The 257,528-nt window shown below is 43.4% G+C and overlaps 4 protein-coding genes and 2 long non-coding RNA genes across 20 annotated transcripts; 4 read left to right on the plus strand and 2 right to left on the minus strand.

Moving 5' to 3' along the window:
• The first annotated feature begins 51,638 nt into the window (after window positions 1-51,638).
• Window positions 51,639-68,542, plus strand: APELA (apelin receptor early endogenous ligand). Of its 2 annotated transcripts, none has more exons than XM_053258274.1 (4): window positions 51,639-51,755; window positions 55,039-55,423; window positions 58,334-58,423; window positions 67,510-68,542. In XM_053258274.1, exons 2-3 carry the CDS (start codon window positions 55,348-55,350, stop codon window positions 58,420-58,422), a joined length of 165 nt encoding a protein of 54 aa, XP_053114249.1. In that variant the 5' UTR covers window positions 51,639-51,755; window positions 55,039-55,347; the 3' UTR covers window position 58,423; window positions 67,510-68,542. The 2 variants fall into 2 exon arrangements, with proteins under 2 accessions (XP_053114249.1, XP_053114250.1); XM_053258275.1 differs by having other exon boundaries at window positions 67,593-68,542.
• On the minus strand, window positions 56,522-67,372 carry LOC128328364 (uncharacterized). The gene is made up of 2 exons (XR_008309164.1): window positions 67,262-67,372; window positions 56,522-57,019 (listed from the first exon to the last, which is right to left on the minus strand). It is a non-coding gene; the product is annotated as an uncharacterized LOC128328364 (long non-coding RNA).
• A 5,352-nt stretch (window positions 68,543-73,894) lies between the features above and the next one.
• On the minus strand, window positions 73,895-119,759 carry TMEM192 (transmembrane protein 192). 4 transcript variants are annotated; one of them, XM_053252488.1, is made up of 6 exons: window positions 119,620-119,759; window positions 97,256-97,402; window positions 94,681-94,939; window positions 86,676-86,810; window positions 82,079-82,181; window positions 73,895-75,972 (listed from the first exon to the last, which is right to left on the minus strand). In XM_053252488.1, the coding sequence occupies exons 2-6, from the start codon at window positions 97,376-97,378 to the stop codon at window positions 75,849-75,851; spliced, it is 744 nt and encodes a 247-aa protein (XP_053108463.1). In that variant the 5' UTR covers window positions 97,379-97,402; window positions 119,620-119,759; the 3' UTR covers window positions 73,895-75,848. The 4 variants fall into 4 exon arrangements, with proteins under 4 accessions (XP_053108463.1, XP_053108462.1, XP_053108461.1 ...); XM_053252487.1 differs by lacking the exon at window positions 119,620-119,759 and adding an exon at window positions 108,740-108,877; XM_053252486.1 differs by lacking the exon at window positions 119,620-119,759 and adding an exon at window positions 102,082-102,259.
• LOC128326169 (uncharacterized) lies at window positions 83,889-87,367 on the plus strand. Its single transcript, XR_008307873.1, has 2 exons — window positions 83,889-83,999; window positions 87,070-87,367. It is a non-coding gene; the product is annotated as an uncharacterized LOC128326169 (long non-coding RNA).
• KLHL2 (kelch like family member 2) lies at window positions 108,974-205,269 on the plus strand. 8 transcript variants are annotated; one of them, XM_053252473.1, is made up of 15 exons: window positions 108,974-109,112; window positions 118,107-118,232; window positions 121,993-122,099; window positions 127,412-127,533; window positions 146,218-146,380; window positions 161,019-161,128; window positions 165,463-165,579; window positions 166,580-166,729; window positions 168,222-168,339; window positions 168,527-168,724; window positions 170,176-170,277; window positions 175,620-175,748; window positions 197,659-197,799; window positions 198,869-199,012; window positions 204,225-205,269. In XM_053252473.1, the coding sequence occupies exons 1-15, from the start codon at window positions 109,084-109,086 to the stop codon at window positions 204,251-204,253; spliced, it is 1,785 nt and encodes a 594-aa protein (XP_053108448.1). In that variant the 5' UTR covers window positions 108,974-109,083; the 3' UTR covers window positions 204,254-205,269. The 8 variants fall into 8 exon arrangements, with proteins under 8 accessions (XP_053108448.1, XP_053108449.1, XP_053108454.1 ...); XM_053252474.1 differs by lacking the exon at window positions 204,225-205,269 and adding an exon at window positions 202,819-203,199; XM_053252475.1 differs by lacking the exon at window positions 108,974-109,112 and adding an exon at window positions 119,650-119,800 and having other exon boundaries at window positions 118,119-118,232.
• LOC128326167 (methylsterol monooxygenase 1-like) lies at window positions 175,620-220,497 on the plus strand. 4 transcript variants are annotated; one of them, XM_053252483.1, is made up of 6 exons: window positions 175,620-175,748; window positions 212,140-212,446; window positions 214,653-214,801; window positions 215,742-215,868; window positions 217,824-217,978; window positions 219,612-220,497. In XM_053252483.1, the coding sequence occupies exons 2-6, from the start codon at window positions 212,189-212,191 to the stop codon at window positions 219,817-219,819; spliced, it is 897 nt and encodes a 298-aa protein (XP_053108458.1). In that variant the 5' UTR covers window positions 175,620-175,748; window positions 212,140-212,188; the 3' UTR covers window positions 219,820-220,497. The 4 variants fall into 4 exon arrangements, with proteins under 4 accessions (XP_053108458.1, XP_053108460.1, XP_053108456.1 ...); XM_053252481.1 differs by lacking the exon at window positions 175,620-175,748 and adding an exon at window positions 207,010-207,161; XM_053252484.1 differs by lacking the exon at window positions 175,620-175,748 and adding an exon at window positions 207,174-207,283.
• The last annotated feature ends 37,031 nt before the right edge of the window (window positions 220,498-257,528 follow it).

Consider the following 257,528-nt stretch of genomic DNA (forward strand, 5'->3'; position numbering starts at 1 on the left):
TGCCTGAGGTCCTTTGATGTGAAGCACTGGTATACCAATAAGTTATTCATTCTCCCTCAACAGTGATTCTTCTATATAATGCACAACAAGAATATGCAAAGGCGTATTCTCAAGAAAGATGTTTGATGGAGGCAATTTTTGGCTAATGCCTAAGTACATCAATGATTTTTTATGCCTATTTTAACTTATGCCTAATCAGTAGAATTTGTAATTCACCTTAAACATGAAGGAAACCATTATAAAACATTGTTTTGCTGGTAACTGATCCTGGCTTGTCTTCATAAGGCTTCTAAGAATGGAACAGGCAGATGATGGAGACATTTTCAACCAAATGATTTAAATAATGAGGCTATTATGCATGGTGAAAACCAGGCTAAGGGAGCACAGCCCACTTTCCACCTCACATGTGAACTGCCGGGAGTCATGTGGCTCCTGGTGGCAAGCCTGCTTAATTGCCCCCCCCAAAAAAAAACAAGGTTAGTGGAGTGGGCACTCCGCTAACCTCTTTTATTCAATTGTGTGTCACTGCAGTGCAGCTCTGCACCACAGTGACTCATGAGTAGCCCCCTGACTGGGGGATACAACAAGGCTCCTGGCATTGCGGAGCTCCACAGAATGCCCCATGCACTTGCACGGGGCATGCTGGGACTTCTGGGGGCCCCCCGATCCCCACCAGCCCAACCAGCTCCATGACGGAGCCAGTAATCGTGTGGGTGGCCAATCCAGCCACCCAGGGTGAGCTGCCTACCCATCTGCAGGGAGAGCAGTTCAAGCCCACTCTCCCCACAGAACCCTCTTAGGCTCTCCACACTGCTCTTGTGGAGAGCCTTACTGTGTCATAAAATAGATTTTGGGGGGAAGAAGGTTTGGTATACCATAAATACAATAAGTACAATTATACAGCGTTGCTGAAGCCTATAATTTTCTACTCAGATATTTGGATGAAGTAGTAAAAAATGAGTTGTTCAGGAATTTATTGACCTAAGCCAAAATTTGGTTGCAAGTAAGTGCTGAGATCTTAAGTTCCCTGACATAAGAACAGCCCTGCTGGATCAGACCCAAGGCCTATCTAGTATGTTTCCCACAGTGGTCCACCAAATGCCTCTGGGAAGCCCACAAGCATGAGATGAAGGCATGCCCTCTCTTTTGCTGTTGCTCCCCTGCAACTGCTACTCAGAGGCATCTTGCCTCTGAACCTGGAGGAAGCCTATAGCCATTGAGACTAGTAGCCATTGATAGACCTGACAGTACCATACTGGATTGCAAAAATGGGGAGCTTTGCCAAAATGGCAGCATTGACTGAGTATGTTCACTTGAGAGATAGTGGGAGGGGGGAACAGTGGGCAGGGGAGATCAGAAATATTTCAAAAAGTATGGCTTCCCTTTTTAACGTCATGAATACAAATAGAAATGAATACAAATACAAATACGATGGATATTTATATACCACTTTTCAACAGAAGTTCCCAAAGCAGTTTACATAGATATGAACAAACATAGAAATAAATAAAATGGCTCCCTGTCCCCAAAGGGCTCACAATCTAAAAAAGAAATGTAAGTTAGACACCAGTCACAGCCACTGGAAGGATGCTGTGCTGGGGATGAACACTGATGTAATTTGAACATAAACAGATACAGGTCATTTACTATAATATACATGTATCAATTTGTTTATACTGGTTATGGTATAACCCCTCCCTGGGGAAAAAAATTAAAACCCCATCTACAATATATGTACAGAAGTATGCAATTATAAAAGAAAACTTGGCAAATAACTAACATATTTATTTTTCTTATAGAAGTCTGTTTTAGAAAAGTGGTCATACAATGTTCTTCTATAAGCAATTTTCGAATACTGAACAAGAGTGCTAATTTCAGCTATAATTTTAGTTTCTTCATTTTGTGCTTTTGCAGCACAGATCATCCACTGGTCTATGCTATCCATGGATTCTTATAGCATTTATAAATAAATTAGTTTTAAAGTTTGCTTTAAAATTTTTATTTACCTAAAAGAAAGAAATTAGAATAAAACTGCATTCCTGAAAACATTTACCAGAAAGTAAATCCCATTGAACTCAGAGGGATTTTTGGATCATGTTGCATACTGCTTGAGACCATCAAGAAAAGAACAGGATATACTTTTTATTTTAAAAATAAATTTACCTCTGAGTAAACATGTACTTCAAATCTGCATCAGAGCCTAGCTACATTTGTAAAAAAGTGTGTAACCAAGCTTCAGTGGACTTGTTTCCCCCCATGGAGAAAGTGGCTTACTTTGAGATGGAGCAATAGGGAACAGAGGAAGTAAAGGATACTTTACTTTTACCCTGGCCCACTGTTTCTCCATTCCAAACCCATCTCCAACTATTGCCCATCAAAGGTTGCAAACATGCATTTGGAACCTTGCAGGAGAGCAGAGACTGAGGCTGTTTGGAACAAAAAATTATTGGGTACCTCCTCTCTCTGCCAGATCTGTGCTTCAAACTGCCCTCACTCAAAGTGACTCTCCCTGAATCCAGGGCTGTCCTTAGAGAGCCCTGGTGGGGAGTGGGACCCATGGCAAATCAGCCAGTGTGGGGGGCCCCTTCCAATTAAAAGAGCGGGGCTGGGGCAGTCACCCTGCTTGCCATGCCCTAAGGACAGCCCTGCCTGAAATAACAAAGGTTACATGCATTTGTCCATGTCACACACAAGGTGGCTTCACACAACCGCTGGCAAATCTGGATCCCAGGAAGCTCTGGTTCCTGTAAAGCATGCACTTCTGGCTGGTGTCATCCTATTCCGAACCTGCTGAAGTCTAGTTTCCAAACGGGACTCCCAACATTTGTAACTTCAAATGGGTGGAGAATATCAGGTGAATGTTGGGAGTCCACCTAAGGAATAATATTTTGGTGAATTCGGACACACCCACCAGGAGTGCTTCCTGGGAACTGGGCTTGCTGGCAGTTGTGTGAAACCGTTTAGAGTGAGGCAACCCTCAGTCATAATAGAACATGAGATTTGATTTTAGCTCCCGTTCTTTGTTCCACAATTGTTTTATATTTGCATGGGGTTAAAAAAAAATCTATGTCATCTTGTCCAAAGGAGTTCACTTAATAAATAAAAAATATATAATCTGAATCAAATGTAGAGGTCTTAGGCACTGACACTACACAGCCTCTATTTCAGTGGAATGACACAAAGTTGTAACATATGAAGCTGTCTCATACTGAGTCTGGCCATTGGTCGATCTAGCTCAGCTTTACCTACACTGATCGACAGTGGCTCTTTGGGGTTTCTGGAAGGAATCTTTCTCCCTGAAGATTCCAGGGATTGGAGATGAGACCTTCTGCATACAGAGCATGTGTATTAGTAATTTATTATTATACCACTGCATTACAGCCCCTTTCCAAAGAACTGCAGAAAGTTGGATAGCAGCAGTTCTGGGTGAGCGGTTTTCCATAAGTCTACACAATGATTAATGTACCCAACTGTGGTGGTAAAAATAGTGATTTTGTCAGCCCAGTATGAAACACATGGAGCCCAAGCCTCATACGTGGCAAAAAACTATTCCTATACTGCTGTGCATAAGGATATTTGTATGAACACCTGACAAGCAGATGGTAGAGCCCTCTGCATACTGGCTGGGGGACAATGGGAGAGAGGAGGAGTTTGAATTCAGCACTGGCCACTGAGGAAGCTGCCTTATACTGAGGTCCATCTAGCTTGTTATCATCTACTAAACAGACTGGTAGTGGCTTCTCCAAGGTTTCAGGTAGGAGTCTCTCCCAGTCCTACAGGGAGATTCCATGAATCTGGGGCCTTCTGCAGATGATCTTCCACTGAGTTATGGCCCATCCCCAATAACAAACACAAATCCAATCCTGCAGAGCTGCCCCACACACAAAGAAATGCACACACATATAAAGGACGATAAGCAGTACTTTTAGCAATGTATTTTAACAAAAATTAGACATGACATTTTACTTTCCCCCCCTCTTAGTGCAAGAAGAGATGAACAAGAAGTTAAGTGTAAATGTGAACCCACCCTAAAATTTATATGAGAACATAATTACGACTCAAAAAAGATATTTGGGTACACATTCGATTTTGTGGAAATATTCAGTCGTATCATGCAAGTCAGGATTGTCTCAGGTTGGTCTTGGGGGAAGGCAAAAAACTTCAGCTAATCCACAACCCTGAGAGGATAGCCCAATGAATCCCAGCACAATCAAGAAATCTAGTGATATGGAAAAGATGAACCCCTTCATATGGCATATTCAAAGATATATGAATGGAGGGGACTGGGATCATGGCCGCTGGCCCACCCCACCTCTATGCCTTCGACTGAAGCTGTTAACAGAACCTTCATATGATCAGGATCCCTGAAAACTGCAAGGAGCTTAATCGCATGGAGAGAACTTACATACATGCCAGTTGAATGTATATACCCTATTCGCAGCGTCGAATGAAACTCTGAGGGAGTGGGAGTAGGCATGATCCTGTTCCTTGCCTTTGTATACACATTCATATGCCCCAAAAAGTCACACAAAAAGACCAGAATATGCAGTAGATTCAGAGAGCATGTAACATAGGAGAAAAGGCATCCTCACTTGTACCCTGCTATGCCAGAATGCCGTATCCTGGAACAGTTGCTCTCTGTTTAATGGAACTTAAATCTATTAAGTTAACCCAACAGCAGCTGAGTCCTCAGATCACTTATTAGTACATAGACTAAATAGTCTATGCTCTGGTAAGTGATCTGAAGATTCAGCTGTAGGTTACCAGTTCGCCACCTTCGCAACCCCAGTTACTTCAATGAGACTTTGGAAGGAGTAACATTTGGTTCGATATTAGTGTCTGGGTAGGTTTTTCTTAATATAAATTAAGAGTTTTAATTCAACCTTAGATTTTACCTTCCAATACAGTAATTAACAGATGAAGCCATTGACCTGTGTTAAATAAGAGTCAAAGTAAATCATTGTAATTATCCTGTCTAACCTTCAAATTTATGAATGCTTACATACATCAGTGCTTTGAGAGGCTTAATTAATTACAGAATGTGCAGCTATATAAGAGCCAAATATTATTTATGAATAGCAATTATAAGTCTTATTCAGGTTCTTACTAATGGGAGTTTAATAGATTTGCTTTCCACACACAAAAACCCAGACAGTGCCAGGACCTTTCCTGGCCTAGATCTTGATAGATGTAGACATCTTTCAACAAGCAATTTCTGGTGTTTCCCAAAAGATGATCTGCACGCCAAGTGCTTTGAGAATTTTATTTGCTCTGGAACACACAAGCATACTTCAGTCATCAGGATTTATTTTAACAAAAAGGATGGAGTTGGCACTTGTGGTAGAAGACTACCCAGTTATGTTGGTTAGATTTTTCTTCTTCCCCACTAGGATTAGCTTTTAGGTTTTCTAAAAATTCTCATTCATGCCAAAGTCAAGTACAACACTTGCATGTGTATTTTTCACCACTTGTCCCTTTGGAATATATAAAAGGATCAGGTGAGCATGAGTTTTAAAGTCATGACAGGTAGGAAATCACAACAAGAGGTTCTAAAAAGCATGAATGGAGCCTACTTTCTGGTCTTTTCAAAACAGTGAATCTTAAAACATTCCCCAACACAATCTTCTAAGCCCCCTTCCATGTATATTTGGTTTGTCTCTGACTGTGTGAACACGTGCATTTTCAATGGGTGATGCTAAACATTTTAATCTCTGCTGTAGCAATATTAGACTAGTAATAGAGGCAAACTAGTTAAAGTGTAGGGTATGGGAAGAACTAGGAAGAAATTAAGGGCAACACCCACTTCCTGCCTAGCTGTAGAGGAGAGGGAACATAAATTGAGCTCTGCTAACCTGTTTGCATTAAATAGAAAGATAAAGTTTGTGTCACACCGGAGCTACACTGAACCCCTTGTGGTGGAGCAGATGCAGCACCAAGCCAAGCCTCAGAGTAAAGGGGAGGGGGTTGATGTCACTCATGTCCTTCTTCTTTTGGCACTTTGAGTCAGGGGCTGGCTCCTCTCTAGGCAACTACAGACTGCTCCTTGTTGCCTTCTCCTCGTCACGGGCCGGCTCTGTTTAAGGCTGCCTCGCAAGCCGAATGCTCCAGTCCCTTCCTCCCTGTTCCCACCAGGCCTCCCACTGCTGGCTGGCCACCTGCTCTACATCCAGCCAGCCCGGGGAATATTGCCCGCCCCTCCTGGCCTCCAATCCAGCCTTCTGCCTGACTTCCTGGTGCTCTCACTTTCTCTCCTTCTCCTGAGGTAAGCCGGGGTTGCGGGCTGAGCAGCCAACCAGACAGTTTGAAAGACAGCCAGTCTGTCTGCCATTTAAAACAAGCCAAACAATTTGAAACATGGTGGCAGCGGTGACTGAATCATAAGAAGCAACAGGAAAACAACAAGCTGTGAGTTATCAAAAAACTGAAAGTGAAAGCACTAGAGTAAAACAAGGAGGAGGAAAAACACATAGCGGGCCTGAAGCCACCAAGGATATTAAACCTGCAAGCCCAGAACATAGCACAGCCTTGGAAGGCCTGGAAGGAGGAGTTCAATTTGTATGTGAATATTGATAAAGAGGAAGCTGTGAAAATGAAATTGTTCCTATAGTTGATTGGAGAGCGGGGGAGGGCGATAAGTGAGACACTGAGTGCGAATATTCCCCAAGCACAACAGACCCTAGTTACCATAATGGCTGTTTTGATGCCCACCGAAATACCAGAAAGAATGAAACAGTAGAAAGGTACAGCTTTTTCATCAGAGATCAAGCAATAGGGTAAGCATGGAGGAGTAGGGATGTGCGAACAGGTTCGACCCCCATCATCAGGATCCCCTGGCACAGTAATCTTCACTATTTTTCAAGTAAGAGTCATTGTTTTAGCAAAAAGACTTCAGTGTGTGAGCAGTTTCTCACTGTGCTGACCTCCATACAGTACTACACTTTTCTCCGTGCTAGAGGTCTCTTTAAGAAAGACAGAGCCTTCTCTTAAGAGCTCTAGGAGGAAAGCACTGCGAAGAGCTACATTTCCCAACACCCGATGCACACCTTCCAAGATAGTGCAATGGCTCAAAAGTGGTCTATTTCCATTAAAGGATGCCCCCCCACCTGCCCCACAATGCTGGGCAAGTGCAGTACTGCATAGTGAGACTGGTTGTCTCCACATAGTGCTAGGGGGACTCTGCAGAGTGTCCAGCTTTGGCTGAAGCCTTACACAAGCCCGATAAAGAAGTAGGGAGTTGTACTGGGGGTTGATGGGGGCTGCTACTGCCCCCCGGGGTTATAATGAAGAACACTACCCTAGGACCTCCTCCAATGTACTGTAAGTTTGGTTTGTATCAGACCATGAACACAAAAGTTATTCGTGTGGTGGGCACATGGCAACGCAGACAGACACACACAGAGAGAGATTAGTCTTGAAAGGAGACTGAAGAAGCTCTGTCAGAATCTAGTTAAAAATAACTAGAAAGAAGTTATACAAGGTAAAAAATCTGTTTGATATTTTGGGGAAAGGTCCCTTAATCAAGCCAGCTACCACAAAGCCCAGAATTACACACACCTTTGCAAATAAGAAATAAGTTCACAAAAGTTATATGAGCATATGAAAGGGCTATTATTTATTATTATTTATTTAACATATTTTTATATCACCCAAAACTTACATCTCTGGGCAGTTTACGACAAAATAAAAACAGGAAGTGATGGAGCCCAGGACTTATGCTGACTGGCAGCAGCTCTTCGGGGGTCTGAGGCAGAGGTGTTTCTTGGCCCTAATTACTGCAGTTCTAGATGTGCAGGGTTTAGATATGCTAGGAGTTTCACTTGGGACTTTCTGCATGCAAGTCATGATGCTCTACCACAGAACTACAGCCTCTCCTTTTCGTCCATGCGAGCTTTAGTAGCCCATCTGACTACACACACTGGCATTATTTAGCAACTTATTGTTGGTATTGAGGGAGGGGGAAGAATGCCCACTCTTTCTCTATATAAATGCATATATTCGCCCTGAGTCATTTTTGAAAGGGCAGTATATCTATCAATCAATCAATCAATCAATCAATAATACGGCTAGCTTCCTGGAAATAAGGAAATAAGGATAATTGCCTATGTAAATTGCCACAGGCAAATCCTGAATGGCATTAATTGTGTGAAAACAGACATGGAGGCCATTACACAACCTCAGCACATGACCCAGGAGGGCTGGGGTGGGGGAGGCAGGAGCATGTCTGCCTTCCCCTGCAGATGAGCAGTGGCCATCTCAGGCGCTGCCATGCCATGCACCCACATGAGTGGTGCCACAGCAGAATCCAGAGCTGGGGTCTGGAGGAAGAAGTCCTCCCCCATTCCATTGTGCCCTGTGCCAGTAGCGGAGCAGACACTTCTGCCCCCCCAACCCCGGCTCACTGCTCTAATTGATGGTGGGCTGGGGGAAGCCCAGTTAGCTGGTGGCAATCGTACCGAAGCAGAGTGAACCTATGGTTTATTCTACCTTGGCAAAATGCCAGCTAAAGAAGTTGAGCTCCACAAATCTGGAGCACCTGGGATCAGTGACCCTCAGGAAACAAGTATGTGGAGCACAGGACGTTGTAGGGAAATCACCTCATATCAGACAGAGGAATCTTGCACAAGAGGAACTCATGCTATATGCCTTTATCTGGTTTGGAGAGATTCTACCCACTATGGTATTTCTGGGGGCCGGGACGACACACCCCAGCCCGCAATCCTCTCCGCTGCCTGGGCATACAGGGAATCACCTGGGTGCGCAGTCAGCGTGCCCAGCACAGGAGAAGTGGTTGTCTGCAGGGAAGGTAATGGTAACCCGCCTTCCCCACAGCCCACTCTGGAGCCCTTCTCAACAGTTGTGAGAAAGGGCTCCGTATCTGTGAAATTTCATGTCAACTATGGAGAACACAAAGTCATCAGAGAAGGCCATTTTTTTAAAGTGTGGTTATTTTTCAACAGTGATGTTGAGAAATCCCTGCAGAAAAATACAGTGCCACAACTTATTGGGAATCATAGAGCTGGGTGGGTGGGTGTGTCTTGTAGGCCATCTCATTCAATCCTCTGTTTGGTTGTAGGAGCTAGTCCATCCTCAACAGCGGGCTGTCCAGCTTCTGCCTGAAGACCTCCAGAAAGGGAAAGTCCACCACTCCTCTGGGTAATTGGTTCCATTGCTGAACTTCTCTAACCACTTCTCGATATCAGTTTGTACATTTATATTGTTTGTAAGGAAAAATAATACTAGTAAAAATAATAGGCTATGTAGAGTTCTGATATGCTCATGGATCACAATACAAACAAGGATATCCCTATTCACTTCAGTGTTGGGGAATGTTCCAGTGCGTGCAGTTGGGGATCATTTCTGACACGGAAATAAATGTGGAAGTATGTGGGATCTCTGTGCACAACGGAGCTGCTAGGCTGAGGGTGGTTTGCCTTTTTAAAAAATCCTTCTGGTTCCATCACATTTTAAAAGGCTAGCACAATTTCCTTCTCTGACTGCCACCGGCAGTGGAATACGCTTTTCACTTTCCTGCCTGATGCCAGTGATTTATAAAATCTGATTCCAGGTCACAACACATTTCTCTGGAGAACTCATGCAATGAAACAAGTTCCTTGATGAGAATAGATATTCTGTAGAAACCTGGGAATGGGTAATATAAACACTCAGATGCTCAGTCTGCTGAAATGGCTTGCAGGTATTACAAGACCGATATTAGGATGTTTTGGCACAGCTGCTTCTAGATTAATTTTTAATTGATAGCTATATCTTGGTGCGTCTCAATACTTTAGGTCTCAATACTGAAGTACTTTATATGGAAGGAAATTCCAGCAGGGTAACTTCACTGTTTCCACACACCCCAAAGTCTCTCCTGAGGGACCCACTGGAGTGGAATGGGGCACGGGGATACTCTAGGCCCGCATGGTTTCTCAGCGACTGGTCCAGGGACTGCTGCTGGTCCATGACTGGGAGACAACACCCCCCCCCCAAAAAAAAACTGCGATCAACTGCATTGTTATAAATAAGCTTTCATCTGCTCCTAATTCCCTTCTTGGTTCTTGCCATAAGTTATCTATTATTTATTAGTAGTAGTATTTATTAGATTCCTATACTGCCCTTCCAAAAATGGCTCAGGGCAGTTTACACAGAGAAATAATAAATAAATAAGATGGATCCCTGGCCCCAAAGGGCTCACAGAAGGGCTAAAAAGAGACACAACACAGACACCAGCAACAGTCACTGGAGGTACTGTGCTGGGGGTGGATAGGGCCAGTTACTCTCCCCCTGCTAAATAACGATATTCTAAACAAAGAAGCTCCTGGAGGCAGATGGTGGTGGCACTGATTCCGTGCCAGCGCCTGCACATTGCAGGGCAGTGTCTCTCCCACATCCACCCAAAGAGAGAGGGCGAGGCGTTGAGCCGCTGCATGCATGCCGAGCCTGGCGAGGAGGATACCCGTCCTGGGCCAGGGTGCGCAGCTCAGAAGAGCCCCCTGCAGGGGGAAGGGGCATGAGCAGCAGCAGCACCACCACCTTCTCGGCCACAGGAGGAGAGGCAGCTGCTGCTTCTTGGAGAGGCATGACCGCACAGCTCCTCTTCTTCTGCCACCACCCACGCACCTGCCTGCCTGCGTGCCAGAGGCAAAGGGGTATCCATCCTTCCCCGCCAAATTGAGCTTCCCAGTCAAGTGCAGCCCCCACCCTGCCTTCTCCCTCGTCCTGCGGTGAAGGAGGAAGAGGGCTGGACTGGGCGGCGCACTGCCCTCTAGGGCCAGCCCTGCCTGTGTGTTGTGTGCAGGCTCCTGCTCGTTTGGGGGGGGTTCCCCCCCCTTGGCACGCGGTGCTTGTGGCGTGCCCCCGTCCTCCTCCACAACCCCTCCTACAACCGAGGAGCAGCAGGCAAGAAGCCCCAAGTGGTTGGCTGCCACCGCTGACAGCAGCAACCACTCTCTGTTGCACGGAGAAGCTCCTCCGGGGAGTTGCCGCTTGGGCTATATGAATTGGCGATGATGGGCCCTGTGGCTGATGCTGAAGCACTCACAATTTGTTTGGAGGGTGGGGAGGAGGATGAAGCTGCCACCTGTTCCCTCCCAACTTCACACACCCCCACCACCCCCAGTGCCAAAACAAAAGACAGTAATCATCATCTTTGTGAAAGAATGAACAGCCCTTTCCAAATCTCGAAGGTTAAGCTAGGGAGGAAAGAGCCAGTATTTCCACCCTGCCACTTTCCAGCCTAACTTTATCCCTTCTTCCCAAATCCATATGCCCTATCCTTTTGGCCTGCGACTTGACTAGAGTTACCTGCCTACCCTTGCAAGATGAGTCTCCCAAAATATGCTCATATTCCTTTATCATTTCAGGGAGCCAAAAATAACCCCCAACTAATTAATCCTTGGCAAAAGTAGTCCATCGTCAAAGCTGTTCATTTTAACATTTAAGCACATTGGGGAGGGTGGGGGGAGAAGCAAGCAAAACTGCCTCTCTTGGAGCTGTAAGATGGGATGTATCTCACCTAGCATGCTAAAACTCAGAAGTCACACTGCTGCATGCACTTGGCATAGTTACTGGATTAGCAGTTGGATGCTTTTCAAAGAAATGGGCTCTGACATAAGTAACTTAATAGCTGCACTGGGGTGGGACTCTCGAGTGGGGAGGGGAAGCCTGCGCAGTGAGGGCTGAAACAAGACATATGAAGACATACTGAAGACAAATGTGTTCACCCAGGCTATTAGATTCAGGGGTTCTCAAACTTGGGTCCCCAGATGTTGGTGGACTTCAACTCCCATAATCCCCAGCCATAATGGCCAAATGCCATTGTGATTGGGGGTTATAGGAGTTGAAGTCCACCAACATCTGGGAACCCAAGGTTGAGAACCCCTGTAGTCTTAATATTCCATGTTTGCTTTTAAATGATTCTAATTTTAATGATCTTTATGCTTATAATATTTTAATTGTAAATTGCCCAGAGATGCAAGTTTTGGGCACTCTGGAAGTCTGTTAAATAAATAAATAGATAAACTTAAATTTGAAATCCCTTTACTAACTGCTGGTCCGGGAAGCTGCACACGAAGAATGTAGCGGTCTTTGAAACTCTGCATGAAGAATTTACCAGTCCTTGACTCCAAAAAGGTTGAGAAAGATCCTAATGCACCTCGCGAGTGCACTGTGCATCATGGGGATCCCATCTCTGTGGGCTCTCTGCAGTCTGGCAGCCACTGACAAACAAGCAGGAAAAAGCGCTCATTCTCCTACCTTCAGTTTGAAGAAAGGCTTCTTAGGCAGGTGTACTGCCGTGGCGCCACTACCTTAGCCCAGTTTTGTACGCTTCTGTGAATAGCCTCATGATGTTCCAACTTTTGGCTAACCATGGCGTCTGAAAGGATAGCAATGCTGATTTCATCTTATTTGCCAAAATAACTCTGGCAGCAGTAAATGGATAATAGCAATAGTTCGTCATTGTAAGGCTGGGGCCAGAGGTGGACCCTATCAAATTTAAGTGAACCTCCCTGACTAACTGTCCATTGGGCCTGTGTGAGGCTTTGACCAAAGCTGAACACAGGAGAGCCTCTCTATCCGCAAATTCACTATCCTCAGTTTAGCATATCTGCAGTCGGGTAATAGACACTGGAACCTGGCATACGTGGGGGGAGGGGGAGGGTTAAACTCACGTATCCATGGGACAGAGGTGGCCAGAAATGACCTCCGAGGTCATTTCTGTCTGCCATTTTGTGTCTCATTTGTTTTTTTAAAAACAACATTTTTTAAACAGATGCTTTTTAAAAAAAGAGATTTTTCATGTAATCTTGCAAACTTGGGGCGGGGGGGGCATTGCTTCACTGAGGAAGGCCTGTGGAGCATGGTAGGGCACTTTATGTGGCCCATTTTTGTAGGTGTTTGCTGCTTTTCAGTACTATTTTGAAGTCAGGGAACCTAACCCCTGCCACCCCATTGACTTCAGTGCTTCCTTATCTGCAGTTTCATTAGCCATGGTAATCTGCGGGAACGGAACCCCAGTGGATAATGAGGTCTAGCTATACTCTGCACACTATTGGCAGCATGCAGAGACAACCATTCTCAACATGCAGTCCTGCTCTTTGCAGTGATGAATGTAAGCAGAGGCAGAGTAAGCACTTGCCTACAGTGGCAAAATTTGAGGAGCGGCAAATTTTGCCACTCCTCAAATTTTGCCGCCGCCCCCTCTAGGGGTGAGGGAAAATCCCTCCCTTTTTTCTTAAAAATTGCCACTATGTGTGGCAGGATAAGGTCAGCGAAGGCCACACAGTGGCGGCTGCGGGGAGGGGACCCCCTTTACATTTAAATGGGACAGCAATGGGAAGGGTGGTAGTGGGCCAAGGGGAAAGTCCCCCCCTTTAGCAATTCCACTGCACGGGCAGTGAGGACAGCGAGGGAGAGCTCCTTCCATCTCTCCTCCTTCCTCCCTAAAGATTGCACGCCACTGTGCAGCCTTCACTGACCTTATCCCACCGTGTACAGCTGCAGCCTTTAAGGAGAAAAAGGGGGGGCTTTCTCCCCCCAACCCTACCCTCACTGCGGTGGCGGGGGTGGCTAATCCTATACAACCTTGGAAGCTGTGCATGGGGTGCTGGGAAGTGTAGCCCTTCCCAGAGCTTTCCTCCTAAAGCTCTTAAGAAAGGGCTCTGTCTCTCTTAAAAGGTTAGGGTTTTTCAGCACTGAGAAAAACGCAGGACTGTGCAGAGGACAGCACCATAGGAAATGGCTCTCACATTGAAGGGGTGTTTGTTTTTTGTTTGTTTTTTCCAAAGTGGCTCCCACTTGAAAAATAGTGAGGAGCACTGCAGTAGCCCGGAACAGGCTAGTCAAGTACAAGCAAGATTAGTGTTAAGGCCCAGGTAGGACATTTGTATGTGAAGTCACAGGGCAGCTTGAGTGTAAGGTAAACACTTGCCCAAATGGAATTATTATTACTCACTCTTGGCAAGCATCTAATTCGAAAGGTACTTTATTTTGGGGCTTACGATAAGTTTAAGGGCTGGGGAGACTCAGATGGTGCCCCCACCACCTAAAATTACAGTATGTTGTCAAATTGTTTTTGATCCAATCCACACATTTATTTGTTTCATTAATTTTTTTGTTTGTTTCTGTCCTTTTGTCAAGAAGACCCCAAGATGGCTAACATCATAAAATAAAATTTAAAAACTAACAAGAATAATTAAATCAGATCTATTCACAGTAAAGCAGTAACAAAAAAACACACAATAAAATCGTCAGACAAAAGTAATCAAACAGCATATGTGATATATGCTTCTTGAGTCACAGGTAAAATACTAATGACATATTTCAGTGATTTAGTGCCTGGTCACAAACCTTGCAGATTTGGCAGGAAATATTTTGACATTATTAAGCCCTTGATCAACTGGCTGGTTTAAGAGAGACAGATACAAGGAATTGTGGGAATGTTTGATGTTAATTATTTGGCTCCTCCAACCGATTGAAATGGAGGAGTTTCCTGCACTCTAGAAGAACTTATTTTGAAGTCTTAGGCTATACTATACTTCTTTGTCTTTAATTATGGGGGGAATCAAAAGAAGAATGCTAGTGCCAAAGATTGCAAGGAAAGCTGGTGCAGAGATGAGAACTCAGTATTCCTGAAGCATTACACCGTAGCTCTAGGAATGCAAGGAGCTCCAGACAGAATGTAAGCTAGGTGTGGCCATGTAGATAATTGTGTGTAAGGAACTAACCTAACCTAAGGTAGCTCTACCTAAAGGTACTGGAGTCACCCTGAAGACCTTTTCATAGAAGTCATACAAGCTAGCTGTTCAACTTAATATGAGCAGCATCCTTGAAAAAAGGTTCAAAATTCTAGCTCAGCTTTGATTGATTGATTGACTGCCATCGGTGTCGACTCTTAGCGATCACATAGATAGATTCTCTCCAGGATGATCTGTCTTCAATTTGGCAGGTCTCTCAGTGGTGCATTCATTGCTGTTGCAATTGAGTCCATCCACCTTGCTGCTGATCATCCTCTTCTTCTCTTTCCTTCAACTTTCCCCAGCATTATGGACTTCTCAAGGGAGCTGGGTTTTTGCATAATGTGCCCGAAGTATGATAGTTTGGTTTGGTTTGGTTGTTTTGTTTTGTATGATAGCTTACAGAATCAATAATATTTTAACATACAAATATTACTGTATGCAGGCCCTTCAACAGCCCCTTCATCTCCTCTAATGCTTTCCAAAAGTGGGAGATATCAGGAAAAAATTGGTAATTGCAGTGGGAAGCTCTGAGTGTATCCGAAGTTCTGGTCTCCCTCCCCAAGGGTAAAGCCTCCCCAGCTTCTCCTCTAACCTGTGCCCCAGGGGGGCTGGAAATTAGTTGGAGGGGACTGAAGAGTTGAGCAGATCTTTTTCTATCTCCCATCTCAGTATGGGGAAAGAACATATAAAGAAATATCTCCTCATCTCCCCTTTACAAAAGGAATGCAGCTATTCCCCTTAGGGGATGGGGCCGTAGCTCACTGGTAGGGCATCTGCTTGCATGCCAGGTTCAGTCCCAGGTTCAGTCCCTGGCATCTCCAGGAAGGGCTGGGAAAGACCTCTGTCTGAAACCTTGGAGAATTACTGCCCGCCAGCGTAGACAAGTAAGTTAGATTGACCAATGGTATGACTTGGTATAAAGCAGTTTCCTGTGTTTCTGTGGGGAAGGAGGATATGTGCTCTGTGTACTACAGCCAGAGCAAAGGGTGGGGGGAGGATTTCTTCATCATCTTCAGTGGTATAGTCAACTCAATTTGCCCAATATTTTCAGTACAGATAAACCGATGATAACGATAGCCAGTGACCAAGATCCAAACAGTTCTGTGTGCCCATGGGGCTTTCGGCAATTATTTCCCAAGGAGGATTCCCTACATTGCATACCACCCCACTTTTGAAACTGGGAGCACATTCCATAGCAGTTTCTAATAAAGTTTGAAACAACGGCTGGGATTCAAGGGTGGGGGGAGAGGTCAAAGTCTCACTGGGCATGCCCAAGCCCTTGGGCATGCCTAATGAAGGTTTATGGAAAGTTAGTCTTGTGGTAGCAAGCATGAATTGTCCCCTCTGTTAAGCAGGGTCATCCCTGTTTGCATTTGAATGGGAGAGTATGTGTGAGCACTGTAAGATACTCCCCTTAGGGGATGGAGCCACTCTGGGAAGGGCAGAAGGTTCCAAGTTCCCTCCATGGCATCTCCAAGATATGGTTGAGAGAGATTCCTGCCTGCAACCTTGGAGAAGCCACTGCCAATCTGGATAGACAATACTGAGCTAGATGGACCAGTGGCCTGACTCTGTAGAAGGCAGCTTCCTACGCTCCTATGTCCCTATGATCCTGGCCGGGGTATTTATATATTTATAGATGGTGATTTGTTGTGCCTGAACTAAACACCATACATAAAAGATGATTATATCAATGTTATTCAGTCATCTTTATAGAGCCATGGTTTCCTTACATTTTTTGGTGGAACCTAGATCCTATTGTTTTTCAATCTTATATGTATTGACAACACAAACAAGAGTCCTGTGTTGCAACTCTGAAGCCAATGCAAATGATTTGGCTCACAAGATACAATACCCTTTCAATTGCGTCACTGGGGATTCCATTGTCATTTGTTGCAGCCAGTATTCCATTTCCTTATTTGAATATTACATCAAGCAAAATGCATTACAGTATGAATAGCCTTCTTTTGACAGTCTTCTGGGGTTTTTTAGGCCTATAGGGAAAATATTCTGTACTCACAGATACAGAAATCTAATCTTAAACACCACTTCACTAACCCAGAATTGAGGACTGAGAAAGTAGAATTCAAAATATCCAAAATTGGAAATATAGATTACTTAAAATATCATTAAGACAAAACTAGGCATGATGGTGGTAGAACAGAGTGTTTAAATCTGCATTTTCAACAATTACACATAGAAAGCCTGGGAGCGGGGTCCAATTTCAGGAAGATTTTCTGGATGAGGGACAATTAACCCTCCTCAGTCACACAGCTTACATCTTTGCTAGTGAAAGTGGTAGTGAAACCTGAAGGTTGTTCTCATAACTGGCTCTGCCCAGGCTAGGGCAGCCCTACCTGGGAAGAGTTGGTCATGAGAAGCGCCAGGGTCAATCCCAATCCCGGCGCTCCATGACCAAGTAGCCTGGGTTTTGTACCTGGGCTTATAGTGAGGTAGAAGGGCACGGGCATGCCCTTCTACCCCACTCCCCAGTCATGTGAACACTTGGACAGCCTGCATGGTACATTGTGGGATGCTGGAGGACTTCCTCCTCCGGCTTACAGCATTGCTGCTCACCATGGTGTAACTCATGCTTCATGAGTGGCAGAGGCGTCAAGCTGATTGTGATCATGTGGGGAGGCAGGTAGGAGCCTGCCTAGCCACCAGCCCTCCCCAGCTCAGTCTTGAGAACAACCTTCTAGTCTCTTTCAGCTAGGTTTTCTTCTGGTATTGGGAAGGAAGGGTTACATTTGTTTGTTTGTTTATCATATTTTTATACCGCCTGCATGGAGGTAAGCTGTAGGCAAGCAGAGAGTACAGCACTTCTCACTATAGTCTTCTTTTGCTCCTTAAAAAATGTCCCCCTTACTTCCCATTTACTCTGAGACTGGAGGAGATCCATTTTGAAGAGCAAAGATCTAACATCATCTAGCTTACCCCAAGTTGTACAGTGAAGTCTATACTAGTTTAGCATACATTACAGGGCACCCTCAATTACTGGGTTCAAATCCCTGCTCAGCCATGAAGCTAAGCAATGTGGTTAGCCTCCAAAAAGTCATTCTTTCACACACTAGTTTATCCCATAGGTTATTGTCATGATAAATGGGAAAGCCACATGTATGCTGTCCTGAGCTCCTTAGAAGAAGGGCAAGATACAAATCTAATAAGGGTGTAAAATCACAGGAATACAAGATTATCTACCTCAACCTCATGTGAGGCATCATCCACAACATGATAAGATTAGGGATGTGCACAAACTGCAGTTTGAGCACAGTTCAGGAGCAGGACTCGAGAACTTTAAGAAAGAGGAGGACAGGTCCTTACCTGCTCTGTGTGCCACCCCATGCAGCTTCCTGCTGGGGTGGCGTGCATCCCTATTATTATTGTTGTTGTTGTTGTTTACACAGGATAGGTGTTATTGACTGGTTTGTTTTATCCAGACATCGAGTCCTTCCCAAGGACCTGGGATGGCTGAATTTTATTGTCAATGTTGTTGTTATAGATATCGTCACAGAATATAGGCTGTTCCCAGTAAAGCTGCTTTTTGTAATTGGCTGATGGTGATTTCTGTGGCCCCTATGGTGTTGAAGTGCTCTTCAAGGTCTTTTGGAACTGCACCCAGGGCGCCAATTACCACTGGGATTATTTTGGTCTTTTTCTGCACCAGCCTTTCAATTTCAATTTGTAGATCTTTGTATTTGGTGATTTTTTCTATTTCTTTTTCTTCTATTCTGCTATCCCCTGGTATTGCTATGTCGATTATTTTGACTTGTTTTTCTTTCTTCTCGACTACAGTTATATCTGGTGTATTTATTGTGTGGCAGATGTTTGCATGTTTGTAGTCAGAAGTCCCATAATATTTTTGCATCTTCATTTTCTACAACTTTTTCAATTTTATGGTCCCACCAATTTTTGGCTACAGGAAGCTTGTAATTTTTTTTGCAGATGTTCCAGTGTATCATCCGTGCTACCTTGTCATGCCTTTGTTTGTAGTCAATCTGTGCTATCTTTTTACAATAGCTGATTAGGTAGTCCACAGTTTCATCTGCTCCTTTACAAAGGCAGCACTTGCTGTTTGTTGTTGACTTTTCTACTTTTGCTCTTATTGCATTTGTTCTTAGTGGCTATTCTTGTGCAGCCAATATTAGACCCTCTGTTTCTTTCTTCAAGTTGCCATTCTTAAGCCATTGCCAGGTCTTGGTGATGTCTGATTTTCCACTTATATTGTGCAAACATTGACCATGCAGTGGCTTATTTTTCCTTTTTTCTGCTCAGTTCTTGACTTGTTCTTTCTTGTAGGCCTGCTTTGTTTCATTGGTGTTGAATAGTTTCGCGTTCTTGACCATTTTAAGCACATCTTCTTCACTATCCTTGATATATTCTTTAAGGCCTCTTTTCTCCTTCTCTACTGTTTGATGGACTTGCAGCATTCCTCTTCCACCTGAGCTGTGAGGGACGTATAGCCTATCGACATCACTGCGGGGGTGCAGAGCATGACTGATGGTCATGATTTTCCTGGTCTTACGATCTAGCGTCTCTAGCTCTTCCTGGGTCCAGTCTATTATTCCTGCAGTGTATCTGATAACAGGTATCACCCAGGTGTTTATGGCTTGTATGGTGTTCCTGCCATTGAGCTTGGACTTGAGGATTTTTCTAACTCTCCAGATGTATTCACTTCCAATTTTTCTTTTAACTTCAGTGTGTGCAATTATTATTATTATTATTTCTTGTTTACACAGTCAGACAGATGTTATTGACTGGTTTGTTTTATCCAGACATCGAGTCCTTCCCAAGGACCTGGGATGGCTGAATTTTATTGTCAATTGTTGTTGTTGTTGTTGTTGTTGTTGTTGTTGTTGTTGTTAAATTTATGTACCGCCTGACTCCAAAGGCTTTAGGCGGTTCACAAAAATATACACCAGAAAAACAAAATAAAACAAATTATTAAAAACAGAAATGTAAAAATTAAAAACATTCAGCGACTACTAAAAGTCTGGCTGGTGGGGGGGAAAGTGTCTTAAGGGTTCTTTTGAAGGCTGGGCTGGCAAAGATGTTTAACCATGAATATCTATAGGGAGCGCATTCCATAGCCCAGGAGCGACTACGGAGAAGACCCACCCCTGAGTCTCTGCCAGATGAGCTGGTGTCGCCGCAGCATACGGAGCTGGACCTCTCTCAATGATCTCAATGTGCAGTGGGGATCTTGCAGAAGAAGGTGCTCTCTTACGTAACCTGGTCCCAAGCCATTTAGGGCTTTAAAGGTAACCACCAGCACTTTGTATTTTCCCCAGAAACCTATTGGTAGCCAGTGCAATTGCTGTAAAACAGCCATAATATGGTCTCTCCAAGACACCCCAGAGACTGCTGCATTTTGAACCAACTGAAATTTATGAACCACATACAAAGGCAGCCCATTGCAGAGTACATTGCAGCAGTCAAGCCTAGAGGTTACCAGAGAGTGTACCACAGTTCTGAGATCACTATTATCACTAACATGATAATGAGATATTAGTATTACAATCTATTCACAAACATTTAACGTGCAATTAGGTATACTAAGGATTTGAATAGCGTGTTTTGTGTGTGCAAGGCAGTTCACGTGTATTACAGGTTTTTGTAAAGATTACAAGATAAGTACTTATTATTATTATCCCCATTTTGCAGCTGGGGAACCAAGGCTTGCAAAAGGCCACCTAGTACCGTAATTACCTGAATAGAAGATGACTCTGAATTTAAGATGACTCCCTCAAAAAATACAGGCCAAATACAGGTTATAACTGTATTTGCTTGAAAGGAAAAGGACTCTGAATTTAAGAAGTTCTCCAAGAACTTGGAGAAAAGCTTGTCTTGGATTCAAGTAAATACAGTATGTGAGATTTGCCACTTAGAGGTGAGATTTGAACCAGAAATGTCCCGATTCACAGCTCAGTCTCTTAGCCACTACCTGTACCAACTCACAGTGCTGCTATGTGATTTGATATACAGTAAGACACATGGGGGTAGGTGAAGTTTACTTAGAGTAGCAAAAGTCATGAGATGGCCTGGATGCAGTTTACTTTAAAAATCCAAAAGAAGCAGCAATACACAATTACATAGAAACAGTAATACATTCAGTTCCTGTTCGGGTATCTTTAAAAATATATATATTTTAAGAGAATACATATCAAAACAATTATATTAATGTAAACAAGGCATATGAATAGACATTATCCTCCAATTTGTGTTCTAATGGTTTAGAAATAAAATGTAATTTCTTAATTTATCAGTCTCACATTCCTTTGTTCACCTGTAAGAAGTTGACTAACCTGCATCCCGGACATGCTTGTATCAAACAGTGTTAAACTGTTTGAGTATCATTTATAAATTACTCAGGCTCTGATCTTCAGTTACTTTATTCTAAGCTATCATCATAATAACAAATTTTTATGAAGTACCTTAACAGTGAGCCAGCAACATTCATTTAAGCACACCAGGCCAATTCCACAGAAGAATCACACATTAGAAAAGTATTAATATAAAACTGACATTTTGAATTCCAATATGAAAATATTCAATATGTGCTTGTTACTCTGTAGAATACAAAGCTTCAACCAAGTGTGGTAACACAATTTCCCATGGGTATTCTTCTACAAAGGAAAAGTGTCACACTGGAATCAGTCAAGCTTTAAAAATGGGACTGCCCAGAAATTGCTTTTTTATTAAGGGTCTCGTTCTGTTATATGTTTAATGCTAACTGTTCAAGGATTACTGCACTTGGGCAAGGCTTTAATTTACATGATACTTGTTTAATTCTCTGTACAGAAGCAATAGGTCAGAGGTTGATTCTAATTTTAACAGACCAGAAAATAAATACTTCTAGAAAAGTCTATTTTCCTCTACACTTTGCCCACTAACATTCAGGCACTACAAGGGCCAGCATAACAAAAGCCATTCACTGTGAAACTGTGAACTCTACAATAATTATTGTAGTTATTGGAACTTCGGGTAACAAAGTTGTGATCATTCTGGCTTTGCATCCTCTGGGCTAATTAGGTAAGGTTTCCTTCCTGCTTTCCCCCGCTGCTGGCTTACAGTAGTCTCACACACACTTTAGGTCATGGGCCAGCTACTATTTTAAAAGCAGTATATGTTGTTGTCCTATGCTGAAGGGGAAGGTTAGTGGGGGGGAAGTAATTCAAAATAATTGGGGACAACAAACTTTTTTTTAAAAAAACATACTGTATCTATAGGTGATTCTGTGGTTTTACAACCTCCTGCTCTCTTTTCAGTGTGACTGGTATAATGAATATGCACATCTTATTACTCTTTTACACTGAAACAAAGAAAAGCAGCTGTGAATACACAGGCCAGAGACAAAAGAAGCTGTTTGTATATATCATGTTGTGTATATTGAACCTACTGTTATTTGTTAATGCTTGTACAGACCTTTGCTGATTTCAAGTTAGGTGTTTTGCCTATGGACTTCTCCCAGACAGCAGGTTTTACCACAAGTTTATTGTGAGGCTTTACTCCAAGTTTAAAATTGCCCAAAAAAAACTGATGCAAAAAATGATTTTCTTTTTAACCTGGATATAAACTGGCCTATACTGTAATGCACAATGAAAAATCCAAATTGGGTTGGCTTCCCGATAGCTCGCAGAGACTTTGGGGTAAATTTGGCCGACGTGTGATAAACAGAGCCAGCGTGGTGTAGTGGTTAGAGTGCTGGACTAGGACCGGGGAGACCCGAGTTCAAATCCCCATTCAGCCATGAGACTAGCTGGGTGACTCTGGGCCAGTCACTTCTATCTCAGCCTAACCTACTTCACAGGGTTGTTGTGAGGAGAAACTCAAGTATGTAGTACATGCTCTGGGCTCCTTGGAGGAAGAGTGGGATACAAACATCATCATCATCATCATCATCATAATGTGAATTCACACCTCCATTCCAGAGGAGAGATGAACTTAAAGCTAGGTGTGGAAAAATTCCAGAAGAAGCCCAAGTCTTTTCTTGTAAAAATCACTGTTTAACACAAACTTCAAAGCCATTCTTTACAAGTAGATGCCAAACTCCAGCTTTGGTACTAGTTCTGTTTGATATTGTAGGGATCCTTGTTCAAAGACATGCTGATGGCCTTTGTGGTGTCACTTATGCTTTCAGGAATTTGTATCCTGGCTGACCTTTTACAGGCATTGGTTTTGCAACAATACCTTCAAAGGGCTTCCAAAATGTGGCCACCATCTGCAGCCAGAAGGATGTTTTCTATCTTTTTCATGCTCAAAGAAATGATGACAACTTTCCAGTGGCGGCTGTGCCCTTGCTTACAGTAGAATTTTGGTCTTCATCCTGTATCTCCATCACTTCAGCCATGCACACCTGCAACTGGAATCCACTCAGAAGCACAAGGACATGTGTAGCACCCGAAGGCTTACATACTTTGTCATAGAACAAAAATTTCTAGAACAAAGGGAAAGAAAATAATTTAACAAAAAATTACACAGTTAGGATTTATTATATGTTATTCAGGATTTTCACTGGAAGTTTGAGAAACACATACTTGGAAATATTCCAGAGCTTTTCATCACAGTCTGTTTCTAGTTCCTTTAGTGCCTTGGTGAAATCTGCTATGTTGGCAGTTGTAGGCAGAAACTTGAAATTGTAGCTTCATGTTGTGGTGTTTCCAGGTGAGTCTGATTCTTTAAGATGCTCGGTGTCTTTTCCTTTTCATCAAAATGGCATTCAAAACAGCTTTCTGGGATATCTCCTGATGGTTGTTGGAAGTTCAGATGGTTTGTGAGTTTTCCTGCAATCAGTTCCTGTATATGAGCAAAGTAAACAATGTGAATGTGGTGCAGTTCTTTCAACACATCCTGGAAGCATCTACTCATGTATACAGCATTGTCCATGACAAAGAAATTTACAATGATATTGTAAATGGCTTAATTGATGAGCGAGAATCATAATGACAGCCATTTATAATTGTTGTGGCTAAGCAACTCTGAACCCCCAACAGATACACAAATCCTTCCATTGCCATTCTTGTCAGTTTGTAAAGTTAAAACAGATTTCTATTGAAATAAAATGTCCTCTCTACAAATCACAGCAACCTTCTTTACTTCAAGTTTCCCTATGACACAGTTATTTTGTGGGTCCAAATACAGCTGGAGCATGGATCACCTGAAGCTGGCTTGCAAATTGCTCCCATTGGCTATTATCCTGTAGGGGTGTTCACGGAACCGGCTGGCCCAGCTTGGTTCGAGTCCGGACTGGACTGAAGTTCAGTCTGGCCCCCATTGACACACACACACACACACACACACACACACACACACACACCCAGTCTGGTCTGGTCCAGGAGGGGTTCCTGAATTATTATTTTTTTAAATAAAATAAAATAAAATAAAAATACCTGTAGCTCCTTTGGGGGGGCTTCCTGTAGGCCACCGGGGGGGGTGCGGCGGTCCATGAATGTTTCCCCTCCCCCCACCGGCCTCTGAAATCACCACCGCAGCCAGGTAAAGCAACTCTTTTCGGCCCATTCAGACCTCCATAACTGCGCACAGCAGCCGTTTTGGCCGCCACCATGCATGCGTAAATGGCCTCTGCGAGGCCTGGCATGGCCCACAGCCTCGCAGAGGTCATTTGCACTTGCGTGGTGGCCATTTTGGAAAAAAACAAAATGGCCACCATGCCTGCGCAAATAACCTCTGCAAGGCCATGGGCTATGCATGCGCGGCTGTGGACAAAATGGCCACCGCGTGCAGTTATGGAGGCCCAAACCCGTGGCAGTGATTTCAGAGGCCGGCGGGGGGAGGGGAACCTTCACGGGGGGACACACAAACCCCATGGCCTACAGGAAGGCCCCTGAAAGGGCTACAGGTATTTTTTATTTTTATTTAAAAAAATTAAAAATCGATCGTTCCGCAGACTTGTCCGGAGGTTCGGTTCTGGTCCAGATGGAACCGGGGTGGGGTTCAGTTCGATCCCAAACCCCCAAACCTCTGGACCAAGCCCCCAAACCCCCAAACTTTGGGACCAGTCTGCACATCCCTAATATCCTGATGAATGAAGTGCTTGTGTCATGAACAAAGTTGCGCTAACAAAAGTAGTTGTGCTTTTTAAAAACCAAGGATTTGAACCACTTCTCAAAAGTTCAATTTAAAACTGTCCGGTGGGGGGCCTCCGCCAGCCTTACTGGCTCCAATGTTCCCTCAGCGGCCGAGGCCAAAAAGGCCCCAGGCAGGGCGGGTGGCTGAGCAGAGCAGCCCAAAGGGCAGCCAGCCGAGACACTGTGGGACCAGGAGGAAGGGTGGGGGCAAGAGAGGGAGGAGGTGGCAGCAGACAGAGGCACAGTTGAGGGGGATAAGGGTGAAAACAGCCTGATACAGCAGGGCGGAGGTCCAATTAGCGGGGGGGGTGGGATGCATCGGTTGTCAGAAGGGATTTAAGGCAGGCTTGGCCAGTGATGAGGGGCAGTTGGAGGGCAAATGTTGGAGGCCTCTGGAGAGAGACTGCCACAGTGACCCCAAGGAGCCTGGAGGAGGAGGACTCAGGTGAACCAAACCCCCTCCCCTCAAAAACTCTGAGGCCGTGCCTGGGGGAGGTGAGAGGGAGAAGAAAAACAAGACAATGGCCATGGAGAGACCAGTGTCATGACAAAAACAAATCAGTCGTGCTGCAGTTGTGCACTGTTGTACATGCTTGCAGTAGCACAACACTAGTCAACAGCTTTGTTTCTACAGGATGTTACAGGATGTCAGCCATTGTGCATAAATGTATGCAGTTGTTAGTGCAGTAACAATGGTCTAAATTTGGAAAGTGGTCTAGTTTGGAAAGTGACAGATTAGTGAGGATAGGTTCCCCTGACCTAAAATGACTGCTTCAGCACCAGAGACGTAACTATAGGGGGGGCACATGCCCCGGGTGCCATCTTTTCTGGTCACGTGGGGGGGGGGGGCGCCACCATGACCAAATTTTTAATTTTTAATTTTTATTTTTTGTTAATACAAATGTTTCCTGCTCAGTGCAGCAGCGCTGCAGCAGTCAAGGGAGCGCGTCGGTGCCCCCTTCCCCACGAGCGGTCCCTTCCTCGCCACCTGCACCCCCACCATTGCTTTGCTGGCGCCTGGCGGCCAGTCAGTGGCCTGGCTTGGCAGCGGCGGGGGGAGCTTGTGAGGAAAAACCTAAGTATAATGTAGTATGTTGGGGGGGCGGGGGGGCACGGGGGGGGGGCGCCATTTCAGTGCTTGCCCCGGGCGCCGTTTTCCCTAGTTACGCCTCTGTTCAGCACACCTCATGAAAGGGTCTTCTGGGCATATATAAAGTGTTCCCTACACCACTTCCATGCTTGGGCTGAGGCTGCTGTCACCCTTATATGTTCTTACTAAACAGGTTGGTACCAAACAGTACCAGCTCATTTGTGTACCCCTGCTAACTGAGCAAAGAGGCACCTTTTACCATGGTGATTCTCTTTATTTAGCAGGGGGAGAGTAACTGGCCCTATCCACCCCCAGCACAGTACTTCCAGTGACTGTTGCTGGTGTCTATCTTATGTTTCTTTTTAGAATGTGAGCCTTTGGGGACAGGGTTCCATCTTATTTGTTTGTTATTTCTCTGTGTAAACCACCCTGAGCCATTTTTGGAAGGGCGGTATAGAAATTGAATTATTATTAGTATTATTATTAGTATTATTATTATTATTACAGTGTAAGCAAGTCAGCAGTCTCTAGCCTAGGAGCATGTATATGAGCCAGCACACATGAGAAGAACATTTAAATGAGAAGGGAGGTGTGTTCCATCAATATACATGAATGAATACATACATACATACATACATACATACATACTACAAGTAAGTGATTCATGTGGCCAGCATCACATCTAACTTCTCTAAAGGCAAACTAGTCTTAACTGTTCTGCCACCTTTAGAGGCACTAAGGACTACAAAAAGGTTTGCCTTGACTTGAAAAGGGAAACGTTATGATGCAGGGCAATGATGCTTAGTTGATGACTCCAACAAAAACAAGTTGTTCTAGTAAGAACGAATCAGCCTACTTTCCTTCATTATCTCCACAACTGGACAAATTTGGTTCAAATCGAGGTCCACAAGTTAGATCTCTTGTGCCTCAAATGTTTACGCATCACCATCTTAAATCCACATGGATGACATCATCACAAGCTATGCCACTGAGGTGTCCCTGTGTGTCATTCACTGCAACTGTACCCAATTTGGATAAAAGTGGTTAGACAGTCCACAAATTAGCCCACTTGCACCTCAGATGTTCATGTGGCCACCATTTTGAATTGGAGTGGATGACATCATCACACACCATGCCATTAGAGCATACCTATGTGCCCCTACAGCTGTAGCAAATTTGGTTCAAAATGGTTAAGCAGTCCACAAGTTAGCCCACTTGCACCTCAAAAGTTTAGGTGTCCACCATCTTGAATCAGGGTGGATGACATAATCACAGGCTATGCCATTTAGGGGTCCCTGTGTGTCACTCATTGCAACTGTACATAATTTGGTTTTAATTTAATTTAAATTAAATTAAAATTTGGTTTAAACAGTCCACAAATTAGCCCGCTTGTACTTCAGGTGTTCACATGGCTGCCATATTGAATTGGAGTGGATGACATTACACACCACACCATTTGGGCATCCCTAAGTGTTCCTACAGCTGTAGCAAATTTGGTTCAAATCGGTTAAGTAGTTCAAAAGTTAGCCCACTTGCGCCTCAAATGTATACGTGTCTGCCGTCTTGGATTGGGGTGGATGACATCATCAGAAACTAAGCCGTTGAGGTGTCCCTATGTGTCCCTACAACTGTACCCGATTTGGTTCATATTGGTCCAGGCATTTCGAAGTTGATGGGGGTGGGACACAGACACACATATAGAAAGCTGGGTAATCTCATACGCCTACTGGAAAGTAGGCTTTTAAAAGCATCTGTTTCTAGCCATGTGAGAACATAAACACTTTTCTTGTCAATATGTAAACTAACTTATAGTTGCTATCAATGCCACAAAGACCTGAGTTGGCCTGAAGTATTTTGTCTCAGGTTGTATATGGAAGTTACCCACGATAGTCACTCTAGGCACCTTAACATTTCCAAGATCAACTGAGAAGAAGAAAGAAGAAAGTTTGGGTGGCAAACAAATTTGATGAAAGAAAGAAACAGGAAAAAGAAAGAAAGAAAGCATTGTCAGTCTTGGAATCTGTTCCATTACCGGGGCGTATCTAGGGTAGGGTAAGCAGGGCACGTGCCCCAGGCACCACTTGAAGGGGGCGCCATTTTTTAGAATGAAAAAAATTAAATGGACACCAAAAACAAAATGGCCACCACGCATACTCAAATGCCCTCTGCAAGACCCTAGTATCTGGGAAAAGTCAAATTCTCCATTTATTTTTAAAACTTATGTAATAGTGATGCTACAATGCATAGTAGAGAATTAGACAGGCACTTCTGTTTAGTTTTCCAAGTACACCTCCACATAGTATTTGGGTATTTCATGAGCCCCAGCATACTGAAATTTGTAGTTTTCCAGCATTTTTTGGTCTGGCTACGTCCACTGCTAAATAGTTTTTGAAATATTAGAAGATTTACGAGCTTGACTTGTATTTTTGAGCTGATATTATGGTAAAGTTATCTGAAAGATGGGTGTCAGATGTTTGGACAGGGGGCACAATTTCAGTGCTTGTCCTAGGTGCTATTTCCCCTAGATACGCCTCTGTCCATTACCTAGGGCAAAATCTAACTTAGAAAGAAGTCTATGAGATCATTCACACAATCAAAAACTGTATTCTACCCAGGTTTGGGAGTTGTGTGTGCACCCAATTTTCAGCTGTGTGGAAGAAGGTAGGAGGAAAACCTGGGTAGAAGTGATTATGTGGAAGCAAGGAGGGAAACCTGGGGAGGCTTTTGAACACAGTTTTTGATTGTGTAGGTGGCCTCTATGAGAGCATGACAGAAACAAGCAGCAGCAGCAGTTTTAGTGGTGGAAATCTCAAGCCCTGCCCCGTCACCCAGTCTCCTCCTTACGACTGGATTCTGGAATTTGCAAATTAAGTTCTTACTAAGCCCACCTTCTCATCTATATCACAGGTTGGTCCATTATCAAATAAGCAAAAGGTACTCCAGGATGTGGTGATGGGCTTATGAGGTGTGAGGCTTGTGGGGCAGCCTGAACACGAACACACACACACACACACACTGTACATACACAAATGTACTTAATGGTTCAGATTACAAAACTGGAGGAAATGTTTTTCCGCCACTTCATAAAGAATCAAAGATACAGCACAAAATTTCTAACCCCAAAGTTTGTATTAATTTATTGCAAGAAAGACTTTATATTTCACACTACAAAAGAAAGCTACAAAGAGCGTTGAGTGAATGAATATTGCATAGGCAAGGAGTTTTCATTTCCACCTTGGAAAGTTGATTTCCAGCTCTCTGGGAAACCAGGATAATTGAATGGTTTTCTGTGCATGCTGCAACAAAACTACTCATAAAATAAATGACTTTTGTCCAGGTGAATTTTATCCAGGTGAATTTAATATACAAAATTCAACTAAAAACAATCAAGGTAAATAAAAGGAAATGGACATTATAAAGGTAAAGTTAAGGAAGACCATGTATTTTTGCCAGAATATGCTGGAAATATAAGAGCAAGGTTGTTCCAGATAGAAGGCGATTCAGGAGAGAACGTTTACCTTCTATTATTTATTAACTCTGTAAATAATGTTGAAATACAGGAGACACCAAGCATGGATACAAAATGAAGAGAGAAAAGCAGGGAGGAAAGAATCTGCATAAGCAACAGAGAAAAGGTCGAAAAGGCAGACTGGGTTCAGCCCTAACAGGGATTTTATCCAAGGGCACATTTGAATAAACACACCTCAAATAAACTGAAAGCCAGATAAATTTGGATTAGAGCAGAGGGTCATCCTGCTTTGCAAATGTGTAGCAGAAAATATGAAAACTGCATTTTCACTCACTGTCAATGTTCACTGTTAATGTTCAGTGTGGCTACAGGATGTGATCCAAGCTACCCATCACCTTGTTCAACACAGTCAGCAAACTCTATGCAAAGCATATACACTGGAAGCTCAGGGACTGGCTGGACCAAGAAAATCTCCTTGCAGAGGATCAGGAGGCCAATTCTTGAGTGACAAGTGTTTAGTTCTTTAACACCTTATTGAGAAATATTCCATCATCAATCACCACAATATCTGTCTATGCAACCTTCATAGACCTCAAGGCAGTGTTTGATTCCTCCCGAATCAAACTGTGGGGAAAGCTGGAAATCTCCTCAAGTGACCGGCACCTGCTACTCATACATATCCTATATGCTGACACATCCCTCAGTGCAACCCAGAAGGCCACCTTTCAAGTGTGTTCCCAACCCAGAAGGGCATAAAACAAGGCTGCATTCTCACCCCACTCCTGTTCAACTTCTATATCAATGCCATGGTAGGTCACCTTAACAAACCAGATATCTTCCCCACCAAGCTTGCAGAGACACACACTCTACCCTGCTCTACACAGACGATGCAGGAATTCTCTCAAGGAGCCCCATAGGTCTCAAAAGAGCTCTGAGGACCTTCTCCCAGTACAGCAAGGAAGATCAGCTGGAAATCAACTATCATAAAACCAAAATCATAGCCTTTGCCAAGAATTTGTACTCCCGGCACATAAATAGGCACAAAATTGAACAGGTCTCATGCTTTAAATATCTAGAGGTAGTTCTCCACACCTCTGGCACCAGAAAAGCGCATGGCTCTCATGTTGCTCAAAATGCACTGAGGAATTCCTCTGCCATCCTTAAATTATTCTGGACAAAAGGAGGCCACTACATACCTGCTGCCCTCAAATTGTTTGAAACCAAGCCTCTGGCCCAACTGGTCTTGTGGTGGAGCTGGTCTTGTGGTGGCAAGCATGACTTGTCCCCCTAGCTAAGCAGGGTCTGCCCTGGTTGCATATGGATAGGAGACTTGATGTGTGAGCACTGAAAGATCTTCCCCTCAGGGGATGCAGCCGCTCTGGGAAGAGCAGAAAGGTCCAAGTTCCCTCCCTGGCTTCTCCAAGATAAGGCTGAGAGAGATTCCTGTCTGCAACCTTGGGGAAGCCAGTGGCAGTCTGTGTAGACAATACTGAGCTAGATAGACCAATGGTCTGACTCAGTATATGACAACTTACTATTTATTTATTATTTATTACATTTATATCCCGCTCCTAGCTCCTTTGGCACCCAAATGGGCCCCTTCTCCAACTTTGCACCACTGGAGCTTGTCCAGTCCAAATTCCTAAGAGCAATTCTCCAAGTCCCTCAGTGTGTCTCCGACACCACCCTATGTCTGGAGACAGGTCTGCTGAAAGTGTGAATGGCCTTAACTACTGACTACTAGAGTGTGAATGGCCATAACTACTGGCTAAGGCTATACCTCAGCCCACTGGGTCTAGCCCCACTAACACTACAGGATAACTCCCAGTCCAATTGGAAACTGACACTTTTGACAAAAATGTCATCCACACCTGCCATGGGCTACAAATAGGCAAAAACACTCATCAAACAGTGCATATCGGATATGGGACCCCAAACCAATCTGGGCAGGGTCCTGCACTTCCTTATCAATGAAAAACTAAGATACACAGCATCCTGCGCCACATATCTAATGCAGCTGCAAGCTCCAAATCACAGAAGGACCTTTATCCTGGCCCAATATGGTGCCCTTCCCTTAGCTGTGCTAGAAGGCAGATACAGGAAGACCCCTCCCTTGGAACGCCTATGCCCCTGCAACTCTGGGAAAGTTGAAATAACAGTACATGTTCTCCTCTACTACCCATTCTAGAGACATTCACACCACCCTCATCCTCCCATTATTACTCAAGTCCTCAGCTCATAGAAGCCAATTGTATACCTCTCTGCTGCTTTCTGACTCCAAGCCTGCTACCACGCATAATGCTGACAAGTTCTGCAGTGTGCAAAATCCATCAGTTCCTGACAGACAGCAAGACTTAAGCAGGCCGGACACGGCGCTTAGCTCTATAACCCGGTTTTTTTAATTTATTCAATTTCTATACCACCCTTCCAAAAATGGCTCAGGGCAGTTTACACAGCGAAACAACAAACAAATAAGATGGAACCCTGTCCCCAAAGGGCTCACAATCTAAAAAGAAACATAAGATAGACACCAGCAACAATCACTGGAAGTACTGTGCTGGGGGTGGATAGGGCCAGTTACTCTCCTGCTAAATAAAGAGAATCACCACGTTAAGAGGTGCCTCTTTGCCAAGTTAGCAGGGTATAGTTTTATCTCACTCATTAGCATTTTATAGTAGCATTTTATAACCAGTATTCCATAGTTTTATAGTTTCATAGTTTTGCAGCTTTTTAGAATTTAAGACCTTGGGCCCTTGGGATTAAAGGATCTAGGATCACAACCCTCTTTTATGTTCTTTTTATGTCTCTTTCATGCCTTCTGTGTCATGTTTATGCCTTTTACGCCATTGTAACCTACTTTATGCTGCTCAAAGACTGTAATAAAGATGATTTGATTTGATATAACCCATATGGAAAATGAACCATCCCCTATAAACTTCAATATGATCCCATACTAAATTGTATCTGACTAAAGAGATACAAAATTCTTCTACTTTTCCATCCATTCTCAGAGGGCACAACTGTAATTGTCAGCATAACATTCTTCATTTCTTTATAAGTGTATAGCATGATAGCATCTTTGCCAGGCACTATTACAGATCATTTACAATAGAATTTAGCTTTCAGACTGCAAGGGAGCTCACTCACTGAAGATTGCACAGCATCATCAAGATTCCTCAGATACCATCTGCATTTGCAAAAGCCTGCAGCTGTTCTAATTCTGTCATACCTGCTTTGGTTCGTCTCAGACCAGCCCAAGCATGGATAGGCAACAAGGTTGCCAAAGCTCTTGCACTGGTAAGATGTCTACCAGAATCAGCATCAAACCCCTAGTGAATGTTGAAACCAATCTAGAAGATGTCAATAGAACCAATGGGAAAAGAGCTGCCATTGGCTTGGATAGAAAGGAATCTACTAGGAGAGAAATGGCAGAGCTGAGAAGATGGATAAGTCTCCCTTATCCATGGTTTATTACTGCTCAAATTGTTAGGGGCTGCAAGCAAAAGGATGACAGAATGGCTTTTATGGAGGACACAGATGAATAAGAAAAGTACATTTCCTTTCTTCACATATATGTGCCTTGCTGGGTCCCTTACCAACTTGTGACTGTAAAGACACCTCAGGATGTTCCATTCAATTGCCTTCTCTTATGCTGGTCTCTGACCGTAATAAAGGCTTATGATTGCCTTCTACACCATGGACAAAAGCTGACAAGGCAAGGCCACAGCACTATAGACAGCTCCATGGGACAAATTGATCTAACAGCAGTCAGAGCTAGACTGACCTCTTAAATACCACTGAGTTCAGGCAGACCCTTCTGGGCTCCATATCCAGTGGCTGTTGCTGGTGTCTATTTTATGTTTCTTTTTTAGATTGTGAGCCCTTTGGGAACAGGGGGCATTCTATTCTATTCTATTCTATTCTATTCTATTCTATTCTATCTATCTATCTATCTCTGTGCAAACTGCTTTGGAAACTTCTTCTGAAAAGTGGTATATAAATATTTGTGGTATTCCTTCTATATCCTTGCCTGGAGAATGAAAGCCTTAAAAGGACAGCATTCTAGCCTGGCCGTAACTCCTTCCCTCTTCTCCATCTGATGTTGTTTCTGGCTTGCAGATATCAGGGGGAGCAATGATGTGGGAGAGATTGGCTCTTCAGGTGGTTCAGGCTCTGAAGGTGTTGTTTCAGGGGGTTCTAGTTCTGGAGTTCTTTGCTTTAACAAAATTGTTTTAGCACAAGCTTCCTTTCACTGACTAGAGTCTACTTAATAGATGGAGGCTGAAACATCATGTAGATGTAAAACAACATTACCTGTTGCTTTGTTCCTAGAGACCTGAGAACCAGCTATCCCCATTCTGTTGTTTTATGCTGGTATGATTTCATATATTTATTTATTTATTTTATTTATTAAAAATTTCTTATATACCGCCTCCTCCCAAAGACTCTAGGTGGTGAACAACAATAACACCAATAACAATTAATTAAAAATAACAAAAACAATAACAATATTGTTGTTGTTGTTGTTGTTGTTAAAGGGCAAATGCCTGGCAAAACAGTTGGGTCTTAAGAATGGCCTTAAAAGCAGCCAGGGAGGGGGCTGAATGAATCGGGGGGGGGAAGTGTTCCAAAGAAGAGGGGCGGCCACAGAGAAGGCCCTTCTAGGGGTCCAGGCACTACACCAGGACACTAAGGAGGGCCAGCTGAGAAGACCTCACAAGTTGGGATACAACTGACCGAGAGAGGCGATCCTGGAAATATACAGGTGTTAAGCCCTGTATATGTGCCACCTAATGGCGCAGCGAGGAAATTACATGACTAGCAAGCCAGAGGTTGCTAGTTCAAATCCCTGCTGATGTGTTTCCCAGACTATGGGAAACACCTATATCAGGCAGCAGCAATATAGGAAGATGCTGAAAGGCATAATCTCATACTGCGCAGGAGATGCAATGGTAAACCCCTTCGGTATTCTACCAAAGTCAACCACAGGGCTTTGTGATCGCCAGGAGTCAACACTGACGCGACAGCACTCTATACTTTTACTTTATGATCTCACATACTTTATATCATTTGTGGTGATGACCACAAGTTTATATAGCTTCGAAGGGGGATTAGATAATTTTTTGGAGGTAAGTCTACCAATGGCTATTTGCTTCCTTCTGATTCAAGGGCAGTAAATACCATTTATTGGGGAAGAATTGAGGGCTCTTGCCCTTCTGACTTACTCGTAGGCCTCTAAGAGGCATCTGGGTGGCTACTGTGGGAAACAGGATACTGGACTTGTTGGATCTTTGGTCTCTGATGGGCCTGTGGTCTGATCAAGACCTCTTCTTGTGTTTTAATCTCCTTGTAACCTTCCTTTAAACACATTTCACACACACACACACAACTGGAAAATTTCCTACTGAACAGTGTATATATGTGTGTGAGGGGGGAGGGTTACATCTGTCCTTCAGTCTAAATACCACACTTTTCATATCAATGTCAGGCAGCCTTGGCTCCACATATCAAGAGATTCAGAGGAGACAGATCAGTTCGGATTAGGAACTGGCTTTTTCAGCAGGAACTCAGAGGAAAGGTTTGCCTTTTCATTCACCCTTCGTCCTGAAATAAAACACTTCAGGAACTGTCAAGATTTGAAGGGCAAGTGATAAATACACTGCTTCACTAGAAATAGGATCAAGATCAGCATCTACTTGCTGGAGGAGTGGGCAACTCAAAGATGAAAGTGGAGCTGTTCCAAGATGAAAGTACATACTTGTCTTTAAGGATTAATCTTTTATAGATACCTTCTTGTGCTGTAAAAGGGATCGGCCTCAGACCCTCCAGTCGCCATCCAGCCCTTTTCCACATGAGTGGGGGAAAAACCTGACTCCTTTCTTTTCACAAAGCAAATTCTTCACAGACCATTGTCGGCAGGAACTGTCCTCACCAAAAGTAATGAGCCAAAGAAGAGCATAGAGGGAGAAATAAAAATACCTCAATAACATAGAAAGAAGCAGGATTTCTCACCTCTTAAACTAAAGGATTTACTTTCCCCAGTTTTTATAATAGGATGTCCTTGCAATCCCCTAGATAAAACTGATATCTTTACCAAATGTGGATTGGATGTTCTGTTCTGTTCTGTGATGGGGTGTGTGTGTGTATTTGCTCATGCAGGTATTGACAATGTTACTATCTACTACTCAAGCATTTTCATACTGAAAATTGTTAAAACATTCTCAGCTTGTGCAAAGACAAAAGAGAAACATTTCTGAAAAGGAAAATTATTCTACAAAACAGGTTAATTTTTAAAAAACCTTCCTCAATTAAAATAGTTGTACTCTAAAGATGGCTCTCCAACATGAAGTACAACCTATGGTAGAAAATTAAGAATTTACTTCATCTGTGTCTAAGATAAATAGCAGCAAGTCAGATATTATGTTTCTAGAGAAAAGTATTTATTTACAATTGTACTGTAAGTCATTTTAAGGACATTTACACTGAAAGGCAAATTTCATAGGTAAGTAAATTGGAGAAACCATCATCAAAGGGAACTCCCCGGTCCACTATCATGGTGGCCCTCAGATGGTTAATAGAGGATCCATCCCCTGACCCAACACACATACCTTTGAAATATGCATATCTTCCCTTGTTTCCAGTGATACCACAGATGTTAAAATTTAACTTAAAGAAGTATAGAGAGAATGGTACACAAGCAAAATATGCTCATACTGCGACATCTAGTAAAACTACAATAGCACTCAATACTTTGTAGTCTTCTTTAAAGTTTAGCAAGAACCTGTCAAAGAACATTAATTCACTTTACAATAAGAACACATTTCAATTGTGCTGGAGAGACTACAAAAATGGTTCCTCTTGCCATAAAAAATAACCAAGAAGCAAGATAAATGTAAAGGCCTAAAAAGGTTCCAGGGGATTGTTATGATGTATGTATGGTTACCTATTGAATAAAGAAAGGAAAGGTAGATAGTGGCATGCTAGATATTTGGTTTTTAGAGACATGTGTGTGCATTTGCAGGACTATTATCCAAATATTTTAGGGGCTAACAGGCAGGGATGAGGTCTGCACACTGTGCCATAATTTTCCATTGCCATCCAGCTTTTTTTTCTTCACTTGTATAGTGCCTGGGTGGCCCGATTCCGAGAATGAGTGTCAAGTTTTGACGTCCACTACTTTCAGTAACCCACTTGCCCTCTGAAAACATTCCTGTGGGATAGGCTGAAGACAGCTTTCCTGCTTCCCAGCCCACAAAATTAGACACTCCATAGAGGCAATTTCAGCTAGAAATTTTAATACCACAATTATTCCTTTTCCTTCTTCATGCACACTACAATTTAACATACACACTCTTCTTAATAGTTACTAGAACCCATCAGTCTAAATTACTTGAAAACATCAACAAAAAAACCATGATGGTCATGCTATAAGGCTGAAAGTACCAGTTTTTACCAAGCTAGTATAGTGAAGATGACACTCTGTGTTACAAGTTGCAGCAGCATCATGCTTCATACCCGGTCTGTATATAATTTTTAGACAATGGTACAACAAGGATAAAGCCACCTACTAGCTCAGCGGGAAATGACTTGCCTAGCAAGGATGAGGTTCCTGGTTCAAATCCTCCTGGTACTATATTTGGCAGCAGCAATAAGGGAAAATGCTGAAAGGCATCACTTCATACTGCGTAGGAGGAGGCAATGGTAAACCCCTCCTGTATTCTACCAAAGACAACTACAGGGCTTATTGGTCACCAGGGCTCTGTGGTCGACTCGACAGCACACTTTACCTTTTACAACAAGGATAACAGTAAACATGACTTGCTGATGATTTCCACAAGCAGATAAAGATCTAGAGTTCACAAACTTGAAAAATAAAAACATACTAGCTGGCCCAGGCAAAGAGCATCTATGCCTCTAGTTCTCCCTCATTCTTGGACCCCCTTGCTCATTCTTGTCCCCTTGTTCTCAACCTTCCCCTCCTCTTCTCTCTTCCCTCAATATATTTTATCTCTCTCGCTGGCCACCTGGCCAGCCACTTTTTCCAGCCGCCTGCCGTTTTTCCCCCAGCCACAACTTTCTCTGCCCCCCACTGCTGCTTTCTCTGCCCCCCGCTACTGCTTTCTCTGGGCCCCCACCACCACTTTCTCTGCCCCCACTGCCACTTTCTCTGCCCCCCGCTGCTGCTTTCTCTGGGGCCCCCCACCACTTTATCTGCCCCCTGCCACTGCTTTCTCCCCCCCAGCACCACTTTCTCTGCCCCCCAGTGCCACTTTCTTTCCTCCCACCCCTGCTGCTTTCTCTCCCCCTCACCACCACCGCTGCCACTACCGCTTTCTCTCCCCACCCACCCGTTCGCTGGCCTGTCCGTTGGCCTTACTTTCCCCTCCACCATTTCTTTCCTCTCCCCCTCCCCTCGCTCACAAACTCTCATGAGAACTGCTATGCATGGGATTAGCCACAGATACATCTTAGAGAATTAGATAGATAGATAGATAGATAGATAGATAGATAGATAGATAGATAGATAGATAGATCAATGAGCCATAACACACCTGTTTATAATCAATGTTGCCTTTTATCAACTAGCCTTTACCAGAATTAATCAGAATTGCCTGATCTTATCCAAAACTCCTGGGTAATCAGAGGATCTGATAAACAAAATAAAACTATTAAGAATGCTGTGTATGTTTGTGAGACTATACCACAAAAGTAAAAAACTTGATATTGGTGCAGAACTCAGCATCCAGTGCCTCTCAAGGTTTCATTTATAGAAAAAGAAATCAGATTTCTCATTCTGTGAATGTAAGCTTGAAACATTAGTGGAAATTGTCTAAGTTAAACGTGAGCTACACCGGATGAAATCTCAACTTGGGAAGGGAGTGGAGAGGGAGCAGAACATTCAGTCAATACCAATTATTTTATTTCTTAACCTATTTATATTCCGCCTCAAAATAGGCTCCTAAGGTGACTAACTATAATCAAAGTAAAAACAACCAAGAATTAAATTAATATAATAAATAAACCAAAAGCTGCACAACATCAAATTAATTAACAAGAAACAAAGAAATCACCAGAAATTTGCACAGGAGAGCTAATAAGCATGGCAAAATGAAGTTCTCCTCACCAGACAGGGGCAAGATGAGCCTCCCATGACATGGTTACCATAGTCCAGGACTGCAACCCAAAAGGCCGTCCCACATTTCCACCACCGACACTGCCAGTGATGGCGGGACACAGGGCAAGGCCTCTGTAAATGACTTATGTGGGTGGGCAGCAATGTTTCTTCTAAGACATGCATATGCGTGCGCAATCACAAGTTTTTATATGTTCGCTCAGTTAATTATAGATCACACTCAGGTTGAATCAGGAAGGTCCCACTCTGAATGCACATGTGCACGCACACACTGCCTTGATACTTCCACCCAGAACAAAACTCTTTCCACACACAGATGAAAAAGATTAGAGGGAACACTGGTGGGCAGGATCATGCAGCAGAAGGTGGTCCTTTAAATCCAGACCCTAAGCCATTTAAGGCTTTAAAGGTGATCGCAAGTACTTGGAATTGTGCTCAGAAACAGACCAGAAGCACTTGCCTCCCTGTATTCTTCCTTGTGCCCACGTTTGAGGTGACTGTCTCACCTTTCCTCATGGAAGGGCTGCCCCTGCCTACATTACAACATCTGTAGATGTTACAAAGTCTTTAGCCGGTTCCACTGGCATTCCTTTTGTAGAAGCAGTCCTGAAAACCACGAGCAGGTGCTTCAGATATCACATGGATGCAGAGGGGACTATTCCTCTCATCTGGCACTTCTACGTCCCCAAAGCACAGGAATTGCAGATGTTCTGTTCTGGATGAGGTGAACATACAAAGGTGGAGGTATGGAGAAACACAAGACACTTGTGCTTCCTGTCCTCTTCACATCTGAAGCTCCCCTTACAGAAGTCAATCACTTTATGCAAGCTAGTCAGTGCTTAAAGTATAGTTTCCTTTTAGCAAGCCCTTTAGCAGTGGATGCACCAGTGCTGCAGTCGAACAGAACTGCCCAACTAAATGAACCATCCAGTAGGGAAGTGACAAATTTTGATGCCCTCCCCTTCCCCAGGCAGCATCTGTGCCACTTGAACACATAAGCCCCTAAGCATTGTGCCACCTTCAATGAGATGTTTTCAGATGGCACAGAGGGCTTCCTGGGAAAGGGAAGAGTGTCAAAAATCACTCTTTCACTGCACTGTTGCAGTCACTATGTCAGTGAATGACCTCAAAGAGTGTTTACTGCCTCCAGCACAGAATGCAAAATTCTGCAAGACTGTATGCTGTAATGTGCTGACATTATAATGCAGGTCTCTTGTTATATGCTTAACACAGCTGTAATCACTCTACTGGTTAATGTATAACAAATACTTTGTCAGCTTGAATAACTTCAGCCAAAACCTGGAAGTTAAGTTTTACTATGTTTAGATTATTAGATTTCTAATAATTAGAAACATCAGAAATAATGTTTTAATTAACAAGAATTCCTTAGAATTAACAATTCTAGAATTCTAAGAATTAACAAGAATCCCTTAGTATTACTGATTTTAAAATGCAAGATGAGTTAATAATACTGCAGATGCATTCAAGGACTCATTTTGTATCAGTGGGTCAAAGGATTTCCAGTAGCTTATTCAGAGTTCCCTTTAAAAACTATAAAGAATAATTACATATATTTGCATGCTGTTATTTTGCTATCAAGCCAATGACTGAGTCACTAGAGGTCATGCTGTTATTTCAAGGATGAAAGTTTTTTAATTGGAATAAATTAAATACTCCTATCTTGGGTAGCTAGTTTATTACAGAACACAGCGCTGCGTGAGGGTCTGGGCAACAGAATGATGACATCATACCTCAACTGTCCCATCCGCTTTCTTGATCTAGCTCTAAGTACAACAAATGAGAAGCACAATGGAAATCCATGCAGACTAAATCCAGACCACACACACAGTGGAGGGTTTTTCTTGGTCTGCTTAATCTAATTATATTTTGAAGCCTATAAATATTATGCAAGTGTACAAATTACAACTGCATGACATGACAAATGTAAACACTTTTCTGGTAGTGTTGATCAACCAGTAGTTTTGGCTTGCAGGCTCCTTGGAGTATCTCCTTGTAGTAACTTTCTACAGATAGATTTTTAACCAGAGACTGTAATAGAGGTTACAGAATCTGACCGTTACCTGTATATATGATTGTCCTATATGCAACACCCTGCAGAGATGTCTTATGCAAAATATTATTAATGCACAGCTGTAATAGAACTTGATGGCACGCCTGATAGTTTTACTGCTTTAATTTTTCTATATACTTTAAACAGGTCATGTCCAAGGCCAAAACAAGATAAAACAATTGGAAAACAAATAATATAGCATATTTATGTGCTAGAGGAGTGGTAAGGCAGAGAAGCTCTGAGGATATGGACAGATTATGATGTACACAATGTCCTTGAAACAATTCCTTGTCTTGCTTTAAACGTGAGTTGCTATATAGCAGTGGTTCCAAAGCAAATATGTTGTGTTGCTGTTTCAGTAATGTGATGGTGGAAGTGTTTGCAGCCAAGCAACAAAACCCTAATGTAATGGAATAGCTGGGCAGTAAAGATTTAAGAGATAACTGAGGCTGAATAAGGAAGATCAAGCAGTCATTTACCAGGTGTGTGCACAAGGGAGCTAGTATTCATTGCTGTGGAGAGGAGAGTTCTACCATTCTCCTGTTTCCCTGGTTCTGATCAGGGCAGGATAGGTGTAAAAACTCTCCCTCATCACATAGGTGGATGCAGCAACCAGTCACCTCCCCACTATATTGTACTTCAACCATTATGAGATACTACTTGCTAAATTGTTATGTCTGTATACCTTGTATTATTATATTAGTATTCTTAATGTCCACAATTCAGGAAACTCACTCCATCCGTCTATCTATCTATCTATCTATCTATTATATACAGTATTTATTAATTATTCAGAAAGATATCCGTAATGTCCTGCCTCAGGACATACTCCCTAAAAAGGTTGCAGTATAGGCAACCCCAGAAACCACTTCTGAGCTGTGGAAATGATGCCACAATAACTTTCTACAAAGTTGTGTTAGTCCCCTACTCAGCTACATATAGCTCCATCAGCCATGAGCACAGTACTGGAATGCAGTCAGGGTTCTTTTTAAATGCCTTCACTCTGTTCTTCCCTAAAAACATTTGTCCATACAGATTCCAGAGGGCTCCGGGCAGGACCTGGCTGGCCTCTTAGAATCACTCTTTCCAGGGCTGTCCTTAGGGCAGGGCAAGCAGGGCAATTGGCCCAGGCTGTCCGCTCTTTTAACACCCATCAAAATTAACTGGAAGGGTGCCCCGCGTTGGTTGATTTGCCCTAGGTCCTTCACCCCACCAGTGCTCTCTAAGGACAGCCCTCGCTGTTTCAAATTGGTAGATAACATCTTCTAGACTTACGCTGCATTGATGCTATGGAAGATGGGTGATGTGAGAGTCACATGGCCCTCAGGGACATATTTTCAGGAGTCACAGTGGGCTTCAGAAAGAAGGGAAGGGTTTGGTGAAAATAGTGCTTTCCCAATAGCACCAGGGCAGCATTAGTCTGAACGTTATCTGGTGACTTCAACTCCTCCTGCTACTCAGCTCAAGTCAAATGAGTTATGGAGAACATAAGAACAGTTTTGCTGGATCAGGCCTATCTAGTCCAGCATCCTGTTTTACACAGTGGCCCACCAGATACCTCTGGGAAGCCCACAGGCAAAAAAGAGGAGGAGGCTGAAGGCCGGTCTCAGGAGAGACACTGAGGAAGCCGCTGACTAGAGCCCTATTCCCACATTATGTTGTATATGTATAAGGATATCTGTATACTTCTATATGTGTTGTGTGAATGACTGTGCATACATTCACTTGAAAAGTGAATTTGGGTACAGTCCCCCTCAAATGAAAGGCATAGATAGGAAGCAGAGGAGCTCTTACCCCTGGACTTCGAAGTCCAGGGCCTCCACAGCCCCTGCCACCCCGCAAATCCTCTTTAGTCTGTCCCGGGTGGTGTGGTCTCCTTGCTGAGCATGAGGATGCTTAATTTGTAAGGGAGGTAGGGGCCTCCAGGGCCTCCCAAGGCCTTTGGGCCCAGGCTCCAAAATTACTTAGGTGCACCTCTGCACACAATCCCTTCTACTCAAGTTTTCCTCCTATCCCACACAAACAGAAATTGTTTCCATACAGGCAAAAAACGTTTCCACACAAGCAAAAATTGGGAGCACACACAGCTGCCAAACCTGGATAGAACACAGTTTTTGATTGTGTGAATGACCTCTACATGTGTGAGCACTGTAAGATATTCCCCGCAGGGGAGGGGAGCTCTCTGGGAAGAGTCACTGCATGCTTGCATGCAGAAGGTTCCAAGTTCCCTCCCTGGCATCTCCAAGATAGGGCTGAGAGAGACTCCTGCCTGCAACCCTGGAGAAGCCTCTGCCAGTCTGTGTATACTGAGCAAGATGGATCAATGGTCTGACACAATATATGGCAGCTTCCTGTGTTCCTATTGTGGTGGTTTTGGTTAATCCATTGTCCAGCTTTTGAATGGTGCTTAAGTTATATTTAGTCCAGTTCTAGAATGGAGGCAAGGCTAACAAACAACCAATAGCAAGAGCATTGAAAACAGTCTGCACTTGCTTCTCTGTATATAAGATCTGTTTCATTAAACCATTAATATTCTACTCCACCACTTTGTCCTTGCGTGCTACAACTCTTTCCCTAGATTCTACCTATGTAATAATGTATCATTTCAAGGACGAGAAAGAGAATTGGTGGCTTCCTTAGGTCTCTGTATTATAGTTATTCTGGTCTGTTTAACAACTCACACTGAAAAGGTTTATAAGATAGCTCAGCCTGTCAATATAGATGCAATTCAGATTTAAACTGCACCTGGATGGGAGTGAGGGAAGAGTGAAGTGGAACCCACAGGGGACTTCTGGAATTAAAAACAAATTGCAAAGAAGCCTTTGTGTTATGGCCTATTATGGAAATATGTATTTTGGCTCTGGTTTTTAGCTGAAGTAGCTCTTATGCCCTTGAGTCTTTCCAGCTGGCACATATGCCTAGTACAAACTAAGACAATTATCTTAGTGAAACTTAAGCTGAGAAAATATTGTAAATGCTTATGTCCCACTTGCCGGGTCAGACAATTTTTTAAATGGTTCTTTTCCCACAACATGACCAGAGGTAGGAGTATGTGGTTTTTAAGTGGGAGGACAGCACGTTGGTGCTAGGGGAGGCACTACCTTCTCCTTGATTCCCCTCATTCTGTGTTGTGTTGCCCAGTTAATGTACACAAGCAACCACATGGAAGGCAACCACACGGAGGCTGTTTCCCATGGCAAACCATTTGTGTGAGCTGCTTCCCACGCAATTCCCCAGAGGAAACAGCTTTTTATTTTGCAATTGCAAACAAGGGGGGGAAAGGTCGACTCTAGTTTGGATCACTGAAGCTACCTGAGGAGTTTCTTCAAATTAACACCCTGCCATGGGGAAGAGCCACTGTGCAGTTGCGCTTCAAATAGTAGGCATTCACATGTACATATGCTTGTTTTGACTGGGTCAAAATATATGGGTCAAAATATAAAATATATACCCAAAGCATGGGTATGCCCCTTCCCTCATAATCAATAACTCATGCAATTTTGGGCTATACTCCTTGGGATACACTCTTCCTTCCCATCCAGTGTTATTGTTCCTGCCTGTAAGATCCTGCCTGACCACTCCAGAGAGACCCTGTTTTATGTACTACTGCTTTTGGGAGTGTGCTTGATGGGAACATGGGAGAGGGCCTTTCCCACAGGCTATGGAGTTCCCTGCTTTGGGAGATTGGTTTGGCCCCCTTCCTTATGACACACATGCATTCGGTTAAAAATCTATAGTTGTGGCAGGCCTGGGCCCTGATCAGTTCTTGAGCCATTATCCTGACTTCATAAAAAAATAGTTTTCTCTGCTGCTCTTTTATCATTCATACACACACACACACACACACACACACACACACACACACATATATACACACACACATTATATACACACATAATATATAATATTATTTGGCTGTTTATACATTTTAGTGCCTTGGTGTCTCAGCGAGGAGACAGAAAGGCAGGATATAAATGCATAAATAAAATATAAATGCTGGAAGCCAACTGTTTGCCTTATTTTTTGCTCCTTGAACAGTGCTTACACCCTGCTGCTGCTGCTGCTTCTGCTGCTGTGTGTCCTAATTTCTGTCTGTAATTATCTGGAGCACCACGAACAGTTTATCTGATTTTGACAAGCTCATTAGGACAAATTTGGGGGAAACTACTGGTTGCACATTACACTCACACACGTACAATCTGCGTACAGTGCATGCACATACATTTACACATTATGTTCAACACACATACAGCAGTACACTGTGTGGAAACAAAGTCGGAGGAAAACCTGGGTAGCTTTTCCTCCAACCTTGCTTCCAACAATCACTTCTTACAAGGTTTTCCTCCTACCTTGCTTCCACACAACAAAAACCTGGGAGCACACACAGCTCCCAAACCCAGGTAGAACACTGTTTTTGATTGTGTGAATGACCTCACTGTCTCTCATTAAAATGCAAACCAGGGCAGACCTTTAGCCAAGAGGACAATTCATGCTTGTACCTCTTTGCTTTATGAGTTTGAGATATCAGGAATATATTTTGCATGCACAGAATCATTTCTCCTTTAAAACATAATGGGAATGTGCACCGAGCAAATGCTAAATCTGGTCCAAGAATAGTGAAATCAGATTGCAAAAGCCATGGCACACTGGCAGACTGAAATGTAAGGCTTGCACATGTTGCCACAAATGACAAGAGGGACACATCATTTTAGCATTTCATTTATTTGCAGTCATATTTATTTCTAATTTCGAACCCTGAACCCAGTTCCAAATGAAAGGGCAGAAAATACAAACTACAATGCAACATGCTTTCTCCCATGAACACTGAGACATCAGAGTGAACACTATTATACACATTCAGGGTACAGGGAAAGGGCGGGATGTGTTAGAAGAGGAGGAGTTGGGTTGTTCACCACTGCTGCTGCAACAACCAGGTAAGGGGAGTTTACTTTGCCCCCAAGGGTTTGCAAGGGTCAGACCTGCTGGTGACCATCCCCTTCACACTGTGCCCTTGCAGGATCTTGCAAGAATATTCCAATACTAGCTGGCCCGGGTGCAGAGCATCTGCACCTCTAGTTCTCCCTCATTCTCAGCCCCTCGTTGTCAGCCAGCCCTCCCCACTCCTCTTCCCTCTTGCCCCTTCCAATGTTTTTTCTCTCTGGCCAGCTGCCTGGCCAGCTACTTGGCCTGGCCGCCCGCTGCTTTCTCCCCCCACCAGCTGCTACCACTTTCCTTCCCCCCCCGCCACCACCGCTTTTGTTTTCTCTTCCCTCCTGCCACCACCACCACTTTCTCTTCCCACCTACCTACCTGCCTGCCCATTCGCTGGCCTGTCCGATGGCATTATGTTCCCTGCCGCTGTCACTTTCCTCTCCCTTTCCCCTCACTCGCAAACTTTCATGAGAGCTGCCACGCATGGGATTAGCCATGGGTATGTCTTAGAGAATTTTATATATAGCAATAGCACTTACATTTATATACCGCTCTATAGCCGGAGCTCTCTAAGCGGTTTACAATGATTTAGCATATTGCCCCCAACATTCTGGGTACTCATTTTACCGACCTCGGAAGGATGGAAGGCTGAGTCAACCTTGAGCCCCTGGTCAGGATTGAACTTGTAACCTTCTGGTTACAGGGCGGCAGTTTTACCATATATGACCCTTGCAAAGGATTTTCAAATGTATTGTGCAAAGAGGGGTACTGCTGGCAACACCCCTTCCTGTGCATTGACCTTGCAGAGCCATCCAAAGGCGAGATTGGGAGCTTCCCATCTGATCCTTGCAAAGCCTTTGTAAAGACATAATACAGAATCTTGTAGAACCTAGCCCTAACCCTTGCAGAACCTTTCAGGGCTTCATGAGAAGACGGAAGGTTGCCAGCAAGCCCCACCACCACCTCATATGTTGTCCAAACTGCTCCTGCTGCATTACACTAGCACCATCCATCTGACTCTCCTTCCACCACCCCTGGCACATGTGGCTCCCAGCCCTAGTTCTGGCAGTAGGTTCCAGGCACTACTTGCTGCAGTGAGCATCCTGCAAGTGCAAGATAAGGAAGGAGATGAGAGTGGGGTGGATGACACAGGTTAAGGAGAAGAGGCTGCTGGCTGGCAGCTTCTTCTCATTCCAGGCTGCCTTGAAAGGTGGCCAGCATGACAAAATACAGCTGTCAGGAAGCAGCCTCATCTCGTCAACCTGTGCCCTATTTAAATTCTTCAGGGTGCTTTCCAGGCTAGTTGATCAACAGCAGCAAAATGCCTCCATTCAGGCAAGTCGCATTGAAAACATAAACAGCAGGGGGAGCAGTCTCGCAGAAACTAACAACCTGAAAAAACAGGAACTTCCTTACACCAGATATACAACATCCTAGCGATTAAATTCGAGACAAGGCATTGGCAATGTGAACGGCACCCTGCTGTCCACGTAGGGACTGCAGTATCACAACGCAGGAAGTATGGAAGCACCCTTCCTAGATCCAACATGACCCCATTGAGGGATCTAATCTGTAAAGCGCCCAGGTGGTGGCTGGGGAGAGCAAGTTGAGGCAGCATTTTACACCTTGCCTCAGACACTCAAAATACCTTTGGTGATTCCTGGAGATTGCTCGATGGAACAAGTAGAGAGAGCAGAAGCCTAATAGAGGCAGGTACTGGGGAAATATCTGCAGCATGATAGTGTAATGTATGTAATAGCTAAGGGGCTGAACTATGAAATAGGGAGTTCCTTGTCTGAACGTTGCTTCTGCCATTAACTCATCACTTGAAGGCCTGAGGCAAGCCACTCTTTCTCTCGGGCCCCTTCTAGAATATGAGGATAGTAATACTGAGTCAGTATTACTGACCTACCTTACACTGTTGTTGTAAAGATTGCAAGAAAATAATGTATGTGAAACACTCTGGATAGATATTCTAAATAACTTTGTCAGGGTTACATGGTGGTCTTCTGGAGGCTAAGAAGGAAGACTCAGGGATTGTCATGGTCATGTCAAGTCAATCATGACAACCTCCCACCCTCAACAGTTTTCGCAAGCAAAGCTTAGCAGAAGGCAGAACTGTAGAGGTCTCATCTGCCTTTGTTTGTTTCACCTGTTGCAGCAGTCTTAGAAGGCCCTCCTTCCTCAAGGCAGACAAAGAAATAAATCTGGCAGAGAGACTCAGCAGTAGGTCTGAGACGACAGGAGCCAGAGGTCCATTGGAATGGCTTTTCTCTTTTTATAGAAGGCAAAGCTCAACAGAGGAAACTAACGGGGTACTTCCAGTAAAAACCTGAAGTGAAGATTCATATGTAAACTGTATTTGACACCTTGGGGCAGGGGTGGTAATTGTTTGTCAGGATTCAGAAAAAGATTCTTCTGTAAAATTGACAAAAGTAGACTTTACAAATGTAGATATTTGGTGGGCAGCAAGAGGCAGTCACCTGGGCCATTCACATGGGGGGGGCAGAGGGGAGGGCAGGTCCAACTCACCTTCCCCCCAGATGACAGCAGAAATGTTGCTGGGAGCGTGGAGTGTGCTCCCAGGCAATCCACACTGTGCCACACAGCACAGAACTTCAGAGGCTGGAATGATGTGTCCCGGTTTCCAGATATTCCACAACGCACTGTTCCCTGCGTGTGATGCATTCACAGGGTTTCCCCAGAAGATGGGCTGGGCACATTAGGTGCCCATCTCTGTGTCCACGCAGGCTGAATGCAGCCCGGGTGAACACTTGATCCCAGAGCTGGGCTTATTGTGCCCTTATCATGCCCTTAACTCTGGCTAAAAGCCGTTGTTAAAAGCTAGGCTAGGCAGCGCCTCCCCCTCTGGGATTGGGCCCAATCCCAGTGGTTCTCTCACACAGCCTAACCCAGAATGGGCTTCCCTAGCCTGGGTTAGGCTGCGCATGAGAACAGCCTCACCATATCTGACTCAATCTGCAAACTCTACTTCTGGAAAATAATGTTGCTTTGTAATAATTTGCAGCAATACACAAATATTTCTATGATGTTTGTGAACACCATCTTTAGATGGTAAACTAAGAGTTGAAGTCACCAAGATAGTTCTCATATAAAGTGTGCCGTCGAGTCAGTGTCGACGCCTAGTGACCACAGAGCCCCCTGGTTGTCTTTGGTAGAACACAGCAGGGGTTTTCCATTGCCATCTCTCGTGCAGTATGAGATGATGCCTTTCTGCATTTTCCTGTTTTGCTGCTGCCCGATATAGGTGTTTCCCATAGTCTAGGAAACACACCAGCGGGGATTTGAACTGGCAACCTGTGGCTTGCTAGTCAAGTCATTTCCTCCATAACACACCCCATAACAAGCTGGGGATGTTTTATATTTCAGAAGAGGAGATAGCAACTCACTGTGTTCCTGAAACCCATTGTAAATCTCATCTTCAGTTAAAAGGCCTGATCCACATTCTACCAAAGTTAACAGCCAAAATTTGACAAGTCTGCCAAGAGTTTTATGCTCCTGGACAGCCGCTAGACAAGGAAGTTGTAAAGCCAGACAAAAAGTGTGTGTGCCAATGTGCTTGCTATTATTGCTGATGACACAATAATAGTGCTTGCTGTAATTGAAGAATAATATTGCACAATATTATTGCCTGTTGCCCAGGCAAATGTACCAGTGAGATTAAGAATGGACAACTCCATGTTTTCTGGAGCTATGCTGTCACATAGCAGAAACACACAAGATGGTTGGTGCTATTTTCTATGCTTGCATGTTCTAAAACTGGTTTAGAAGTGGTTTAGAATCAGAGTGGTTTAGAATCAGAGGCCCACTCAAACATTCTGTTCAATACTCTACAATGGGTGTACAGTGTACACAGGTTCAGATCTGTACACAGGTACAGTCATCGATTCACATGTTATGTTGTACGCAGGTACTCAAGTACACTTCCTGTCTGTACTATGCATATGAAGAGCCTGTATCCAGGTTCACTTTTAAAATGAACACAGGTACAGTCATTTACACAAACGTGCACAAATGTACAGACATCTGTGCACTTGTACAGAATAATGTCTGAATCGAGCTCAGGATATCAAACAGACCATTTCCATCCATCCAGTCCTGCTCACCCCTATGAATGGCAGATGGAACTTTTCTGAGGGACCCTATACCAGCTGTGGGGACAAAGGACTGAGCCTTCCTGGCAATGGGGCTCCCAGTATAGAACCCCTTCTCCATTGCATTCTTGCATCATCTGTTTTCGTGTCTCTGAAGACTGTTTTGTTTAGACAGGCATTTCAGCTGCCTGCCTCTCTTATCCTTGCAAGTGAGATTTTGCTTGACTATGTAGTTTATTCAGGAACATTTGGTGTGGAACAGTATAACATAAAATGAACGCTTCCTATAACACTGGGTGGGACATTGACTTTTTTAAAAGGTAGCTGGATTTTACTCTGAAACATTCAAGATATATGAGATTTTTTAAAAAAAAATTAAAGATAGCAACACTTTTGTCAATATAAATTGACTTCAGAACATTTTTGTTGAAACACGGTGTATAAAAATTCTGAATAATACTAATAAAATTATATAGAGGTCTTCTGCTCTGCATAATTAACATATGGAAAATGCAGTGATCACCACTAGCTTGAAGGGCTTTTTTTAATTTTTTATTTTAAAGGATTAGAGCTTTCCTCTCTGAAGATACCTATCAATGGCCATTAGCAAAATGTCCTCCTCCATGTTCAGAGCTAATATATCACTCAGTGGACACCCAAGGGAGACTACCAATTTCATACCCTGCTAGTGCCACTTCAAAGTTGCCGGCAGAAGTCTCTCTCAGCCCTGTCTTGGAGACGCCAGTGAGGGCAGGGGCGTAGCATCCTAAATTATTTTTTTTAAGGTTTTGTAAATTGTGGACGATGCAAGTCATTTAATGATGCAAGTCATTTAATGCAAGTCATTTACTAGAGAAAGACATGCTGTTCTAGTAGCTCCAGGTCTTAACACTCACATCAATTTTGGAGGATGAATACAACTGAAGGAAGCCCGGGCGGGTGCGTGGCTGGGGGAGTCAGTCATGTGACTTGCCTCTGGAGGGCCCCCAAGGCAGTGGGCCCCCAGACAACTGTCTCCCCTTACCCTATTATAGTTACACCCCGAGTGAGGGAACTTGGATCCTTCTGCATGTAAGCATGCAGATGCTCTTCCCAGAGCAGCCCCATCCCCTGAAGGGAATATCTTTCAGTGCTCACATGTAGTCTCCCATTCAAATGCAAACCAGGGTAGACCCTGCTTAGCAATGGAGACCATTCATGCTTGCTACTGTAAGACCAGCTCTCCTCCCTCACCACTGTGTGGAAGAAAATCCTCCAAACTGGGAATTTGAAAGCACTACTGCAGAAGACTGTTATAGTCATTGGTGAAGACTTTGAGAGGAGTAGCAATAGAGTCTGTGAGAAATATAATGGGCGGGGGGGGGGGGGAGAAATGGGTACACTTGATCAGGCTCTGAGTTCTAGAGGAGTCTTGGCTATTCCCTTGATTTTTCACATGATTATTAGTCATATTTTACATCATCTAACATAGGGGTTCCAGCTTGTGGTACTCCAGATGTTGTTGAACTACAACTCCCATCATCTCCAGCCACAGTAAATTGTAGCTGGGGATGATGGGGGTTGTAGTTCAACAACATCTAGTGTACCACAGGCTGGGAACCCCTGATACAACTTTTGCACAACTTGAATTTTTGAACAGCACAAATATTCTTTTAGGACTGCACTTTACTGCATGCTTCATGTCTGGTTGCACATGTAAAAGAGTCCTGGCATAATCTGGTCTACTGCTGTACTGGTCTACCTCAGGCGCGTAACAACGATCGGGCAAGGGGAGACAGTTGTCTGGGGGCCCCACTGCCTGGAGGGGCCCTCCAGAGGCACCTCACGTGACTCCCCATTGCCCCCTGCCCAGCCCCAAGGCCCCTCAGCCACTTGCCCTTTTCTCCCTCTCTCCTGCTTGTTATCCTGGCCCGCAATAGAAGCAGCAGGCAAGCTGCCAAGAGCTCCTTTTCTCCTGCTTCTCAGCTGATCGGCGGGTGGGCGGGGCTTCCACGGAGGCCTCCGTGTAGGCCGCAGTGAAGCCTGAACTCGAGTAGGCCCAAGCAAGCCAGGAAGGAGGAGACAGCCAGAGTGGCCACCAGTGTTCTCTGCAGCAGACCCCTTGCTGCCCAGCATTTGCCAGGTAGAGTGTGAACTCCTTTTTGTGGTTACCTTTCCCGCCCCCCGCCCCCCGATACATAGGGATCTGCTTGCCATAGGGCTTTGATATCGGGGGGAGGGACTGAGAAGTCTCTGGATATTTATTTTAAAACAGATTTTTTTTTTTAAGCCAGTAAATTTTCCAAGCTATCTAAGTCCTATAAGTGGCTTGTTTCATGGCAGAAAATTACAAAAACTATTGGAACAAACAGTATTATATTTATTTTATTCATTCATTCATTCATTTATAAATACACTTATGTTCAAGTTGTTTTGCAACCCAGAAGGCCTGAGTGAGAAGCATGTGTTGTGCTTTTATTTTATTTTATTTTTCTTGTGTGTGAACTGCTCCCCAATAACTCGCAGGGACTTCAGGGTAAATCTGGCCAACATGTGAATGCAGCACCTCCATTCCAGAGGAGATGTGTGTGAAAGAGCTTTAAAAGCCTCCTGTGAAAAACCTCCTGGAATCGACTGAATTTGTTCAGAATTCTGAGAAAACAAACATAGGTTCACCCTGCATGGTTGAAAGTCTCCTTTGCTAATCTGCAGCGAGGGGCCCATTTTAATAATTCATCTTTCTAGTGTGTTCTAGGCATTAAAAGTAATACAAATGTATAGTACTCAATGTATATCACTATATATGTGACGTGTGCATGTGTGTATTCAGTGAAATGTATTTCCAGGCAGCATACTTATTTTGAAATATCAGACTTAAATCCTTGGGGGCCTGGGGTGTGCAGAGGCCCTGGACTTTGAGTGGTGGGGGCCCATTTTAAAATCTCGTCTCTGGGCCCACTCCAACCTTGCTACACCCCTGGTCTACCTCAACAAACAGGGTCAGTTTTCCTTAGGAATCTGCATGGGAGCACACCATTTGCTTCCCCACAGGACTACTTTGTGGCCATTGTTTATAGATGAAATAAAGCCATGGTCCTCAAAATTATGTTTCCAGTTGGCAAATAATTGCAGCAGAGAAATCACTTAATATTCTTTATTAAGGAGAAAGAACTGGGTCAAAAAAGGGGTGAAAAGAAGAAGGAGTTACACTCTTTATGTAGTTACACTATTTGTTTGGTTGCATAAATGTGCCATTAAAAAAACACACAAGAGTTGCTGTGCTCTGGAGTTCATTCATTATGTTCACGTCTGATGTACCTATTGCTTTCCAAGGCTAAGCTCAGGGGGAAACAGATCTACAAGCTGGAAGCAGAAGCTAGCTGTCCTCGGCACTGATTGGCAGGAAATGTTGATGTCACAATTCCACTACCTGGAACTCTGCTGCAATGTTTTTAAAAAGGTTGAAGACCTTTCTTAAGTGTCATGAACTTTAATCATATATATGTATTCAAACACCACATGAACAATTTTGATTTTTAAGTGAACAACCTGCCTGAAGCATAGCAGGGGAGGGGAAAAACTGATGGACCAGTTTTTGGACCAGTGTCCAAAAGTGGGGGCAAGTGCATAGCAGCATGAAGGCAAGGAGAAGCTGGTCTTGCCTTGCTTCAGATAAAATGAATGTGTGCACTCTTGATTTTAGGTACCTCTCAAGGGCGTAGCTATAATGGAAGAAGTGGGGAACAAACTGTCTCTGTGCCCCGAGGGAAGCCAAGCCCCCCCCTGCAGATGACATCTTGCTCTTTGCTCTCCCCTCCTGCCTCTCCAAATAAGAAGGGGGGCAGGGGCCCATTTTAACTTTGTCACAGGGACCACACCAGCTTGCTATGCCCCTTGTTTCTCTGTATACAGCCTTTGTTTCTCTGCCACAGACACTTAATGAATTTTTACTCCATGCCCAGAGGGTCACTGCTTTGCTTTCCCTTGATTCTGCAGGTCTCCTGCCCCATTGCACATTTTTGTTGTCCTAGCAATAGTAAAAGGTAAAGTGTGCCATTGAGTCAATTTCGACTCCTGGCGCTCACAGAGTCCTGTGGTTTTCTTTGGTAGCTACCAAAGACGACCACAGAGCTCTGTGGTCACCAGGAGTCAACACCAGTCAACGGCACACTTTACCTTATTCCATCATTCCCATCCTTGCTGTCTGCATATCCCCTATTTCCCCTGGGTCCTGGCTTTCACTCATTCCCATCATCTCTAAACACACACACACACACACACACACACACACACACACACACACACACACCACACATATCTCTACATGGCCACACAGAAAGGAGGCAGCCTATAGATATCAAGACTAGTAGCCATTGATAGACCTGTCCTCCATGAATTTGTCCAAGCCCCTTTTAAAGCCATACAAGCTAGTGCCCATCACCACATCCTGTGGCAGAGAATTCCATAGATTAATTATGACCACACAGAAAGGAAAGTTGTATCCAGAAGCCCACATAGAATGCTAATATACCTTGATTCTGTAGGTTGAAGGACACTAGTTAAAGATGCAACATTTGTACATTTCCTTATAGATGCAGCAGGGTGTTTTGTACATTTCCTTATAGATGCAGCAGTTCATCTAGCAATAAGGTTAACTGAAAAACACTGAAAATATGCCAGTACATTATTTATTTATTTATTTTGCTTTCACTGAACATAAAAGCATTAAAGTATCCAGATGTGTAGCAGGGGGTCACTTAGGGGGTCAACTCCCCCCCAGGATTGGCCTGGATTATCAATATGAATTCCAAAATAACTATTGAAACTAGCAACCCTGGATATTTTAATGTTATTGTGAAAAATATTTGGGGGAAATAGGTGGGGGGATGGGATACCTCCGGGAATAGCATGAGTCAGAGCTGGCAACCTTATTTAGATGACGCACTTTGAAGGGTGGGAATCCATGCTAGACTGAAATGTTATGCCTTGGGTTGTGTGGGTGTGTAATTTTGTTTTATTTGTTACATGTGACAAATTTTAGTCAATACCTCACTCAATACCTATTTTATCAATCTTAATAGTCTTGCAGACAAGCCAAGACATTTTGTTCCTACAAAAGGCACCCATTAGGTTTAACAGCTTATATTTTCACTTTGAATGGATGCTACTTTGCAGGTAGTTGATGGGGGATAATGGTTTGGGGGGTAGCAGCAAAAGGGGCCCACAATGCTTAAGCAGGTCCTTTCAGAGTGGGACAAAAGGAAAGACTTCCTGTCCCTTCCATGGCTTTTTGCATGTGGGACCAAGATGGGCAAATGCAGCAAAGCATAAACAGTTGCAAATGGGAGGAGGGAGTCTTTAGCTTGTTTTGCATATTTATCCTTGCCTGGAAGTTGGACCATTGTTTGAAAGGCTCCTTGTTTCAGATACGGTGACAGAAGCTGCTGTTTACATGGGCTTTTCTTCCTGTTGTTTGCTTATGGAAAATAAGTGGGAGTGACAAAAAAGAAGGAGAAGAAGAAGGCAAGAGAGGGAGGCACTGACCACAGAGCAGAGCCAGTAACCTTGTCTTATGTGATCATTAACCTTGCTGAAAAGGCAGCTGGCAGCTCCTTTTTAAAGCTTGTCATTAGAATGTGAGCGGAGTCAGAGATACTGCAGACACATTTCAGGAAGAGTGTCCAATTTGCGGCAAGTGTTATAAATATTGGATCCATTTGGTGCGTGCCTGCAAAATGAGATTCCAACAGCTCATTTTGACTTGGTTTTTGCTCCTGACTGGAGTGCTCCTCATCAGCGGACAGAGGCCAGGTAGGAATTATGCTTTGAAGATGTTAAATATCTGTGCTTCTAAATACAGCATGTTGGATTTTTGTGGTCACTACCTTTGAAGTCAGTCCCTTTGGTCGGGGCTATATTTCCATAGTAATTTTTAACAGCTTGAACTGCCTAATAGATGTTGTTTCTGCATGCCACTTTTCAGATGCAATGCAAAGACATTCCTTTTTCTGCTCATAAAAAGACAGAGCATTACAAATTAATGGCCATATCGGTTATATCAAGCATAGATTTATGTGTAGCATAAACATTATTTTCTCTTCTATAGTTTGCTACGCTAGTCTTTGTTGAGGTATATCGTAATAAAGTCACAAGACAATGCAAAGGGCAAACTGTAGATTTAAATCGGTCACTTCAGCTAAGCCCTGAAGCCATATGAGTGAGCTGAAAGGAACCTCTAATTCAGAAAGCCTATCTTAAGCTGGTTGTGTATATGCAAATATGTTTATAAATGATGACCATCCTAGCTGTGTGTAATACAAATTTATTGTACTATTTTCTATTGGAAATGCTCTGCAATCTTTGGCTACTATCTGCTTATACTACTGCTTTCTTGCTTCCTTTTAAACTGTGACTTTTGATTGCCTTTAGCTAAGACTCAAAGTACTTTTTAGCATCCTCTACTGATCCAGAAATGAATTCTCCCAATTTCCTACAACTTTTAAGCAATTTTTGCCAAAATTTGAAAAGAAAGGTGAATTCAGTTCTAATATCTTGATACTCCAAAGAGGTAGGGTATTTGCATAATTCCCTCCCCGCTCCCCAGCAGACACTTCAGTGGGGAGGAACACTTTTCTGATTAAAGCTGGCATCCCCAGACTACTTGGCAGTAGTAGTTTTATTAACTTCTGTGATATAACACTAGAGCAAATAGCCTGAAGTGGATTGTAGCCTTAAGGCAAAAAGAGAGTTGTCTGGGCACCAGCTGGCTCAAACAGACATTTCCAGTCCTCTTTGGTTGAGAGAAAGTTAAAGAAAAACAAGGAATGGACAGTCAGGGTAAGGGATTTTAAATCCTATACCCAGTCTGCCTTTTTTGTACACCAATAAGTAAAGTCACACCACGGCAGCTGAAAAGAGAGATTGTGTCTATGGTAAAAAGCAGAAGACATAATACTGCAATGACTCGGTTATCCCAGGACAAGATCCCTTGTGCTAGTTGTCAAGGCATCTCTGGAGTTCCAATGCTGTAAGACTATGGAGCAGAGGAAAAAAGGACCTGTTTGGGATGCTTTTGGGATTGTCTTTAAAATACCCAGCATCTGTCGGGATACTGGGATCAAAGAAGACATGGTTTATCTTAATATAGGTCTGCTTAAGCAGTTGCTGGCTTCTGTAGAATGGTCAGTGAATTGTCTGTCCAGCCCACTATCCTCTGACACAGAACCGGAGGCTTCGGGAAGAACAGTAATATTTGTGTTTGCATTGTATTTGTATCCTGGCCTCCCTCTAAGAAGCACAGAGCAGCATCTTCGTTTTCACAACGGTTTTGTAAAGTAGACTAGACTGAGTGACTGTGGCTTGCTGGACGGCTTTCCACCATGAGCACCATCATAGATTAGAAGAGACCTGCTGGATCAGACGAGAAAGGTTCATCAGATCCTGTTTTCTACAAAAGGCAAACAGATGCCTCTAGGAAACAGGGTGTGCAACTGATATTTAGCAGCATACTGCCCCTGAACCTGGAGGCTCCATATAGTATTGACTGACCTATCCTCCATGAAGTTGGAGCAACAACGCAAGACAGGGTTTCCCATGTCCAAACCCATATTTAGCCGCTCAACCACACTTGCAAATGCTGTACTCTGCACTGCATCTTCAAGCAGCTAAAGATTTAGAGATGTGTCTGTAGTGCTTAAAATGTGTTCATCCCCCTTTCCTAAGCATTCAGACCACTTTGCATTCTTTAAATAATCATAGGCCAGTATCATTATCCCAGGTAGGCTAAGGCAGAAAGATAATGTCTTGCCTGTTCAAGGCAAGCTCATCTATGAACTATTCATTTATTCTAATACTAAATTCTTTCAAATATTTTAACTATTAGCATTTTCAGAAAGAGTTGCAATCTCTTATATATCCATTTTCTTCCATACCCTAAAGCTGGGGAGCATAGACTACAGGCTTGCAGGATCTATTTTGGTTCTTACAAGAACTCCCGTGGCCCACCAACTGGAGTCAGGTACAAAATAGTGGCTCAGAATAAATCTTTGGGGGATGGGGCTGTAGTTTGGTGGCAAAGCAGCTGAACCTGGAGATGCCAGGTTCAATCCCTGGCATCTCCAGGTAATGTTGGGAAAGACTCCTTCCTGAAACCTTGGAGAGCTGCTTCCAGTCAGTGTAGAGACAACACTGAATGAGATGGACTAGTGGTCTGACCAAGTATAAGGCAGCTTCCTGTGTTCTTAGAATGAAGGACCAGGGTACCTCTAAGCATATGCTCAAACCCAGCATTTGTTTGTCGTACAGAGTTGAACTCATAGTCCTTGCATACAAAAATCCTTTCCTCATTTCCCCTCAAGTTTTCTTCATTTCAGCAGCCTAATTAAAAAATAAATCTATGTGATGTTGCTCTTGTTAAACAACTGTTTCTGATTTACAGCAAATTGCCCAGACATCTACATTATGCCCCTACCTAAAGCCTAAGGGCATAATCCCACTACAAGTAGTGCCCATAGATAGCTGAAGGTTGTGCAGTTTGCATTAGTCTGGCAATGGCTGTTATGTGAGGCAATTTCTAAAATAAAATCTACTGCTTCTGAAATGAGGTTGCTTTGCTACTAGAAACCCAAACATGATTTTTTTTACTTCATAATGAGCATGAAAATGAAGCTGGCATTAATTTTGATTCCTTTCTGTTTCAATATTTTCTCTCCTGTCTTCCAGCTAACCTGGCCTCCAGGAGAAAACTGCACAGACACCACTGTTCCCACAGGAGGTGCATGCCCCTGCATTCCAGAGTGCCCTTCCCCTGAGGTATCAGAAATTCTACAACGCTTGGGCTAAATTTAGGCAAGGGTCATTCATAAGTGTGTGGTAATAAAATCAGGCGCCAGCAGGATGAAATTGTCAAAAGCTGTGCCTTTAGGATTGCTGAGGGACACTGTGTGGGTAATTGAGAAGGTTCTGCAGAAGCTGCCCATCTGCAAATTAGACCTTCATTTCCAAACAGTTTAGGGGGCATTTTACTAACCCAAAACCACAAACAATTTCCTTTGGGCTCCGCTCTTTGTCATTTTATTTGCTCTGAAAATAGAGCAAGGGGGGAGGGAGCGGTAGTGGCAGGAGGGGTGGGAGAGAACGGAGGGGGGAAGCAGCACAATAAAAGTACTTGTTTTGTGTGAACTCCAGGGCACGGTTCCAAATGAGTGAGCAGTACTGGGCTCTCTGTCAATTATTTCACTCTCTGAGGCTGCCCAGAGAATAGGACCCATTTGACACCCTGCTGTCCAACTCTATTTTCCTACTGCCTTGCACATGAGACTGAAAATATTTCACACTATAAAATCTGAAACCCACTTCCCTCAGGTAGAATCTCTGCCATAAATCTATCTCTGCTAAGAATGCAGCAGAAACCTATAATATAAATGGGCCCCATTAGCTTGCTAAATAGAGAACTCCTTTACAATACAGTCTGATGGCACTCTATGCCATTATGAAGCAGCACTTTTATTCGGTCCACCTATGGCAGGATTCACATGGAACTATGTCATTTGAAGAGTTGATTGATCCTCATCACTGTTTTTTATTGGCCTGCTACTGTGATTTTTAAGAACAGCATTACACACAAAAATCCAACAAGTCATACTTTCCTGGGATGAATATCATGGGATGGGAAAAGCTTTACATGATGATGGTCGCATGTTGGCTGCTGCTGTATAGGAACAGGATGTATAAAAACAAGGACCATAATTACCATGCAACTCCATAAAAGACACACATTGCTGAATCTGTGCCCTTTAAATGTGTCTGTTCCACATGGATCTTGTGACTGGTGTGACTATAGGCAAGGGCTTGGGTGGCTCCTCTAGACAAAGTGTGTGGTGGCACAGGATCTTTGATTTTAGACTGCATTTCAGTATACAAATTGAAGTAATTCTAATGCAAAGTGATGATAATCTATGCATTGCCATCAATTTGTATATTGTATATGGTAGTGGACTTCACCTTAAGTGGTGCAGCAGGGAAATGCTTGACTAACAAGCAGAAGGTGGCTGGTTCAAATCCCCGCTGGTATGGGAAACACCTATATCGGGCAGCAGTGATATAGGAAGATGCTGAAAGGCATCATTTCATACTGCACATGAGGAGGCAATGGTTAACCCCTCCTATATTCTACCAAAAGAAAACCACAGGGCGTCCGGAGTTGAAATTGACTTGATGGCACACTTCTACTTTACCTCTTATACGGTAGTGGAAAGAATCAGTACTTTAGTCTCTAGTAGCATATAAATGCAAATACTTAGCCACTTCAGAAACATGCAGGTAGAACATGTATAGTAGAGCAAGGATCAAAAGGAAGCCAAAGCTCCCTTTCAAGGAAGCAGCACCATTTACAGATGAATAAAACATGCTGTTGATAGCTTTACATTTCCCAGCCTATGCGCTCTCTCTCTCTCTCTCTCTCTCTCTCTCTCTCTGTATATGTGAATACTTGAGCCCTTAGGTGGTTCCATGTAATAAATAAAAAATGACAGACTATAATCTCAAATCAATTACCTTAAAAGTGGGCGCCTTGGAACCAGTAAGACTCATTAGGAGTGAGTAATTTTAGGGGACGGCAACCATCTTTCAAGGACAGGTTTCCTTTGCTATGCTTTTAAGCCATTTTCAGGCATTCAAAATCTGTGGATGATGAACCCACATGGGGGTGACAGGCTCTCTCCCCAGCCAAGCACATATATTAGAACATCTGCAAAGAGCTGTGTACGGCTATTAAGGGAGTCTCTCCACAGACATTCTAATCCAGGGGTTCCTTCCCAACTTTTTTTTCAAGAAGTGTACTCCTTCTGTCTCAAACCTTCAGCTCATGTACGTGTGTGTGTGTGTGTGTGTGTGTGTGTGTGTGTGTGTGTGTGTGTGTGTGTGTACAAACACACAAGCGTCAGTTATAAGATGAACTATGCCAGTCACTGGTTTATGTCCAGCCTAAGTTACTCATGAGTACTCCCCTTGAAATTAATGGAATGAGTTTACTCTCCCTATTAATCTCAACTAGAATACATAGTGATAATTTTCTGAAGCCTGTCGTTCAGGCTGAAGGGAGGGGTACACTGAGCTTCAGCATGTAGCCAGCCAATCAGGAGTAGGGGAAGAGGGTCTTTAATCTCCTCTCTCCAGCAGTGGACACATCACTTCAGATGCTTCAGCTTCCAGCTGGCAATGCTCAGATGGGGAACATGCAGCATATGGAAACAGGAGGGCTCTGAGTACCCCCTGGGAGCTCTTCAAGTACCCCTGGGGTACCAGTATCCCCTGTTGGGAACCCCTGTTCCAGTGAATGCATGGAGGCTGGGTGAGGGGCTCCTTGTCCGGCATAGATTCATTAACCACAGATTTGGAGTGCCTGAAAAGGGCTTTTATTTAAAAATGGGCATGGAGTTCCAGCCAGAGCCTTACTATCTATGAATCCTGCCTCTATGCAGAAACTGAGAGAAAATGCCACCTTGCAGCAAACAGACATTAGCCCTTCAGGCACATGTCTCCAACACCAATGAGTTCTCTGGCCATGCCCTCAAGTGCCCATACATTCAGTGCTTGTCTGCAGAGAGAAGCGATGGGGCAAGGAAAGTTCCTCCCCTTGATTGGAAACCACAGTTTCTGCAGATAAGCACTGAATGTGGGGACATTCAACTTAGCTAATGTGTACCCACTTCCCCTCTCTGTGCCTTCCCAGGCTGAATGTGGGGGTAATGTCTGAAAAGGGCTATGCCTCACCATAGTATTTCTGACACTAAGTGGCAGCCATTCTTTATTTACTTTTTCCTTCCAATACTGGATTGCTCCGCTACAGGTCAGCAGGATATATAATTTGGGACTAAATGGCACTGAGAGCTACATCTTTTAAAAAACAGGTAGAACTACAGCCAACTGGTATTGATAAGTGATTCAGAAATGAGGGACATTTGTTGAGTCCCAAGTAGCCTGCAGGTGTTCTAAAATGAGCCACTTCCTAGAAAATAGTTTGTATAATCAGTTACAACTTGGAAAACAACATTTTAATGTTTCTTTGTACAATTCATCTTTACTTATGTGCCTCCTAACAATTGTACTGATATGCCTCCCCTGTGACATTTCTAAGTTTCCAACCAGTTAGGTCACTATTAGGCTTTTAAGAAGTGCCTTACACAAACGTAAGAGCTCGGTGTCAAGGCCCACCTGTGTGTTGATTTCAACAGGTGACAGATTGAGAGTTCAGTGGTTCAGCATAAGGCTATCAAGCCAAAGCAATCACACCAGCTCACTCAGCATGTAGGAATTTAAGAGCACAGTGGAATGCAGAGCTTGGAGGAGAAGGAATAGTTGTTGAGCTACTGCTGTAAAAGTGATTCAGAGAGTGGATTCAATAATCTCATCTCCACTCCCTTTCCAGTGTTCCTGTTTCACAGATGTGTAGACAGTCCCTAATGTGCTTTGACATAGAATGCATTTAAGTTAATATTGCAGAGCCTGGGTGATAAATAAATGTGCACTTAGGTGGGTTCCCCCGCCTCCTTATCCATTTGCAAACCTAAAAGCTATTTTGCAGCTAGTTCGATCTGAGGAGAAGCTTCCTTGTAACAACAATAAAAACCCTGCCAGTGAGCAGAAGCACATGCCCTTCACCATAACATATAACTTATTCTATGTGTGTTCGTTTCAACAGTGCTGAAATCATTTGTGGGCCAAGGAAGTGAAGAGGTTGGGAGTCAAAATTGCAATTTTTACCAATAAAAGTTTCATAGTGTAATCTGTACCATGATATGAATCTTGCAGTGCATGGGTTGCTAAGGAAACAACTTCGTAAAAGCACATTTTCAAGCCTCTCACATTTAGGTGTTTTATGCTGATTGGTTGTTGTTGTTGTTATTTGAAATCTAGGCTATGCCCATTGTTCAGGCTAGCCTACCATGAAACCACCGGTCCCTGGGCTTCCTGGAGGCATCTGGTTGGCTACTGTAGGAAGCAAGATGATGCATTCAGTGGAATTTTGATCTTATTTAAGGGGAGCGTTTCTTATGTTTATGGTTCTGAATTGACTAAGAGGATGGTGATGCTGATGGTCCCTATGGATTAGCCTAGAGATTGCCAACCTGACATTACTGGTGTGCATGGAACTGGTTTTTGTGGTTTGGTTTGAATTCAAACTGAACCACCGGTCCACAGAATGGTTTGGTTAAACCGACTAGCAGTTCGGTCCATTTCATCAAACCAGGTTGAACTGGTTCAACAGGCTATGCTTATAAATGCTCCCATGGTTGGGCAAGGTGATCAAAAGGGGTGGCAGCAGAGTCTCAGCTCCAGGCTGTCTTGGAGGAAGCAGATTATCTGTGCCCATTTCAAACTGGCTTTCAGGCAGACTATGGGGTTGAGACGGCCTTGGTCAGCCTGTTGTATGATCTCCAGTTAGGAATTGACAGGGGGAGTGTGACTCTGTTGATCCTTTTGGATCTCTCAGTGTCTTTCAGTACCATCGACCATGGTATCCTTCTGGGGCGCCTGAAGGGGTTGGGAGTGGCTTTGCACTGAAGGGGTTGGGAGTGGCATGGCTTTGCAGTGGTTCTGCTCCTATCTCTCAGGTAGGTACCAGATGGTCACTTGGAGACTGTGTCACTTCGAGACTGTGTCACTTGGAGACTGTTGCTCTTCAAAACAAGAGCTCTGGAATGGAGTCCCACAAGACTTCATACTGTCTCCAATGTTTTTTTAAAATCTACATGAAACCTCTGGGAGAGATCATCAGTGGATTTGGTGCAGGATGTTATCAGTATTCTGATGCCACCCAAATCTGTTTCTCCATGTCAACTTCATCAGGAAATGGTCAAACTTCCCTAAATGCCTGCCTGGAGGTGGTAATGGGCTGGATGATGGATAACAAACTGAAGCTGAATCCAAGCAAGATGGAGGTGCTCATTGTGGGAGGTCGAGACTTACAAAGTAGTTTAGATCTGCCTGTTCTGGATGGGGTTGTATGTAGTCTGGGAGTGCTTCTGGATCCAAACCTCTCTCTGATTTGTCAGGTTGAGGCAGTGGCTGGGAGTGCTTTCTATCATCTTCGGCTAATTTGCCAGCTATGTCCATTCCTGGAGATAAACGACCTTAAAACAGTAGTGCATATGCTGATAACATCCAGACTTAACTACTGCAATGTGCTCTACCTTGGGCTGCCTTTGTATGCAGTTCGGAAACTGCAGTTAGTCTCTGGGGTTTCCCGAAGAGATCATATTACACCCATTTTAAAAGAACTACACTGGCTGCCAATACATTTGCGGGAGAAATACAAAGTGCTGGTCATCATTACCTATAAAGTCCTAAACAGCTTGGGTCTGAGGTATTTAAGAGAGCACCTTCATCATCAACAACAACACCTGTTAAGTTCATTTGGGGAGCTCCTATTGTGGTTGCTACCGGTTTGGTTGGTGGCGACCTGAAACAGCGCCTTTTCTAGAGTTGCTCCGGGACTCTGGAATATGCTTCGTAATGAAATTAGAGTTTCCCCTTCTCTGGATGTTTTTAAGGAGGACCTAAAAACATACCTGTTACGTCAGGCTTTTAGTTTGGTTTTAGAGTTTCTATTGTATTTTAAATCATTTTAATTATGTTAATGTTTTAATGGTTTTATATTGTGAACTGCCCAGGGACCTTTTTGTATGGAGCGGTATATAAATGTACTAACTCACTCAGAGGGGAGAACCACTTTTTTGATTAAAGCTGACATCCCCAGACTACTTACTTACTTGGCAGTAGTAGTTTTATTAACTTCTGTGATACAACTCTAGAGCAAATAGCTTGAAGTGGATTGTGGCCTTAAGGCAAAATGAGAGTTGTCTGGGCACCAGCTGGCTCAAACAGACATTTCCAGTCCTCTTTGGTTGAGAGAAAGTTAAAATAAAGCAAGGAATAGACAGGCGGGGTAAGGGATTTTAAATCCTAAACCCAGTCTGCCTTTTTTGTGCACCAATAAATAAAGTCACACCACTGCAGCTGGAGAGACAGATTTTGTCTATGGTAAAGAGCAGAAGACATAACACTGAAATGACTCAGTTATCCCAGGACAAGATCCCTTATGCTAGTTGTCAAGGCATCTGGGGTTCCAATCCTGTAAGGTTTGGAAGGCTTTATGGGTTACAACCAGCACCTGGTATTTTGCCCGGAAACTTATCGGTAGCTAGTAAAGCTCTCTCAATACTGGAGTGATATGGTCTTTCCGAGATGATCCAGAGACCAACCTGGCTGCTGCATTCTGGACCAACTACAGTTTCCAGGCTATGTACAAAGGCAGCTCCACATAGAGCACATTGCAGTAGTCAAATCTGGAGATTACCAGCAGATGTACCACCGTTCTGAGGTCATTTGTCTCAAGAAATGGACGCAGCTGGAATATTAGCCGAAGCTGATAGAAAGCACCTCTGGCCACCTCCTCTACCTGGGAAACCAGGAAGAGGTGTGGGTTCAAAAGCATTCCCAGACTGCATACCTGTTGAAGTATGACCCCATCCAGAACAGACAGATCAAAATAGTCTCCTGAGTTCTGACCCCACATGATAAGTACCTACGTCTTATCTGAATTAAGTCTCAGTTTGTAATCCTTCATCTAGCCCATCACCGCTTCCAGGCAGGCATTTAGGGAGGTTATCCTTTTCTTGATTATGTTGAAATGGAGAAATAGATTTGGGTGTCATCAGCATACCAATAACACCCCGCACCAAATTTCCTGCTGATCTCTCCCAGTGGCTTCATGTAGAAACATTGGAGACAATATGGAGCCCTGAGGGACACCATACAAGAGTTCAGATTTTGAAGAACAACAGTCTCCAAGAGAGACCATCTGGGATCTGCCCGAGAGGTAGGAGCAGAACCACTGCAAAGTAGTGCCTCCCACTCGCAACCCCCTCAGACGCTCCAGAAGGGCATTATGGTTGATAGCATTGAAAGCTGCAGAGAGATCCAAAAGTACCAACAAAGTCACACTTCCTCTATCCATTCCTAATTGGATATAACAGTCATATAAATAAATATTCATTTTTTAAAAATCCAATCCCAGTAATGTGGACACCCTGTAGAAGGTGCCTATATTATTTGACTTTAATCAAAATGCAGAATCCTGCCTTGGAGGATAACTATTTAAACTTTTAATAGAAAATCCACTGAGCTTTCTAATATATTCAGTCATTGGCATTGGCCTAATTTGGAGATTAGATTATGCAAGGAATAAATGATTTTCCCACTAGACTTTTCTCAGCAGCTTCAGACTCATAAAATGTGTTTTTAAATGTTGAGCTGTTCTTGGAGGGAGACAATGGATTGTCTACAGACAAGTTAGGGGCAGAAAAGGTCCAGGCCATGTCGTAACATTCTTTAGCAAGTAGGAAGTAGGCCCTGTTAACTTTAAGAGGGAACAGAAACTTTATTAATATAGTTTAGGAACATAGGAAGCTGCCATATACTGAGTCAGCCCATTTGTCTATTTAGCCAGTATTGTCTTCACAGACTGGCAGCGGCTTCTCCAAGGTTGTAGACAGAACTCTATCTCAGCCTTGTCTTGGAGAAGCCAGGGAGGGAAATTAAAACCTTCTGCTCTTCCCGAGTGGCTCCATCCCCTGAGGGGAATATCTTACGGTGCTTACACTTCTAGTCTCCCATTCATATGCAACCAGGGTGAACCCTGCTTAGCTAAGGGGACAAATCATGCTTGCTACCACAAGACCAGCTCTCCTCTCTAATTTGTACCATGCCACCAGTATATACAGTGCCTTACAGAGTTATATGCAAAATAGTCAAATCCCTGCTCACAAGGAGCTTACAAAAAGATCTTCACTCTTTCCCCATTATCTGGCTGGGCAGATACTTCACCAAAAGTCCAGCATCCTGCCTTGCCTATACCTTGCCATATTTTAAAATAAGGTATCCATCACATAATTGACCCAATACTGGTTTCTCTGGAGTGGTTATTGGAAGTAAAAGCATTTGACTCAATAATTTAGGATATAGAAATTAAGATCTACTAAGATCTTTAACTATAGGAGACTATTTAGGCAATGTCTTTTTAAAAAGAATACTCCGTACAAAGAGTTTACTGCCTACAGATAAAATATTCCTTTTTAAGGACAGCAAACTGAGGTCCAATTGGGCAAGTTCTTAGGGTTCCACAGAAAGCTTGACAAAGGTCTATAAATACATCCCAGTCCCCACACCTGATTTCTAACTATCTAACAAGCAAACCTCTTGGATATCCAACAACTTGCATGTTTGCCCAAGTATTAGCCTTCCAAAGGTTTAATCCTTGCACAGTCAGACTTACAGGCTCCTCTAAGCATCTACAAGCAGCAACTGCTGTTTGAATAACGTACTTATTCAACTGATTCTAAACAAGATGAGGAGGAGTGGAGAAATACATCCTGTTTGTCTGATCCAAATCCACTGGATGACTATTCACCTTACATTTTCTAGATTTCCACTGTCTTGTAAGAACATAATGGAATGGCTAAAATTTTCTTGAATGAATTGTTCTGTTAAAAGCAACGTGTGTTGCAGAGCACAAGGCTATAATAAAGCTTCAAAGATAAATGCAGTTCACCTAATTTTCTTGGTTGGTGAATATTTGTGTTTTCCTACCTTACAATTCATTGAATTCAAACAGATCCAGTTATCCTAATGATGCAATAATGATTAAGGAAGGCAGTTTGGTTTTTTCCTTGGTCCCCAGGAAGTCAGTTGCTGCTAATAATGTTGTTCCCAAAACACCAGTAATTCCGCCACCTGTCTTAAAAACAAGCAGCTCTATGCATCTATTTTTAAAAATGTTGACTAACTCAATACAATGATTAGAAATCCAGGCTGATTTATTCTTCCTCAATATATAGTTTCCATAGCTGCTGGGAAGAGGAATGAAGTGGAGAAGTCCAAATGACAACATTTGATAGTGGCACTATTGTAATCTATGCAGGTGTCCTATAAGCCATCATCTGGAAGCATTCAAACACCTTATCAGAAGCCTGTTGGGATAAGCTTCACAGGAGTTTTGGGTTTCTCCAAGCAGGGAGAACACAATGAAGAAGAAAGCAATCCTATCTGGGAGCTTTGGAAAATCATCTGTGCAATATGATAGTTTTTCTTTCCATCAACACAGCACTCTAGTAGCCAGAAAGCAAACTTTACAGTATTAGGACAGTTATATCATTTTAAAAGAACTATTGGCATATTAACAGTATTATCACTTAACTATTTGTATGTTTGTATATCTTTTACACCTAGCTAAGAATATGCAAGAATGAAGCAACTGTTTCATAAATAATAGGATTGGATTGGTTATTATTTATAATTGCATATTTGATGTTTAAAGCCACCATTATTCAATCAACCTTGCCATTATTTCAATACTAGGATATTGACTTGCATTGTCAGGTGCCTACTTGTCTTTTAGTGGAGAATTCTTAAATAATTAACTTCCACTGTAGAGTCCTACAGGCATGTCTGAACCTCTTTTGGAGTTCTGCTAATCCCAATGGAAATGTACCAAGTGAGGCAACACTGATAAGATTTTGCAAAGTCAGGGTCTCATCAAATAGGTCAACGTATTCTTCCTTAGAAAGTATTCATGAGTGTATTTGTATTAACTTTAAAAAGTCTTTAGACATTCAAGTAGAGCATTGGTTGATTTATTTCTTTAAAGCATGTTTGTAACTGTACATGTTGTAAAAATTGTACTTTGAATACCATTGTCATTTAAAAAAATATTTGTATGATTTTTTAAAAAATTTGTATTCTGTACATGAAAATTACCCACATCCAAAGACGTGAATTATTTGCCTAATGTGTTTGTAAATTTCATATGGTATCAATGGAAACTTTGATAACCTATATAGAGCTAAATAAAACATAGCTTAAATAATGCTATTTCTTTTTCTGATCAAAAGGAGAATATTGGCTTTTCTACCTACCAGCTTTCACTGTAGCTCAGTTCTGTTCTGCCAAAAAGCTGTTCCTTAATATCAGCTGTTCCTGATAGAATGGCATAGGAGATGGCTAATGCCACTTTCCTTTTAAAGATATTATGGTTGTCTTGATCCAAGATCAAGAATGATTCAAATGTATTTTATTTTTCTCCTTGGAGGTACATCTCGGTATTGGAAATCAATATTGATCTTGCATGCCAACACAATGTTTTCCATATATGTCACTCAGATAAAAATATTACATTGAATTCATTCTAAAAAAGAATTAAGGATTATGTTGCATTTTTGTACTGTTTTTAGTATGTTGCCAATGGTATTATTGTAAAATTACATGTATGAGATTGCAAGTAGCGCCAGAATGCTGGAGACGTGTTCACTGCCAGTTGTGCCAAGCAGCCTATAGAATATTAACTTTAAAGAAAAACCTCAACAGGCTAAAGAAACTTGTTTTAAAATAACCAGTTCATGCAAATCATTCAGTGACAGTCCATCAGCTGAGATGGAACTAGAAAGGAACCTGCGCAAGAATCTTATCCAGCAAGAAGAATATATTGCCCCATCTAGGGTCTTATTTCATAGGGTTTCAGAAGCTCTTATGTAAGGTCTACCCCTTTAACTTTGATAGCATTGGACAGTTACATGCTATTTCATGCAGATGTTGGACTGGACACCAACTCGCATAATCCTAATTGTGGGCCACAGTGGCTGGGGATGATGGGAGCTGTAGTCCAAAAACAGCTGGAGGGCCAAAGTTGTGCAGCCCTGGATTAGAGCTACAAGTGGCAACCACAACAAATATTTATATACCACTTTTCAACATAAGTTTCCAAAGCAGTTTACACAGCAAAATAAATAAATAAGATGGCTCCCTGTTCCCAAAGGGCTCACAATAAAAATTAAAAAAAACATAAGACAGACCCCAGCAACTGACACTGGAGGTACTGTGCTGGGGTGGATAGGGCCAGTTACTTTCTCCCTGCTAAGTAAAGAGAACCACCACGTTAAAAGGTGCCTTTTTGCCAGGTTAGCAGGGGAATAGCCATGTAATTTGTAGAATATTAAAACTCAACAGAGTTCATGGGACTTCTCTAGAGTAAGTGATCCAACACAGGTGTTTGTGTGGACTATAAAATATGAGAAAAATATAAAGCTTGGCAAAGCATCTCTGTATCAGGAGCAATTATTTCAAGATTTGAACAATAGCATAATACTATTTACATAGGCGTAGTCATGTTAGTTTGTTGTAGCAGAATTCATCAAGTATTCTGGCGTCCTTTGTGGAATATAGTGTTTGGGTTAGGCGGTGTGGTGTAGCACAGGGGTTCTCAAACTTCAGTCCCCAGCTGTTGGACTATAACTCCCATAATTCCCAGCCACATTGTGGATGGGGATGATTGAAGTTATAGTCCAAGAACATCTGGGGGGACCTCTGGTGTTAAAGAGTCTGATTAGTACCAGAAAGACCTGTTTTCATATCTCCACTCCATCATGAAGCTGAGTTTTGTTTGGTCAGTCACCCTTTCAGCGTAGCTTGTAAGGTCGCTTTGAGGGTCAAGGGACAGGGATAACCTTATACGCTATCCATATACTATGTGGAGGAAGGGCAAGATACAAATTAATTTGATTTAAGGCCCATTTTAGGGAAGTAATGGATTAACACATTGTTGGATGCCAGATCGCTGCATGAATGTGTCAAAGTGGGCCCTGTTAGTTCACAAAAGCGTATGTCATAATTATTAATGTGGTTGCCTGTATGATGCCACAATACTCTTTGGGTTGGATACAAAGAACTTTGGCCAGAAGAAAAATAGTTGTTGGCACTGTCCAAGGACTTGAGCAAAAGTTTGCACATGACTATAATAGACCTCAGGTTTCTGTACATGAGTGTTTTTACAGTGAGCAGGAAATGCCTTTCGCATACAGAGGTGCCACTTTGGATCCAACCTCTTGCTTTTAAGAATAAAAATGGTTTCATACACAATAGCTAGTTCCTGCTGTTTTCTATGTATCCAGCTGTGTAACCAAGGAAGGACCTATCTGAATGGGACTAATGTATAGGTCTGAAGAATAGGAGTCAAAGGAATAATTTCTATTAAGATGTAATCCTTATCCCAGTTCAAACAGATGTGGGGGGGGGGAACCCCACAAAGGTTATTCTCTAGCAAATGGAATACCAACTAATATCTGATTCTACATCTGCATACCAGTCAGGTGTTTCCTCTTCTCTTAATATTTACATACAGGGAAAGCAGTCTATTCATAGGCCAGCTCAGTCTCCAAACACTTTGTAATGCATCTGAGGCACTTAACTAATTCCCAAAGCGACAGTGCTTTTATGCCCCTTGGGTTATCTTGGGATTAGGCAATTGATAGCCTTATCTGACCAGATTGTTTTTCCCTTTAGTTACCCCTTCACTGGAACTCACACTCACTTTGGAGCCTGGCTCACAGGCCAACTTTGAGCAGATTGCTTTCAGGTTCAAGGTTTTCAAGAAAATTTTGATCCACAATCAAAACCACATCAATTCCAAGGATAAAAAACAGGAATAAGTATATACAAGGTGCCACTGATTTTCTGAAGCTTCTCCAGTGAATTTTGGGCTTCCTGCTCAACTTGTCTTATGGAAGGAGTGGTAAACACACAAAATCCCAAACATTTTGCTAAAGAGCAAAGCTCAAAATGTATTGAATAAACTTAAAACATGTTTTATCTACAACACCTTTTGGTGTTTTCTTCTTTTTCTTATAGACAATTAAATCAAATTGAGCATTTTAATCCTACGAACTCTCTCCAATTAACTTACTATCCCCATTGCTGAAATGGTTTTATCCCTATACAATATTGAGTCATTTTATAGGGCAAACAGATAATTTAACTCAGGGTGGCCAACCTGAGGTTTTCCAGCTGTTGCAGGACTACAACTTCCATTATCCCTAGCTGCAGTGTATTGCAGCTGAGAGTGATGGGAATTGTAATCCAACAGCTGGAGAGTCTCAGGCCAGGCACCTGACTAAACTGCTTATAGCAATAGCACTTACATTTATATACCGCTCTATAGCCGGAGCTCTCTAAGCGGTTTACAATGATTTAGCATATTGCCCCCAACATTCTGGGTACTCATTTTACCGACCTCGGAAGGATGGAAGGCTGAGTCAACCTTGAGCCCCTGGTCAGGATCGAACTTGCAACCTTCTGGTTACAGGGCAGCAGTTTTTTTTACCACTGCGCCACCAGGGGCTATGTCACAAATAACTGGGCTGTGCCACTTCAGTACAGATGGGCAACTACAACCATCCTCCCATCTTCTAATATTTATGTACAAGATAGTAGTGGAATGTGGAAAATTCTCACTTTAGATTTGTTTCTAGCACCATGGTTATATTAGAAAATAAGGATTCAAATTTCAGCCTAACTTAGGCTTTTGAATGCTTGTAACTCGAGTCAGTATAAAGACTGTTTTTTTGCCCAAAAGCTAAACGCAAAGGTCACATTTCCAGGCATTAATTTCAAAATGTAAATATAGTCAACCATGCTGACCCACTTATGCTCGTGGGGTAGGCAAAAGTTTACTACATGCAGTTTTCAAAAATAGCTGTAATCCTTCCAGCTGATGATGCATTCTCAACACTGCCCATGCTTGCGCTGAAGAGCTACTGAAAACTGTGTAAGAGTTCCCCTCTGCTTCAATATGATCATACGTCCTTGAATGCTGAATTTGTACTCACACAAAGGATCGGGTCTCACGATCAGTGAGACCTGGTTCCTAGCGGTGAGAAGGAAGGGAGCCCTGGGCGGCTGGATTGGCCGCCCACACGATGGCCGGCCCCAGGGCGGAGCCGACGGGGGCTGGGGAGCTTGGGGGCCGCACGGCATATAGCCTGGTTTTGCGGTGCGCTCGCTCCGCAAACCTGGGCTAAGGGGTGGGCTACAGGAGGAGTTTAGCCACTCCAGAACCACCAGGCTCAGCTGCAAGCCCGGTGGTTCTGACGATCACAAAAATCGGGCTAGGATTTTCCTAGCCCGATTTTTGTGATCGTAATAGCCCCAAAACATGAGAAATCTTTTTTTGGAAAAGGACACTCTTGAAGGTGAAATGTTGCTTTTGGCTGCTTGAAAAAGGAGGCCCAGAGGCTACATAACTTGCACATACAGAGCCAGCCAACTGGGAAGTTAACTTTGAAGACAACCCTTTCTGGTATTAATTATAGGGGGCAAATAGAGGAGGAAAGGAGTAAGCAACTGTCAAGACTCAGCAGTACCTCAAAATTGCTACTTCCTGGACATTTATCCATCTGGAAAGAAGGGTTTTATGAGACTAAAGGGACAAGAGTTGTGAGGCAGTTCTCAGGCAACCACTCTTCTCTGAAGGCAGCCTGCTGTCCTGGGAATCTGAGACTAGTTTTTAGTTCACTGATCACACAAAGGTAAAGTGTGCTGTCAGGTCAGTGTCAACTCCTGGCAACCACAGAGGCCTGTGGTTGTCTTTGGTAGACTACGGGAGGGGTTTACTATTGCCGCCTCCTGCGCAGTATGAGATGATGCCTTTCAGTATCTTCCTACATCGCTGCTGCCCGATATAGGGGTTTCCCATAGTCTGGGAAACATACCAGCAGGGATTTGAACCAGCAACCTCTGGCTTTGTAAGAGGCCTGAAATAGAACCAAAGAGTGTTTTCTCCATCTGCAACTCACTACGGTGGTAGCAAAGTTGGGTATGGGTGAGGGAGGCATTTCAGCCACAAATGCCATATGCACTGTGTTGGCTTTGTTTAAGTGCACATGAAAATGCATGCTGGTATCTTCATGCAGAGGTGTGTACAATAATGCAAACAAGCAAGCGGAAAAGGCTGCTCATTCTTCTAATCCAGTTATTGGTATCGCCCTATGCAGAAATGTCTTTCATGAATGCAGGGGGGTATGCATGGAGGTGAATGGGAACATGCCAGCCAACCACCCCACTCTGCTTTTTGGCCACACCCTCCATGCAAGTTGTAGTCCAACAACAGCCGGAGGGCCAAAATTGTGCAGCTCTGGTCTACATGGAAGACTCCATTTAGCAGAGCAATGCAATGTTGCAAATTTACACAGCTGCCCATTGTTTCCTATTCCATGATGGAAACAAGCTTTCAAGTTAATGCTGGCTTTATAATGGTGCCGAGCACTTAACTGCAACTGACCCTGCTTGGCAGCAAAATCAATACACAAATAGGCATTTACTGCAGCTGAAGGCATCCATTCTATTGTGTTCCACACTGATGCAAGAGCACAAGAATCTTCACGCCTTAACTAAGGATGAATATGATGAATGTGTTTTTTTTAATTTTGTTGCATTTATTGTTTCACCATTTAGTACAACACAGACATTACATGAATTACATCAAAATCAGAGTGTGTGAAAAGGAAGTTACCCAAATTCCCTCCCTCAACTTTCATATAAAATCACAGCTGTGTTTAGGACACAACTAAAGAGGAAAGAACCTGTTAGTATTAGAAACAACCAGCTTGCTTGCGTGTACTGTCTTATAAACATCACTGTATATTTTTTCCTTGAGCAGTGGATTAGCAGCTCATTCACAGGGTGGCATGCTTCTGATCTTTCGAAAGATAATCACAACACATATTCAGAGAATTGTCTTGGTTATTTAAATATGCATTTTCCCACAGATACACTGACCAGGCTATACACACAGATGCCTTAGTTGGCTCCAAAATGCATGGTAGACGATTCACAGTTGCTTATGGCTCGGATAGAAAACTTTACAGCAGCACGACTCAAGGACTAGGTTTAACAAAGTTGGCTCCGATCTTAAAATCAGATGTTGACAACTTGAGGCTATGAACTCCTTGGCAAAGGTTAGAAGCCACCTGGCCGGGGGGGGGGGGGGCGGGGGGAGCACAGCAGCAGACATTTTTAGAAGACTATCTCTGTAAGTTGTTATACAAAGTAAAAGATTTGTAACAGATTTTCATATGAGGAACAGAGGATTCCACATTGTAGCAGTTCAATAAAAATGCTTTCCTGTCCACCTTTTATTTCCAAAGTTCAGCATGATCAAGGAAGTGGGAATCATTGCAGTGTTCTCTTTGTCTGTGCATATCCCATATGCAGGATAAGCACATCAAACATCCCACATTCAGGAGAAGAATTGGGGGCTATTTAAATCATGACACTTCAATGACTTGTTCATGTTATAAGCAATACCGCCCTGAAAACTTCCATACCAAAAGCACAAACAAGGTGCAAGTGTCTGGCACTTGACTCAATTGTGTGCATGAATTCTGCTCCTCTCTCCCCTAACAAGGTATGTGTAGATTTGTAAGCAGAAGACTTAAATGGCTTTCAAAAAAAGTTGGAAGCAGTCAGCAACAAGCATTGCAGTCAGCAACAAGCATTGCAGTCAGCAACAAGCATTGTTCATGTCATCCAGCGACTTCTTTACCATGGAATAGTGGCACCTACAGGTGAGCAAGCCAGGAAAATTGGGTTTTCAAATTGTCAGTCTCATCTTTATCTCTCTGTATTATACATTTTACTGATACTGGATGTCTCATACACATAACCATGGTTTGGATTAAACACAGAATATTTCACTCTGCTTTCTCCCTCTTTCCCACTTGTAAAGGTGGTGGTTTCCATTTGACTTTCAACCAACTGCTGAATTTACAAGACTTTTGCCAATATATTCATACTAGAATCACAATAAGTCAGCAATGTTTCAATGGTATCAATATTCTTGGAATATTGGGCCTTGACATTGTCATGGTAGCTTCAGTTATCTAGGCTGCAATAAAAAAAAATCAGTTCTTAAAAATGCATATGACAACCCTACCAAGTACTACAAAAATGCACAGATGAATAATATTCTGATCTCCAGAAGTAGAGATGATCACTCTATATTCCATTTTGGTTTTGAGAAGGCCTGAATGCCAAACTACCACAAAGATCTTTGGCAAGTGGCATCACTTTCAATTGGAGAAGGGCAGAACACACCAACAGAGGGTTTCAAAAAGCAGAAGAATAGTTTTCCCTGGTTGTCAGGTTTTTGTACATCTGACATTTTAAGATAAAACAAGTGTCTGAAAAAGCTCTAGCACCAAACCAGAAGTGGGCCGGCAGATGTTAAGAATCTGGATTGGAGGCCTGAAGTTCAGTCTGGGTATGATGCAGTTGCTGCTTTCAGAGAAGGATTCAGTATGTAACTTGGTCCTGCATTTTACACTGTTCAGCCACCTTGTTCTGGCCATCACTAGCCTCTGTCCTGTTGGGCTGTTAGTGCCAAGAGTCTCTTGCTGAGCAGGGCATTGTGCCGTTGAAGGTATTCAATTACATCTCCTTGTTTTTCAACAATTTCTTCCAAACTGGAGATTTCCCTGCAAGGCAGAAAATTCGTATCAAGTACTCATTACAACATATACTGGTGTCTTATTCATCTGAATGTAGGCAACAGCAGATCTCCCTGGGTTTCTTCCCACTTCTACTCCCCAACCCTACACTCTCCAGACTCCATGACTGCTTATGCTAATCAAACATGAACCTATTGGGACTTTTAAAAATACAGGAATCTCTGTGTTTGGGGGCACATACAAAAATGGAGGCACATACAAAAATTTTACATATAAACTGTCTTAATTAACAGGCTCATGTGAACAATTGTGGTGCAGGGCATTTTAATAAGTGTGTTCTACTGTTTGCAAAACTTATTCTTTATAATGGTAAGACTTCACATATCCTAAAACCCATCCTGGAAGATAGACCATTATTCTCATTTTACAGATGAAGTAGAAGAGACGCGACACTGAATTGTCATTCATCTCCAAGCAGAGGATTTAACTGATCTTCCATCCAATCCCATCTAACATCACTCAATAATTCATGGAAGTAAACAGGGTTAAGACTAAGTGAATTAGTACATGCAACAGCAACATCTAGTAAATTCATTCTCTCTTAATCAGGTCAGTTAATAATCAATAGGTTATTGATTATAACCTATAATCAATAGGCTCTCAGCCATAAAGCCACAGAGATGCAGAACTGATGACTTGTAACAAACTGCTCTCATCCACTCATGCAACAACCCTGGGACATGTTACTGTAATTCAGCAACATGCAAAACACCAAATAAAGAGAAGCCAATATTACACACTCAAACGCAGGACAAGCTATTTCCCAGTCTCAAGAGAAGCAATGCAATGCAAAGCGTAACTCATGAGTAATTATACTTTACTCTGGAACAATGTGTCTGAACAAGCCGACACTTCAAGTAGGACACCGGTCTGATTCAACCCAGAGAGAGAAAGTCATTCTGCCTCAGCCAAGCAGCATCATTTATGTTTTACAGCAGATATTACTGGGAACTGCAGTTAGCCAAGAACTCACTCCTGTGGAAAGCAGAGTCACTGCAACTTTTAGAATGTGCAGTCTTAATAAAACAACTTTGATCAGCTTGAAGGGCAAGGTGGGAGTTTGCTCCAAAATGCAACAAGCAGGCATTCACAAATTCACTTGTCAGGGACACATGCCCCCAGCTCTCTGGCAAGCAGGACATCCAAAAGCTCATAGATCCTCTCTCCAGGGGTCATTTTTTAGAAGTACCATAGAAGGAATTGCTCCTGAGCAGATGGAGAGACTCCTGCTCTGGTGCTATGTTTCCATATGCAAGCATACTTGAAAGGAGTCCCCACCTCTTTCCTAACCCTTCTGCACATGCTTGAGGAATCTGGGAAAGAAAGAGTGGTTGTGTTCCAGATGCTCACTGTATACAATTCTTCCCTCCCCCTTTTTAATCCTCGGGATGATTTCTCTGAAGAACTGCCTTCCTGCATGGCTCAGCTTCTGATATATTTGTTCAGCACTATCAACCTCGGAAACAAACTGCAGACTGCGGCTCATCTGAATATCTCATAAATATGCAAATGATACCTGAATTATGCTTTAGGATCCATGGGCTGGAACATAGCTGGAAGACTTGCTACACATTTAGCAATCTATATTGTAATATGCTTGTGAATGACAGAACATGTGTGACCAGGGCCAGCTGCCACCCACCACTTTTCTCCAACTGGAGATGAAAAGGGAAAACACTGCAACGGAAGTGTGATCCTTGATCTTCATTCAGAGTACCTGAGAAGAGGGAAGGCTACGATTTCCCCTCCAATCTAGGGACCCCCTGCACAAGGGTAAAGCCTCACGATGGTCACTATCACCTCCTCTACAGGTCATGGAGGAGGGCGATGATTCTTTCTATACACAGGGCTCCTGGGAGCAAGGAAGCAGCGTGGCTCTCTTTTCAGGCATGATGACTGCCATGCACCCTGATCTTCTGCAACATGCAGTGGGTGGGGAAGGGCAGCAATCTTGGACCATCATCTTCCTCTTGTTCCTAGCCAGAGAAGGCATGGAGAATGTGGAGGCAAGCAGTGCCCAGGCAGTACTCAACAGGCAAAATGGTGTCTGGGTCTCAGGAAGGTGGAAGCAGCACTTATGGACTTTCTGCAACCACTACAAATATTTATATACTGCTCTTTAACTAGAGTTCACAAAGCGGTTTACAAAGATACATAAATAAAATGGCCCCCTGTCCCCAAAGGGCTCACACCGGCCTGCACAACATAAGGCCCGGGGGCCAGATCCGGCCCGCGGGAACTTTTTTGCTGGCCCCAGGGGTGACCCAAAGTATTGCGATGCCTGAGGTGAGGTGCAAAATGCCACCTTGCCCCATGGACTTGGTGGGGGTCAGCCCCCTTTCAAAATTGACCTTTGTGAGCATTGAAAGTGCATGGGGGACAGGGAAGAGGGAAGATTGCTAGGAGCCTCCTCTTACCTTCTCATGCTGGGGGTAAAGAATAATTACTTTAATTAATATTTGTAATAATTACTAATTTAATAATTTAAATGTAATCATTCATGTGCTGGAAATTTACCTCAGCCCCTACATACCAAGACATGGTTGGTTCTGGCCCACCAGAGTAGTTGACTTGTGCACCCCTGGCTCACAGTCTAAAAGAAACATAAGGCAGATACCAGCAACCACCACTGGAGGGATGCTGTGCTGCGGCTGGATATGGCCAGTTACTTTTCCCCTGCTAAATATAAGAGAATCACCACTTTTAAAAGGTGTCACTTTGATAACCCCTCAGTTCACAGGGGTTCCTTCACCCAACCACCAGCCTTAGTCTCCTGGGCGCTCCTTTCAGATGCTAAGAGCTGCTGGCTGCAGTGGACACTGAGGCAAGGGGGCAACCATGAAGAAGTTGGTATCAGAAGCAGCATCTCCCTCCTGTGCACAGAGAAGTAGCCAAATGTTCTTCTTCCCACATACGCTCCTACTTGCAACCAGGTACTTTTCGCAGGAAGTGAGACCCACTGTGATTACTGCTGCTTACTCCCAAGTAGGCACACACAGAATAGCCTCATTCAGACATTCTGAATGAGTGTTCACTGTCCAAAGTGGAAACCGGAGTCCCATTTCACCTCCCCTATAGATCAATCCCCCTCACTCCCCTTCCTGCAGTGCTCATGCTTACAGCCTTTGAGGCAGTAAAGGCTGTAAGGGTGATGGTGAGCGTTTCCAGGATCGGGAGATGCAGGACTGCCATTCCCACTTTGGATGGTATACTCAAGTACACTGTTGAGCAGAACGTCTCAGTGAGGCTATTCTGTGCAAGCATACTTGGGAGGAAGCACAGTATACTGTCGGCATAGGACTGCAGCCTCTTACTTGAGTGGAAGTCCATTCTCCCACCGTGAGACTTCCACACAGGGGAGATAAAAACCATTTTAAGAAAGACTCCTAAAGAAAGATTTTAGCTAGAAGTCTCAAATCACCTGGTTTAAAATGAAATCTAAATTTAATGAAACAATCCCTTAAAACTGGATTTATGAATCCCTTATGAAAGCTGCCTTTGTGAAAACAATATCTTTGTCACCATGAATCACTTGTACAGCATAATAGTTGATATGTTGTGGTTGGATACTAGTGGCCAGTGACTGGTAAGACCACAACTGTCATCCCTCAATACTTCTGGGTGACGTTTTGATCCTATTTTATGTCTAGCAACCACCTGATCTTTGCAACTGGCTCAGTTATCTTAAATACTTTGTGTGCCTTCCACAGACATTTACTCTCTATCTCGGGTAACACTGACCTGCCCAGTAACTCCTACAAGATCTTGCTTCTGGTTGACTTTTACTTTTTTATGAGGCAGGGCAGATATAGAACAAGCTTAAGTATATCCTCATAGGTTGTATTAAAAGTTTGATGAAGTTTTAGATCAATATAAGTTATTGTTATAGCAACCAATTTACTTTTTGAAAGAAAGCACCTAAACAATAAATTGAACATTTTTATTTAAATCTGTGATTTCAGTTGATCTTTTCCTTGGATGATTTAAGCCATCCTATTTACAAGTCAATCCACCTTGTTTCTGGATAAATATGCATAGGATAGGCTGTTGGCTGCTTTGGGGGGACTAAAGAAACAATCACAACTCCAGCCCTTCACTTCCTCTAGGCTCTTGCACCACCAAGGGCTTTCCTTTTTGGCGCCATATGCAATACGTAGAGAATTCAATACACAAAACATATTTTTTGAAGCTGGAGAAATTTGGGGCAGCCCAGGAAGCTCAAAGAGGTGAATTGCAGCTGGAGTGGAATAGGTTTCTTGCAGGGTGGGATTTCACAGCCAAGCCTCTAGTATTTTCTAGGAACTATTCATGGCAGACATAAGAAAACTCAAACCTGGTGGGGGTGGAAATCATGGGATATTCAAAACATATTTCCTATCCTACTTCGTGCTTCCAGCCTTTAGTCACTGTCACTACATCAACATTTTTCACTTATTTCTGCAGGAATATGTAGAGATGTTACATACTGTATCAATGAATGGAAGATTTTTCTTCTTTGTTGTTGATCAGTTTTTAACGCCTGTAACAAATTTCTGATGCTAAGAGGGCTGGTCTTGGAACTGACATATTAGCATACCCTCTTAGCATCAGAAATTTGTTACAGGCGTTAAAAACTGATCAATAACAAAGAAAAATCTGGTGGCAGCTACTAGAAGTAGTTAATCTCAGCTCCTCCTCATCTCTTAAGAAAATGCTCTTTACATCTGATTCGGGGGCTATGAATTTCTCTATTCTAGGACTGGTGTTCAGAAGTCTTACATCCAGTCCCTTCTACAAGGAGGATTAGATATTAGTTAGAGGTAATTATGACATTATGCGCATGGTTGGCTGAACTTAGTGTGTGCTTACAATAAAGTTTTTGATAGCACTTTGTTTACATCAGGGGTTCCCAACCTTGGGTCCACAGGTGTTGTTCAGACTACAATGCCCATCACCCAAAACACTGTTAAGTCATTGTTAAATATTTTATTTGTTTGTTTATTTATTTGACATGTTTTTATACCACCCAAAACTCATGTCTCTGGGCGGTATGATATGCACCACAAGCCAATTCTCTCTCCATCAAAGCAGCCAAGATAAATTCATATAGCTACTTCCTTGTCTAAGAGAAAACCGGAATGTATTTTGTGTGGTTCACAGACAGGTTCTTGTGTTTGGGAACCAAACCTCTCTATACAGCCAGTGATAAACAGCATACGCTGCATTCTTGTTTGGCACCAAGTATTTTCTAAGCATATGAAAAAGGCACAGGACGAAAGATAAGCACTGCTCCTCAGGTTTACCCCAAGCAGTGTGGGGTAAAAAACCAGTTTCAAATTCCAAGGATGCAGCTGACCCGATAGAGTTTATGTCGATAAAAAGCACAGACAATTGTCAACCATAATCTAAACATGCCTAGTGAACATTAACCTAGTGACAGTAGCAAAGTACAGAGTTAACAGTGAGATCTATTGTTGTACCTTAATAAGAGAGAAGCTACACCACCGTTTGCATTCACTGAAAAGTTAAAGGTTTGTCGTTACATAGGAAGCTGCCATACACTGAATCAGACCATTGGTCCGTCTAGCTCAGTATTGTCTACACAGACTGGCAGCAGCTTCTCCAAGGTTGCAGGCAGGAGTCTCCCTCAGCCCTATCTTGGAGATGCCAGGGAGGGAACTTGGAACCTTCTGTATGCAGATGCTCTTCCCAGAGCAGCCCCATCCCCTGAAGGGAATATCTTACAGTGCTTACATGTGTTGTCTCCCTGCTTAGAAGAGGGGACAATTCATGCTTGCTACCACCTAATGGCGCAGCAGAGAAATGACTTGACCAGCAAGCCAGAGGTTGCCAGTTTGAATCCCTGCAGTTATCGCGCAGCAACAATATAGGAAGATGCTGAAAGGCATCATCTCACACTGGGCAGGATATGGCAATGGTAAACCTCTCCTGTATTCTACCAAAGACAACCACAGGGCTCTGTGGTCGCCAGGAGTCGACACACGTAAATGGCACACTTTCCCTTTACGAGCCAAATCTTTTCCAATGAATGCTTTGTTGACTAGGGTATACTGGGTGAAATAGTAGAAGTTACCTGAATCCAACTTCTGAGGTAATGTGACTAGGATAGGAATACATCTTCTCTTCTTCTATTATATCAGGTCTTGATTTTGCCCGATTAAAGTTACTTACTTTCACTGTAATTAGAGAAATTCAAAACATGACTCTTACAGACAGAAATTCAGCTGTGTCTTTAAGCAATAAGCTGGCAAGTGAAGATTTTAGTGGAACTTTAATAAAAGTTCCACTGCCCACACAAGACATTATCTGCTAAGTAAGCATCTTCTTGTGAAGAGAAGTTTCTTCCTATCTCCCCAGAATTGCCTTACTAGACCACCTGCTGTGTACAAGGAGGTTGCATGACTGATCAGAGGGATAACTAAGGCACATGTGTCAGCAAGCTGTAAAGCAATCAGATCAGATGGCCTCTCAGAGGTCATCAACCACCTCAACACTAAGCTATCAAAGACTGGATCAAATTACCACAGCACAAACATCCAATGACATTTCAGAGTATTGCAAGCCAACAGGTGTCCTGAGGAACTCAGATGCACAATATATTTTGGAAGATGGGTAGGGCACAGGCAGTGAAAAAGCTAATAATTCTCTTGTACAGATATAAAGGAATTTACTATGCAGCTCAACTCCTGTAGGACCAAGCCAAGAACCAACAGCAAAACCTGAGAAGTGTGATTAATTATGATCCAAGCTGGGGATCTTTGCAGGCTACCACCACCATCTGCATGAGATTTAATAGGAGAAGTTACAAGAATGAGACCAACCAAGTCGTGCGGCACCTTGAAAAGTACCCAGTTTACTATGGGTAGTCTAGTGCCCAAACAAAAATGGACAGGAGATGTATATCCACACAGAAAGGTGGCAGCAGGAAACCATTTGTAAAGTGAGATTAAAAGATGAACAAGATCCCATGGTTAGGAATCAGCAAGATGACAGGTGTAGATAGGTACAATCCCATGCACTATAAGTACATTCTAGAATGGCTCCCCACCCTCTCCAATTGAAAAGGGTCTCCAGTGCCATTTTTGTCATGTGTAGAAGCAAAACACACATGATAAATGGTGATGGGATAGTTGTGTCTTCAGAAAAACCTCCACTGAATATACTGGGGAATATCCCAGCTGACAGGGGTCTAAAATCAAGTTCTAAACAATGGTTATGGAGAGGCTTACTGGTAGTCAAGAGATTAATACTGCAGCAATGGAAATCTCCCACTCCCCCAGGATAGAGGAATAAGTGCATGACCTGCTTGAGTTAGTGGCACATGAAAAGTGGGCCCTCATAAAAGTAAGTAAACTGGATAGTCAGAAATTTGGGACAACTTCCTTGAATTATTCTTAGAATAAAAACCCTTTTGATTTATAAAATAAAACACCAAGGCATTTAAGGTCTTCTAACAGGACCTGTACTGAATTTTAGCACATGTTGAGACTAGATGATCCTCCATTGAGAGTAGGCTCTTTTTGGCAGTAGCCCTGAGTTCTGGAACTCTTTTCCAAACGAGATCCATATAGTCTCCTCCCGTTATCTTTTTGAAAATGTTTAAAATCCTCAGAAAGCCTTGAAAATTGTTGGTTGAGATATTGACAGGCTGCTATGCCTTGATGTGCTGCACTGTTTCATTGTTTGGTTTTAATTTTATTGCTTTTTATTACTGGGTATTTTTATTGTAAGTTTTGATTTGTGAACTACTGCTGTAGAATTTTTGGATGAGCAGTGGTATGTAAATAGACTTAAATAAATCACATCAAAATAAATAAATTATACTAAACCTCAGCTATTAACAGTGAATATTTTCCATTCTTCTAGAACAGTTAACCAGTGGTAGTGCCCACACTGGAGCGAACCATCTATATATACCCATCCAATTCATTCAAGCTGCTACCTGCACTTCTAAATGGTGCCCCACAAGGATCTACAACTTCTGCCCAGACTTGGTAAGGTAAAGTGTGCTGTCGAGTTGGTGTCAACTCCTGGCGACCACACAGCCTTGTGTTTGTCTTTGGTAGAATTCAGGAGGGGTTTACCATTGCCATCTCCCACGCAGTATGAGGTGATGCCTTTCAGCATCTTCCTATATCGCTGCTGCCCGATATAGGTGTTCCTCACTGGTATGTTTCCCAGACTATGCAGATTTAAACTGGCAACCTCTGGCTTGCTAGTCAAGTCATTTCCCCACTGCGCCATTAGGTGGCTTTTTGCCCAGACTTGGTAGCCATCCCAAATTGGTGATCATGTCTTAGCTATGGCATCTTTGGATGTGTTTAAAGTCCAAGGCCTAGAACAACTGCAGTGGGGCAGATGATTATGATGCAGGGGTTCACCTGTCACATCAGTCTCAGAAAGCAGCAGGAACAGTATGTACCATCAACCTGCATTTCTTAAACATTAGAGGAAGCTCCTTTAACACAGGGCTTTGCAGATTAATTAATACCACGTACTATTTTGCTTTAGCAATACCACTGAGAGCCCATGCAGCATCTCTGGCACCACTTTAGATCAGAAGCACTGCAACATGCACTGCTTGTTGCTCCCCTACAATATCTTGTGCTGCATCAAGATTCTTACTTATCTTGCCTTGCTGCCAGTGCTATGTCAATTTTGGTTCTCTACAGTCTGCACTTGAGACTGATCAGGTTCCATGAACTGTGCAGGCACTTCTGGCCAGAGGCATCTGTCCTCCATACACTGCTACCATGAGTACAAAGTGAAGAGCCTTGTACTTTATGGGCAGAGATGCAGCTGCATTTCACCACCAGGCAAGAAGCCCTGCTATACAGCTGCTCCTCCACAGAGATGGGTCTCTGTACCAAGCAAGGATGTTCTAGATCAACAGCTGCATTTTGTCTGTCTTCTTTCTAAGCTATTAACTACCCTGAGTCTTTGAGACAAGGAAGCACCAGAGTTGAAAAGTGTTAATTGTCAAACAAGTTATGTCTGAAGCTCCTTATCCAAGCCTCACTCAGGATTACTGTAATGTACAAAAGTAGAAACCACCCTTAGGCAAATTTTAACAACTTTGGTTCCTTCAGACACTGATTAGCTCGCAGGTGCTTTAAACATACGGGTAGCTTTCAGACCTTTAGCAGAGCTGTGATCTAGCCATCAGGTGAATTTTATTTATTTATGATTAAATTTTTATACTGCCTTTCATTAAAAACAATCTCAAGGCTGTTTACAAAACATTTAGCACCATATAAGACAATAAAACAGTTACACAATAAAATGTTAAATCAGAATATATCTAATTAGAAGTTTAACACACACACCATAAAAAATGTAAAAGCCAGGGTAAAAAGCCAAGATTTCATTTGCTTTCTGTAAACTGTAATGGAGACCGAGGAGCAGATGCCCACTGGGAGAACATTCCAGTCTGGGGGCAATAACTGAGAAGGCCCCGTCCTGCGTGCATGTCAGGCAAGGCTCTCTCATTGTCAGCTTGCGGATCAGAGCCCCCTCCAATGACCTCGTTAAGCAGGCAGAAAGCTTTGGGAGCCAGCAGTCCCTCAGGTATCCCCAGGCCCAAACCGTTAAGGACTTTAAATGTCAAAACCAGCACCTTGAATTGGACCCAGAAACAAACGGGCAGCCAACATAGCTCTTTCAAAATGGGTGTAACATGATCCCAGAGGGCGGCTCTGGATAAAATCCTTCCTAGCTGCCGCATTTTGCACTAGCTGCAGTTTCAGAATATTCTGCAAGGGCAGCCTATGTAGAGCGTGTTACAGTAATTCAGATGTGATGTGCCTAAGGCATGGGTCACAGTGGCCAGATCTGCCTTCTTGAGAAAGGGACGAAGCTGTGTAAAGGCACTCCTAGCCACTGCCTCCACCCGAGTTTCCAAAAGCAGAGCCAGGTCCAGCAATACCACCAAGCTGCACACCTGCTCTTTCAAAGGGGAGTGCATCCTTACTGGCTCCCCTACTGACCAATAGCACCTTTGTCTTGGCCGGATTCAATCTCAGTTTATTAGCCCACATCTAACCCATCACTGCCTCAGGACATCCACTGCCTCCCTAGGATCAGGTTTCAAGGAGGGATAGAGCAGAGTGTCACCTGCATATTGCTGACAACTCAATCCAAGTCCCTGGATGACCTCTCCCAGAAGTTTTATGTAGATGTTAAACAACATGGGGGACAAAACCAAACTCTGCAGGACCCCACAGGCCAATGGCCAAGGAGCTGATCAGTAGTCCCCCAGCACCACCTTTTAGACCCTCCCCTGGAGAAAGTACTGAAGCCACTCCAAAGCAGGACCTCCTATCTCTATACCTGAGAGGTGGTCCAGAAGGATACCATGGTTGATGGTATCAAATGCCGCTAGGAGGCCCAGCTCCTGGTGTAAGTCATCCACTAAAGCTGTGAATGAAAGGAACTTCCAGTGACAGAACAGCTCTGCTAAAGATATGGAAGCTATCCACTATTAACCTAGTACAGAATAAAGTAAAATACACAGAACACCACAATGTTATGCAGTATAAATGTTACACCAGACACTAACTGTCAGTGCCACACCTGAGGCAAGTTAATCTTGGCAAAAAAGCAAGAGGGAATTGTGTAGTCTACTAATTGTGAAACGACTATGCAGAACAAGGCAATGTTGCAGTTCTCACCTGAATAGACAACCAAGCATATCAATGAACACATTAATTCCATGCTCAAGATTCCAAAGATGCAGCAAAGATACAGTTTAGCATGACCAGGGAAGGTATACTGTACTGCCACGATCAGCAGCAAAGCTGCATTACCTATAAGAAGACAGATGTGACATGTTAAGAGACCATCTTGATAGTTTCCAAAAGTAGTACAAGAGTTATGCTACACCAGCAGTAACTTTGAACACCCATACCAAGCACCACTCAAGTTGTTCTACCACTAAAAGAGAGAGAGAGAGAGAGAGAGAGAGAGAGAGAGAGAGAGAGAGAGATTTGTAGCACAACTCAGACTGCGAGTTGTGCCAAACATCATTTGCAGGACAGTATATTGAACCTTCTTCCATCTCAACAGGTGATCATCAGCATGGGTAGTTTCAGTGTGACGTGGCTGGCTGGCGTGGATCTCTCATGTTTACTACTGCAGGATTACCACCCAAACTTGTTCCCCTGCTGCTGAAATTAAATGTAGTGGCAATTATTGAAAGCTGCCTTGGCGTGTGTATTCACATGTATGAAGAATCCTTGCATTTAAACTTTTACTTTAACAGCACACATGGCAAAAGCATTACCTAAAGTTACTAACCTAAACACCAATTAAACACTATCTGGAATATTGTATCTGGAATTCAATAAATGCTATCAGATCATTAGCTGTGTTTTCTTCTATTCTGTTTTCTAACTTTTTTCAAGTCACTAAGACTTACTGGTCCAACCTTTCTCTTTTACCCATATTTGTCTTATCTCCACATTTTAAATAAAAAATTATCTATGAAAGACTCTGTTCTTTGGTTACAAATGTCCACATACAGGTGGCTTACTATTCTAGAGAATGTGTTATCAGAAGACTACGGTACATTGGTAAAATGCTGAAGTTCTAGATACATTTTGCTTGAAGTTCTCTGTTCCTTTTAGGCATGATAGGTCGTACCTTAAGGAAGTCTAAATGCTAATGTTACTTAAAATCCAAAATGCAGGGCTACTTCTTCAGAATTATGGGCAAGTCCATCAACTATATACACTTGAAGTACCAAGTATTACTTCCCCAAATATTCAGGAAATTCCATTATCTTCTATACTTACAAGCTGAGGGCTCTACTTGGACACCAAGATCTTTTATCCTAGTTTCCAGAGCTCTACCTAGTGGCTACATCTTAGCAGTGCATCTATAGTGTGGCAACCTTGAAACAGCAGCCCTGTTAGCACCTGACATTTACATTCAGTCAAGATCCAGCATCTCATCAAGTTCCAGCACATTCATCTAATACTTGAAAGCACAGCTCCAATAAACTGGTAAGAGAACAAGTTGATAAGTCATTTTACAAAATCTGGAACGACAGATTTCCCCAGTCTGTCAAGCCCAAACTCGCAATTCTAGTACAAGTTAAACATCTAACTAAAAATAATAATTTGTGCTACCTGAAATGATCTACTTTGCCAGACAAAGTCATTATTTTCAGTTAATTGACAGCAGCAGTGATCTTACAGCACAGTATATAGACTGACACTACAAGGTTCAGCACCGAGCATACCAGTTTATTCCCATTAACCCCCTTCATAGAATTTGGAATCCACTTTACTTTGACTGGCCAATGATAACTTCAATAGCAACTGCAGTATAAACAGTTCTGTAATATCAAGTTTGATAATGGTCAAACTGAGTTAGACCTGTGGCCAAACTGAGTTTTAAAAACTAGAGTATGATGTACAGGTGAAACTTGAAAAATTAGAATATCGTGCAAAAGTTCATTAATTTCAGTAATGCAAATTAAAAGGTGAAACTGATATATGAGATAGACGCATTACATGCAAAGCGAGATAAGTCAAGCCTTAATTTGTTATAATTGTGATGATCATGGCGTACAGCTCATGAGAACCCCAAATCCACAATCCCAGAAAATTAGAATATTACATGGAACCAATAAAACAAGGATTGTAAATAGAACAATATCAGACCTCTGAAAAGTATAAGCATGTATATGTATTCAGTACTTGGTTTGGGCCTCTTTTGCAGCAATTACTGCCTCAATGAGGCGTGGCATGGATGCTATCAACCTGTGGCACTGCTGAGGTGTTATGGAAGACCAGGATGCTTCAATAGCGGCCTTCAGCTCTTCTGCATTGTTTGGTCTCATGTCTCTCATCCTTCTCTTGGCAATGCCCCACAGATTCTCTATAGGGTTCAGGTCAGGCGAGTTTGCTGGCCAATCAAGCACAGTAATCCCATGGTCATTGAACCAGGTTTTGGTACTTTTGGCAGTGTGGGCAGGTGCCAAGTCCTGCTGGAAAATGAAGTCAGCAGCCCCATACAGCTTGTCTGCGGAAGGAAGCATGAAGTGCTCCAAAATCTCCTGATAGATGGCTGCGTTGACCCTGGACTTAATGAAGCACAGTGGACCAACACCAGCAGATGACATGGCTCCCCAAATCAACACAGACTGTGGAAACTTCACACTGGACTTCAAGCATCTTGCATTGTGTGCCTCTCCATTCTTCCTCCAGACTCTGGGTCCTTGGTTTCCAAATGAGATGCAAAAGTTGCTCTCATCAGAAAAGAGGACTTTGGACCACTGAGCAACAGACCAGTTCTTTTTTTCTTGAGCCCAGGTAAGACGCTTCTGATGTTGTTTGTTGTTCAGGAGCAGCTTGACAAGAGGAATACGACATTTGAAGCCCATGTCCAGGATCCGTCTGTGTGTGGTGGCTCTTGATGCACTAACTCCAGCCTCAGTCCACTCCTTGTGAAAGTCCCCAACACTTTTGAATGGCCTTTTCCTGACAATCCTCTCCAGGCTGTGGTCATCCCTGCTGCTTGTGCACCTTTTTCTTCCACACTTTTCCCTTCCACATAACTTTCTATTAATGTGCTTTGATACAGCACTTTGGGAACATCCAACTTCTTTTGCAATTACCTTTTGAGGCTTTCCTTCCTTATGGAGGGTGTCAATGATGGTTTTCTGCACAACTGTCAAGTCAGCAGTCTTTCCCATGATTGTAATTCCAAATGAACCAGACTGAGAGACCATTTAAAGGCTCAGGAACCCTTTGCAGGTGTTATGGATTGATTAGCTGATTGGAGTGGGACACCTGGAGCTTAGACTGTTGAACCTTTTCACAATATTCTAATTTTCTGGGATTGTGGATTTGGGGTTCTCATGAGCTGTACGCCATGATCATCACAATTATAACAAATTAAGGCTTGACTTATCTAGCTTTGCATGTAATGCGTCTATCTCATATATCAGTTTCACCTTTTAATTTGCATTACTGAAATTAATGAACTTTTGCACGATATTCTAATTTTTCGAGTTTCACCTGTATTCCTCTAGAGCAGTGCTTCTTAATGTGAGGTCTACCAGATGTTGCTGAACTACAACTGCCAGCACCCCCACCCAATTTAGAACCACTGCTCTAACGTTACTTTGCTATGGCTAGTGCTATGACAGCATCCTTGTATGCTACATGTATGCATTAACATGGATTTGAAAGATGCAGATCAGTTCTCATTAAGAAAGGCTTTCTACTCTTCTTAGATTCCAGATGATGCCTTACGCTATGTTAGATGCTGCAGAAAGTCTTATTTCTCTATTTATGGCACTGTTCACTGAAGATTTGCCTCACTATGTGTTGTTATTATTTCTTGTTTACACAGACAGGTGTTATTGACTGGTTTGTTTTATCCAGACATTGAGTCCTTCCCAAGGACCTGGGATGGCTGAATTTTATTGTCAGTTGTTATAGATATCGTTGCAGAATATAGGCTGTTCCCAGTAAAGCTGCTTTTTGTAATTGGCTGATGGTGATTTCTGTGGCCCCTATGGTGTTGAGGTGCTCCTCAAGGTCTTTTGGAACTGCACCCAGGGCGCCAATGACCACTGGGATTATTTTGGTCTTCTTCTGCCACAGCCTTTCAATTTCAATTTGTAGATCTTTGTATTTGGTGATTTTTTTCTATTTCTTTTTCTTCTATTCTGCTATCCCCTGGTATTGCTATGTCGATGCTGCTGATGATGATGATTATTATGATTATTATTAATTCAATTTCTATACCGCCCTTCCAAAAATGGCTCAGGGCGGTTTACAAAGAGAAATAAAACAAATAAGATGGCTCCCTGTCCCCAAAGTGCTCACATTCTAAAAAGAAACATAGGACACACACCATCAACAGTCACTGGAAGTACTGTGCTGGGGGTGGATAGGGCCAGTTACTCTCCCCCTGCTAAATAAAGAGAATCACCATGGTAAATGGTGCATCTTTGCCCAGTTAGCAGGGGTTCAGATGCCCTCTTAATTGGAAGTGCCTGGTATAAGTCATTTGCTTGCAAATGATAGCAAGTGGATGGCTACAAGTGGCTACTTGGCATTAGCAATAGTCAAAATGTAAATAGGGTTTGTTAGCTCCCCTGTACCTGACTCATCTGGATCAATACAAGACCAAACCTCTGATATAGCCATTTGTGGTGTTTTGTTACTAGATGTTTTTATTCTATCAAAATATGGAGAAGTACTCATTTTTAGAGAGACCATCTGGACTGTTCATATTTTGTTTGTGCTCTTCATGTTCAAACAAACATATTTAGGTCTTATGCAAATTGCTGCATGAAGACAATGGAATATTATTTATACCATGTTCTTGCCCCTGCAAACAACAACTAGTCAAAATGCACTGGGAATAATGCTCACCAATCAGTTTTTATTTTCTGAGTGTCAGTTTGACACTTAGCCTCTCCTCCCCACTATACCATCCACAATTGTCAGGGTGCCCTCCAGTGGTTCCTCTAATATTTTTCATCTCTGTGCGTAACGAGTTTTGTTCTGGGTGGCAGTATGAAGACAGTGTGTGCACACCTACATTCAGAATGAGGCCTTCCTGATTCAACGTGAGTGGGATCTAAATTGAACTGAGCGGACATCCAAAAACTTGTAAGCGCACACATGTCTTAGAGGGAACTGTGGTTCCCTCCAGCATGCCTTTGTTTCACTTATGCAAGCTAAGCACAGCTGGAAGAAGCCATTCTAAAAAGTGTTCACACAGCCCCTTTCCATCCCAACTCAAAAGCCAACTGTAGCAACCATCACCCAGGACATTATGGGGCTAGTGAAATGCTGGCAATCGTGACGGCAAAGCCACTGCCTGACAGCTCAGACAAGCCAGCTCACAACTACAACTCTGCCTACAGCTGGGGTAAGAAAATAGACATCTATATTATTAATCCCCGTAGACGTGCCTCTGTGGGGATGAGTCCCAGCAACCCAGTGGATTGGCTGGGAAGCCGAGGCGCCAGATTGGCTGGGCGGTGAAGCTCACGCGCGGCAGGATTCATGAGACTGTTGAGCTGCTGCCCAGGGAAATGGCGGACGGCGGCGGGACCAGCCGTGGCGGGCACTGCGCGCTGGCAGTGTGAGGAAGCGGCAGCAGGAGCAAACGGGCCAGCAAGCCGGTCAGAAACCACAAGCGGGGAGAGGGGGGGAGAAAAGTGAGAGGGTGGGCGGTGGTTAGAGACACCTGGGGGAAGAGTTAGGGAGAAGGGGCTGAAGGGGGGGTAGCCAGGGAAAACTAGGGGCGCCGATGCTATGCGCCCGGTCAACTAGTATAGATAAAAAGGCTTAGGTGGCAAGCCCCGCCCACACAGTGCTTTACCAATAGAAGGTAACAGAGCAGGAGAACCGTGGTGATTGGGCAGTTGGAATTCTATATGCAGATAGGGAAGAGGAGCCTGTGATGGTTAAGATCAATTGGAATGCAGCTTACACTTGTGGGAAGATTGCAGAGGAGAGAAGAATCTATTTAAAAAAACAAGAAGGATAGTGGACAGGGGTCTGCAAAGAGAGGGGTTGTGAAGGAGGAAAGAGCCCCTTCAGGAGAAGGAGCCTGCCACTGTGCAAATTAGATGAGGAAACAAGATGAACAAGATCTGTTAGAAAGGGAGAGAGAGTGAGGGGAAGAGCAAGTGGAGAAGTGAGAAAAAGAAGGGAGAGGAAGAAAGAAAGGAGGATGGGTGAGAGATGGGTCTGGGCCTGCCAGCAGCCTGAGGGGAATGAGTGGCCATGGCGGCAGCAAAGAAGGGCCCATTCAACTGTCGCCACTGCTCAGAGCTATTGGCAGAGGGAGCCAGGCAGGTGAGGGATGGGCCCAAGCCTGTCAGCATCTTGAGGGGAATGAGCAGTCATTGTGAAGGTGGCAGTGAGGAAGGGCCTGGCCAACTGCTACTCCTGAGGGGAGGAACAGGAACAGGGCTCAGGTGAGGAGGTCTCGGGTTAGGGGGCTGTGGCTTGGCCAACTGGTGATGGCAACGCTGCAGCCACGACCAAGAAGAGTGAGGAAGATGGAAGCAATGGGATGGAGGAGCAGGAGCTTAGCTCACCTGAGGGTGTAGAAAACTCTTGAGGTGAGGGGGCTACGGCCAGGGGTGAAGGGAGCAATCAAGTACTAGTGTGCAGATGATCTGTGCAGGTTAAGCTTGATCTACATTAAAAGCTTACCAATAACAGCCCCATCCGTACATGCCTTTTTGGTGTTAATTAGACAGACAGATTTATAATATCCACATTAAACTGCTCAGCAAGGTGTCATCATCCAGATCTATTTCTCCTTTTCAATGTAGTTAGGTAAGGCAACAGAAATGCAGCAGCCACCTCCTCTCTTCCCAATAGTGCTGGCAAAGAACTGGTGCACATGAAGCCAGTGGAGCTGCCCACCCTCCTCTGCCCCTCCCACCCTTGTAATGAAGTCACTGTCTAGTGAAACGCACCAGACTACGATATTAGCCTGCCCGCTGGCTCTTCGCCAGCTGTGTACGAGGGTGGAGGGAGAAAGGTGGGTGGGCAGTTTCCCGCCCACCTATGGACACTAGTTCTCACTAGGTGGGAGCTGCCAAAAAATCTAGCTATAAGCAGCCATGTGTTTCACTACGCTACTGGCAGATTTGTGGTTCATCTGCCTGGAGAAGTGGTGTTCAGCCTGTTCTGGATGGGATTGCTTCAAGGATCAGGCTCACGGCTTGTGAGTGTTCCGGTGGGATCAGTGGCACAGAGTGCCTTTTACTAGCCGATGCTAATCTATCAACTGCAGCCTGACTTGTAGGGAGCCTAGCCACACTTAGCCCTGCTCTGGTAACCTCTAGGCTAGATTACAACACACTATACATGAGGCTAGCTTGAAGACTGTTCAAAAGCTGCAATAGGTGCAAGGTACAGCTGCAAGACCAGGAGTGGGTGATGGGGTAACTTGTGAATGCTTAAAGAATGCTCTACTAACTCAGTCCATTTCTGAGCACAAATCAAAGTGCTGGTGCCTACCTTTGAAGGCCAACACAACTTAGGACCTGGGTACTTGAAGGAACACCTTTGTCTCCAGTAACCTGCCCATTTATTACATTTGTTAGAGTCACTTCTCCAGGTGCACCCATCATCTAACGTGAGCAGTAACATAATATTATTGCCCCCATCATATGAAGTGAGCAATAACAAGAGCATCTTACATAAACAGCAATAGGACCTGTTCAATCACAGTGATTTGTTTGTAGAACTCTCTCCCAAGGCTCACCTGATGCCTTCATGTGTCCTTTTGGCCTTTTATGAATGCCATTAGGTGCCAGGTCACAGGTGAAGACCTTTTTATTCTCCCTTGCTTTTAAATGTCTGGTGTGTTTAAATATTTGCTTGTTTTATTCCTTTCTAAGTGTGCCTACTGAACATTTTCCAGGTTTTGTTATGTCTTTCATTTGTTCTAAATTACCCTGACAATTGTTTCTGAAAAGCAATATATAATCAAAGTAAGTAGTGACCAGTAGCCTGGACTTATTTTATGGACTTCCAACTTTCCCAAGCCTAACAACCATAGAACCTAGACAACCACAGACAAGAAGCTGGAGCTATACTATTATCATAACCGTGTTACATACTTAATGCATACAGACGAATTTATATTGAACTGTGATAAGGAAATAAGCAAATTCAAGCTCACCTGTAGAATGAATTAGTAGAGGAAGTCTTTTAAGATGTCGTGTGGTTCGGTAGATTAGGAGGTAACCTTTGCTTCTGACCTTCCTGTGGTGGTACTGAATACACCGTTCAAAGCAAACATGCAAGATCCAGAGAGCTACCTTGGCAATGAGTATTGCCGTTTGCACTTTAAATGGATAAGTGTATTTTTCAAAACATATATCATCATTATCAGGAACACAGAACACCCCTGCCAAAATAGCCAGAATCACAAAAGTCACCTAAGAAACAGAGAATAGAGGGAAGAAGCCAAGAATTAGAGTTTTAGCACTTGAGAATTAAAACCAAATACTGGCAAGATTAAGGCTCAAGTTTTATCTAAGTTTTCATATGGATTCATAATCCTTCTTACCAATTTATTTCAAGTATGAGGCTTTTTAAAAAGTATTTGCTATTGCGACCTAGATCAGTGTTTCTCAACCTTTTTGGAGTCAAGGACCGCTAAATTCTTCGTGCAGAGTTTCAGGGACTGCTACATTCTTCATGCGCAGTTTCCCGGACCGGCAGTTAGTAAAGGGGTTTCAAATCTATCTATCTATCTATCAGACTTCTATACTGCCCAAAACTTGCATCTCTGGGCAGTTTACAATTAAAATAATATAAGCATTAACATAATTAAATTTGGAATCTTTTGCAAACATGGAATATTAGGGGTTCTCAACCTTGGGTCCCTCAGTTAAACTCCCATAACCCCCAACCACAATGGCATTTGGCCATTATGGCTGGGGATTATGGGAGTAGAAGTCCACCAACGTCTGGATACCCAAGGTTGAGAACCCCTGAATCTAAAAGCCTGGGTGAACAAATTTGTCACCAGTATGTCTTCAGTATGTGTGGGGTGGGGGTGGAGGTGCTTGTGATTACTCAATGGAGAGGGGATGTTGGGCCATTAGAAAAATTCAAAAGCTACATGGGGGCAATGAAAACAACACACAAGCAAGCTTTTGAATCCCCCAAAATGCTTCATCAGGCTGGATGTCAAGCAAAGCAAAAAGGAGGTGAGGAGAGCAGGGCAAGCTCAGTAGAGCCGGAAATCTACAGTTTAACCCTCTCATGATGGAGGTGGAGTTTTAGCAGGAGTTGTGTAGTCGCAGGGCAGGATCCAGACAACGTTAGTCACGACCACCCACTGAAATTAATTTAGTCATCTCTCATTTGTGTCAATGCTGCTTGGTCATGATCACCTGACTTGATCTGGATCCTGCTCTTAGATGTGCACTTTGTGAGGTGGACCTAATGAAACCCGTGCAGCTCCTCCAAAACTCGTTAAATTCGTTACATGGCAGGTGCTGGGAATTGGGTTTTTTTTAATGGTGAAAGAAAATGTGAAGAAGAGCGGTGGAGACCTGGCATTAAAAGAAAGGGGGTGATTCTGAGATGGCGGAGGGTGTGGGGCGTTGTAGTGGTAGATGCCTCATTTTCCTCGCTGGGGAGACGAGGCACTGTTCAGGGTGGGTGAGGCAATGGTGCACCGGACTGCACTCGGAAGGTCGCCTGGGTCCAAGAGCTGCCGCCACTGTGCTTGCGCACCAGAGTGTAGCAAGTGTTCCCCATCCTCTCTCACAATGTGCACTTCTGTGCCCCCCTCCCAACTCCCCTGCGGGAGCCAATCACACCAGCCTGCCTTTGGGGCCACGCAGCTCACGTGGTCCCACATGCTGCCCGCGCATACCTGTGAGGTGAGCCAGGGCGGCCCTCCTCCCTCCCTCCTCTGCTTAGCCCTCACCGCGGCATGATCCCGGCCAGAGATTGTCCCCCGCACCCGGCGAGGTCATAAAGGGGACCGCCGTCCTCCACCGGCAGTGCAGACCAGGGGGTTACAGGGGGCAGAGGGACCACAACACCCCACCGATGCAAGAGGGAAACAGCGTTCCCTCTCAAGGCGCCTCGACCACAATAGGCAGCTGGGTTTCAATCAATCAACCTTTGGCTGCAAACAATGAGCATGCAAGAACCAGCAGCCCTTCAAGTGGCAGCCCTTCAGGTGGCATACCTTTTCATGCCCCCACACCGCATACAGTTTGAAGCTGTAAAGATAGGGAATAAAATAGCTGTAGGAAGATCACAGCAGCACGTGGAGGCAAGGGACAAGAAGGTGATACTCTTCCTCTTCCGTACCATGTGCAAAATTGAGGAAGTGAGTGCCTTGATTGCAGTTGTTGGGGGGGGGGGTTGACTCCCAGTCAGGGACCGGCGCTCAACCCTTCGGGGACCGGCAGCGGTCCCCGGACCGGTGGTTGAGAAACTCTGACCTAGATAATGTCACTGTATCAACAAGAAATTCTTAAGTTTGAGCAAGGGAAAGCAGCACACCTGACCACGACAGATCAATACTCAATAAGCTAATATGAGTGCAAAGAAGCATAGCGATGATAGTACCCTATCATACATTTCAGCTGGGGGAATGAGCAGCTTGGGTGGCATTGTATGTTGTAGTGGAGCAAGACTGGTACTGTTCTGCCTCCAGGACAGAGGGAGAAAAGCAACCTACATCTTTGTAGTCTGCAAATTTGTCCAAGTGATATACTCTAACTTACATGTATGAGCAGCAGAATATTGGCCATGCAGACTGTAGGTATGCTGTAGAACCTCGGATGCAACCTGGAATGCAGTGAATGAGGTGGGAGGAGTGGAGCATCAAGTAAAGGGTCATCGTCCATACTTTGTGTTGTCTCCAGAGATCCCTGGAATAAGTTTGGCAACATGGCATTTAAGTCAGAAAGCCAAGATATTTTTTTCACATTTAACACATACAGATCAAATTGGCTTCATTTTCATGGGAAAATGTTATTGGCGAAACAGCATTTGTTAGTAAGAAAGCTTTTAAGAGATAGTGGATGAAATTCCAGTGAGGTTTGTGTGAGCTGGATGGCATTTCTGCTTGCATAGAAGGGCCACAGATTTGGGCAGAACACCGCCCCCCGCAAATGTATCATGCTTTTCAGGTGAATGCTGGGGCCTGCAGGACAAAGGAAGGGAAAGGAAATCACTGCTTATGGTTCTCTGGATCCAACCCATTGTCTTGTACATTGACTCCTAAATATACTAGAGTGGACAGATGGTGGAATAGGCCAAATATGTTAAAAGGGTATAATGTTACCACAACAGTGAAGGATCTGTCAGCAGATAATGCCCAGAGCAGTTTAGCTGTCTGCATACCAATGCTGTTCCACATTATTAATGTGCTTAAACTAGTTTGTGCACATCTACATTAAAGAGTTTTACATTATCATCACACTTTCATGTGGCAGATGATTGCAACCTATTCTGCTTAAGCTCTTTACAGCAATGTGCACTTATCTAGCAAAACCAGGACAACTTTTCTGCTTCACTGTGAAATATCCAGCCCCATTTTTCTCATCTATATAAGCTGTGGCTCAGCAATGTCCTATCAACACTGCTGCAGAATTCAACTTTAACATGAACAAATGGGAAAGGCTTGCAATCTGACCTAGTCGTAGAAACATCCTAACAATTTATCTAAAAGGCATTATCTAGGTTATTTATTGCTTCTAAAGAGACACTACAATCTTAGCTGTCTTAGTAGATTAAGCTGACTTTTTAACCTTATCTAATGGTGAGGGGCGGGACACCATATGCCTCAGCCTCTCTTTAAAAAGAAGTCAAAATTGGTCTACTTTGTAATGATAGAAAATATTTTCTAACAATTCAGTTTAAATACACTTTACCAAACTTCAGAATAAGCAAAAAATGCAGAGCATTCCAGGCTTTCCCCCAATAGTTTAAGTTTTAGTGTATCACGTATCACTATCACTAAACTAATCATAAATACCTACTTCTAGAAGCAGTGGCATGACACATTGGTCACCATGCTCCAAAAACAGGGAGAAGAAATATGAATTATACTGAATTCACATCAGCTTGTACATGCAGTTTTTAGCATTATTTTATTTTGCAACATCTAAACCTAAATAAGTGGTCTGTATCCAGCACAGAATTGCTGCCAGCATTTTGAACATTAGTTGAATAAATAATCAATTAACTCACTCTGTGGAACCCATGTTTTCAATATCAAAATAAAATGATAATTATTTCTGTATTGCATTTGATTCTGTATTGCATTGGCCTAGAAAATTACCATTTACTCATAATCTTCTCACCTGAAATTGCAGGTTTTATAAAGTTAGTTTATCCAGTTTAACTAATCTAAGTTTGCTTTTACTCCTCAAACAAAAGGACTGGAGAAGCTAAGTCTACATAAAAATTATAAATCTGAGTTACAACAGAATTGATTTATTATTACAGTTTGATTACAGAACAATGGAACACATTTATGACAACAAGTTTTGTATAAAGTAAGGACAGGGAGTCAACCTATTCTTAATATGAGTTTTTTGCTAGCTCATGATAAACGGTAGGAGAAAGAGTAAATCCAAATATAGATTGAAGTTGCCTTCAGGTTCCTCATTTGATTCTCTCTTTTACAGTTTGTGAATTTAATGCTCTTTGAACTATGCTTCGTCAAATCTTCATGTAAATTCTTTCATAAGCAATGCTATTTCGATATCTTATCCTTTGCCTGCTATATGGACACTAGTACTATAGTATAAGTTATACAAGTCAGTATTTTATACATCTTAAATTATTGTCTGTATAATGATTTGAATGAATGAACCCACATAGTGGTATATGCTTTGGAATGGAGCCTTACAACACTACAGTTTTCTGATATAGCTTACAACTAATCTAAATACCAGGGCATGGAAGATCATCTAAACAACGGCAATCCACAATGCCCAGATCACTAACATTCTTAGGATATGCTCTTTAACTTCCATGTTCAACTTTACCAATTTAAACAGTTATTTGACTGGAACTTCAGTCCTTTCTGATGTAAAATAAAACCCAGTGGATCTGTGCACAATGGAGATGCATCAAGAGTCTTCAGGTACCCAGAAGTGGGGAGATGTTTTGACTAAAAAACGTGTAATCTTCACATATAAATATACTATTAAGTCTTTGTGCAGAAGACATGATTGTTATTTCAGAATAAAAGACCACATTTGTGAGCACTTCCCCCTTTCCACCACGACATTTTCATTTCTCATAATGTTGACACCAGTTACTACAGTGCTTCAGATCAATAGATTATGACAAACATAATAGTTGCTATTTCACACCTTAGACCCAGATTCTAAATACAAGGCCCATTTACAAGTTATGTTCAACACTTGTGCAATGAGTGTAGTGTACACAAGTACAGTCATTCACAAGTTATGTTGAACACAGGGTACAGCAGTACACTTCCTATTTGTACCATGCATTTGAGGGGCCTGTATCCAGGTTCACTTGTAACATGAATGCAGGAAGTCATTCACACAAGCACATGTATGAGTGTACAGACATCTGTACACATGCACAACATAATGTCTGAATTGGGCTATGGACATATGGGGGCAGGGATGAGAACTACATCCACTAGGATCAACATGCAAGTGACATTATTTTACTAGGTTTCCCAGTATCAACCACACCTACCTCTTCTGCAATCCTTATCTGACCAGATATCTGAAGAATTGACAAGCTTAAACAAAGCCACAAGGACTTTATACAGTATTTCCATTTAAGCTGTGAAATCAAAAGTTTCTAAAGGAACAGCAATGGCAGCATAGATTCCAATATTGGGAGCTATCCTTTAGCATAATCATGTCTGGTAGCCCCTTAGACATCTTATGGACTCCAAAAGCCGGCACCAACACTGCTCTTCCACCTGGCAGGACAGACTAAGCAGCCAACAGTTTTGGAACCCAACAAATCTTGTTTTAAGAAGAATTTCAGCCACTTGTCCCAAAAGGGGAGACTCCAAGCAAGGCAACATATTTGTAGGACTAGCCTAAAATGTTGAAATCAAGTTTGAGTCACACAGGACTCTTTTTGAATGCACACATAAACCCTAGTACAAGACTTTGATAGCTAAAGCCTACCAGAAGGCAAAATGATAAGGCAGACTAGCAACACAGAGAACACCACTACAAAACTAGTCCACACCCTCCCTCACAAGACTGCAGAGATGTTGACCCTAGAAGCTACTTTCAGTAGCTGAGACCTGCCAAAAAGCAGGGTAGATAAAAATAAATGATTTTAAATTTTTTTATGAAAAAAATTTGGATTTTTAAAATTTAAATCAGATTTTTTAAATAAAATGTTTTTTGAGGGGAAAATCTATCTAAAGATATTTTTCTATTTAAGATACATTATAGTCCAAAGGTTATTCATCATGAAATAAGGATTAGTTTTTAATTATGTAGCATGAGACTATATATATGCAATGTTTAAATTTTTTGGTAAATGAATTCCATTAATCCATTCACAATGTCATGCTCTTCCAGAGGTTTCTGTAAGATTATTTTGGGCAATTTTTCTATCTGGAAGAGGACCAAAAAAGAAACCTTCATCTGATTGTAAATATTAAGATTATATACCAGCAAGAATGAGTCTTTGTGTAAAAAAACAGGATTCAAATCTAGCTTTACTGACTAGTAATTTAAATAGTGGTTTAAATAGATTTGATTTAAATCAAATCCACCCTGCCAAGAAGTATGCAAAAGTTATTTCTTGCTGTCCTACAAGTTTCAAGTCATAAAGAGAACTGAGCAACCACAGCAGGTTCCCACACAACCAGAAACAAAGAGAGCGGTTGTCAAGCCAAAGAAAATCCAATGCAAAAAAGGATGAGCTCCAATATGTTTGGTTTTGGAATGGAAACAAAATCCCATCACATCCATGTCCAGCATCACGGGAAACACAGAAAGCTACCATTTACAGAGTAAAACTGTCTATACCGACTGGCAATTACATCTCTAGGCTTTCAACAGGGTTTTCCCCCAGCCCTACCTAAACCTGAAAACGCTAAGCCCTTCTGCCTATAAAGCACATGCGCTACCACCACGGAAGTTGGCCTCAAGTCAAACAAGTCAAACCCAGAAGACTAGTTTCCTTTACACCAAGGCAAACACTGGGGCTCATATCTGCTCGGAAACACCACTCTATTATGCAAGAATCACGAGTTTCTCTCGGGCTTTCCAGACATGCTGGAGCCTGCTGCGCTTCTCAGAGACGAGAGAAATGCACTACACAAAACAGGATCAAAATGATCTCCCCCTCTCATTAAACGATCTCCACCGCTTATCGTTAAAAATCAGCTGCTGCAAAACGGCGTTCTTGGGAACCATGCAACGAATTAAGCAACATCATTCCTAGTCTAGAGGTTAACCAGATGCAAGTTACCGCAAGGCAATCTTGCCATGTTAAATTGGTTCCTATGCAGCGGGATATAAGCCCGTAAACTGCGTGACTTAATTTCACGCTGCAAACGCGAACTTTGATGCCATGCATGACTCACGTTATCCAGCTGCTGCTCTCCTGCAGCCCGGGCTCCAGCCATGGTACTTCACCGCTGCAGCAGCTTCCGGTCCATCCGCCGACCCCGGTGGTGTTTATAGCAAATGCCCCGCCTCCTACCAATGGCCCTAACCGCCCTTCTCCCCACCAAGAGTAGCAGAATTTTTCCTGATCCGTGATTTTTTTTATTTGTGCAACTGAGCATGCTCAAATGCCACGGCGCATGCTCAGCATGATAAAAGGAAGCTGCTTTCGGTTTTTTGCCCGCAACTCCTTTTCTTCCTCAAAGAAGAACCTGCCCACAACTTTTTCTAAACAGGAAGAGAGAACCAATTTACATTTTGCAGAAAAGCATCAGAATTTGTTGCTTGTGTTGTTTTGCACCCAAATAACTCTGAAATAAAAAGACTGCAATGTTGTTTATTAAGGCAAATTTGAAGTGCTGTGAAATGCCTGGATTGCTGCCAAGAATACAGAGCATGCTCAGTCACTCAATATGTAGCCAGTGCCCGTACCCTAAAGATACATCTGTAAAAAAAATCTTAGCTTCTGTCTTGCATGGCACGGTTCTCAAATTCAGACTGCTCCTACCTATAGCTTTTTTGCAATTCTGTTGGATTCCAAGCTGCATAAGCATAAAGAGACATTTCCCCTTCTCTTCCAATTTCAATACTGTAACCCTATTTTAGAGGGGGTTTTTGGTTGTTGTTTTTTAAAATCTTTTTTAAAAATTGTATTATTGAGTCTCTGTTGTCACCAGCAGAACAGCATCCTTTTTGTATGTGGCTAGAATAGGTTGGAAGCATTACTTTGTCCTGACAGCAAAGCCTGGGTGTGCTTAAGGCAGGCACAGTTAGTGAAGAGACTTGTGCAGTCCACAAGTTTGCCAGTGATCCTGAGCTTAGAAAACTATTGGGAAACCGCTTTATGAATTAGAGGTTTCACTATTTTTTATTTTTTTTAAAAAACCAATAGTTTGTCATAATGCTCCCCTTTGTTTGCATTGGACGGAGATCAAGGAATGTCTGGTTCCCCTCTGTGACTCTCCGTACTGTAGTTAGTAATTTTGCTCATTCAAATCTGTATCCAGGCAGGACATAGCTAGGCGAGAGGGAGCCCATGTTCAGCCCTCCCCCTTGGCGGCCCCTTGGAGTGAGGGAGATAATGAAGAAAAGAGGGAGGGGTGGAGCTGAGGCACCCTGGGTCAGGGCTCTTTGAATCCATCCACTCAATTATAGCTATGCCCCTGGCTGTATCTACAAATACTGTTATGTGCAAGTGAGAACTGCTGTAGTGGAGGATAACAGCAAAGTATTATCTTGCCATGGTGCTGAGAAAATCTTACCAAGACACTGAAATCTTACAGGGTAGTGTAAAAGAAAATAATGGGTGCTGTTTTCTCATGGAAAAGAACACAATGTTCAGCAACCCTGTAAGATTTCAATACTGGGGTAAGATTTTCTCTTGGGTGCTGTGGCTTGCCATGCTGCCTCTGGTATCTAAGGGGGCGGGGGCAGCTTGTGCCAGCCCTGCCACATCCCTTATGTGTTGGGAGAAATGCTTACTTTTCAGTTCTGAACCTGGTGCCAATCAATTGCACTGGATGACTCCAAGTTATTGTGTCATAATGATGTGAACATGGTTCGTCCCTGGGTCCGCCTCTTAGTCAATCAAACAGACTCAGTGAGAATCATTTAGAGGCTTTATTGCTACTGCAGTTTAGCAATAGGTAATCAATAGGCTTACGCTCTCAAACCGATTAGCGTTTGGTTATAGGTGCATCTTACATTTATACAAACAATCTGAATGATGCTGACACCCTAGACACAGTATATGTGACAATAAAATGGCATGCTAATGATTCATTGTTCATCTGGTGATTACTCCTTATTTGGTTAAATCCTGTTTTCTTACAATTTAGTGGAGAGAGATAATGACGTTGATCATGAGAGGCAGTGATGTCCCTGAGCTGGGCTGGGGTTACTTTAAGTTAAAATGAGGTATTCTGGGCAAACATGGAGTTTCTTTGGTTTTCTAAACACATCAATAAGGGGTACTTTCTCTCTCTTCATGCTTGTCACAACATGCTTCAGTTTATAAACCTCTATAATATCCCTACTCAATTGTCTTAAAAAACAAACCAACCCACCAAGGTTCCATATTTTATGAGGAATATAATCCAACAGGTGTTTGCTGGCAAATGCAGGTGTCAAATGAACACAGGATCTGCATTTACTGCATTTCAGTTTGTTTGTTGCATTGGTATACTGCTTTTCTGCCTTGACAAAGGCACCCAAAGCAGTTTACAATATTAAATACCAAAGAAATTACATAGGACTAAAAGCATTATTGTCTCAGGCTGTTGGTCTTTTCAGGAGCTGAGGACAAGAGCTCACTAACCTGGGTGCCTCCTTTCTTGCCTTCCTCTCAGTTTAAGCCTTTAAAGTTTAAGCTTTTATCTACCAATAACGTTCTGTGAAATGTAAGGAAGGATATACTGGTAACATTCATAGCTGGAATAATAAAAGGTGCTTTCTGTTCATATATTTTCTTCATCTTCACATCTGTATTTATTTTATTTTATTTTAATATACTGCCCAAAACCTTTGACTCTGGGTTTATTGTTTTTATTTTTTTACATTTTATATCCCGCTCCTTCTCCCAGGAGCCCAGAGTGGTGTACTACATATTTAAGTTTCTCCTCACAACAACCTTGTGAAGTAGATTAGGCTGAGAGAGAAGTGATTGGCCCAGTGTCACCCAGCAAGTCTCATGGCTGAATGGGGATTTGAACTTGGGTCTCCCCAGTCCTCCAGCACTCTAACGACTACACCATGCTGGCTCTGGTTTCAAAGCATGAAACTCACCACTGTCATATCTCTCTGGGGGAGAAGCAGAAATATAAATAGTAATGATCTTTTAAAAAGAGAGGTAATGGCCGGCATCCTGACTAGCATATATGAAAGCAGTACAGGGACATGTCAGGAGACCACGTGCAGTTCCCCCAGTCCTCCCATGCATGTGCTGCTGTGCCAGAGGACGAATACTTCTGAGTGTAATACTTGCACTCTGGAAATGCTCTTCAAAGATTGGAAACACACCAGTGACCCTCAGTGACATGTTTCCAATCTTGTAGAGTGCTTCCAGATCCAGAGCATGAGCAATGCTTGGAAGTCTTAGCCCTGTGGCACAACATTGCATGCCCAGGAGAACAAAGGCAGCTGTGTGTGGGATCCCAATACATCCTTAAATGTGCACTTTATAAGTCAAGGATGCCAGCCAATAATTAGAAACTTGCCAGTTTACTACAGGCTATATTTCACAAGTCAGCATTCTTTCATTGAAGCTGTCTGTCCCTTTAGACTGAACTGATTTGAAAAATATACTGATGACAGTCTCTTTTATTTACTTTTGTTTTTTAAAATAAAACACTAAAAAGAGGGAGTCATGCATATTTTGATTATTTGTTACTTAACTGGAGTAAGGCAAATCAGTGGAAGAATGGTGGTTTAAGCAGTTTGTGAAAAGCAGCCTGCAGGAGTGTCATGATTTACTGACCATTAGATGGCGCTATATTGCATACAATTAATTTCATCTATTCATTGTAAATATTTACAGGTTTCAGCCATAAATATAAACCTCTCTATATTCTCATATTCATATAGCAATTAGCATACAATAATAGTACCACCAATTTAAATGAATACAGGTTCCCCTAAATATACATGTCACACAAGGACTAATTGTTCAAAAATACTTATAAGGCATTAACATAGTCTGATGCACACATGGGCATAGCGGTTTCCTTCCTTCTGTGGGATTGCAGTCCAAGGGTAGGGAACTTTTATTGGCAAATATCTGGCATGGTGTGTTATGCTTTCTGGCTTTTCTGCCTAATGATCAAAGAACAGTGTTTATCTCATCTCCACTGTCACAGTTGCAACACCAACACCACCATTGTACAAGGACCACTAGAGCAGCAGTCCTATACACCCTAACCTAGAAGTAAGTTCTACTGAACTCAGGCATGTCCTCAACAGGACACTGAATAGAGACAGGAGGAGGAGGAGGAAGCAGAGCTGGTCTTGTGACAGCAAGGAAATTCCCCCATGCAAGAGGCTATCCAAAAGCATGGCCTGCCCAGCTTCAATTAATATCAGCTAATCTTGTGCAGGAGGGTTTTTAGGTGGGTTAAAAATAGTTGTCCCTCATTTTTAAAGCTGTTCTGGGGACCCTTTGTCTTTTCTTGCCCTTAAGGTCCCTGGCTGACACCCTGACTAAATTTACTTGAGGAAGTCCCATTTAAATTAAAAAGGACATGTTAACTTCTTTGAGTAAAGTTAGTCAGGATGTGAGCCTGTTTCTCATTATGGGTCAGTTCATGTTCTCTATTGGTTTAAAACTGTATCACTGGTTGCCATTCTGGTTCAAAACTGAGAAGTTGTTATTGGTGAGCAGGTTTTCGCATTCAAATTCTTCTTGCAAAAGCAGGGGTGACCCTTCTATGACATGAGGTGAGGTGAGGCAAAGCAGTTGCCTAAGGCAGCAGATTATTGAGGTGCCAGAAAAGCAGGATGATTTCCCCTGCTCCTCTCTTTTAAAAAAGGGGAAGGGATGCATGCAAGGGAGAGTGCACGGTAGGGTAGGGATGTGCACGGAACTGGGTGGGGCTGGCTCGAAGGCAGGGTGGGACTTTAAGGGTGGGGAAGGGTGCACTTACCCCTCCCCCCACTTCCCCCCCCCCGCTTGCGCTGGAGTTTAGTAAAGTGCCTCAGGACAGCAGTGTACCTCCCTGCCACCCCTTCTCCTTTTTCAGCCAGAAGTACCATGTGCGCACACTGTGATGATGCGTGCACACCCTGTGATCGTGCGTGTGCATGTCTGACGTGTGCAAGCGCGCTGTGTGTGCACGCGCCCAGTACTTCCAGCCACTTCCGGAAGTGCACCCTCCCCCGCCCTTAAAGTCCTAACCCCACCGAACATTCAAACCGACCAGTGTTCAAACTTGTTTGGAGGCCCGTAAAAGGGCCTCTGAACAGGTTCGTGCACATCCCTAGCATTTGGTGCTCTACTTCAGGTGCACAGAGGTCTTGAGCAGTGTTCTCTCTATTCCCCCCCCCCATTTTTGTGTTGAATGAGTTTTTTTCTGGGCGGCAGTATCAAGGCAGTGTGTGCACACGTGCATTCGGAGTGGGACCTTTCTGATTAAACCTGAGCAGGATCTAAAACTAACTGAGCGGACATCAAAAAACGCATGAGTGCGCTCACACATGCACGCCTTAGAGGGAACACTGGTCTTGAGCTGCCACTGTTCAAAATACTACTCAATATTTGACAAAATCCACAGTGAGGCTGTGGACAGAGAACTGGACTTGGAATAGGAAACATGCTCAGTGATTGAATTATGGGAGAATAGGGACAGGGGCCCTTAATGGAATCTGCAAGTGCCATTTTCCGACTCCCCCAAGTATTATTATATTATCATTTATTGAATTTTTATACCGCCCCTCCCAATTTGGCCCAGGGTGGTTTACAAACAAAAGAAAAACAGTTAAAATCATTCAACAAAAAACCAAAAAATCTTAAAATACCATAAAACAATCAGTTAAAAAACAATTTTAAAATCCTTAAAAAACCCAGTACATTAACACGCCCCCCCCCAACAATTTAAAAGCGCTGGAAGGTCAGGCCAAAGTATGGCTAAATCATGGACTTCCATGTAGTTCTCTAAACTACAAATATTTATAGTCTGCATTTCAACAAAGTACTCAAAAGCAGTTCACATACACAGGTAGATAAAGATGGCTCTGTCCCCAAAGGGCTCACGATCTAAAAAGAAACACAACCAGCAACAACCGTTGGAGGGATGCTGTGCTGAGCCAAATGACTGGGCAGGGTTATTTGCTGTCCCCCTGCTAAGTATAAAGGAATTACCACTTTCAAAGGTGTTTCTTTGCTCATTTCTAAAACAATAGCCAAGGGCGCCAAGCCCACGCTCCTCCGCCCTGTATCGAATATGCTCCGACGTAAGAGAGTGTTACCTCATATGTAAGACCCACTGGTTTCAAGGGGAATTCCTTCCCGTCTGTGTTTGGAATGGCGACCCTAAATTCAAATCATGCCCACTTACAGCCATGAAAATAAATGGGTGACCTTGAGTCTAACCTACTTCACAAAGTTGCTGTAAGGATAAAACGCGCACCAGATACAAGTGGGCACACTAGAATACAAGCCGCACGGCAAGAACATGTCATCTTCAGAGACAAGCTGTGACTGACCAGCAGACGCCCTAGTGGTGAACTTTCCTACGCCAGCTGTTTAGCCACGATTGAGGCATTGCTGAAGTACATGGCCCACTGACCTAATTCAAAACGGCAAAGCCATTCATGCCCATATTATACGGCTGCTCTTGAAGCACAGAGGGGAGCAAGAGATCTGATCTCAATCTATGCTTCTCAAAGCGGGAGGCGTTAGAGCAAATTTAGCTTCCGTACGCCTCTCCCGCTTTGTCCCGATTCCACCCCCAGCACCAGCTGCTGTTGTCGCCTTTGCAAACTGCGCCCGCGCGCGGCTGGTGCACTACGCAGGGGAGGGGGCGCACGCAGGAGTACTCCTCTTCCTCCCCCTCTTCTCCCCCAGAAGTTGCGTGCTGACGTCACCTTGCTCTTGTCAGAAGAATAGAGCTAGCCCTGTCCGGACCCCGGAAGTGGCGGGCTGGCGATAGCGCGTGCAGAACAGCTGCAGTTCATCTCTGGCTGGGCGGGGGCAGCCATCACAGAAAGAGGAGGTGGCGTCGGTGGCAGGGTCCGTAGTGTGGCGCGTGCCCGCTCCCTGGTTCGCTGTGCGCTCGCGGGAGAGGCCAGGCTAGTCTCGTCCAGGCAAGCCTTGCCCCTCTCTGGGCGTTCTGCCGGGGGTGTCCCAGCGTTCGCGGTTGGAATGGTGCTGGCGCTGGCGTTCGGTGCCTGCGTTCTAAGGAGGGAGCAGCCCGAGCGGAGGAGCAGCGATGGAGATGCTGCTGCTGCAGCCGTTGGGGTGAGTGTCAGGCGCACACGTCGCTGGGTGAGGAGCGGGGTATAGGCGGGCGAGGAGTCGGCTACGCTGCTGCTCTCCATTTCTAACAATGCCGCTAGGATCCTAAAGTGGGTGTGAGGATGGCATTCTCGTGCGGGGCAAAGGTTGAACCAGGCCTCAGCCCCGCCCCCTCTCCAACTGGTTCTGGGTGTCAGAGGCTCAGTCAGGGTACACTTGGAACAAAGACTTCCATGAATCTGAGCATACGGAGAGTTCATTTCCTGGTCCATCTCATGTAGTCTGCACGCACGTGTCAGTTTTTTTTAAGAGGGTAGAGTAGTAGTTAAAGGACAGCGGGGGTGGATGCTGTAGCTAAGGTCTGCTTGGATGCTGTGCTCTGTGGCCTATAAGGTCCCAGGATGACCCTGATTAGTTTCTGAAGACTAAAAGGCATTCTGTATTGGGTACTGCTCTTCAGAGATTCAAAGGAAGAATCCTTGATGTTCAAAAAGACTTTCTGGGGCTGACCCTTGATCCTCCAATATTAGCCCTGGATTGCTTAAATATGGTTTGTAGTCTAACCTAGGTGACAAAAAGCAACATTCAAGCCTGTGTGTGTCCTTCATATTTTCTGTGTTGTCTTATGTTGATCCTAAGCTATCTGTGGGTGGATCTATGTTGTGGGGCTGGCCGGAAAGGGTAAAACTTCCAAAAGAATGTAAGTTTAGCCTAATTCCTCCACTCCTTTTGACAAGTTAATTACTTGCCCCTTCTGGACATGATTTGAATAACTAATTATTTATTCATTCCTAAGCATTTCCCTGCCACCTGTCAGTGTTTCCAGGAAAGTTTACAAGATTGAGCATAATACCATAAAACACAGTAATCGGGCAGCAATAAAACAATACTTAATGCTAGCAATGTGCTGTGTAATGTTCAGGAATGATGCTCTCTGCTGTGGTTGCAGTCCATTTATTCATGGACAACCATACTCTTTAAACTGCAATAGCTGCCACCTTCTGTCACTGTAAAGGATCCGTTGAAGGGGTGGGAAAAATCTATCCCTTAAAGTTCATCCGCTACCCTAGTGCAAGAACTCCAGATATCTAATGCACATTAAAGGGTACCCGATGTGATCTGAGTTTGGATATCAGTTTTTCAAACTGGGGTGGTAGAAGAAGTAGAGAACAGCTGCCCATAACTAAAGGTCTGCTTGCGCCCCCATAAACTTGTCTGCCAGCTAAGATAATCAAGAGGGCCATCGCTAGTTGCTTCCACTGTTAGAGGTTAGGTGCGTGGTAACTGTAGTCTGAAGGCATGCCATACAACTGCCTTACTGCAGCTAAGCTGAACTAGATCTGGCCAGTGCCTGGAGGGGAGAATGCCTGAGAACTCTATACAAGCCACCTTGAGTTCCATCATGGTAGAACATAAATGCAGTCAGTAAATCACTCCATATGGGTGCAGCTGGGGAGCAACAGAGTAGTAGGCATTCTGTCTATCTCATGTTGATTTCGAAGGACCTGTGCTGCTGTAAAAAGCATATGCATTGAGAGTTGTGATTTGTTAGTTTTCCCTGCTGCCGGGGTGGTGGCCGGTGAGAGGTGCTGCCGGGGTGGCGTAATTGGTGCTTACCTCCGCTCTCGCTGCACCCGAAAGCTGTTCGGAGTAGCAGCATGCCACCCAGTACCCCCTGCAGTGGGGGATCACCTCCACTACTCACCAGGATACTGGTGGGAGACTGGCTCTGCAGAGGGCACGTGAATGGCGGAGGCAATCCCTCACTGCAGGGGGTGCTGGGTGGCACGCTGCTGCTCTGAGCAGCGTTCAGGTGTGGCAGGAGTGGAAGTTAGCACCGATAACTTTATCTGTAAAGGTGCCTCTCGCTGCCCGCCCCCTGGCGGCGCCCACACTGGCTGCTACTGCCTGCAGCATGGTTACATCTTCAAGTAACCAGGTTTGCCTTTTGTGGTGGCCCTGTTCATAGGTTTCCTCACACACTATTCAGACATGGTATTTAAGTTCAGATATTTGTACATGTGTACATGTGTTTGTGTGAATGACTGTACCTGTGTTCATTTTACAAAAATTCGGTACAGGTCCCTGAAATGCATGGTAGAAATAGAAAGTGTACTGCTGTAACTGTGTTCAACATAACATGAAAAACTGTTCCTGTGTACACTTGAGGAGGAGAGCTGGTCTTGTGGGTAGTAAGCATGAATTGCTCCCTTTGCTAAGCAGGATCTGCTCTGGTTTGCATTTGAATAGGAGATTACATATGTGAGCACTATAAGATATTCTTCTTAGGGGATAGGGCTGCTTTGGGAAGAGCACCTGCATGCTTGCATGCAGAAAGTTCCAAGTTCTCTCTCTGACATTTCCAAGATAGGGCTGAGAGGGACTCCAGCCTGCAGCCTTAGGGAAGCCGCTGCCAGTCTGTGTAGACAATACTGAGCTAGATGGAGCAACAGTCTGACTCAGTATAAGGCAGCTTCCTATGTTCCACTGTATGTATGAGTGGTGAATATAAGGTATATAAAGTTATATCTTCACTCAGTGTGCAGAGGAATAAGCAGGATTATGTTGTCCTCCCCAATCTTCAAACCTTCCACTAAATGTGTGAATGGGGGCAGCCTATATCAGTCAATCAAATGTGGTCTGTAGACCAGAAGGAAGGGTGGCCTATGTGCATTCAGCTGCACATGGATAAACTCTTATTGTGATCAGGGCCCCCATTTGCACAGGGTTCCAAATTGTGTGGAGCATTTACAGCTGCATACATCTGTGGATCTCCTCCCTTGGGTGCTTCACTGTTCCCTGCGAGGATCCCACACAGTGGGTTGTTCCTATAGAGGCAGGCTTCAGAATGCTCGGAGAGAGAGAGAGAGAGAGAGGTAAAAAGAGGAAGTCCCCTGCCCGAGCCCTGTTAACTCGACAGGCCTATTAGGGTTGCTTCCACTCTATCCTCTCCTCATGGATCCCAGGGCAATTGCAAGCTCGAACCCTCCCCATGTACTGGCCCTTCATCATTGGCCAGCACCTCCTTAAATAAGCCCTGCCATCCCAGACAAGTCTTGCGAGAGCTCAGCTGACCTCTGGAATTTGTTCCAAGATTTCGCAAGAGCTCCCCGACCCTAGACGAGATCTCAGCCTCCCACCCCATAGGCCAGCCTAGGGAATCTGATGGGCCAGACACGCCGATTCCTTCCTCCTGAGCATCTCCCCGCCCTGGCGCTGCTTTAAAGGTTCTTTATGCTCCAGATGCTCCTTGGGCACTCTTGTGGTTGCCGCCCCTTTTGCTCCATCTCCTGTGGTCCCCTCACAATATGTTAGGCCCACATCTATACCTTCCACCAAGTATCTGGAGGTGTGGGGCTGGGGGGCACTAGGGAATCAGGTGTGGGGCTAGCATGAGTGGTCCTGTTCAGTGAAAACATGAGAAGAACCTCTTGATAGGTTCTGATGTGTTGCATGGTCCTAATTGTGCTTTAGGGTTGTTGCCTACTGCCTCAGAGATTGTGTAGAAGTTAAGTTTGGAGGATTGTGGCAATAGTATCAATTGCGTGGGAAGCAGCAGGCTTCTTTTGGTGGTGTTGGAGCTGGTACTGAGTCAGGCAAGGCAGTGCACATGTTGCTCTATGATTTGGAAGGAATGACTGACAGACTAGAACAGATTATACGCTTCTAAAAGTGAATTGTTCAAGAACTCCCTATCCAAGTTTGCTGTGTAAGCCTCTTTGAGAATTATGTTGTTGACAAGTTCTAGTAAGAACTAATCTGCCCACATTATCCTTACAACTGAACTAAATTTGGTTCAAATCAGTTAGGTGGTCCACAAGTTAGGCCTCTTGCGCCTCAAACATTTGCGTGTATGCCATCTAGGATCCGGATGGATGACATCATTACAAACTACACCATTGAGGTTTCCCTGTGTGTCACTCACTACAACTGTGCCAAATTTGGTTCAAATCTGTTAGACAATCCCAAGGTAGCCCACGTGCCTCAAATGTTTGTTTCCACCATCTTGGATTGGGGTGGATGACATCCCAAACTACACCATTGAGGTGTCCCTACAACTGTATCCGATTTGGTTCATAGTGGGCCAAGTGGTGCAAAGTGTGTGTGTGGGGGGGGGCACATACACGGAATGCAAGTGATCTCATAAGCCTACTGGAAAGTAAGCTAAAAAAGAGTATATTAATAATAATGCAAACTAAGGCTTCAGGTAACAGTTCTAACTGGGGAAATGAGAACAAAATTCCATCAGGTAAAGTACTGTATGATCCTCAAGGGTCATGTTCAATGTTTTCTCCAAGTCCCAATTCCATTAACTAGGAAGGTGAAGCATATTAGAACAAGCTTAAGATCTAATGCAGACATTTAACCCAGAGGGAGCTGTCATCTTTTTGCTTGGTGTTTAGGTTGAAAACTATCTTCTGAGAGGGACACATTTGCATTGTGAACTGCAATGATGATAAATTTGATTTCTGCCACTATACCCTTACTGAGTTAGGTTTCTAGAATGAGATTTAAAGGTTGCAGAGCTCAAAGCAGCTATAGAAAGGTGTATATAGCTGTAGATGTTTGTCTGCTTTCAGACTGGTTAAACATAGAGATGGTTTGTGGTCATGGATGTGGCTTCTAATGCTGCCGAACTTGCATGCTCCTTACCTGCTTAATGTGGGTGTTGTGGTTGGTTTAATTACAGCTTGTGCAGATCTGAGGCCGTTTACAAACCACAGTTAAGCCATGATGTGAGAGTGATATTCTGCTCCAGTCAGATACTAATGTTCTGGTTTGTAGGCAGCTTCAGGTCAAGATGAGCTGTGAAGCTCTAGTTTGACTAACCCTAATCATCTGAGGGGTTGGGATAAGGAAAGAGTGATAACACCCAGAAAGCTGTAGGTATAACAATGCTGTCACTTGTCTTCCATTCCTAGGAGATTAGACATTGCCAAAAATCACTATGAGCATTTGTTCCTTGAGACAGCCCTAATGACCAAAATTGGTGGGCCTGGCTCGTGGGCTACAGTTTCATATCCTCAAGTGAAGTTTCTACGAGTTATTTAATTTAATGATTTAAAAATTGGCAAGTGGTGGACAGAAGGTGACTGTTGCAAACTGAGCATCATAGTGAGGAGGGGTGGAGTATAGTGCTGTCTTTCTGTTGCCTAATAATAATCAACCTTCCAAAGAACACTGATAAATGTTAACTTGTTTATCAGGCTGGATTCCTGGCAAAGTGGGTGTGAGGAAATATAAATGAGTGCCAATTTTTTGTTACCTCCTTTTTATAATGGATGTCTGGGTCATTTGAGAATGGATTAGAGCAACATTATCCCACTGTCTTAAATTAATTTTTACTAGAACAAGATACAAAGCAATTACTTGTTTTGCCAACATTTTTTTGTATGTGACTATCTCCTGCAAAGGGACACCTTCTGGAGAAAGCAGCAGAAAGAAAGCTCAAAGATTCCTTTGTGCTATCATTTACTTCTAGACGATATAGAAGGATAAGGGAGAGGGAAGGGTCTGTAACAATACAGGAGGAAGAGGTGCGTGGGGGATGTTTCTGTTGAATGTAAGCAAACAGACTACTAATTGGAAGAAAATCAAATGGTGAAGAGAATTAGCTTGGGTTACAGTTTTATACATAGGAAGCTGCCATATACCGAGTCAGACCATAAGTCCATCTAGCTCAGTATTATCTATTCAGACTGGCAGCAGCTTCTCCAAGGTTGCAGGCAGGAATCTCTTTTAGCCCTATCTTGGAGATGCCAGGGAGGGAACTTGGAACCTATCTTCCCAGAGCAGCTCCATCCCCTAAGGGGAATATCTTACACTGCTCGCATGTAGTCTCCCATTCATATGCAACCAGGGTGAACCCTGCTTAGCTAAGGGGAGAAGTCATGCTTGCTACCACAAGACCAGCTCTTCTCCCATGCTCTTTCTTATGAGGCAAAGCCATAACCTAGACAAGGGAGAAGTTATACTTTCTTGTTCCTGAAAATGTTTCTCTCCACAGGGAAACTCTTTTGAAAAAACAAAGCATGCTTTAATTCTAGCAGGTTGATCCTTCCGCCATCATTCCATATGAATATTACCTTGTGTCTTGAAGTTTTTCCACTTCTCTATACATTTTCTCAATGACAGGAACATTAAAGATCTAAAAAGAGATTTCTGTAGTGCTGGTGGTGGTATAGTCTTGAAGAAATTTGCAATTGCCAAATGCAGTACTTGGTACTGTGCATTTGGCCATTGCTGTCTCAGGTTTTGAAGGTGTGATGCTAGAAGTAGCAGCTGTGTAATGTCTCCTCTTCTTTGATATTAAGCAAACTTATAGCATGTGTATCTAAAGACTACATTAAGTTAAACATGTAGCTTGGCCTTGAGTGCTTGGGTTGGGTTGTGATAAGAGTCTTTATGGGGGGTGGGGGAGGTGCTGCGACTACAGGGTGGGTGAAGGAGGCTTTAATCCATCTGCCACAGTCCTAATAGTACCTGCCTATGTCTGCTATTTCAGTTAGAGGAAAAACAAGCATGCAGTGCTGAACTCAATTTCTAACACAGCATATTGTTTAGCCCTAAAGTACACTCTCTTCTAAGTTCCCCTTGCCGCAGGCAGGCTTGCATAGAGGAGACATGCAGACTGGGATCCCTCTTCCATGTCTGCTGTAGCGCCACTAAATAAAATTATTCAACAGAATCCCAAGGGCAGCATGTGCTAGGGATTCTGTGGTCTTGTTCCCTAGATTTGGTTGAAAGGTTTGCTCCTAAAAGTCATGGAGGACCTTCAGTTGGAACTGAAAATGGGTAATGTTGTAGGTATCTACACGAAGACATGCACACTATGCTGTTTCAGTCCATTATTATTAAAACGAATGGGGTCTGTCTCAGAATCTTACAGTCTTAGTTTGTGAAGCTTATTCTTAGAACAGGCCTTGACAATTTTTCTTTGGATCTGGCAGCCAGACAATGGACAAAATTATCAGACTTAGTGATGGACATAGTGGGAGGTGCGGGGGCGAAATTAGCTTCTCTTTCTCTGCCTAAGACAAATAAGATTTATTAAATAACTCTGCCTCTAAATATACTAGTCTAGGTGCTACAGTTAAATTTTTAGGTGCCTTCCTGGGGCCTGTGACTTTTAAAGTCCTGTTGAGAGAGGACATCAAGAAAATATAGAACATCCAGGTACACTTGCTTATAGTAACACAGTTACTATAACTGGTAGTATACAGAAGCAGTCTCCTTGAGAGACACAACATGAGAGACTTGTCTTAATTAGAAGTTTGGTGATAAATAGGAAATACTAAATGAAGTGAGCAAGAATGAGGGCTTGAAGAGATTTATTTTTCTTGGAGAGCCAGGTGTTTCCTTCCTACCTACCCCTCCACCCCAATCTGGATCATATTCTGTTTGGACATAACCTTTTTTTCTTTCAGTGTCTATGTTCCTTGATTTTATTTTCATTTTGTGTAAGGTGCTGTCTTGTGCAAAGGGTTAACAGAGTGTGGACCTTATTGCTGGGATAGATGACATCAGGGTCAGACTGCAAACCAAACCCTCTAATTTGGCTACAGACTGGAACCAGTTAAATTAAAAGTTGGCTTTTCCGTCTCTTTTTGGGAGGAGGGGTTTCGTTTCTTTTGTGAATCTCTTCTGAAGGATTAGAGAGAGAGTTGATGGGGAAGGAGAGGAGAGAAGGTGGTGAAGTCAAGTGCCTCTCTTTCTCTCTCCCTGGGGCCTTACTCAGCTTGAGCTGAGAAGGTGACTTAGAGGCCTGTGGAGTATAACAGCCCCAAGGACCAGGGTAAAAGGTATAGTAGGGACAGTAATTGCAGTCAGTTTGTGTAAGCTTATTCTCCCCCCCCCCCGCACCACCCCTCTGTATTGCCTGAGTATTTTAAGGCCAAGGCCTATTTCTTCTATTCCCTCCCCCCATTTGCTCTAGCTCATGGCCCATTGTTACAATAAAGCTTTTTGCGTTGTTTATATTCTTTCATGAGTGCTCAGTGGGGAAAGATGGGTCCCTAGTCGCATGCCTCCCAAGCCCTAGGCAAAAGGAGCCACAATTTTCTAATATTTTCCCCCAAGTGATCACTTTTGTTTCAGGTCTTTTGTGAAACTGTGAGGGAGACTGGGTATCCTGTTCAACCAAGTCTGGTATACCCCCCCAGGGGAAGGGGTCAGGAAAAACCTTCCCAGGTTGTGAACAGGTGGTGGCAGCAGTATACCAATCAGGGCCTGCCCAGAAGATTCTGGGGGGTCTGAACACCACTCCCACTACAGGTTTTCAAGGTTTTGCAGTCAGCTTAACCACTAATTGTTCAAAGGGCAGTGGTAACAGAAGCATCAAATAGCAGTTGGTAACCTGAATTTGTAGAATAACATTTATTCCGCACCTCAATAACATTTTGCTTTTGGTGAGTTTCTAAAGTTCACCAACTTTAGGCTTGGATCAAATGGAACTGCTATGTAACTAACCAGAATACTTTCAGTGATTGTTAACTTCCCACTGCCTCCTAACTTGATCAGAGGGGGAATGTTTGTGCTTGAATGAAAGAAATGCTGGGAAACAACCACTCCTATGACATTACGCTATGATGACTGGTGTATTTTAAACTGTAGTGGATTGTTTGCAGTTAAGTCTTGGAATCAGTCTGTCTTGTTAACTGGGATAAAGAGCTCATCAATTTTAGATGGGTTTTCACTTCATGTTGTAAGTATATCTTGAGTGAGTATTCTGTGTGCACTTCTTAATTGACACTATTTTGATCTGCTACTAGTACTTCAATAGGATTAAAGATATTAATCTTAGCCTTTCAACACATTGCTCAAAATTGCTTGGTTTTTTTGGTCTTGAAGCATCAGTTGAAAGTACATTTTACCTGGCTTGCACCCTTCTGCTGGAGATACAGAAGTTAGAGAAAGATAAAGAGTAAGCCTTCAATCTACAGTGATGATGCAAATTCTTAAGTTTTCTAATATTGAACCAGCCTTCCTTATTTACAGATGTACCAAACTGTGCCATCAGAAACCTCTGGATCTGAAAGATGATAATACTGAAAAGCACTGTCCTGTTACAGTGAATCCTTGGCATATGAAGAAAGCTTTCAAAGTCATGAATGAATTAAGAAGGTATTGCTACTTGGTATACAAATACTCTGCTTGCTTGCTTGCTTGCTTGGTTACTGGCTTTCTGAAGTTTGAGTGGATGGAATGTTGATAGAACATAAATTCAAATTTAGACTGTGATCCTCAACCATTTGCCTAGGAGCAAATTCCTTCAAAGTAAAATAAATAAAAGAAGAAAAAACTTAGAGGAGCTGTTATCTGGAGATACTCTTCTGTGTGCAGAGCAGCTGTGCTCTCCTCAAAAGCAGCTCTCTAAAGAATATTGTGTGGAGAAACTTGAATTTGATCAAGATAAATGCTTCCAGTAGACATGATGGTAGCAGACATTTATCTTCAGATGTGAATTGCTGCCCTACACCTATGAAGTTGGGTTGAGGGTGACTTCAAACAGTGGACAGGAATGGAGTACTTAACCCTTCTCCTGTACCCCTTCCCCTCCAGATCACTTTTCTTTTTTGCTGGTCTCCTCTCCCCATCCATGATATTGCCTGGTTGACCTCTGCTCAGCTATGAGCACACTGTCTAACCTGCCTGACAAGATTGCTGTGATAAAATGCAATAAATGCCAGATTCACTACCCTGAGCTCCTTGGAAGATGGGTGGATAGAAGCATGAGATGAATTCTGGGGAAGGGTGCTGTGAGCATCAAGTTATATGAAGCAGGAGGGTTCAGCATTGCCTGTCATTCTTCCACTTGAAATTGCCCCATGTACCCCTTCAAAGGAATATGTGATAACCCATAAAAATTGGCTGCTGTTCTGTGTAATCGCTACCCACCCTTTTGTTCATGGAGTTGTGCAACCATGACCAGAACTGGGTGGTGTGTGAGTGTCTTCATCTACTCCTGTGTGTTGGATTCCCTTTTTATGTCTTGGTATGTCCCTAGTGGTCTTGAATAAGGTTGTGTGGTTGATTATTTTGGGTTTTTAGTTAAAGCAAATGTCGGCCATTCTGTGCACAGTTAGCTTGTAACATATTGAGATCATTCATGGGTTTGGGAGCTGTGTGTGCTCCCAATTTTTGTTTATGTAGAAGCAAGGTAGGAAGGAAACCTGGTTAGCATTTCCTCTGACTTTGCTTCCACAAAAGCAAAAAACGGGAACACAAACAGCTCCCAAACCTGGGTAGAACACATTTTTTGATTTTGTGAATGACCTCACTATTTTCTACTCTGTTTCTCAGCAGAGTTTGTGTCAGTATTGTATGTTAGATGCTTTGACTCCCAACAGCTAGAATTCCAGTAAAGCAGTGTCTTAAAAGAGATGCCCTCTAGCTGATTTGACTCTTTAAAACTCAGCCTAGTGAAATACATTTAATATTTGCAACTTCCATTTTCGGCATCTTGACAATTAGTATATAGTTCTCTATATATTTTGCCTCTTATCTTTACCTGTGGTTATGCTGTCTTCCATTTCCTTAGACTTGTGCTGCTTTGGACATGACTATAGAACAAATTTCCCTACCTCCAGGGACTTACAATTTCATTCAGATGAGAGGTAGAGGGAGAAGGTCCAGGCAATGAACAGGAGGCAGACTGTTAGTCATCTGTAAGCACAGTTGAAATGAATGAGGCAAGTTCATCATGGCTAGCTTATGCCCTATGAATTTCAGTGGGATTTAGTAATAACGACTTATTCTGGGTCCTTCCCACTGATAGCATGTATAGCTCTGATTCAGTGGTTAGGGCATTGGCCTCTTATCTAGTAGAACACTAGTAGAGTAGTGTTCAAAGTGCACTTCTGCCTTTTTCTTAATGGACAATGTGCTTTCTGTCTTAGTTCTCCGTATGTGAGGAATAATGGTAGCTTGCTAAAGGGATGCTTGCACATTTGAACCTATGTGTGCGTTCTGAGGTTGTATAGTTGTAAGAGACTTCTGAGTTTAAAATGTGTATTGCTTCTGAATCCATCATGCTAGGATTTTTAATACCAATTGTAGTGGCCTCTTAAACTAAATTGGCATGAACAGAACTTCTTCATGCATAGGATTCCTTTCTATGTAGGAAAGCTGTGTGAGTGCGATGGTATTTCCTGATGTATACACAAAGCACTCCTCTTGGGGGGCAGGGGAAGGAATTGGGGAAACATGTTTATATATGGAAACCTGATGTACATCTTTAATAATGACCCAATTTATTCATCTGTATATGACAAGATACAGCAGATATGTCTTAAGTAAGCATATAAAGTTCTGTTCTGGCTTTTCTTAAATGTTTTTCCATATTTAAAGCCTAAAATCTCCATATACTTTATAATTCTGGAGTAGAATTACTTGGATTCAGCATAGCCAAATACTTGCTTCAGGATTTGAGTGCTGGGAGTGAATGTGTTCCCTGTTTGCTGCTAGATCTAGTTAAAGGATCCATTTTTGGATCACTGTCAAGTGTAACCAGGTTTTACAATGACAATTCCAATAACTTGCCGACCCCGCACAGAGCATCTGTGCGCTCTTTGGGGCCGGCAGTTACCTCTTCCCTGCCCCCCCGCCCCAACTTCTGCCGCAGTCTCCACTTCCAGGCCCTGCTGCCTCTCCTCCCCACGGCCACTTCTTCCCCACCCACTCCCCGCCCCCGGGCCTTGCCTCCACAGCTGGGCTGGGCCCGCTGCTGCCCCTGGCCTCTGCGGCCAGGCCTGCTGCTGCCACGGCGACCAATCCTCCTGGGTGCGCCTCAGCCAATCAGGCCCATCTGCCGCCCAGCCATTCAGCTGGGCACTGGGACGCACATTCCAAGGCACACCCAGGAGAATTAATATAACAGATTCTGTGATCTGGAATTAATATCAGGAACACCTTTCCTCATGCTGCTTAACAGAAATGCTGGAAAATCTTTTTTAATAATGAAATTCCTAAAATTCTGATGTGTGAATCTTCAAGCTGAATATGGAAAATGAGGTCTTGAAAGTTATTCAAATGCTTCTGGAACAAGCCTGAATTATTGTGAGGGAAGCAATCTGGGAGTTTAAAATATATTATTAAACTTGCATTCTGGATGAAGCAGGTGCTTTGACAGCTAAGTCACACTTACTTTGTTTTCATCAAAAATATAACAGGGCAGTATACAGAATGAAGATATAATCACAATAAAAGAGAAAATAGCTGTAGTTGTGGAGGTATTGTGTATATCTTGCTACTTTGGGCTGAAGCAGGAGTGGAGGCATGGGGGAAGCAAGCTGGAGAATTCAGCTTGCTTGAATTGCAGAATTTTGTTCGTTTGGTCTGCCTGTGCTTCTGTAGTGCAAATAAGCTTATTCATACAGTTAAACTCACTCTCAAACCGATTATACTTGAGACTTCTTGCTCATCTCCAGACAATTTTTTTGATTCCTCTGTGAAACAGGATTTTCACTGAGAAATCAAGCAAGGATTGAACATTAATTTCAACAAGTCTAGCTTATTAAGAAGCAAACAGTACTTGGTAAAACTGAGGAAAAATTAGTTGTAGGCTTCAGCTGTGATACAATAAAAATGGGTCAAGGTGAGCATAGTAGTAGTGTCAAGGGGACCAGGAGCATCTGCTCTGGCTTGTCAATGTACTAGCAGACTTGGGCTGTCCGCTGCTTATTTTTTCCAAGGTTTCAGATAAACTGCATTTTCCTGTTCACTGTTCGCTAGCGTTCAAGCTGGGCAATGGTTATACTTTTAAGCTAAAGCTAGCATTAGAATGCCTGTTTGAGTAGTATCTTGAGGTAAATAATTAGTATGTTCGCTGTTCTGAAGACTTTGTATCTTACCATCCTTTCTTCTGCTCTGTCTCTCCATGTAGTCAAAACTTGCTGTGTGATGTGACAATAGTAGCTGAAGACATGGAAATTGCTGCTCATAGAGTTGTATTAGCAGCTTGCAGTCCGTACTTCCATGCCATGTTTACAGGTACCCATTTTTCTTATTGCTTGTTTCAGTTTAAGCACAAAGAGTTGCTTTTGAAAAACACAAACCTGTTTGGGAGGATTTCCTTAATGTTCATCTTGAGACTAGTTCACACATGCAAAGAACGTAACTTCTTGGTGAATATGTGAAATATCTACAATGTTAGAATTGACACTAGGTAATATGAAAGTTTCCTTGGCGTATTCACTCATGCAAGTCATCACAAGATGCTACATTTGTGAGTTAAGCATCCTTGTGCGAATCACTAGTGAACAAGGTCAAAAGGCTGCAGTGGAGGATTGAGACATCAGTTAGCAATGTTTGGAGGCTGAACATTTTAAGAGATTGGCACTCATGAAGGGTTTAATGACATATTGCTGGGGAGCATGTTTTAGTGTTCTTTGAGTGACAGCTGGACTGTGTGTCATGCCAGCTGGCTCCCCTTTCTATTCTTGCTCTGTCCTGCCTGTGCTGTGCTTAAGGCAGCAATGTTGGTAGATTTGCAGAGCCTGAGAAAGATTTGTGTTGTCTTCTATGTCAGTTACTTCAGTGTGTGTTGGTATAAGTGTTCTGTAATTTCTTAGAGCAGTAATAAAGCTGAAATTCTGAATTTCTAGTGAAGTCCTAAAAGTGTGTGTTCAGAAGTAAGGCCCAATTTCAGTGGTGCTTATTCCCATGGCAGTTTGTGTGGGATAACAGTGGTAGTTCTGTTATCAGATCAAGTCATCCAAAATGTGTGTGTTTCTCTCAGGTTCTCTTTTAAGATGGAGAAAAATATGGAATTAGCATACAAGGTAGGGCTTATTGCATTTGACAAGCACTAGTACAGGGCCCATTGTTATGAAGGGCTTCCCTGATGGTTCTATGCTTCCCTCACTCTCTTTTCTTTTGTCTGCTCAATCTCTCTGACACTGAGTGATCTGCTCTAATGCCTCAACAGGCTTTGCAAGCAGAGGCATTTCAACTTGTGATGGATGTAAGTTCTTGGATAGATATGAACAAAAAAGCCCTGCTGGATCAAGACCAAGGCTTATTTAATCCAGGATCAGTTCAATTCCCCCCCCCCGCCCCCGCCAGTTCAGTGCTGTTGTGATGTTTGCTCAAATATAGAATCCAGATCAAATAAAATAAACCTTAAAGGTAAATATCAGTACCAATGTATATATGTATACACACATGTGGAATCAAAAATTGAGATAAACTAGTATAGTATCTATATATATAATTCTCCTGGGTGTGCCAGGGAAAAATGCGTCCCGGCAGCCCAGCTGATTGGCTGGGCTGCGGGGGCGCCTGATTGGCTGGCGCACCCAGGAGAATTAACGCCTGGCCCAGCCGCGGATGTTAAAGTGGCACTCGGCCCACTTGCGGCCGCGGCGGGGGGACTCAGCTTGCTGGCGGCCGCTGCCGCCGCACTCAGCCCCGCCAGAGACGGGGGTGGAGAGAAAGAGGTAGCCGGCCCCAAAGAGCGCACAGATGCTCTGTGCGGGGTCGGCTTGTAGTCTCCTAATAAGTGATGGACCTATTAGGATAGTCTGCCCAAAAAGGCTGTTGGACCCAGTAGGTTTCCAAAAGGCCTTAGAGGGTTTTGATGTTGGTGCGGCCAGTGATTCTGTCAATGCCCTGGTGGGAACCTGGAATAAAGAACTCACCAGGGCAGTGGACATGATTGCTCTTAAGCGTCCCTCCAGACCTGCTTCAAAAATGCCCCCCTGGTATACCGAGGAGCTGAGAGGACTGAAGCGGCTGGGTAGGCGACTGGAACACAAGTGGAGGAGAACTCGGCTTAAATCTGACAGGATGAAGCATAGGACCCATTTGAAGGCTTATGCGATGGTGGTGCATGTGACAAAAAAGGAATTTTGGTCAGCACGCATTGCGTCTGCAGGTTCACGTTCTGCAGAGCTATCCCGGGTGGTGAGGAGCATAATTTCTGCTCCTTCTATTGTAAATCAGTTCCCGGAGGCGTTCTTCTATTGTAAATCAATAGAAGAATAGAAGTCCCGGAGGCTCCTTCTATTGTAAATCAGTTCCTGTGATGCTTTTAGTGGGTTCTTTGCAGACAAAATCTCCTGTATTCGGGCCGACTTGGACTCCACTATTTCTGCTGGGTCTATAAAGGAGGTGTCCAGCAATCCCTCTTGCACTGTTAGGTTGGATCAATTTCAATCTGTGACTTCTGATGATGTGGACAAGCTGCTTGGGGCCATGCGGCCTACCACTTGTTCTCTGGACCCTTGCCCAACCTGGCTGCTTCAATCTAGTAGGGAGATTGTTGGAGGTGGCCTGGTCAGCATCATAAATGCATCGCTGAGGGAGGGTAGTGTGCCTCCATGTTTGAAGGAAGCAATAGTTAGACCTCTTCTTAAGAAGCGTTCCCTGGATCCCTCAGCGATGGATAGTTATAGGCCAATCTCCCTTGGTTGGGCAAGGTGATCAAGAGGGTGGTGGCCAACCAGCTCCAGGTGGTTTTGGAAGAAACCGATTATCTAGACCCATTTCAAACTGGCTTTAGAACGGGCTGTGGGATTGAGACAGCCTTGGTCGGCGTGATGAATGACCTTTTCCAGAGAATCAACAGAGGGAGTGTGACTCTGTTGGTTTTCTTGGATCTCTTGGCAGCGTTTGATACCATCGACCATAGTATCCTTCTGGGTCGCCTGGGGGAGTTGGGGATAGGAGGCACTTCTTTGCAGTGGTTCTGCTCCTATCTTTTGGGCAGAACCCAGATGGTGGAGCTTGGTGACAGTTGCTCTTCTAAATGAGAGCTGTTATATGGAGTCCTTCACGGCTCCATTCTGTCACCAATGCTTTTTTAATATCTACATGAAACTGCTGGGTGAGGTCATCAGGAGATTTGGTTCAGGGTGTTATCAGTATGCTGATGACACCCAAATCTATTTCTCCTTATCATCATCTTCATCATTAGGAAATGGCATTCACTCCCTAAATGCCTGCCTACAGGCAGTAATGGGCTGGATGAGGGATAACAAATTGAAGCTGAATCCAAGCAAGACAGAGGTGCTAATTGTGGGGGATCAGAATTTAAGGGATGAGTTAGATCTTCCTGTGCTGGATGGGGTTACACTCCCCCAGAAGGAACAGGTACGCAGCTTGGGAGTGCTCTTGGATCCAGACCTCATCATGGTATCTCAGGTGGAGGCTATGGCCAGGAGTGCTTTCTATCAGCTTTGGCTGATTCAACAGCTGTGTCCATTCCTTGAAAAGAATGATCTCAAAACAGTGGTGGATCAGCTGGTAACCTTCCGGCTTGACTACTGCAATGTGCTCTACATGGGGCTGCCTTTGTGCATAGTTCAGAAACTTCAGTTAGTTCAAAATGCGGTAGCCAGGTTGGTCTCTGGGGTAACCTGGAGAGACCATATTATGCCTGTCTTAAAACAGCTGCACTGGCTGCCAATATGTTTCTGGGCGAAATACAAAGTGCTGGTTATTACCTTTAAAGCTCTGAACGGCTTGGGTCTGGGTTACCATAGAGAGCGCCTTCTTCGGTATGATACCCATCGCTCGTTGAGGTTATCTGGAGAGGTCCATCTCCAGTTACCACCGGTACGTCTGGTGGCGACTCGGAACCAGGCCTTTTCTGTAGCTGCTCCTGGTCTATGGAATGCACTCCCGGCAGATATCCTCAGTTTAGGCTCGCTATCGGCCTTTAAGAGAGCCCTAAAAACCTATTTATTTGGCCTTGCCTTCCAAGGCTTGTAATATGTTGTTGTTTTTAAATGTATTTTAATTGGTTTTAAATAGTTTTAATCATTTTTGAATTGTTTTAGATTGCTTTTAACATTGTTTTAATTGTGGGTTTTATGTCTTTTTAAAAAGTTGTTGTACACCGCCCAGAGCCTGGGGAAGGGTGCGAGTACAATTAAAATTGAACGTTTCTGATATATCATGTGTGGATCTTAATCACAGCCGTACAAAATTTGGCTTCCATGTGCAAGGCATCGGTGTATTTATCAGGAAGAAATAAGTTTATATAAAATTCATCCAAATTATCAGGGTATCTAAGAATGAGCGGAACCATATATTTGAAATGCAGCTTATGATAGAAGGAACAAATTCAGAAGCACATGGCCAACTGTCTCAGTATCTCCATTTCCACCAGTACACAGTCTCTCCAAACAGGGAATCCAGGATCCTATTTTCCACAAGCATGCCTGCTCCCCTTTAGCTGGTTTAGTGGCAGGATGCCTCCAAATGCCTTGAGGTAGCCTATACTCCTGTGGAGTATAGGAGTTATGCTCCAGCTCAGACGTTGACCCAAAAGGAGCAAACCACTGGAGCAAGATATCAGACAATATCCAGACTAAACTCGTCTGGCTAAATCCCATTGATATGAATGGGATTTAAGTTAGTCCTGATTAATGTGTATTGTTGATTTCAGTGATGCTTAGTCATGGCTGACTAGTCTGGATGTTACCCACCGATCTTCTATTGCTCTGCTGCTAGCACCAGGCTAGTACTCTAGTTGAGACATGAGGTAGGAAGGGATTATTCTTGGTTCCCTGGTTAGTAATTGCTCTATAACAAATGGGGCCCTGCTAAGAATTGGAAGGAACAGGGTAGGCTTCTCTCACTCCCTCTGAGAAACAACTATTGCTAAATGAAGCACATCAGATGCAACTTCTGCACTGGGTTTTCTGGCCTTGGAGACTTGTTCTAAATTCTTTTTGGTAAACATGTTATACTGGCACTGCAGATGGTCTTCATGATCAGCGTTCCAGCCTCCACAAGCTGGTGCCATGCTTCCTCTCTTCTAGATAGAGGTGAAACTGTTTTGCGGGATGATGAGTCAAATGTTGCTAATATTAATCCTCTTGTGTGGTGCTGGAATTTTCTAGGACAATTTCTATTGGCATCACTTACATATTAAAGTGAAGGTGCTGTTGTGTGTTATGAATAGCTCTGCTTTGTATTTCCCCTCCGTATATGGTTATAATGTGCTGAGTTATATATTCACTTGTAATTCAGGGGCTGAAAACTTCATGGTTTCAGTGAAGTTTTATTGGCACACAGGTTCTGAAAGACTATGCAGATTTAACAAAATGTAGCTGAAGCTAATGCTTGTTCCTTAAATTCAAATATTGTTTCTAGCCCTGCATGATTCCCAACAGCACCTAACTTTCTAAAAGATGCACAAATCCACACAGTATTATGCTGGAGGATAAGCATTTCCTTTCTTTTGGAGGGAATGGAGGAGTTGTTTGGTGTTCTGTGATAAATTGGAGCACGTTGATACCAACTGTCTCTGTGTCTGATTTAAATTAACAGAACTATACAACCGTGTATTGTAGGTGAAATGAGTGAAAGTCAAGCAAAGAGAGTACGAATAAAGGAAGTTGACGGTTGGACCCTTAAGATGCTCATTGAATATGTTTACACTGCTGAAATTCAGGTTACAGAGGAAAATGTACAGGTGAGTGGGAGGATTCTGTCAACTCATCCTATAATGGTATGCATGATGATACAAGGCAAGATTTTTTTTCCTGTGAAGCTAATGGCATTTATTTTTGGCATCTTAGTCATAAGAGGGATATGTGCATTTTAATAGCATTTATGTGATCTTAGCACTTTTCTCTAGTTCAGAATAATGGAAACAGATTTTGCTCAAGTGCACCTGCTGTTTTGTAGCCCTTGGCATGCTACTGGTTTTTTAAATTATTTTTAGCCTGCCCTTCTTCCAAGGAGTTGAAGGTGATGTACATGATGCCTCCCCCACATTTTATCCTTGTAACAACCCTGTGAGGTAGATCAGGCTGAGTATATGTCTGGATCAAGGTCACTCAGTAAGCATAATAGCTAAGTGGGGATTTGAACCTCGGTCTCTCCAGTCCTACCTGGTTCTCTCACCACTCACAACACTTGTTATCTATGCTGGAAAAATAATGGCTAGCTTTAGAAAAGTTAATACAAAGCAATATTTTAAAAGGGTCATTATAATATGTTAACACCCTTCTGGTATAAATAATCATTATACTTGTAGGAAGGTATTGATGTAGTGTAACAAAACTGGAAAGTTTTGTAGTCAAATGAATACAAGAAATGTAAGTTGGACTGAGAGAACATGATACAGACATCTTGTTGAAGCTAAGCAGATTTAGATCTCTTCCGTGCCTGGGTTAGTGACATGAGGATGAGAAGCCCATGCATTGAGTTCCACGATGGAAGAAAGATAGAATACAAATGTTAATAAATTCACCTACACTTTTCATGACTCCTTCGGAGCTAGAGCAGGGCTGGCACTCAGTAGTATGTGGTCTTCAGACAAAGCCCTGTGATCCCACAATGGCTCAAAGGGCACCCTACTTCTCCATGGGCTGCACTAACACCTCCTTTGATAGTGCCTAGTGATTTCCAGGCAGTGAGCACTACTAGTGGATAGGGGAAAGTGTTGTCAGAGGAGCTGGAGTAGAACATCAAAATGGCGCCACACATGGAAGGATGGAAATGTTCCTGTTGCTCAGTTAGCTTCCTGGGGGCAGGATCTAGTGGTGATCAGCAGCAGATGTACTCTTCCTTCTTCAGATATCTGTTGGGTGGCCCCTTAGATGTGTGTGAGCCTTTGGGCCTGTGCCCAACCTGTCCTTGTTAATGCCATGCTTGGTAATGCTTCTTGGACAGTTTTGTGTGAAACATGTTCAGATTTCACCATCATTGCTCACTGGAAAGAGTTGTGCATCATCTTCACAGTAATCATAGACTAAGTCATATTTCCATGTGTTAAAGACTATGAAAATTGGACTCTGTGCTGCAAATTGAGCAAAGTTACCTCCAGATTGAATTGCCTGGATTTTCAAGCAGGTTGTTCTGTGTGTTTCCTGGAAAGTGGGTAAAGACTGGGAAGGAAGGCTTCCTACATATTGGAGGAATCCGAAGATATGCAGGGAAATGGTTGTATGTGGTTTTTGAAGTATGTAGGGGAAATGTGTGTGATTCTGACATTTAAAAGTTCCATTCCCGAGGCATGTGGGTAGGTGAGGGCAGGAACTATTATTTATTTATTTATTTATTTAACTAACATATTTTTATACCACCCAAAACTTACGTCTCTGGGCGGTTTACAAGAAGATAAAAACAACATTAAAACAGTTAAAAACAAAAACAAGAATTTTAAAACACAACAATTTAAAATTTTTTAAACATTAAAAACAATCAAAACAGTATCAGTGAAAAGCCTGGGTGAACAGATGCGTTTTTAAACTATGGGCCGTGGATGTGCTCTGCCACAGCTGTTTGGAGCAGAACATGTCTCACAGATGCAAGCCTACATTGGCAGGCAGAAGGAAAGCCAGTACCCTGTTGCTTGCTTCCATTTAATCTACCATGGGTCCAAAGGGAACAGCAGGAATTGGTAGAGTATGTACCATGAGATACAGGTCCTTTGGAGTCCAATCCCCCCACCCCATTGGCTTATTTAAAGTTTTTTGGGGGGTCATGCACTGGGCAACAGCAGAGTCCACAAGCAGCAGCCTGTACTTTAAGCTGCAAGTGGGTAGTGAGAACAGGGATGGTTAAACTGATCTTAGGGGCTTCAGTACCTGTTCTCAGTCCAAGTCTTTCTCTTCTTTTCCCCACTCCATTGTAGTAGGCCAAAGGTTAATCGGGATGCACTTCTGAGTGTGCATCTTATTGGAAGCAATGAAGCGCAGAAAGTGTCTGCGCCGGGATGCATGTTTGATTATACAAATGATGAAACATGCCATGGTCAACACTTGCTGTGTCCTCATAGCAAAAATCTTTTAGCAATAGGTTAATATGTTGTCATATTGAACCCAAGATACTAGTCTTGATATTTAGCATGAAGACACATTTTAAACACACTTTCTGCATGGTGGGCCTGAACTAGAATCCATCGGATTCTGTTGGGGAGTGCAGCAAACAGAGTTGCTCCCATCCTCACTTGTAGGTCTTTCTGTTTTTGACCCTTAAATGTGAAGCTGAATTTGAGCTTGCTTTTTATTGCTAGCAGAACCTCAATCTTCTAAAGTCTATCTTTCCTTGTCTGCTCAATGAAGATGTGGCTCACTGGATGTTTCTGAAGGGCCTTGGATAGCCTTATGTTCCAACTTTGAATCAGTAGACGTGGCACTTTCTGTGTGCAGTGATGCCAGACCATCTTCATGCACCAGCACAAATGTGTGCAGACACTGTGTGACCTGCATGCAAATGTTATACTGCTTTACAATCACTGCATGCTTATGGACCAGTATATAAGGAAAGAATCTGCACTGGCTCCTAGTCCGTTTCCGGGCCCAATTCAAAGTGCTAGTCTTAACCTTTAAAGCCCTAAATGGTTCTGAACTGGGTTACCTGAGAGAGCACCTTGCCTCATATGTCCCTAGCTGCACTTTAAGATCTTCTTTGGAGGCGCTCTTCCAGGTGCCCCTGCCAAACAAGGAGAGGTGGGTGGCTTCCAGGGAGAGGGCCTTTTTGGTGGTTGCACCCTATTTATGGAATAGCCTCCCTAGTGAGGTCCACCTGGCTTCATCACTTTGCTCTTTTATATACCAGGTAAAGACCTTTTTGTTCACCCAGGCTTTTAAAATTCAGATTTATTTATTTTTTAAAAAAATATTATTTTCAATTTAGGGTTTTTCAGATTTGATTCTAATTTTCAACTAATTATAAAGTGAGTTTTTAAGCTGCTTTGTATTGTATTTTGTATATTCTTTTCACCTTTTTGGTCTGTTATGATTTAGTGTGGTGTTAAGTGCTAACTGATCAAAGAGGCACCTTTTTAAAGTGGTGGTTCTCTTTATTTAGCAGGGGGAGAGCAACTGGCCCCCTCCAACCCCAGCACAGCATCTCTGCAGTGGCTGTTACTGGTGTCTCTCTTATGTTTCTCTTTTAGATTGTGACCCTAAAGGGACAGGGAGCCATTTTATTTATTTATATCTATGTAAACCACTTTGGGAACTTTGGTTGAAAAGTAGTATATAAATATTTGTTGTATTCATATGTGTTTTTATTGTATGTCTTAATCCTCTGTTGTAAGCCGCCCAGAGAACAATTTGTTCTAGGGTGGCTAACAAAGTTTATTACTATCTTTATAAACACTGTGGCAGCCATATGGAGCAGTGTCATGAGTGAGGACTTCTTGGTTCTGCTGCATGTGGGAGATATCATATCTAAATTGGTTCCCAAGCAGCATAAAGACTCTGTCCTACCCACTGAGCTGCAGTCAGCTGACTTTAGGTAAGACACACATGCCAAAGTTCAGATGTGGGGGGAATAAAACTCTCTGAATGAAAATCCACCCAGAGTTAAATAGTAATTTAAGCTGCTCAGTTGTATTTTCTTAGCATTGTGGAATTTTGTACCTTTTCTGCCCTCCACTCTTGGCTACTTGATTCCAATGCTTTTCTGGAAGGTTGTGCTACTCTAAAGGTAGCATAATACACCCTGTTAACATGTGTCAGTGCACATACAGAGATGCATGTACAGTTATTCACGCATTAGACTATGTTCAGTGCATGTACAGTAGTACACTTTCTATCTTTACCCTGCGTTTGAGGGTTTCTGTATCTAGGTTTACTTTTAAGGTGAACCTAAGTACTATCATGCATGCAAAAACATGTATGTGCAGACACCTGTATGCACATACAACACAATGTTTGAATAGGGCTGTATAGTCATAGAATTGGATGGGATATTGGAGGTTTTCTAGTCCAACCCTCTACTCAGCAGGAAACTGCTAAAACATCCCTGACAGTGTTCAACCTATGGTTGAAAACTTTTTGGCGAAGGAGAGCCCACTACTGCACAAGGTAGATTGTATCACTGTCAAACAGCTCCTACGTTAGGAAAGTCTTCTTAACGTCTAGCCTGAATTGGTAAAGTTTGACAAAGTGGAAGAAGGGAGTTAAAACAGTCTGCTCCTCTTGTTGCCTTTTGTCCACCTTATTAATTAGGAAACTATCTATCCATCTAGCTCAGTATTGTCTGTGGCTCTCAAGTTAGTTTATCATATTTTTATACCGCCTGATATGTAAATCTCTAAGTGGTGTAAAAATTTTAATGTTAAAAATCACAAGATGAAACACAATAAAAACAATATAAAAATATTAAAATTCTGATTAAAAGCTTGCAAGAACAGGAAAGTCTTGAGGGTCTTCCTGAAAACAGACAGAGAAGGAGATGCTCTTATTTCAGCAGGGAGCCTATTCCAAAGCCCTGGGGCAGCCACAGAGAAAGCCTGGTCCTGAGGCACCACCAGACGAGCTGGTGGCAACCGTAACCGGATCTCTCCAGAAGATTGTAAAAGGCGGAAGGGTTCATGACAAAGGAGGCGCTCTCTTAAATACCCTGTTTCCCCGAAAGTAAGACCTACCCCAAAAGTAAGACCTAGCAGTAAGGTAGCCTGGACCCAAGCTGTTAAGGGCTTTACAGGTAATTACCAGCACTTTGTATTTCACCTGGAAACATATCGGTAACTAGTGCAGTTCTTTAAAAACTGGTGTTAGATGGTCCCTTCATGTTATCCCAGAGACTAATCTGGCTGCCGCATTCTGTACCAGTTGTAGTTTCCGGACTAAGTACAAAGTCAGCCCCATATAGAGCGCATTACAGTAGTCAAGTCTGGAGGTTATCAGCATACAGTATGTACCACTTTTTTAAGGTCATTCACCACTAGAAATGGACGTAGCTGACGTATCAGCCAAAGTTGATAAAAAGTGCTCCTGGCCACCATCTCAACCAGGAAGCGCTTTGGGTCCAGGAGTATTCCCAAGCTACCTACCTGATCTTTCAGGGTTGTGTTCAAAGACGGCAGGCAGAGGTCTTTCTCTGTGCCTGGTACTGGAGATGACACTTGGAGATGCCGGGGACTGCATCCGGGGCCTTCTGCTTGCAACACATGTTCTTTACCACTCAGCCTTGTCCTCTTGCTTTCATTCAGCACAAGGAATGGAAACTGCACCCTTGTAGCAACAATGTATGGCAGTGTTGAAGCTGCTTAACAGAATAGTGTTGTGGTCCCACTGAGCCGATTCTAACATTTCTTTACTAGTTCAGAAATAGGTATAAAATGTGACTATCGTTATAAATTTGCACTGTTCCTAAAAAGACACGTGAGGGTTGGATTACTAGAAATTGGATGCTGATCGCTGCTAGTCTAGCAGACTTCGGTTTCAATCTCTAAATGTTGGTTTCTCACCTTACTAACCTTTCTCTCTACATTTGCAGTGCTTAAGCACAGCTGAAGGGTTGAATGACAGTACATGGCACTTCTGGTTGCCCTAGTAGTCTCATCATAGTGGGGATCTTCGCTACACTGATGTTGCCCACATCCTTTTAAAAAAGTAATCGTTTTGCTCTTGTGCAGCAGGAATTTTTTCAGCTTTGAATATTATAACAACTGTTTTTCCTGGGCATCCATCTGAATGTCAGTATAATCTTAATAACATTTTGTTCAAACTGTCAATTGGAGTGGTCTGCCTTTAGCTAATACCTTGCAAGACAAATAAGCTTGATTATCTGAAGATTCTTCTGCCTAGCAGGCAGCCCTGCAAGTTTTTATTGAGAGTTGTGACATGATGCCTTGGGGTCAATCCAGATGTGGTGGTAGTAGTTCTGAGTGTCTGGACAGTTTGTGCTCAATTACATTTGGGGAAGTAAGTAAGGGACTGATATTTTTTAATAGTAAAAGGGGTACTTACCTTGCCTCAGTTTTTCTGCCAGACTGCATATTTCCCTCAGCCAAGCTCCGATACTTGGCTGAGGAAAGTGTGTGTTTCTAGATGGAGTGGGGACTCGGTGTTTCTCAGTTGGATACCCTTCTGGATTCTTCAGGTTCAAATTCAGCTACTGGAATTTCAATCCAAGTATTTGTGAAAGTTTTTCTACCATCTTTTTCATTTACATCAACCTCAGAGCTAAAACATTGTGTATGTGGTAATCACGTTATTGAGGATGCCTCGCACTACTTGTTGTTATCTGTCTTATTGATGAAAATGGTTGGAATAGAACACTTAGCCAATATGATAAAGTGGGCTGCTGGCCTTTGCAGTAGAAAATATGTTTTTGTTGCTGGTGTTAATGTTCGGTAATACATATTTGGGGCTGAGCCAATAAAGTGAGGTGTGTTCCATGGAAAACTTCAGCTATTGTTCAGAGGTGGAATAGAGGCTTGGAATAGCTCACCTCTTCTGGGAGAAGAAAGGATTGCACTCATTTTGATAGTGGTGTCTGACATCCTATTCCGAGGGAGGGCACTTCTGCTTGCTCTCACTTTTTGATTTGGCTACTTGTTTCAGTGCTTCCACTATGTGAACCTTGGGTGTTTATAATTGCCTTTGAAATAATCCAATTGGTTCCAGTATGAAGCTTTAGAAGGAGACACTACCGCCTCTTGCAGGGCAGCAGAGCCTGGCATAAAGCCCTAAAGGCAGTTGGATATGTGTCACCATGGAACTTGTTGTACTTTTAATGTGAGGAATCCAAACATGCACTGCATGTGCTCAGCAGTATGGCTATTAAAATGTGTGCTGGGCTGGATTTTGGTGATAGACAGGAGGCGCTGTGGTCTAAAGAAGACAGATTACTGCAACTACAAAATGGGCTAGCTGGAGCAGGGGGGAGATGCTCTAGATTTTTAAGTCTGTACCATAGGTTGGGCAGTGTATCCTGTTGGCAGAATTTTGCAACTTATTAAAATATTGGCAAACATATCCTGGGTGTTCAGTCTGAACAAGGAAACTGATGTTTGTTAAAGGCAACTGTCTGCTGCTCTTGATAGGGTATATATTCACTGTCTGATATGAGCTTGTTATATACTCTGTTTTTCCTGATTTGTGTGTGTAGGCCTCTCTGAAAATATCTGATATTGAAGTAAGGGATAGAAATGCATTAAATAGTATATACAGTTCTCTAAAAATAGCTACTACTTTGCATTACTAGAGTATATAAATGGCATGTGTAATAGCTGTGCTCTAATGATCTCTTGCATTGCAGACAGTCTTACTTCCTTTCATTAGGTTTGACTTGCCAATTTCTTTCAGCTCATTATCTAGTACAGCATGTAGCATTTCTAACAAACTGTTTGGCCAAATGTTCACAAAACATTAGAAAATGTCTCAAGCTGTTGCATAGTCACACGTATCAGCATCAATAAAGATTTCTGACGCCTATTATCTTGTTGGTTATTTAAGTCTTGAATTATTGGGTTGGATTTGACCAATTCGGCACAGATGGAATGGGAAGTAGCACCACACCTTTAACTAAAACCACTTTCTTTAACCCCACAAAAGTGACTTTTCACATCCATTCAGAGCTGCCTTGCTAGGGCCTGATCTTATTTCAGTCTTGTCACTGGTTGTTTTTTGAGACTGCCTTGAGCTGCCATGTTGTGGGTTGCAATTCAGCACCAGAGTCTTAACAAGGTTGGGGGATGAGGGGGAATAAGATACAGCACTAGTATTTTGAGGGTACGTTTGAATTATAATATACCAGGTAATGCTTTTGAGCTATTCATCCTTTGGTTCCACTAATTTTTACCCCTATTACCCAGTTCAAACGGAATACTAAACCATGGTTCAGCATTATATGAATGTGCCCATGGGGCATGTGAGAGGGGAGGGAAAGCTGCAGATCTTTGTTGCATACAAACTAGAGGAACTGTGGTTTCTTAACTAATTAGAGCTCAAACAAGCCAAGATATCAAAGCACGTTTGTATATCATGTCTTGTTACAACACTATTTACTTAACAAACTGAAGTTCGTGGGTATCATAAAACTTTAAGTGAAAGCAAACACTCTAGCTCTCCCTGCATGCAGATTGCTAGCCCACAACTCCCTTATGCTTGTTCAGTTAGCGCTAAGCCAGTCTAGCATTGCATCTGAACCAGCCTATTGTCAGAGTAAATGAGATGAGAGGTGGAAGCAGGAATGCACCATATAACTTACTGGAAAACCTTTTGCTCTTGCTGGATGTTATTTACAAGGTGTATAAATTGGTTGGCAAAGCCAGCACCTTGCCTTCAGCTATGTAGTTTCCAACTTCTAAACTCTGCAATATTGCAAATACCAAGAGTAAGATCCTGGGAGGTAAGCAGTGGCTCCTGGAAGGACACCATATGAAATATATAAATGTGTGTGTTCTGAGGTTTCCTCTGAGAATGCAAAATCAAGCCATCTTAAAAGTATAACTGCAATGGAAGTGCATGTCAAAAAACAACTTGTGATACAAAAGTTGAGGAATGTGTCGGAGGTACTTTTAATTTTATTTGACTTCTTAAACCAGAGTAATGCAGCTGTTCAGGTGAAAAAAATCCAAAGTTGGGTAGGACAAACAGAAGTATCCTAAAGTGGGTAGCAATCAAAGTTGGCAGCTCTCTGGCTGGAGAACTCAAGCTTGCTGCCAGAAGTGTATTTTAAAAGTGGTGGTCCTTTTTTAAGTTGTCAAAGAGGTGCATTTTAAAGTGGTGATTCTCATACTTAGTAGCAAGAGAACAGCTGTCCCTATTCAGCCCTGGCAGAGTGTCTTCTCAGTGGCTGTTGCTGGTACCTCCAGTGTGTGGTTATTTGTGTGTTAGGTTGTGAGCCTCTTTGGGACAAGCAGCTGCTAGCTCATACTTATTGCTATGTAAACTGTTTTGACAACTTCTTGTTGAAAAGTGGTGTATAAATTTTTATATATTGCCCTGCTTTTAGACAACTTTCTTTCGTATGGGCCACCATGACTGCACTACAGCACAATGGTATCAAGATCATGGCTGAGACAAGTGACTTTTGTTCTCCAAAGTGCTTTGCTGATAAGTCTCAGCATGCCACTCAGGGCTCCTACACCTCTCCTTGCAGGGCTTGGTTCTAGAAGGGCTCCTGATCACTTTGAACTAATCTATTGGACAACATTGCATTTTAGGACTTTATTGCATCCTCAGAACTTCTTTAGTGACATTACCACCATAGAGTAGGCTGTTAATAACATTATATTATTATTAAAATGTTTACTGCTTTTCAACAAAAAAGTTGTATAAGTGATTTATGTGATGACAACAAAAAAGACCAAAGAGGGACACCACCAAACAGCCACTGGAAAGAATGCTATGCTCGGATGAATTGCTAACCCTCTACTAAATACATGAGCAACCACTTCACCCAGCTAACATGAGTTTCATTTGTGTTAGACTAACAGTAGGTTTTGCTCCATCTGAATTCTATATATGCCTCATTCAGCCTGAGGGACTGTAGATAAAATTTCTCACAGACTCATCAGCAAGACCTTAAATCATACAACTTGTTTGTGTATGTCTTTCTTTTGAATTGATGCCAGTTTTATTTTTAAGGAAGAGAACATTTTAGAAAAGGTTGCCTTATTGGTATAAAAACAATAGTCTTTAAGCAGTTGAAAACTGATCATGAAAAGGTGCTGTTTTTAGGAGATGTTACACATGATACTTGTAAATGAGTTTAGGAGCAACTTGGTACAGCTGAAATGAATGAGCGCTAATAGCGTTCTTGGGTGAAATGTAAAGTGTTAGCTTTTAGCTTTGTGCTACAGATGTCAATGTATTTTTAGCCTACTCAGATGCCACCCACCCACCACTACAGATGTTTATCTTGACTCATACTTCTTGAAAGACAAGCGGAACAATCACGTATTTCAGTAGGTCTGTGTTGGTTCTCTGAGAACATGGGAACCTGAAAACATTCAAATCACTGTAAGGAGTAAATTCTTATATTGGACTAGATAACTTGTTGTACCCGCTTGATGCTAAGTTTCCTGGGCAGAAAACTTTAGTTTTCTCAAAGTTCATTCAAGAAATGCCAACACATTTTCCATTTCTGTGAAACATATAGAAAAAGTAGTTGGCATACACACAAGCACTCAATCTTAAGAAAAGCTGTGTGAAGCAGCTTCACATTAACTTTGGAAAAACTGCTAGTTCCTGTGAAACTTGACAAGTACGGATGTGCACAAAACCGGCTTGGCCTGTTTGGTTTGAATTCAATCCAGCTTCAAACCAGAGTGGGTAGGTTCGGTTTTGGTTTTCCTCGACCCCCCCACCCCCGGTTTGGTTCGAATTTGAGACCAATTTGAACCGGTTCTGAAAGGTTCTACATAGGGTATACCGGGGATGCAAACTGGCCCATTATTCCCTTTGTAGAGCACCTGTGGCACAAACTGGGGTGGTTGGTAGGCATCCGGGGTGCCAACCAACCACCAAACCCCAAAGCAATCACTTCTGTGATTATTGATGAATTTCTGAAGATTTTTCCAATTTTTATATTCCTCCCATAGGGAATAATGGGGATTTGAGGTAGCCCCATTCCCCTGCTTTTGCTGCCTCGGCCTTCCAACCAGAGCACGCCTCTCTGGCGTGGTCAGCGAAGTCCAGAGTTCACCCATCAGCTTCTCCAGGAGGAGAGCTGTGGGCAGGGCCTGGCCCAGTGGAGTGGTGTCGCCACACACACTCTTTGTGGCAAACAAGAAGGGCTCAAGTGCCGACACCATCTCGGACATGAGCTCCCACTCCACGTTGGATAGGTCTCACACACCCAAAGACTCGTTATTACCAGGTCGTCAAGGGCTACTTCCTTCTCCAGCAGGCGCTGAAACAATAGGAAGGTGGAGTTCCACCAGGGATCTACATCTTTGGGGTGAGATGTTGTGGAAGCCCATAGACACACTGCCGCTCTCAAAGCAGGCACCTGGACTTCTCACTCCGGTGGAAGTGGGCTGCAGTCTTGTGGAACTTCTCCACAAGCGCAGCCGTGGTAGCAACAGCACCTACCATGGTAGCAACAGCACCTAGACGCCTTTGCATTGCATCCTTGAGGCCAAGGGCGTCCCTGACAGGTGGAGCATGTGTGCTATGCAGCGGATGTTCACACACTACATCACTGACCCTACTGCCACAGTGATGTTGGACCCATTGTCTGTGACAGTGAAGCCCTGCGAGAGGTGTGGCAACCCGCTGATCCACTCCTCTATCTGGCGGCCAAATACTGGTGCCACTTCCTCCTTAGTGTGCTTGACATCCATGGTTTCCATGTGAAAGATGGCCCACCTGTGCCGAAATGCAGTGTGGGATGCGCTGGAGCCAGGTGCAGCACCACTGGAGGTCCCCTCTCTTTCCAGACCCCACCAGTGGGCAGTCAGGGCCAGGAAAGCAGCGTGCATCCCACTCTCACTATTCCACAGATCAGTGATGAAATGCACGCTGGTGCCAGCCGGTGCTGCACGCAGCATGGCTGACACGAGCTCCCTGCACCACCTGTACAGGGAGGGGACCACGTTCTGGCTGAACATGGTCCTTGAGTTGTTGGTGTAGTTGGGCGCTAGCAACTGGAGTATCTGGCAGATGCTGGAGTTCTCTACCACCTGAGAAGGTTGGTCATCAGTAGCCATCACCTCCCCTATAAGACAGGTGAGGAGATGTGGGTCCACATGACCAGGGTACTTCTTGCCTGATGACTGTGTCCACCACTTGACTAGCAGTGTGCCCTGCTTCATGGAAGCTGGTGCACTGCCCTTGTCAGCGCTGGTTGCAGGCACATGAGATTCACTAGCGCTGCTAGCGGAGTCAAGGATACAGGTGACACCGTCGCATGTGTTGCCACATGGAGGTCATACTCAGATGCTTCTCATCCTTGCCCTGACTGACCTGTGCCCTGCAGTGGACACAGCGAGCAGTGGTTGGGGCATCTTGAGGGACCTCAGAATGCAGCCAAACACCACTGTCATCCACCCCCATTCCGCCCTCCATGGAAGAAGAAGGGCCTGGCTTCACTGCAGAGGGGCCGCCCGCTCCACTTCAGCATCAGACCCTTCCTCCTCTGAGCCAGACTTGGAGGACCCAGCACTGGACTCCGCCACAACCTTGGCATCATCAGGGTAGCCCCCACTGAGTGGTGAGAGAAGCGTTGGAGGGACTGCAGGAGAGAGGGAAAATTTGGCTGCACTGCCAGCTGTCAATTTGCTGCCCTCTGCTTCCACCATGGAAGGAGCTTCTCTGGCAGGAGAGCCCCCCCGCACCACCAGGCTCCACACAGAGCGGCAACACTGGTGGCACACCACCTGATGGACCCGCCACTGGTTCGGCAGCAGCAGGCTCCTCTGGATAGGAGAGGAACCTGCTGGTCCAAAGAATATGCCAATGGGAACCTGTGGCACCCCAGGATGGCATCTTCTGTGCCTACTGTGGCCCCCTGCACCAGCTTGGAGACCCCTACCCCCTCTGCCTGCCACCCTGCACGGCACTCAGACTTTCCCATGAAAAAACTGTTAAAAAAAAAATTAAAATGAAGAAAAAAATTTTTTAAAGGAGTGGGATTTTTTTTAAAAACCTATTGGAGAGAAAGGAACCTTAAAAAACCATATTGGGGGGAGCCTTAAAAAAAACCCTATTTAAGTAAACTCCTTTTAAAAGAAGCCTACCCACCCACAACAATACAATACAATGAAAAACAATGCAATCAATACACTACAAAGTATTGTATTGGTGGGAGGGAACCTGTAAAAAGAAACAACCTGCAAAGAAAAAACACAGAAAATATACCTCCCCATACCCAAATACGAAAAAAGGAGGCCCTATTTAAAAAAAACTAAAGGGGGGAAAGGGGACAACACAACCTAACCACTTACTCTTTCAGTCTTCCTGGAGATCTTCTGCCCCACACACTGGTCAGGAAAAAAAGGAGGAAGATCCAGACCAGTGGCAGGCTGGCACAGCTGGGGTGGGGGTGGGGCGGAATAAAAAAAACTTTCCAGCATTTTCACCGACCCAAAAAACAAATTCAAACACTAATAAAATAAGTAAAAACACTAATAGAATAAATAAAAACGCTGGTGGGGGGAAATGCTGTGGGAATGGGGGATGGGGAGAGTTGGGTCTGGAGCAGGTGGTGTGCTAAGCACAGCAAGAAAGAGATTAACAAAGAAAAGCACCTTCTCCAGAGAAAACAAGTGGGGGGGGACCCCAAAGAGCCCAGGGGGGGAACAACTGGCAGTGGCTGCTGAGCTGAGGCAGCAAGCACCAAAGCAAAAGGTGGGGGAAAGTCTGGGTTAGAAAAATGGATGGGCCAGAGAGAGGCCTCGGGCCAAAGGGCCTGGGCCCCCTAGCCCAGAAGAGAGAGAAGAGAGACACACACAGACACTCACTCAGGGGGGGGAAATAAAAGCAGCAGGACAAACACACAGCAGAACAGACACACATACAGTTGGGGAAGAAAAAGTTTAAAGCAGGGCCAGAGAGAAATAGGCAGAAGGGAACAGGGGTTGGGGACAAAAACACAGCACCAGTCTGCCAAGCAGACCCTCACCACATGAGCAGAACCAGCAGCATCAGGGGCGAGAGGAAGCCAAGCAGCAACTACAGCCAGAATGATTTGGCTAGGCCAGAGTCTTAGCTTTAAATAGGATTTGAAACTTCCTCCTTTGGGAGCCCCCACATTTGCCTCCCCCCCCAGCCAGTAGGGTGCCAATTCTCAAGGACTGGCACAGTGCACAGCCTACCAGAGAGCCAGACTCATCTGGCCAATCAGGGAAGCAAAAGCCCAGCCAGTGAAATCAAGTAAAACAAGTCACAAAAAATGGAGGACAAGATCTAAAATGGCCACTAGAACCTTCGAACCAGCTTGAACAGGCTCAAACCAAACCGGGTTCAAACTCGGACCAGCATTGCCAATGCAATGCCCTGTTTGGTCTGAATCTGAGCCTTCGAACCCAACTGGTCCAAGTTTGAGCCGGTTTGCACATCCCTATTGACAAGTGCATGATCTAACTTATTTTCCAAGATTGCTTGATTTTAGATGTGGTAATGAGATGCTGTCAAATAGTTATTTTAAACATCTGTAATGCCACTTATTGAAGGCATAATTTTAAAAGGAAGAATGTAGGTCAGGTGTGTACACTCTTAAATTGTGCAGACATCTGTTAAAGGCCCTCAGAAATAATTTTTTGTTTATTATTTAAATTATTCTGTGCCACCCAAAATTTGTTTCTCTAGGTGGTTTACAACCAAAATCCTTTAAAACAGTTAAAACCCAGTATAAGAAGATTAAAACTACAAATCTAATTAAAAGCCTGGGTGAATAAATGTGTCTTCAGTGCCTTTTTAAAAGTTGCCAGAGATGGGGAGGCTCTTATTTCAACAGGGAGCACATTCCAAAGTCCAGTGGCAGCAATAGAGAAGGCCTGTTCCCGAGTAGCCGCCAGACAAGTTGGCACCAACTGCAGATGAACCTCTTCAGATGATCTTAAAAGGCAGTGGAGCTCATGGCGAAGAAGACGTTCTCTTGAATATCCAGGGCCTAAGCTGTTTAGGGCTTTATAGGTAATTACCAGCACCTTTTATTTTGCCCGGAAACATATCAGCACCCAGTGTAGTTCTTTCATCACAGGAGTAATATGGTCTCTCCTAGATGACCCAGAGACCAACCTGACAACAGTCTTCTGGACCAACTGCAGTTTCCAGACTACCTACAAAGGCAGCCCCATATTTAAATAAATAAATATTTTTTTTATTTTTTTATTTTATATACTGCCTTTCATCAAAACAATCCCAAGGTGGTTCACAGCAAAATTTAAAAACAAGATTGTAAAAAAGACACAATTAAAACATTAAGCTTAAAATTATAAAATAAATCTGATTAAAAATTTAAAACACAAGCATAAAAACAGTACAAAATACAAATAGTAGCTGCAGAGACATAGAACGCATTGCAGTAATCCAACCTAGAGGTTTCCAGCATATGTACCACTGTTTTGGGGTCATTCATCTCAAGAAACGGATGTAGCTGGCTTATCAGCTGAAACCAATAAAAAGCACCTCTGGCTACCACATCAACTTGGGACACCAGGGAGAAGTTCAGATCCAGAAGCACCCCTAGACTGTGTACCTGTTCCTTCTAGGGGAACGTAGCCCCATCCAGAACTGGCAGATCAACATCGCTTCCCAAGTTTCAACCCCGCACAATAAATACCTCCGTCTTATCTGGATTCAGCCTCAGTCTGTTATCCCTCATCCAACCTGTTACTGACTCCAGGCAGGCATTTAGGGAGGTTATGAATTCTCCCGATTATGTTGACATGGAGCAATAGATTTGGGTGTCATCAGCATACTGATAGCACCCTGCACCAAATCTCCTAATGATCTCTCCCAGTGGTTTCATGTAGATGTTAAACATCGGAAACAAACAACATACAAAAGTTCAGATTTTGAAGAACAATAGTCTCCAAGAGTCACTATCTGGAATCTTCCTGTGAGGTAGGAGCGGAACTACTGCAAAGCAGTGCCTCACACCCTTAACCCCTCAGACGTTCCAGAAGGATACTATGGCCAATAGTATTGAGAGTTGCTGAGAGATCCAAAAGGACCAACAGAGTCACACTCCCTCTGTCAATTCCCAATTGGAGATCATCCATCAGGCCGACCAAGGCAGTCTCCACTCTATAGCCCACCCGAAAGCCAGTTTGAAATGGGTCTAGATAATCAGTTTCCTCCAAGACTACCTGGAACTGGGAGGCCACCACCTTCTCAATCACCTTGTATAGCCATGGAAGGTTGGAGACTGGCCTGTAATTGCTTAACTTTGAGGGATCCAAGGCAGGCTTCTTCAGAAACGGTCTAAGGATTGCCTCCTTAAGACAAAGAGGCATCCTGCCTTCTCTCAGAGAAGCATTTATAATCTCTACAAGGCCCTCTGCAACAGCCTACCTGATAGATAGTATAAGCCATGTCACACAAGGATCAAGAGGGCAAGTAGTAGGGCACACTATTCCAAACAACTTGTCCACATCCTCAGGGGTCACAAACTGAAACTGATCCAGGGTCATCACATAAGAGTTGCTGCTGGACACCTTGGCATCAGACTCTGTAACAATTGTGGAGTTTGAATCAAAGTCAGCCCGAATACAAGAGATTTTGTCCACCCAAAAAAACTAATTTAAAAGGTCACAGCAAGTATTAGTTGGTTCCGGATACTGATTCAATGGGGAAGAGGCACACATTAGCCCCTTCACGACCCTGAACAACTCTGCTGGATGTGAACTTGCGGACACAATACAGGAGAGGGGCCAGTTTTGAAGTGGGTTGGAGAGGACGCTTAGGAGCGATTGTGTCCACTGCGTAGGTGAGTTGATTATTCCAGTTCTTCACAAGAGTGTTGACAGGGTCACCAGCAGACCAAATGCTAAATCCCTCCAAGGCTTCTTGGAATCCTATTGGATCCAGTAACCTTTTCAGACGGACCATCTTAATGGGCTCTCTGCCACTGAGGAGATGAGATGTAGCCATGAGTCCAACCTTAACCAGATGGTGGTCCATCCATAACAATGGGGAAATCACAGGATACACCACCCTGTTCAGAGTGAAAGACCAGGTCAAGCGTGTGATCAGCAATATGTGTCAGTCCCCAAGACCACTTGGGATAGGCCCATAGTTGTCATGGCCACTATGGACTCCTGAGCCACCCCGGACAAATTGGTCCCAAAGTGAACATTGAAGTCCCCCACCACCAGAAGCCTGGGAGACTCCCAACGCCAATCCCGAGACCAAGTCCGTCAGCTCAGTTAGGGACTCTGTTGGGCAGCAGGGCAATCAGTACATCAACAGAAGTCCCAGTCTATCACTGGTCCCCAAACATAGGTACACGCATTCAATATGGACAGACACTTCAACAGGGATCCTGGCGAGGAGAATTTTGTTCTTATAGACCACAGCCACTCCTGCCCACATCCCCTCTCCTGATTCTTGACAGAGTGCCCTGGATGGAGAATCTGGGACCAGACCAGGCCACCAGCTTCCCACAACCAAGTCTCTGTAATGCATACCAGATTGGCACCTTCATCCAGAATCAAATCATGGATGATTTCAGGTTTATTCTGGACTGACCTGGCATTACAAAGAAGCAAGACGAGGCTTTGTGCGTGGTTGGCATTGCTTCCCAACGTCAAAGAGCTTGCAGAACAGCCAGAAGGGGAAATAGCAATTATTGATCAAAATCATGTAAACAAGGGCAGGAGAAGGTGGCATTCACCTCTTTCCTATGATTCTTTACGTAAATTGCTGTTGCAAGTATGGCATGGGAAATCAATTAATAGTGTCTTGATAAAACAATGCTTAAGATGTTCCCATAAATCTGTATCAAAGAGGGGATTAGAATATTCTGGAAGAAAGGGAAATTAATTTTATTCCTGTAAAATGGTAATTGAAGATTAGCAAAACGAGTTTTGGTCTTCTAGCTTACCAGACTATCATTTTCCTCGTGATTTTTAAGCAAAGCAAAACTTCTACAAATACTGTGTTCCATTCTACTTTATCTATAGATTTATCTAAAATTCAGCAATGATGGTATGTTGACAAACGTACTATGTCACTTTAGCCCAGTTGCAACATGAGAGCTCCAATGAAGCTTATGTATGTGTGCACCCTTCTCTGCATATACACAGCATGTATGTGCTTTCACAACATGGAGCAGAGCATAAAACACATGAAACTCACCCACCCCCCAATTTAAGTGAGTAGGAAAGCTTACTGATACAGATGTTTCATATATGTTTGGGAGTGCAATAGAACTTTGGATTCAGATTTTTTTAAAAAAAACATTTTAAAAATGTTTGGTGTGGGAGGTGAGTTCTTATTGAGTTTAACATGCTGCTCTTTGTTCTCCTGCATAAAAACTAGTGTAGCTAACTGTCTCTTCTGGCGAGGCTGGAGTCTACTTGGGTTTTATGAAATGCTGAGCGTGAAAGAACTTGGGCAGAAATGTAATTAACCTTAAACCCTTCTAACATATATAAATTTCCTAACCCTGCAGGTGTAATGTGACCAAATCGTATTGTTAGCAATTAAATGAAGACTGAAGGAAGAATCACTTGAAGATTAGAAGAACTTGAAGTTGTATTATATAGTGGCTAAGAGGGGGATGTGCTTTTTGCAGTGACTCAATATTTGGTAGATAAACTGCATCTAAAGGCCAGTGAGACAGAGTAATAAGGAAATGTAGGATGAATAGAAGTATTCACAAAACGCTTGTAAATGCAAGAAGATGAATGTAGACCTTTATCGATTCTAATACTACTCAAAATATGTTTGCATTAAGTTGTGTGTGTCTGTAATGTTGACTACATGTACTCATATAGTTTTGGTTGTTATAGGTACTTCTCCCAGCTGCTAGTTTGTTGCAATTACAAGATGTAAAGAAGAGTTGCTGTGATTTTTTGGAAACCCAGCTTCATCCTGTCAACTGTTTGGGCATCCGTGCTTTTGCTGATATGCATGCATGCACAGACCTTCTGAACAAAGCCAACACATATGCAGGCAAGTTTAGCACTTCTCTGAAAATAACTTGGTCAGTCCGTGGTCCTGCTCCTAATGCTGTCTGATATGATAACCTTATAATGCTGCTTGTGCACAAGGGAATTTAAGTCAGAATATTGGAATATCTCAAAGTTCTAGAACTGACTACCCTCAGAGTGTGTTTGAGGTACAAGAAAAATGCATGACACACTGGAAAACTACATATATTTCCAAACCAAGATCGTAAAACTCATTAAATTAGGCACTAACATCAGATCTTTGAGTTTAGGCAACCAAACTTCTAGGACAAGTGAGCCCTATCAAATTCATGCAGTAATTATGGGTAAAATTGGCTACTGCACACTAGTTATGATAACAGCTATCTAAAAGCAAGAATAATTGAATTTTGTCTAGTCAGTATCTGTTTGGAGAACACATCCACTTATTCTGAATTTTCACTGTACTGCTACTTCTGAAAACAGAAGACATCTATGAACTGAAACAAGTTTCTCAGTTGCATGTTAGTCTATTTCCTTATGTAAACCAATTGCTAATATTCTCTATTTAAAAGGCCAGTATTTAAATAGTTATTCTGTCAAACATAAGCCATGCAACTGTTTTCATGTTTGCTACTTCTAAATCTGATGTACTTGACAATATAGATACATGTATGCTTCTACTGTTAACATGGCCAGAAGGTTCAATTCCCACTTCCCATTAAAGACAATATTGGCAGTAGTAGTAATGAATATTTATCAGCACTCTCCTTCATCTATAAGAGCATACACTGTAATGGTTTCTACCTTTCTACTCTCAGCCATGGGGTTAAAAATGAAACCCAACTGGTATCTCTTAACTTGGGCTTTCACATTGCTAATCTGTACACAAAGAAAGGAAGCACTAAGTGGCCCAGTTGACCATGGCTTAGCAGCTAGCAACATGTTGCAGGCTCATGCACTCCCTCTCTATGTATGTGCCAGTTCAGTCCCCCATCTTCTAGTTAATGATCATAATTTACCTCCAAACCAGGGTCTGAAATCTGCAAGTTACTATTAATGACAATTGTCATTTGTTTGACCTGGACATCAAGGTAAACTCGGGTTACTATGAACCAAGAAGTTGGTTGTGCTGTCGAGTTGGTGTTGACTCCTGGCGACCACAGAGCCCTGTGGTTTTCTGGTAGAATACAGGAGGGCTTTACCATTGCCTTCTTCTGCACAATATGAGATGATGGCTTTCAGTACCTTCCTATATCGCTGCTGCCCAATATAGGAGTTTCCCATATTCTGGGAAACACACCAGCAGGGATTCAAATCAACAGCCTCCTGCTCTCTAGGCAAGTTGCTTCCCAACTGCGCAATTAGGTTGCTATGAACCAGGAAATAGAGAAGGAAATATGCTTACAAGAGGGCAGGAAGGGTGTATGTGAGCCCAACAGGATGTTCATAGACCGCATTGAGTTACCAAGGCTGTAAATGACTTGCCAGATAGTTCATTACTGGGATGTTCAGAAGCCCCATGAAGACTGAGTTTTATCTTTAATTTGGATGCACCTTTTGTATGTGTGTGCTTTTTTTTTTTTTTAAAGAACCCAAAGTCGATAGAAGCAGGTAATTCCAAACTTTCAAGTAGAGAAAAAAACATGTGTGTATGGAAGGAATTGCAGGGGAGGCTGAAGGAAAAACTCTACTGCATTGCAGGGGAAATTTTATTTGCATATCTACAGTGAGACTGCAGTTTGGGATAATTTGTAAATAACTGTCCTTTTAAACATTCCCATGGTTGATACAGCAGACCATGCTGAAGTTAGTGTACTCAGGAGAAGTGTTCAGCTTCAAACACAGTTTCTGGTGTTAAATGCCACTTCTTTCTACTCTTTTTGGCAAGAGGTGCATCTTGCAAGTGTAATAGGAAAGAAGAGCAAGTATTATAAATAAAACTAATATAATGCCCATATACAAACCTATGGTGTGGCCACATTTGGAATACTGTGTGCATTTTGTTGCTTTATGTAGTACATTTGTATACTGTACCACCCTAGACAAAAAAGTCCCTGGGCAGTTCTGGTCACCATACCACAAAATGGACGTTATAGAACTGGAGAAGGTGCAGAAGAGGGCAACCAAGATGATCTGGGGCCCAGAGCACCTTTCTTATGAGGCAAGGCTACAACACTTGGGACTCTTTGGTTTACAAAAAAAGACTAAGGGGAGAGGCGATGGGGTCTAAAATTATGCATGGTATGGAGAGATTTTTTTTCTCCTTCTCCCACAACACTAGAACCAAGGGTCATCCCATTAAACTGATGCCCAAGAAACTTCGGACCGACACAAGGAAGTACTTTTCACACACCACATAATCAACCTATGGAATTCTCTGCAACAAGATGTGGCAGCCTGGATGGCTTCAAGAAGAGCTTAGATAAACTCATGGAGGACAGGTCTATCAATGGCTACTGTAGGCCACCTCCAGCCTCAGAGGCAAGATGCCCCTAAATACCAATTGCAGGGGAGCAACAGCAGGAGAGAGGGCATGCCCTCATCCACCTTTTGCCTGTGGGCTCCCCAAAGGCATCTGGTGGGCTATTGTGTGAAACAGGATGCTGGACTAGCTAGGCCTTGGGCCTGATTTAGCAGGGCTGTTCCCCTGTTCTTAGCGTGAGCCCTCTCTCTGACAGGTGTGTTGATGAGGATTGCTAAAGAAGGGTATGTGCAGTGTGTAACACTGCCTTCCCTTGGAATCTTGCCAATATCCCTCAGCTTCTGTATAGGAAAGCCTTAACACCATGTACTCCCTCCACCTTCCAATTGCATCATCACAGCTTTGATATATTGGAAGATGGTAGCTGTTGCTAGTTGGCAACTTCAAGCACCTGGCTGCTGTTCAGGTACAGTGACTTGAATTTGCTCATGTCACCAGTGCAGTGCTGTGACATCGTTCTGGCATAGCAATTGTTGCTCCACGTCAGTGTTCCCTCTAAGGCGTGCGCATGTGCGCACGTTCACAGGTTTTTTGATGTCCGCTCAGTTAATTTTGGATCCTGCTCAGGTTGAATCAAGAAGGCCCCATTCTGAATGCACATGTGCAGACACTGCCTTGATACTGCTGCCCAGAACAACTCATTTTGCAGTCAGATGAAAAAAATTAGAGAGAACACTGCTCCACATCTTAAATTGGGAATGATCATCTGGTGGTTCGTGGGTACTAGTGGGCCTTCTCTGAGAAGATGGCAGTTTTGGTGGTTCTGCCAAATATCCAGACTAATGTACATATAACCTCTCTGAAATCAAAGTGATAAGGTTGCAAGTTGCATGAAGACTTCTAGCTAAAATGAGAATCTTGCAGAGTTTACACTTGCACAAGGAATGGCTTATTGTGTAGCAAACAATTTCTATCGCAACTTGATGCCTTATATTGACAGTGACTGTCATTGTCATTTTTCAAAATATGCTTTAATCCCACAAATAGACCTTCAGACCTAAGCACTTCAACAAACTACCTAATTCTGCTTTTGAGCAGCAGCTTCTGTTGCTATGCTGTTATCCTTGTTGCTATGGTTTTTGTTCTCAGAAGTCTTACTTAAATATAAAATCGAGTAGAGGAAATTTCTGAGTCTCTTTCCCTCATGTGCGTTTGACTTTCTGGTTGTCTACTACAGGGGTCATGAGACTTAAGTTAGGATAGCACATTGTTAGCAGTTTTGTGCTCGATCTGTGATAGGAAGGTCCTAGGACTGCCTTGTCAAACAGCATTTTAAAAATGCTCAAACTTTAGGATGATGAGGAATACCTTATCTTCTACCCTCTCAAATGGTTTTACAGGTTTAAACAACTTTATTGTGATGCTTGGGAATGCTCCTTCCTGTTTACTTCACTACAGTCTCTACCCAGAGGCTTTTCCTGAGTACAAACATCACCTGGAAATGCCAGTCATGTGGGCTGTTATCCCTGAAAAGTGGAGTAGGAGGATCGGATCTCTTTTACTCAGCTTTAGACTTGAAACTTGCCCTAATCAAGCTGTTTTTATTAGCCCACTTTCCAGTAGGCTTATGAGATCACTTGGCTGTGTGTGTGTGTGTGTGTGTGTGTGTGTGTGTGTGTGTGTGTGTGTGTGTCTCTCCCACCATCAACTTTGCATTGCCTGGACCAATATGAACCAAATCAGGTACAGTTGTAGGGACACCTCACTGGCGTAGTTTTTGATGATGTCATCCACCCCGATCCAAGATGGCGGACATGTAAACATTTGAGGCACAAGTGGGCTAACTTTCGAACCGCTTAACTAATTTGAACCAAATTTGTTACAGCTGTAGAGACACATAGGGACACCCAAATGGCATGGTGTGTGATGATATCATCCACTCCAATTCAAGATGGCTGCTGTGTGAACATCTGAGGTGCAAACAGGCTAATTTGTGGACTGTCTAATAAATTTAAACCAAATTGGTTTAAACAGTTGCAATGAATGGCACACAGGGACACCTCGATGGCATAGCCATCTTATTTATTATTTCTCTGTGTAAACCGTCTTGAGCCATTTTTGGAAGGATGATGTAGAAATCGAATTAATAATAGTAATAGCCTGTGGTGATGTAATCCACCCTGTTTAATGATGGCGGATGCATAAACTTTGGAGTTGCAAGTGGACTAACCTATGCACCGCTTAACGGATTTGAACCAAATTTGCTGCAGCTGTAGGGACACCTCAATGGCGTAACTTGTGATTATGTCTCTACCCCAATCTAAGATGGCGGATGCATGAACATTTGAAGTGCAAGAGATCTGACTTGTGGACCTCGATTTGAACCCAATTTAGTCGTGTTGTGGAGACTGTGAAAGGAAAGTAGGCTGATTCGTTCTTACTAGAACAACTTGTTAAATCTTTACAAATGCCCTGGATTTTTTTAGTGCATCTCTGCTGCTGTTGTCTACATCAGAGTGGGCATTAGGTAACTCTTCTGGGCTTCTTTGTTCTCCAGGTATTTGGCCTTGTTTCTCTTTCCTTTCCCTCACAGTCAATATTGCAGATCTGATTGGCTGGCTGAGTGAGGACATGATTCTGCCATTTTTAGTCACTCTTTCTCTGAGTGCTCAGAGTTGCTTTTACTTTCTCTTCCATTAATTTCTATCTAGTTCCTTCTCGTACAAAGCCCTTTCTCTTGCTCACCTCTTATCATGCACCTGGGGGTTTGATGTTAAAATTCCTTATTCTGTCAATGTTAAATTACAATTTGCCTTTTTGTGATTGGCTCCACCTCCCCAACCCAGCATTTTGTGGCTGACTCTGCCTCCCCAAGGTGTTTCATGCTGGTAGCTCCCAAGGCTGTGGTTGGTGTGTGCACACACGCAAGCTCCTGGAAGTCTGCCTACTCCTGATCTACATGAACCTCTTACCTGTGCTAGACCTTTAGCAAAAAAGGAACAGTGAACAGGTACCCATTGCATATCACTTCAGGATCAAATATCCGAGCCAGGAGTGTCTACAGGTGAAACTCGGAAAATTAGAATATCGTGCAAAAGTCCATTAATTTCAGTAATGCAAATTAAAAGGTGAAACTGATATATGAGACAGACGCATTACATGCAAAGCGAGATAAGTCAAGCCTTAATTTGTTATAATTGTGATGATCATGGCGTACAGCTCATGAAAACCCCAATTCCACAATCTCAGAAAATTAGAATATTACATGGAACCAAGAAGACAAGGATTGAAGAATAGAACAATATCGGACCTCTGAAAAGTATAAGCATGCATATGTATTCAGTACTTGGTTTGGGCCCCTTTTGCAGCAATTACTGCCTCAATGCGGCGTGGCATGGATGCTGTCAGCCTGTGGCACTGATGAGGTATTATGGAAGACCAGGATGCTTCATTAGCGGCCTTCAGCAATTCTGCATTGTTTGGTCTCATGTCTCTCATCCTTCTCTTGGCAATGCCCCATAGATTCTCTATGGGGTCAGGTCAGGCGAGTTTGCTGGCCAATCAAGCACAGTACACTGTATACTTTTCAGAGGTCCGATATTGTTCTATTCTTCAATCCTTGTCTTCTTGGTTCCATGTAATATTCTAATTTTCTGGGATTGTGGATTTGGGGTTTTCATGAGCTGTACGCCATGATCATCACAATTATAACAAATTAAGGCTTGACTTATCTCGCTTTGCATGTAATGCGTCTGTCTCATATATCAGTTTCACCTTTTAATTTGCATTACTGAAATTAATGAACTTTTGCACGATATTCTAATTTTCCGAGTTTCACCTGTAAGTGTGGTTCTTCCAGCTGTTGTTGGTCTCCAGCTTGCATCATCCCCAGTCACAGTAGCCAGGGATGAAGGGAGTTGTAGGCCAATAACAGCTGGAGGGCTGAAGTTTGTTGCCTGGTCTGAGCTAATTTCCTGGGCCCTCCTTTCTTGGTAAAGGCCTTTCCTCTCTTCATATGATTTTGACCTCTGGCCCACCTTTCTAGATGGTCATAGCAACAATTTATATGTTTGGTAGGAATGTTCATGGGCTCTTGATAAATGCAACTGGTTCTGCGTGAATTTTCTCTTTTCTCAGAGGTATTGCTGACATCAAGTCAAAGATAACCTGGTCCCTCTTTAGTGACTGACCAGTCAGAAAGCATTAAATAGCTACAGTGTTGACAGGCTTGCTGCACCTTCTCTCCCCCACCCCTGCCAGTCTTTCTCTTTCTCCCTCTCCACCTTTTCCTGCCAGCAGTTTGACTGAAAGGCTGGGGGTAGGCCTGGTACCAAAGTTTTCCTGGCTCTGGCTAGAGTTCTAAGGCCATTGGAGGATCCATAGCAGAGGCCATGCCCAGCACCTGACTTAGTGCAATTTGGCAGCCACTGAGACTCAGTTGTTAATGGTACTGCTCTTGGAGAATTGGCAAACACCCCTGACTACTTTTTGGACTTGTGTGGGGACCTAGCAAGCATGAATGGAGCAGCCTGCCTCTGAATAAATTTGTGCAAAGCTTTGGTCTTGGAAAGAAATGACAGAGTTTGGTTCAAAAATAGAACAAGGCTTATTTTAGCCTTTAGGGATGCAGGAAATGAAATATTGGTTAAGAGACAACACAATATTAACTAGCAAGACGAACAAATCAATAGGACTAAGGCTCACAAAGAGGCAATTTGGCTTGAGTTCCAAATTAAGTTTGCTCAAGGCTGATCAGAGCAATGGTTTAAGAGAACAGCTTTGGATTTTTAGACTGAGCAAGAAAGGAGGTGAGCAAGAGGTTTGAGGGCAGAGGTTAGATATGCAACCTAAATCTGTCCGGGGTGGATGGGTGAATGGACCCTTGTAGCTCAGTTGATGCTGGAAGGACCTCTCCTCCGGGACAGGTAAGAAGGCAAAAGGCAGGAATAGGGACCCAAGGGCCAAGTGAGGCTCTTGGAAGCCAGAGGGAATCCAAAGCCAAAATCCAAAGGGGATCTGATCTTGAGAGACCAGTATCTCTCAGCCAGGCATGCTACACAGACCAGGCTTGGGAAAAGGGCTGATCTGGAGGCGTGGAATAGGAGCAAGAGTCCAGGCAAGGCAAGATGGAGTTGCCAGTGCCCAAACGTATGGATACGCAACTGGTGAATCTGAGGAAGAGACACACCAATTGTGTCATGCCTAGAAATAGACAGCGTCTTGCCCTGAAGTAGAATGCTGACCACACCTTTCTGTTGACAAAAATGGCAATAGGGATAGACAAAGAAACACATCATTGTCCGTACCAACTTTGCTGGTACACAGAACATCAGAACAGCCCTACTACATCAGGCCCAAGGCCTATCTAGTCTAGCATCCTGTTTCACACAGTGGACCACCAGATGCCTCTGGTGAGCCCACAGGCAAGAGGTGAGGGCATACTCCCTCTTGCTATTGCTTCCCTGTAACTGGTATTGAGAGGCATCGTGCATCTGAGGCTGGACTAGTAATAGCCACCAGACTAGTAGCCATTGATAGACCATGAATTTGTATAAGCCCCTTATAAGATGTTTATCTCGTGCCTTTAGAAAATTTTAACAAGCTAGCTTCCCATGCCTTGAGCCAGCTATTCACACTTGGTTAGTAGGGATGTGCACAGACCGCGGAGGCATGGTCCAACGCCGGGGGTTGGTCTCGCTTTAAGGGCAGGGGGGGTTGTACTTACCCCTCCCGCCGCTTTTCCCTGTCCGGCGCTCTGTTTTTGTGTGAAATTTTTGGGGTGGCAGCATTCCTCCCTGCCGCCCCTGACCCCTTGTTGATTGGTAAAAGCGGAAGTAACTTCCACACATGTGCCCGCCGCTGACGTGCATGCCGCACAGCATGCACACGCAACATGTGACATGCGTGGCGGGCACATGTGCAGAAGTTACTTCCGCTTTTACCGGTCAACAGGGGGGCAGGGGCGGCAGGGAGGAATGCTGCTGCCCGAAAATTTCACACAAAAACAGAGCGGTGGAAGGGGTAAGTACAACCCTCCGCCCTTAAAGTGAGACACACACCCCCGGTGTTGGACCGCTGGACCGGGCCACTTGCGAACTGGTTTGCAGGCCTCTAACATGGCCTGCGGACCGGTTCGTGCATATCACTATCAGTTAGTGAAGGAGATGAATTTGTTACTCTTATCGATCCCTTCCTGCAAAGCTGATAAGACTGAACTGATCCAACGTGCCAAGATAGAGGGAGAGTATTTGGCTAGTTCTTGAGAAGAATAGCACTTAATTAACTTGTGTGTACTCCAGTTTCCCCACCTGTAAACTAATCAGGGAGGCGGGCACAGATTTTGTTCTCCTGCAGTCCCACGTTTGTTCTAGATCCACTTTTCCCCTAGGCTACATGCCAGTTGACATACCTCATGAGTTAGCTCATGCAGATCAAATAGTGAGATCCGAAAGGCAAAAATGGGAACAAGCCTGTAGCTCCAAACCAGGTACTGTATAGGGGTGCTCCTGGGAGTCCCCAAACAAGCTATCTCTGTAACACAGTCCAAGTCAATGCTGCTACTGCTGCCACCAAGGTACGTCTTGGTGGCAGCAGGTTTTAGGTGGTCTAGAAATATTTTAAATAAATAAAAGTCTCTCCCAAACTACTGGTGGCAGGTCGACTTCGCTTGGTGGTGGGGTGGCAGAAGGCAGCTGCACTGCGCTGATAGCAACCATGTTTTTTACCAATACAGTGCCCCAGCCCCCTTGCCATATGATTGTAATGCAACAAAGTGGGTAGGGGCAATGTATTGTAGGATTTTTTAAAAATGGTGATCTGACAAGAGGCACCTTTCAAAGCGGTGGTTCTTTTTATTTGGCAGGGGGAGAGCAACTACCTATCCAAACCCAGCACAGCATCTCTCCAGTGGCTGCTGCTGGCTTCTGCAGTGTATGTGTTAAACTGTGAGCCCTTTGGGGATGGGAACACATTCTCCTTACTCATTTGCTATGTAAACCACTTTGAGAACATTTTCACTGAAAAGCAGTATACTCAAAATAGCTGCTGAGGAGCACTGGACTGCTGCTGTCCCTGCGTCCACATCTAGGGCAGGCCCACTATGGCACTTGTCCAAGGACTGTTTAGACCTGGAGCTGGCCCTGGCTTGTGGTGGGAATGGGTCTGTTCTACTATATCCTTTCCCCTTTCGCCATTAGCAATAGGGATTGTAGTTTGAAGAACTGAGGCCTAGGGAGATAAAAAAGAAGCCCCTTCCCTTATCTCCTTGTTGCTTGTCTCTAATCAAGTTGGTGTTGCAGCAGTTCAGGTGAGTGGTAGTACTATGGATAGCAGGCCACAGTACCATGATGTTCACATCATGGGCACAGGGCAATGGCTTGGCAAAGTGCTGAGAGATGAGATGATTTCCCCCCCGATTGGTGCCCAGTTGCCTAAGGCAACCTCTCCTCTTCCCCTTGAGATTGCTTCCTGGGGGAGAGAACCCCAAGGGAAGAAGGCACACACCTGGTTAAGATTATCTTGATAAACAGTGGCTCTGCATGAATTATACTTCCACTGGGTCATAAATCAACAGAAAAATCCACATGTACTCTTGTCCTTGTTTTCCTTTCCTCCTTGCCTCTAAAGGCAAAGCTTTCTAGATTAACCAGTTTCCCTGGTCAGTTGTCACAGAAAACTGTGGTTTTGTGATCCCAGCAAACCAGGATATCCAATTGGGATTGATTCTAATTTACTGAAGATATACAATCATGACTGACTTAGATATTTTGGAACTGTATAGGTAGTGGGGTGCACTGCTTTTCTCCATACCCACAGCATTATTTTTTTGAGAATAAAATTTATCGCATTTGAACCGAATTGGAATCCATGATTATGGCAGAGTCGATTGTAGAGGCGTCCAGTAACTCCTCTGGTTCAATTAGAATGGATCACTTTTAATTTGTGACTTGCGAGGATGTGGACAGGCTCCTTGGAGCTATTTGGCCTACCACTTGTCCTTTGGATCCATTCTTATAACATCTAGCAGGGAGAGATGGTCTAGATTCTCAAAGTTTTGCACACAGTTTCCAGGACCAGCAGTTTGTAAAGTGGTCACGCCCCCCCTCCCGAGACATCACACAAAACAATGGGGGGGGGGGCGGCACTGCCGCTGGGAGCTCTTCAGAGCTCATTTCTAGGCAGGCAGCCCTCACTGCTGGGATAAGGTTCATTTAGCTTCCTCAAAATGAATGTTATCCCAGCAGTGAGGGCTGTCTGCCTAGAAATTAGCTCTGGAGAGCTCCCAGCAGCAGTGGCCCCCCACCGGCTCGAAATTGTTTGGTGGGAGGATTAATTCCTCATGGACCAGCACGGACCGGCACTCTACTCCTCACGGACTGGCACCAGTCCACGGACCGATGGTTGAGAAACACTGGTCTAGATGACATCATAAATGCCTCAGTGAGAGAGGGCAGAATGCCTCCATGTTTGAAGGAGCCAATTTTGAGACCTCTAAGACCCGGCCAGGTGACATACCATGGTGATGGATAATTATAGCCCAACCTCCCTTCGGTGGGGAAGGTAATTGAGACAGTGGTGGCTGATCACCTACAGGCAGTTTTTGAAGATACTGATTATCCAGATCCATTTCAAGCTGAATTTAGAGCAGGCTATGGGGTGGACACACTCTTGGTCAGGCTGGTGGATGATCTCTACCAATGAATTGACAGAGGGAGTGTGGCTCTTGTTTGTTCTTTTGGATCTCTCTGTGACTTTCGATACCATCGACCATGGTATCCTTCTGGATCGCTTGGGGGATTTGGGAATAGAAGGCACTGCTCTGCAGTGGTTCCATTCCTATCTCTCAGGTAGATTCCAGATAGGGTCACTAAGAGATAGTTGCTCTCTGAAATGAGAGCTATTGTTTGATGTCCCTCAGGGCTCCATTCCAGGGTGGATTTGATTTAAATCAAACTGATTTAAATCATGATTTAAATCACAATTTAAATCACTAGCAGGGTGGATAAAAATAAAAAAAATCTGATTTAAATAAAAAAGATCGGATTTTTTTGATTTAAATCGGATTTTTTTTATTTGAATTGGATTTTTTTATTTTTATCCACCCTGCTAGTGATTTAAATCGTGATTTAAATCAGTTTGATTTAAATCAAATCCACCCTGCTCCATTCTATCTCCGATGCTTTTTAACATCTATATGAAACTGCTGGGTGAGATCATCAGGGGATTTGGAGCAGAGTGTATGCTGATGACACCCAAATCTATTTCTCCAAGACATCATCATCAGGAAATGGCATAACAGGATGAAGGATAATAAATTGAAACTAAATCCAAACAAGGAGGTACTTACAGTAAGGGGTCATACTTTGAGGGACATGATAGATCTTTCTGTTACCCTGAAGAAACAGGTACGTAGCTTGGGGGTGCTTCTGGAACCAGGCCTCACTCTAGTTTCTCATATTGTGGCAATGGCCAGGAGTGCTTTCTATCAACTTCAGTGGATACGACAGCTGTATCCGTTCCTTGAAGACAGTGATGTCAGAACTGTGGTGCAATCTCTGGTAACCTCTAGGCTTGACTTCTGCAATGCGCTCTATGTGGGGCTACCTCTGTATGTGGTTTGGAAACTTCAGGTGGTCCAAAATGCAGCGGCTAGATTAGTCTCGGGGGTTTCTCGGAGAGACGATATTATTCCTGTTTTAAAGCAGTTGCACTGGCTACCAGTAGGTTTCTAGACAAAATGCAAAGTGCTGGTAATTACCTTTTAAACCCCTAAACACCTTAGGACCGAGTTATCTGGGAGAACGCCGCCTTCTGCATGATTCCCACTGCACATTAAGGTCATTGAGAGAGGTTCATCTCCAGATGCCACCAGCTCGTCTGGCGGTGACTCCAGAGCAAGCCTTCTTTGTAGTTGCTCCTGGGCTCTGGAATGTGCTGCCTAAATAGCTATTCATGATTCAACATCTCTAAAGTGTGCCGTCAAGTTGATTTCGACTCCTGGCACCCACAGAACCCTGTGGTTTTCTTTGGTAGAATACAGAAGGGATTTGCCATTGCCTCCTCCCATGCAGTAAGAGATTATGCCTTTCAGCATCTTCCTATATCACTGCTGCCTGATATAGTGCCAGTGGGGATTCGAAAGGGCAACCTTCTGCTTGTTAGTCAAGTATTTCCCTGCTGTGCCAAAGAGCCCTTAAGACACATCTTTTTAGCCTGGCTTTTAGTAATCCGTTTTAAATTGTTCTAATGGCTTTTGTATTTTGCCTTTACTCTGTTGACTTTTGTGAACCACCTAGAGCCTTTGGAGTCAGGCGGTATATAAATTAAATATAAATTAAATTATTATGATGATGATTCCTATGTGATGGCTTCCACCACCCGGCATCCGCTGTTTCTCTGGCATATCCCATCTCTTAAGATCAGACAAAGAGATTCTCTTATGTATTCCATTATAGTCTGAAATGTGGTTGGTGGTGATGTGTTGACAGGCCTTCTCAGTGGTGTCCCCAGCTCTTTGGAACTTCCTGATTGCTGGCTGACTTCAGAGGAAAGCTGGTCTTCAGCTCTAAATAGTAGTAGAAGCTGAAAACCTCTTTATTTCACTTGACCTTCTATTAATTTGTTCTTGTTCTGCTGTTCTTGTTTTTAACTTACTGCTGCTGTGTGTTGCATAATATTTTGATTGATTAATTAATTGTAAGCCACTTTGAGTCCATTCATAGATGGTAGAATGTTTTGAAATAAATATCACTGTCATTTTGGAACATAGCCTCTCTTCACACTGGGGTCTGGGAGGGTGGTCTAGGTCCAGTGTGACCACTTCTGCATAGCATCTTCTTTATATATATATTTCTCCATGGTGTACCTGTTGCCAATCCCATGTGTGGCAGCTCTTGTGAGAGTTCGCAAGCAGCTGCCTGGATAGCAACAGGGACGGGGGAGAAAATGGCGGGCGGGGAAGGAAAGTGCTGGCCAGGCTGGCCGGCGGGGAAAGAAAGTGCCGGCAGGAAAGCACTGGTGGGGGAGGGTGAAGATAGGGAGGGGAGACAGGGAGAACTAGGGGCGCAGATGCTCTGAGCCGGATCAGCTAATTCAGAATCATTCACTTAGCTGTGTCTTTCATGACAAAAGGATACATATCAAACAGCTAACAAATCTCCTAGGCAACCACTACATTTTAAACAGGCTGCTGATCACAGCATAGGATCTTCAGATGCCTTATATTTATTTCTGTTGTGCTGTTTGAATTTAAAAGAATAAACCAGCTCCCTGTGTGTGTTAGGGTGTCAAGTGGGGGATGAATGTTATGAAAAGGGGCAACTGACAGATGACCTACACTTGAATGCAATGGAAGTTAATGCAAATGCTGCTGTGAAGCAGTTTTCCCTCGAAGGCGCACTCACACATTTTTTGATGTCCGCTCAGTTAATTTTAGGAACATAGGAAGCTGCCATATGCTGAGTCAGATCATAGGTCCATCTAGCTCAGTATTGTCTACACAGACTGGCAGCAGCTTCTCCAAGGTTGCAGACAGAAATCTCTCTCAAACCTATCTTGGAGATGCCAGGGAGGGAACCTGGAACCTTCTGCTCTTCCCAGAGCGGCTCCATCCCCTCAGGGGAATACCTTACAGTGCTCGCATCTAGTTTCCCATTCATATGCAACCATGGCAGACCCTGCTTAGCTAAGGAGACAAGTCATGCTGTCTACCACAAGACCAGCTCTCCTCGCAGAAGGCCCACTCTGAATTCTTTTGTGCACACACTTGCTTGATACCGCTGCCCAGAACAAAACTGCATACAGACACACACACAAAAACATTGCTAGCATTCCCTTTAATGTATTAAATTGTGTACTGTACCAATTCGCTTTCCTTTTGTCTTATTTTCTGCCTAGCAGCCTTGGTTTTTTACTACCATGAAGACTTCAGCAGCCTTTGAAGTCTCCTAAAATGTTACTTTTCCCTTCTAATTTCCCTTCACTGATCCCGCTGTCAGTTATGCATTCTGAACTTGGGAATGATTTTAAAATGAAAAATTAAACTTGAATTCCCATGCTAATCAGAATTGGTTTTTATAAATAATGTTTGCATATTGTAAAATATATAGGCTCCAAGTGGTTATTGCCAGTGGTGAGAGGGCACAGTACTGGTGTATTTACTGAATATATAAAATTTGAAATACCTATTGTATTGCTGCTTACATTATGGTGGTGTCTGTTTACTCTCTCTTTCAAACAGAACAGCACTTTACTGAGGTTGTACTTAGTGAGGAATTTCTGAATCTTGGTGTAGAACAAGTATGCAGCTTAATATCCAGTGACAAACTAACAATCTCATCTGAGGAAAAGGTAAGCTGATCCCACCCCCGCTCAACTGTAAGCAGTTTTAAAGCCAAAGCAGATACATATGTTGGCTTTATCAGGGTTTCTTTCTGTTCACAAAGTAGGAACTGAGAAGTTCTTAACCATTAGAGGAATTTGGAAAAATGGACACTGAATGCCCCACCACCACCACCAAAAAAAGTTTGTAACCCTCGCCCCAACTTCCCTCTACTGGTACTCGCATTTAACATGTGTCCATCACTACCATGTCTGGTCTAATCTTGTTCAATATAGCTTTCTAATGCAGTTAAAATATTGCTGGATCTTATTTATCAAAAAGATGTCTCGTCCATCCTTGAAACAAATGTCTCAACAGTGGTTAATGAGATGCTAGAAACAATACAAGCCTAACAGATCAAGCATTGTTACTCCAGGTAACATCTGGTGTACTGCTGGCACAGTGTATGCCAAGCACTGCTGCTGCCACCTCCTCCCTACTGAAGTTTCCAAAGCCACCCAAAAAGCCATGACTGAGGGTCAGGGGACTTTCAGCGATGGCATGGGGTGCAGCACAAGGGAGCTGCAAGAAGAATAGTGAGTGGAACCATGTATCCTCTCACAGTTCTCCTTGGGCTTTCCAGGTATCCCACCCCTACTCCAGTTCCCATACCTTTGAAGGTTCCTCAGCCATGGCTTTTCAGGAGGCTTGGAAAGCTTCAGTAAAGGAGGAAGGGGTGGGGAAGGTGCCTTGCACTGGTGCGTGTTGTGCCGAAGCAACACTTGGGATGCTACCCCTAGAAATACAGTAATAATGCCACCTTTATTATGAGACCCACCGCCTATTTGATCATTCAGGAAGGTTCATTTGCAGTTGCCACTGGCTTGTCAGTTGGCTACTCGGGATGGATGTTCTCTGTTGCTACCCCAAGGCTTTGGAATGCGCTCCCTGCTGAAATAAGAGCTTCCCTATCTGTGACAGCTTTCTAAAAGACCCTTAAGACACATCTCTCCAAGCTTTTAACTAGATTAGTAGAACTGTGGATTTATGTTAAATTGTGTTACTGTTTTAATTTTCTTATGTTTGTTGTAAACTGCCCAGAGATGCGAGTTTGAGAAAGTATACTAAATCACAGCTGTGGAAATGATAGTATGCTAATTAGGGCAACTCAGAAAGTCCCCTTAAATGTTTTGGAGAGGATAACTTTATTTGTTGATGGCATAACTACTTGAATATAATTGTAGCTTCATAAGGGGAAGATCACATGATGCCAAATGTGGGCTGAAATGTAGGTTAAGCAAACATGTGCTGGGTTTGAACATATGGAGAGGTTGTTGTGACTGTTTTGTTTTGCCACATGCCCAAGTTCTGTGTGGGCTTCCCCCACCCCCCCATCCCATAGGGCTGACACTTTATTTTGTAGCATCACAGTCCAGCTCACAGAAGTATTGGCAGTTTTGCTGTACTGACAGCCCACATCTCGACCTGCTTTTTAGAGATGTGTAACTCTTATCCTTTAATTAAATCCTCAGATCTGTCAGTCCCCTGAATGCAGACCAAGCTTAACTTCCAGTAATTATCTGCGTAGATTGCAGGGATGTGCCCGAATTGTTTCGGCACCAACATGATTTGGGTAGCCGCAGCCGAAATGTTTTTGGGGAGGGCGGTCCTTACCTGCTCTGCTGCCGCTGTCCCGATCACAGAGCTGTCCTTCCCAAAAGGTCAGTGCCCCCACCACCACCACCAAAAAAGCTGCCCGAAACTATTTGGGCACATCCCTTATAGAATGCAGATATATTTGGTATAGGAATCCATACACAATAAAAACTGAGCCAACTTAGCAGGTTCTATTGCATATATGGGAACACTAGTGATCAGGGAGATAATGAAGGCTTTGGGGAAAATAAGTATGTACTTGGCACTCTGTAGAGTTGCAATCATACTTGGAGGGTGGTATTCAGTAACTTCAGCTGGACCTACAGACGACTTGGCTGTGTGTGTTTGAACTACTCTTTGGAAAGCAAAACATAATGAACTTTCAAGGTGTAAAAAAACCCTCAAAAATCTCAATTGGCTTATGAAGAAAGCTTATATTCTGAGTGGTATGAAATCTTGACACTATAAAATTATTGCTTTCGTTTGAGATTTTAAATTGGTTCCATGCTCTGATTTTTAGTAGGGCTGTTAGATATGTTCTAGTTCATTAAATATTTGACTACTAGGTGATTGAGCAGTGAATTTCAAATGCTTTTGCATGTTACCAAAACAATCGGTATAGGTGTCTTTGGAGGTACTGAAGTGCAAGGAATCATAATTTACTATCCTTGGAAGACAGGCCCTTAGCAATACCTTCCTTTCTGTTTCTTATTACAATAACAAACCAGACCCAAAACACATAGCCTTAACTCACAGCCCCAATGATTAAATTTGCCCCTTTTTAGTCAGCTAAGCTTTTGTTTTTAGGGAGGGAGCTGTGACTGATTGGTCAAGCATCCAGTATGCAGTAGGTCCCAGGTTCAATCCCTGGCATCTTCAGGTAGGGATGGGAAAAGACCTTTCTTTGATACTCTGGAGAGCTACTGCCAGTCAGTGTGGACAATACTAAGCTAGGTAAACCAATGGTCTACCTGTGTGTAAGCAGCCTTTTATGTGTGTTTTTAGCTGACTAATCCACAAGTTGACCTGAGTAAAACTAGCAGCCTTAGTTTTTATTTATAATGTTGGTTTAACATACATTTACCATACCATCTTTCAAGACCAAAACTCTTTGCAAGACAGTGAACAGACTAAAACCATTGTGTTGTATGAAGTTGGCCCACTGAAGCTAGAGCTTGTTACCCATGTAAATAAGTGTCTAGACAGCATGAAGTTGTGTGCCTGGATTATTAACTCCACCACTTCTCAAAAGGAAAGTTCTCAAAGCAGTTTATAGGGGTGGGGTAGAGGAGAATAATAGGAAGAAGATGGTTCCCTGTCCAAAAAGGGGTTCACAGTCTAAAATGAAACAAGGTAGACAGTAGCAACAGCCACTGGAGAAATGCTGTTCTGAGGCTAACTAGGGACAATCTCTGCCTTTCTGCTGAATATGAGAGATCTGCCACTTTAAATGATGCCTCTTTGCCCAGTTAGCAGTATGTAAATAATAAAATCACTGGGCAGTCTTCAGTGAGCACAACTCCAGGGGGACAGTGAAGGCAGGGGAATACAACTTTAAATGGCAGCAAACTTACCCGTTGCCAGTACCCGGTATGCTTTATGTGACATTGCCACATAAAGCATACCAGGTACTGGATTCAGATACGTTTGCCATCGTTTACAGTTGTATTCCCCATACCTACCTGGAGCAGAGCTTACTGGCTGCTACTGCTTACAAGTACAGACCTTTTGATTTCCACCGTTGAACTGCTAAAGGGATAACCTAAAGTTCAAAAAGCTACAGTGGACAGAATGATTGACATAGGTTTCTACCTATTTTGAATGTGTGGACCACTTCACATCTTGCCCTCTAATGAATGGACCCACAAATTAACTTCTGTCTACACTTTATTGGCTTGCATAAAATGGGAGCAGACTTGCTTGACCCAGTAACTACAGCCGTCATCTGAATTATCTGAAGCCCTGTGGGTCCCTTACTTTGCCCCCACACTCCCTGCAAGGAGATCTCTGCAGTTGTTGCTGATCCTGTTGAATTAAATGGACTGGCTCTTCACTTCCTAGTGGTTCATGAAATCATGATGGGGGATGGGGCCATAGCTCAGTGGTAGAGCATCTGCGTTGCATGCAGAAGGTCCCAGGTTCAGTCGTTGGCATCTCTAGGAAGGGCTTTGAAAGATTCCTATCTGAAACTTTGGAGAGCCAGTCTATCACTAATAATGAGGTAGTTGGACCAGTGGTCTGACTCGGTATAATGCAGCTTCCTATGGAACTATTTGCACAGAGACCAGCCAATGTCAGAATAAGCAAGAGACTCATGGAGAAGGCAAGTGTGGGATCCTATGTAACTCATAAGAACAGCCCTGCTGGATCAGGCCCATGGCCCATCTAGTCCAGCATCCTGTTTCACACAGTGGTCCACCAGATGCCACTGGTTTGGAAGCTCATTTCCAAAGTGAAGAGACTACCATTACCTTTGACAAGCTAGCTTCTTCAGTAGCAGTGGCTCCCCACTCCCCTTTCCAGGAGCTGAATGGCCAAATTCTGAACCTCATTAGTCTCTACTGGCCCTGGATGGCAATGTTTCTGAATTAAAAACTGACAGAGTAGGACTCAAATATGCATACAACTTTTCTCATTAAGAGGATAATATGTAAAATTTATGGACAGAAAAGGTCCAGAACTCATAATGGCTCTTGTGTTTCGGAAGGTATTTGAAGCAGTGATAGCTTGGGTTAATCATGACAAAGATGTGAGGCAAGAGCTCATGGCACGTCTGATGGAACATGTTCGCCTGCCGTTGCTCTCCCGAGAGTATTTGGTTCAGGTAAGTAAAAAGTAAGCATTTCTGTAGCACGCTATTTACTGTGATTTTGTGAAATAAACAGCTGAATTGTAAATGGGTAGATTGTTAAATATGGGAATATGCTAGTAGCCTTTTTTTTTTTTTTTTGAAAACTGTACCAATGGCTGATAATAAATATTACAACATTACAGTCTGGTTTTTTCTTGTTTCTGCTGCACTTCTATAGTGAAGAGTGAAACTCTTCAAAATATTTGGTCAGATTGATTTACTTGATGGGATAACTTCATCAACTTAATGAGCAGAAAAATATCCCTAGTTGGAGATATTTTGCTGCCTAGTTGGAGCAAAAGTCATTTGAATCAGGCCAAGAATCTAAATCTGCAGCCATACTAGAACAAAATAGATTAGTTTACAGTTTAATGATGTGTGTATTTATCAGTTGGAGAGATGAGCATTTGCTTTTGGGGTTTTCAAAGCTGCCAAAATTACTATATGCTATTACTACATATAGTTTAGAATTCTCTGGTGGAAATGCATCTTACTAACAATCAATCAATCTTTTCACCCTCTCTTGGTTTCCTTATACTCAGAAGGCTGAAAGTAAGTTACCTTGATGCTTTCCTGAAAATGAATTTGTGGGATAAAATTGGTACCCTAAGGTGACAAAATTTCAAAGCAAATAGGTGAAGTTGATCATTCTCTCTCACGTGCACGTGTGTGTGTGTGTGTGTGTACATGCACAAGCGTGCACACACACACACCCAGGGTATGGTATGTTTTTGATTTATAGTTCATATGCTTCTACCATGTTTGAACTGACTTAATTTCAGTGGTTTCAAATGGGGAAAACTGTTTCCTTATTTCTCACTGAGCAAATGGAAAAAGTTTTATATTTTCCCAAGCACCTACCATAAGATGCTACTATTGAAATGGGGATTGTAGATCTGCAAGAACTGTATTAGTCAGCTAACAATTACTGTTGTATAATGCAACTTGCTAAAACTGTCTGTTTTTTATACAGAGAGTTGAAGAGGAGGTGCTAGTTAAAAACAGCAGTGCATGTAAGGATTACCTCATTGAAGCAATGAAGTACCATTTGTTGCCACTTGAGCAAAGAGCACTGATGCAAAGTACACGAACCAGACTCCGAACACCTGCCTGTCTTCCAAAAGTAAGGCCCATCGCTATGAGCGTGCCTGCTTCCCTTCTCATATGCATTGTATTCTGTGAGGGGAAAACTAAATCATTCAGCAGAAATACAAGAAATGAATTAAATCCTAGTCGTCACCCCCACCCCTTTGGCGGCGGGGTGGGGGGGGGAGACTATCACTTAAGATGGCAGAATGGTGCCTTGCAATGTTTAAATTGTGGAGAAAGAAGTATACTGCTATCTGGTTGCATGCCAGTCGGTTCTGTTTTTGTTGAATATGACAACAAAACTGAGATACCTTTGTGATGCTTTCTGACTTTCTAGCATTTAGAATTATCAATAGGAAAATCTGGAGGCCATTATATAGCTGGCAAGATTAGAGCAATAGTATTTTGCCTGTTAAAGGCATCTACCTTTTTATCTACTTGGTGTGGAGGTGCTTGCTCTACACCATATGACAACAGAAGTCATATCCTACACTCGGTCACATTCATTGTGGCCACATAAAACGTTTCCATTGCCAGTAATGAGCACCCCAGAGAAGCCCCTCCCATAGCTGGTAGCAGTAAACTGAAGTAAGCTGGTCTTGTGGTAGCAAGCATGACTTCTCCCCTTAGCTAAGCAGGGTCCGCCCTGGTTGCATATGAATTGGAGACTTGATGTGTGAACAATGTAAGATATTCGCCTTTAAGGGATGGAGACTCTCTGGGAAGAGCAGAAGGTTCCAAGTTCCCTCTCCAAGATAGGGCTGAGAGAGATTCCTGCCCGCAGTCTTGGAGAAGCTGCTGCCAGTCTGTGTAGGCAATACTGAGGTAGATGGATCAATGGTCTGACTCAGTATATGGCAGCTTCCTATGTTCCTAATTAATGAGTAGAAGAGAAGAGACACTCCAACAATTAAGAACATAACCTGCTGGATCAGGCCCAAGGACTATCTAGTCCAGCATCCTGTTTCACACAGTGGCCCACCAAATGCCTCTGGGAAGCCCATAGGCAGGAGCTGAAGGCATGCCCTCTCTCCCGCTATTACTCCCCTGCAACTAGTACTCAGAGGCATCTTGCTTCTTAGGCTGGAGGTGGTCTATAGCCCTCAGACTAGCAGCTATTGATAGACCTGTCCTCCATGAATTTATTTAAACCCCTCTCAAAGCCATCCAGGTTGTTGGCTGTCAACACATTCTTGTGGCAGAGAATTCCATCGGTTAATTATGCATTGTGTGGAGTTCTTCCTTCATCACTGAGAGCTTTGGTGATGAAAACCATTCTCCGGAGAATCTCCTTAGGAAAAGCAAAGGAGGACTTATGAGGTGACTCTCAATGTTTCTTCCTTCCACCATTGCCCTTGAATGAGGTAGCAGGTCCATGCGTATGACTGCAACATACTCATGAATGCAGCAGATTGTATTCATACCTGCAATTTGGCTGTCCATGACTGACTTAACACTCAGAAATTATAAAATTTGCTTCCATTCATGTGAATAATCGGATTTACTGTGTGTTGCTTTCTTTGAAGCTGCTGATGGTGGTTGGAGGACAAGCACCAAAGGCCATCCGCAGTGTGGAGTGTTATGATTTTAAAGAGGAGCGTTGGCACCAAGTTGCTGAGCTGCCTTCCAGAAGATGCAGAGCAGGTAATTACATCTACTCTTAAACACCAGTGTTGCTTACATAAATATCATTCTGCGCCGACAAGTTCCTGTTATGGCTGAACTTGTATTGTGTGAATGGAAGTGCATCTAGCATTGATGTTTAAAATCTTAGTCCCAAGCAAATCTTATTTTCAATATATGTAATTAATCCTTTTTCTTTTTCTTTCAGGCGTGGTTTACATGGGAGGACTGGTTTTTGCTGTTGGTGGTTTCAATGGCTCCTTGAGAGTTCGGACAGTGGATTCGTATGATCCTGTGAAGGACCAGTGGACAACTGTCGCTAATATGCAAGACAGAAGAAGCACTTTGGGAGCGGCTGTATTAAATGGGTTTTTGTATGCTGTCGGAGGGTTTGACGGGAGTACAGGTGTAGAATCTTTACCAGCTCTTGAATTTGAAGAGTTTATTTGTGAACCTCTTTTGCAGCAGTAAATCTAGGGCATACACACACACACCACCCACCCCCGCCTGCTTATGTTTAGAGCACACTAAGCAGTCCAGCTTTAAAAAAAAAACCAACTTGGGATACCCATTGGAATGCGATAACTTGTTTCCATTAGGATAATAAAACATCCTGTGACACAGGGCTAGCCCTCTAATGAAGCCTACTGAAGCTGTCTCTTCAGACAGCATGTTGGAAGAGTTGTGGGGGCGGGGGCTTGGTCAAATGGTGCTCCCCCATTTGACCAGGCCTCCATTGATGCTACTCAGGCTCATTTTCTCCCATGCTAGCAGCTTCCATTTCCCCTGCTCTCCCTGTTTGCAAGGTGTGTAGAACAAAGCAGCAGGAAGTGTAAGCTTGGACTTCCTGTCACTCTGCTCCCTTCCTTCTCCAAAGGCAGGAAGAATGGGGCAACTAGTGGTGGTGAGGAAGGGGAGAGAAATGGAAGGAGACAGAGGCAGAGAGAGTGCTTCCTGGCATGCTTTGATGTGCCAGGGAAAGGGGACAGGTTAGGTTTTAGATGTGGAGGGTAGAGGAAGTGCTCCCTGACATGTGGCTTGGGCCTGGAGGAGCAGAGTTGCTGCTGGCCTTTGTGCACATGAAAATGGAACAAAGGAAGCTGCCTTATATCGAGTCAGACCCAGGGGCGTAGCTAGGGGAGAGGGGGCCCGTGTTCATCCCTCACTCTGGTGGCCCCCCAGAATGAGGGAGATAATGAAGAAAATAGGGAGGGGTGGATCTGGAGGGCCCTCAGGAGCTGGGGACCCGTGTTCTTTGAACCCTTTCGCTCAATTATAGCTATGCCCCTGGTCAGACCATTGGTCCATCTAACTCAGTATTGTCTACACTGGCTGGCTGGAACTCTTCAAGGATTCAGGCAGGAGTCTTTCCCAGCCCTACCTAGAGAGGCCAGGGATTGATTCTGGGACCTTCTGCATGCAAAGCAGATTCTTTACCACTGAGCTGTGGCCCTATCCCCAAATGGGGGCAGCAGCTTGCCTGCAGCCTCAGACACCAATTCAGCTTGGGTTGTACCTGCTGTGGCCTGTGAATATTCTGAACATGCTTTTCTCCTATCAGTTTTCCTTCATTCTGCCCCCCCCCGAAAATTTCAACTGAGTCATTCCAGAACCATTATACCTGTGTACAACTCATTTTGGGTGTATTATTCTGTGCACACAGTATTTCAGCTGAATAAAACCTGCAATCAAAATTTGCTATTATCTGTTAGCTGATTATATATATTATAATAATATTTTATTCCAGAGGTAGGAAAAGAGTTTGTAAGAATAATTCATAATTTTGATTGGACTTCATCTGAGAGAAACTGAGCAATAAATTCATACTACCTACTTTTCTGTATGGATTTATTACAGGTTTATCTTCAGTAGAAGCCTATAATATGAAGACTAATGAATGGTTTCATGTGGCTCCAATGAATACAAGGAGAAGTAGTGTTGGTGTAGGTGTAGTTGGAGGTAAGTTATCTTTTTTTACTAAGTTCAGTCTGCTGTATGATTTGGATAAATATACCATATGTGCATAGGAGGCACTCTTTCCAAAACAGACTCCGAACTGCATGTAGACGGAATACAATTCTATCCTCAGATGCAGTATTAGGCTCAGGATTGCCCTCTACTGTGTTCTGTGTGAATTGCCTTGCTTGCCACTTTTTTCCTTCATGTTTTTCTTGTGTTAAAAACATTGGAAGGGTACCCTCTGCTATAGAAGCAAACAGCTAGAGTAGTCAAGTATATTGGCATCAGCTGCCGAATTAAACAGTACCTTTATTAAATAGCCTTTTGAACCTTAATCAGTATTCTTGAAATAAATAAAAATAACTTAGAAAAGAGAAAATAAAGACATATTTCAGAGACTGAATAGAAACATCTATATATTTAAAAGCCTTAGGACATATGTAGCAAATCCTGTGGTACATGGCACATCGCGAGAGTTGAGAGAGAGAATTGTCCAGAAGGGAGAGAAGCCATGAAGTAGGGTTGAGCGGCGGTTGGAGGGGCAGCTGCCGCCGAGGAGGGAGGGTCAGGGAGGAGGAGGCGGCAAAGAAAGAAAAAGAGACATGGAGCAGGTATTGGTCGCCCTGCTAAGTCTCTTCGCAAAAAAGACAGCCGAGCTGGGGAGGAAGAGCACACTGAGGGCCATCTGTGCAGGCCGGAAGGGAAGCCCTGGTTCGGCCGTTCTCCTCATGAAGAGACTCGGCAGGGTGATGGAGGCCGGCTTGAGCTGTGCTCTCCATCCCCAATTGACTGTCATCTTTGCAAGGAGACTCAGCAGGGTGACGCAGCAAAGGTCAATGGTAGGAGCCGATCTAGGCCGCCACAATGCCACTCGGTCTGGGGGGGGGGAGGGGGTGCTGGCGGGGGGACTGGCTGAGGGGAGACTGGCTGACGGGGTGAGTGAGCAATAAAGTCCTAGAGCGCAGATGCTCTGTGTGGTATTAATGTATTAATTAATACATTAATACCACACAGCTAGTAAGCTAGTATTAATGATTATTTCTAAACCCTACATCTAAATTGAGCAGCCTGTCTAGTTAAGGCACCTTTGCTATCCTGTGGCATCCTTTAAGGTTTAATCCATCAAAACTTGGATTAGAGAGGACAGCTGGTCTTGTGGTAGCAAGCATGACTTGTCACCAGGGTCTGCCCTGGTTGCATATGAATGGGAGGCTTGATGTGTGAACACTATACTATATTCCCCTCAGGGGATAGAGAGAAGGTTCCAAGTTCCCTCCCTGGCATCTCCAAAATAGGGCTGAGAGAGATTCATGCTTGCAACCTTGGAGAAGCCACTGCCAATCTGTGTAGTGTTTCTCAACCTTTTTGGAGTCAAGAACCGCTAAATTCTTTGTGTGGAGTTTCAAGGACCGCTACATTCTTTGTGTGCAGTTTCTGGACCAACAGTTAGTAAAGTAATACTTAATATCAATCAATTAAATCAATAAAATTAAAGTGAAATTAATTAAAATGAATTTAATCAAAATTTAACTTTTGAAGTTCTGGCAGGCCAAGATTAATTTAAATTACAATAAAATAAATTCAATTAAAATGCTAATAAAATAAACACAATACAATCTGTACAAAATACATAATAAAATGCATTGTTCTTCCTTTCCACCTCTGCCAAATCATCACACTTAACACAGAGCATATGTAAGGGAAAAATTAGAGAAGTTTTTCTCTTAATTTTTGATAAGAAGATTATACTTTGATCCTTCACCACACAGGCTTTTATAAGAAGGAAAGAGAGAAGTGAGACTGGGAAAGAAAGAGGGAAAGAATAGGGCAGGCTTGGCTTGAGGAAGAAAATGGGGCAGGCTTAGCGAGAGAGAGAGAGAGACAGAGGGATAGAAAAAGGGGATGGGGCACACTTGAAGGGGGAGAGAAAGAGAAAAAAGCTAGAAAAGAAAGAGCTTGAAAGAGGATAGGTAGGTTTGACTTGAGGGAGAGAGAGAAAGTTTGAAACAAAACTGATAGAAGAACCACCCCACCGCGCCGCACCTCGCTCTGCTTGCCACTTGCCTTCCCCTGCTGTGAACCTCCATGTATTTTTTTAAATTCCAATGCCAGCCGGTGTGCGACTGAGGGGATGGCTGCCGGGTGGGGGCGGCCAGGGGGAAATAAAAATTTGATCACACAACCCTTTATGTGAACTTTGGTTGAAGAGCAGTATACAAATATTCATGGTACTTATGATGGCGGGCACTTCTATGATTGCAAGGTTGGGTTGATCCAACCTTGCAATCCTGAAAGCACTCACCATCATGCTTAGGGCTCTTCCCATTTCAGACAAGCAATCACAGGAGCACTAGCCATCACGAATAGGGCTCATCAGACAAGCTCTGCTGTACGGACGGACGAGAGGTGGGGTGCATAGGTGATTGACACAGTAGGGGTAGGACTTCCTCCCCCTTTAGGCTGCTATACACAGCTACAGTGGTGCAATTATAGTATCTGTATCGGGTGAATGACAGAGTCAAATGTGTAATACACACTAGCAACTAGCAACTCTTGAACCAGAGTTACTTAATCCAATTTAATAATGTGAATATTGGTTTAGGGAGCAAAATATTGCTGGCAGAAAGGAAGCAATTCTAAAAATGCTTAGGGCCATAAGGGTTGTATCCATCTCATTAGCACAAGTCTACAACTGATTCAATCATATCATATTATCACTTCAGCTGTGCAAAAAACAAACAATAAATTCTTTTTAAATAGTGGGAAAATATGAAAAGCAAAATTCTGCAACATATAGTAATTTTGTACAACAAGATTTGGTTTTGCAGAATTTCTTCTTCTTCTTCTTCCAGCAATGGGGTGGAGAAAAGAGCTAAATAGTACACAGCTGCAGTACATATCTGACCAGTGGAAATTTAAAGCAGCAATTTCTAAGATTTCACCAGATTTTGCCTACCCAACTTAGCAGCCGCTGTCCCCGTGATTCTTCTCAAGGGAAATCTTGCCAATCAAACCCAGTTTTAGGCCACTTCCTAAACGGCTGCGCCCGCCCCTTTATCTTAATGGACGCAACAGAGAAAAGAAGATCTATAGGCAGACCCTCTCGTTGTGACTTAGCTAAAAGATCTCCAGGGAAAGGAGGAAAGCAAGGAGAGCTCCCTGCCTTCTCATCGCTAGCCTCCCCACCTTCCCTGCTTGCTTTCTGAGCAAATAAAGGCTCAGGAGGGGGATGCACAAGGAGAGGGAGAAAAGGAGCCCCTGTTCGAGCGGCAGCGTCTGGGAGTCTGTCTTTCTGCCCATCCTAGGAGCTGACTGGAGAGAAAGCCGAACCCTAAAAAGGGGTGGGAAAGGGAACAAAATCCTCCCCTTACCTTGCCTACCCCAATGCTTACCGGTTCTTTTGCCAGCTGCACGCTAGTGGAGCTGGACCCCCAGGTCCCCCCGCAACACCATCTCATCGTGCCAGCCTCATCACTACTGCTGCTGCATTCAAACTTCCCGCTCCGCCTTCCCTTTCTCAGCTCCCGCCCAACTGCTGACCTGAGCCAAGTAAGCCTCACAGAATAGACTGGCGCTTTGCAATTGGGAAAGTGACGCCGGGCTGCAGGGCAGGCTACGGTGTCGCTCTCACTGCGAGGCACGCCTGCACAGTTAAGTGTATTAACTGCAAGCCTCGCAATTGGGAAGCGACGCCGGGTTGGAGGGAAGGCCACGGTGTCGCTCTGGTATCCACCACCGCCAGGTAGAAGGACCACTGGACAGCTCACACACCCCCACAGCCATCCGCTCGGCCGCGCAGTGGCTGGAATGGGAATAATAATTTTTAAAAAAACATGGAGGTTTGCAGTGGAGGGTGGGGGGAATTCCTCAAGTCGCGGACCGGCACTCAACTCGTCGCGGACCGGCACCGGTCCGCGGACCAGCCGTTGAGAAACTGTGGTAGATGGACCAGTGGTCTGATTTGGTATAAGGTAACTTTCTATGTTCCTAACAATAGCTTGTATAGATTACAGAAAACATCTAACCTTATATGTTCATGATGTATTTCACAACCATCAGTACAAGCTTTGCATTTTTCAAAAATAAGTAAATGCTAGGATCAGAATGCTCACACCAGTTCAAAAGGTTTCAGGTCAAATCTCACACTTGTGTCTGCATATTGCAATGCACCAAAGAGATATCTTATTTGGTGCTAAGTCATGAGACACTGCACAGTAGCCATACAGCACAGTAAAAAATATTAGTTCCTATGCAAACTGCAATCAAATCAATTTTTTTCTGTTACAGTGAGCTTTTCATTTTATCTGTTTATCTTGTATGTAAACCACTTTGGGAACTCTTGTTGAAAAGCAGTATATAAATATTCATCGTATATGTATTCATTGCTAAGTAGATGTGATTAAGCAGATGTCCTCATTGCATCAGGAAGCATTTTAGTGCTTATTATACCTGCAAAAAGCTTTTGCAAGGTAAAGAAAAATAAGACTTGCCAATGTAAAAATGTGCTGTAAGCATAATCAGATATAAGCAAGTCGTGCTGTTACTTGGTTTATCAGTAACTATTTTATTCTTGGTTTTTATACTGTCTTTCATAAGACATCCCAAGGTGGTTTTCAAAAGTTATAATATAAAACTCCATTAAAAATCACACTTAAAATCTTAAAACCAGTTAAACAGTACAAACCATAAAACACCAAGAAGCTACCATAAAGAAGCAGGAAAGCTGAGAGACCCAGCAGCCCCTAAGGGGTTAAACCAAGAACAAATATAAAGGTCTTCAGTTGTTTTTTTAAAAGGAGCCACATTTCATGTATCTGGCATGTATTTTATTTGGCATGTATTTTATTTGTGAAAATAAAATACATGAAAATAAAATACAAGGATCTTATCCTTGGCAAAATAGTTATTTTCCATCTTTTTAAAAACTGCTTTGGAAGTCTACTTAATTCCACTTGTGTTCCTTCCTCTAAAAAGGGAGGGTACATCAACTTAATTTGGTAAATGAAGGCACTTGCTTAACACAGACTGAAAACAAAAGTAGCTTCTAGTACCATGAATGTTGATAAGCAGTTGCCAGCAGTAAATCCAAGTTTTACAATGTTTCAGTTCTGCTGAACATAAAGCCAGCTAAATTTCCATCTTAACTAATTGCACAGGAGCATATGTGTTCCAATTAAAACCAGCCACTTAAATAATGATCTTCACATAAAGGCTGTTTAAATTTTAATCCTTCCTGTTTTTGGAAAACAGATGTAAGTGATGCCTAGGGCTTTAGGACAGTATAGTGTGACAACCTGCCTGTTTGTGTGCATTTGTATATATTTTGCTAATCTTAATTCCAGGTATGCTGTATGCAGTTGGTGGTTATGATGGTGCATCACGTCAGTGCCTTAGCACAGTGGAATGCTATAACTATAGTTCAAACGAATGGACCTACATTGCAGAAATGGGCACTAGACGTAGTGGAGCAGGTGAGCAAACAAAATAAGAGCTATTTTTGAGAGCGTCTGTCAATAGAAAAATGCAGGCAGTCTAATGCACAACACCTTGACAGCCTTGGATACTCAAGTGTCCTGTCTCTATTGTACCAGTAATTGCAGATGTTCTTGTTCTTAATGTTACTACAGCTTGGGCCCAGTTTGGTTTTATTACATAGGCACTGGATTACACTTTTTTACCTGGATAGTTAAGGTAAAAAGTAAAACATTCTACCATTAGAAACCTGAAGCATTCTATTGGGCATAAAATACAAGCTACCTATTCATTCTCATACTGCACAGGAGATGCAGTGGTAAACTCCTCCTGTATTCTGCCAAAGTAAATAATATGGCTCTGTGTTCGCCAGGAGTCGACACCGACTCGATGGTACAACAACTGTCCAACCATGGCTTCCTAATCAACCACTCAAAGAGTCAACTTTCTCCCCCTCAGAAGTTATACCAGATAGGAATTGTCATAGATACCACCCTGGCCAAGCTAAATCTTCCTCAAAAACATTCAGAAGATCCTGTCCATAATCTCCTTGATATGACCATGCAGGAAGATACCACTTCTCAATCTCCCCCCCCCCACACACACACACACTAGGCCTAATAGTGGTGACCCTGGATGCGATAGCCTGGGCCAGGTTTCATCTGGGCTCACTCCAGTGGTTCTTACTCCTCTATCAGAGTGCCATACCACAAACGTCCCACATAAAGATCTTAGTGGCCCCCAATCTCAGTCAGCCTCTGGTCTCATGGACAACTCTGAACCATCTATCACAAGGGAAACTATTTCTAGACCCACCCAGAGTTGTCATCACGACTGCTCCGGATGCTGCGGTTGGGGAGCCTACTGTCTCCAGCACTCAGCCCAAGGGAAGTGATCCATGCAGGTGGTCCTAACCATCAGTTGTTTAGTGCTGAGGATCATCCACCAGGCATTGATTGCCTTCCTACCTGTTGAGAGGCCAAAACGTCTTGGTGTGCACCAACACAGTGGCGTAACTATAGGGGGGGCAGGGGGGGCACGTGCCCGGGCGCCACCCCGCCAGGTCACGTGGGGGGCGCCAAAGGGTGGCCTCCCCCCCCCCACCGCCCTCCCCTGGATCGCCCGGAGTGGCGGCGGGGCCGGGCGTGCCGAGCCTGCCATTTTTAAAAGCGTGGACTGATTTTCAACTGGCTTTTTTGACCCGTCGCCGCCGCCTACAGGCTCACCCCACACGCCGCTCTGACGCTTGCCCGCCTTTGACCCCATCTCCTTCCCTCGCCTCCCTGCGCCCAACAGCTCCCACTAGAGAGAAAAAAGGGCAAGGAAGCTCCACCCCGCCCGCAAGCTCTCCACTTTCCTGGGCGTCGTCGTCGTCCCCACATTGCTCTCTATGTTCAGCGTGGTGCTTTTCCTGCTTTTCCTGCGCCTCGGTGAGTGGTGCTTCCCCTGTGCTAGGTCCATAGCGCCCCCCGCTCCTGCTTAGGGGCCCTGGGGAGCGAGCTGAAGAGAGCTAATGCAGGCAGGGAGAGGCTTAGGGGCCTCTTGCTCCCTCCCCCTCCCCGGGTTCTCCTCTGATCGCCCCTGCGGGAAACGCCTTTTTTATTTTTTACATTTTACATTTACTTTACTTTTACTTTTCGCAAGTAAAGGGCCCTTCGGGCTAAGGTTACACGCCTTGGCTGACAATGTGTAGCTAGCTTGGGGCCCCAGGCAAGGGAAGGAGGGCGGTGGGGAGTAGGGACCTCCCGTGGGGTTTGGCGTGTGACATCATCTGCTGTGCGCCGCTCTGACGCGGTGCGGTGGGGAAAGGTGTGGAAGTGTGGACTGGAGTGCGAGGGCGAGCCTTTCCTGCGGGCTGCCAGATCAAGATCTGTTCTGGGGATGGGGAAGTGGACTCGCTCTCTTTGATGCGCTTGGAAAGAGACCCGGGAAAGCACAGCCGCCCTTGGAGTGCGAGGAGGCGGCTGATCGATTTGGGCAGTTCAGGGGCCATTTCCTCCCAGTCACCAGCATCTCCCTTCACTCTGCTCGGAGTATTCCAGCCATGGTCGCCAGACAGGTGCTAACAGACAAGAGAAATAGTTTGAAACAGCAGCCCTCTAGATCTCTTCTTCGGGCGTTCCTCCTTGCTGTTCTTGGGTTTTCTTTTGTTTAGTGCTTAGGAACTTAGGAGGCTGAAGGACATTAGGTAATGCTGGGGAGAAAGTTGCCTTCGCCTCACTTATGGGACGGGGTCCATGGCTCTGAATTTCCTGCCTCAACCGATACGGGAGACAGTAGCGGCCACAGTTCAAGAACAGATAATCAGAGGGTGATCTATCAGGGTATATTTTCTTTTCCCCTTGCAGGTTTTTACATGTGCAAATAAGTCACCCCAAAATATAGGAGACCGGGGGTGCTCGCCTGCCTTTGATCCCGGCTCCTTCCCCCGCCTCCCTGCACCCAACAGCTCCCACTACAGAGAAAAAAGGGCAAGGAAGTTGTTACAAGAAGTTTAGGCTGTGCGCGACGATTCTATGCAAAAGCTCCACCACACACTCTGTATGTGTGGCGATGATCTTCACAGCATGCAGTAATTAATTGGGGCAGGCTCGCTGGTTTTGCCTTCTGTGAATATGCAGACCAGCGCAAGGAAGGTGCTTAGAAGGGGAGAGCTCTGAGCGCGTAGGGGCGAGGGAGGGACAGGGAATGTCCGAAAGGAATGAGGACTGGAAGCAGGGCAAGAGAGTTTGTTGGGGTCGCTGCTGGAGGCAATGAGCAGTTCAAGCATCTATGCGTTTTAGACAGGCGGGCCCCCTTCTTTACGGGCTTAGCCTTAAGGTAGCCTGCCCCCCAGCTGCTCTTTTGCAGCAGGAAGCAAAGAAAACCGACGAGAAACTTCTTCCTTCCTGGAGCGCTGCTTGGGCTACAGCAGCAGCCCGTATGTCTCCCTCCTCCCATCGTCCTCTTCAGGAAGCTGCGCTGCTGCTCAAGTGGGAGAGGTAGGTGTCCGTTCTCCTGTCGGTGGGGTGGGTTTTGCCTCTTGATGGATGTGCCCTCCCACACACACACCCCTGCTTTCGCTTCTAAAGCCGCCCCTTTCTGCTGTCCGCTTGATGGGATCGTTTCCTCTCCCCACACCCCTCTTGCGTCTATGTTTTCCTCCGTGCTTCGCCTCAGCCTAGACTCTGCTTCTCGTTTCTTAGAATTGGATTTGGGTTTTGTGTGTAGGACGAAAGGGTTTTCGTCTCCTGCCCTCCTCCTCGCTCCCCTCAATAACTTGCAAAAGCTGCCTAGTACTGCCATGATTGTCAACAATATCTGGGAAATTGTGCGTGTGTGTGAGTGAAGGAGGCATGAGGTTCCTAATTGCAAAACTTCTAATGAGTTTCTCCTGCTCCTTGAAAGGGACATAATTCTAGCCAGAGAGAGAGAGAACTTAGTATGTGGCTGCACAGGCCAAAAGGTTGGTGAGCCCCCAGATTGTCAGATCAACTAAAATGTTGGCTACTGAATCATGTCCTTGTACATAGCTGGTGAACCAGCTGCACCAGAGAAGTGGTGGTTTTTGCTGTGCCTAAATGTTGAGTTGCAAGGCTGACAACAAAAAGGAAAGGTGGACAACCTCCAAACTAAAAAGCTAAAAGGTCTACTCTAAAATGTATCAAAAGCATACCAGTTGCCGTGAACACTATATTTGAGAATATTTTGTAGAATAGTCTATATTTGCCATAAAACTATTCTGTGGAAGGTTTTGTGTGTGTGAATTTTAAGTGCCACTTAGAATTCATACAGAGAGGCTTGGTTGGTAATATTAAATGGTATACAAATGTTGGATGCCTGTAACTAGCTGCAAACAATGGGCAGCATCCAAGCAAAGATTTGTCCAAGTGGAATGCTTCTGCTTGTGCATGGAGGCGGGAAGGTGATTTTTACCAATTCTCCCTTTTCCTCTGCAGCTTTTTGTGCCTGCCAGAAATATGTCTGTGAGAGTTGAGGGACCCTCTGGGATATTTTTTAGTTGTAGTCTGAGTGTCCAGTACTTTCTGTATACTGTACAATTAGATGTGCATAAATGTCTATGATGTTTAATTAGAGAACACTAGAAAGAACAGAGCTCAAACGGAGTGGTGTTATTTTTGGTAATTTTTGTAATTTTTTAATTTTTAAAATAAAAGTTTTCTGAAACATGTGTGTCAGTCAGATGTATGTTGTGGGGGCGGGGGTGCAATTTCAGTGCTTGCCCTAGGCGCCGTTTTCCCTAGTTACGCCTCGAAGCTGCCATATACCATATACCCTTGGTCTATCTAGCTCAGTATTGTCTACCCAGTCTGGTAGCGGCTTCTCCAAGGTTTCAGGCAGGAGTCTCTTGCAGCCCTATCTTGGAGATGCTGCCATGGAGGGAACTTGGGACCTAGATGCTCTTCCCAGAGTGGCTCCATCTCCTGAGGGGAATATCTTCCAGTGCTCACACTTCTAGTCTCCCATTCAAATGCAAACCAGGGTGGACCCTGCTTAGCTAAGGGGGCGGCGGTGTGGCGGGCGCGGCGGGGGGGCGCAATTTCAGTGCTTGCCCCGGGCGCCGTTTTCCCTAGTTACGCCTCTGCACCAACATAATGGCGAAAGCACGAATTAATCATCAAGGAGGAACCAGTTCTCACTCTCTTCACCAGGAAGCAACACTCCTCCTTCAGTGGGCAGAAACATATCTGGCATAAAAAGGAAGTTGAAAGGGAAAGTCAGGAGGGTCAAATCACTTCAGAAAGCAAGGAACTTATTTAAAACTACAATACTAGAAGCTCAGTTAGAATGTATATCAAGAATGAAAAAAGGTACCATCAAGTTCAGGATGGTGCCAGCATGGCTAACAAGTAGAGTCAGGGAAACTATAAATGCTGCTATAAATCTCCAACTACCCACATAGTCTAGCCTTGCTCCTCTGTAATGCCAGTTCAGTTTGGAATAAGACTGAAATAGTCCATGATTTGATCATGGATGAGGGAGCTGACCTGGCATGTATAACTGAGACCTGGTTGGGGAAGGCTAGTGGTCCAGTGTGGGCTCAGCTTCTCCCACCAGGTTACTCTGTTGTGGAGCAGGCTAGGGGAAGTGGGCGGTGTGGTGGAGGAATGTCTGTGGTCCATAAGAATACCATCTCCCTTGCCAGGGCCCCTGTGAGACAGTTGACTTGGGTGTGTATTTTTTAGGCTGGATACTAGGGATTGGGGATTCTGTTGGTGTACCGTCCACCCCACTGCCCATCTGATTCCCTGACATTCACGGAGCTGTTCACGGAGTTGGTGTTGGAGTCTCCTAGACTTCTGGTGCTGGATGACTTCTATATCCACTTTAGAGCTGGCTGATCTGGTGCGGCTCAGGAGTTCATAGCGGCCATGACAGCTATGGGCCTATCCCAATTAGTTTCAGGATCAACGCGTGTTGCAAGCCACACACTCAATTTGGTCTTTTGTTCAGGCGGGTGTTCCATGGGTGGGAGATATGGTGGTTTCCCCATTGTCATGGACGGATCACTATCTGGTTAAGGTTGGTTTCACAGCCACAATCCACCCCTGCAGGGGTGGTGGACCTATTAAGATGGTCTATCCAAAAAGGCTGCTGGACCCAGAAGGATTCCAAAAAGTCTTGGAGGATTTTGAAGTTGGTGTGGCTGGTGATTCTGTTGATGCCCTGGTGCAGTGTGCTATCTAATTCTTTTCTTCTGTGTGTGGAATGAATTTTGTTCTGGGTGGCAGTATCAAGGCAGTGTGCGCACACATACATTCCGAATGGGGCATTCCTGATTCAACTTGAGCAGGATCTAAAATTAACTAAGCAGACAGACTTGTGAGCACGCACACGTGTGCACACTTTAGAGGGAACACTGCCCTGGTGGGAACCTGGATTAGAGAACTCACCAGATCTCTCCAAACTAGGGAGTGGGTGACAAATGGCAAATGTGGTTCAATGTAAGCAAGTGTAAAGTGATGTGGGCTCCCCAGCGGCATCTGGTGGGCCACTGTGTTAAACAGGATACTGGACTAGATAAGCCTTGGGCCTATCTAGTCCAGCCTACAGGGACATTCTTATCATTGTGTGCACACCATGTGAGCAGAATTCTATTTCTCCATGTCAACATCATCAGGAAAAGGAATATTCTCCCTGAATGCCTGCTTGGAAGCAGTAATGGGCTGGGTGAGGGATAACAAACTGAGACTGAATCCAGACAAGAGGTACTTATTGTGCGGGGTCGTCACTCGGGAAACGATATTGATCTACCTGTTCTAGATGGGATCACACTTCCCCAGAAGAAACAGATACGCAGTCCGGGAGTGCTTCTGGATCCACACCTTTTCCTGGTTCCTCAGACTGAGGCAGTGGCCAAAAGCGCTCTCTATCAGCTTCGGTTGATACGTCAGCTGCATCAGTTTCTTGAGGTTCATACTCGCAAAACAGTAGTACACTTGCTGGTAACCTCCAGACTTTATTATTGCAATGTGCTCTATGTGGGGCTGCCTTTGTACATAGTCTGGAAACTACGATTAGTACAAAATGTGGCAGCCAGGTTGGTCTCCACGTCATCTCGAAGAGACCATATTACTCCTATATTACAGGAGTTGCACTGGCTGCCAATAAGTTTCCGGGCAAAATACAAAGTGCTGGTTATCCTCTATAATAAAAGCCTTGGTGTCCGTCCGTGGAAGGACACCAAGGCGTGTGTTCGTGCCTCCCTGGCCTGTACTGGGCATGCGCTTCGCGCATGCCCAGAACAGTGCAAGGGAGACACGACCGGCGGCCATCTTGGGTGGCCAAAAGCGGCCGCCCCGAAAAGGCTGGTTGTGTGGCGGCAGGGGAAACTGGCCGAGGCGGTGGCAGAGCCGCCGCCTCGGCCGAAAAAGACGGAGCCCAGGCCCAGAAGATGGGGGACGGAGCGGAGGCCGGCGGCAGCACGGAGGCCGGCGGCGGTCGGCGGCACAGAGCCGACCACGAATGGCCCGGCCCAGCTGCAGAGGCCGACAGCGGCGCCCCCAGAGTCCACCCAGCCGCTGATTGGGGGGGAAGAGGCGGCGGGGGAAGCCGGTCAAGGTGGCGGCACCACTGTGTCAGAGCCAGGCGGGAGAATTTGGGGCCTGAAGCCGGGCGGGGGGGGAAGCCGGCCGAGGCCTGCCGGCAACGCCGCTGGAGCAGGGCGGAAGGGCGAATTTGGGCCCCTTCCCTTCCTAGCGCCCGTTATTCAACGTGCTAAAATTTACTTGTAACCAATAAAGCCCTAAACAGCTTAGGCCCATGGTACTTAAGAGAGCGTCTTCTTCTGCATGATCCCCATCGTCTACTGCGTACATCAGGGGAGGCTCGTCTGTGGCTACCTTCATGTCATCTGGTGGCCACCCAGGGACGAGCCTTCTCTGTTGTCTCCCCGAGACTCTGTAACGTGCTTCCCATGGGAATTAGAGTCTCCCCATCTCTAGCGGCTTTTCAAAGGTGTTTTTTTAAATAATTAAAAATACTCATCTTTTTACCCAGGCCTTTTTAGCTTTTTAACTTTTTAAACTTTGGATTGTTTATTATTTGTGTTAAACTGTTTTTAGCATTTAATTGATTTTATTGTTTTGTTTTTGTTGAAAACCACCCTGAGACCTTGGGTTGTTGTGGTATAAAAATGCACTAAATAAACAAACACCAAAGTGGATTGGCTCAGCCACACTGAGATTCACCCAGCAAAATGGAGCCTCAACCATCGAGTTTTTAGTCTACTCACGGCACACTTCGAGTGTCATCATCATCAGTTTTATTACGGCCATTGGCCAGCAAAAATGGTAGTAACAAATATACACAGTACGTCAATAAAACAATGCTAAAACACAATATGAGAGATTACAATCAATAATAATAAATTATTTAAAAACAACAGACAGCTCTCGCAGTTAGGCACTTAATAGGGACCTCAACCTAATGGCAATATAGAAAAATTTAGCCACAACTGCTGTAGTCCCAGGGCTCGAATCCGCGAGGCAGTAATAAGTATAAAAGAGATCACACCTTCTGGGAAATTTAAGTAACAAAGGGGAAATGAGCTCTTCTCTAGCATCCCGATACAACGAGCAGTACAACAACACATGGGTGACAGTTTCCAGAAGGCCAACGCTACAAGGACAGAAAACTGCAACAGGATTATCTTTTGCAAACCTCTGATCCAAAAGAGAAGAGGGCAGCACATTGAACCGGGCTCGGGCAAATGCAGCCCGAAATTTGGAAAAATGTAGCGTTGTCAAATAACTAGCACCTCTATCTCCCCAGGGTGGCAAAATCCCAAAATGTAAAGGGGAGCAAGTCCTATTGGCCGAGGACCTAAGTTCCTGCCGTTCAATATCATGCAACCGGAGAAATAATATTTCCTTCACCTTATTATATTCCCAAGTGAGGAGTTCTGAAGGAGAAAGGCCCAGTTGAATAATTTTATTATTTACAAATGTTAGCCAGGGGTTAGGATAAGAATCCACCCATAGATGTTGGAAAAAAGAAAATTCCTGAATCTCAGAACAGAGTTTACTCCATCTAGTGAAAGTAAGTTCCCAGGCTTTACAGACAATAGAGAAAGACCCAGATTCCAAACATAGAGCAGAATAAGGCACACATCTAGGCACAGCAAAAATTGCTCTCAGAAAAATAGACTGTACTCTCTCCAGTTCAGCTGTTACACCCTGGATCCATAGCGAAACTCCAAAAAGTAGTTGGGCCACGATCTTAGCATGAAATACCTGGAATGTCATGGGAACAAACTGGCCCCCTTTAGAGTAGTAAAATCGCAAAAAGGCACTGAGGGTATTGCGGGCTTTGTGAATTGAAGACAGCCTTTGAATTTTCCAATTTAGATTATATTGAAATATATGCCTAAATATTTATAGTTGTAAACCTGCTCAATGTGGTTCTGATTTATTACCCATTTATATAGTTTCCTGGATTTAGAGAAAACCAGGACCTTTGTTTTTTTGTAGTTAACTGTTAGTTTGTTATCATTGCAGTAGCCGGCAAAAGCACGCAACAGTCTTTGTAAACCTAATCTGGACTGGGATAGCACGGCTGCGTCATCGGCATAGAGTAAAATGGGCACTCGTTTGTTAGCCAGCTTTGGGGCATGGGAGTCCACACTCTCCAGAAATGGAGCCAAATCATTGATAAAGAGATTGAACAGTGTCGGGGCCAAGACGCAGCCCTGTCTAACCCCTCGAGTAGAGGGGATAGAATCAGTTAGGGCCCCATTGATAGCATATCTAACCCGTAATGAGGAATTGGAATAAAGCTGCATCATCAAAAATAGCAATCTCTTATCTATTGTTGTTTTTTCAAGTTTGGACCATAATAAATATCTGGAGATAGAATCAAACGCGGATTTTAAGTCAATAAAGGCAACAAAAAATTTACATTTGGGGCCACTAGAGTATTTCTTTGCTAGATGGTGCAAGATCATACAATGATCGAGAGTAGAGCGGCCTGCTCTAAAGCCTGCTTGTTCAATCCCGAGAATTTGATTTTTCTGAGATCCATGCCTCAAGCTTAACCAAAAGGTACAGAGCATATAATTTGCCAACCACTGACAGCAAACTAATGGGTCGATAATTGGATGGGTCTGAATGGGAACCATTTTTGAATATGGGAACCACTATTGCTGATTTCCATTGCTCTGGAACAACGCCTGAACTATTGATCGATGTAAATAAATTAGCTAAAACTAAAGCCCACCATTCTATATTAGATTTTAATAGTTCAGGAAGAATAAGATCAGGACCAGGAGCTTTTCCATTTTTAAGGTGACCTATTAGATCCGTTATTTCAGCGGGCGTAACAGGAGGCCAACGGGGCAACTCCCCAATCAGAGGGGGAACAAAGATCTGGCTAGGCTGGGCATCATTATAGACAGCAAAAAAGTGAGATTCCCACGATCTAGCCGGAATTTTACAAGAGATATTAACCCAGCTGGTTGCCGAAACCAATCTCCAAAAATTGTGGCTATCTTTATTAGTAGTGGCCATGATAAGCTTGTTCCAGACATTTCGCAATGCTTGTTGTTTAGCATATTTAAGACTACTTTTGTATGCCTTTTTAATCTGATAGTAGATTGATGGAACTGTTTGTTCTGTACCCGATCTGTATTCTCTATAGATACTCAGCAGTTGTTTACGTAAAGCCCTGCAACGCAGATCAAACCAGTTATTAGCTGCTCTTTTACTATAGGTCTGTGTGGAATGTAGCTTACTACAATGTAGGAACTTTTGCATAAAAGCAGTTTCCAATTTTCCGTATGCAACAATTGTTTGTGGTCCCAGGTGAGCTTGCACAATGGAATCAAATAAATCTCTACCTTCGGGAGAATCATAGAACCTGGAGATCTCATTTTCTACCTCCTTGGACCATTTTATCTTGCAGCTAAGATTGGCAGAACTTTCCTCAAAAGCACAGGGGAACAAATTACCCCTCCTTTCTTGAGGAAGATCTAAATAGATGTTCATGGGTAAGTGATCACTAAAAATTTGCTCACCCACTTCAAAGGAAGATACATAGGGAAGGATCGATTTGGAAACCATAACATAGTCCACTACACTATTTCCCCAAGAGGAAGGAAACGTATATTCCCCAGGAATATCTGAGGGTATAGTACCGTTTAAAATGGTCAACTCATGTATCTTAGTTAAATAGAGCAATTGAGCTCCTGATGAGTTGATACATTTATCTTTAGAATAACGGTTAATGAGAGAAGCACCATTTATGCAATCTCCCCATTTCCAAAAATGTGAGGCCATCAAAGTTTTATCATCGGTACCACATCTGGAGTTAAAATCCCCCATAAGAATTACTGAAGCATGGGGAAAATTCAATAATGCTTCGGTTATATAGATATCCAACTGTTCCCAAATTGTTGTAGTGGAATTAAGTGATTGACTGGGAGGCAGATAAACATTGATCAATAACAAGTCTCCACTCCTAGCCTTGATCAAAATAGCCATAGCATAGGGGGGCAGGTCAGCTAATCGGATAGATTCTACATTTAAGGCTAACGATATACAACATGCTAAGCCAGCCTTCAGCCTTCCCCTATTGGTATCCGAGTGGGCTTTCAGTGAGTAGATGATATAGCCACTGATATTGATCTGAATGACTCATACGGTCCATCTCAAATGTTTCCTTGGAGGAGCTACCCTGCTTTCCCCACCTAGAGTGCACCATTTCTCTTCATGGAATCTCCACACAGTCCTTGGAGCACTACAAGTTCCTCCATTTGAACTTCTCCGATCAATCCTGCTCCATCTTCTGACATATAAGTTGAGATTCCTAGTAGCTGTTGCCTCCGTCAGAAGAGAGTCAGAACTTCAAGCACTCTCCATCAACAAACTCTCCTGTATATTCTCTGCAGACTCCATTTGACCTATCCCCACCCTTTCTTCATCCCAGGACATTATCCTGCCTTCTTTTTGGCCTAAATCTTCACAACCATTGGAGCAGGCATGGCACAAGCTGGATGTCTGATGCCTAAAGACCTATATCCAACATACTGATGACCATGTTGGTCATCAGGCGCCCTATTTGTGGTGTTTCTCCCTACTTCCATGGGCCAGAAAGTATCAAAAACCACTATCGCCAAATTGATCAGAGCCTGCATATCCCTGGCATACATTAATAATACAGACAGCTCTCCATATCTTAGCGCATTAGGCCAGGGCAGCAGCAGCAGCAATGGCAGGCTTCTTGACAAACACTCCCATGTCAATTATGTAAGGCAGCAATCTGGTCTTCCCAGTCTGTCTTCACCAGGTATTACACAAGATGGACACTCACCGTTCTGCCGAAGCCACATTCTGTAGATGAGTATTGCAGCAGGTACTCCAGCAGTCGCTCCAGATGCTTCCCACATGGGCTCATCAGCTGTGTCATATCACACAATATGACACTTAAAAACACTCATCTTTTTACCCAGGCCTTTTAGCTTTTTAACTTTTTAAACTTTGGATTGTTTATTATTTGTGTTAAACTGTTTTTTAGCATTCAATTGATTTTATTGTTTTGTTTTTGTTGAAAACCACCCTGAGACCTTGGGTTGGGGTGGTATAAAAATGCACTAAATAAACAAACAAATAAACAAACACTAAAGCGGATTGGCTCAGCCACACTGAGATTCACCCAGCAAAATGGAGCCTCAACCATCGAGTTTTTAGTCTACTCACGGCACACTTCGAGTGTCCACAATCCAACCTCTTTGTGGTGCCCAACAACACCAAACTTCCAAGATTCTTTGCCCACTTCCTGCGTGAAGGAGCAGAAGTGGTAGATGCCCTTGCAACACCATGGCCACAGGAAATAGTGTATGCATTTCCTCCTGTCCCCCTGGTCAGCAGATGCCTTCGCAAGATCCAATTGTACCAGATGAAGGTCATCCTAGTGGCCCGATACTGTCCAAAGAGATACTATGGCCCATGCCACTCATATTGGACCAGAACTCATAGCCCAGCAGGCCAGGCTGAGGCCTGTGCGTCTTTGCTAGCAATTCCATTGAGAGATTCTCTGTTGCAAGGCCTCGCTCTACTTTGAGTGAAATGATTAACTCCTAGTAGACAAGCTGGAAGCTCATCCCTTACTTCCAATGACATCATGCTTATCATGTTGATGTCACCTATATTGTTCTGCCTTAGTCAAATGCGTTGACTAACTAGCCTCAAGCATGTTCCCCTTGGCTGTTACTTTAAACATTCTTTTTCTTAGAATCACACACTAAGTAGATGTACACAAGAAGTAGTTTAATTGCTGTCTCACACATATTAGCTTAAAATCCCTTTTGACATTTTTAACACTCTTTGGAGCAAGAAGTGCCAGGAGTCTGCTTCTTAGGCAAAGACAGACCAGCAACTTAAGAAATACAGATGTTTGGAGAACAAAATGAGCAAATTGCTTCCTGACAACAAAAAGACATTATGCAGAGGATGCTGCTCTGAACTTTTACAACTAAGAAACAGTTTTGTCATAAGAGGGAAGTTTTATGATAAGAGCGACTGACACTTTAGAGATCCAGGACTGAGACTTCTATCTTGAAAGAACTCCTAGTGCAGGTCTATGGGAGCCAGCTGCTATAAAAAGGGGTCTCTGGACATGGCAAATCAGCAAGTTTTGCCCAACCAGCAGATCTTTGCTCAAGAGCGATCCCAGAGTTCACTGTTCAAGCCATGGGGCTAGAGCAGGAATTCTTTCCATGGACAGGGACCATCTGTGATCTCTGCTGTGGGTGAGAAGTCAAAACTACCCAGCCATGGTGCTCTCTCTCTCTGTCTTGCTCTGAGCATCCACCACCAGTCTGCTTGACTGCTTGAAGCCTGCATTGCTCCCAAGCCCCAGCAACAAACAAGTCCTTTGAAGCCTTCTTTGTGAACCTGGTGAGATGCCTATCTAACGAATGGCTCAGACTGCTCCCCTTCCCTCCTCCCTACTAATCACTGCTCCTCCCTACTAATCCCTTTCCTAAGTCCTCCCTTCTTTCTTCTCTCTCTGAATGTTTTATTAGGATTTGTTAGACAGCTGTAATTATTGATTGCACACACATGTGATGGCTAGGCACATTGCACTACACCTTGAATTGGAAACATATTTAATTTGGATGACCTGTTTGAATTGTATCCTGATGAGCAACTTTCTATAGTAAAGCCCACTGAACTCTCTGGGTGTGTCTTCCTCTATCTCTGTTTGCGCGCCCAGATCCTACATGGTCACCATCTCCAAGAACCAATTCAGTTTGTGTATAATGTGACTTTGCCTCTTTCCCTCTGAGCATATACAGAGTGAGAAACCAGATTTAGCTCATAAAAGAGACACTGGTTTTCAGAGATCCTTCACCTCGCCACACCACCGTGGTTCCTACCAGTCTCGATGGACCTTCTCCAACAAGGGCCCATCATCCACCACGATTCAGTCTGGTTAAGTTTAGCTATAAACTAAAAGGAACCTCCTTAAACAGTTTGGATACTAGGACAGGGCCTTGAACACCATATTGGTGACCAGAAGGGCTTCCACAGTTCACCTGGACAGCCTCTTTGCATTGATGCTCTAGACACCACCAGCAGAGAGATGATTGTGACCTCAAAGACCTCCTTGTGTTCCTACAGGAGGGCAAAGTGAACATTCTAAAGCAACAAGTAGCAACAACACATTCTAAAGCAACAACACATTCTAAAGCAACAAGTAGCAACACTCTTGGGACTGTTGGCTTCTAACATCTGTCAATGACTCATACGGTCCATCTCAAATGTTTCCTTGGAGGAGCTACCCTGCTTTCCCCACCTAGAGCCCCTGGTGGCGCAGTGGTAAAACTGCCGCCCTGTAACCAGAAGGTTACAAGTTCGATCCTGACCAGGGGCTCAAGGTTGACTCAGCCTTCCATCCTTCCGAGGTCGGTAAAATGAGTACCCAGAATGTTGGGGGCAATATGCTAAATCATTGTAAACCGCTTAGAGAGCTCCGGCTATAAAGCGGTATATAAATGTAAGTGCTATTGCTATTGCTAGAGTGCACCATTTCTCTTCATGGAATCTCCACACAGTCCTTGGAGCACTACAAGTTCCTCCATTTGAACTTCTCCGATCAATCCTGCTCCATCTTCTGACATATAAGTTGAGATTCCTAGTAGCTGTTGCCTCCGTCAGAAGAGAGTCAGAACATCAAGCACTCTCCATCAACAAACTCTCCTGTATATTCTCTGCAGACTCCATTTGACCTATCCTCACCCTTTCTTCATCCCAGGACATTATCCTGCCTTCTTTTTGGCCTAAACCTTCACAACCATTGGAGCAGGCATGGCACAAGCTGGATGTCTGATGCCTAAAGACCTATATCCAACATACTGATGACCATGTTGGTCATCAGCCGCCCTATTTGTGGTGTTTCTCCCTACTTCCATGGGCCAGAAAGTATCAAAAACCACTATCGCCAAATTGATCAGAGCCTGCATATCCCTGGCATACATTAATAATACAGACAGCTCTCCATATCTTAGCGCATTAGGCCAGGGCAGCAGCAGCAGCAATGGCAGGCTTCTTGACAAACACTCCCATGTCAATTATGTAAGGCAGCAATCTGGTCTTTCCAGTCTGCCTACACCAGGTATTACACAAGATGGACACTCACCGTTCTGCCGAAGCCACATTCTGTAGATGAGTATTGCAGCAGGTACTCCAGCAGTCGCTCCAGATGCTTCCCACATGGGCTCATCAGCTGTGTCATATCACACAATATGACACTTAAAAACACTCATCTTTTTACCCAGGCCTTTTAGCTTTTTAACTTTTTAAACTTTGGATTGTTTATTATTTGTGTTAAACTGTTTTTTAGCATTCAATTGATTTTATTGTTTTGTTTTTGTTGAAAACCACCCTGAGACCTTGGGTTGGGGTGGTATAAAAATGCACTAAATAAACAAATAAACAAACACTAAAGCTGATTGGCTCAGCCACACTGAGATTCACCCAGCAAAATGGAGCCTCAACCATCGAGTTTTTAGTCTACTCATGGCACACTTCGAGTGTCCACAATCCAACCTCTTTGTGGTGCCCAACAACACCAAACTTCCAAGATTCTTTGCCCACTTCCTGCGTGAAGGAGCAGAAGTGGTAGATGCCCTTGCAACACCATGGCCACAGGAAATAGTGTATGCATTTCCTCCTGTCCCCCTGGTCAGCAGATGCCTTCGCAAGATCCAATTGTACCAGATGAAGGTCATCCTAGTGGCCCGATACTGTCCAAAGAGATACTATGGCCCATGCCACTCATATTGGACCAGAACTCATAGCCCAGCAGGCCAGGCTGAGGCCTGTGCGTCTTTGCTAGCAATTCCATTGAGAGATTCTCTGTTGCAAGGCCTCGCTCTACTTTGAGTGAAATGATTAACTCCTAGTAGACAAGCTGGAAGCTCATCCCTTACTTCCAATGACATCATGCTTATCATGTTGATGTCACCTATATTGTTCTGCCTTAGTCAAATGCGTTGACTAACTAGCCTCAAGCATGTTCCCCTTGGCTGTTACTTTAAACATTCTTTTTCTTAGAATCACACACTAAGTAGATGTACACAAGAAGTAGTTTAATTGCTGTCTCACACATATTAGCTTAAAATCCCTTTTGACATTTTTAACACTCTTTGGAGCAAGAAGTGCCAGGAGTCTGCTTCTTAGGCAAAGACAGACCAACAACTTAAGAAATACAGATGTTTGGAGAACAAAATGAGCAAATTGCTTCCTGACAACAAAAAGACATTATGCAGAGGATGCTGCTCTGAACTTTTACAACTAAGAAACAGTTTTGTCATAAGAGGGAAGTTTTATGATAAGAGCGACTGACACTTTAGAGATCCAGGACTGAGACTTCTATCTTGAAAGAACTCCTAGTGCAGGTCTATGGGAGCCAGCTGCTATAAAAAGGGGTCTCTGGACATGGCAAATCAGCAAGTTTTGCCCAACCAGCAGATCTTTGCTCAAGAGCGATCCCAGAGTTCACTGTTCAAGCCATGGGGCTAGAGCAGGAATTCTTTCCATGGACAGGGACCATCTGTGATCTCTGCTGTGGGTGAGAAGTCAAAACTACCCAGCCATGGTGCTCTCTCTCTCTGTCTTGCTCTGAGCATCCACCACCAGTCTGCTTGACTGCTTGAAGCCTGCATTGCTCCCAAGCCCCAGCAACAAACAAGTCCTTTGAAGCCTTCTTTGTGAACCTGGTGAGATGCCTATCTAACGAATGGCTCAGACTGCTCCCCTTCCCTCCTCCCTACTAATCACTGCTCCTCCCTACTAATCCCTTTCCTAAGTCCTCCCTTCTTTCTTCTCTCTCTGAATGTTTTATTAGGATTTGTTAGACAGCTGTAATTATTGATTGCACACACATGTGATGGCTAGGCACATTGCACTACACCTTGAATTGGAAACATATTTAATTTGGATGACCTGTTTGAATTGTATCTTGATGAGCAACTTTCTATAGTAAAGCCCACTGAACTCTCTGGGTGTGTCTTCCTCTATCTCTGTTTGCGCGCCCAGATCCTACATGGTCACCATCTCCAAGAACCAATTCAGTTTGTGTATAATGTGACTTTGCCTCTTTCCCTCTGAGCATATACAGAGTGAGAAACCAGATTTAGCTCATAAAAGAGACACTGGTTTTCAGAGATCCTTCACCTCGCCACACCACCGTGGTTCCTACCAGTCTCGATGGACCTTCTCCAACAAGGGCCCATCATCCACCACGATTCAGTCTGGTTAAGATTAGCTATAAACTAAAAGGAACCTCCTTAAACAGTTTGGATACTAGGACAGGGCCTTGAACACCATATTGGTGACCAGAAGGGCTTCCACAGTTCACCTGGACAGCCTCTTTGCATTGATGCTCTAGACACCACCAGCAGAGAGATGAATGTGACCTCAAAGACCTCCTTGTGTTCCTACAGGAGGGCAAAGTGAACATTCTAAAGCAACAAGTAGCAACACTCTTGGGACTGTTGGCTTCTAACATCTGTCAATGACTCATACAGTCCATCTCAAATGTTTCCTTGGAGGAGCTACCCTGCTTTCCCCACCTAGAGTGCACCATTTCTCTTCATGGAATCTCCACACAGTCCTTGGAGCACTACAAGTTCCTCCATTTGAACTTCTCCGATCAATCCTGCTCCATCTTCTGACATATAAGTTGAGATTCCTAGTAGCTGTTGCCTCCGTCAGAAGAGAGTCAGAACATCAAGCACTCTCCATCAACAAACTCTCCTGTATATTCTCTGCAGACTCCATTTGACCTATCCCCACTCTTTCTTCATCCCAGGACATTATCCTGCCTTCTTTTTGGCCTAAACCTTCACAACCATTGGAGCAGGCATGGCACAAGCTGGATGTCTGATGCCTAAAGACCTATATCCAACATACTGATGACCATGTTGGTCATCAGCCGCCCTATTTGTGGTGTTTCTCCCTACTTCCATGGGCCAGAAAGTATCAAAAACCACTATCGCCAAATTGATCAGAGCCTGCATATCCCTGGCATACAATATGTCCTCCTATCCAGCAGCAGGAAGAATCCTTCATGGTAAGTAACCAATGCTCCTATTTGCAGATGAATATGCATAGTGAATATGCATAGTACTGCACTGCACAGGTTCCCTCCCCTTCTTTGCCTTGTCTCATTTGCCCCTTCCCCAAGGGGTGTAGCTAGGAGAGAGGGGGACCATGTCCATCCCTCTCTCTGGCAACCCCCCAGAGTGAGGGAGATAATGAAGAAAATAGGGAGGGATGGAGCTGGAGGGCCCTCGGGAGCTGGGGGCCCATGTTCTTTGAACCCTTTAACTCAATTATAGCTACACCTCTGCCTTCTCCCAATTGGAGGTGTAAACATTTTCTTAACTTTGAAAAACACACTCTTCCACATTACTGGGCACCTTTTTTTTTTTTTTTTTTTTGGTAGTGTAGAGGGCTAGTATATATGTAAAGCTCTGAATATAAAATCAAGCCCTCATGCTTCAGTTTTGCTTGCCTTGTTTCCTGCCCAGCCAGCTGAACAAATCAGCTGCAGGTTCTTGGATTGCTTGATTGCCTAGATAGGGAGTGTCCCTGTTTAGTTTAGAGGCATTCTCAGCCAAGTCTAGAATCAGTGATTTGGTCATGAGAGTGAAGTATCGGGGTACCCTTGACCCCAATAGGGGAGGTTCGTTGCTGGGCAGATGGAGCCCAAGTTCAAATCTCCATTCAACCATGAAACTAGCTGGGTGACTCTGGGCCAGTCACTTCTCTCTCAGCCTAACCTACTTCACAGGGTTGTTGTGAGGAGAAACTCAAGTATGTAGTACACTGCTCTGGGTTCCTTGGAGGAAGAGCTGGCTATAAATGTAAAAATAATAATAATAATAACAACAACAACCCAGACGAGAGCACTTAAGATCAAAGCTTTTATTTGCCCTGTTAAGTAGCAAAAGTGCTGCTTGGCTCGTGCTCAAAGCAGGACAAAGGCTCAATACAGAGAGCAATACATTTATACTCTAAAATATTCTTCAGAAAACAGCTGCATAGCAGACTCGTCACCGTGGCTGGCCAAGGTTCCTGCCGTTAGGGAATAGGTTACAAGATATGTGCAAGCAATCAGCCAGTCTGTTCCAGCCTTATCACATCCAGCACTTGCGGTTACACTGACTTTTGCCTGTGAGGGAAAACTACCAGCAGGGATAAACAGTAGTACAAACTACTGACAGGGCTTTTCTACAAAGCAGATCCTTGAGACTAGGTAAGCAGAATGGCGTAGCTTAAGTCAAGCTATGCACATATACAGGTGAAACTCAAAAAATTAGAATATCGTGCAAAAGTTCATTAATTTCAGTAATGCAAATTAAAAGGTGAAACTGATATATGAGATAGACGCATTACATGCAAAGCGAGATAAGTCAAGCCTTAATTTGTTATAATTGTGATGATCATGGCGTACAGCTCATGAGAACCCCAAATCCACAATCCCAGAAAATTAGAATATTACATGGAACCAATAAAACAAGGATTGTAAATAGAACAATATCGGACCTCTGAAAAGTATAAGCATGCATATGTATTCAGTACTTGGTTTGGGCCCCTTTTGCAGCAATTACTGCCTCAATGTGGCGTGGCATGGATGCTATCAGCCTGTGGCACTGCTGAGGTGTTATGGAAGACCAGGATGCTTCAATAGCGGCCTTCAGCTCTTCTGCATTGTTTGGTCACATGTCTCTCATCCTTCTCTTGGCAATCCCCCATAGATTCTCTATGGGGTTCAGGTCAGGCGAGTTTGCTGGCCAATCAAGCACAGTAATCCCATTGTCATTGAACCAGGTTTGGGTACTTTTGGCAGTGTGGGCAGGTGCCAAGTCCTGCTGGAAAATGAAGTCAGCATCCCCATACAGCTCGTCTGCGGAAGGAAACGTCTGCGGAAGTGCTCCAAAATCTCCTGATAGACGGCTGCGTTGACCCTGGACTTAATGAAGCACAGTGGACCAACACCAGCAGATGACATGGCTCCCCAAATCAACACAGACTGTGGAAACTTCACACTGGACTTCAAGCATCTTGCATTGTGTGCCTCTCCATTCTTCCTCCAGACTCTGGGTCCTTGGTTTCCAAATGAGATGCAAAAGTTGCTCTCATCAGAAAAGAGGACTTTGGACCACTGAGCAACAGACCAGTTCTTTTTTTCTTGAGCCCAGGTAAGACGCTTCTGACGTTGTTTGTTGTTCAGGAGCGGCTTGACAAGAGGAATACGACATTTGAAGCCCATGTCCAGGATCCGTCTGTGTGTGGTGGCTCTTGATGCACTAACTCCAGCCTCAGTCCACTCCTTGTGAAAGTCCCCAACACTTTTGAATGGCCTTTTCCTGACAATCCTCTCCAGGCTGCGGTCATCCCTGCTGCTTGTGCACCTTTTTCTTCCACACTTTTCCCTTCCACATAACTTTCTATTAATGTGCTTTGATACGGCACTTTGGGAACATCCAACTTCTTTTGCAATTACCTTTTGAGGCTTTCCCTCCTTATGGAGGGTGTCAATGATGGTTTTCTGCACAACTGTCAAGTCAGCAGTCTTTCCCATGATTGTGATTCCTAATGAACCAGACTGAGAGACCATTTAAAGGCTCAGGAACCCTTTGCAGGTGTTATGGATTGATTAGCTGATTGGAGTGGGACACCTGGAGCCTAGACTGTTGAACCTTTTCACAATATTCTAATTTTCTGGGATTGTGGATTTGGGGTTCTCATGAGCTGTACGCCATGATCATCACAATTATAACAAATTAAGGCTTGACTTATCTCGCTTTGCATGTAATGCGTCTATCTCATATATCAGTTTCACCTTTTAATTTGCATTACTGAAATTAATGAACTTTTGCACGATATTCTAATTTTTCGAGTTTCACCTGTATATCCATATAGAACTTCTATATTCTATACCTAATTTGCCATACAGCAAATTAACTATTTGTTATGGGGTGGCTAACAAATAAAGTTGTTGTTGTTCATTGTACTGCCTTCTCAGCTCTGCTGGCTCTGCCATTTCTGTGCCATTCTCAAGTTCATCTTGATAGTTTTAACTTGAGAAGTTTTTTCTGTCTTGTTTCTGTTAATAAAATTTTTTACACTTGGCAGATTGTATATGTACTTATTCTACATGGTTTCTAATGGTTTCTACTGTCACTGTTCTTTATCCTGTGTATGCTATGTTTTCTCGACGATCAGCTGCAGGACCTCTTAGTTTTTATATCTTGTGGGCTGTGCCTGTGCATAAGGCTTTGAGTACTAGTGTAGCATAGGAGCCAGGGCTGTGCCTGTGCACCAATGACTAGTTCAAGTTCACCTCTTGCATGAGTTCACTAGAGGTCTTCAGCAAGCCACGCTCTTGCAGCCTCATCAGCCATCTGCAAAATGGAGATTTTAAAAATGAAACCTAGTTAGCAAGGACTACTGAAAATGTGAACGGAAGATGCTGACATCCAGATTTAACATTCTGCCAAAATGCCAAGATTTTCCATGGGGCGGTGAGGGTGAGTTGATTTTTTATTTTCTCTCCGCTGCAGCTGACTACGTCTCTCAAAATTTCTTCTTGAGGGTTGGAAGACCTTCAGGGAAACAATTTTGGAAGGCACAGGTGGCTACTGAGGGAAAAGGAATTTCCCCTTATGCAACAGGAAACCTTGTCATACAAGGATTAGTCTGGATGCTGGCCACTATGAATGTTCACTTAATAAATATTAAGTATCTGTCAATGTAAAACCTGCCTAATTGCATGATTTGTTCCACTGTGGAATGCTCTTGAGACAGGGGTCTCCCCCCTGTAGGGCTTGTCAAACTTGATGGCACTCCAGAAGTGGATATTTAATATTGACCAGCTCTTTTTTTCCCCTTGTTGTAGGTGTTGGTGTCTTAAACAACTTATTGTATGCAGTAGGAGGTCATGATGGCCCTTTAGTTAGAAAAAGTGTTGAAGTGTATGATCCTGCCATCAATACATGGAAGCAGGTTGCAGATATGAACATGTGTAGGAGAAATGCAGGTAAATAGTTGAATTAAAAGTGACTTTAGTGGAGTATTAAAGACAACACTACTTTGGGATGGCAATTTATGCTTTCAGGAACCTCTGAAAGCATATAAACCTCTTATAAACCTCTTTGTTTATAACTGAGATTTTGTTTCAAAGCTGCAAAACCTAATGGGTAGGGTCTTTCTGTTAAAGCTAGAGTTTTATCTATCATAGTTACAAGGGAACTGAAATAATCCACCCATAACTGGTCTGTTTTTCTATTTTTATTAGCAGGTTTAGTGTTGTAGCTCTTATTTAAATTGTGGCAATTTGCACTCAGCCTGGCTTGCATTCTTTTTATATAGTGTTGTGATTTAAACTTGGAGATATCATATACTAACGTGTGTTGCAGTTTTAATACTTGCAAACAACTCTTTTACAAAATGCAGTACTGTTGAATGAGTACAATATTCACTGTACATCAACTATAGTGGTTATTTGCTACATTGGTGAAAATAATATATAAAAGAATTCTAGGCTAAATAATAGCATTATAATAAAATAACTATAACCTTCTGATTCATGGTATTTTCCATCATGGTTCATAATGCTGAACAAATTGCCTTATACATTCATAAACTTTGCTACAGGAGCTCTTCTGGACAAACATTCCCTCCTACCCCCTCCACCAATGTATCTCCATTAGCCACAGAGGTTGTTGGAAGAAGAGAGGGGAAAGCACAAAATACAATTTGTAAAGATGCCAAGACAACTACATTCCATATCACTTGGATATCACAGGCACTATGCAATATATGCTGTGACACTCATGCAGCCACATTCCTCATAGCACTCAATAGTGATGAATTCGATTAAATTGTATTATTCCAGTAACATATTGCACTTTCGAGTGCTATAAAAGTCTGTAGTTCTAGATACTTGTGACTTTATACACATCCCACACAACAAAACTGTGAATTTGCCAAGTCATAAACCAATCCCCAAGAAAGGTCTTAACTCCTTTTGACAGCCAGTGTTGCTTGACTAGCTAAGAAAGTAAGCAATTAATGATGACTGTCACTACTTTTTGATTTTGTCTTAGGAGTTTGTGCTGTAAATGGACTCTTGTATGTAGTTGGAGGTGATGATGGTTCCTGTAACTTGGCAACAGTAGAATATTATAATGCAACAACAGATAAGTGGACAGTTGTATCCTCATGCATGAGTACTGGAAGGAGCTATGCAGGTAATGGAAAATTATTTCTAAAAGAGTCTTTTCTCTCCTTCTGAAGGCTAATAAAATTGGATTGTTTCCTCAGTGAAAAGTATAACAGGAATTGGCTGAGAATTCCTCACAGAATGAAAAGAGTAAAAAATTGAATTATGCATAGATAGTGTCTGTTGCAGCAAATTTATATCTGTAGTAAGGTTGAGGAAAACTTAAGAAATCTGGTTCAGGATGTAATTCTGGATTGCACTTTGACTTTTATTTTATTTGAACTTTTCTCTTCAGGATATTAGATCAGTGTTGTCCATATGCCATGCTTGTTAATATGTCAGAGATTAACTATGTGTACTGGGATCTCTATATCAAACGCACGAGAAGCAAGCAGATCCCCATATACAATAAACAATGTATAACACACACTGTTGATATGGGTGTCCTTTATGTTGATAATACAATCCATAGTATAAAACTGAATACAATCTATATTGTCCAAATCCACAATGGTGACCTTCGTTTCATTGTTGAACTTTTTCAAGACAGGTTTTCTATCCTTCATTGTAAGAGTTTCCACCATAGACATATCCAAGATAATATTCCTTTTGGACAAATTTTAAGATTTAAAAAAGTTTATGAACAGTCATATTTCACCAACAAAGGGATACATATTCCCAGGGATTAAGATATATTGTACAAGATCTTCCAGACTGTGATACATCACCGGGCTATCGAAGGACATTCAACTTAAAGGATTGATTAGTACACCCAGATATTAATCGCTCTATGATAAGTTCAAACATGGGATTCACAGGTCATTTTAGGTGTGGCAGTTGCTCCTGCTGTTTTCAATATTTGCAGATTAAGCAATTTGTCAACCCCAACAATGGTTATTCAGTAACATAAATATCCTTTACGAATTGTCTTACATCTCATGTCATATTGTTGTTTGCCCCTGTTCACTTTATGTGGGTCAAACTAGAAGACAATTAAAAACTTGCAGAATTGAGCTTTCTTCTTATCCATTCAGTCGTGTCCGACTCTTGGTCGCTCTATGGATCAATGCAGTCCATGCCATCCTATCTCTTACAGCTTCCTTTAATTCCACCATGGCCATTCCGGTGTCATTTTTAATAATATCCATCCACTGAGTACAAGGCCATCCCCATCTCCTTCTTCCGCTGATAATTCCCAGCATAATTGTATTTTTGAGTGAATCAGCCCACAAGACATGACCAAAATATGTCAGTCTTTGTTTAGTAATCTTGGCTTCTAGCGATATTATTGGTTTAGCACGATCTAAAACTTGCTTATTCGTGATTCTCGCTGTCCATGAGATATGCAACAGTCACCTCTAACACCACATCTCGAAAGCATCCATCCTTCGCCTATCTGCCTCCTTCAGAGTCCAAGTTTCACAGCCATATGTAGCTATTGGAAATATTATTGCATTGACTAGTCTGCATTTGATTGGAAGACTAATATCTTTGCTCTTCCAAATTTTGCTCATGCTGATCATTGCAGTTCTTCCAAGTGCTATATGCCTTCTGTTCTCAGGGCTGCAGTCACCATATTGATCAATTTTAGAGCCAAGAAAAATAAATTCCTTTACTACTTCAATTATCTCATTACTGATCTTCACTCTGACTTTTTTTTTATTTTTTTGCATTTTATATATCACTCTTCCTCCAAGTTGCCCAGAACGGTGTACAACATACTTAAGTTTCTCCTCACAACAACCCTGTAAGTCGGTTAGGCTGAGAGAGAAGTGACTGTCCCAGAGTCACCCAGCAAGTATCATGGCTGAATGGGGATTTGAACTCAGGTCTCCCGGTCATAGTCCAGCACTCTAACCACTACAGCATGCTGGCTCACAAATGTGTGTTTTCTCTGCAGTCGTCAATATCTTTGTTTTCTTGATGTTAAGATGCAATCCAAATTTTTCACTCTTAAAATTAGGACTGGTAATTTAGAGGCCCCATTGACGGCACATTTTTTGGCGCATAACCACAGTGTGGATGATTTAAAGTTCTTTGCTATTGGAAAGGTTTTTGTATCTGGCAACAAAAAGGAATGGATCCAGCAATTAAGTTACTTCAACATGAATCATTATGGATTTTCAATTTGATCACCTTAGTACTGTATGGACTCAATGAAAAATTAGATTTCTCATCCTTTTTGTAAAAAATATTCAGGTTTCTGGCATTTGTATCTCAAATATAAATATTGCTGTCTCTTCAGAATCAACGTCTATCATTGGGTAGCATACCATTAAATCTCCATGTAGAGTTACAATTGACTTCCAGCAGGTGTATAAATTATGTCTGAGTAGTTTTCTACCATTCTGGAATGGTATATCAGGCTGGTGCTTTAGCATATCTTCTTGAAGAAACAGAGGTGATTCTGTGTATAGTTATACAAAATTTTTGCTAAATTTTGTCTTATTTTACAATATGTTATTTTATATAAGGTGGTTTTTATATTGTGTTAGGCTTTTTCATATCAAGTATTTATTAAGGGTTTGTAGAAGATGTTACTTGAATAATTATCTTATTAACATGTTACAGTAAGTAGGCTGTTACAATATATCTTAATCAAGGATGGTTGTATGGTTTCATACAAGTTTTTTGCTTCACACTACTTTAATATGTCTCTTGAAGCAAGGTATATTTTGTATTTTCTGAGATATAATGCACTTACATATGCTTATTAACTAGAGTATAACTGAGTTGTTTCTTGGAAGAGTGGAGTTTGGAGCATATGGAACAATGCCATCAGTGTTATCGAGTTTATGGAATTCCTTGTAAGACTGTTACAAGCTGGTTGTTTTAGTATTTAGTTTCTGTTGCTAATTTCTTGAAGCAATAGAGGTGCTTCTTCACACCAGTGGAACATATGGATTAATACCACCAGTGTAATCGAGTTGCATTGAAGTTTTCTAATATCTCTGATTTGTCATTGACTTGACAAGAGTTCTTATCAAAATGGAGGTAACTGGATCACCGTTGTGGATTTGAATAATATAGACTGTATTGACTTTTATAACAAGGATTATATTATCCTCACAAGTGTTTCTTTATTAAGTATTATCTTGAGTTGAATCTTGGCTCCATCAGAAGTTGAGTGTGTCTTTAGATTTATATAACTTCTTATGTCAACATAAAGGACACTCATATCAACAGTGTTTGTTATACATTTATTTATTATATAGTGAGAATCTTATTGTTTCTCATATGTTAATATGTCCTCTTAAAGAGCATCAGCAGAGAACATGGCTATAATTGGAATTAACCTTGGAAATCTCTTTAATGTATTACTAAATTGTAATAAACACTGAAACAATTGTGCGAGACACACAATTGTCTCATTACAGTTTAGTAATAAATTAAAGAGATTTCCAATTGGTCCTAGAAGCCATGTTCTCTGCTGATGGTTACCTGGGATATCACTTAAAAGATTGGAGAGACACTGGAAGGGAGGAGCATCTGAATAATCAGCACTGGATGTTCTCTTTTGTTCCAATTCTAAAAGTATGTCCAAAATAGATTAAATATCAAAGTGTTGTTCTCATCAGGTTCATGTAGGGTTGCCAGTCCTTTTTGAGCAGGGCTCCTGTGCCCAATAGTATTCAACAGCTGAAGCTTTACTTATTACAGAAATAGAAGGAGGGCAATTTTAACTTTACCTGCTGAATTCCAGCTTGTCAGACACTTCTGACAACTGCCAAAAAAGAACCCCAGGCTCAAATTAAGCATTAGGTTGCAGTTCCATGCTATACATATACAATGTTTGTTCTTATTAATTATTCATTAGCTGTTTTCTATCAGCAGAACAATATCCTGAGTAAGAACAGTTGTGCTAATTGTAATCCTGTGTTCAGAAGGCATTAGAGGTTCGAATGCCTTGGAGTTAGGTTGGTGTTAGTAGATTGTATTGAAACAACAAAGGACTAAAGCCAGGAAAGTGATTAGGTATTTTTACTAAGAATGTATACTCTGACATAATTATTGCTTTGTAAGCAAACTGTTTGTCATGTTGCTATATTGGGACCTGGTGCTCGACTTTTATGTCAAAAGTATGGAATGCAAAATCTCATCACTTCTAATGACAGACCTAAATATCTCCTAAGGAACATGTGGCTAATCCTCTCTAATAAAACGCTTGGTGTCCATCCGTGGACGGACACCAAGCGTGCGTTCGTGCCTCCAAGAAGCCGGGTAAGCGGCGGCGGGGGACACTGGCCGAGGCCTGGCCGCGCCGCCGAAGCCGGGTGGGGGGAAGAGGCGGCGGGGGAAGCCGACCAAGGTGGCGGCAGAGCCGCCGCCGAGGTCTGGCGCCGACGTCGGAGCCGGGCGGGAGGGAGGAAAAAATGCTGCCGCGGCCGACGCCACCAACCTACCACCCTCCCTCCCAACTGCCGAGCCCACCTTACCCCGGCCCATGTCAGTTGGGCACAGATAGACCTTAAATTCAGAGGTAGAGAGGAGCTCGCAAGCAGAGCTCCTCTCTGTGCAAAGCCTCTTCCTGAAATGGCGTTTTGGGCGCAAAGGACGCCTACTGCGTCCTTTATGTCCATGCTGCCAGTTCCGGCACAGCCTTTGCACAGAGAGGAGCTCTATTTGCAAGCTCCTCTCTGCCTCTGAAATTAAGGATTATCTTTGCCCGACTGACACAGGCCGGGGTAAGGTGGACTCGGCAGTTGGGAGGGAGGGTGGTAGGTCGGCGGCGTCGGCCGCGGCTGCATTTTTAAAAAGGATTTCTAAGGCCTCCACTCCACCCCCGGTCCCGGCCTCAGAAAAGTTTAAAAAAAACCAAAACCCTAAAAGGCATGAGAGAAAGCTAGCGCCCGTTATAACGGGCTTAAAAATACTAGTGGACAATATAATGTAAGCTGGCCAGCTTACTACACATGCTATAACTTTGATCTACAGTTGAAGCTGTTTTTAACCCTCTTGCTTGCTATAATGAGCCCCTGGTGGCGCAGTGGTAAAACTGCCGCCCTGTAACCAGAAGGTTACAAGTTCGATCCTGACCAGGGGCTCAAGGTTGACTCAGCCTTCCATCCTTCCGAGGTCGGTAAAATGAGTACCCAGAATGTTGGGGGCAATATGCTAAATCACTGTAAACCGCTTAGAGAGCTTCGGCTATAGAGCGGTATATAAATGTAAGTGCTATTGCTATAATAGAGCAGCCGTATAGGAAAGTTGCACTGAAGTGTACTGCTTTTTCTCTCTAGGTGTTACTGTTATTGACAAACCATTATGAGTTGGCAAATACGTTTCACCTTGATTATGTACTAGAAGCAAGCCTCAATGTTGTTGACTGGGCATCAAAGCGCTGCTCAACTTATGGCTGCACATTGAAACATGTTGGAAGCTGTGATCTGCTACAATTAAGGATGAAAATGAAGATTACTCTAGATTGAAGCAACCTGTAGCATTCTTTGACATTAAGCTGCATCCAACTGAGATGTAGTAAAGATGTGTGAACCACAGTTATTTTGCTGGATCTCTGGACAAAATTTCTTATGGACCAATCTTGTCTGTCATGGTTGACTGGACTTTTTGTGTATGTGAGTGAAAGATAAATGGTGTGTCTTGGTGAAGGTAAATGTCTTTTTCCAAAGAAAAAGAGACATATCCATGAACTGCAGGTTTTCAGAAAAGGTATTAAATTCTCAGCTCAGTTCAGTATAAGCTGGCATGAGAACCTGGTTGCTTTTCTAAATCATTTTTTGTTATATAACTACTGTATGCATATTAAGTGTGTGTAAGTAGCTTTCCTTTATACTTGTTTGGAATTTGATTATAATATTTATAATTGGCATGGTACTTTGAAGTATGCCAGTCCTATGTTGTAAAACAGAGGTGTATATTTTGATATTTACCTATGCTTTAGCATTAACAAATGCCACAGAACATACACAAAATACAGTGCTCCTGCAACATGTGTAATGCCAAAATGTTCTTAACTTATGTACTTACTGTCCTTATATTTACCAAGATTCTCCTTCATGTTTGGCTATAACTGTGTCCATAGGGTTAAAACTTGGCATGGACATAATTGCAGATTTATAATGAATGTATGGAGCTCTGTTTTACTTGCATGGCATTTAAAACTCTTCCTGTGTAACTTTAGCTGCTATTAATGACAATGTATTGTATGTGAACATGTTTGTATATTTTAAAAAAAGGCATTCTGATGTTTTAAATATGACCACAATTATTGTCATTTTGACCTATTTTCTTTAATAAAACTTTACATATTTGTGTTTTCTAAAACTTTTTTGGGACATGTCATTAATCAGTTACTCATAGCAGGAAATCTGGTGGTTTTCTGACAAATCAAATACTATTAGTTTCCTAATCATGGTGTGACTATTTTCATAAAGACAAACTGAAGGAACAGTGACAGATATCCAGATTAACAAAGTGTGGGTGGAAGAGAGTTCCTTCATGGTACAAAGGTGGGGTTATCATGCTGTCATTTAGGTACAGGATAGCTTGATATGTGTAAGAGGGGTGGGGAAGAATGTCGGAATAGCATAAGAACTTACTTGCTTCTGAGTTCCACATAGTCCTCTTTAATAGGGGCCAGCTACGTGCTTCTTGGCATCTCAGATCTAGGACATGGTGTCATAATGTTCTCTCAACATATTTTTCTATTATTGGTCATTGATAATTATCCTGCTTTAACTTCTTGAATTTTAAAAAATGATTCAAATGCCAGTTGATCACTATCCAATTCAACGTAGTATATTGTGTGAAATAGTAGTTCCTCTCTCTGGCTTGCTTTTTTCTTTGAAGAGGTAAAGAACCTCTAAAGCCCTCAATAGCTTGGGTCTAAGGTATTTATGAGAGCACATTCTTTGTCATGAACCTCACCGCTTACTGTGATCGCATGGGGAGGTTTGGTTATGGCTGCCACCAGCTCGTTTGGGGGACTCGGCTTTTCTTGGGGCTGCCCCAACACTTTGGAATGTGCTCCCTGTCCATATAAGAGCTGCTCCATCTTTTTGGCTTTCTTTTAAAAAAATTGCATAAAGACGTGCCTGTTTGCTAAAATGATTTTAGTTGTGTGTTTTTTGTTAAAACTATTAGTTTTATGACATTAAAATGGCTGCTTCTGTTGAGTTTAATTTTAAGCTGTGTACACTCCCTTCAAACTTGGGTGTTAGGTAGTCTAAATGTAATAAAAGCTGTGACACGGCAATACATCTTCAGACTGCAGATGCGGGCTTGCCAATGTTAAGGGTTTAATTTTAAAACAAACCTTTACACAGAAAACTAGAGCCTATTTCAGGTGTCCAGAGCACATGACACTAGTGCCATGCCCAGAGGTGTGAGTTTGGGGCAGTATAAAAATATGTTAAATAAATAAATACAGTGTAGAAGGCATGGAGGGGTGGACGTGTGTCAGATATGCACGGTAGCCTTATCGAGTCCCAGCTATCCAAATATTCAGCACTTGCCTGTTGCCTCCTGCCCACCCTCCATCCCTTTCGTATGGGCACTTGTTTTGTCGTCTTTACTTGGCCTATTAAAACTCGACACGATTCTTTATAGCTTTTTATTTCGGTGTGTAACATAGTGCGTACAGGCCAGCACAGGTTGTGGTGCTGGCACACTCCTGTCCTGTCTTCTCCAGGTGCCTGCATTTTGCCATCCGTGGGTGGCTGATGCCTGCGAATGATTCAGATCGAAGGGAAGCCTAATGATTGTTTGAGAGGCTGAACTGGTTTTTGGGTAGAGCATTCTATCCTGTGAACCAAAATTGTAATTTGGTACCGCCTCTAGGCACAGGTTTGCAATTGCGTAAGATCTGGGACTTGGTCCTGAACAACAGCATAATCCTATTTCACACTCGCTTAACATAAGGACCGATGGGGAAGAAGATACGCCAGTCATTTAAAGTGGTTAACCCTTCAGTAGACATGCAAAAAAACAAAAGGAGAAAGAAAAGTCGCTCTCTTGGTTTCCACAACAAACTTCCACCTCGGGAACCCTCTACACCACGGCGGACCGTGACGAAGTCTCGCGCAGTAGCCAATCGAGCTGCGAAGGTGTTCCTCTGTGGCCAATCAAGGAAGACTATTTCAGGGAATGGTGCTTGCTGTGGTGTGTTCTCGATGTCTTCTTGTAGGTGTTGAGGGAAAGTGCCGGTGCTGGCTGAGGTGAGTGAAAGCGGAGCTGTGTAAGCGAGTGGAAGTGGGTCTTTCCCAGGAGCTTTCCTGGGGTGTCCTGGCCCATTTCTCGGGTCTGGAGGGGGCCTAGTGGCGGCTTCATAGGGGCCCCGGTAAGAAGAGCAGGCGTGTGTCTGTCTTGGTGGGCGTTTGGGTAGAAAAGCTCCAAAAGGGGAGTCTCTTTCTTCCTCCACCCCGACCCGTTTTCTGTAAAGCTACTTCTTTTGTGTCAGGTTCTTGGAACTTCAAAAATGGATGCTGTTCCTTTTATAGCTCTTTGTTTCGTTTCGTTTCCAGATATCATCGGAAACAAGACTGAGCTTTGGGTGATTGGGTTGAGCAATGTTGTTTTCGCTCCAAGAGTTATTGGGGAGAGGCACTCGTGCTCTTCTCCAGTGAGCCTAATTATCGTCATTTAGTTATTGGAACACATTTCAGTATTTCTTCAGTGGGGCAACATTAATCTCTTTTGCTCTGGCCCTAGCAAGTAAGAATTGCCCAGTTCTCGACGTGGTGATTCCGAAGGATACAAACATTTCAAGCCTTGCAGCAGAAAGCGAGCCCCCTGAGTTTACTGGGACTTGATTAGGGCTCCCGAAGAGCCTCCAGTTCAGACTAAAGATGCTTGTCTGAGGTGGTAAAGTGGGGAAGTTCCTTGAGGTTTACGTCTGTGACTTTCAAGTCTAGCATCTCAAGTAGGCTTGTTAGGGAGCCCTAGTTAAGTCCCAGTGAACTCCGGGGCCTCGCTTCCTACTGTCAGGCTTGTAATGTTTGCATTCTCTGGAATTGCCATGTTGAGAACACTTTACCTTTACCTAATGGCACAGCGGGGAAATAACTTAACAGACTATGGGAAACACCTGTATCAGGAAGTAGTACGTATCAGGTGCTGTATCAAGTGCTGACAGGCATAATCTCAAACTGTGTCGGGGATGGCAATGGTAAACTTCTCCTGTAGTCTGCCAAAGAAAACCACATGTCTCTGGTCACCAGGAGTCAACGCTGACTCCACGGCGCAGCTTTACTTTTGCTTTACTTGAAAGGGTACCTGAAAGAGCAGCTATGCCTGTAAAAACCTGTCTGGGCATTGAGATCAGCCTTAAAAATCTGCAGGTGTGCTATTGTCACAGGCTTGTTTGGCAATGATCAGCAACAGGTATTATTTATTTATTTATTTTATTGTTGTATTTTTATATCGCCTTTCATTAAAACAATCTCAAGGCAGTTTACAAAGCACAATATCAAACAACAAAACAGTTACACAATAAATATATTAAACTGGAATATAAAAATACAAATCTAATTAAATGTTTAAAATATATATATACAACTAGCCAACCCTGCACAGAGCATCTGTGCACTCTTGGTGGCGGGCGGTTCTTTCTTCCCCCGCACCTTCTCATCTGCCCTCTTCCACTTACTGGCGGTGGGGCTTTCTCCTCTCACCGCGGCCGGGGCTGCCACCGCCTCCTCGCTGTGGCCGGGCCAGGCCAGCCCCCTGCTGCCTCCATTAAGATTTCCAAAGATTTTGTGTGATGGTGCTGCAGTTCTGGAATGTCCTCCTGAGTTGATCTGCCCGCTTTCTCCCTGGCAACCTTTAAAAAGGTATTGAAAATCCTCCTGTTCTGTGATGAGGCTTTCTCTGAACCTTTTGTTCTTCATTTTTAATGTTGCTACTTAGGGATTTCAACAACTGCCTGTATGGCTTGGATGCATTTATAACTGTATTCATTATGTGTTCAATTTTAATTGTGGTGGTACCACTTCAGCCTTGTGAGGCTTTTGCACCTAAAAGGCAGGATATAAATCCCTTTTGTGAAATCATTATAACAGATACCTATCAAAAACTCCTCCTCCCTGCTATCCCATCTGCATAAGCTGCAAGTGCAGGGTGGTGGCATTAATCCTATGATTCTATTCAAGCCCTATCACATCTTTGCTGTAGTAGTAGTGGTAGAGAGGATTGTTGTTGCCAGATAAGTAAAATATGTAGGTCAAAAGCGCAGGGAAGTAAGTATTGCTTGCCACAGTACCCAAACAGGGTTTGACTAGTATAATTAATGTCTCTGTGTGTGAGTGATTTTCAATTAAATGCTATCTTATTTATTTTTAATTATTCGGTTTTATACCACCTTTTCTAGAGCATCACAAGGTGGTTTAAAAAAGTTAAAATACCAATTTTTTTTCATAAAAACGTAAAACCTTAAAACCAGTTAAACAGTGAAAACCATAACACCAAAAAAAAAAAAAAAACCATTAAAAAGTCAACAGAAGCAAGATTGCTGAGAGGCCTGGCAATCCATAAGGGTTAAAAGCCTGAACAAACAAAAAGGTCTTTAGTATTTTAAAAGCAGCCATGGATGTCAAAGAGCGAAAATTCACTGGGAGAGCATTCCAGCAATTTAGCCTCTCATTTTTGGCATATGGAGCAAAGGCTCTCCCCACTCTACCTTCAACTATGCAGTTTCCAAAGTGGTTGTATAAGTTCAATTTTCATAGAATTAAGCCTATTGGTATAGGAAACATGGTTCACAAAAACTTCCAAGTTCTCTCGAAAAGTAGCCTTAATTTGGGGGATGGAATATGTTGGTATATTTACTATCTTCTGCATTGGCAAGCAAGGGAATGTAATGGAATACATGGCACAGACCCACAAAGAGCTGCAGTCTAGGTATTCTTCCTTCCACCAGGAAAATTCTTGCATTGCCATCAGTCTGGTGGCAAAGGAGGAAATATTTTCTGGAGGAGCTGCTGCACTTAGAATTTTAGTTTGGATACTTGCTATATTATGACATTTTGGGGAGCACAATGCCTTTTAGAAATGTATCAGGCAGAAATTAATCAATTGCATCTGTAGTAAGTGGGGAAGCTACTTTTGTTGAATTTTGCAGATGCAAAAAATATTGAACTGAAATACTAAGGCAAAGCATGAGTACATGGAGCATAATTTGTAAAGCCAGTATAATATACAAAATGCCTTCCTGCTTATGTGACATGGAAGTTAAGGTGACCAGCTTAACTTGTAATGTCCATGCTTCTTGAAGCATGAGTGAAAACTGTAAGCATCTTAACTCCCAACTTAAACTAAAGGTTTTCTATCACCAAGTGTTTAAACCACACTCATTTCAGCAGGGATTTGGCACCTAAATTGCTAGGGTTGCGCACCAAATGGAAAAATTTAGCACAGCCAGTTCTAACTGCTCAACGATATGCATGTTTATGTGGAGGTTCTGGTGTGATCAATGAGCCTGGGTATACATTATACTCATCAGGTTAGTGCAGCCCCACTAGCAGACAGAGAAAGCTGCAGGAATAGAAATATCTCACAGAGAGAGTGGGAGTGAGTGTGTCATAGCTCCTACCGGAGCCAGAGGAGTAGTGGGGAGATCAGAGATGTGAATCCTTGACTGTTTGGGATTCACAGTAGGCTGCTACCATCCACTTTTTCTTAATGTGGGACAAATCATTCTCTCCATATAAGATTCCTTGGGATAAAGTGGGAAAAACCCTCCCTGGAAGGAGCTGAGCATTCCTAGGCCTCCAGAGGTGTGTGACGAAGGCAGTCCCAAAATGAAGAGCAGTACACTTCACCAACAAGGGTTTATTTTTAGTTTAAAAGCAAAACAAGAGTATGCAATAAGAACAATTGTCTCTTCATAAAGCAGATTGCAAGAGAGAGAGTTTTCATTAACTAGGCAATTCAGATTCAAGCAATACAATAAAGGAAGATAACTTCCCTCATGCGTCTGACTGAACTGGTCCCTGTCTTATTATTCATAGGCAGGGTCTTCCTGCTGTTTCCAGCCTCCAAGCTGTGGCCTTCCCATTTCCTCAGCCACTTCCTGTATCAAGTTAGGAAGATTAGAGCAGGTACACTGTGCTATGGTTTTTATATTTGATAGCCCTACCTTGGCTATCTGTTCCACATAAATATAGCACAACATCAAAATGCTGCAGGGCAACAGTAAAGTATATCCTCAACATGCCAAACATTCTACATCAGTTAAGTCATAAATGTGTTCCTTTTAGCACCAGGTACAGTTGAATTGTCTCTTAGTTCTCATCCTCAAAAGGCCCTCTGGTCAGTGCATCTGCAAGGTTATTTTCCCCTTGAATGTATTTCAATTCAAAATCAAACACTTGAAGCATCAAGCTAACACAGAAGCTTCTTTTTGTGTTGGGTTTCTTGTAGCCATTGGAGCGCAGCATGGTCTGTGCATAGCTTGAACCTCTGCCCCAAAAGTGATGGTGTTATTTTTCCAGGACGTAGACAATGGCATAGCTCACCTTGGTTGTCAGCATCCTCAAAAACCTCTGTTTGCACAAGAGCATTGGAATATTGTGGTCGGCCGTAAGGCTAGTGCATACAGTAAGGGGGTACTGCCTCCTGCAATAAGGGTGCTGCTGCTGAGAATGGCCTTCCAGTAAGCTCTCTGAGCCGTGGTTCTTCTCTCCACTATTAGTGAAGCATAGAAAAATTATTTATTTTATATATGATTTAGATAAATATGATTGGTACTTCTACAATTAGCTTTGAGACTACATTAGCAATGGCTTCTTTGGGTATTGAGAATTTGCCAAGTAATATTAATTGTAAACAAAATAATTGTTTTAATGGTTAAGATTGGCTAATATGGCTATGTTGCATCAAGCAAAATTATCTGGTAGTTTTTAGACAGGAGCTGATCTCTATTCCAAGTGTTTTGCATTGACTTTTGGATTGTATGTCTGAAAACTAGCAAGAACCACCCATGTCCCTTACGGAAGATGCCCAGCTCAGCAGTTTTACTTTCTTTTTGTGTATGCCAAACTGGGCAACAGCTTATTTATTTGGTTGTGTCATATGTGGTATGTTGCCTGAAGAGTTTCTGTGTAGCTTGAAAATTGTATCTATAGCTAGTTGATGTAAAAAGTATTGTCTCTGACATTGCTCTGATCATTATCAACAACTTTGTCTGAAATTCTGCAGATATATAGAATCCTTTGGAGAAGCTACACGTGTGATGTTCTAGAGCTGAATGATGGCAACCAACGACAGTACTGGCATATTGAATTCTGCTTACTCAGCAGTAGAATATGTAGACTCTTTCTTGCCTGAGAATCCACTACAGCAGCCATTTAAAAATGCTTGGATCTATATGCTCAATAACTACACTAAGTTCCAGATTGCAACTTGGGGATCACTTCTCGTTCATGAACTTTCATATTTTTTAATTTGTGTGCCTGGATTTGTATTTCAGTTTATACCTTACATGAAAAAATACAAAATACAAAAGGTAAGATGGAACTACGTATTGTATGAGAAATTCCAGCTCTAACTTCATATTTAGTTTCAGCCAGTATTGCATAACTTTGGGACTTGCCAGCGTTTGCGTTTCTTCTTCTCCCATCCCCTAGTGTAAGGCTGTGTATTTGTGGGTTGCCTACCTGGAAGGGTGGGAGGAAATAATGTTATGCGCTGCTCTTTTCTGTTATATTAGGCCTGGAATTATTTTCTCCAATTTAACACAATTTATATGTCTAGATCTTGGTGAATATGGGTAACTGGGACCAAGCTATAAATCTTAAGACCAAGATCTCTACTAGAAACCAAGTTATAAATCTAAGCTTGAGACAAAGAGCTTACCTTTTTCTAGCTGACTTTCACTAACCTGAAGCCTCTCTCATTCCTCTAAGTAAATCTGCTGCATTGTTAGGTAACACAGAGTGAAACAGATCCAAACATACACTGAGCTTTCTGTTACCTCGAACTAGGACTATTATTGCTTTCCTTGACGCTTCAACATCTTGAATACTTGAATGCTTCATTAAGGGAGGGCAGGATGCCATCATGCCTCAAAGAGGTGGTGGTAAGACCACTATTAAAGAAGCCCTCCCTTGATCCCTCCAACCTGGATAACTATAGGCCTGTGTCTAACCTTCCCTTTTTGGGCAAGGTGATAGAGCGTGTGGTAGCGTCCCAGCTGCAGAGGGTCTTGGATGATACGGATTATCTGGAACCTTTTCAATCTGGCTTCCACCCCGGGTATGGGACTGAGACTGCCTTGGTCGCTCTAGTGGATGACCTACGCTGGGAACTAGAAAGCGGGAGTGCATCCCTGTTGGTTCTGCTGGACCTCTCGGCGGCGTTCGATACCATCGACCATGGTATCCTTCTGGGCCGCCTCTCGAGTATGGGAATCAGAGGCACTGCGTTGCAGTGGTTCCGGTCCTTTCTTGGGGGGAGGGCCCAGAAGGTGGTGCTGGGGGACTACTGCTCGGCCCCGTGGCCGTTGGCCTGTGGGGTCCTGCAGGGATCGGTCTTGTCCCCCATGCTGTTTAACATCTACATGAAGCCGCTGGGAGAGGTCATCCGGGGACTTGGACTGAGTTGTCAGCAATAAGCGGATGACACTCAGTTCTATCTCGCCTTGTCATCTGATCCTAGGGAGGCGGTGGATGTCCTGAATTGGGGGCTGGAGGCCGTGATGGGTTGGATGTGGGCTAATAAACTGAAATTGAATCCGGATAAGACGGATGTACTGTTGGTCAGTAGGAGAGCCAATCGGGATGAGGAGACTTTACCGGTACTGGATGGGGTTGCACTCCCCTTGAAGGAGCAAGTACGCAGCTTGGGGCTACTACTGGACCCGGCTCTGCTTTTGGAAGCTCAGGTGGAGGTGGTGGCCAGGGGTGCCTTTGCACGGCTTCGGCTGGTGCGCCAGCTGCGTCCCTTTCTCGAGAAGGCAGATCTGGCCACGGTTACCCATGCCTTAGTCACGTCGCGGCTGGATTACTGTAACGCGCTCTACGTGGGGCTGCCCTTGAAGAATATCCAGAAACTGCAGCTAGTGCAAAACGCGGCAGCAAGGGTGTTATCCGGAGCTGCCTGTGGGGAGCACATCACCCCCATTCTGAAGGAGTTGCACTGGCTGCCGGTTTGTTTCCGGGTCCAATTCAAGGTGCTGGTTTTGACCTTTAAAGCCCTTAATGGTTTGGGCCCGGGGTATTTGAGGGACCGCCTGCTCCCAAGGGTTGCTGCCCGCTTGACTAGGACATCTGAGGGGGCCCTGCTCCGGGTGCCGACAATGAGAGAGGCCCGGCTGTCGTGCACTCGGGACAGGGCCTCTCTGTTGCTGCTCCCAGACTCTGGAATGCTCTCCCAGTGGCCATTCGCTCCTCAGACTCCATCACGGTTTTTAGAAAGCTTGTTAAAACTTGGCTTTTTACCCAGGCTTTTACATAATCGTTTTATTCCTGCTTCTGTGTCTTTTTACTTTTATTGTTTTTATGCCTGTTTTTAATATGTTTTTATATATTTTTAGTTTGATGTTTTTATTGTCTGTTTTTAACTTTTGTAAACCACCTTGGGGTTGTCTTTTAACGAAAGGCGGTATAGAAATGCAACAATAAAATAAATAAATAAATACTGACATTGAAATATTCTATTTTGTTTTTGTTTATAAAATATGCATTGTTAATTAAATATTTCATTTGATACAGGAGAAGACAGAAACATGGGAAAGCCAATGGAAGTGTTTCAGAACTCTTATGTTCAATCACTTCTGTATTCAGCTGCCTCTGATATGTGGAACCTACTCTTTCACAGAATATTTTAACATTGCTTATGACTGGGAAAGCATGCCACGATGGTAAGTAGGTAGAGTTCAGTTATATTAATAGCATTACACAGTTATGTTTTATAGGGCAGAGTACCTCAACAGATAACACTTCACAAGTATTGCTCTGATTAACCACTGGATGTCAGTATAGAAGAAACTTTGGATCCAAAAATACTTACTTCTCTACTGTACAATAATATCAAGATGAACTCTCCTTATGGCTTTTGAGGTATTTGTGTCATTACAGATTGCAAACTTGACTTGCTTCTGCAGAGTTGACAGTCTCAGCTTGCCCTAGTATATTCTCTTTATCAATTTAATGTCTAAATTGATGAATTTTGCAATGTTCCTTGATTCCTTAAGAGAAGAGAAGCAAATCACTCCAACAGCAGCTATGAGGATTTTCTTCCCATGTTAGCCCTATCCAGTATTGTCTATTGTAGATGGCAACCCAGCCATATCATCTACTCCATGTGGGCCTAGCTTTGTTTCTAGGTGAATGCTTGAAGGTTTTGAAAAAACAATTGGCTATATTTCCTTTTCTTAGGAACATGAGGAATTGTTGGGTTCTGGTTTCCTTTTTGGGACAAGTGCTTGAAACATAGTCTTATATATGGTACAACAGGACTACTGCACCATAAGCAACTCAAGTCCTATCACAGACTGCATGGAAGTGTACCTAACTGGAGACAGACCCATAATTATGCTGTATTTAATTATTAGATTTGTTAAAAATAGCTTTTATATCTGTTAAATATTAATGAAAAGCCTATGTAGTATTAATGAGGCTTCTAGTTGTTGCTAATTCTTTGTATGCTCATGACCTTACACACAATTAACTGTGGTTATGTTTATTAAAAGTAATGTAGTAATAGTTTTGTCTCTAGCAACAGTATTTCTAAAACTGAGAAAAATTGTCATGGTCTATTGTACCTTCTGTATCAATTAGTAGTATTGCTTTCTTTCAAAGGTATGTGATACTTGCCCAGTGTTTTGGATGTGCTGTGATCGATGATGCCTGCCATTATTTTCTGCATAGACTCCTACATCACAAGAGAATATATAAATATATCCACAGAGTGCATCATGAGTTTGTTGTATGTATTATTTCAAGCTTCCTAGATTACCTTCATATGCTCATAGCACTTCTACATTAGCTATGTATCTGTCATGTGTTTGTTAGTTAATCTTTTGGGAAATAAGAAGAGACCAACAGGCTTAGTAAAGTATTTTTATCTAGTCTTATTTTGCCCAGCAAAGGCTAAACACTGTGAACATGAAAATAAATAAGGTGAATTTGTTCTGTAGCTACTATTGCTGTGGAAGGAAAGATGTTCCTTTTCATCACACCAATGGTAGCTACAAAACAAATACAAAAACCATTTATATAAATTTTCTTTTGCAAGTGACTTCAGATTGTGATTCTAAAAGTGGGTATGTGGGTTTTACTTTGTATTGGCATAATTTTCCTTGTTCTATAGTTAACGTTTTCCTCCTCTGCTCTTCTTGAATAGCTGCCATTTGATTAAATATAACATTCTTGGTAGGGAGCACAAAGACATTCAAACAGCCTCTGTATGCATTATATAGATATAGCTTTAGGCATTATATAAACAATGTTTTATCACGTAGACTGAACAACAGAGCTTATTATAAGCTATCAAATTCTGTATGTGGGGAGGGGGGACTGTGCTGTATGGAAAACTTAAATTATTTACCTACTAGACATGGTTTTGGTGAGTTAAATCTTCTGGAACAAGACTTGCCTGCTGAATCAGTGGCTCATCAGGTTCAGAAGCTTTGTGAATTCTGGTGGGTAAAAATGGGCACACAGTCAATTCTGGGGAAAAAGATGATTGTATTTGTCTTTTTAAATATAGCTATAAATGCTTCTTTAAAAAAAATAACCTGGTTCACAATGAAATCTGAAACTAAAGCAAACTTATGGGAGTCTATATCTGAATTCATGGATAATCTTTTTAAAGATTGCATCAATACATTCATGACCCAGTTCTAGCTGTCCCAACTGGTAGAGTGGAGTTGTACATCCAAATGTGCATTTACATCCACAGTTCCTGATCCAGCAAATAGTATTTCATGGAAGCCTGCTTTCATGTGTGGATCTCCTTCTCTGTTGGATCAATTAAGTTGAAGCCTGCTTTTCTATATAAACAAAAACTGCTAGAAACACATTTTCTGTAGTAAAACAAATGACACAACTGCATTATTTTAGCAAATTATGAACTTACGCTCTGTCGACAAGAGTGCCAGTACTTTTTTTCTATTTTAAACTGCTCTTCTTCTTATGCTCCTGATAGCAGCTTTACCTATAGATACTAGCAGGTGATAATTTTTATCTCAATGCCCTTAAAATTTCCACCTGCTAACTTCTGCAGACCAAACAGTTGTTAAAAACATAGAAGGAGGCTAGGTAGCAAAGCTGTCAACCAGGGAGTATTTACTTCCCATCTTGTGGATATTCACTACTAGCCATTGCTTCTGGAACGTTCTGGGTATATGCAACCAATCCTGTGTATTTACTTGGATGTAAATCCCACTATATTATGTTGTCTTTACTCCCAAGGATGATAACCTTGGTCTTCAAGGAGACAATCATGCTTGGTGTTCTTGGATGTGTATAGAAAAGATTCATTAATTGTTCTCTCCCACAAAGTGTATATTTTATACATTTCTATTCTTCCTCTCAATAATGGCTTCGCGGTACTGCACTATACAGTACCTGAGTGTTTTGCTGATGTTTCTTACTATGTCTTCTGATTGTTTTGCTTGAAGTATCCATGGCTACATGCTTCTAGGTAATTTTATAGCATTTCAGGAGCAGTGTAGAGCTAGGAACAGTAAAGATACTCTTATGGAGATTGAGCTACATTCAGATCCTGGGTTCATATTTCGTTACAGGGAAAACAGGATTCTCCTAAAACATTCAGATCATGTAGAACGCATCAAATGTAAAATACTAGCATATTTGTGGAAGTGGCGGTGCACAATTTTTAAAAAAAAACCACTAATCATTTTCCTTCTCCCTCCTTAGGCTCCATTTGGGATGCAATCAGAATATACACATCCTTTAGAAACTCTAATCCTTGGAGCTGGATTTTTCATTGGAATAATGGTCTTTTGTAATCATGTGATGTTTATGTGGACATGGCTCATTTGTCGCTTGGTCCAGTCCATTTATGTCCACAGGTAATATTTCATGGTTTAGAAATGTATAGCCAGCAAGTAATGTCTGGATAGGAATCTTTTACTTGATTCTAGACACTAACAATGTAAATTTCTCCCTCCCTCACAACACTAGAACTAGGGGTCACCCCATGGAACTGAAGATCAGGAAATTTAGGACCGAGAAGAGGAAGTACTTTTTCACTCAGTGCATAATTAATCTATGGAATTCTTTGCCATGGGATGTGGTGATGGATGGCTTTAAAAGGGGCTTAGACAGATTCATGGTGGACAGGTCTATTAGTGGCTACTAGTCTTGTGGCTGTGGGCCATCTCCAGCCTAAGAGGCATGATGCCTCTCAATAGCAGTTGCAGGGGAGCAACAGCAAGAGAGAGGACATGCACATACCTCTTGCCTGTGGGCTCCCCAAAGGCATCTGGTGGGCCACTGTGTGAAACAGGATGCTGGACTAGATGGGCCTTGTGCCTGATCTAGCAGGGCTGTTCTTATGACTCCTAAACATTCTTACTCTTAAGTATGTATTTTAAGGCTAGAGCCCTAATGGAGCTTGCTGTCAAGTAAAGATGTATATGATATCCTATGTTAGATATATAAATAGACATGATTTGATTAAGGATGGTTTACTGGAGTTGGACTTGCAGCAGAAGGTAAACTGCTAATGCAGCTCTGCACAGTGTAATAGACAACTACTATAGCATAGGAAATACTCAAACACAATCTAGATTCTTATGGTAAATATTGTACTCTGATAAACAGCCTTCAGTTTGTAATATAATAGTTTGATTTTATGCAGATCTCTCAGATCTGGATAAAATTTGTCACAGTGTATCTTGGAAACAAATGTGAAAAACAGCTTAATGTGAATTAATAGCACATGGGAAATGTAGAAAGAAGTCTGCCTAGGCTAATCAGTAAGATCTATCACCCTAGGCCCCATATCTGCTAGACTACTTCCGCTTGCAGCTTCCAGTTTGCCTTGCCAGCATCAGCCTTGTCTTTCCTTGTCTCTCTTAGCTGTTCTACAGCTGTGCCTGCCCCAAGTGTCATCTTTCGGCCTCTCAGTTTCTGGATTGAATAGCAATAGTTGCTGCTTGTGCCTGGTTCAAAGGCAGGTTAACTTGCTGGCAATCTAAAAAATCGTATCTCTTTTCTCCCTTCCCTTGGGGGAACATTCATTCAAACATCTATCCCTTGGAGACCTTCCTCTCTGTATTAAAATTGAGGTCTTCATAGAACCTGATTTTATGTGATATTCTTGCAGGGAATATATTTCTGTATATTGAGGACAGAAGTAAGACGTGTACTCCAGAATACCATTTAGAAAGTTGTTTCTGCACCTTTAACTTCAGAAGTGTGGGTCCAGTGGAATAATGTTGATAGTGTACTCTTTATAGAGGTTTATCAACTCCACAGTTGATAGTGAAACCAAGTAAATGTATAAACTTTTAGCCAGTATTGAGTAACTTCCTGTTCTTGGACTACAATTTCCATCATCCCCAGCTGTCTGCCATTGTGGCCAGGAATAATGAAACTTGTAGTCCAAGTCAGCTTTTAGCATCATTGCAGTGTGAAGGAAATGTGGAAAATGCCTTTATCAGTATTGTAATACTCTTTCTCTTTTTTTTTCCTCTTTAGTGGCTATGATATTCCTCTGAATCCTTTGCATTTGGTGCCTTTTTATGCTGGGGTTCGTTTTCATGACTTTCACCATATGAACTTTATTGGCAATTATGCTTCAACCTTCACATGGTGGGATAAACTCTTTGGTACAGACTCTCAATTCAATTCTTATACAGAAAAAATGAAGAAACAGCAACATATTGTGGAAAAGAAGACCAAATAAATTTCCTATTAGAAAGGGAAAAGATTTAACACATGTTGCAACTGTAAAGCAAAATTTTGCCTTTTTTCAGAAGCCTGAGAGCAAGCCTAGAGCCTTGGCTATGTAATAGGAAACAGCATTAATTATATCTTCCTAATGGGAATGCGTTTTCTATTTTATACATAAGTAAAGCATATATATTTAAGTAAAGATTAAAAATGAAAGTCTTAAATTTTGAAGTTTGTTTAAAAAAACATCTATTAGTCGGACAGAACAGCATTTTGGGCTATAAATGTTTGAACTCATTTTGAAATTTGTGAAGTGCAGTCATGAAACTGGCTTTGCCAGTTTTCTACTTTGTAATTTATGGTTTAGAACTTCCTTGGGAGCAAAAATACTGAAGAGCAAATAATTTGCACATGTTCATAGTTCATTCCAAAACTTTTCCCAGACTGGGGTAATTTCTTAGATATGAGACAAATGATTTTAGAGAAGCTTTTTTTTCTTTTTAATCTGCTGGGAAGAGTCTTTCTGTTTGCTTTATTGAATCTATTTGGTAGTGTATGTAATGTTACACATAACTGTTTGCAAACTACTGAATTGCTATATTTTGTGACTGGGAAAAACGTAGAGTTGATTTGAACCCCCCCCCCATGTTTGCTGTGCAACAAATAAACCCATATTGATATTCAAACTATACTTTCCTGTCCCTTTTGTAACATGCACATCCATAAAGGCGTCATGCTGGAAACATGGTGTTGCTGTAATTGCCCCATGTGTCGACATATCACTATATGGTGAAGATTTCTGTGGCGAACAGAGCCATGTTGATCAATAACGCAAATCAGGGAATATGCAGTCACACCGTAAGCATAAGATGACTGCATGTTGCTTGATCTGCTGTCTTGATGAACATAGATTTTTAACACCATATAGTGATGCAAATATAGTGATACTATTACAATTTGATGTGAAAAACAAGATTAAAATGGGTGAGTAGTTCTGATTCACTCCTAATTATTACATATTTAATAACAATTTGACAAATTGCAACCTTTGCAGTAAAACGAAAGCAGGAATGCCGCATTGAATGCCAGCTTTCCTCCCCTGCTGTACAGTTCTGCTCTGTTTATATAATGTTTATCTATATATGCATACCCGTGGCTAATCCCATGTATGGCAGCTCTCGCGAGAGCTTGGAGAGCTGCCGGATAGACCAGCCACGGCACTCGTGGGAGAAAACAACAGTGGCAGTGGCAGCAGCTGGCCGGCGGGGGAGAGGGGAGAACAGTGCCAAGAAAACGGCAGCGGGCGGGAGGAAGAACGAGGCAAAAACAGGCGGTCGGAGAAGAAGGCGGCAACAGGCGGGTGACAAAACAGCAACAGCTTGCGGGGGGGGGGGCATGGTGACAGGCAACAAACTAGAGATGCAGATGCTCTGCACCCAGCCCAGCTAGTATTTATGTAATATTTCTGCTTTCAAGAATTAAACAAGGTCTTTTAAATCCTTCAGTCAATATGCATGCCTCTGTGCTAGGCAAATAAACACCAGCCTTATTACAATAGAAACTAGCTGAACCCGCACAGAGCATCTGTGCAATAGTTTACTTCTTGGGGTTTAGTTGGGAGACTGCGATTGGTTGTTCCTTCTGTTTCTGATGTCTTTCTGCAGTCCTTTCTGTGCATCAGTACACTTTGTTCTAGGTTATCTTGTTGGGCAGCGTGGGGGGGAGGGCAGGTGCATCAAGTCTATGCACAGGGGTGTCATTGCTGGTCCGTTGATGTTGGTGTTTGTTCTTATAGCTGGTTTTGGCTTGTGGTGTTGTGTCTTAGCTTGTTAGTGTATAGTAAGTGTCTTATTGCCAGTGGCTGGCCCTCACGGTCCCCATGGTTTTTTCTTTCTTTCTTGATGGGGTGACTGGGAGCTGAGGGTTCCCCCCCTTTTTATGGAGTGTCAGGAAAATGGGATTTTTTTTGGGGGGGGGAATTGCCAGCAGCTGGCCCACATAGTCCCCAGGTTTGTGGGGTTTTTTGGAAGGGGTCACTGGGAGCTGAGGGATTGGTTTTGGTGGTGTTTTTGTTTTGTTTTTGTTTTTTGGGGGTGTGGGGTGTGGAAGACTGGCTGTTCAGACCTTCACAATCCCAAGGTATGTTTTTGGGGGGAGGGGGGGCAGGAACAATGGCATTGTTTGGGCCAAACTGGTTCTTTCTTTTGGGGGCGGGAAGAAGCTCAGCAGTGCGCCCTCACAGTCCCAGTGGTTTTTAACGGCCTTCACATCGTTGATCTCCCACCACTGTGCTCCTTGGGTTCTTCTTCCCTGTTATCATTTGGTGGTCCCTCAGTCCTTGGTACCGGCCCCAACCGCCCTCTCGGGCCTGCTTGGCCAACTGCCCGCTTTCCTACTTTCTTCCTCCTGTTGCCCGACTCTGGATGTCCTTCTTTCCCCCAACTCTGCCTTTCCTCCTTTCTTCCGCCTTTCCCCTCTGCCTTTCCTCCGTTCCCCCGAGTTTGCGATTCCCGCCTGCCTCCCTTGCTGCCACTCCCTCTCAAGGCAATTTTTCTAGGCATTCGGACACAGTTCCCTACACGGTCGGCCGTAAGAGAAGTAAATATATAGGTTCTGCCTTTGATTTAGGGGTTTATGAAGATACCCCAACATGTATTCACATTTAAAAAGACACAGAGCACCCATTGAAAGGAAATTATAACCACCTGTGATTTTGGATAAAGGAAAATAGTGGTAGCTATGGTAACACTTGCATGTGACAGTATGTTCAATGAATTACAATTGAACTAGATTGCCAAATAAAAAGACCATTTGTAAACACATCAGATAAAATGTATGGAATCTGACAGTAAATCCAGTTTTTAAAAGGTGTTTTACTACTGCTTTTCATTTGCTGGTCGAATGACCGTAACAATAAAGATTTGATTTGTACTGCTTTTCAACACAAGTTTTCAAAGTGGTTTACATAGAAAAGAAGAGGGTTTCCTGTACCCAAAGAGCTCATGATCTGAAAAGAAACACAAAGCAGAAACCAGCAGAGCTGATCTACCTATTGCTCAAAATGAGGTAGAAGACTTCTGGACCAGGGATATGCATGAAATGAGATTAGATGTCTGAATCGCTGCACAATCCCTTTAAAACCGATGGTTTCCGCAACCCCTTTAACACGGAGGAGAGCAGGTCCATACCTGCTGCTGCTGCTCCTCCTACTTCCGTTAAAGCGGTGCTCCTGCCAGCTATGATCGTGTGCTAGCAGGGCGTTTCCCAGCTGCCTCTGCAGAAGGGGCTGTGGAAGCCCCTGGTTTTAAAGGGATTGTGCTATGATTCAGATGCCGAATCACGTTTTGAGCACATCTCTATTCTGGGCCATATGACTTCAGACAGCAGGTGTGACTGTGCTGTGTGTCATAACTTTGCTCTGTACTTTTGCACTAAAATTCCCTGCATGCTGAAAGCTAATACATTAGACATGAATTTCACTATACATATTGAAAGATTTTTTAAATTTTGTTCCTTTATAAAAAATTAATATCTGGAATGAGATCACATGCAAGATTTCAGCAGCTACTCTTACTTATTTATTTTATTTAACACATTTATACCCCGCCCCTCCAGTACATTACTGCTCAGGGCAGCTCAGAACATTTATAAAACTGTTAAAATATAAAATGAGACTAGTAAAATTAACCAAATTAAACAAGTGAAAAATCCAAGCTAAAACCACAATCAAAATTAGCATTTAAAATTCCAAATTAAAATCTTAAAGCTAAAAACTAAGAATTATAAAAACTAAAGAACCTACCAGATATACACAACAGGTAAAACATTTAAAATGCTTCTGTGACTAGGGAAAAAATTACAGCTTTGATAGTTGGGGAAACTGCCATGGCAATCTTCAATGTGTCCCCATCTCAGATGCTGTATGGTTCACAACAGCAAAATACTTGCATGAGCAGTCTCCCTGGAAACATGGACAGAACCTGAAAGATACCCCCCTTTTCTCACAGAGCCCTTCTGCACAGTTAACGACCCCATGACATCCAGAAGACAAGCATAAGGTAACCCTTCTTACCTGGAATGTGGCTGGGTGGGCCGCATCTGTAAGGGATGCCCAACGTACTGATTTCCTGGCCCGCCATGACATCATCCTAATACAGGAATCATGGACAACAGAGGAAATTATGCTTAATGGATTCCTTTCATACTCGGTTAGGGCCAAACCAGAGATGGGACAAGGAAGATCAAAAGGCGGTTTGGGGATACTTGTCTCCATTGCTCTTAGTGCATCATCAAGATCTCTTCCCCCACTCAAGTATTATGCTATGGTAGTGTTAATCCAACTCAAATCATTGCTCCCTGCTCATAATTAACACCTATCTCCCTCCACAACAGCGGAAGTCCCAGCTAAGAACATCTGGGCCAAATTGGAAACCTATGCTGTGGACCTCAGTCTTTCTCACCCTGATGCACTGGTGGTCCTGGCTGGTGACTTCAACACTAGATTGGGCCCTGATGATCACACGCTGTATATGAAACATCAATGCCCGCTCCCACTGTGAGGATGATGGATTGCTTCCCAATTGAATTGCAAAGGACCAGAGATCAAACTTTGTGGGACTCTGTTTGGCATAAACAGCAACTAAACTTAACCTTTTCATTCTAAATGGTACTGTCAAGGAAGATCAGCCACGAAAATTCACCTATCTATCGGGTCTAAGAATGAGCACTATCGACTATGTGATTGTCTTCAGGGACCTGCTTCCTTTTGTAGAGAGCCTGGAGGTTGCTCCAAAATTTGAGAGTGATCATCTTCTGATCTGTCTCCAGCTAAAGCCTCTCTCCTACCCAACCCACATGGAGGACCACTACCAACCCCCAGTATCATCAGCAGGGAAAACCCTTTGCTATGCCAAATGGACTCCCCAATTAAACCAGGTGATAACCGGGCTGCTTGCCTTGGAGCGCTTTCAGCATCTCCAACAGGCCCTAGTAACAGTCGAACCCCCTGATGCACCTGTGGAGATCTACAAGATCTTAGTTGAGAAGCTACAACTGCACCTAAAAAGGAAAAGCAGTGCAACCCTGCTGTAGCAACATAATCATTCCAGACCATGGTTTGATAAAGATTGTGTTAATGCTAAGAAAGCTCTCACTACCTCCTACTAGGTCTACAAAGCCAGCAGTGGACCAATGGCAGTGAAGGACCTACTCCAACAGAAGAGGAGATATAAACAACCAGTGGCCAGTAAGAAAAAAGAAGCTATAAAAGACAACTGGTCCCATCCAGGCAGTCTGATCCAATGGCACAACTGCGTTCTGGCATATCACCACATACCACCATAGAAACGGCACAACCCAACTAGATTGCCATATTCCCCCAGGGATTTGGGGGAAACACTTCTATGAACTTTACAAGGATCACTCTGCAATTGATGGACACCCTGGGCAAGCTATAGAAAACATGATGGCGTGGACACCAGTGACAACAACCGAGATCAAGAGCCTTGTCGCCCAGTTGAAAACCAGGAAGGCCCGGGGGAGGACCTGATTCCACCTGAGGCCATTAAAAACAATCTGGAATGGGGGCCCCCACTCTGGTCTCACTATTTACTTTCATTGATAGACACGGCCATATTCCCAAGGACTGGGGGACAGCAATCATGGTTCGCATCTTTAAAAAGAGCAGCAAGAATGACCCAGCCAATTACAGGCCCATTAGCTTACTCAACACAATTAGCAAGTTCTTTATGTGAGACATCTACACTGGAAACTATGGGTCTGGCTGGAGCAAGAAAATCTGCTGGCAGAGGAACAATCCGGCTTCAGAGAGGGCCAATCTACTATCGACCTATGCCTAATACACCTTATTGAAAAGTACTCTTTCTGCAACACAACCTCCCTTTATGTAGCCTCCATTGACTTTAAGGCAGTTTTTGACTCTATCTTGCAAGTTAGTATTATTATTTACATTTATATCCCGCTTTTCCTCCAAGGAGCCCAGAGCGGTGTACTACATACTTGAGTTTCTCTTGCACAACAACCCTGTGAAGTAGGTTAGGCTGAGAGAGAAGTGACTGGCCCAGAGTCACCCAGCTAGTATCATAGCTGAATGGGGATTTGAACTCAGGTCTCCCCGGTCCTAGTCCAGCATTCTAACCACTACACCACGCTGGCTCAAGTTAAATTATGGGAGAAGCTAGAGGCCTCCTCAATTGACTGGCAACTACTATACTTAATACGTATGCTTCACACCAACACATCACTCAAGGTAAGGTGCAACCCTCAGGAACATCTCACAAGTGTCATTGATACACAAAAGGGTGTAAAACAAGGCTGCATACTGGTTGCACCATTATTAAACTTTTACAGAAATACCATGGTGGTGCAACTTAACAACGTAGATTTCTATCCTCCTAAACTCACAGGAGCCCACATTTCCACCCTATTATATGCAGATGATACAGCAATACTCTCAAGGACCCCAGTTGGCCTTAAACATGCACTGAAGGCTTTAGCCCAGTATTGGAAGGAAGACCTGCTGGAACTTAACTATCATAAAACCAAAATTATGGTCTTTGCTAAAAGGCCCCAAATCCATGCCTGGTTTATAGAAGGGCGCAAGACTGAACAGGCCCCTTGTTCTAAATATCTGGGGATAGTCCTGCACTCCACTGGTTCTAGGAAGACACATGGGGACTATGCACCATTAAATGCACAGAGGAGTACATCAGCTGTCCTTAAGTTTCTCTGAACAAGAGGTGGCCATTATTTACCCGCAGCATTTATGAAACTGAAGCCAAGCTGCTAGCACAGCTACTTTACTGTGCCCAGTTGCCATACTGGAACATGTGGAATCAAAATTCCTACAAATCAGCCCTTCAAGTCCCAAGATGGGGTTCTAATGCCACCCTGTGACTGGAGATAGGCTTGATTAAAGTGGAGGCAAGGGTTTGGATGACCATTCTTAACTACTGGCTAAAGCTTTCTCTCTGCCCCTTAGGCTTCCCCCCTCCCTACCCCCCAACCCTGTGTGGTGACTTTCAATCCAATTGGCAACAGTCAACTATGAATAAAATGTCCCAGAGCCTATCCCCACATCTTAGTTAACATGGGCTACGATCCGGCCAAGGCATTCCTCAAACAGCGTATTAACAGATATAGAGCAACAGTTTGATATAGGCAAGACCCCAAACTTCCATGTCAGTGAAGGACTTGGGAATGCCAGCTCTCCTATGCCATACCTAACGCAATTGGAAGTCCCAAAGCACAGGAAGCCTATAATGCTGGCACACTGCCATGTTCTTCCCTCAGCCATGCTTGAAGGATGGTATAGGAAGACTCCACTTACAGAATGACAATGCCCCTGCGGCTCAGGGCCAGTAGAAACAACAGGGCATGTCCTCCTGCAGTGTCTGTATTACAAGGATTTCCGCACCTCCCTCATCTCACCACTATTACATGGCTATCCTGATTGTATGGACCAATTTTACACCTCTTTGTAGCAACCCTGCTACCACCTTACAGTGCTGCCAGGTTCCGTGCAGCAGCGATTAAAATCTTCCAGATGATGATCTCTTGTTCGTGCCCAGTGCCCACCTCTATGAACTAGAATACAGCCTAGCCTGCTGCCTCAGAGTGCCCCATGGTAGCCCAACCAACCTATAGACTTACAACTTCCGGGCTTTTACTTTGTTGGCCTGTAGTTGCCTCTATTAGTTAGTTGCACTATTAGTTAGCTAGGTTTTACACTACTCTTCAATTGCAGTGATTGTGTTGTGAACGGTCATAACCCATCATAACCAGAGGTACCAACTCAGAAGCATGGTGAAATATAGGCCTGTGTCTGATTTATATTAAGAGTTCAATTCAGTGTATGAACTGGAGGTGAATCTCATGACTGCCTGGTCAATGATTTGTAGAGGCAGGAGGAATAGCATTGTGTTGTTAAATGGATATGCAAGAAACACACAAAGGCTTTGGCCTGAGCTTTCATATGCTAAATTACAACTGACTACCAAGGTGTCTGTGGACAGGTTTGCCAGACCTGTTGAGTTCCTCCTTCCATTGTCAGTGATGGCCCTGCAATGCCCAAGTGATTAGCACAATTACTGTAGCCAAATGGATACTGAGAAAATACTTGTAGGCTTTAAGTATTTTCTCACTGATGATTCTGTCCTAGCCAAATTGTATTGAATGTCCCACACATGCAAATATTCTCTTGTTTTCAATTACAAGAAAAACACTGGATAAAGGTACATAAGAAATAGTGGAATGATTGTCTCACACCTAATAGGACCAACTCCCTTACTAACTCTGAATTTTAACACCCCTCGGGGAAAGATGCAATTTGCAGCATCTTGGATGCAGATTCCACCCCCCTTCCTGAACGCGCAGTTTACAGGAGGAGAGTCAAATCTCTCTCTGGGCTATCCTGAATAATTAAGATTTTGTTCAGAAGGTGGAAGTTGACACCTTTTCGGACACCCAGGAAAAGAGGAGATTTTGAATAGATTCTATTCAAGGATCAAAGAGAAAATATACTATAAGAATGAGGCTTTTGAGACAGAGAGTTCAGCAATCTTTGCCTACAGCAAGGCTGCTCACAAGATCCCAGAGTTTGCTGCTAAAGCCGCGGGGCTAAGTAGGAACGCTGCCCATGCTCAGAGGCTGTGACTTCCACTGCGCAGTGAGAAGTCAAGACTCCCCAGCCATGGAGCTCTCAGCTATTATCTGAAGCAACTGCAACGACTCCTGTCTCCGCCAGCACCTCACCCCTTCAGCTGAAGTGATCCGTCTCTCTCCAGCCTCTGATCCTGGTAATTATGCTGCTCCTTTACAAGCCTTGGGAATTTCCTCCATCCTTTCCCGGCTCCCTTCTCCGTCCCCCCCCCTTTCTTCCCTTCTACTAATCTCCCCAAAACCATGCCAGCCCCTCCTTTCTTTTCTGCCTATATCTGAAATGTATTAGAATCTAGGAAAATTTAATTACACACACATAATTTAGTTAGGCACACGATGAATATTGGTACTGGTTTGGATGTTCTGTTTACTGTTGCTAAAATTGATAGAGGGTTCTGCTTTCTGCTTTGCTAGACTATGTTGTTAGTCTTTATACTCAATAAAGCCCACTGAATCCTTCTGAGTAGTTTGATCTCCTCTCCTTCATCGCTTCCAGATCATACGTGGTCATCAATATAAAATAACTTGATCCAGACCTGTTTTATATACTAGCTAATGAGCATGTTTGGTATATAGATCAGGCCTGGTCTGTAACAATTGGAACAGTTAATTATAAAAAGGAGGCACCTCAGAGAATACAACAAATATTCTTTGTTTATACACTTTTTAACAAAAGTTCCCAAAGCAGTTTACATAGATATGAACAAAATGGCTCCCTGTCCCCAAAGGGCTCAAAATATTAAAAAAAAGAAACAAGATGGACACCAGCAACAGCCACTGGAGAGATCCTGTGAGGGGATGGATAGGGCCATCAACAGTTGCTCTCCCACTGCTAAATAAAGAGAATCAGTCATCAGGAGAACACTCCTATATCCCCAGTGTGGAGTTAGGTAGCAGAGAACTTTTCTCCTTGGGTGTCTCATGAAGGAGCGTAGGGAATTACTCAATAGCTATATGAAACGAAAGCACTAGAAGTGTGCACGAAGCAGATTTGGTGTTTCATTTCGAGCTTGAAATGAAATGGAAAATTCTTGAATCTTTTCATCGAAACAGCGGCCAAAGAGGCTCTTTTGATGAAACAACAAATATGAAATCTTTTGAATGCCATATTGGAGGGCAGTTTTTCTGGGGAGAGCTGGTCTATTGATTGGGGTTGGTGGGCAGACCAGTCCTGTGAGGCAGGCCAACGCACTAAGCCAGAGTGGAGGCCTGGTCTACCTGCCTCACTCAGTGGGTAGACCTGGCCTCCACTCTGGACTTGGTGCATTGGTCCACCTCGGGAGACTGGTCGACCCGCCTCCACTGAAGTACACCTCTTCTCTCCCCCAACTTGAGCTAAGAACACCCCTGCCACCACTGCCTGGCTTGGTGTTATAGTCTGACACGGTCTGAAAGTGCTACCACTGCACCCCCTCAGGTGGGGAGGGGCATTTTGCCCTAAGCAGTAAAATGTCTTGGACTGTTCCTGGTATGGGTGCCAGGTGAGCCTCACAGGAGTGAATGTTCCCCACACAGAGCCCTATAGCTGAGAAGGCCCTTTGTCGTGACACCACCTGCCTCACCTCAGACAGTGAGAATACTCGGAAAAGGACTTCTGATGGTGGATGCAATGAACAGGCAGACTGATATGCCCGGGCCCTAAACCATGTCATCTTTTAAACATTAGCACCAACACTTTGAGTTGTGCTCGGAAACAGACCAGAAGGCAATAGATCTCTTCAATCATTAAGATTTTGAGACCATTCATACGACCAGGCGGGCAGGGGAAAGGCTTCCCAAGCCTTGCCTCTGCACCCTCGACCATCATGATTGTCCTGGTGGAAGCGTGCTCTGTCCTTCCACACGATCAGCCCTGCTCCATGCAGCACAGAGCAGGATGGATTGATCTGAGACGGGGGCTCACTGTGAATCCCACAATGCAGTGCGCAACACACACATTGTATTGAGGGGTTCCCCCAAGAAACGGGCGCCGGCTGGGCTGAAAGCAGCCCATGCTCACAGATGAGCAAGTAGCCAGGGGTGATGGAGTGCTCGCTCCCTTACCCTTGGCTAACAGCCAGGGTAAATCATGGGACTAGGTGGTTCTCACACGCAGGCTAACCCAGCCCGGGCATCCCGAGCCCAGGTTAGGCTGCATGTGAGAATCGCCTCATTATTGACTCCCACAAGAGCTATTTTCCAGTTCATAGAGAGAAAGGTTTAGTGTGGACCTGATGTGCTTGATGACTCTGATGAGAGAGCCTTTTTACATGAGAGATTTTTATTTATTTTTTTAAATGATACCCTGAAGGTTACACTGAAGAAGTAGTAACTGTTAGCCCTTGCTAACTGGGCAAAGAGGCACCTTTTAAAGTGGTGGATCTTATATTTAGCAGTGGGGAGAGCAACTATCCAACCCCAACACAGTATTTCACCAGGGCTTCTTGATGGGATCTCTCATTTTTGTTGTTGTAGACTGTGAGCCCCTTTGAGACAGGAAACCATTTTATAATACCTTTTGCTATTGGGAAATTTTGTTCAAAAGTGGTATATAAATATAATGTTTTACTGTTGAACACAGCATTCCTTGCCACCACCACCTCCTTGAGCCAGCAGGGATTCTCTGTAAGCCCCCACCTCTCTATATTCCTTGTAAGGATCTGTCTCTAAATAACAGTCACTATGACTTTTTCTCCAGCATTCATCACAAGCCTAACATTGTACCTCCTTCTTCTGAGTAATGTGTGAATTACCTCTGAGCTTGTCTGCATTGTTCATTCTTTAGCCTGTTACTTTGAACCCCATCTAGTGTCAATGTGTGAGAACTACAGTCTACCTATTATTATTATTACATTTATATCCCGCTCTTCCTCCAAGGAGCCCAGAGCGGTGTACTACATACTTGAGTTTCTCTTTCACAACAACCCTGTGAAGTAGGTTAGGCTGAGAGAGAAGTGACTGGCCCAGAGTCACCCAGCTAGTTTCATGGCTGAATGGGGATTTGAACTCGGGTCTCCCCGGTCCTAGTCCAGCACTCTAACCACTACACCACACTGGTTTTGCCTTCCTGCATCCCATAAAACCCACTAACTGTAGCATAGAACATTATGCAACAAGAACATTATGCATGCTGCCATTAGGATATGTGGCTCCAAAGTTCCCATTAGCAGCAGAGAATCTGCCCTCTCCTGGGCTGGAGCATGTACACGTGCAACTGCACACACAAGCAAAAGCAGCAGGCTTCCCCTCACCACATTTTGCAACAAGACTATTCCCTCCCCCACAGGCCTCCAATCACAATTTATAAAACATGGACTGTTCTCTATGTGGGATAATAGTGCTAAGAAAATAGTTATTGGGCATGTATTCAATGATAGCTGAATCACTGGAAAAGCCACAACTGCAGACATGTTTATTCAGAATAGCTCCTTAAAAACTAGCTTTTTTGGTCATTGGAGCTGCAATTCATACCATCGAAAAACTTTGTCCCAAAGAAATATTGGGCTATTAGCTGAAATATCTATATCTGATAAAGATTGGGCTCAAGCTTCAACAAAACAGCTCCAATTATAGTCCCTTGAGGCCATGGATGTTGCTTTTTAGAGAGTTCTGTTCAGCTAATGCAGGTGTTTGAGTGAAGCAGAAATTAAAATGTGATGCTGTATTATACCAGAACTACATGTTTAGTCTGCCTTTCGAGAAATAATCAGTAAAAGTTATACATGACAAGAGACAGATGCTCCAAGCAAATATCTGGACTTTTCACAGTATAATATTACAACAATGAGACAGAAACCCAAGGAATGAATTGATTTCAGGTTAAATAGATTTGCAATTCAAGTGCATTGAAATGAACAATGGCAATATTTCTTTGAAAACTTATTTAAAAATAACTGCAGTAGACAAGCATGTAATGAAAAAACAAAACCTCAGATAGTGTAGGAGATAACACAAGCTTATCTTATGCCAGTGCTGCTATAATTCTCCAGTTTTGAAAAGCATACAACTTCAAGAGAATAGAAGGCTGTGAAGTCCAATATCCCTGCTCCAAATGGAAACAACCTGTGCATCATTTCTGCTGTCTCTCATTGTCCCACCTCATCTTTGGCTTAACCCACATAATGAGGACCACAAAATGTCACCAAAAAGTAAGGAAAGAAACAAGTTGCAGTGTCCCAAGGAACTTGCAGAGCAGATGGTTTCATATGATTGAGGGAAATAAGCCAAGCCATATTGGGGCGGGGCAGGTGGGGAGAAAAACCCAGAGAGAAAAGTTATTTGTTGTACCATGGCTTTTGCACAAACTGAAATTAGCTGCCAGATTTTTATAAATAGGCTAGGCAAAGGCAGAATGTGAACTGTCAGTGCACAAGTATACAGTATGCAAAGAAATCAAATCACTGATGTCTCTTAAATATTTACATGCAACAATGAGTCATGTCTGTGCCCTCCTGGGATGGCTGGTGGGAGTGAGCACCAAGGTGGTCGTCAACCATAGCCCCCCATCCTAGCCACACTGGGCTGCGGTGGATGTCCTCCGAGAACAGAGCGACGCCGAGGCCTGCCGTCCGGCCCGGCGTCGCTTCTCAACTGCGAGGCACGCCTGCGCAGTTCAATCTGTTATAGATTGAACTGCGCAGGCGCGCCTCGCAGTTGAGAAGCAATGCCGGGCCGGACGGCAGGCCTCGGCGTCGCTCTGTTCTCGGAGGACATCCACCGCAGCCCAGTGTGGCTAGGATGGGGGGCTATGGTTGACGACCACCTTGGTGCTCACTCCCACCAGCCATCCCAGGAGGGCACAGACACGATTCCCGGGCCGCTGGCCTGGCGAGCAGGTAGCGGCAGCGAGCTTGGGCGTGCGGCACCGCCGCACAGCCTAGGGAAAGGGCAACCAGTGAGGGGAGGGGGTCAGGGGGAGGGAATCTGGCCACTTTCTCTGCCTCCTGCAGGACGGCACGGCGCGGATTGAGATGAGCCACCGCGCGGCCGGCCTCCCGGCCCGACAACCTGCCCGGCATGGGCCATGCCACTGCTGCCTCTTCCAACTGGGCCGTAGTAGGAGTTTGAGGCCACCCGCTGCCACCCCCCACTCCCCGGCTGCGCCACCACCCACCCAGCCAGTTCAAGCCCACCACACCGCTCGGCCCGGAGATTTCAAATAAAAATAAAACAAGAATTATTATAATAAAATTTTTTAAAAAAAACCCACACACCCCTTGTCGTTCCGTTCCATTGCACACTTTATTGCAGTCACAGTGGTCGCCTTGGAGATGATGTTGTTGTTGCTTGCTAGTTTCTTGGGCCCTTCTTCTCCAATCCTTCCTTGAAGTCCTTGCAGGAGCCCAAGCAGCAAGCAACACAGAAGACGCTCTCGCTCTCTCGTCGCCTCAGACAAATGCACGTGCGTGCAAGGCGAGGAGAGCAGGTAAACTCGCACATGCACGAGTGGGGGTGGGTGGGGACTGGGGAGCCACGAGGAGGTCCGTGGCAGCCTGGCAGTGAGGGTGCCGGGCAGCCGGAGCCCGCTGGTGGGGGGGCGCCTCTCCTGAGTCAGATAAGAAGATAATTGGTGGTGTGAGTGGGCAGGGGCATAGACTCGTCAGGCGGCGCCCAGGCTAGCACTCATTGGGGGAGAGAGGCACCGGCGTCGTGCAGTCGCGTGGCTGCTAGTGCTGCCTATTATTACCTAAAGTTAACATAGATTTTGTGGGGCGGGGGTCATAGCACTTTTTGGCGCCCTTGACCAAGTGGCGCCCAGGGCACGTGCCCCACCCTAATTACGCCCCTGCGTGTAAGCTCAAAACTAGGGCACACCTTCTTTCTAGGCCACTAAGTACAGCTGGGAAAGGTTATGTATTTTAATCACAATGCAATATTGGCTTGAATGCAGCTATGCGTGTGTGTATACACTGTAACTTCTAAAAATATAGTACTGGAAAAAATCAATGCTGACAACAGGCTCAGTGCAGTAAAGAAAATTGAATACTAGCAACTGATATTGCTAATATTCATAATAATGTTATATTTATTATGCTAGTGTCCAAGAATTTCTGATACAGATTACAAAACCAGTGCAATTCTTTTCAGTGGTTATTGTTTCTGCCTAGCACAGGCCTGCTCAACTTAGGCCTCCCAGCTGTTTTTGGACCACAACTCCCATAATCCCCATCCACAGAGGTCAATAGCCAGGGATTATGGGAGTTGTAGGCCAACATCTTCAGGAGGGTTGAAGTTGAGCAGCCCTGGTAGCATGTCTTACTTTTTAGCTTATGAGCCCTTCTGGAGCAGGGAATTGTCTTATTTCTTTTTCTATATAAAGCGCTTTGAGAACTTGGTTGAAAAGCAGTGTATAAATATTCATAATAATAAATAAATAGCAGCTGCGGAGGCCAATAATGCAACTTTTGAGCCAAACCACAGAATGTAATAATTGCATTACAAAGAGACATGCTTGACCAGAAATAGCGCTTTTAAACAAAAATTGTAAAACAACTATGAAGGGGGCTGATTATCCTGATGAGGACTTGTAGCGGATTAAAGCCTTTGTCTCAGAGCAAGCTCACGTGAGGGAAAGAAATGCTGAATCATCCTTGCTGAGCTGCCTGGCTAGGCTTCTCCTAAAACTATACTGTATGATTGGTAGGTTAGAAATGCTGCTACCGCCACCTCTCTTATCGGCAGAGCTTGAACCTCCCTGGGCTTGAGGTGGAATCCCAGGGAAAACTCTCGTTATTTTGCTATTGGAAAAGTACAACAATCTTCCACGTGCAAGCCTACATGTGGTGAGAAAACTGATAGCTGCTGAACATCTGAGGAAGTGTTTGCACTAGAGGAATCCCCTTCAGACCCCACCTTTTCCTGAATTAAAAACCAACTCGGAGAGGCATGTAAAAAGAAAAGAACTTTTAAAAAACCCAGTTGTATTCAATTACTACAGACTGCTTCCGCCTGAGGCTTTCTCAGCTTTTAGGTACAGTTAAGAATACTTAGTAGGGTTACAAAAATAGGTTGTTCTAATGCATGCTTAAATGTTTATAGAGTCCTTTGCAATGCCTTAGGTAGGATGGGCATAGGCTAGTGTTTCTTATTTTAATTGTTACAATAAAAGAAACAGTATCAGGAATATGCAAAAGCGCGCACACCAAAGAAATATAAAATCCCTAATGCAACATCTGACTAAACAAAATTCTCCCTATGCTAAACTTCCCAAAGCCATAAGCCCTGGCTCCTTGCCTTGAACTCACCAAACACCTGATAAGAATTCAAGCTTCCTTCCTTCCTGTCTTTCAAGGATCTGCATAGCTATTCTACTGCAGCCAAACTCCATGGCCACATGTCCTCTTCAGCACCTTCAGTTAAGCTTCTTCTCTAACAAAAAACTCCCTTCATCCTGGCAACAGCTCTCTAGGTCCCATTCACCTGGTGTGCTGATTGGCTGAACCCTGGAGTTCACCAGCCTGTCAGTCAAGATAGGACTGTAGTGCATGCATGAAAGAGAGAGTAACAGTTTATTCCTGCAACATTTTCCTTCCAAAAGATGTCCCTCAAAGCTGCTATTATTTTTCCTTTGCCTGCTACTGAATTATTTTTTTCTGAAAGTAGGCAAAACTTGAATCTGGCCAGAAATAAAGAGAAGACTTTAAACCTAATGCTATCATAAAGAACACTGAGCAACAAATTGTGGAGGAGACCTTTTCTCCACAGTTTCAAAGCCTCAGGTTGGGTTAGTGAGGGGAGGGGACAATGTTGGGAGAGGGGTTCATCTAATTTCTTGCCCCAGGGCCCACTCCAACCTTGGTACGCGATTGGTTATACATGTAATTAACCAAAAGGAAAAGGACTCTGAATTTAAGACACACACCCACACCATTTTTAACATCAAAGAACTTGCAGGGAGAGGGACTAGTTTGGGATTCAGATAAATAGGGTATGTTACCTTTTTGTACCAGTCTTCCAGAAAAGCTGGCAGTAGTGACTGGCACATGAATCAGATAAAATGACTTCTTTGTCACTCATTAGACAATGCCTTTCCTTTCAAGTGTGTATGTTGTTTGCCCTGTGCTTTGGATGTCTGGTATTTGAGGATGCCTGACACAATTTTCTGCACAGACTCCTAAATCATCAGAGAATACATAAATATAGCCACAAAGTGCATAATGCGTTCATTCTGAGCTTCCATTATATAGTGCATAGCAACTGCAATGAAAAGTAACAAACTATTATGTTCCTATTATTATTCTATGACTGCATAGGACTGAAGATGTAAGAAACTCAGGAAAGGCAGATATGTTTTCATAAATGAAAGTGCTACGCTAGCAGAAGAACATACTGAAACAATGTAGTATGGGGATGCACAACTCAAATGTCCACGTGGACGGGAATTAACCTTGACTGAAGTGGGCCACAAGGAAAAAAGATTTAATTATCATGTGGCTAAGCAGAGTAAAACACACACATATCGCTCAAATGTACAACACAGCAAACAGAATAAAAGTGATCATGATAGTAATTCAGGAGTGGTGCTGTAATAGGGTAGATGGGTTCAAAGAACCCGTTGTGCCCTTCATCCAGGAGCTGCTGAGCCTCCGGAAGGCAAGTTCTCCCCTCCCTCTGGCTGGGGCTCCCCATGTGTGGCAGCACCCCGCCCCCCAGCAGTGCATGCACCCACTCAGATGCACAAGTCCCACTCACTCTCCATCGTCCCTCAGGCTGGGGCTACTGCCACTGCAGCCACCACCACCGCCACCAACTTCTGGTAACTCGCCCACCTCTGTCCATCCTCCTTCCATCAGCCAAGAATACCAGCTGATAGAAGGAGGATGGGCAGAGCTGGGCAAGTTGCCAAAGAAAGTGGCGGTGACTGCAGGTGGTCGCGATGGCAGGAGCCCCAGCCTGAGGGAGGGGGGAGATATCTACACCCCTGTAATAACTGCACAATCCCATTTAAGCTAACTTAAAAGTTGTTAGCAAATACTAAGAAGCAGTGGGTGAGCAGTGGCTGGTGAGGCTGAAATTCCTATATTGGTTTAAATGACCTAAGCAATTCTTTGGCTCAAGGCTTCCAGACTAATTGTATAAGAACTGTTGCTGGGTGGGCCACTATGCAATAAAGAGAAACAAAGGAAGAGACCCACTCCTGGAAAACCATACACACAAATGTGCCAAAAACGAAATGGGAGCCTAGGGGAGTTTGGACTCAAGTAAAGCAGGATACTATACTGTTTCATTCCATTCCTTTCCTGTCGTGATTTGTGTGTTTCTTTTAGAAACCATCTGATGCATTGTGATGTCAGGGAAACATTATTAGCTTATATATTCTGACACACAGTAGATTATTACAATGATTTTATTCTCCCCTCCTAGGTTTTATCTGGGATACATGCACAATAATTATATCTTCTAGAAGTCCTTGGAGCTGAGTTTTTAATTGCAGCAGTGGCCTTCTATAATCATGTGACCTATATACTGGCATGGGGGAATTTGCACGATGTAGAATATGAATGCACACAAGTAAAATACTTTCATTTTTTGATAATGACTGCATGACACACAAAATTAGTCAGCCATCAAGCAATATCTGGAAAGGTGGTTGTATTATTGTTATCATCATCATTATCGTTGTCATCATCATCTTCTTCTTCTATTTCTTTTTCTTGTTTAGATTGTGAGCCCTTTGGGGACAGGGAGCCATTTTATTTATTTACATATTTTATTCATTTTTATGTAAACTGCTTTGGGAAACAGTTTGGAAACAATTGGAAAGCAGTATATAAATATTTGCCATATTGTTTATTTGTTTGTTTATAACATTAACAGGCTCTATGAGCTCTGACATGATAAATACCTTTCACTCACTGAACCCTTGTGAATTGGGCAAGGAGGGAAACATTTGCTATGACATTCTGCAATAAATACAGCCAGAAACCTGGCAATAGAAAAATAAAAAATGAAAGCATGTGAAGATGCATAGAAATGCAGGACTTTTTGTTGGCTTGGTTATTTTCCAGGCCTTTTTTAGGAAGTGTTCTCTCTTCACTTCTACTTGGTTCTTCCAGCCAAAGCTGGTATTGGAAGCTGCAGCTCCTAGCTCCAGATGTGGAGCCATGCCTCATGCTGCTTGGTGCCAGGGGGAATCTCAAGCAGGAATCTCCAATGGCCAGTTTCTTCAGACTTACCTCTTGCATCACATCTGCCCCTTCAACAAGCCAGAATAGGTACCCTCTAGGCTGTCAGTCAACTGATCATTAGCCTGAATGTGAATTGGGCATTAACACCCAATTCACATTCACTAGGATTTAGTCCATATAAGATACTCACTACCTTGACCTGTTATCCGTACTCTAACTATACCAAATGTAGACTTGAGCTGACGATGCCAAACATCTCGAGCTTCTGCAGCTGGAATGCAGAATATTATTCTGCAATAACAGAATCAAGGTTACCCTCATGCATCAGCTCACATGAACCCTTAATCCAGTGATGAGACAATGGGCTCTAGAAGACTCTTGCCTCTAAGCCAGCCCAACTGTCTGAGCAAGTAGTTGCAGTAAGAAGCCACAAAAACTCACCTTGTCTGGTGCTGGGTTACCAACAGTCCCTTATTAGCTGGGATGTCCCTTATTTCAGCCCAAAATTGTCTGTCCCTTATTGGATGCCATTTGTCCCTTATTTTCAGCTAATGGGAAGAACCTATGGCTCATATCAAACCAGTTATTTTCACGAACAAAAAAATAATCAATGAGCTCCAACTTCATTTCCTTCTCCCTCTATCAAGTACTCTATTGTTCTGGTGGGCTGCAGGCTTAGGGTTGCCAACAGTCCCATATTGGGGACATTTAATATTAACAGCCATCAATGATTGGCTAACTTAGCATTATCTAGGTATCAGGATCATGAAAATCATGCAAACCATGACTATATAGTGTTCATGTGGGGAACCTATTATTGCTGGCTAACACTGCATCTCTTTCTAGAATACAAAATGATATCACACTCAGTGTGGCTAATCATGGTTATATCAATATGCATAGGAGAAGCAATCTAAGTTGTAACTTATACCATAGTTTAAGTTGAAAGTGGTAAAAACACATAGAGCACTCATGTTCCCAATTACTCCCTGCTACATGTCCCTTATTTGGGCATTGGACTATTGGCAGCCCTAGTCTGGTGTCGCCAGCTCAGCTTTGACCACATCTCCAGTCCTCTGCTCCTCTTTCAGTGCTTCATCTGATCCTGACCAGGCCTGGCCCAAACTCCAGCCACACCTGAAGCCATGTGTCATTCTTCCACCACCCCGTGCCAGGGGCGTAGCTAGGGGAGAGGGGGCCCGTGTTCATCCCTCTCTTGGGCGGCCCCACAGAGTGAGGGAGACAATGAAGAAAATAGGGAGGGATGGATCTGGAGGGCCCTCAGGAGCTGGGGGCCCTTGTTCTTTGAACCCTTTCGTTCAATTATAGCTACGCCCCTGCCGTGCACACCCACCACTCTTTCCTGCCTCTACAGGGGGGACTCCCAAGAGTTTCTGCCCACTTGATGAGGTCATCGGAGAGAACTCTGCTACACATGCTAACGACAACAGAGGTTTGGCTGCTGTGCACATGGAACACGGCCTTCTCAGTTATTTTCTCCAAGATTTTGAAATGCTCTCCTGGTGGGCATCCACTCCTCAATCTCCATCACAGTTTTCAGAAAGCAAGTGAAATCTTGGCTTTTAACCCAGATTTTTATATGAGTGTTTTTGTTGCTGCTGCTCTGTAGTTTATGGTCATATTGTGTATGTTTTAAAAAAACTTTTAATTAGATTTGTATTTTTATATTCCAATTTAATATTTTAATTGTGTAACTTTTATAGTCCTATCGTATGTTAAATGTTTTGTAAGCTGCCTTGAGATTGTTTTAATGAAAGGTGATACAAAAAATTCAATGATGAATAAATTTCCCTCGGCCAGCTCTTTGCTGCCCCATATCCTCGATGGCAGAGTGGGCGTTCTTCCTCTCCCCCATTCTCTTCCCTTCCCTAACTTGTTGCCGCCGCCACCTGCTCCTGTTCTCTAGTTTTTGAAAAAGCAGAGAGATGGGGAACAAAGGACATGTGGAGGTGTAGAATGTTGTCCTATCGTATGTTAAATGTTTTGTAAGCTGCCTTGAGATTGTTTTAATGAAAGGTGATACAAAAATTCAATGATGAATAAACGGTTGCGTTCTGAGCCAACTGAAGTTTCCGGACTATGTACAAAGGCAGCCCCACGTAGAGCACATTACAAAAGTCAAGTCTGGAGGTTGCCAACAGATGTACCGCAGTTTTGAGGTCATTGATCTCAAGAAACGGGCGCAGCTGGTGTATCAGCCGGAGCAGTGCCTCCCACCCCCAACACCCTCATACGTATCCTCAGAAGGATACTATGGTCGATAGTATTGAAAGCCGCCGAGAGATCCAAAAAGACCAACAGAGTCACACTTCCTCTGTCAATTGCTAATTGGAGATCATCCATCAGGCCTACCAAGGCAGTCTCCAACCCATAGCCCACCTGAAAACCAGTTTGAAATGGGTCTAGATAATCAGTTTCCTCCAAGCTGAGAGGCCACCACCTTCTCAATTACCTTGCCCAGCCATGGGAGGTTGGAAACAGGCCTATAATTGCTCAACTCTGAGGGATCTAATGCAGGCTTCTTTAGAAGAGATCTAATGATTGCCTCCTTAAGACAAGGAGGCATCCTGCCCTCCCTCAGAGAAGCATTTATGATTTCCACCAGTCTGTCTACAACAACCTCCCTACTAGATCGAACAAGCTATGTTGGACAAGGGTCAAGAGAACAAGTGGTAGGCCTCACCGCTCCAAGCAGCTTGTACACATCCTCAGGAGTCACAGACTGAAACCGATCCAGTCAAATCACATAAGAGGAGTCGTTGGGCACCTCCAGCTCAGATATCAAATTAATTGTGGAGTCTCCATCTAGGTCGGCCCTAATCCGAGAGATTTTATCTGCAAAAAACTCTTTAAACACATCACAGTGTGTATCTGATGACTCCAAATATGGTTCAAGGGATGGGGGGCAGATACTAGTCCCCTCACAACCTGAACAACTCTGCTGCACGTGAATCTGAAGAAGCAATACAGGCAGAAAAGAACCACCTCTTTGCCGCACATATTGCCTGAGCATAGATCTTTAAATGTGCTCTATGTCGCAATCTGTCAGATTCGAGTCGAGTCTTCCTCCACCTTCACTCTAGTACCTACCTTGCCGCTTCAGCCCCCGTAGGTCTTCTGTATACCAAGGGGCCAAATTTGAAGTGGGTCGGAGGGGATGCTTGGGAGCAATTGCGTCTACTGCCCTGGTTAGCAAGTTGTTCCAATTCTCAACCAGGGCATCAACAGGATCACCATCAAAGCCAACACTGAATCCCTCCAAGGCTTCTTGGAATCTTACTGGATCCAATAACCTCTTTGGGTGGACCATTCTAATGGGCCCCTCGCCCCTGCGGAAGTGGGAAGTGGTTGTAAGTCCAACCTTAACCAGATGGTGGTCCGTCCATGACAATAGGGAAATCACAGGCGTCCCCAAACACAGAACACCACCCTGATCAGAGTAAAATATCAAATCAAGCTTGTGACCTGCAATATGCGTCGGTCCAGAGACCACTTGGGATAGGCCCATAGTTATAGATTTCATATTCAAAAGTTGGTTACCCACCATCAATCTCCTTGATATACACATAGAACTTCTATCACATTGCCATGCTACACCACGATTTTTTTGGGTGAGTGCCTGGCTGGCTTGATTAATATTCATTGTCAGCAATAACTGGGAGGCAAACCCATAAGAGAACAATTTCCATTTAACTTCAATTTCCCAGTTAGAGGTGACTTTATCTGCTAGCATAAGCGATTGCAATCCAGTGGGATTAAAATTTATTTGAGTATTAAAAGCCAGATTTTAGACTCAACATTTATCAAATCTGCCTCCACTCTCAAAGCTGTGTTTGGAATGCCCCATGGTACCTGAAACTGCTTTCTAAGAAATTTAGATTGCATGACTTCTAAGGCTTGGATGTTCAGATAAAGGCAGATCTGCTCCATCAAGCACCTCGGACTCGAATAGTCTTATGGCTGCAGGAATAAAAAGACCACCTCTAACGTAGAAAAATGCCAATATTCCCCATGATGACCTTTGTGTATTTTGGATGGCATATTGTTGGTGGCGTTGATGACTAACAGTGGAGTGAAATACAATGCCTAAGTACTTATAGCAACTGATATGCTTGAGCTTATGCCCGTCAATAGACCAACATAAAAGCTTGGGGCGCTTAGCAAACCTCATAATCTGTGTTTTAGATTAATCTGCAGAGCATGATCTTTACAGTAAGAAGTGAGGGCAGAGGTGTAACGATAGGGGGGGCAGGGGGGGCACGTGCCCCCGGCGCCATCTCTGTACGTCACGTGGGGGCGCCGCCATGACCCCCGACGATGCAAAAAAAAATTTTATTTTTTATTTTTAAAATTTTTTTTAAATGTCCCTTCGCACGGCGCCCGTGCCCCCCTCCATTGCTTTGCTGGCCTGGCTTGGGACTACTGGGAGACACAGGTGCCGTGCCACCGCCAGCGGGAAAGAGAGAAAGAGAGCGCGCACGAGCGAGCACGGCACTGATTGGCGGCACAGGAGCTGCTTCTTAAGGCGTGCGGCTGGTCGGCAGCGTTCTCTCTCTCTCGGCTCTCTAGCCCGGTCTTATCATCAAACACACACACGCGCGCTGCGCATGCGTGTGAGTCTGTCAGCAGCTTCCTCCCAGCTCGGCTCGCCTGCTCTTCTGCACGTGGAGCACGGCAGAGCCGAGGAGAGCGTTGCTGGGGGCTGGGGTAGGGCTGCAGCAGAGCCAGGCGAAGGCAGGAGGTGGAGGAGGACGGCAGGATGTCGGACTCTAGAAGAAGCCAAGAACCAGACCTCGAGGGCGTCCGTTTATTAATTAAAAGCGTCAAGCATGCACTCAGGTGTGTGTGTTTGTGTTACTGTTCTATCTTCGTTCATTCTTACTTATCAATCCCTTCCCCGCCCGTTCTGCCACTTCCTTATCCTCAGGCTCTGGGCTTTTTCCTACTATTGCTTTTACTGAAAATAATTACTTTCCAAATTGCTATCTAAATCTATCTCGCTATCTAATCTATTCTTTTGGTATTCTCCCTCCGTGGTCCGAACTGCTTGCTCCCTCTCCCCCTCTCTGTGCCTTTTCTCTTCATTGTCTGCTCCTTTAATGTTCCAATTGAAAACAATGCCTTCAGCTGCATCATGTGATTTTTCCTTGCTAGTCGCTATTTATTCTTTTAGTACTGTAAAAGAGAGAGACGCTCCTTTAGGTCTCCAGAGATTACAAATTGTAATCATGACTGTAGTTTCTCCCTCGTGGTCTGCTTGCTCTCCGAGCCTTTTCTCTTCATTGTCTGCTCCTTTAATGTTCCAGTTGGCTTTGAAACAAATGCCTTCAGCTGCATCATGTGATTAGGGTTTTTTCCTCGCTATCTAATCTATTCTTTTGGTATTGTAATCTCTGGAGACCTAAAGGAAGGGAGGGGAGTGGGGGAAGTTCTCATTTTCCCTCTCTGTTACCTTGATGTCTATCCAATTCATTTCAATAAGAGTGTAGGAATGTTATATCTGAGAAGTCTTCTAGGCTAATTCTGATGTTTGAGATACCAGCCAACTTCACAGGGTTGTTGTGAGGGAAACCTAAGTGTAATATAGTATGTATATCATCATTCATTGCATCATAATTCTGATGTTTGAGATACCAGCCAACTTCACAGGGTTGTTGTGAGGAAAAACCTAGGTGTAATGTAGTATGTAACATTCATTGCATCATAACTCTGATGTTTGAGATACCAGCCAACTTCACAGGGTTGTTGTGAGGAAAAAACACGTGTGTGTCAGTCAGATGTATGTTGGGGGGCGGGGGGGGCGCGATTTCAGTGCTTGCCCCGGGCGCCGTTTTCCCTAGTTATGCCTCTGAGTGAGGGAATTAAGTGGTCTTCTCAAACCAATAGGGGTCTGTGATAATATTACAGCGTTGTCTGCATACAGAAACACTGCTACAGGTTTATAGGCTAATATTGGGTGGTTTAAAGCCTGAGTGAGTCAGAGGAGCAACGGTATATCACAGTCAAATAATAATGGAGCCAGGATACATCCTTGCTTCACACCTCTGTTTGTTGGAATGTCTTTTGAGAGATAACCTGCTGAATTTCATCAAACTTTCAAATAAGTGTTCTGATGCAGTTTAGATATTAACAAAAGTAAGCAATGATCGATAGTGGATGCTTGAAGTTTGGACCACAGCTTCTCCCTAGAAACTGAATCAAATGTGAATTGAAGATCAACAAACACAGCATAAAGGGCCTCTTTTGGCTTTGAAGTATGTTTTTCTATCAAGTGCTGTAAAATCAAGGCCTGAGAAATTGGTGGTTCTAGAATATTTTCAGTATCTATTCAGTCTAGCAACCTTTCATACAAATGCCTAGCATAGATCTTGCTTATTATGCTCAAAAGGCTTATCAGTCAGTACTGGCGGGAAGATCTCTTTCTCCCTTTTTATAAATGGGGACAATAACAGCAATACCCCAATCTTTGGGGTAGATGCTAATCGATCAATAAAAGTAAAAAGTGAGGCCAAAACAGGGGCCCATCATTCAATATTTTTTATAAACTCTGGAAGAATGCGATTGTAGCCTGGAGCATTTCCTGGCTTCAGGTGCTTTACCAAATTAGAGATCTCGAATGATGTTACTGGAGGCTGTGGTGACAGAAGAAAATCAACTGGAACTGCATTTAGTAATGGAAAGCAATATCTTGGCAACTTATAAAAGATTATAAATATGTATGAGAAGTAGTAATAACTGAAGATGGCCACAGTCTAACACAGATATGCTTTTTATGCACTGATCTCATTTGGCTTAAGAACATGAATGTGGGTTATTTATTGTGGCTTATTTATTTGCTATTATAATTGTAAATATTTCAATGTTACAGTTAAATATAATATTCATCATATGTAGATATCCCAATGCTTATTAAATAGAATATTCACAATGTGTTTGACAGCTGTGGTTTCCATAGATTATAATCTTTTTATTAGCATCTATACATTTTATTTTAGAGTGCAATCCAATGCTTTAAAATAAGTCTAGAGCAGAATAGGATTTCTTGTAAGTCACCTGCTCTAATGTTGTTTGAGATACTCCAGAGTTAAACTGAATCACAGTTACAGCAGTGTATTTTCCCAGCTGGTGCAACTCAGCCAGTGTAGAGGCCAAGATAGGGGGCATGTCATTGTGGGTAGGAGCAGACTTATGCCAAAACCTATATCTTCTCCAGGCCATAGTCTCACCCCAATGATGACCTACAGTTGGATTAATTTCAGTGGTGGTGTAAGTCAAAAAGCATTGTTAACATGCTTGCTTGAACCCATATATCCTAAACAGGTTTTGAGGCTAAAATGGAGGAATGATTCAGAATCAAATTTGCAAGCATGAATTACATGCAGATTGCAGTCCAGACACTGCTGAGATGCACTGAATTACACCAAAGGGCAAACAGAGTCAGAGACAAAAACTTTTGAAAATAATAAAAAAAATTGTTTATTTTGTACAGAACAGAGGTACCATATTTACCTGAATCAAAGACAACTCTGAATTTAAGACAGTCCCCTTAAAAATTAGGAATTAAATACAGGTTATGCCTGCATTTACTTGAAAGGAACAAGACTCTGAATTTAAGATGAACTCCTGATTTCTAATATTTTAAAAATTGGCGAGGATTGGGGACCTACTTTTGGATTCAGTTAAATACAGTATAATGGAAAAATATGGTAATGGCAACCTGGGAAATGCAGGGAACTAAGACAGCTCTTAGGGAGAGAGGAGGAAGGAGGGGAAAGGTGAAAGCTTGGATAGTCTAGTGGTAGGAGGGCGGAGAGCAGGAAAAGAATGAAAGGGAGAAAGAGAGAACAAAGAGCACCACTTGTCATTTTGTAAGTGAAGCCAAGGGAATGGATGTGATTAGGGAGATCCAAGGGTCTTGTTTGTAAAGATGCTGCCAAAGCGATAAGAAGAGTCCACAGCTGTGCCCTTTGCCATAGATGAAAAGGCACCAGGTGGGCACTTTAGGCCATGTTTGGTGGATGGCCAGTCAGGCATTGATGCAAATACCAACTCTACAGGGGTATTGGGGAGGCCACTCATACTCAACCATGTGGGCTCATGTGAGGGGACAATTAGCAGGGGCTGCTTCAGCACTAGGGAGTGTGGCACCAACAGTGTGAGGTAGAGTAGAGGGGACAATTGTATTCAAGTGGTCCGGCAGGGCAGCAGCGTACCGCCCTGCCACCCCATTGCTTCCTCGGACCGGAAGTGACCAGAAGTGATGGATGCACGTGCACACGTTGTATGTGTGCACGCCTTATGCATGTGGGAAGTTCGCACCTGCCCCGCTGGACCATTTGAATACACAGTGCCAGCAGGGGAAACACAGTGGAAGGGGTAAGAACACCCTCACATGCCCTTAAAGTTACCCCCCTGCTTTTGGACCAGCAGGTGCAAGTTCTGTTCACATCCCTAATTAGCGAGCTGGAGTGGAGCAGTTCCATGTCAGAATAACTTTTGTGCAAAGCTTCAGGAAAATGAACTGAGGGAGAGGTTGAAGTTAAAAAACAAGGAGGATTTTATTGTAGGGTAGGGGTACAGTGGAATAAGAAAGTTAATTAGAGCAATATCACTATTAAAAATAAGTTACAAGACTAACCAAATAACTGCAAAAAGGAAATTTAACTTAGTGTCCTAATTAAAATAACTTCCAGGCTGGCTAGAGAAAGGAGGCTTGAGAGAAACAGGTTTTTTTTTAAATTTAAGAAGAGAGAAGGGATAGAGAGACCCAGAGGGGTGCAGTGATTATCATATAACCTTGTCCGTCCTTTAGTGATTAGACCCTTGTGGCTCAGGTCCAATCGAAAGACCACTTTCTTCAGGGATGGAACCTGGTGATGAAGAACTGAAGACAGCTTGGTTAGGTAGCAGGAGTAAATCCAAAAGGTTCCTGTTTTTGTGTAGCTAGCTTTTAGCAGCAAGGTGAGCTGGTTGCATCAAGCCAGGCAAGAAGGCTGATCTGGAGGCTGGAAGCATGATTGGCATGCAGAGCAAGACACGGCTAGGTGTCAGATCTAGCATCCAAAACATGGATGACTCCAAGGTGTAAAAACCAAATGAAGCACACTGACTCAAGGAACCTGTGGCAGATATAGCCCAAAATGTGCCCTGAGGCAAGATTCCTCGTCATAGAGGCATCATCTCTCGTCATAGAAGTGACGAGAGATGATGTTCTAAACTGTCTGGAAAAACTGAAAACCAACTAATCGCAAGGGCTGTATGGCATCCATCCAAGAGTCCTCAAAGAACTCAGATGTGAAATTGCCAATCTCCTTGCTAAAATATATAACTTATCCCTGCAATAGGGCTCTGTATTGGAGAACTGGAGAGTAGCAAATGTAACACCCATTTTCAAAAAGAGATCCAGGGGCAATCTGGGAAATTACAGGCCAGTTAGCTTTATGTCTTTTCCAGGCAAATTGATGCAAAGCATCCACAAGGATAAAATTGTAAAGCACATAGAAGAATAGGCCCTGCTGGGAGAGAACCAGCATGGCTACTGCAAGGTAAATCTTGCCTCACAAAGCTTTTGGAGTTCTTTGAGAGTGTCAACAAGTGTGTGGATCAAGGTGATCCAGTTGACATAGTATACCTGGACTTCCAAAAAGCTTTCAACAAAAAAATCAGACTCCTGAGAAAACTTAGCAGTCATGGGATAAGGGGACAAGTACATGTGTGGATTGCTAACTGGTTGAAGGATAGGAAACAGAGGGTAGGTATAAATGGAGAGTTTTCACAATGGAGGGAAGTAAGAAGTGTGTTCCCCCAGTGATCTGTACTGGGCCCAGTGCTTTTTAATTTATTCATAAATAATCTAGTGTTGGGGTTAGCAGCGAGGTGAACAAATTTGCAGATGATACCAAACTCTTTCGGGTAGTGAAATCCAAAACAGATTGTGAGGAGCTCCAAAAGGATCTCTCCCAACTGGGTGAATGGGCAACAAAGTGGCAAATGCGGTTCATTGTTGGCAAGTGTAAAGTGATGCACATTGGGACGAAGAACCCCAACTTCAAGTATATGCTGATGGGATCTGAGCTGTCGGTGACTGACCAGGAGAGGGATCTTGGGGTTGTGGTGGACAGCTCATTGAAAGTGTCGATTCAATGTGCGGCAGTTGTGAAAAAGGCCAATTCCATGCTAGGGATCATTAGGAAGGGGGTTGAAAATAAAACAGCTAATATTATCATGCCCTTCTACAAAACTATGGTGTGGCCGCACCTGGAGTACTGCGTACAGTTCTGGTCACCACATCTAAAAAAGGACATTGTAGAATTGGAAAAGGTGCAGAAGAGGGTAACCAGGATGATCAGGGGCCTAGAGCACCTTTCTTATGAGGCAAAGCTATAACACCTGGGGCTTTTTAGTTTAGAAAAAAGACGACTGCGAGGAGACATGATAGCATTCTATAAAATTATGCATGGTGTGGAGAAAGTGGATAGAGAGAAATTCTTCTCCCTCTCTCATAACACTAGAACCAGGGGTCGTCCCATGAAATTGATTGCCAGGAAATCTAGGACCAACAAACGGAAGTACTTTTTCACACAATGCATAATCAACTTGTGGAATTCTCTGCCATGAGATGTGGTGACAGCCAACAACCTGGATGGCTTTAAGAGGGGTTTGGATAACTTAATGGAGGAGAGGTCTATCATCGGCTACTAGTCGGAGGGCTACAGGCCACCTCCAGACTCAAAGGCAGGATGCCTCCGAGTACCAGTTGCGGGGGAGTAACAGCAGGAGAGAGGGCATGCTCTCAACTCCTACCTGTGGCTTCCAGCGGCATCTGGTGAGAAACAGGATGCTGGACTAGATGGGCCTTGGACCTGATCAAGCAGGGCTGTTCTTATGTTCTTATGTTCCAGTTGCTCTCCTTTCCTGAATAGGGTAGTTCCGGGGAATCTCACAAGGTTCCATTTTCTGTGTTTGCTGTGTTGCACTACAACACAATGATTTGAATGAGTCAAGTGCATCCTGTATGTAGATAGAGTGAATGAATGTGCAAACACGTTATCTCTTATTGCCACCGTGGTGTAGTGGTTAGAGTGCTGGACTATGACTGGGGAGACCCGAGTTCAACTCCCCATTCAGCCATGATACTAGCTGGATAACTCTGGGCCAGTTACTTCTCTCTCAGCCTAACCTACTTTACAGGGTTGTTGTGAGGAGAAACTTAAGTATGTAGTACACCGCTCTGGGCTCCTTGGAAGAAGAGTGTAATATAAAATGTAAATAATAATAGTAGTAATAATAATATTGGAAGAGCCTAGTAAACTAATCAGTATTGTAATGAGTACACTTCTGAGTTTCTGTTGCCCGCTTAGCTCTCTTCTATCTGGGTTTCCTGCTGAGGTAATTTGTTTTTAGCTTGTTTGATGCATCTATGGAGGGGAGGTAGACCAAGAGAGAGACCTTGAATGTACAGAAAGACCTTGAATGAAAAGCTAACTTTTGTGAGTTAATTTCAGAAGTCTACTTAGGCATTCCCAACATATGGAAAGGTGTGAGGCTAGTTCCCTTTCAGTTTGGCTTTGGTAGCTGCTAAATCTGGGGGTAACTGTCCCACTGCCTGCTAAGTGACTTGTCCCCTATATGCCAACAAACTGAGAGCTCACAATCCCGTGAGGCTCCTGAGCATGTTAAACATGAGAACCACATGTCTGTGATCTCAGACCCCAAAGCAGAGAGGCTTCTGGGAGCCTGCAGAAGAGCAGTACTAGCAACACCCTTACAGAAAACATTAGCATGGGAATTTGGAGATAGTCCCTGAGACAGACCAGCAGGGAAGGTGGAGCCAATACCAGTTTGTGCAAGCTGTACTTAATACAGCCCAATTCTGTATTATACATTCTGCAGTAAAAAAAGTTTTCTTTCTTGTTCAAGTCCCTTTGTCTATCTGTGATCCTTCATGCAACTCTGTTGGTCATGACATTTGCAATGGGTGGTTGGTTTTTTTGCCCTTCCTTGGTCATGTATTTGACATAATGGCACACAAGTTTGCCTCTATAAAGTGTGAGTTGTTAAAATATGTAAGCAGAAGGGAGACTTTTTAATTATCAGTTCAGTCTTTTACAATCTTAAGATATTGCAGTGGGGATTCATAAAGAAGAATGTATGCTGTGTATCCTTCAAAATCCATTTTATATTTGCATTATTAATTTCAGGGATTCTGTTATAAATAAATTCAGACTTTTGAAATTAACAGTGTAGAAACTACATTTTACTGCATGACACAGTAGTATTACATTTCAAAATGTGCTATAACAACAATTAAAATGACTTGAAAATATTTCCTTCAGAAAAAGAGTATGGTGGCTAAGGCAAAAAGGATATGCGTTGATAGGTAGTTCTGTGCTCCTTATTTGTTGTTTGGAGCTAGTTCTGTGCTCCTTATTGCTTTGTTGTTCAATGCAAATTTTGCTTGTGCCTGCGTAATCCGACACATTGATCCCGTAATACAAATTATTGGATCAGTGTGGTATTCATGGATATTGCGCAGATTATATTCATTTTACTGGAGCTTGTGGAGCCCAAGACCCAAGAACCACTGAGATGAATGGAGGCTGCATAACAGTTAAGCTTGATAGATTGTAACCAGTATGTACTAGTTGGCACTACCCTGCCTTTTCAGAATTCTGTTCCAGATGCAGTGAATAGAACTGTAGGTTCTTCAGACTTGGAGAAATGAGGCTACCAGTACTTACTCATATGTCTATGTTCGAGCATGGGACTTTTGTTCAGTTACAGGAAATTAATTCCTGGTGACTGTAATGGTCATTAGCTACACAAATAAATTGACCGACTACTTCCAGGCGGTTCCACGGACTAAGCTAGATACTATGTGGGACATCCATGATCAGAATATCCCACTTTTTCTTTGGTTAAAAGCAACCTTGGGGTCTCGAGTTGGATCAAAGTGTGTGTGTCCCCTCCCCCCACCATTTTCACCTAAAACTGACGTGGGGGGTGGTGTTAGTAGCAGCTTCAGGGAGCAATTTAGATCAGGCAAACAGTACGGGGGAGAAAATTAAAGAACTTCCTCTATTACTGCAACTTTGATCCAAAGCCCCCTTGTCCTACTGCTGCTTTAAAGAAGGGGGAGGGGTTATACAGGAGATGTGATCACGTATCTCCCACATTAGGTTTAATTTGAGACTACTTGCTTGGATTGGAAACATGGATGGTTTCAGTCACTGAAATTCAGTGGTTTTGATCTTCCAAATATAGATATTCAGAGTAGTTAGCGCATGTGCAGCCAGCCAGTTAACAGAAATCAGCATGGGCTATCAATTCCTCCTGCCTGCCAAATGAGAATGATGTAATGGAGAAATAATACCTGTCTTCCTGGGAGACTCTGCCTCTCTCCCTTTGCAGCTGAAGTCACATGTTTGAGCACATTCACAGAGAATATGGTTTGCATATATTACTCAAGAAAGAAAGAAAAACTATAGTTGTGAGTGGTTTGTAGTTTTCTTCTATTTTTCCTTATAGGCAAAATATGGCCACTTTGCTATTCATTCTAGAATAGAAGGCTTCTGTTTATAATTGATAGATTTGATATATAAGCAAAGAAGGGGTGTGCAAGCCAGCCGTTTGGCCGGTTCAGCTTCAATCAATCTTTATTACAGTCACAGAACAGCATAAAGTATAAGGGGTGATTACATATTAAAAGAGTAGATAAAAACGTACAGAGGGTGATTACATATGGTATGTAATTAAGTTACATAATAATACTAAAAATAATAAAAATGGTAGAAAGTACACAAGAAGCATGAGGGGATAAAAAGCTTGAAAAGGCGTAAAATAATAATAAATAAACATTATTTGTTAGCTGCCCCATAACAAATGGTTCTCAGCGGTTTACAACAGAGGATTAATACATACAATAAAAACACATCCCTACATTAACTCTTAACAGGACAAAAAAAAAGCTAAAAAGAAAATACAAAATACAATAAACAACAGCTTAAAAACTCATTTAAAAATTAGTTAAAATCAGATCAAATCTGAAAACCTGAATTTAAAAGGCCTGTGTGAACAAAAATGTCTTTTCCTGGCATATAAAAGAACAAAGTGATGAAGCTAGGTGAACCTCACTGGGGAGGCTATTCCATAAATGGGGTGCAACCACCGAAAAGGCCCTCTCCCTGGTAGCCACCCTCCTCACCTCATTTGTCAGGGGCACCTGGAGGAGGACCTCTGAAGAAGATCTTAAGGTACAGGTAGCGACATTTGGGACAAGGCACTCTCTCAGGTAATCCAGTCCCAATCCATTTAGAGTTTTAAAGGTTAAAACCAGCACTTTGAATTGGGCCCGGAAATGGACTGGGAGCCAGTGCAGCTGACAAAGCACTGGTGTAATATGATCAAAACGTCCAGTCCCAGTTAATAATCTTGCAGCTCTATTTTATACCAGCTGCAGTTTCTGGACCGTTTTCAAAGGCAGCTCCACATTCAACACATTGTCGTAATCTAAGCGAGAGGTTACCAGAGCTTCAGTAACTGTGGCCAAGCTATCTTTGTCCAGGTAAGGTTGCAGTTGGCGTATCAGCCAAAGTTGTGGCACTCCGAGCCACAGAGGCCACTTGAGCCTCTAGTGACACAGTGCTGGATCGATGAGCACCCTCAGACTGCAAACCTGGTCCTTCAGGGGGAGTGCAACCCCATCTAGAACAGGCTGAATATATTCACCTGGGCAGAGGAACCACTGACCAACAGTACTTCAGTCTTGTCTGGATTGAGTCTCCGCTTATTTACCCTCTTCTAGTCCATTACTGCATCCAAGCACCCATCCAGGACAGTCACTGCTTCACCTGTATCTGATGAAAAAGAGAGATACAACTGAGTGTCATCTGCATATTGGTGACACCTCAAGCCAAATGTTCTGATGTCCTCTCCCAGCGGCTTCATGTAGATGTTAAACAGCATAGGTGAAATAATGGAATCCCATTGCACAAATGTCAAGGAGTTGAGCAGTAGTGCCCCAGCACCACCTTTTGGGAACAGGCCTCGAGATAGGCATGAAACCACCTCTAAGAAGTGCCTCTCACACCCAACTCAGCCAGCCTATCCAAAAGGATACCATGTTCAATGGTATTGAAAGCTGCTGAGAGATCCAAGAGAATTAACAGGGTTGCACTTTCTCTCCCCCCACCCCTATAGGTCATCCCACAGAGCAACCAAAGCAGGTTCTGTTCCAAAACTGGGCCTGAAGCCTGATTTAAATGGATCTAGATAGTCCATTTCCTCCAAGAGTGTCAGGAGCTGGTCAGCCACGACACACTCAAGCACCTTGCCCAGGATGGGCATATTGACCATAGGCCTATAGTTTATCCTCTGGGTCCAGACTGGGTTTCTTCAGGAGTGGTGGAATAATAGCTACCTTCAGTGAAGCTGGGACCACTCCCTCTCTCAATGAGGTGTTTAGAACCTGCTGCACCAAGCTAAAAATTCCCTCCTTCCTAGATTTAATAAGCCATGAAGGGCAAGTGTCGAGCATGCACGTGGTCAGCCAAATCCAACTAAACACCTTGTCCAGGTCCTCAGGACTAATTATTGAAGCTCCTCCAGCAAAACTAGGCCACGTTTTACTCTGGGCACCTCTCCCAATGATCCTGCATCAGCCATAGTGTCAGACTAATGGCGAATGCGAGCAGCTTTATCCTCAAAGTGCTGTGCAAATGCATCACAGCATGCTACCGCGGGTTCTAATGCATCCTGCCCAGAGCCAGATTGCAAAATTCCCTGCACCGCCTGGAAGAGCCCCGCTGGATGACATTGAGAGGATGCAATGGTAGATGGGGAAAAAGTGTTTCTTCTGTTCCATCACTGCCACAGAATAGGCTCGATAATGAGCTCTAACCTGTGTTCGCTCAGATGCAACCCAAGTTTTCCTCCACTTACTTTCCAGCTATCTCCCAGCTTGCTTCATCGCTCTCAGCTCAGATGTATACCAAGGCAGTGCATGGGCTCTGCTTTTAGGTCCAGGCTCTGGCTTGGCCATACCCGGTCCAGTCTGGTTTGGCCATCGAGCTGGCTCGGGTATACTTTTAAAATGGAATCTGACTAGGGGGGTTCACTAGGGAATCTCTGTTTAGACTTTTGTTCCCTTTTAGGCTAGGAGAATCTTTTACCTTGAAACAGGAGGGGATGGCAGAGGCAACCATGAAGGCGGCAGTGGACACATTGGAGGTGGAGGCAGCGACTCCTCCAACCTCCCTCTGGTCTCCCTAATGACAGTCAGGGCCAGCTAGTCCTAGCCAGATTCCCCTTTACAAATATACTGCTGAGCCAGTCCGCGAGCCGGTTCTTTGAACCAGAGGGTGGTCCGGACTACCCAAACCAGGCTGGCTCGATGTCAAGCCTACCTCTCACATCCCTAAAGCAAAGTTTCCATAAACTGAGCCTTTGTCTGCATCCTTAATCATCTGAACTCTCTCTCTCTCTCCTATTGTAATATTTAAATTTTTGTTCATCTGATGTGTTGAATGCTTTCCTATCACCAATATTGTATTATACATTCTAGACAAGATTTTTGGTTAAAAAACAAGAACAAAACCCTAAGTTATACTTTATATTTTTGGAGAACCAAACTTTTGTGTTGGGGAGCATTTTATAACTGGTGGCAGGTGTTCTTGTAAGGCATTGAAAGTTGAAGATTCTGTTTTGTTTGGGGTTTTTACGATGGTCACTGACAGTATTTCTTTGACCGAACAGGCATTCCTTCTGTGCTTCAGTTTTCTCATGGTACAACTTTCTGCAATAGATAGGAAATAGATTGTTGTCTCCAGGGGGAAAAGAAGGTTCTCCTGTGGTGGACAAGAAAAAGGTGGTGGTGGGATCTGTCATGCTGCGGGGGGCATCCAGTGAACAACAGAGTTCAGGATTGATAAACAAAAAGTACCTTCAGGGGTTATGGAAGGTCAGGAAGCTGGAGAAACAATCAGCAGCAGCAATAGCAGAATGCAGCAGTTCAGGAATGTAGGCCCAGTAATGCAAAGAAAGGAAGATGCAGGAACTTCCACAAGTTCTGCAAGCTCACCCACATAGGTGGGTCAAAATCTCATTGCCAAATGTTTTATAACGTTTCAAAAGCAACTCCATTTTTTCTCCTCCTCCTTTCCGTCCTTTTTCTTTCTGGCTCCACCCCCCCACCCGCAACCCTCGCATCGAACGGAACAACAAAACACAAAAGATTACTAGATAGAAGTTGCCTTGAAGTTGCAGGACTGTTATGAGAGTAAGATACTGTTACTTTGCTATGAAATGTCTTAGGGCATTGTTAAAGACACGTAGGGCAAGACACATGTACACTGTGGGGTCTTTACAGTGAGGGCTAACCTGGGCACAGATTTGAGGATGATACAAAGGGGAGGCACAAGGGGAGGCATTATTTCTAATGCAAAATACTAAACATTTATCGAATGACAATCAAAATACACAGTAAATTCTCATTTGGGGAATCAATAGAAGAGGTGCCTGACTGTAATGCGAGCAAACAAAATTGTTTGGGGAATTTCAATAGATTAAATTTGTGTGCATATAGAACAATACAGAAAGGCAATACATTCAATACCCCTGCTAACCCCTGCTAACTTGGCAAAGAGGCACCTTTTAATGTGGTGATTCTTTTTATTTAGCAGGGGGAGAGTAACTGGCCCTATCCATCCCCAGCACAGTACTTCCAGTGACTGTTGCTAGTGTCTATCTTATGTTTCTTTTTAGATTGTGAGCCCTTTGGGGACAGGGATCCATTTTGTTTATCTTATTTATTTGTTATTTCTCTGTGTGAACCGCCCTGAGCCATTTTTGGAAGGGCGGTATAGAAATTGAATTAAATAAATAAATACATAAATAAATAAAGCTCATTGAAATGAATGGGATGACTATAGAGTGTTAAAAGACATAACTCCTAGAGGTTATTCAAACAATCAAAAAGTGTGTTCTACCCGGGTTTGGAGAAGTTGCTCCAAAAAAGTATTAGTGCTTGTGGAGCAACTTCTGTTAGTTGTTTTGGGGTGGGTTTGTTCTGTCCTGAAGACTGAGTGCTGTGAGGTTGAGCTGAGCATCTTCCTCCTGGACTCTTCTTTGGGGAATTCAGATAAGTTGAAATGCTTGAGGGTGGGTGTGAGGCTTGACTTTTGGGATTGATCTAATCATGAGGACTGGTCCTCAGTGTGACTAGTAATCACTGGTCCAGTGTGACCAGTAATCACTAGTGGGAGATGGGTTTTCTCTGTTGAATTACTATCAGTGATTATCTTTTCTGGGGAAGGCGCAATATAAATAGCAAACCTGTTTGTGGTTCTTCTAGGGTCCTTCAAGTTCATCAGGGGTACTGATGCCAAACCTTCTCTCACCTTGCATTGTCAAATATGTTGCTTTGCTTGGTTTCTGGTCATGCTAAAGTGGACCTACCTGGTACTGCCTGGGTGACCCACTAGCATATAGCTTGAGCTAAGAACAGTCAGTGTCTGTCTGTCTGTCTCTCTCTTGAATTACTATAAAATAACTTACTGAGCCTTTTTCACCATTCCCAGACATTATTTGTCTTTATATTGACTTTGATTTGGATGGGGCAATAGGAGGCTCAGCTATGAATAGGGAGGAGTTCAACAGAATTCTTAGTCTGTGATCCCCTTGGGGACAAGAAAGCACCTTGTTTGTTTTTCTTTGTAAACTCCTTTAACACTTGGTTGAAGAGCAGTATATAAATATTCATAGTATTAGTTGTAGTAAATTTGTAAGAATGATGAAATATTAATAAGAATAGCCCTGCCGGATCAGGCCCAAGGTCTAGAGACCAGCATCGTGTTTCACACAGTGGCCCACCAGATGCCTCTGGGAAGCCCACAGGCAGGAAGTGAGGGTGTGCCCTCTG

Source organism: Hemicordylus capensis, chromosome 5 (genome assembly GCF_027244095.1).
Source record: "Hemicordylus capensis ecotype Gifberg chromosome 5, rHemCap1.1.pri, whole genome shotgun sequence".
In the NCBI taxonomy this organism is placed as follows: Eukaryota; Metazoa; Chordata; class Lepidosauria; order Squamata; family Cordylidae; genus Hemicordylus; species Hemicordylus capensis.

Coding starts and splice junctions, on each gene's coding strand:
- APELA (XM_053258274.1), top strand. CDS start 55,348: ATGAGATTCCAACAGCTCATTTTGACTTGGTTTTTGCTCCTGACTGGA. Junction 55,424..58,333: donor CATCAGCGGACAGAGGCCAG/GTAGGAATTATG, acceptor CCTGTCTTCCAG/CTAACCTGGCCTCCAGGAGA.
- TMEM192 (XM_053252486.1), bottom strand. CDS start 102,123: ATGGCTGGAGCCCGGGCTGCAGGAGAGCAGCAGCTGGATAAC. Junction 86,811..94,680: donor TCTACTAATTCATTCTACAG/GTGAGCTTGAAT, acceptor GTCTTCTTATAG/GTAATGCAGCTTTGCTGCTG. Junction 82,182..86,675: donor ATGCTTGGTTGTCTATTCAG/GTGAGAACTGCA, acceptor CTCTAATTACAG/TGAAAGTAAGTAACTTTAAT.
- KLHL2 (XM_053252473.1), top strand. CDS start 109,084: ATGGAGATGCTGCTGCTGCAGCCGTTGGG. Junction 118,233..121,992: donor GTCATGAATGAATTAAGAAG/GTATTGCTACTT, acceptor CTCTCCATGTAG/TCAAAACTTGCTGTGTGATG. Junction 175,749..197,658: donor CACTAGACGTAGTGGAGCAG/GTGAGCAAACAA, acceptor CCCTTGTTGTAG/GTGTTGGTGTCTTAAACAAC.
- LOC128326167 (XM_053252483.1), top strand. CDS start 212,189: ATGATGGCAACCAACGACAGTACTGGCATATTGAATTCTGCTTACTCA. Junction 212,447..214,652: donor AAAAATACAAAATACAAAAG/GTAAGATGGAAC, acceptor CATTTGATACAG/GAGAAGACAGAAACATGGGA. Junction 217,979..219,611: donor CAGTCCATTTATGTCCACAG/GTAATATTTCAT, acceptor TTTCCTCTTTAG/TGGCTATGATATTCCTCTGA.